At 44.1% G+C, this 286,329-nt stretch overlaps 5 protein-coding genes and 2 long non-coding RNA genes across 28 annotated transcripts; 3 read left to right on the forward strand and 4 right to left on the reverse strand.

Moving 5' to 3' along the window:
- Positions 1–6,677: 6,677 nt before the first annotated feature.
- On the reverse strand, positions 6,678–9,774 carry SIX1 (SIX homeobox 1). Its single transcript, XM_005506358.4, has 2 exons — positions 8,925–9,774; positions 6,678–7,954 (listed from the first exon to the last, which is right to left on the reverse strand). Exons 1-2 carry the CDS (start codon positions 9,482–9,484, stop codon positions 7,666–7,668), a joined length of 849 nt encoding a protein of 282 aa, XP_005506415.2. The 5' UTR covers positions 9,485–9,774; the 3' UTR covers positions 6,678–7,665.
- Positions 9,363–12,392, forward strand: LOC110361590 (uncharacterized). The gene is made up of 3 exons (XR_002418287.2): positions 9,363–9,523; positions 11,477–11,751; positions 12,196–12,392. It is a non-coding gene; the product is annotated as an uncharacterized LOC110361590 (long non-coding RNA).
- On the reverse strand, positions 12,392–14,405 carry LOC110361589 (uncharacterized). Its single transcript, XR_002418285.2, has 3 exons — positions 13,176–14,405; positions 12,818–12,924; positions 12,392–12,608 (listed from the first exon to the last, which is right to left on the reverse strand). It is a non-coding gene; the product is annotated as an uncharacterized LOC110361589 (long non-coding RNA).
- Positions 14,406–31,597: 17,192 nt separating this feature from the next.
- Positions 31,598–43,054, reverse strand: LOC102097405 (homeobox protein SIX4). 2 transcript variants are annotated; one of them, XM_065065813.1, is made up of 4 exons: positions 42,833–43,054; positions 42,183–42,736; positions 39,902–40,590; positions 31,598–37,467 (listed from the first exon to the last, which is right to left on the reverse strand). In XM_065065813.1, exons 1-4 carry the CDS (start codon positions 43,052–43,054, stop codon positions 36,671–36,673), a joined length of 2,262 nt encoding a protein of 753 aa, XP_064921885.1. In that variant the 3' UTR covers positions 31,598–36,670. The 2 variants fall into 2 exon arrangements, with proteins under 2 accessions (XP_064921885.1, XP_064921884.1); XM_065065812.1 differs by having other exon boundaries at positions 42,183–43,054.
- On the forward strand, positions 42,042–171,398 carry MNAT1 (MNAT1 component of CDK activating kinase). Of its 10 annotated transcripts, none has more exons than XM_065065833.1 (9): positions 42,042–42,093; positions 79,116–79,268; positions 80,935–81,008; positions 85,685–85,802; positions 90,544–90,647; positions 94,228–94,416; positions 95,069–95,209; positions 101,161–101,286; positions 170,917–171,398. In XM_065065833.1, exons 4-9 carry the CDS (start codon positions 85,793–85,795, stop codon positions 171,175–171,177), a joined length of 831 nt encoding a protein of 276 aa, XP_064921905.1. In that variant the 5' UTR covers positions 42,042–42,093; positions 79,116–79,268; positions 80,935–81,008; positions 85,685–85,792; the 3' UTR covers positions 171,178–171,398. The 10 variants fall into 10 exon arrangements, with proteins under 10 accessions (XP_064921905.1, XP_064921903.1, XP_064921899.1 ...); XM_065065831.1 differs by lacking the exon at positions 42,042–42,093 and adding an exon at positions 43,493–43,730; XM_065065827.1 differs by lacking the exons at positions 42,042–42,093; positions 85,685–85,802 and adding exons at positions 43,902–44,063; positions 130,842–130,963.
- Positions 171,399–171,581: 183 nt separating this feature from the next.
- SLC38A6 (solute carrier family 38 member 6) lies at positions 171,582–225,943 on the forward strand. 8 transcript variants are annotated; one of them, XM_065065822.1, is made up of 16 exons: positions 171,582–172,505; positions 182,242–182,363; positions 183,089–183,162; positions 187,499–187,551; positions 190,453–190,492; positions 201,821–201,899; positions 206,298–206,392; positions 206,863–206,921; positions 212,024–212,089; positions 212,278–212,331; positions 214,565–214,644; positions 215,299–215,399; positions 217,791–217,915; positions 218,817–218,961; positions 219,075–219,169; positions 220,661–225,943. In XM_065065822.1, the coding sequence occupies exons 2-16, from the start codon at positions 182,290–182,292 to the stop codon at positions 220,739–220,741; spliced, it is 1,221 nt and encodes a 406-aa protein (XP_064921894.1). In that variant the 5' UTR covers positions 171,582–172,505; positions 182,242–182,289; the 3' UTR covers positions 220,742–225,943. The 8 variants fall into 8 exon arrangements, with proteins under 8 accessions (XP_064921894.1, XP_064921897.1, XP_064921891.1 ...); XM_065065819.1 differs by lacking the exon at positions 171,582–172,505 and adding an exon at positions 181,349–181,548; XM_065065821.1 differs by lacking the exon at positions 171,582–172,505 and adding an exon at positions 181,349–181,548 and having other exon boundaries at positions 206,310–206,392.
- On the reverse strand, positions 174,251–181,361 carry TRMT5 (tRNA methyltransferase 5). 5 transcript variants are annotated; one of them, XM_065065816.1, is made up of 6 exons: positions 181,250–181,361; positions 178,238–178,887; positions 177,762–177,886; positions 175,597–176,251; positions 174,696–174,783; positions 174,251–174,336 (listed from the first exon to the last, which is right to left on the reverse strand). In XM_065065816.1, exons 1-5 carry the CDS (start codon positions 181,252–181,254, stop codon positions 174,710–174,712), a joined length of 1,509 nt encoding a protein of 502 aa, XP_064921888.1. In that variant the 5' UTR covers positions 181,255–181,361; the 3' UTR covers positions 174,251–174,336; positions 174,696–174,709. The 5 variants fall into 5 exon arrangements, with proteins under 5 accessions (XP_064921888.1, XP_064921887.1, XP_064921889.1 ...); XM_065065815.1 differs by having other exon boundaries at positions 174,251–174,436; XM_065065817.1 differs by lacking the exon at positions 181,250–181,361 and adding an exon at positions 180,692–181,241.
- Positions 225,944–286,329: the final 60,386 nt, after the last annotated feature.

Consider the following 286,329-nt stretch of genomic DNA (forward strand, 5'->3'; position numbering starts at 1 on the left):
GTATGTGATTCCCTCCTCCTTCAGCACACCCGTTTTGGCCTCTTCCCCTCCTGCCAGCTCCTCTTTCAGATCTGGCAACTGCGTGGGCACCTTGTCTCCGATTGCAAAGGCAGGATATACAGTTTCCGCGGAGGCCATCAGCAAATAGCTCTGGCTACGTAACCCTGGCAGAAGAGGGGGATGAGGACAGAGTGGCATCCTGCATGACACAAAACCCCCAAAACGTCACCCAGAGGAGCATCAGGGAGGGAAAGCTCAGAGACTCGGGCATCCGAGGACAGCATGTGTTGCAGCTGGCACTGACACAGGGGTCCCATCCTGTGCCATACTCTGCTCCTCTCTCAGGGCAGTCCCCTCGTGTGCCACACAAGGGGATGGGGTGGCAGGGACTGAATGCACCCATGAGACCTCCATGCCAGGACTCTGGGATGTCCCTGGCAAAAAAAAAAGTCACCGTGCAAGTCAAAGCGTTTATTTTGGAACATATTTTAGATTTGAAGTGGACCTGCAGTGGCGTGGGAGCCTTCAGGGGCTCATTCAACTCCCTAGATGTCGAATTACCCTTGCTGTGGGAAAACCTTATGTCTTTGTCCTGTCCATAGCTTTCAGGTACCGGCTCTGCTTTTGCCTCTTTTCCTCCTAGTTTAAAGAATTTTAAGACATGTACCTTGTACTGATGCCTTCAGATAACAGAAAATCGTTGCTTTTCTAGGAGACATTACCAAATCTGACACATCCATTAACCAGATGGACCAGTTTGATGAGACGGTTGGACATCTAGTGTGCCATGTGCCCAGATCGAGCCTTCTGTGAAAATCATCACAGGCTTTGTAGAGGGTTGATTCTCCTCCCTGCTAAAACATATGCCTCCTTTTAGGCTTGAATTAGGTCGTGAGAGGGTGCAGGACAGAGTGGGGTAGTGAGGATAAGCAGATGCTGACCCTTCTCACATCTGCGGTCACAGGCTTTGGCCACACCACTGTCACCCACTACACTGGTACCGAGATCCCTCTGGCTCGTGGCAGCCAAGCAGGCCAGCAGCAGAGCCCCAAAGTCCCTTTGCTGAATGTCTCCTCCAGCCCAGCCCTGCCAGGTGCAGAGCTCAGAGGAAGAGTGGAGGTGGGGGTCTCTGAGCAAGTCTCCTGCAGCTCCCCCTTCCCATGCCCTGCTTTGCCTTTGCCCTCCTGGGGGCTCTTTGAACCTCACCCAAGTTCCCCTTTGGACCTGGAGGCCTTGGAAACAGCTCCTGCACACAAAGGCAATAGATGGGGCTGGTACAGCCCAGGGTGGCGTCAGCTTCTAGGCCAACACGTTGCACTGAGTATGTCTGTTCACTTCGTTAGGTACCACGTCTCCCAGGGACAGCACAGCTCCATCATCCTCATGTCCTATGTCTGCACTCTTCCCTCCAAGAAATAATGCTACCTCCCTCTTCAGCACCTCCTGGCCCTTTGGGGATGTTGGCTTGAGGGGCACTTCTGCCAACAGAGATTCCTTCTGGCTCAGGCCTCAGCATCTCCCCCTCCCACAGGGGCAGCAGTGATGTTTATCCCCTCCTGGGCTGTCCCAGCAGTATAAAACCACCACGTGCTTTCCCTTCTGTGCACCCAACAGCCGTCAAACACCCAGGGCAGCATGGAGCAGGCCAGGGTATCCCCACCTCATCTCCGCTGAAAAGGGCACGTGGCACAAACCACCAACAGCCCTGTGTGCCGACAGGGCTGGAAACAACCATGCCGGGGGACACAATTGCCCCCTGCAGCAGATGGCTGCTGAGCCCCCACACCGTTCCCAGCTCCTGCTCGCTTTGGTTCTGCTCCCGCAGAGGAGCAACACAGGCAGAGCAGAAGGCAGCCTCCGGCTATGGGGAAACAAGCAGCCTGTGGCCAATGACTTGGGCAAGCTTTGTGGTTTCTTCATGCCAGCACCTCTGCCCAGCCCTGAAGGGCTCCCAGGAAGGGAACAACAGTTTTTAAGCTGGTGCTCCCTCCCTCCTGCACTCTTTCTCTCCCTGCTTCCACCACTCCAGCTCTGGGAGGTTAGGCATATAAAGGTCTTAATTCCATAATTACATCTCTGATTTGTTGTAGCGTGACTCGGCCCTTCTGTTGAATGAAGCACATGCTGAGGCCATGCCTGTCTGCAGCACTGGCACTGCCGCAAAATCCCTCCCGAGCCTGCACAAGCAGTCCTGAGGGTCCCTGTGACACCCACCACCCCGTGCCAGCAGCAGGAGCTGGGTGGGGGGGACAGGCATCCTTTGGGGCTCAGGAGAAGTGCTGTGATGGTTTGCAGATGTGATTTCATTTTTCAATTGTTTCTAATCTGCTTGGGGTTTTGTTTTCAATTCTAGAAAATAGACAGTTTCTTCAGGGAGTGTTAGCCACAAGCCTCATTTGGCATTGTTCTTTAGTCAATTGGTTTTGTCTTGTATTAGTAAGAATATTGTATTACATAATGATAAGTTGTGGTGACTTATTATGGGGACTATAAAGGGAGGCAGAGTGGGTGTGCGGAGCACCAGCCGCCAGCACAGGGCAGCCGCCTTCCCCTCCGTCATCTGCCCTTGCTCTGACCTTCAGCAGGTCTGTTGTCCCCCTGGCTTTCAGTTTCCCCTCCTGTAAAACAGGGCTGATACACACTCCAACTACTACCTGAAAAGTTTTTCCATCCTTAAGTCAGAAAAAGCTTTTTTCCCCTTCCTTCCATCTTGAGAAGCAGACATGAGGATTTTCTAGACCTTTCCTATCATGGCTGAGAGCCATGGAAGTCTGAGGAGGTACAGCACCATACCAAAGCCATCCTGATCCCCACAAAACTAGGCTGGGGATGAGAAGCTGAGATAGAGGTGGGAAGGAGACACTCTCTGCCTATGGAGGTTTTTTCTGGATGTACTGGACAAATGAAAACAGGAAATCATAATTGAACTAAATCTGTTTCTTTAACCTCATTATTAGGATTGGGATTATGTGCTTCGGAGAAAGTTCAGCCTCTATTTAAAATTTGGGGAGGTGAGAACAAATGCTAGAGACCCCAGGGAGAGAGGAAATGTTCCTGCACTTGGTGACAAGCCCAGCTGGAAGGAAAGGCGGGGTGGTGGGGACATGGCTGGGGGTTCAGCCTGGAGCTCTCCTTCCAGCCTGCATCCAGCTGCTGTTGGGTGAGCACGAATAATCTCTGAGGGCCTGGCAATTTGCTTTCTTTGTCTGAAGAATAAAGCAAATTTCCCTCTGTTTCCACATTTAAAATTGTGTCCACATCCAGTTGGGAAAGGTGACAGTGTCTCAGGTTGCTTTGTATAAGCTTGAGCTGAACGAAAGCTCCTGCAGGTCTGGCCTCTGCCACCTCTGCTCTCCCCACACATCACCTGGTGCTCTCAGAAAATCTGATGGTTTCAGACCCAGCAGGAATACCAAATTCCACCCTTGAAGCTGGGTTGTCACAACCAGGTTGGCCAAGCACTGTGCTGGCTGCACCTTCACTGCTTTTTCTGCTGCTGACAAGACCCACATGTATGGGCAGGTTAAAGCACCTGCCTCTGAAGGTAGCGTATACAGAGAGGTAGCCCCCAGCAGCATCACTCCGTAGTCATCTCCTCCTCAGATGTAAAATCACCAATAGCATACTGCGTGGGCAGACAGTGAGGTTTCCACCTGTGCCCATGCAGCATCCGTGATCTGCTCTGCAGAGAAATACAGAGAGAAACAAAGAGGCGAAGAGCCATCTCAGGACATGTACTGCTTTCTTCACAGGTCTGCAGGGCTGAAGCACTCCCATAATAGTTAAGCAATTGTTAAATAGTATTTTATCTTCAGGACGGATAACAGTGCAAGCAGCTGCTGGCTGTTTAGTGACAGGCGGCTTGATAAAACCATCTACCCAAGAGGGAGGCAGCCTAGATGCCTTAGCCCAATCCTGCCTGTACCACACACCCTGCCTAGTTCCAGCTGTTGACATTTCCAAACCTGTGTGCTCAAAATGAAGCTCCAATGTCTGGCTGAGCATGCCTAGTTTGCAAAGACACAGAACACAAAGGTCTCCTAACCACAGCACTGCTCCAGGCTCCTGGCATTGCAAATAAGGATGCACAAGCTTTAGGGAGCTAGGCCTGGAAATGTTGCATTTAAATCCATCAGCTGAGAGAACATCTGCTCCTCACTGTCAGTCTCTGTGGAGGATTTGCCAGCCCGTGGCCCAGGGTTGTGGGGTCCAAGAGCAGGGCTGTACCTGCCCCTCTGTGGGGCTGGGGGCTGGCGCGGAAGAGGAGCTGGGCAGGGGGTGACAGTGGGGCAGGGGTAGAGCAGGCGTGCAGCTCCTGCATGGGACAACGCTGGCTCAGCATGCCCCGGGAAATGAAATGAGGAGAGAGGAGCGGGGCTGGCTTTATCCTTGGGCGTTTGTTTTTATGCACTGAATTTCCTGCTGAGGGAATCTAAGTGTAACCCTCTCCCTCCGGGCTGCCCCCAAGGTGGAGATAGGCTGGGGAGAAGCAGCTGCCCCATCTGATTCTGCCGGAGGAAGAGGTGCTTGCAGTAGAGGTGACCTTTCTAAATCCCTGCTTTGGACAGACATTTCCAATAAGTGCTGAAGAAAAGCCTGCCAGTTCCAGCTTTCTCAGCCTGCTCTCCATTTTCCTTCCATCCTCTCCAGGCTGAATTTAATCGGAGAAGGTTCCTTTGAGCTTTTGTGTGTTGCTGGGGGAGATGTGGGCGCACAAGGGATCGCGTTACAACTTTCATTTCCTGAAATGTTTGAGGGAACATCCAGGGTTTTATCCACACATCAGGCAAAGTTGAGGGCTCGGATTTCAGGTCTTGTCACTCAGCTGTCACCAAACAAATGAGCCTCTCAGAGCTGGAGACGGAGAGAGCTACCTTCTAGGTAGCTATTCATGACCCCGAAAGCAGGTGATCACTCATGGGAAAAGCAGGTAGAATTAATCATTCCGCTGTTCTCCATTTCCTCCCCTTTTTTGGCTGACCTGGACACAGTGCGAAGTCTGTCCTGGGGGGTGAGCAGGAGCGAGGGGTGGGGGCGAATTAACTCCTTCCTGACGGTGGAAATACAAAGCACAGCGAGGTGAGAAACAGCCCCGGGCTGCCTCCCCAGACGGACTTTGCTGTGGAAAGCTTGCTGTGAGGTCAAGCTTCATCGAGGAGAGCTCAGCAACCTGCGCTTGTCTCATCTCCAGGGCCTCCCTGGTCCTACCTGCCCGCCAGCCCCTTCCCCAGCTCGGGGCAGGGACCCTCAGTATGTCACATCCCTCCTTGCCACCTCATTGGTAACCTCGTCCCATTCCCTGTTAGGGAAATGGAAGGTCGGGGCGTGGGCTCTGAGGATGGGGCGATCGGCGGGGCGCATGGTCTCGCCGCACAGCCGTCGGGCCTGACAGCGGCCCCGATCCGCAGGTCCACGCTGGGGAGATGAGGTTTGGCCGAGGGGGGTACCCTCTGGCAGCTATCCCTCCGGCCCCTAGAAGGTCAGCTCTGCTGCAGCCTGCGCGCAGGAAGCGTCTCTGCGCTGTTTGCTTTGAAAATAACGCCTAGTTTGCGCGTCCCTGCTTGGCTTTTCTGCCACGCAGGGCTGGACCCCGGGACAATATTTATCCTTCCTCTTCATCGAACCCGTGGCTTGGAAAAACAAAGGAGCTGGAGCTTATCCATCCTCGGGGTGCAGAGAGCATGGCTCCTCACCCTAAAAATCTGCCTCGTTTCCCTGGCGGTTCCCTCCTTTCTGACCGAGGGGCTGGAGGGGGCAGCGCTGATCTATGAGGGATCACGTCGGGGCTGGATGAGTCCCTCAGAAAAGGCCATGAGGGTCTCTGGGTGAGGATACACGGTGCTCTCACTCCAAGTCGGGTTTTGCTCCGTCTCCGTCCGCGGTCGCAGATGCCCGCAGACACGCAGCTGCGCGCCCATCCGAGCAGGATTTGCGCTCTCCACGCTGCTCCCACGGAACCGCTTCGGGTCCTGCTCGGGCGCGGGGCGGTCCCCCACTGCCCCGGTCATGCCCCCACAAAGAGTCGGGGGCACAGGAAGTCCCGCGGGATCTTGGCTGGGCGCTCCGAGGGGGCCACCGGTGCCAGGCCGGAGGGCAATGACAAGCACCTCCGCAGCCCGGGCGCCCCCGTAGCCGGAGCCGAGGAGGACGAGGGGCAGGACAGATCTGCCGCCCCGTCCCGGCGTGGGTGAAGGGTCTGCCGGGGACTCCGGAGCGTGTCCGGGTGCCGGGGACGGCGGGCGCCGTTGGGGAGCGAGCGGGCTGGACTCGGAGCGCTCCGGCCGGGCAAGACCTTCCTGCAGAGGGTGACATTTCTCCATGGCCCAAGACCCCGATAATAAACACTGCAGCGACTTAAATAAACACGCACTTAATGATGCAAAACGCTAACAGGGGGGACCGACACCACCGGCCTGGCCGCAGCGAGGCCCCAACAGCGGCCGGGACAAGCAGCTCCCTCCCGGCCAGGCGCCGGTTCCCAAGGGGCAACCCCACGCATTCCGCTCCGGCGAGTCCCCTCTCCCCTTCCTTCCTCGGTTACGAAGGTACCGGCTACCCCCTGCAACCCCGAAGCGCCTCCGATGCTCCCCGTTGGCAGGGGGTTAAGGTTGGGCAGGGGGTTAGGGTTGCCCTCTGAGCACAGGCTCGCCCCTGCAAAGAAAAGCGCAGCCTGGATGTTCCATCATCAGCGTTGTTTTAATTTAGACTGGTTAGGTACAATAGAAAATAAACCTGAAAGCACATGCGATTTTTGGTAACAAATACTCGAGACAGACAGCGTCGTCCGCGGGCTCTCTGCAAGCCGAAGGAGGAAGGCGGCGAGCGGGGACAGACGGGAGAAGGCAATGCGGAGCCGGCGGGGCAGCCTGAGGAATACTCGTTCGGGAGAAAACAGGAGACTTTTATTAATATCATTCTTATTCTAATTTTTAGCCACATCGATGCATTTCACCACCGAGGAGAAGGAAGCGGGGGGGTTGCGGGCCCACAGGAGCTCGCTCGCTGCCCGCCTCGCCCAGCCGCGCTAAGACACAGGCACTTGTTAAAACTCTAACACTGCAGCTTTTGCCTTTTTTTTTTCCTCCTTTTTTTTTTTTTTTTAATTTAAACTACATTGAAAACTTTCTGGTAAGGCTAAATATGAAAAATGTAAACGTAACTTCCCCTCCCTCCCCCCGCTCCGCCACAGGGCTCGGTACAGACGTTTGCTCCCTTTGCCTCCGTCCCAGCTCCTCGCCGGCCCTGCGGGGACCATGGCTGCAGGAGCCGCGATTTGCCCGGCCACCCCTGCCCCACCGCTCCTGCGGGGCTGGGATTTATTTGGGTGGAATCGGATCCATCTAGGTTTGGGGATTTTTTTTGTAATTCCCGCTGGGACCAGATGGTTTGAACTCGAAGGGCTGAGGGTTTCTGCCCCTCGCTGCGTTTGGCTACTTGAAAGAAAACAAAAACAAAAACAAAAACAAAACAAAAAGATGATAGTGGGAGACGCATAGGGGAACTGGACCAGGAGCCGATGTGGGGTTGTGTGAAAAAAGCCGAGAGTCCCGTCAAGAATCAGCGGGTGAGCTGTAAAAACGGGTGCTGTCCTCTATGTACAACCCAGAGCCTCTGTCCCCGAGCGAAACCTCCTCTCCCGTTCCTCTAGCTGCCCGCCGCAGGCCTTTAGGATCCCAGATCCACCAGGCTGGACGTGAGGGGTCCCAGCAGCGAGTCCTGGAGCTGGTGGCCTTGGAGGCTGTGAGGGGTTTGGGATGCGGCTAAGCCACTCAGGGAGTAGCCGGAGCTCCTGGTGTGGTTGAGGTTTCCCTGCAAGAGCAGTACCGAGTTCTGATCCGGGCTTTGGGGAGGAGAAAATTCTTCCTCGGAGCTGGACATGAGGGGTTTGCTCCCATCCAGAGGCGAGAGTTGGTTCGGTTTGTTGTTGGCCGCGTTGTTGTTTTCTGTGTTCTCCCTGCAGAAAGGCAAGAAAACCCAACGGGCTTGTTACGGCGGACGGGAGACGCCGGGGATGGGCGCTGTGCTAATGCCCCCAGTTAATCCTTTGCGTTTTACTTCATCGTGGGAGCAGAAAGGCATCTAATATTTTCATAACGGATCGTCCCTATTTCTTTTCACCCTCCTATAAATAGGTGTCCACCGCACCGCCCGATAATTTCGGTGAGGGGAAAAGTGGGAGCAGAGGGGAATTGGGGGGGGTCAACTTTATTTTTTTTAGGTAAAAATGAAAGTACGGCCCGAGGACGAGCAGGGTGCAGAATATTTTCTAGGATGCTCGGTGGGGAGGTTGCTGGGGGAGATAAAAAGCAGGGACGATGCTCTTGGTGGCTGTCAGCTCCGCCGGGCCGAGCCGCCGCCCCGTACCGAGGCCACCCCGGACGGCGCCGCCCGGGGTGGCCTCGGTACGGGGCGGCGGCTCGGCCCTGCCAGCGAGTCCCGATCCCGGTCTCCCTCCGGTTCCTCCCCTGTCCAACCCGGGGCTGCATCTTTCCTCTGGGCTTCGGAACTACCCTGCCCGATCCCAGGCAATAATCGAGCCGGCATCCCGACCGCTTCCCCGGCGGCTCCGGGGCAGCATCGTTGGCGGTTTACTCGGGGTGGCAGGCAGCAAACAAAGGCGACGGAGCGGCCTGGAGAGGCAGGTGAGGGGCTCGCTGTACCCCCGGGCAGCTGGGATCGGGCAGCGGGGAACGGGGTCCGGTGGGTCTGGGATGGAAAACCCACTCGGGTTTCCCCGGTGGGGAGAGAAACGAAAGTGCTTCAGGAAATTTAAAAGAAAAAAAAAATCGGAGGGAGCGAGATATTTCTCCGCTCCCGTCCCATCCGCCGCCGAGTGCTCGCCGCTCTCCCGGGGCTCCCGGCCGCTCCGCTCATGGGGGCAAAAGGGGGTACGGGGAGAATAGGGGGAGGTGGGTGGCAGGTACCTTTCCTTCGCCTCTGCCGCTCGGTCCCGCTGCCTCCGGTTCTTGAACCAGTTGCTGACCTGGGTGGTGGTGAGACCAGTGGCTTCGGCCAGTTCCCGCTTCTCCCGGGGGGACGGGTAGGGGTTGTGTGCGTACCATTCCCGTAGCACGCCCCGCGATTTCTCCTTGAAGCAATAACTGGTTTCCTCGCCGTCCCAGATGGTTCGGGGCAAAGGGAATTTTCGGCGGACGCGGTATTTGCCGACGGCGCCCAATGGTCTGCCCCGCAGTTTTTCGGCTTCCACGTAGTGAGCCTTCAGCCAGAGCTGCTGCAGCTTGGGATGGTTGTGGGGGGAGAACTGGTGGCTCTCCAGGATCTTGTAGAGCTCGCGGAAGTTCCCGCGGTGGAAGGCCACCACCGCCTTGGCCTTCAGGACGCTCTCGTTCTTGTGCAGGTGGTCGCAGGCCGGCAGCGACCAGAGGAAGCGGCCCAACCTCTCCAGGTTCCCCCCTTGTTGAAGCACCTCGCAGACGCAGGCGACCTGCTCCTGCGTGAAGCCAAACGACGGCAGCATCGACATGGCCGGGCGCGGAGGCGGCAGAAGGAGGAGGAGAAGGCGGTGGGTACCCCGCGGGAGCGCGGCGGAGGAGGGGCGGGGGAGAGCCGCCCGCCAGGTCCAGTCCCGGTCCTGGTCCCGGTCGCGGCCCCAGAGCGGGGAGGCGCGGTGGCAGCCGGGGGCGGTCGAGCGGGGATGCTGGTCGCGGCGCCGGGGGGACTTTGTCCCCGCTCCGCCGCTGCCGCGCTTAAAGTGCCCGAGCCCCCGCGCCGCGCTGATTGGGCGCCCGCGGCTCGGCCCCCACCGTGGCGGGCCCGGCCCGGCCCGGCCCAGCCCAGCCCAGCCCAGCCCGGCCCAGCCCAGCCCAGCCCGGCCCGGCGGGCAGAGCCTCGGCACGGGCGGGCGGAGCCTGGCGACGGGGACCCGGCCCCGGCCTCGGCCGCCGCGGCTGCGCTTCCCGCCGCCGCCTCTGCGCGGGTGCGGTCCCGGCCCCGGTGGCGGCTGCGGGGGGGGAAGCCCTCGGGCGCATCCCTGGGGAAGCCGCTCCCTGCGGACTTTATCTTTCTTGCACTCTTCTTTTTTTCTCCCCACAAACAATTTGTGTTTCCCCCCCACCCCCGCCTGCTGTCCCCATGCCAAGGCAGCCCGTATTTAATTACCTTAATGCTGGGGATGAATAAATAATGGTTTAGTGAATAGCTGAATCATACGCGGTACCCCTGTGCCTTCTCTTTCCCCCCCATCCGCGTCCCCTGCCTCCCACTCTGCGCCGCTTGGGCGCGGGGAGGTCCCGAGGGGTCCCCGCGGCGGGTCGGGGGCAGCTCCGCGGAGCCCCCGCGGCAGCCGTACGGGTGGCGGGCAGAGAAACTGCACCGACCGGCGGCGCTTCAATTACCCTAATCCTCATTTGCACACCTCGCTCAAAAGCAATTATTTTAAAAAATTAGAAAACAATTAGGCTCCCTAAACAAAGATAATCCATTGTCAGTAGCCGGGACGGGTTGGGAGATGAGAACAATGCGGTGAGATAAGGGCAGTGGAGCGGTGGGAAGAGGGTGTCTTTATGACTGTATTTATCTTTGATTAGATAAGTCGAAACTAGTATTTTAAGCACACTCCTGAACGCTTTTGATTCACGAACGAGTTCGCTCCGCGGGTGCTAATAACCATCTCGAGGCTCTTTAAAACCTGTTTGTCTTCTCTAAAGACATTCGGATTTATTTGACTTTAAATGCTTAAAGCTAAGAGCTGCCTGTTTGTGGCCGAGGCTGAGGAGGGCTCCAACCGGGGCCGGCGGCGCTCCCGCTGCCCGCTCCCTGCCCGCAGCCTCTGCCCGCTCCGCTTGTCGCGATACGACATGGGAAAGGCCAGTCCCGATATTTTCCTAATCTAGATTTTTTTTTTTTCTCCTCTCCCATGTACTTCGCGTCTCGGGGCTGTTTAAAATAAGCCCCTGCCACCCAGTCTGTACAGTGACTTTACTATGTGCGCTGGAGTCAGGACGCTTCTGTATCCCATGACCATGTGTCTGGTAATTTTCCCTTGCCATTTTATTTTAGTAGTTATGATGTTGCAGATGAAGTCTTAAAGAGCTGCAATGTCCTCCCAGAAGGAATGTCTGCTTGGAACAGATCCTTATTGACAAGGCAGCTGTGTGGGGACCGGAACGGAGCCTTAAACCCGGCTCTAAAATCAACTAATACCCTAAAGTCTGGAGCAAGTGCGCAGAATTATAACGCATGGGCTAGCAGCCGCCCGCGGCCACGTCCTGGAGGAGCAGTGTCCTGCCCAGCTGCGAGATGGGCTCCCCATCCCTCCTTTCTATTGCTATTTATTTTTAATGTTGGTGGGTTTTTTTCTGTCTAATAAGGTGCTTAGTCTGGGAAAAACACGGACCTGAGGGCTTATGTCTTCAGGATGAGGAGGAGAGAAAAGCAAAGCTCCTTTCCATTTTAACGAGAGCGGTTTTCTCTTGCCCTCACAGTTGTCTTTTTTTCTTTCCTTTTCCTTCAAAAGGCCGAGCAAAACAAACATCGCTCTTGATGGGAATAGGCAAATTATCCCGACGCGGCCGGCAACAGAACTGACAGGGACGGGCGAGGGCGAGGGCTGATCCGAGGCTTCCCCGCGATTTCCGAGCGGGACTTTCACAGAAGGAGGGGACGGACTAGCTGGGCTCTACCTGGGAGTTAAACGCTGCAGAAGAGAACTGATCAGCATCAATGTTAATTATTGCCCGGGGTTGGTGTTCCTAAAAATTGGAAACCGTTCACTTTAAACCACGAAAAGAGGTAAATGAATTCCCAAACCACCCCATTTAGCCTCTTAAAAGCAGCCCCCCTACCCCTCCCCAAAAAAATAGAGATGGTTTCGTGTCGCTCAAAAAGAAAAAGAAAAAAAAAAGGAAAGAAAAGGCAGATACAAAAAACTCAATAACAACACAACGGCGGAGCTGCCGCCGGCCGCTCCTCGCTCGTCGGCTTTTCGGCTGGGTAGGAGCAGCCCGGACGGGTCATCCCGTTTCCACCCCGGGCAAAGTGCTTGGCTTTGCCCCCCCACGCCGGGTTTCCCTCCGCCGCCGGGGCCTGGCAGCTCCGCGCCCGCGGTGCGGAGGCGGCGGCCGAGGGGGCCGGTGCGCTGCCGCGGGGGCCTCCGCGCCTTGCCCCGCTTGCCGGGGCAACGACCACCTCCGTTTGTGCTGGATATTCATTTATTCGCTTATTTATTCGATGCAGCGTTATCCAGCGCATAGCGGGGATGAAGATGGATCCTACGCAACGCTCTGCCGGTTTTCCTCGATTTCGCCAAAAAAACAAAACAAAGCAAAAAAGAAAAACCGAACACGACTTCCATCTCCCCCCGACCTTAGAAATAAACCTCTTCTCCAACCGAAAATAAATTTAATATTTTTTTTTCTTTAAGTGTGAGGCTGTGAGGGAAACAAATAGCGCGACAGAATAAAATCGGCGGCATTTTTTTCGGTGACTCGTCTCGGCGTGATGATAACCGGGGCTGGAGGCTGGGAGCCGGCGGGGCAGTAACACAACGCTGCCGCTTTCCGAACCTTTCGAAGGCGAAATCCAAAACCGACCCATTAAGTCAATGAGGTTTGTGTTGTAGAGGATTCCTTTCCCATCCACTTGCTGTTCTGAAAAATAGATCGCATTTCGTTATCTCGAGTGAAGATCTGCAACGTGATACCGGATCCGCGCTGCCTTCCCTGCCGAATGCGAGGCGCAGGGGAGACAGCCAGCTTCCCCGGCTTGTTTCTAAACAATAAAGGATTTGTATTTTCTTTCTCTCCCTCTCTTCCCTCCCTGCCTTTATTATTCTATTTTTTAATGAGGAAGGACAAACCCCTCTCCATATGCATCCTCTCTTGTCTTGCAGGGAACCTTTGGCCCGACGCGCTTGCAAACTGGTGCAACCTTTAATTACTTGTTAGTAAATTGCCCTCCAGACACCTGTAAAAACAAAACCAGTGTCCGCGGGGTGGGGGCAGGGTCCCTGCCCGGCACCCACCCGGGGGTACCTGGCAGCGAGGGTCCCCCCGCTCCGAGCGGGGTCAGGCCGGGCCGGGGCTGCCGGAGGAGGGCCGGGCTGGGCTGGGCCGGGCCGGGGGGGCAGGATAAGGCCTTCCCGGGGGGTAGGTTAAGGCCTTCCCGGCGTGGCGGCGATCCCCAGGGCACAAAGGGCTCTTTCTTTGCGCACTTACCGGGACATTTTTCAAAGGATTAGAGGTGATCACGCGTTGGTTTTTCTCTGCGAGGGCCGATACGTCTTTCTGTACCTGTCCCCCCACATCCTTATTTTCTCATGTTTTTACCGTGGGACCCCCTTTCCTTATCCTCCCCCCTTTCCTGCTCTCTAATGTACCTCCTGGATGCTGATTCTTTTAAGCTACGAAGAATTTCCTTTTGGGAGGTGAAACCCTCCAGCTCCTCCTGTTCAGAGGAAAGTGCTAGTGATGGTAATACGGGGTGACACTAAATAAACAGTTAAAGCAGGGCTGGAAAGATGGAGTTAATTATCCAGTGAGCTACATTTAAACCGAGACCAGGAGGGGCTGATTTGTTTAGGCGCAGGGAACTGAGAAGGAGACGAGCCAGCGAGGTCTCCTTTTCTCCTCTTTGGAGGCTCCTGAAATTGTCCTTGCTGTCGCCGGCCGGAGGACCATGTTCCTCTGGTCCGAGTGGGTGAGCTGGGCCGCGGGCCGGCCCCCCCCGAGCCGCCTCTGCCCCGGGCCCGCGGCGTTGGGGGGTTTGGAGGGAGCCGCTCTGGGAGCGGGCGATTTAATGGGGTCCAGAGGTGGTCTTTTTTTTTTTCCATGTTTGTTTGCTTTTTCTTCCTTAGAAGTTAGAAAAATTATCATCCGTCCCTGTGCTCCTCAGGTAAGTCTGCGTACGAGCAGCAGTCCCGCGATGCGCTTTTGTTTTTTTTAAATTTTCCCTCCTCCTTCCTTCTTTTTCTCCCTTTTTTTTTTTGAAGTCTGATATTAATAATCCCCGTATGCCCCTCTTTCCGGGTCATTACGGTACTGCTGGTCTCTAATCAATCCTAATGCGATGGCAATTGGAGTCTCTGATGAATGCTTCTCAGGTTTCTTGTAATGGCTCTACCACATTTTCCTGGACCTCCTTCTTTAACCTGAGATGCCAGGGGGACGTCTCCGTTCTCAGCTGCTGATTACTTCAAGATGTTTGGGCTGATGTGGGGAGAGAGGGAGCGAGCGAGGCAGTCTGCCCCTGAATAATCTGGAACTGAATTGGATGAGCCGTTTCCTAAATCAAAGGAGAACGGCGGGGTTTAACTCCTTTTCTACATAGAAGCCTGCCGGCTTGCTTTCCAGCTACGCTGCATCCCCCCTGCGTGTTCATGTCCATGTGCGTGACACGACCCCTAGGCACCCACGCACCTCCGGAGTGTGCAGCTCCCACCCATCAGCTGCACCCATCACGCAAAGGGGACCCCCCCCACCTCCCCAGCAGCTCACACTTTCCCAAATCCCCCAGTGCCGGCGGGGGACCCGCTCCCCCCTGCATCCGGGCGCTGAGAGTCTTCCGCGGGCGCGCAGGGACCGTGCAGCAGCAGCGCGTTATTAAGCAAGGCGATTCGCATTTTCGCGGCATTGTTTTCCTGCCGTTTCTCAACATAATGGCATTTGCCGTAACCCGAGACAAATATAATTGCAATTTCTGGGGTTTTTTTTTGTTTTTGTTTTTTTTTTTTTTTTAAATAAGATAATGCAGCTCGAATTAGGCTGCGGCCACACTGGGCCCTGAGCGGTCGCGGAATCGATCGCTCCTTCCCCAGAGCAGCAGCTTCCCCGCACCGGTATGAGGTTCCCCCGGGGTGCGGCTCCTCCACGGGAGAAAAACACGCCCCTGTTGCCCCCCCTCCTCCCGGCAGCCCAATATACCCCAGCGTAACCCAGCACGCGTGGACAGCTTCGTTCGTGCTCCTGTGAAACGAGGGTCTTCCGGAAGAAAAGGGGTGGGAGGCGGAATAAGTATTTTGAAACGAATAATTTAATTGCTTCGCGCCGGGATGCGATGTAAAAATTAATCCTCAGCGAGGATTGAAGACAGCCCCTTCTCCCGTGGGGTTTGGCCCTGCGTGGGGTGGTAGGAGCACGGCCGCGGGTGGGATAAATCTGCGTATGTGTGTGTGGGTCCTCCCTGTACCTCAGCAGTGCCACATCTGCCATAAATGAGTCATTCCCCAAACCGAAACAAACCAAGGCCGTCCTCTCCCCGCGGTGGCGGCTCCAGCCCGGCCGGCGGAGCCCGGTCCCGCCCCGGGAGCCCCGCGGCGTGGGGGCGATGCTGCCGGCACGGGGAGAGGCGGCCGCGGGGAACCGCGGAGCCCCGCGTGGGACAAAGCGCAGGCGCGGAGGGGTCGCCCGCGGAAGCTGAGCGCTGCTCGCAGCTGGGAGCCGCGACGGGGGGGGTTGGAAAGGGGGACTTCGGGGCGGGAGGAGGAGTCGGGGCCCCCGGGGCAGTGGCGCTGCAGCCCCCGCCTGCATCCGCACCACGCACACTTTGCTACGCCCACCCGTGTGCACGCACTCCGGTGTGCACCCAGACACCCCCCGTACACCCCACCCGTGTGCACCCACCGCCAAAGGTGTGCACACACATCGGTGTGCCCCCCCCTCCGTGTGCTGACACTCCAACATCCACCCGTGTGAACCCCCCCTGCCCCGACATGTGCACACACCCACTTGAGTGTGGACATACACTCCTGCACACACACTGAGAGCCATGTGAACACTCCCATGGCCCTGCGTGCACAGACCCACCCATGTCTCCATACCCACACACACCAGTGACACCCACCCCTGAGCACACGGGCCTCCCCGACGCGTGTCCCAGGCGCTTAGGAGTGGTGTGCGAGCAGGTCCTCTCCATCCATTCCTTGGGTGATGACTGAGGCAGGGGGGGTGCTGGACACTGGGAAACCCACAAAAAACCCACAAACCACCTATTTTTGCAAAAAAGAAAAACAAACAAACAAACAAACAAAAAATGTGTGGTGGTTGATTTTTTCTGCAAGACATTGCAACGGTTTTCGTGCAAATTTCGAGAAAAAAAATCAGAAAACAAAGTACGCCAATTTGGAAGGGGGCTGCCAGGCTTCCCCTCACTGCTCCTGCCAGCACTGCCAAGCCCAGGAAGGGCCCTCTGGGGGTGACCAGCGTGGCCCGAGGGGTCCCCCCACCCTCCCACAGGGCTGCAGTGTGATGTGGGGCACAAACCTGGTACTTTTCAGGGTATCTTGTCCCCCCTCCCTTTGCGCCCAAATCCATCTCCTCACCGGGGAAATACAAAAGGCATAATCCACTCCCAAAACCGAGGTTGGTAGGGTGGCAGTGGGGACCGGGGACAGGATTTGCATAGAGGGCTCCGTTTGCCTCCATGCTTTGCATTTGAGCACCCAACAAATATTTTCATTGCCAAGTGACTATGCCTGGTGCAGTCAGGCCAAGGGAAGAGGCACCACCAGCCCCTCGGATGAGTGCATGGGTGATTTGGAAAGGGTGGCCGGGCCCTGTGGTGGGGCAGTGGGTGTTGCCTGTGGGGATGAGGGGTCGGGGAGCCCGTTCTGCACCCGCTGCCTCGGTGGGTTTCTGAGCTAGCTGCAAGGAAGAGACCTTTCACCTCTCATTAGTGATGCCATCAGTGGCTTGGCAGAGTGGAGCTGAGGTCATGTTACATATGGCACACAGTCTGTTCAGCGCCGGCAACGCCAGCTTTGAAATTTTAGAGGGGGGAAAGGTCACCTTGCGTAAGCCGAGGTCTGGGGGTCCCCGCTCTGTCTGCGCCCTGGGTGGGTCTCCATATGCCTCCAGCGTCGCCAGCCTCGCTCTGTCTGGCCCCGAGAGGTGCTCAGTCTGTCTTCTGCCTCCCAAATTCACAGGCAATCACTTAAATGAAGGGAATACTTTCACGTTGCCCTTCCTTTTCCTTTACAGAACACCTCTCCCAGCACTTTTGGTTTTTTCCTTTCTCTTCCCAGCATAAATGTATCTCTAACCACTGGTTATTTTTTCAAACAACATATAACACAGCTTTCCAGGAGAAAATGAGTTGTCTCAGTTTATCAGCAGATCTGCCCAGACGGATAAGTTTACCCTTTTCAGACCTGGGTATATAATTTCATAGACTTTCAAAAGTGTTGTGTTTCCATGGTGATTAAAACTTCTTGCTCCTGAGTCTTGTTGGCGTATTTCAGGTTTCATGCCACTGGATCTTAGAAAAGCACATCTGTACAGTTGTATTTCTTTCATCTGAAGAGCCAAAAAAAAAGCAACCCAAATCTATTTTGTGTTTGGAAATATATGACACATTACATCAAATTTATTCCTGGTGTAATACACTATGTTGATTTTCAGTGGGATCTTGTCATGGCTTCATCCAGAATTAATACAGAGGTGGTGGCTATGGGGAAGAAGTTACCGTTTTCCCACGTATGGCAGCTGACAGCGAAAGTTCATGCCCTTCTCAGCCCTGCTGCAGAATCTTATTTTGCAAACTTTCTTTTTTAAATATATGGGGCCTGATTCTTAAGCTCTTAAAGTAACTTGGATGGGTGTTTCTGGCATGCAGCTGTTGCAGAGAGATCTTCAAAAGGACATTTGCTTCTACAAAGGTCATCACTAAAAAAGCTCTAAATGAAATAGATGCTTATCTGGAGAATCCCTGAGAAGCTGGAGCTGAACCAACATGCAGCGTGGATTCAGGGTGCACCTTTCTGCCTGCTCTGGACAGGCGTCCAAACAGCCACGTCAAAGACAATTGTTCCAGTCTCCTAATAGGGCTACCTGCATGGATTTTAATTTTTAAATAGGAATAGTCTTCCGTTGCCTGTCAAAGAGAGGGGTTGGGAGCAGAGGGATGAGTCAGCTTTGTTTCAGAAATGGAGACGATGAGATCTGCTTATGTTTTTTTTTTGTCACAGATGATGTTTTCATAGCACAGGGCTAAACTGTGCTCTTAGTTATTGAGTGCAAATCTGTTGATTTAAATGGAGTTCATTGCAAGTGGGAATGGGATTTAGCCATAATTTTCCACTGCTGTCTAATCACTTCAGTCTGAAGAAAGCAACATATGTATAATGGTAGCTGAGACGCAGGAGGGGCAGAAGCTTTCTACCAATGGGAACCACATTAAATAATTAATTCCCAATTGCCTTTCTACATTAGTGCTTTCAGCTAAAAAAGCCGGTTGGCTTTGTAAGGCCTCAGGCAATGAAACATTTGGTGCATTGTCAGTCCAAAAGTGGAGGTAATAGATACTCAGGGTGGGCTGGAAAAGTGCTACTCTCCATCTTCCCATTTGCATATTCCAGCTGCGCAGCCTCGTTCCTCATCCCCTCCTTTGCCTACTTAAGGTTAAGTAAGACCAAATCTGACAGGTTAATGAGGAAAGGAGTTAATTTCCCCCTCCTTTCCCACTTGCTCCACTTACTCCATCTGCAGGTCTCCCTGTTACCTCAGGTCAGGTTGGGATCTTTTGGGCTCGTACATCATCGCAATAAAGATCTTGCCGTGAGAAATGAGTTAACAAGCCTTTTGATGTGCAAGTCATCAGAGACTGCTCTGCTCACCTCCTGAGATAAATACACGTGTGCGTGTGTGGATAGAGCTGAAGAAGACAAGGAAGCATCGGAATAAATTGCCTGGGGAGGTGGGAGATTCTCTGTTAAAAAACAGGTCTAGACAAACATCTGTCAGAAAATACCGGCGTGTATTTGATCCTGTCTTGGAGCTGAGGAAAAGACCGAATGGTGTTGTCAAGTCCTTTCCAGCCCTGAGAGACTGTAAGTATATACATATATAGGTGCACATGTGTGTATGTGTGTATATTTATACATGTGAGTATGTATATATTTCCAAACTTTCTGTGACAAGCTCTTCACCTCTGTGATATTTTGTGGTGGTGGATCCTGTAGGTTAATTGCACAGAGGTTTGCTGTCTCTTGGTTTCACTAAATTTGAGTTTCAGTTCCGTTTAACTTAATACCCTTTGTGCCTTGAGTGGATCAGATCGCAGTGTCTAATACAGCAGCTACATTTTTCTCCCTTCCTCTTTTCTTCAGTTCTTTTCACACCAAGTGAAGCCCCCTCAATTCTGGGAGCTTTTCGGCAGTTCCAGTTACTCCCAAAGCACGTCTGTGAGCCCACTTGAGGTAAGGTCATGGTAGTAGAAACTCATCTTTATTACTAAATGCAAGAGATGGGTTAATGGATAAGCTCTTCAGCTGACCAAGAGAATGGCACGAAAGATTTGGGTTTTTAACATTGTTTTTGTACACTATCACTTTCCAAATCATCCCTGTGCTGGTCACGGCAGCTGTCGGCACCTTTATAACTTCTTTCCAGGCATGCAGACCTCAGCAGGACTGCTGGAGCTGCAGGCTGTGTTTGAGGGGTGTGTTGTCAGCTTATTTGTGTTTTTGGACGGGGAGTTACCAAGGGCCTGGACTTGCAGTCCTTTACACAGGAGTCAATTTTAAATTCTTCTCTTAAAATTCATTTGAAAGTGAGTTTTCCCACTGTGACACATGGAGGTTCCCCTGAAGACATCGTCCTGTGCAACACAGCATTGGAGATAGAGGCTGTTCCATGACAGAAAGCTGATACTCCAGGTAGGTGAAAAAGGGCTTTGCAGGGCTGGTGTGAAGGCAACTGTCCATCACTAGTCCCAGGGCACACCTGCATCGGGTGATGCTGATACTCCCTGACACACCTTCACCTCCCAGAAGCTGTGTCCCTGGGCCGTGAAGCACCACTGGACTTCCACGGCAAGTACTGGGTGGAAGCCTGAGGTGCTGCAGCAAATTGCAGGAATCAACACCAGAATTTGTAGTAGAAATCAAACAGTGAATATCTGAAGCCAAATGCTGGGATGAACTAGGCTGGAAAACTCTTTGTTCCTGTGCAGACTCCTCTAGGTGAACCTGATTTAGCAGGTGGGTTGAACTAGATGATCTCCAGAGGTCTCTTCCAACCCAAACCATTCTGTGATCCTGTGATCTAGGCTTTTAATCTCACTACTAGCATTCATGAGGTTTCAGAGGTGACTGCTCTTGCCTGTACATCTTATGCTTTCAAAAGCTCTTTGTCCCCCATAGCAAAGGCATGAGAACAGAGTCTAGCAATTGCGTTTGTAAACTGATGGACTAGCTGAAACCAGCAGTTATTGCAGCGTATAGTAGTAGATTAGGATATAATCTGTGATGACCATGGAAGGGGCACACTGCTGCTTCTGCCAGGACCACAGCAAGGCAGCAGTCTCCAGCCTGGGAACAAACACAGACACTAAGCCCTGACACTGGAGCTGCTGAGCTTCTCGGGCAGGGTTTGAAGAGTTGCTGTAAGGTAAGTTCACCTTTGGACCATACCCTCCTGGCAGATGGTGAGCTGAGCTCTCCTGTAAGCTTGTTCAAGAACTGCAAGGAAGAGGGAGAATAAGGTGGCTGATGAGCTCAGGCAGCAGGCTGCACAAAACCGAGGGTCTGCTACATCTCATCTCATGGTGGGATGTGATATAGGTTTTGATGTCGGGACAGGGGACTTTTTGCAAGCCAGCCTCTGGCAGAGCTTTGTTAGGTAGCCCAGAAAAGACAGAGGTAAGAGAGAGGAATGTGACTGTCCGCTATGAACAAGTCCGAGAGGAAAGAGTTGTTTAAGGGGAAGGACAAAATGGGCACAGGATGGACAAGCTGGCTGTGAGCTTGCACAAGCTGGACGTAGGAACAAGGTCTCCAGCCATCAGTATGTGATGCGCTGAGGATGGGCAATAAAAATCACACCAGTTTTACAAAGGAGCTCAGTGCATGTTTGAAAAGGCTGAGATGGGGTGTTTCCCTGCTCCAGCCCTTGGGATTGAAGCACCACTGTTGATGAGGTTTGCCTGCACAGGGTCAGGCAGACATGACACCAAAGGCAGAACTTCCTGGCCAGTGAGTCCCGATTTACCCTTCCAGAAGCGGGATATTTACATGCACCGGCAGCGTCAGCCGTCTCAGATAGTCTTTCAGGGGGAAGGAAGAGGGAGAAAGGGGAGGTCTGCCCCCCATTTTGTTTTCTACATTCCTTTTACTGCTGAACCATTACCGTTGTGGCTGGGGCGGTTTGTCTGATGTCTCTCGGGTTTGTACTGCAGCCAGCGCTTCTGATTCTGTCTGGCCACATATTGTATTTGGCTGGTTGGCTCTCTCTAAAAATTCCTCTTTTTTCGGCTTGCTTTTTTTTTTTTTTTCTCTGTGGCATTTTAATATTTCACAACAGACACCTTTACAAAGAGATTAAAGGCCTAAAAGCAAACAGCTGCTTCATAGGCAAGCTTTAACACAGGTAACAAGTAAGAACCCCTTGTAAAAGCAAATTTGGGGAGAATTTCTTAAGTGCAGGTAATGCTTTTAAAACATTTCTTCCACAACACTGAGGAGCTACAAACAATTCCTGAGCTAACATTCATGCAAAGCAGCAGGAATTAACCAGGTAATTAAAGAATTAAAACAATTTGGGGAGAAACTAGGAGAAAGTGAAGCTGTACTAACCTTGAAAAGTTTCTACAGTGATCAGAGAAAATCCATATGGTTTTGGTGGGGAAGGAGATGCAGTTCAGCTACGGGGAAGGAAAGAGTCACAAATACTTTATGCTAGTCATGTGTTAAACCCTCTGGTAGAAAAACCATTGGAAATGTAGTCGGGACTATGCTGGAACTGGCTCAGCACTGCAGGCCCGGCCTTTTTTTTGAGCTTAGTGAAAGCCCTGGGGAGCCTTGCTTGACCCTGGGATGAGGAGAGAGGAGGATGGTCGGGACTGAGCAGCCAACAGACCCGAGCAAGGAGCATGGATCCCTTGGCAGGGAGGAGTGAGTTTATTCTAATGTAGATTAACTTTAAATCAAGTTTTAATTCAAATCTCTTCCTTTTAGAGCTTTAGAGTACTTTTTTTTTTTTTTTCCCTCCCTCACCTGAAAGGAATTTCATGGGGGTACAGCTACTGTACAGAGTCTTTTCCTCCTGCATCCCAGCACACGGGGTGGGATGCAATAGCAAGTACTGGAAGCCAGGGGAGGTCGGGATGGCGGCAGCAATGAGCCCTTCCCAAGGGCTCGTTTTGGGAAATGCCAGCCTGACCCAAGGGCACGGACTCCTTGTCGCCCCAGGGGAACAGCGTGGTCCTGGCTGCATGAGGATGGATCGGTGCGGAGGGGCTGAGGCTGCCATGCCAAAAGGCATTTGGTTACAAGGACTCCAGGGCAGTGATGAAATGAAGTGCAGGGGGACAGCAGCACAGAGAGGGATTAGCTAATTAATGCACAGCTTGATTAGGAAGTCAGAGCCAAGCATGTGAGCCCTGCTTTCCTCCTCTCCTGTTCCTGGTGCTGACCCCTCTTGGTGTGACTGCAATGTAGGAAGGTGCTGGAGTCCACTATAGGAAAAATAAATATTGGCATTTTGGGTAGAGAATGGTTCATTCTATAACAGAACTGAGGTTGCCTTCTCTTTGAGAGGCTACACCAAGCTCAGGGTGGGGGGACGGTAGCCCACACAGCTGCCAATGAGTCTGCTCTTCCCAATAGTCACAAGCCCTGGTGTCAGGTGTGCCACCTGCGACCCAGAGGTGACCGGACAATGAGTGTGGGGCTGGTGTGAACATGTCCAGTGGCTCCAGACACCGTCCATCAACTCCTTCCTGCAAGCAGGTCCTTTGTCTGGGTTTAGGCTTGGTTTTAAGGCAGGTGGAGTTGCGATGAGAGCTGCACGGGGCATGTTGCAGAGGGAGCAGGTGCAGAGGCCAGCTGTGCTGGGGGAGAGGAGGAGTACGGGCTCTGCCCTTCCCCACTGATGCTCTGTGACCCTTTGTATAATCCCTTTAGCTTCGATGGCACCGTGGTGATTTACAGTGCTAATGCTTTGATCCAGAACACGTTGGACCATGGGACATGAATTAAAATATGAGAGATGACTGTAAAGCACAAGTTTCCATTCCTGGCCAGATATTTTGCGAAGACGTGACTGCAACCAGGTGTGAAGATCTTGCAGGAGATGATGGAAAACCAAGCCAATCTAAACAGATTTGTTAAAAGGTGAATGGGAGCGCAGCAATGTAAGTGCTATTAATAGGATTTACACAGATTAGTAAAATAATCTGTGCATTTCAGATTGGATTTCATATTATGGAAAAGAAAATTAAGCCACATACCATGCAGACTTTCCAGGCAGTGATTTGCGAGTGTGATCTATTTGCTGGTAGAAGTTCCTACTTGGAAAAGTTGTGTCAGCTCCATTGGGTGGGTTGGTGACATCCGCTGTGAACCCAGGAGGAGAGAACATGTTGTAGGGTGCAGAGCAGTGCTGATGGGTTTGGGAGACAGACAACAAAAGGAGGAGCACCACAGATCTGCTTAAGAAATGGCTTTTAAAATGAACAACCAGGCTTGGCTCCACCACCACTGGTGCAGAGTGGTCCTCCTGACTCAGCTAAAATGAGCAGGGAAGCGAGATGTGAAGAAGAGAGGCTCATAAATAACTTTCCCTTCTCTGTATGTGGCCTGGAGAGGAACAGAATTGGGCAAATGTTCTTGAAGTGGGAACGAAAAGACCTCTTCAAAGGGGCAGGGCACTATTGCTGTGCCCTATGAATGCTCCCCCCATGTTGGTGAACCAGAGGTGGGGGCATTAGAACAGCTTATGGAGGGACTGAGCACCCAGGCTGATTTTGAGAACTCATCTGTGTAAGGGTAAGTTTAGTAATATCCTAAACACAAGGCTCCGGGGAGACCTTATTGCGGTGTTTCCGTACTTAAAAGGGGCCAATAAGAAAGATGGGGACAGACTTTGAGCAGGGCCTGTTGCGGTAGGACAAGGGTTGATGGTTTTAAACTAAAAGAAGGGAGATTCAGGCTAAGCACGAGGAATAGATTTTTTACGAGAGGGTGGTGAGAGCCTGGCCCAGGTTGGCCAGAGAGGTGGTGGATGAACCATCCCTGGAGACATCCCAGGCCAGGCTGGACGGGGCTCTGAGCAACCTGAGCTGGTGAAGATGTCCCTGCTCATGGCAGGGGTGGCACTGGATGAGCTTTGAAGGTCTCTTCCAACCCGAACTATTCTATGATTCTATATATTATCTATTCCATCATTAGTGCCTAGCCTCAGTATTTCGGCTGTGCCATCCCATCTGGGTGAATCTCAGCCCAGCTGTAACTCTCCCCATGATGGAGGGAAGTGCTGTTACTGCCATTTTACTGATGGGGAGATGGAAATCCAGATGTTTAGGAACTGGACTTTTGGTTCCCAGTGGCTAACATCCGCTAACCTTGGGAGGCAGTTACAGTTCAAGTTGCCCCTGAGTCAGACTTGGAAAATAATGATATCTCATATTTCTCTTTGAGGTCCATTTTACTTTGCAACAATACAAGCATTGGAAACATTTCAACCCTCATTATAGTCAGGGCCAGAGGAAAAACATCACTACTCTTCCAAATCACTGTTTTAAGGCCAACATTTTAAAACTCAGAGTGACCTGAGCAGCCCAGTGATTTTTCTTCTTGCAGCATCTGTTATGTTGCAGCAAATAAAAATGCTGAAGTTGATTTGATTTGTCTGGGAGAAAAAATGCTTCAGAGTTTTCCTGGACCAAGTTTGAAGGTGGTAGCTAATACAAAACACGTGATGAATGTTTCTCTCCCTACCTCCTTTCCCACAGCCCTTGAGGTTCAGATTCGTCTTGTCTTCACTATTGGTGATAACTCAGCTGATGACCATTTGTTACAACTGGGAGCCATTTGCTTATGATAATTACAGCTACACTGAAACGCAGGTTTGTATGCAGATGTGTATTTAGTTGTGGTGTTGAGTTGGGGCCACAAGTAACCTGGTGTGGAACTGCTTGTGCTGCCAGTCTCAATGGGAGCTGCTCTCAAAATTCTGCCCAAGTTACACAGGGATGTAAAAATAATTTGCTTGAATTCCTTAAAAACAAAACTGGTCTTACAAACGCTGATTTTAAGAAACGCATTTGTATGCTATTTTTGGGGGTTTGCTTTTAGGTCAGTGAAATGTTTCCTTAACCTGAGTTATACAAAGTTTTTTTAAAAATCAGCTATTACCTTTACTGATAAGACTGCAGTAGTCTAGTAAATTAACCCAGAGGTCTAATTTTAAGTTTATGGAAATCTGGACCCACAGACAGCTTCAACAAATATTCTCTTAAATTTGTAGACCGTTTTTAATATTTTATTGCTAAAATGGTACCTTTTTGATACCCCGTTTTTTTCCTTTGAAGTGTCTTGTTGCACACAGTGTTATCAGTCCCAAAAGCTTGGAAAGTACAGGGTTGCCCCTAAAATCATGACACCAGCTTTGTGATAAAATGCTTGTGTACGGTTAGATAGATAAATGTGATATACCTATATTTTTATGTATTCTGGTTTGGAGACCTTCAGCACCTCCAACTTTATCTATTTAAATAAAACCCCAGAAACTTAAGAATGAAGCTAAGCAGGAAGCTGTGGCCATAACCCCCCCTGCCTACTTCCCCTATCTCGCCAGCTACTAAATATTGCAAAGCTCATAAATTGTGAAAGTTGGCAAATCAGAACATTGCTTAAGTTTAAAGCTGGGACCTGGGGCCAGAAGATTTCAATTCTCTATTACCTAGAATATATCACTACTGACAGACTCACTGGGATTCAGTTTCTACCAGCTATAAAGTGGGATTCTCAGATTATGTCATGCCAGCCTAGTTGCCTTTGATGACATGATATGCCATTTGGAAAGGGAAGAGCCATTAGATGTGACACAACTTGGCATCCGTCAGCCTTTTGATGCTGTTCCATGGCCTGACGAACTGAGGAAATGCGATCTGGGCAAAGCCCCTGTAGGATGGGTGGGAAATTGTTCTGAAACAGTGATTATCTTGTGGTTCCAGGTCAAAATACCACGATCTCTTGCATGAGGGTTCCTACTCAGCACAGTGCTTGTCAGTATTTTCAGGTGCATCCTGGATGTTGGAGGAGGGTGTGCTTATTAAAAAAAGGAAATACACCATGGCGAGGAAAACTGGAGGACAAGCTGGTGATTCTGCATGAGTTTCACAGGGTGGGGACCCTTGTCCAGAAACACAGGCTGTGGCATCTATAGTGGAAATAGAACTTGCCAGGCTGGAGGCAGTTTTTCCACTGGACTTGGCTCTGGTAAAACCTGCAGGAGTGTTGTCTAGTTTCAGGCTTAGGTATGGATCTCCTATTGCCTTCCAGTCTTGTAAGTCTGTGTTAATAGCAGCTGCTTATTTCACGTGGATATTTCATTTATTATGGCTTGTAAAAAGAGCTGAAGAATTAATAGTTAAAAAATGAACAGAAATATGCTTTGCACTGCACTTTAATCTGGAAGGTTAATCCTCTAGTCCATCAACAGATCACTCATCATGTAAGCATCATTCACCTGAACAAGTCTTGCTTTTGTAACCCAAACTGTAAAGATTCAGATATCTGGGGGGAAATTTGGAAGGAACGGGAGCACTTCTGAGCTCTGTGTATATGTTAGCAATACTTGCTGCCATTACTGGGAGACAAACATAAACCAAGAGCAACTGGCTGGGTAGTCTCATTTGCTGGGACTGATTTTCAAAAGGAATGGGGTGAAGCTCTTCTGGCTTGATATTCGGGTTAGCTCTGTCTTTGGTTTGCACAAAAAACTCTCAACAGTATCAGAATCATAGAATGTCCTGAGTTGAAAAGGACCATGGAGTCCAACTCCTGTCTGTGCACATGACAACCCCACAGTTCACACCGTGTGTCTGAGGGTGTTGTCCAGTCTCTTCTTGAACACTGTCAGGCTTGGGGCCGTGACACCTCCCTGGGGAGCCTGTTCCAGTGTCCAGCACCCACTGGGTGAAGAACCTTTTCCTCATGTCCAACCTGAACCTCCCCTGGCACATCTTCCTGCCATTCTCTTGGGTCCTGTCACTGGTCGTCAGTAGCTATAAGAAGCTGTTCCTAGAACCTGAATCCAGAAGTGGTTTAATGAGCTCATCAGCCCAAATGTCCTTGCGTAGCATGAGGTGCCAAATGTCTGCCTGGCACCCCCCTACTGGGCTGGTAAATTGTTGGCATTGCCCCCAGGGAGGGCTGGCTGGCACGGCCCGATCTCTGTTCTGGGACCAGGCGTCCTACATTGCTGGCTGGTGCAAAGCAACTGTGCCTGGTATGTGCAGCATGCCCCAGGCTCCTGGGAGCGCTTCCAGGCAGGCTGGGCTCTTCTTGATAAGGCGATACATGGAAATAGGCTGTTATCAGCAGCCTGCTTCCAGGTACTGTTGTTTTTGGGAGCCCTGGGAGCTCTTCCTCATGTCATGGAGGTCTGTGGGGCTATGGGGAAGATGGCACGTGAGAGCAGCCCCTAAACACCCACCCTGGGAATTTATCTGGGGGGTCCAGAGGGGCCCTGAGCAAAAGGAGATGTGGAGAAGACACCATGGGGGCTCAGCTGACCTGGAGGCTGTACCTGCTGTGGTCCCTCACCCAGCCCTCACGGGCAGACATGTGAAAACGTGCTTCACTTCTCCGGCCTGGTGTTAGCTCCCTTCTTGTCAAATCTGGGGAAACCAAGCCCTGCAGGAAACCCAAGAAGCAGAAACACCCCAAACAATATTTTGAAGCACTGTGGAGAATGTTATTACATTTCTAAGCAAGAGGAGAAGACCTACAGCAACCTTCAGAAAGCTCATGTCCTTCCTTACATAGGGGGTGTTATGTGTGTAAATCCCTCCCCATGCAGGTGATATCTCACCCCTAGTCTGCAGCCCTCGTATGGACATCACTCCAGCACACTTCTCCAAGCACGGCACTACTAAGGTGGTTACCCCTGCTGCCCTTGCTGCCGTTCCGCCACGAGCTCTGGGCAAGGGGACAGGGCGCTTCTGCGCTGTTCAGCAGCGGGGCAGGAATCTGCACCTATCTGGGGGGCTTGAGCCTCAGCCCGGTTCACTTGTTGAGTTTTGGGACACAGCTCTATTATATGCTGCCTGCAAGAGGGAGCAGGAGCTGCCTCTTCTGCACCTTCATAATGAACCTCAAAATAAAGATTATTTTTTTTGAGAGAGAGAGGCTTAATCTGGTCAGTGCTCACTTCCACCTGCATACATACAACACAACAGATAATGTTCTTTAACACAGATGACCTATATATTTGTATGTTGGTTGCAAATGTGCTTGGGCTGGTGTAGAAATTGTTGCCTTCCAGAACTGCCTTCTGATTCCCCTGCCTGGCCTCATTTGCTTAGGCAGCAGTAAACAGCAAAATCCCCAGCATCTTCCTAGGAATGGGTAGGCTCCTAGCTGTCATTTGTTCTTGATTTATTATTTTAAGAAACCACCGGCTTAGGACATGCAAGAGCACGCACAGCTCAGGCTCTGGACTAACCCATCCTCACCTCCCATGAACATCTCTCTCCCTCAGCTCCTTGGACTTGGTGGGAGATGAGCCAAACCTTTCTCAAATTGCCCTGCTCTGGAAGTGGGTGGCTTTGGAGTCTTGCAGGGCCCACGTGTGCGTCACCCTGATGGGGTGATTCATACAGGACCAGCTTCTCTGGAGCCTGAGTATTTGCAGGCTCAGTGATCCCAGCCCAGGGCCAGTCTAGTTATCAACAGGGCTTTGCTGGAGGTTTACATTGCTATCATTCGGCATCAGAAGGTGGCTGTAAACATAGTGAACAAATGAATGAAGCAAACTCAGCTTCGGCCTAAGCAGCGAGTCCTCCTGCTGCTGTTAGGGGACATCCCATCAGAGCCAAACTGGGCTCCTGGTGTGGAGGTGTGAGCCAGTGGGCAAAGCAACAGGGGGAGTCAGAGACCCGGCTTTGTCACCTGCCTCTGCCACCCGCTGCAGCATCCCCCTGCAAAGCACCTTCTCGTTCCCCTCTTGTCCCCTCCCAGCTTGAATCACTTTTATCGCTCTACACTGTAAGCTCCTCAGGGAGGGGCTGCATTTTACAGCTGCAAGTGGTAAAAGGGACCCCGCTAACACTGATATAATTGGCTGTCAGTTTGCAGAGCAGAAAATGGTGCAGTGTAGCATCCTCAAGTCCTTTTGAGTAACAGAAGATCTATTGCAAAGCACTTTGGCTGCAACAACAAAGCTTATTGATTATCCCAAAGTATCCCAAATCGGGTCTTTCTGCCCGAGAAGTAGCAGGATGAAGAATTAAGTACGTACACAAGAGAATATTGTACATGAGTTATTGAGTAACCATCAGCTCCCTTCCAGCGCTGCTCAGTTCCTCTGGACTGCGTGAAACTGCTCAACATTTTATCTTTTTCCTTCGGCTTTCGCAGGCTTGTGCCAGCTTCTGCAGCATATAAACTAGGTGCTATTTTTATTGAATCTGGCTTTAATGTAGTAGATTTTTCACACGTGTGTTGGTTTTTATTGTTGGTCTCATTCCTGAACTTTCTGGCCCCTCCAAGTGTAAAGTCAGTTATGCGCACATTGTTTGGCAGATGAATTCCTATTTCTGGGAATCATTTTCCCTTTAAAACATATTTTTATATTAAAAATGTGATCTGTATCCATAAGTGAGATATACTGTCCTAAGACTTCAGCCCAAAGATTTCTGCAGCCAGAGATCACCACACCAGGGGATGTAGCCGCTTTCCAAGCTGTGAGCATTTTATATTAAGATCTTGTTTTACTGACCCAAATTCTGCCTCTTGGAACAGGAAAGTTCTGACCTGGCACCGAGGAAAATCCAGCTAGACACAGGGGATAGAAAGTGCTGTCTTCCAACATTACCTCCTTTCCCAGCTCGTCTCCCTGATAGATGAAGAGCAACTGCCTGTCTTGCTGAGCCTCCCTAATATCAGCTTTGTCCCAGCTACTGCATTGGCAGCCCCCGGTCCTCCGTCCAGTGTCCCCAGGCCCTGTGTGACAGGCACAGGCTCGGGGACCTGTCTGCCCACCTTTCTCAAGGTGCTGTCCCCCTTTTCTCCATCTGCACACAAGCTGCCAAAGAAGTAACCGTGGCTGTGTGTGGTTTTCTCGCCCAGGGTGACCTGGAACACATCTGCAAAGCCCTCCAAAGTAGCAGGAATGCGCTCCGTTAGGACATGATTCATCCTGCATACCGCATGGGTGGCTGCTCGGGGAGAATTTTGACATTTGCATACACGGAGACTTTCTGCTTCTCAACTGCCCTTAAGCCCCTGCACTTTGGTTGAGCGTGCGGGGGCTCTGCAGCCAGAAACCCCCAGTCCGGAGGGGATCTCGCCCCACTGGAGCCAACCCTACTGTGATCATTCTCCCCCAACTGCATCTTGGGGCAGAAATGAGCAGAGAAGCTGCTCACAGCCAGGTTGAAGGATGGGTTTAGACCCTCAGTCCCTGCTTCAAGCAAAGCCAGAGCAGAGCAGGCATCCAGGGATCAATCAGGAATTTGGTATCTGCAGGGCAGGAAAATATTATCACAGTCCTACCGCTCATGCAAACCAAAGCACGGCGAAGGGAAGGGCTATGAACAGGAGGACGGAGTCACGCGTGCTCCTTCTGGGAAGGAGTTGGGCAACAAGGCAATTGTTTCTGTACCTAAGGGCTGCTCCGGGGTAACTGGGTTTGCTTTGGCAGCTGTGGAGCGTGAGGTGGCTTGTCCCCAGGCACAGAGGGGAGAGATGCTCCCAGCAATGCGACACAGCTCCAGCAATTCACCACCAGGATGCTGCTGTGAGGAAAACGGGAAAGATGAAGGGACAGTGAATAACGGTAAGGAAAGGTAATACCTTGATGACTAAAAATATAATATGTATACACAACTGGATCCAACTTTAAAAAAAATTATCTTTAGTCCTCATCTGCCTTCCTATGGTCTAAATACAAGGTAAAGGGAGAACAGGTGTTTTCCCGCCAGCATGTGCAGGCTGTTAAATATCTACAATCTATATACAGTTTCAGTGAGAGAAACTATTTTACCCTGTAGAGGTTACTCTCCTTGAGTGCTATTCCTTTTGGCATAGTCACTGTAACCAGGCAATCCTGCAACTTGGAGCACAGATCTAAAATAACATGGTAACATGTTTAAATCCTTGAGCATCAAAGGAACATAAGTTTCAGGTTGCTCTGGAAAGTCTGCCAAATTCAGCTCTGACACCAAGTGCAACATTCTAAGGAAAATTTAAACAAACACAAGATTAGCAAATAGGAATTTACCTACCCTCAAAGAAACCCTGACATAGGAAGCATCCCAATGCTATGGGAGCCATGAGTAAATACTGCCTAGTCCTAACAAGCAAATGGAAATATATTTCAATAGTATCTAATTATGGCACAAATTTTAGACACAGATTTAATAGCTATGTTCGATATGAAATAGAAGATTTATGGTTTTAAATTTAGTATTTTGGAAGCCAAGTTAGGGTCTCACAAAACCCACTCAGGTCAACAGAAAGTCTCATTCTAGCTTAAGTAGGCATTAGATTAATTCCTTGGTGAGCACAGACCTTTGCAGTTGCTGTCACCTTCACCACGAGTCATTAAAAGTTAGTTTTCTACTTTAGATTGCTTTTCTAACATAAAATTCAAAGCCTGCATGCACTGTATGCATATAGAAATATTTACACAAGATGTGTATAAATATAAAGTTTATTCAGTATAGTGTTTAGAAAAATAAGTTCACATCATCTCAGAATACAAATAAAACACTTAATTGTCCAGGCACAAACCCCTATTACAGTACAACAAACATACATACTTTAGATCTCTTTGGTTGGGTAATTAAGCACAGATACATTTGATGATACGCTCTGGGGAAGCATCATCTAACAGTGCAGTAAAGACTTCTGATTATTCCCTCCTCTAATACGTACATTCTGCTTAAGTTTCATATTCGTTGTAAGGCACAATAAACCCATAGCGCAGAAATAACTGGTTAGTTCTGGACAAACAGTACATGCAGCAAAAGAACAAACATCCTCTGAATGCGAATCCTGAAAGTCCGAAGATTCACCCCGTCCTTGAGTTCAGAAATGTAAGAAGCTAGTTTTAAATTATGTGAAACATACGAGTAAGGTATAAAGTATCCTTCAAGATAATAACTGCTAGGAGATACAGGAAGACTTCAGGTCTCCTTGCTTTTAAAAGCTCATTACTTTTGTTGCCAGAGTTATAAAATTACTATTCTTTTTATGATTTGAGATGCTTCTTGACCACAAGCACCAGGCAATTCATGCCCCTGGGAGTCCTGCATGCAGATTTCATAGGATACTGAAGGGATGCACCCTCTTGGTTGTTAATTTGCCCTTGCTGAGAAAAGCGCACAGGCACTGGCAATCTACACAAGGGAAAAGCTCCTGTGCACGTGGGGCCAAATTCTGCCCTGCTTAATTTAACTGAGAACAGTTATTGAGGCAATTACACTGTGTCCATTGCCATTAATCTCAGATTGATAGTAATAACAATAAAGATGGTTCCAGCCTTACTTTTGGGTGAAGTAGCTTTTTGAATGCGTCTTCCTGAATCCGCAGGCAGGTAAAGCAGTAAATGGAAAGAGGTATATACTTGATAGGCTGGGACTACTCGGTTATAACTGAGCGCCAGCCTCGTGCACGGGTTCATAGCGCCACCATATACTGGGCCAAATCTGTCCCTGATCCAACTCCAGTGAAATGAATGGACCATATTCTCGGCTGGTGTGAAAGGATAGGAAAATAAAAATATATAATAATAATTAAAAAAATAAAATTAAAAAAAACAGTGGAACTGTGCTAGTTTAGCCCAGCCAAGGACCTGGCCGATAGATGTCCATGATTTATGTGGCTGAAATGTCCTTTTAGGTAAGACCACAGGAATAATGCTGCAAATAGTCCAGACAGAGCATTCGATTGAGTATATTTCTGGTTCTCTGCAAAACCCTGGGCAAAACAGAGACAGCTTTAACTAAAAGTAGTAAAGAACAAAGGGGTTTTTTAACACCATGCTTTGTAGGAATTTGCTTAAACTTTAAGCGTATTTTTCAAAGCTGAGTCTGGGACCAGAAAAGTAGTAGAATTTGGCAATGTTTCCTGTAAGATTTCCAGTGGACTTACAAGTTACAAACATATGTGAAGCTGAAACGATCCTTTATTCTCATTCGTAACAGAGAGGGAGGAGAAGGAACATGTATGCCAGATAGACATACCTTCCATTTAACCAACAGAATGTGATAATAGGGACTGTCTGGGGGGCTTAGACACTCACTACCATCACGTGTATGGGAGATGAGAATCCATATCCCCTAAACACCGCATAAAATCCTCAGTCTGGGAATCAGTGGAGCAATGCCTTATTTACAGCAGCTGAAGATCCGGCCCCAGACGCTTTTTGGGGCTTTGTGTACTGTCTATTTAGAGCAGTCAGCCTGCTTGCTTGAGAGCCACAGAATAAAAACTGACGCTTATTTTACAGTAGGAGTAAAACTACTATTTAAATACCTATTTTAAAAACACTGTACCATGCAATGAGTCTTAATATTGTGCATATGTACCTGCAGAAAACATGAGGTTATAACTACATTATCTGGAGGGAATGACACTTATTTTCAATGGGAGAAAGAAAGAGTAGAACATAATAATAAAATAAGTTACTTGATATCTGGAAGACTAGAATAGATTAATCTTACTTTGTCCCAAACCACTGCTTTTATGTACATCCTCCGCTCCCACTGAAGAGCGGGAAGTCTCCTATTAGAAGTACCAGACACTCCAAGGTACCCGCCACTGCAACAACACACACGGTTTTCACATCAACTGTGCTGCAAAGCCACGGAATTCAGAGCCTCAGTAACACAATGAATGTAGGAAAAATTAACAACAACAAAAAGTAACAGGTACTGGCTAACACCACAGTCTTTTCTGTTATGAGACCTGATTGCAACAACAACTGAGGGTGCTCTGAAACACGCTCTAGTTTGCCTCCAAATATAGTCTGAGCTTCACAGAGCAAACGTTGAGCCCCAAACAACCCCTTCAGAGCCACGCACACATTCTCCATTAATATGACAATGATACATGATCCTTCGAATTTTCCAAATAGTTGAACAAATTCATGCAAAGCAAATACAGCTACTGTTACCATCATCATCACCTTGGTTTTACGGGTGAAGAAGAGGTGGGAAGCAGATTGCTGCTGCTGGAGCACAGCAAACAGATAAACAAGCAGAGCAGGGAGAAGTCGGGACTATCCGGTTCCCTGCTCACGCGGAGATCTCCTGAATGTCAAGGGAAGTTGCGCCAGGGGAACAAATAGGTCCATGTTCTGCTTGTGATAATCTCCACTTTAAAGCGCTTGCCTTAAACACCCTTTTTTGCTGGGGAGCAGGTGGGGACAACAAAAGGCTCAGGGGCTGCTGCTGTTTGCAGAGCACCAGGGACCTGGTTGCACACTCGCTCCTCCTGCAATTTTCCCTGCAGCCCCAGCGACTCCGGACTCCAGCGCTCACTGACAAGAGCTCAGCTTCGAGATTCCACAGAACACCTTGCAAAACACGCTGTATTCAATATAGTGCAAAACAACAGGGAGGATACCTATGCCACACTCAAGGCGCACAGAAAAAAACCTTCACTCCTCAAAGGCTTTCCACAGAACCAGTTAACAATGGAGACAGGAACAGACCGGGATGTGCTACCTCTATTCTCTTTCCTTTCCGTTTTTTGTCTTTTACAAGTGATCTTGTTTTGTCCTAAGCCTGATCTGGAGCCCACAGAAGCTTATGAAAACATTTCCCATTGCCTTCCAAAGGCTTTGGACTAGGCCCCTGACAAGGATGAACACATGCTTCAGTTACTGTATATATTCACATTAGAATAAAAAAGATAATAAAGCAAAACCATAGAGACTAACAGCATGTCATTTTGATACATCTGCATAATTATTATTATTATTATTTTAAAGCTTAAGGATGTGCTTTCCCATGCTACAAAAACTCCTCTGGAGGAAAGGTAAGATCTGTTCTACCTCCTCTGCTGTCCCTGGTGCAGCGCAAAGGGGCGAAGAGAGAGGAGCCCCATCCCCAGCCAGAAACCACGGCTGCTCCCACCAGCCCTTCCAGCAGCTGCGGTTCCCAGCATCAGCCCCCACGCTGCTTATTCTGGAAGGATATATAAATACACATTCAAGTGCACTCCTGGATGGGGGTTTGCCTGCTTGACCAGCAGCTGAAGCCCTCCTGCACAGGCTATTTGGCCAATGGGTCCATGTAAACGTGGGGCTCCCTCCCGTGCCCATCCAACCCTCCCTGCTCATCTCCCCGAGGCTGGAGCTGAGACCTTTCCCTCGGCACAACAGCAGCTCTGCCCGCGGTCCCTCTCCGCTCTCCTCCTGCCCTGCACAAGGACCCACCTTCATCTCTCCGCACCATAAGTATCACCCACGATGACCCAAAGACTTAAAACTCTTCTTACTCATGCAAGTAGGGGCACTGAAGTCAGCGAGGCTACTTGCAGAAGTAAGGCATCAGGATTTGGCCCTGAGGACGGATATTTGCAGATCAGTGTCGTTTTTTTTTTGTATTCCTCCTGCCACTGTGCTTTAGTAACAAAGATAAGGCCACTAGGAAGAAAGGCACGTGGAATTCTGTAAAAAATACACAAAAAGGTTCAACTAATTAGCAAATTACTAACAAAACAAACAGAAAACCCCTGAACACAAAGACAAAGGGGGTAGAGACAGGGACCTCCTGGGTTTGTGAGACTGGGAGTTCATTTTCTAGTTTCAGTGTGATTAACATTTTAACTTTTACAGTCTATTGCTTGAAAAGCTACAAAAAAGTAAAACCTTGTCAGAAACAACTACGTTTACTTCCTGCTCAAACAATAAAAATAAATTAAACAGCCAGAAAACGTTTTCCTTTTCAATGCATTATGTCTAAAGTGAAAGGGAACATAAACCATAAATAAAATCCATTGTACTAATTTAAAAAAAAAAAAAGTCTCCTTTATAAGAACTGAAACAATATTTACATTCATACTGGAGAGAAAGCTTCTGAGTTGCATAATTAGAGTTTCAAATGATGCTTTTTCTGGTGCACTGACAAAACGCGAGCTGTAGCACTTAGAAACCTGTAAATGTTTGATGTGAGATTTTTGGTTTAAATGTGAATCTGCTGGAAAAAAGCTAACACACCAGTAACAATATTATTTATGATTTTGTTTCATTTCTTAACCTCAAACAACATAAAAGTAGCCGGTGAGGTATCGTCTAGAGTTCCTTAAAAATTTCTCAATGCCCATGGACTAGACGTAAACAGCAAAAATGACTGCATTGTTGCTAACTTTTCAGAGCAAGATTTCTGTTTTCTACCTAAAGTTAGGAGTGTATACTTACTGTTGAGAGTACGGTGTACTATGGAGAGTCTAGTTAAATTATCAGGGTAGTATCTTAGCCAAACTTGTACCCATTTGCTTGGTACTTGCCTTGGCATTTCCTTTCTCCTTTAATATGTTTAAAAGAGAATACTGCACGCAAACCAAGTGTGGCAACCTGATTCTGTTGTCTGAGATTCCTCTGTACATCGATTCAGAGCATTTAAATGTTCTTCTGTTTCCTTTAAATGAAAAAACACCAAACAAAAAAAACCCAACAAAACAACAAAACACCCCCCACTTGGTGCTTGTTACGGCTTCAACAGGAGACTTATCTATTGAAACAGAAAGCAAGAAAAAAAATTACAAGTCTTGCATATCTTCATCCATCTGAACTGTCTGCAGTTTGGCAAGTTCTTTTTTCTCTGTTTCCAGTTCTTCACAAACCGTGTCGACCATGTTACTCATAACATACTTGGATTTCGAATCCAGCATCATTAAATTGCCAGTTGATTTACTCTCAGAAGTAGGTAAGAAATTCTCTTTGACGTCAGGTACGGCTTGCAGAACTAACCTGTGCTCTCTAACAAAATCTTGATGTACTTGTGCTGAGGGGTGGTTGACACGGTCTCCGCTTGCAGAAACTATTTCTCCAAGCAAGGGCTGTGCTGTAGAAATGGACAACAGATCTTGACTGGTAATGAGGGAACAGTTCTGAAGGGTTGCATAGTTAGTGTTGCTGATAGATATCACGGTAGAGGTACTGGTCACGGGTGATGACATGGACTGGCTCTCCGAGATACCAGAGTTCAGTTCTGCAGCATTTAAAAGAGTCGGTGGCGTGAGGGAAAAATTATGTGAGGGCGTTACATTCACTAATGAGGAGGCCAAGGACTGGAGTCCTCCGCTGGGTATATTTTCAGAAGACATGTTTACATTTAGTTGTGTGTTCTGACTGACTGGCATCAACTGAGAAAACACAAGGCTTCTTTCCAGTCCTTCTTGTTTGACAGAGCCTACCGCCTGGCCTGAATTTGGAACCGTATAAACGACTGCACTCGGAGCGAGGGGGCTGAAGAAAACCTTTCCTTGCTGCACTGTTGAAGATTCAGTTGTAAAAGTTCCTCCATCAGATGTGCTGGGACTTAATGAAATATTACCTAGAGAAATGGAACCAAAAAAAGGAAATAACGGATTTTAGTTGGCAGAGAGTTGCGCAGGCATTTTGTGAAGAGCTTTTTTAATGTTCACAGTATACATGTGTATGCTAACTTTTCATGGAACACAGAACAGCATTGTTTATAACAGGTGAGAGAAAATTTGGTATGAAGAAATAAAAGCCATTTATAGAAACTCCTTCTAGAAAGAAAAAAAAATGTTCTGGTATATTAGGTATCTTTTAGGCTCCCATTAAGAGGCAAACAGTCCCCAGCCACGTGATTAAAACGAACGTGCTTTGGCCTTCACTAGTTGCCACCACTCGATTTCTCTCTAAGAATAGAAGCATGAAAAGCTATTAAAGATAGTTCAGTGACAGACTACAGCTTGTGTGTGGGAACTGGAGACACAGCCCACGAAATCTGCGACTGCTGGGCAGAGCCTGCCTGAGTCAACCTGCAAAGAAAACATCAAAAACTGGTAACTTCTACCAGGCTAACTGCACAGTCTGTCAAAGCACTCAGGCGCATCGCCTTCCACCTGACTTTATCTCCTATTTCTAAAAGCTTAACCCTACCACATCTACGACACTGTGTAAGGTCAACCAAGGATGCCCACCCTCGCTGAAAGCCATGGCACTGGCCGCGTGATGTCGTTGCTAGCCAAAGCAGGAAGAGGTGGCCAGAGATGACCTGAAGTTGGTTTTACTGGACATGACTTGTTAAGTTGTCATTATAATAACTCCTAAAATAAGATATACTGGCTCTCAGGACTGGGTCTTACTTAAAACACCTCCAAATTTTTTAAAACAGCACTGAAGATGCTTATCTCACCTGGGGAATATTTTAGCTCCCTATTCACTTCCTTTAAACAATGACGATTTTTGGAAGAAGTTACTCATATGCGTGAAGTAGAAGAATAAAGCAAAGCAACTGGAAGCTACCTGGCAACAAGATATCGTTTACTGTAGCTTACTTAAAATAGCCTGCAGCACACTTCACTTGGAACAGCCAGCCAGCCATCCCGTGTTGAGAAAAACAAAAATAAAAAGAAATCACAGCAGCAAATATGGATCCTAAATTTTCTCTGCACCAGACTAGACATATGTGGTGGGTCACCCTCCGGTGTGAACTGGTATTTTTAATAATGATGAAAATGTTCAGAGAAGGGCTTGTTAAGAATACAATGTGTTCAAAATGTTCAGAGAAGGGCTTGTCTTTCAAATACAATAGTCCCACACTGCTTAAGGGACAGAACTTCCTTTCTCACCTTTGCTGTCAGTTTATGCCTTGGAGCATGTGAAATAAATAGCTTTTGTAATTACAGGTGGTATTCAGACTAAACATCTTCTCTTTTTCATTTTGGTTAAACTATGTAGCAGTAACTTGCAGGGATTGCAAGTGCCACGTTTTAAGACCTTGTAACTGTGCACCCATTTAAAATGTGTTTGTATGGCTTCAATGCTACTCCGTGCATCACTTTAACAGAAAGAATAATTCGCTCCCTATACACATTTAATTCAAATAACCTGACATGAGCACGGTTTGATTTTCATTACAGTACTCACAGCTCCTGAAACTAGGGAGATTCATTCAAGTTTAATCATTTTCATAACCAAAGATCCAGCAGCCCATGAGTAAAAAAGCTGTTCAGTTGTGCTTTATAACAGACCTGCTTCAAAACAAAGATCCAGAACCAGGCTCACATTCCCTGGGCTTCTTCCTGGCCGGCTGCAAGTTTCAGTCTATGGTATGTTGAGACAAACTCTAAAGCAAACTTGGGGAGGAGCCTGCATGCTTGGCACGTGAACCTGCGATGACACATCTCTCTTGGACTGAGGGCAGTTTTATCCAAATATCCTCACGTTTTATATCTACGAGCTATTGCATATTTCTATTGTTTCCCTGAAGTGTAATATTTCTTAATTATAAGACAAAAAATGTATAACTGCTAGGTCTTGTTGTGTCTATAGTAATTTAAAACTTACTTTAATGAAATGCTTTGGTTAAAACAGCAAAAAAAACCCCTAAACAACCACCACAAGAACAACAATGGTAACAATTTCCAGCTGCCTCAACTTTCATTTTTATGAACCTTCTTGTTAAAAGGATTCAATAGCAAATGGTGAATATTTTGCATTACTGAAATGTGTACAGATTATTTGTGCAGACTGGCATCACAGATTTCTAAGAACAGGATGAGATGAAAGGGGTGTAAAACACCAGATCTCCTCCTCTGCTCTTAGCAGAGGAGCTCAGCATCCTGTTAAGAGTCTGCCTACAAGCATAACCATTATGAAGGAAGGCAAAAGACATTATTTGATGCACTGCACAATCCTGGTACCTAGAAGGAAAAGTACCATAGCTTCTAAAATGCTAAGTGTGCCCAATCCCAACATTTTCTTGTACCTTTTACTGTAAGTGACAAAACTTTTACCTTGTGAAGCTGCCACAGAAACAGGAGGCAGTTGCAGAGAAGAGAAACCGATGCTTCCGTTTAGCAGCTGGCCATTTGTTCCTGAATTGGGGATCTGGACAATGCCATACTGGTTTATTTGGACAGGAGCAGTAAAAGTAACTACGGAGCCTCCATCTTGGGAAGCAGCAGTTTGTACGCTTTCCCTTTTCACCTCTGAGCTTGGTATCAATCCCGGGAACGAGACTGGGATGTTGCTGGGGCTGAAGGCGGCTGCCGCGGCGCTGGGGACTGAAGCCTGAAGGAGTTTGAAGTCCTTAACATCTTCTGACGAAGACGACAGTATGTCAGTTATGGACACCCCATTGCTCACAACGCTCGACGTGGTTTTGGGCGAGTTTAGGGTAACCGTCTGCGAAGCCCCCACGCTGAGTCCATTAAGAATGACACCATTGGGTCCCTGAATAAAAGAGCTACCATTGAGAAAGACTGGAGAGGTACTGGCAGGCACGAGGTTTCCATTCAACAAGACGCCAGATGAACTCAAGGCTATTTTAGTGTTTCCGAGCTGCTGCATGTAGACGGGCTCCATGTGGCTGGGAAGGCTGAGGCTGGTAACGCTGTCGGATGAGGTGGAGAGCGGATGGGGAGATAAATCCTCCTGCCCCTTACTGGATTCATCTTCTGTGCTAGGGTTGCCGTCTGACTCGCTATGGGGAAAGGTGGAAAGATGACATTGCATTACCACGGTGTGATGGCAAGCTCTGCACAAAGGGGGACTCCTTCCTTTGATGTAGTTTGTGAGAGTTTTTTCCGAGTATTATTTTTGCTGTGTTTTGGCTTTACAAGGTACTTTAAACGAATTTCAAGTCAAGGGGGAGGTTTTAGAAAAGGACCCATCAAACCAGCTGCAGGCTGAGGAGAAACTTTACAGTCTGGTTTATGGACCTGTACATAAATCCCCCCTCCCTGGCCATCCGACTCGGGTGACCGAAGGGGGCTGCCCCGCGCCCCCCACACGTGAGAGGGGCCGCAGCCATTTGGCAAATGGCCGGGCAGCAGCTGCGGGATGGGGGGGAGCGGCCTCCCCGGGCCCCTCGCCACCCCCGGCCCGGGGAAAGGGGAAAAAGGGAAGGGGAGGCCTCGCCGGGGGCCGGGCCCCCACTGTCCCCAGGTGCCGGCGGCGGCACCTCAGCCCGTTCCCGGGGGAGAGCCGGAGGGGAACGGCCTTTGTGCCGCGCCCCGTGGGGCCGCCCCCGCCCCGCCGAGCCCCCTCCGCCCGGAGCTGCGACGAGTTTTTTGCTGACTGGTCCGCCCTCGACTGCATTTTTCGGCCGCTCCCTCCCTCCCCCCTCGGCCGCTCGCCCTTTGATGTGTCCCGCGGAGAGGGAGCCGCGGCGGCACAATCGCGCCCTTGGTTGAGAAATGCCTTGGGGCCCTCCGCCGCTTTCTTTCCCTCCTTTCCTCCCTTCTCCCTTCCTCCCCCCCGCCTTCCCCTCTCCCCTCCCTTCCCGTCCCTGCCCCGGGAGGAAGGAGGGGGGCGGGAGCGGGGAGGTCACCTCCACCTGCCCGCCTTGCGGCGCCGAGCCCCCGCCACGGCCCCTCCGCCCGCGGGGAAGGAGACACGGCGGGGGGCGGGGAGGCGAGGCAGAGCCCCGGGCCGGGCGCGGGCGGAGCGGGGCCGGGCGCGGGGGAGGCTTCTCCCGCGCCACGGGGAGCGAGCGGCCGCGGGGCTGGAGGCGGAGGCCTGCGGCGGGCCGAGCCCGGCGGTGTCGCCGCTGAGCCCCGGCGCGGCCGGCCCCGCTCCCCCGCTGAAACCCGAGCCCGGCCCGCTCCCGAGTCAGGTTTCAAAACAGAGCGAGCGGCGGGACCCCACACCCCCGCGCGTCCTCCGTCAATGATTAACTCTGTCAGGCGCGACAATTAAATAAAAACAAGGAGCTGGGGGTGAACAAACACACACGCTCCCCCATCCGCCGCTTCCCCGGAGCCCGCCGCGCCGCCGGTGTCGGCGGGGCGCTCGGCGGCTCCCCCGGCCCGCAGGAGAAGGGGTGGCGGCCGCGGGCCGGGAGAGGGGAGCGCGGGGAGCTGGAAGGGGGCGGCGGGGGCCGGGAAGTTTCGCGGCGCTGCCTCGCATGCCCGGGCCGGGTGGGTGTGTGTTGGGAACGAGGGAGCGGGGAGGGGGAAGGAGGGGAGGACGAAGCGCACCGAAGGTAAGCGCCATGTTTGCAAGGGAAGAAAGAGCCGGGAGAGGGAAGGCAGGCGGGCGGGAGAGGGGGCGGGGAGGAAAGTTTGCTCTCACCTTTTGGACTGGGTCTCGGAAGGGTTGCGGTCCCGCTGCCTGCGGTTCTTGAACCAGTTGCTGACCTGGGTGAGGGACAACCCGGTGATCTTGGCCAGGTTGCGCTTCGCGGCCGGCGAGGGGTACCGGTTCTGCTTGTAGAGCTCCTTCAGCGCGTTGCGGGACTTCTCCTTGAAGCAGTAAACCGTCTCCTCGCCGTCCCAGATTGTCCTGGGCAGGGGGTATTTCCTCCGCAGCCTGTACTTGTCCACCGCCCCCAGGGGTCTGCCCCGGGCTCGCTCCGCCTCGGTGTAGCGAGCCTTGTACCAGAGCTCCTGCAGAAGCGGGTGGTTGGAGGAGTCGAAGTTGTGGCTTTCCAGGATGCTGTAGAGCTCGGCGTAGATGCCCTGGTGGAAAGCCACCAGCGCCCGGGCTTTCATCAGGCTCTCGTTGCCACGTAGCAGATCGCTCGGGGGCAAAGACCACAGGAACCTGGCCAGGCGGTCCAGGTTCCCACCTTGCTGCAGCGCCTCGCACACGCAGGCGACGTGGTCCGGGGAGAAAGCCAGGGGGGTCTGCGAGGAGGAGGAGGAGGAAGAAGAAGAAGAGGAGGAGGAGGGAGAGGAGGCAGCGTGGTGATTCCTGGCTAGGAGTTCCGTATGGAGCAGTACCTGGTCCGCGGCTCCCTCCTCCCCGGCGGCGGCGGCGGAGCCTGCGTGTTCCATGGGGAACGGGGCAGCGGCGGGAGGGGGCGGCGGCGGCGCGGGGTTCAGGGCTCCCGCCGCAGCCCCGTCGGGGGGCACCTTGCTGGCTTCAGAGAGGATTTCCATCACATTTTCCTGCTTGATCTCCACTGCGCTCGTGATCTCGTCCGTGGGGGAGGCAGAAGACATGTTTCGGTTTGTTTTCCTTTTTTTCTTTTTTTTTTTTTTTCCTTCCCCCCGTCCCTTTCTCCTCCTCTCCCCCCTTCCTATCTCTCTGCAAAAGTCCACTCCTCCTCCTGCTCTCGGCCGGCTCTAGCCGATCAGGTTTCCTCCCGGCCACGCAATAACCATTAAAGATAGCTGCTATAGCAAACTAGTGTAAACGGGCTCCTCTCCGCGGCTCCCCCCAACGTGACTCCCAGCCCCGCTGCAATACTATATGGCACCGCAGCCTGCTGGCCCGGCCGCGCCCGCCCATTGGCTGCGCCGCGCCGGAGGGGCGGGGTCTGCCGCGTCTCCAGGGCAACCGTCAATCAAGCGGCCCCACTCCTCTCCTCTGTCCCCCCCACCTCCACCTGGAGCGGGACGCCCCCGCGGGCGGTGGGAGGCGGCGACTCCCCCTCACCTGCGCCGCCGCCAAGCGCCTTTCCCCGGGCAGGGGAAGAAGTAAAACTCGAGGCGTGAGGCGGTGCTACGGTAGTTAGCCGGAGTGTGGTACGGCGCTTGTCCCGAGCGCGGAACCCCGCGAGGGAGCGACTGCCTCGTAGCGACCTGCTCTTGAGTGACCCCCTCCCCGCGTTACAACCGGAGCGCTCGGGCCGGGAAAGCCTGCTCCCGCTCCCAGCTGAGCTCCAGCGCCAAGCAGGTGCTGCCTGGGGTAGCTCCTACCTGCTCGGCCCGGCCGCCCCAGCCCTTCCCGCCGCCGCCGGCTGGCTCTGCCTGGTGGTGGTGCCGGGAGGGGTGCGGAGCGGGCCGGGCCCCCGCGGCAGGCGGAACGCGCGGGGCGGCGGGCAGTGCCGGCGGGGCCCTTTGGCGGCAGCACCGCGCGGCGGAAGGCGGAAGTGGCGGAGTGAGGGAGGGAAGAAGGGAGAGAGGGGGAGGCGGCGGCCATGGATGATCAGGGCTGCCCGCGGTGCAAGACCACCAAGTACCGCAACCCCTCCTTGAAGCTGATGGTCAACGTCTGCGGGCACACGCTGTGAGTGGGGCCGGACGCGGTGAGCGGAGAGCTGCCGCGGGGAGAGCTGCCGCGGCCCGAGGCTGCTGCTTGGCGGGGGGACCAGGCAGCGGGGCCTGATCGCTCCCCCGGCCGGTCCGGGGGTGGGGAAGACCCGGACGGTCCGGCCCGGCCCGGCGGGGCTCTGCCAGGCCTGTGCGGGCGTTTGCGAGGCGGCTCCGGGCCCACTCCTGTCCCGGTTGCCTGCGGTTCCGTTTCGGGCCGGGGCTGCATCGTGGCTTTCGGCGGCTTCTCCGCGGTTAATTCCTCGGGAAGGACACGGGGCTTAGTGTGTTCGGTACCGGCCCCTGTCCCGAAGGGCTGTGAGGCTTTGCGGTGTGAAGTAGGGAGTATAGAGGAAAATACGTTTATCATCATCTTAAACATTTCTCATTTGTATTTATTACTGCGCTTGGATAATTAATAATAAAAAAAAAAGTTGGTGGTTTATTTTTTGGTGTGTTAGTTCTCCTGGATGGGGAGTGCTTCACCTGAAGCTTTGATGCTGGTTTAAGTGTTGGAAAATCCTTCTCTGAGCCTTTGTTGATTGTGCTGTTTACTCAGTCAATATTTTTGTGCAACAACAGTTGTGACTTTTTTTTCTCCTTTTTTTTTTTTCCCCAAAGATGAACACTTGGACCAATTCCTACCGCTGGCTTTAGCTGATTTAAGTCATACATAGTCTGTACTCATTCACTTTCAGATCTGGAGATCTTCCTTAGCGTGGAAGTTTCAAAGGCTCTACTTCAAATTCTTTTTAGATACACATGGTAGAGCCTCATAACACAGTAGCAGCTCTTTTTGTATTTTTGATTTTATTTGGGTTGTTTGTTTGTTTTTAATGTCTTTTCATCTTTCCTGCAATGTGTACATTGAAGTGTTTATATTTTTAAACAGCCTGTGAATTGTATTCAAAACACACAGCCTGAAAATTGTACTTACAGTGTTGCAAGTGAACAGGATGAGCAAAGTGGATTGCAACAAAAGATTCATGTTATTTTCTCAGACAAAAAGCATTCAGTTTCATGTGATTCCCTGGTCCTGTTCGCTACGGCCATACAAGCAGTACTGTTGCCCCAAGGGAAGGTGTGTGGGGGAGCAGCAGATGATCTCCTGGTAGTGGTGATCTGGGAGAGAACGGAGCAGGAGTGTCCCTTTGGTGACAGTGACACTGACTGTGTAGAGGGGCAGCATTAGCTGGAGTCTGAAAGGTAACAGCCACTTTTAGGCAAGGCTGTGTAACTTTAAAGTGATGCTTCTAACTTCTGTACCAGTGAAGATCAAAGGACAAGTCTTGCTGATGATCTGCTTTCAAGCTCCTCCAGAGCCGCTTCAAGCAGAGAACAGCATGTTTCAGTTTGCTCTCTCGCTTTGGTTGTCGGTGGGTTTTCTTTTGAGGCTGAGCTTCCCTTGGGAAAATTAGTCATGTTTTGTGCTTTACGGGATCCAGCTGCTGACACCTTACTTGGGGTTGATGTCTTGTTTTCCTTATTTCTCCCCAGCTGCTCCAGGACTACCTCTGCTTCCCCCAGCTCTTGTTGTTCGTGCTTCTGCATTGGGTGAAGGTTTTATCCAAGACCAGTTCACTTGAATCTGTGCAGCCGTGGGTTGAGCCAGCTGGGTGTCTCTGTGGGGTGCTTGCCGGGAGAGGGCTGTGCAGACAACCAGACTGACCTCACCTGCACCCAGCAAGGTCTGTTAGTCTGTCCATTACCTTCCCTGCAAAGGGTGTCTCTGCAGCTGGGCACCGCTGCTTTACAGCATGTGTATGCGAGGGTAAAGCTGGAGTCACTGTGTAGGTAGGATCTCTGGATTTCTTTGGTTTTGTTGTAATTAAGGACTCTCCATCTTGATGTGGTTCAAGCGTCTCACTTTTCCTCTGTAATATCCTTCCAAAACCCCTTGAAGGTGATGTTTTTGTTAGTGATTCCATATGCTGTTACAAAGCCTTCAAGCTGGAAGTTGTTTCTTAATAATGGCTAATAAGTTATTGTAATAACTGATGTAGAAGCTGGAAGCGCACATGAGGCACCAGTGAATGAAGCTGGGGGGGGGAAGGGGAGGTGATTGACACTTGTTCTTTCATAAATTCACTATTTCAGCCACAAGGAAGGAATGTCTGATGTTCTCAAAGCAAATGAGCTGACTTAATGTTGTGATGGAGATTTACCCCTCCTTGGCAATCAATTCTGGTAATTTGTGATGTTCTTACCATTGAAAATAAGTCTCCTGATTTGTACTCTAAATTTCTTTGCTATAATTTAAGCATTTAAGAGTTCTGTCGTGTGTTTTATACACCCTGCAAACTGTTTATTACACTTCTTCTGCAGGAATGTGTCACATGTTTTGTGGGCTTTCTCTTTGGTGTGTTTTCTACAATTAAGAAATTCCATTCCTTCAGTCTTCTCTCTTGAGTGTTTTGTTTTTTTTGTTTGGTTTTAATAGACATTTATGGGCTATTCTCATTGCTTTTCTTGAGGCTTTTTCAACTTGATTTGTGTTCTTCTGGGACATTAGAACTGGACCCTGTTCCATCTGAGTCCTTAGTACAACAGGCAGAGTCAAAATTATTTCATGTACTTCTCATGATATCTGTGTTTCATACATCTCAGTAGAATGATAAGTCTTTATGTACTTTTTATTTTTTGCAGTGATATGTGTTATTTATGTTCAGCATAGACTCCATATTCTTTAGCGCGTTACCACACTGCGTGTCTTTAGGTAGAACAGTGTTTAACTCTGCCTTCCATGTTGTGTTATGTACCTGATTGTTCTTACCTATTTGCTCTGTCAAACAGCTGATTTTTGCCCTTGCTTTAGGTGACTTTGGATTCTGATTCCCTCCATCAAAGTGTGTGTGACTGTCCCAGCTTTATATCCTCTGTTAACTTAGGAAAGTGACCTTTCTGTCCTGGTGTTTTCTAATGTGTGAGTTGTGGACATTAGTTTTTTGGGGAGATCTTTGAAGTTGTTGCTTCTGACCATGAGAAATTCAACTGAGGCAGAGCAAAATATGGAGTGGTCTGCAGTGAGTTCCTTGCTAATAAACCTTCCCCTTCCCCCCAAGTTACTTTTTGTAACAGTGGGGAATGATAAAAGATTAGAACCATATGAATGTGCTTGCTACCTGCTTTCTCTTGGACTGAAATAATAACTTATCTCTGGGTATGGGTTTCTAATAATCTCTGAGTACTTCAGTATGTACCGTACTTGTTTAGGTGACATGACTGTCAATTTATGAGTGTCAAAATTCCAGTTAAAACAAAACTGTATTGCTTCTAACTGCTGTTTTGCTAGCTACAATTCTACTGTGTCATTGAAGGAAATTATATTTGATATGGTTTGTTCTTAACACATTGTGTGTTGGATCTTATCTGATTCGTTACTTGAAATATGCAGGAGGTAGGTTGTTTGTCCAATTATTTATTCCAGCGTCTTCACAGGGACTGAGAGGAACCCTGACTGGTCTGTATTTCCATGTGTATTTGTTTTCCTGCTCTTTAGAGGCAGGTGCTCTTGTGTTTCTTCAGGCTGCTGGAACTTAATGCAGAGATGATCTTCAATAACTGCCTTTGTTTGCTTTCAAAGGGTAAACATTGTCATGTCTAAAAGGTTTGAAAACCTTGAAATACTCTTAACGCTGTAACCCCTGAATATAGTCCATAGGTTTATGGAAGCTTATTAAGTTGTCTGCAAAAGCACGATAAAGGCAATATACTTCATGTTTGAAGTTTGTCGGTAAATATGCACGAGAAATTCAGAGTCTTGACTTTATTTGCTTGGGAAGTTTAGAGCAATTGCTCTAACGTATTTCCTGGTTCTGGCTCATGTTCTTGCCTCTTTTGTTGCGATATGAGTTACATTAGCCAGTTAATCCATCCTAGAGAATGAAGATCGATACAGAAAATGGCCCGAGTGCTTTGGCATCATCTGTTGAGAGATTTTCCTTCCCATTGGATGGGGACTTAATGCACTTTAACTGCTCTTTTTGTTGCTGCAGATATTATGAAGGAATATTTTCATGCTACCTTCAGTGTTGCCTCCCAGTAATTTCTTTCCTGATGCTTTGACCTTTCCTATTTTGTTAACGGTGCTCTTTGCTTTGAGTGACTTTCAGTGATTTCTTGAACTTCAAATCATTTAAGAGCCTATACTTAGCTGAGATGATTTGTCAGTAAGCATCAGATCTTCCTCCTGGGTTTCAGATAACTTGTGGTTTTACCATTAGCACATTTTCTTTATCTTGTGGCTCTCTGTTTTGCCCTTCTGAGGAATTGTGAGAGTTGCCTTCTGGTACCTTCTGTCAGCTAAGTTGTTCCACTTTCTCATTCTTAGCCAGTTCCTCCGCTTTGGTTAGAATGAAACTAGAAGAACCTTCCTTTTATATTGTGTGGGTTTTTCTTTTACCTCCTATGTAAACAAAGTTAATCTCGAAGTATTTAAAAACTTGCTGGGCAATGTGTGTCTTCTTTGTTCCTTCTTTTTTTGACAAATGCCTGCAGTGAAGGTTCCTCTTGCTATGAAGTGCTGTGCTTTTGAGGCTTGCCTGTTCGTTCTTCTCTTCCCCACTTCATTAATTTACATCTCTCCCATCTGGGATAGATACTTTGTGTTAGAGCACCTGTGTTAGACTCGCATTTCTATTTTACTGGGACCTAAATCCTGCCAACAAATTAATTCTGGACCTTAGCACCAGCATATGCATTTCTCCTTTCTATGTTGCAGTGGTGTTCTCCTGACGCTGTGCGTTTACTGGGTTTGGTTCCCCTGCGGCCAGCGGGGCTCTGGGATGTGTTTGTGTCCATTTGTGGCAGAGCAGGGGTCAGTGTGCTGATAAGCACGGTGCAGTTGAGATAAGGGGTAGGCAGATGAGTGTGAGAGGATGAAATTGGACGTTGAGTCTCAGCTGTAAACATCCTTCAAGTTGGCTTTCCATTGCAGTTTATTCCAACTGAGCCATGCCAAACCTTACAATTATGGGAATGGTGTTTGGTGTGTGTTTTTTTTCGTTAGGGTTTTTTTTTTGGGGGGGAAGGGGGTGGTATTTCCCTGGTTTTTGCTTCTTTACCAACATCGCCAAAAGTGTAATACCGTGTGTTTTTTGGCATTAATGTTAAATAAGGCTTTTCCACTATAAATTTTCCCTGTCACTGGGAAGGAGGATGATAAATTAGCAGTTAAAAGTTGTTCTAGGAGGGGACTTAGTATGGAAATGCTCAGCTCAAGAACAATGAAAGTCTTTTTAAAGTTTAATTTCTTCAGTATAACAAAGGTTCAAAGCATGAGATACTTGGCTTTAAAGACGCTTTTATGCGGGGAAGGTGTGTCTAATTATGGAGCAATGCTTCATTCAAGTTTGCAACGCATTAGTTTCTAAGGTGTACTTATGGCTTTGCTGCCTTCTGAAAGTTCACTCTCAAGAATTACATTCAAAAGCCTTTGTGCATGCATGTCCATTTTTGATTGTTCAGACGGTGTTCAGATTGTTCAGGGTAATGTATTTTCTGAGTGTACAGATGCTGGGTGTGTGCTTGCCAATGGAGCTGTAATCCACCTGGCTCCATTTGAGACCATGAATTATCTTTTACTCTGCCTGCTTGGATTCATGGCCTGTGTTGAGTTTTAGGAGCAAATTAAGCATATCCCACTGATTTACTTGCATGGAGAACAGATGAAATGCATCCACCAAAAACTGTATTAAAAGAATGTTAAGGTTGTTACTGCAAACAGAGCTGGGTAAAGAAATTTACTGTTGGCTGTAAACTTGGACCATATGGTCTCAAACAATCAGACACTAAAGTCGTAGTTAATTTGGGCTGCTGGTTCAGCTTTGTTGTCCCACTGCCTGCTGTAGGGAGGAGGAGGGAAACTGGTATGTAATGCTCTTTTTTCAGGGTCAGTCCGGCTACCCGGAGCCCATCCTGACTTGTAGATAGGGGAAACATGGATGTCTGCAGACCAACAAAAGCAAAGAAACTCCCTTTCCTCCCCAGTGTCACACCGGCTTGTGCTGTCCCTCTGAAGTCTATTTCCCATGCTGGACATCTCTGGGAGACAGGGGACAGGTATCAGAGCACAGAAAACTGATAGGCTTGATTTCAGCTGCTGTGGTGTGTTTGAGATTGCGTACTGCTACACTCTTAGGTGGTAGTTGCTCTATTATAAGCTTTTCCGGTATCTTTTTCCTGTCCGCAAGACACTTATGGAAAGGTGTCTAGAATCCTTATTGAATTTTTTTATCCTTTTCCCAGAGGGAGATGTGTTTATTTTTCATTTAATTTGTTAATAAGGCTTCAAAATGAAGACAACGTAACAACGCTTACTATCTCTAGGCCCAGCTTTGTGTTGCTCAGGGGAGACATCAATTCACCGAGTTGCGTTGTGGGGATTCTCTAATCTACCCTGCACCCTGTTACGGCTGTTCCAGGGATTCATTAGGGGGTAAGTGCATCCTCCGAGAGATCTAATTGCGGTGCTAACGGCTGCTAAAATGAAGAAACAGAGGTTTCATTATTTGCTTATTTATTTTAATGTTAGGAGCGTTTGGAGTTTTGTGGCTGTCAGATTCCCCAGGAGTTGGAAGTAGGAACATCCCTGGGGAATATGGGGGAGTGGGGTCTCGTGCCAGTGTGTGGGGCTGGAGTAATTGGAAAAAAGTTTGGAATTTTCTTGTTTAAACTCTTTCCAAGTGAAAGGATAGCTTGGCTTCCTGCTGCATTCTTCTCTGTAGTGTGGTTCAAGAAAATACCTTTCTTCTGAGACTGGGGGGAAGCCCCGGAGATTGTGGAAAATAACATAAAACTGTATTTCAGCCAACTGAGCTTGAGTGAAGAAGTCTAGCTAGAGGTAGGCAGTGAGGATCTGTCAGAAATGTAACTTTTAACTTGAGCATTAATGCTTAAATACATAATTGAATTTTATTTGGTGAGCTTTTTCCTGAGGAAAATGTCTCAAAAGCAAGATACACAAGGACAACAATACTGTATATACAATACAATACTGGCTATAATTTCTAACATAATACTTTGTAACAATACTGGCTATAATTTGTAACATAAAGGTCGGCTGTGATGTGTGTGGTTTTTAGGCCACCATATTTCTATTAATGCAAAAGCTGAGGTGCGTGAGCTCAGGCTCATGAGCGCAAATGCTGTGGTGCTGGTCGAACTGTAGAAATGCGGATGCAGGACTTGTGAACCAGCAGCAGGCACAAGGTAAAGAGCCGCTGGATTCTGGTACTTACTGGACCCCTGTGGGAGCTGATCCAGTTTGCTGACCTGGCTGACAAGGGGAAGCTTTTTTAGTAGGTTAATGTAGTGGTTGTGCAGGATTAGTGAGTTGAAGTGGCTTGTGAATGGTTAGGCTGGTGTCGGAGGTGGCGTGAATCGTTCTACAGGAATGTGTGTCCATGAGTAAGGTAGGAATAGGGTTGAAGGTAGGACCCTCCTGTGGCACTGTTAATTTAGCTCGCACCATTTTGTGAAGCCGCTTGCTTAAGAAGTTGGTTTATCTTTGAGAACAGGTGCTATAGTTTGTCTTTTAGGCTTGTCTTGCTACTCCTGCCATATCGCGTCTCAAATTGGATTCCTGGGTGGTGGATCCTTACTTGCATGGAAAGCATAAGTAGTCTTGGTGGACTAAAGCATATTTGGGCTACGTATAGCTAAAAATCTAAATGAGAACATAAAAACGCCTACTTGGCTTTGGAGATAAGTAATGAAGATGGAGATAAGTAATGAAAACTAAGTAATATATTTCATTCCCAACGATTTACATCTCTGAGAGAATTTTCTTAGTTTCTTTCCGGCTGAGTTGGGAGGCACATCAAGGAGGTTTTTACTCACGTTTGTCAGACGTATCATGGGAAGTTAGGTTAGCTGATGCTTGTTTGAAATAGCCTGTCTGTATCCTTAGAGGAAGAAAAATTACTCTCTTTTTTTTTAAGTGGAATGTATTCCCTCAGAAAGCGTTTTCGTGACTTCTTGGGGAATAAAAATCTGGGTCATCGTTCTCCTTTGTCTTTTCGGAGTTACTCCTGTTTTTATTAATTGGGATTATATGCTCTTTGGACTCCGTTCCATCCCATTACTCTTCCAAAATCTCTCTGAGTTAGTCATGGGAGGTGATTAAATCATTGCTGAAATACCCGAGAGGTTATTTACTCCTGCCATCCAGTTCTGACAATTACTATTTGTTTTTAAATTTGGCTCTGAATCATGTCCTAATACTTCTGAAGAAGTGGTGTTAATGCTTCGGTTATATTGTTCTTTTGTTTTAAAAATGACATGTTTAGAACATCTTTTCTCTGTTGAACTATCAGCTGGCACGTCTGCTTAGTAATACTTCTTGTCTGCTTAGCAAAGCTTGCAGAGCTCTTCCCTCCTTCTAAGTACGTTTTGGAAATTTAAGTTGTGCTTGTGCTTCAAGATGCGACCTTGGCACAAGGAACGCTGTTGCTTATAACCTGAATCTCCAATCAATAAATTGAAAAGTAATTTCTTTTTCCTTGATTCTGATAATTCAGTCTGGCTAAATCTGCAGCCTGGGATGCTAGAAATGGCTGATGGGTTTGGGTGCCCAGCGTGAGGACCCTTCAGACATGCTCAATCCTTTTTGTTGGGTAAATGCTGACCATGGTAAGTTAGAATGTGGTAAATGTCCAGCACAAGTGTGGTAAATCTCAATGGTTAAAATAAGTGCTTCTCAAAAAGAAGGCAAACACAATAACATTTTAAACAATTTTAAATTAGGCCTTTTTTTCCCCTTTCTTTTAGTTGCATCTACCGCATAATAATTCAAGCCAATAACTCGAGGAGTTTGTGACTTGCTTCTGTGTAGTTGCGTTAGCTGCCAAATGTTAATAAGCCATATGCACAGCTTTAATATTTATGAAATTAGGCAAATGTATTCCTGGATCATTTTACAAAGCCTGTCTCGGTAACTGTAAATTCAGAGCAGATCTGAAAGTGCCTTCTTGGAGTACTCAGAACTTGCATTAGTGTGTGTGCTCTTTGTTTGGGGCATTGTGGTGTGGTGGTGTTTGGTGGTTTTTTGTGGGTTTTTTTTGTTTTGTCTCCAGGGCAACTGAAGGTTAAGTTTGAAGAAAAGCTAGGTCAGCATTTCGGAAATTGAATTGAGTGCTCCAGTGTTCATATTTGGGTAGGAAATTAAGAAATAGTAATAAAAAAACTTGCTTGATAGTAGCAGCGTATGGGACAGGCAGGGTGCTGACCTTGATTTGCGGACACAAGTTTCGTTGTGTTTAAAAGACATGTAGATGAGCTTCTTAGAGACCTGTTCTAGTGCCAGTATTGGGTTAATGGTCGAAGTTCATGGTCTTGAGAGTCTCTTCCAACCAAAATGATTCTATGTTGCTGGTTGCCTCTTTGCTTTAATGATATGCAGGAAACAGTGGATATTTCTTCACAGAAAGGCCACTCTGGCTGTAATAAAAGTCATAAGTATTAGTCAACTGAATTTTGTGATGACACCTTTTTTTTTTCTGTGATGTTTTGCAATAATTTTATTTGACAAGGCCAGACCTGAGGAAAAAAAACTTAGCAATAACTACTGCCGTATATGACAAAATTAGACTTTGTTGTAGCTAAGAACATTTTTGTCTCTCTGAAAATTATATTCAAAGTTGTTCTTCCTCTGGATATAACATCTATGGGAAAAGAGGATGTATTTGGAAATTCTTGTTGTTATTTTCATGTGGAATACATGCAAGCTCAGAGAAGCGAGAACAAGTTGCCTTTGCCACAAATGAACAATGAGCAAGTCATCTGGTCTGATAAATATTTTGGCTCCAAATTGGGAAACATGTAGATAATGAGTTTTGCTGTTCCCACAGCTCTGCATCAGTGATTGGCACTGAGGTTAAATATATGTTTAAGCATTTGCAGAATGCTGGGCTTAATGTGAGCATGACAACTTCTTTAACATTATGGAGCAAGATAAGTGATTCTGCTAAGAGAAAATAGTGGGATGGCACGAAGTGAGGCACAGGGGTTTTTATTTTTAAACAGAAATGTTGAGGTAGAAGTTCCCAAGTCCTATCAACGTTCTTCTCCCCGGTTTTTATTAATGCCAAGCAACATGGCCAGTCTTTCTGCCAGGGTGACAAAGGAAGACTGATGTTCCTAGACAGCAAAAGGTGAGGGAGCGTTTTTGGCTCATGTTGACACCTTCAGGCTGCTGAGCCAGAGTGGGAAGTGTTGGGTTTAACTGGGCAGGGAGGTTTTGCACTGGGGTTCCATGTAGCGCAAGAGCTGCTGGCAGAGCCGGGGTCTCAATGAAGAGCTCTGGTCCCAGATGGGTACAGGCAGACAAACCTTTAATGTCTTTGTCATCCTTACTTGCAGTATGTTGCGTTTTGGTTTTGTTCTTTTTTTTTAAAGGGTATCTTTGTGGGGATCAGGAGCTGAACAATCTGTAGGTGTAATTAATGACTAGATAATCTTTAGACTGAGTATACGAATAGCCTTGTATAAACAGAAGAGTTCAGATTCTTCTGGGAGTAGCTGTCTGCAGGCTTAAAAAGACTGAAGAAATAGTCCTTATGTACCCTGGAAGGCATCAGGAAGGACTGTCGGGGGTGGCTGTGTAGTGAGATAAGCCTGTGACTGATGTGCTGTGAATTGGAGGCTGCCTTTAAATCCCCAAGAGCCCCTTGTTCTGGGAAAAAAAAAAAAACAGTTATCTTCAGTTTTGGGATATGATTATATTCTGTAGAGGGAGGTTAATGGGACTGAGGGCAATGCCAAGTCAATGTGATGTTGCTGTGGATGTTGTCAGTTGGGCAGGGTTGGAAGCATTTAGGAGCTGGAGAAATACTTGTCAGTTGAGCTTAGTCTAGAATTACTGTATTTCTTTGAAGCCTTTTGTTTCTAGTCCTGCAACAAAACTTGGCCTAACATTTTGCTAAATAAATCTTTGGTTTCTATTCGGTCTATGTAGTTTTAGGGAGAGGTAATACAGGCTGGAACAGCAGAGGTGGTCGGTTAGCTGTATCCACGTGGCATATCTCGATGGATGAGTGGAACATTGGAGTTCTGTTTCTTAGGGTGAGGTCAGGGAACTCAAATTACATGGGGTTTATGTGAGAACCTTTGCTGCCAACTGACAGATTTTTGGAAAGGAGCCTTCTTCTTTTAAGAAATGTGTGACTGTAAAGCATCTTCTGGCTCTGGGGAAACTCTGAGATGGTGTAGAGGAGTCAAAAGGGGAGGTGGACTCCCAGTCTGATTGTGTGGCAGTAACTGGAACAGCAAAGGTCCTGAGGGGGACTTGGCTGGAGAAATGAGTGTGACTACATGCAGACTTGAGAGGAGTAGTGATGACTGGGCTAGTGAAGGCTTTAGGAGTGTCTGGGAAGACTTGAGGAGAAACTGGAGCTAAAGAGCCATAGTGGAAGCTGTGAGGTTCTGGAAGGATGAATGCATGGGGAGCTGGGGGCTATGGGAAGATCTAAAGATCGTAGACTGTCCTGAGCTGGAAGGGACCCACAAGGATCATCGAGTCCAGCTCCTGTCCCTGCACAGGACGACCCCACAGGTCACACCGTGTGTCTGAGGGTGTTGTCCAGTCTCTTCTTGAACACTGTCAGGCTTGGGGCCGTGACACCTCCCTGGGGACCCTGTTCAGTGTCCAGCACCCTCTGGGTGAAGAACCTTTTGCTGATGTCCAACCTAAACCTCCCCTGCCACATCTTCCCGCCATTCTTGGGTGCTTTTGTTGGTTGCCAAACCAATGGATGGTGAGCATCTGTGTGTATGCGCACACACGTGTGTGGTGGAAGGGCTATGGGTGTTGCCCAAGTTCCTGGGGGCTCAAGTTGTCCAAGTTCCCAGAGGTTCCCAGCTGCACCCTCCGGATTTCCCTGCAGAAGCACAGGCTGTGTGCCGCTGCTCCCGGGAGCTCTGATTTCGCCAGGGGAAATCCTATATAGCGCTAATGCTAATCACTCCCAAATCAGGAATGTGAAATTTGGGCATGCTTCAGGCATTAATTGTAGTGGCTTAATTTCCTTATCTGGTAATGTGGGGATAATACTACCTCATGATGGTTTTGAGAAGGTCAGTTACTTAATGCTGACTATACATGCCAAAGAAAATGGGAGAGGGAAAAAAAAAGTAAGCTTGTTGAAGCGGGATTTGCACAGGGCAGAATAAACAAGGTCTGAAGATAAATTGGTATCATCTGCGTTCATGTTAGTTGAGCGTTGCCTATCCAGAGGGTTGGAGCTGACAGTCCTAACAACCCTACGTCTTGGTTCCTGGCAGGCAGTGCACATTTACTGTAAGGAAAACGCGTAATGCCTGGGCCATATATTGTGCAGACTTGTTAAAGAAAAACGTGACATCGAGGCCTCTGCCCCCCTGCTTTAGTTGCCGTAAGGCAATGGGTGTCGAGGGGCCGAGCGGAGGAACAGCCTGATCGCATAAGCCTTTTTTTTCCAAAGGAAACCAGGGTAACGTCACGTGCAAATATAATAAATTTATATCATAGTGCATGACCACAAGAGGGATCAGACCACTTGAATATTCACTTTCATATTTTGGATTCTGCGTTCTTTCTTGTTGCTTGGTTATGGGTGTTTTACACGCAGAAATTTCAATTGTCAGACTTGCCGAGGACAATACTTGAAATCTGCTCGAGTGGTGGGCTTGTGTCTAGTTGATGTTCTCTATCAAAGTCATGAAGTAATGACCTGTGACAGACAGTTTAAATTTCTACCTGCACAGAAAGTTATGTTGTATTGTTTGCTAGGTAGGATTTCTTTCCAATACTCTTGCTATGCCTTTTTAAGTGAGTATTTTAAAAAGATAACTGTCATTAAATGAGTTAAGAACCCGTATAGAGTCTGTATTTCCTATGAGCTTGATTGTTCAAACCTCATTTCTTGCTTTCTAGTTCTCTTCTTGCGCACCAATTGTATAATTGGCAAACATGCAAGACAAATGCGATCTGAAAGCAATGATTCATTGAATATAATGGATCCTAATAACTTTATCTTACACCTAATTAGTCCAACATTTTATTTTAAAATCCATATGTTTTTTAGAGATAGTAAAACGATGCAAAGTTGCCTGAAGGAGAACTGCCCAACTTATTTCTATTGCATCTTTCCTTCACAAATATAGAAGCAGCTATATCATTGAAAATTTAATGAAGCTTTCATCAACATAATGCAGTGCCTCTGCATTCTCTGAAACGTATTCATATTTAATGAGCTTCTAATTTCAGGTAACAGGAACAACTGAATATAACCATAAATCTGATTTATTTGTGAACAGCGTGTCCCATGTCATTTACAGTTCGTAAAGTAGTCATTGATGACCAGGGTGGCAAAGCTCAGGTAGAGTTGGACATCTGAACATCTATTTAAATCAGCTTTTGACTGCATTGGGTAGTTTGCTGAAGAAATTTTGCCTCCGCTTTTTTTTTCTTCATAAAAATCAGCCTCAGAAAACTGCAATGACCTTAAAGCAATTAGGTGGTTGTCTGAGTGTCATATTTGAGTGTTTCATGGTTTGGTGTTTTTTGGTTTTCTTTTTAGCAAGCCTGAGGTTAATTCCTCAGTTAAAAAGTACAATAGTGGGAAAGTATTTTGGATGTGTGGGAGAGCTGGCAATACCGAACAAAATATAGAATTGTGTATAATTAATGACAGAAGATGGAAATAGTCTAGGGATAACTGTGAAAAGATCTTACTGCACTCTGGGCAGTCTCAAACTCTCTGAAGCATCAAGTTGCACTGCTTGGCTTGGCTGGAAGAAGCAACAAGGCTTGTTTTGCTCTTTCTTAGTTGGAGTGAATCGCAATGCTGAAAAGATGGTATTGTTTACCAAATTTTATGCAATAACACCTATGACTACATAATTATATTTTGAATTAGAAAACATTAACACTGAAACATTGTTTTCATCATGTGAAAATATTGTTCTATCTGCGTTATTTAATTTATGGTCCTTTTATTGTTTCTCATAATCATAATTGGCATTTACCCATTAATATTTAATTTGTGTTTTGGAGGTTAATTGCAGAAAAAGGCCATATATAATGTGATGCCATTGAACATAGAAACATAAAATTCAATAACCAGAATAATTTCTCTGCTGCACATAGTATTGCCTTTGTAATAATACAAAAGGCAATGTAGAGAATGGTATTCACCCCCTTTCTCGGCAGTATGCAATTTTCTATTTCATTTCGTAAGGAGTTTTAAAAAAGATCTTCATATAGTACCAAGAGAAAACTACACTTTCATGGCATATGTTGGCATCCCGGTTACTTTTAATTATTATTTTTTTTTTTTGGTGTTAATTTACTTGGAGCATTACACTAGTGGGTTTAATCAGGATGTTTTCACACTTTTTTTTTTAACCCAACTTTTTATGCATATTTTAGCAGCCTCACAAGTGGAGCACTATACGCTGAGCATATTGTCATAGAATAGTTTGGGTTGGGAGGGACTTTCCAAGCTCATCCAGTGCCACCCCTGCCATGAGTAGGGACATCTTCACCAGCTCAGGTTGCTCAGAGCCCCGTCCAGCCTGGCCTGGGATGTCTCCAGGGATGGTTCATCCACCACCTCTCTGGCCAACCTGGGCCAGGCTCTCACCACCCTCATGGGCAAAAATTATGTCGATATTGTTGCTGTTTCAGGTGCAGCACCCCTGAATTTTATTCACTCTTTAGCGGGGCTTAACACTTGATGTTCATGGTTTCCTCTCAGCGCAGACCAAGAGAAGTTGTGGGACTGGTATCTCTTGGAAGGTGGCAGCTTTGAAGCCGGTGTCCTCATAGTGTCCAGCCCTCCAAGTGCCACCAAGTACACAATGCTCTTTTACCTTCTGAATTCTTCCCTACCTGATTTTTAAGGCTTTCAGGGACTCTTTCTTTACTGGAAAAGGTCTGGCGTGGGCGAGTGAATCTGACATTTGCTGAAGTAGGAAAATGAATTAATTTGCTGTACTAGTGTGTTCCAGGCATTGCATGCTGGGCTGTGTCAGACGTGTCAGTGATAATACTTCCACTGTGTACTGACTCTATTTACTGAATGGATGATGACTAATTAAAAAAATACAAATTTCTAATTAAAATTCTTGTTTCCTAGCTATTTGGGATGCAGAGCAGTATAACAGCAGAATGGGTGAAAGAGTCATGTTAACAAGACTTTTTGAAAGATGAGCTCAGTTCATCAGATGCTTGAAGGCCAGCGTAGCATCACTCATGCAAGTAGCACACAGAAACAGTGAAGCTCCTCATGTGACACATGCTTATTACTATTTATTTTAATTTCTAAAACGCATACATCGGTTTTCCTGACAGTCGTTTTCCTGCCAAATAGTTTACTCAACATAGACAGTTGAAGATAAGTTGGTAGCAGTAGATTTGGAGTTTGTCCTAATGCAGTCACTTTTCATATTTGGCTTGAACTATTTGCAGCAGAAGCTGAAGGTGGTTATACGAGGGTGAGGTGGGGTTTTTCTAATTATTTACTTATTTAAATATTACCAGTTCAAAGGTCTTTGGTGGCTGTCCCTCGTGTTCTCCTGAGTGGCATCAGATATCTTGCCAGTCTCCAGCATTGACTTTTTTGAGGTCAGCTTTTGACTAGGGACTGTAATAAATATACCAGTCCGACTTCATTTCATGATGAGGTATTTTGTGCAAGTTCAGAGGGTTTAATTTAATAAAACTCTGTTTATTTTCTTTTCAGAATTTCTGCAGAATTTTTTTTTCCAGATTCTTTAAAGATAATTTGAGTATTTCTACCTGGACCTTCTTGAGAGATGTATGAATTGCATGTGAAAGCTACATTCCAGGCGTTGTTTTGGAGTTTAGCACCAAGAGGTTAGAAAATGTCAAAAAAATGATTCCTTGTTCAGTCTTAGCTTGGTTTCCCGGTGTATATCGTAGTGTACTATTATTGATGTAGAACCCTCTTTTTCATCTTGCAGAACCTGTTTTGTACCGTACACAGAGAATATTTCGATCAGTTGTTTTCTGGACGTTAGCAAGTGTATGTAATGAATAAGAGCGTCATTGATTTCTTCTGTTCGATAGCGCTTGGTGTCTCTGGATATAAAATCTTTTATGCTTAGGTATTTATCCTGTGGTATAAGAGCATTGCTAATTCTATCTTATGAGAAAAATAATAATGAATTTACATTTTTACGTGTTTTACAATTTAAGTGTGCTATAGGGGGAATATTAGGACTCTTTTCCCACCTGTCTTTATCTTCAAACACAGAACTGGCTTCCACAGCAAACCTCGAGAGCCCCTTAATGCAAAGTGTTAAACTTCAACTGTGCTGATTCTATGAATAGGTGTTGGGTATTTCAGAAGAAAAGGGTATTTGTGTCACTTAAGGTAATTACATTTCAGCTTTGCTCTGCAGCATGTTTTGGGATTTTTTTTTTGTAGAGGTTCTATTTTGTGTCACAACATTAAGCAAACAGATGACTCGTGATTTGCGCAACCGAGTGTTTTGGGCAGGTAATCCACTGGATCATCTCAGTGCTGCCACACAGATTAAAATAGAAGTTCTGGTCCTGAGGGAAAGGAAACTGGGTGTAAAAAGAAAGAGCAGAGTTTCAAAACAAGTGGGGTTATTAGGAGCATCGTGTGTTTTTGACCTTTTTCATAGAATCATTTCAGTTGGAAGAGACCCTCAGGATCATAGAGTCCAACCATAACCTAAATTTAGCACTAAACCATGTCCCTAAGAACCTCGTCTAAACACCTTTTAAACCCCTCCAGGGATGGTGACTCCACCGCTTCCCTGGGCAGCCTGTTCCAATGCCTGACAACCCTTTCCAGAAGAATTTTTTCCTAATATCCAATCTGAACCTCCCTGGTGCAACTTGAGGCCATTTCCTCTTGTCCTGTCACTTCTGACTTGGGAGAACAGCCCAACCCCCTCCATGCTACAACCTCCTTTCAAGTAGTTGTAGACAGCGATAAGGTCTTCCCCCAACCTCCTGTTCTTCAGGCTGAACAGCCCCAGCTCCCTCAGCCGCTCCCCATCACACTTGTGCTCCAGACCCCTCACCAGCTTCATCACCTCCTCTGCACTCTCTCCAGTATTTCAGTATCTTTCTTATGATGAGGGGCCCAAAACTGAACACAAGATGCAAGGTGCAGCCTCACCAGCACCGAGTACAGTGGCACAATCACTTCTCTAGTCCTTCTCCACCCCATTGATTAATTCCTCTTGTGCTTTATTACGCAGTGTCACACGCAGTTATTATAGGTGGCACATCTGAGGGGCAGCAGCTGTGATGCCGGTACCGCTCCAGGGAGGGGATGGGGATATGCAGCAGCAAGACCTGTTTTGTCACCAGACAAAACCTGTTGTGCAGCTGCCCACTCTGGGTATCTTTTCCGTGGCTCCTCTGTGTTTTCTGAGAGACTTTGGCAGCCGTGCCCCTTCACATGCAGGTTGTGATTCAGCTTAAAAATGCACAGACAAAACCACAAGGGCTGTACTTTGCCAAGCACCTGTGACCGTGCCCTTTCAGTGGTATTGTTATTGCTTGCACTCAAAACATTATGACTCTTCCCGCACTCTGCTCCCAGCAAATACGGGCTTTGTCACTGACCTTGTTGGTGTAAAATGTCTTTATGCTTTGTACATGATGACATCAAACATCAGTGGTAGTATCTTTTATGTATAAAGGCAACAGGAAGAAAAGGCAAGCAGTTGCGTGGCAAAAACAAAGTAAATTAAAAAATAAGTCTCCATGGTTACTGCAGCTAATTGAAGCCCAGAGATTCCTGTGTCACATGCCTGTCCCATCCTTGTGTTCCTGCATCTTGTTTTGGTGCCGTGTGGTGAACCAGTTAATGGAGGGGATCTAGTTTAGGCTTTCAGACTGGTTATCAGCTGAATTGGCTCCTTGTGTGGCTCCCGGGCATGTGTGCTGTTGTACAGGCACTAGGACTTGAATGTGGGGTGGGAAACTATGGCAGCCGTGATATAAAAGTAGGATAAGCTACTGTAGGACTCGACTCTACCTTGTCCTTGTAGTAGCCATGTGTGATGCCAGCAAAAATAAACAAATACATCTCCATATTAGGTGTTCTGTGCTGCTTAGTTGATTGTTTCAGTGCTGTGCCAGGAGAGTGGCTGCCTTGGTAACATTCCTACAGCACGAAGTGGCCACGTAGGTGTGTGGCAGCCATGCAGAAAAAACCTTTGATCTCAGATGATCCCCCACAATTTCCCCAATACATACTGTGGGAGTTAATGTGTTTGTTTTAGCTGACAGCCTGAGCATGCAGAGACTCTGTTTTTCTTTTGCTCAAACACCGTATAGCTTGCATTTGGATTTAGCTTAAACAAATCGCAAGGAACTGTCTCTTCATGTTGTGTAAAGTTTATGTTCCTGAGAATAAAAGGATCACTTGTGGATTACTGGAAGTGTTGCAATTTTAAAAGAGCAATACTGGGAAGGATAAAACTTTCTCCTTGAGGTGGGGAGGGTTTTCAGATCTCTTACCATTTAGATCTTTAGATAGTCCTTTCAAATCTTGGGCAGTGGGATTTGATTTACAGTGCCTTTCTAGCACTGTCACCAGTGAGTGACAAGCTGGTACTCAGAAGGATGATCACTATGCAATATGGTACTTTGTATGAGTGATGGTTTTCATTTTGCATATTTCTTTTCTAAAAAAAAATGAAAGGGAAGATAATACAAAGCAAAATCTGTGTAGATGGTGGTGGGAATGACCATGAAGCAGATTTGATATTTGCATCACAACTGTCATCACCAAGCTGCTTTTGCTTGCTTAGTTTCTTGCCTTGTCTTTCACTGGAGCTTCAGGATGGGATGGGGAGTAACATTGATTTTAGAGCTTTGTGGAGTGTAGGCTTAAGCAATTGGTGATTTTATTTGTGGCTCTTAACCTCTATGCTGTTTTTGTTTTCCCCCTTGGAGCTGAGTAGGTTGTCTGCTGTCAGAGGTGTTTCTGCAGAATCGGAAAGCAGTAGCATGCATGCAAGTCATCTTTGTCCCCTGGCTTGGGAAGCCATCCCATAGCTTTGATCTGCAGTGTGTGCAGGTGGAAGAGAAGGACAAGGAGAAGTCATGTTCCCGTTAGCATCCGGAAAGTACTTTGTGTCCCTGGAGTGCTAAACTTGGGGTCTGTTCAAAGGATAATAGATGCCATACAGGTGAGTCAGCCTTTTGTGCTGAGGGCCAGGTGCTGGACTTATTTTCAGGCTGGCATGCTAGGACACACTCTGGCATTCATCGCGTTTGTAAACACTCCTCAAAGCTGAGGAAGGCTTTTGTCTTGGAACCGGTTTCCCTCAATGCTCTGGGAGTGACTGGCTTGACGCATTTTCCCCAGGTGGCATCAGCAGCCTATGAAATACAGAGGAAGCATTTCTGCTGTGTGACCTTTACAGCAGGGTGATCTTCAGGAAGGCCAACCAAGAGTGAGTGTCTTTTTATCTTTGGGACTTTGCCCAAATATATATACTTCTGACTCCAGAACAGGGAATGAAAGGCTCCATCTCTTGGACCTGTCCTTTGGGCAATGCAGTTCTTGTCCTAATTTTTCTACTATATGTGAATTTAACGGTTGACAAGTCATTCCTGCAGAACAAGAAAAAGAGAACTTTTATTTTAGTGGTGGAAAGATCCTTGTTGGCGTCGTCAAGTGGAACAGAGCAGGGTTATAGTCTGTTGTGCTGAGCTTTATGTCAAGTTTAGGCTCTCGCTTTTCTGACAGACTGTTAACGTTCCCCTTTGATAACCTATTGCTCCTTTATAGCCTTTGTTTTGGAGCAAAGACTTGAGAGTATTTGTAGCAAAGAACAATTGAAAAGTAGTTCCTAACGAGTTTTCCACAATATTTGGTGTAATTATGGCCTCCCTGCTAAGCTTGCTTGCGGAGAGGAACGTTGGGCAGTCCTAGATCCACACTATGTTGCTAGGGAAAGCAAAAACTCCAATTACATGGGAATTGTCTAATACATATATTAAGTGTTTTCTCAAGCGTCTGGATCTCTTGATTTTTCTGTTTTCCTTTCTGTGTAGCAGTTTTTCGTTTGTTTGCTCTCAGTAGGCCGTTGTGTTCAGGGGCCTGATCTTGCATACAGTCATGAACAGAGTTCTTGTTTACTGCTGATACCTGTGGGACTGTTCAAATAAATATATGAAGCTGAATCCAAGACCTCCTTGAAGCCCACTAATTATTGAAGGTTTGTTTCCCCTGCTTCCTTGAGACCTCTGTTCCCAGGGGCCATGAAGCCAGCTTGCCTCTCCTGTAGTAGCTGCCTGAAGGATTAGGCCAGATTTTTTTCATAGTAAAAAAAGACCTGAACATATTCACATTTTGACATGTTATGTCTGAGAATGGCCAAGCAACAGTTTACAGCTTATACACACATTTTTAACTTGCCTATGATGAAGTATTGAGTTTTAACATGCCTCTTAAATGGGTATCTTGGGGATGGAAAAACTTACTTAATTGTATATTGTCAAAAACAAAGAACTTCTTTTGGCATGGCGGTTTAATGGACCATTTAGCTTCACTTGAATCTGGTTTTGCTAAAAGTTGCTGAGCAGAACTCCTGGGTTTGTCTTTGGCTGTCAGCTGCTTGCTGTGTAGGTGGGGGTACAATGCAGGTGCTGGTGGCGCTTTGAGCTGTTTGACTTTGTGCCTGGGGTGCGAATTACTGCCTAGCCAGCAGAACCAAAACATACCATTATCTTATTAGCGCAGGCACATCTTTATGCAATTAAACCGCATTATGTTTAAGCTGCCTCTATGATACACATTCCCGCAGTTTTAACACTTTATCATTTAAAGCCTATGAGAATTTGACTGAGATTTAATTCCACCTATACAGTCTGGGGAGCAGTTGGGTGTGATTGTATCTGAGTGGTTGAGGGCGGCTGTCCTGAGAGTGGTGAAATCAGTGTTGTCAAGGTCTTCAGCAACCAGATAGGAGGGAATGACCAGCAGGAGATACTCCTGTGTGGGGGAGACAGTTTTTCTTCCATGGGAGCACTTTCATGTAAAAGGTAAAAATTGATCATCTTGGTATTCGGTTGAATTAAATTTACATAAGGGTCAATCAGCAAGGAAGTTCCTTCAGAGTGTTTAATAATGCTGATTTCTGCAGTTCCTAAAGAAAACCTAGTTTCACAGGTGCCTCAGTTCCATTGTTTGAAAGTTTTGCAGCCAAGTACTTGGCTGTTCTGGAAGCTGTAATATAAATTGCTACTAGAGGTGATATTTTGGGGTGGATTATTTTTTTGAGTAAGCAAATACGTCTTCAAACCATCTGAGTCATGTATTCTATTTTTTAATAGAAAATGATTTTTGAAGACTCAGCATGTCGTGATGGTGATACAGCACAAAGCATAAGGTGACATGTAAAGGCCTCCTAAAAGGTGGGATGAGAATGGAGAGCATTACATACATCCCTACGATCACTGAATTAATTGAGACATTAATTTCTGATGACCCCATCAGCCCTCGTTGGCAAGTGCCATAGGGTAGGGTGATGGTTCCAGTTTTGGGGCTGACATCCCCCCTGCCCCAGTTAACCAGATGGGAATGGTTGGGCAGCAGGTAATAATTGTGCTTCACCAGTACAAAGGTGCGTTGTTTCTGTGCTGGGTTAACTTTCTACGTTGGGTTCAGGTCATACTGCAGTGGGTGTCACCAAACTTGTTTTACAGGGTTTTGCAGAGAAAACACCCACTGTCGTGTTTTCTGCCCTAGGTAGGCTGATAGGCTGTAAGTGCAAAAAGCTGTTTGTAGTTGCTTTTCAAATATTTCTGTTGCACAATGGCACCGTCAGTCATGAACCGCAGCCTGTGCTGGTTACAGGATTCTTTTCAGGTTTAATTGTTGGGTGTGTGATAGCTGCAACAACCAGGGTGCAATCTTCAGTATCTACAACCAGTCTTTCAAATCTGAAAAACTGCAGTTTCACACAACACTTCTGAAAACTGGTCCCCAAGCCCTGCTGGAAAGAGCCTTGTTTGCCCAGGTTGTCCCTGTTGGCCATCAAGGACAGACTGTGCATTAAGCTTGCAGGATTGAGCCCAATAACTCATAACAATATGTAGTTCCATCAAATGGTGAGAGTAGATAATTCACAGTCTGGGATCTCCGTAGAGATTAGTTTTTCAGCAGAGAAAATTTAATCTTTTGCACATATGCAGTTTGCTTTGGCCAAGAAAGCTAAAGGTGCTTGGTGTTAAATGGGCACCTGTGAAATGTCAGCAATTGGAGGCGTCTCTGTTTTCTGAAGAACTGATCCTTGGCTTTTTTGGGTTTCTTTAACGTGTCCCCCAATCTGTTGGTCATCTTGGAATTCACTTTCTTGGAGGGTCTGCACAATCAAAAATTCACTTAACAAATGGATATTTTGATTTTGGGGGGTTGAAGAAGAAATCCTGTCATTGTCTGTCATAAGCTTATTAGAATGAGGCTAGGAGCATACACCAAGGATAAAATTCTGTGCTCAAAGGCTCTCAGCCTTCCTATGAATATGCACTCAAGGGTATACTCTCCTGATTTGTTTTAATTTGGCTGCTTTTGTGGCACAAGATAATATCAAGCGTTTATTGTGTGTGATTTATATGCATAAGGAAAACACTTTTCACTGTTTCTCAGACCAGGAACAATGTTCTTTACACGTGGCTTTAATATAGCTGTTGTGAGCCTAAATAAATGCTGCTTTGGAATATGCACACAGATCCCGTATAATTATGGAGCAGTGTGGTGTTTATGAGAGAACCTGCAGCATTGTCAAATGCTTCTCAGCTGATGTTTGGAGAAAACAGATAAGCTCGAGTATTGTCTGGAACTGATCATCTGAATCTTGGGCCAGATCTCCGTTTCCTTACTGGTTTTCAATGGTTCTTAATCGGTGGGACTAGTGGGTTTTGGTGCCACGCAGCGTGAGGCCGTGGCCATGGGTAGAGGTGGGTTTTTGGTTGTCTGGAGTAGTGAATGGGAATTCTGAGAAGTTTTTTGTCAGTTAACATAATGCAGAGATAGAAATGAGCAAAAATATTTGCAAAATGAGTAAGTTGGACCGGTTTTGCCGAGGGTGGCAGGTGGGGTTTATGCTAAAACAGGCCTTCAAAAATCCGTCTTCCAAGCTATTTCTGCACACAAATAATGAGCCACACACAAATGCCTGACAGATCTGTGCTCAGAGTTTGGTGTTTATGTGTGGGAGGAACCTCACATAATGAAGAACAGATTTGTGGAGGTTTATCTGACTCTGAATTAGTTGACAACAGTTTGATCGTGATCAGCTTCCCAATGCGGGGAGGTGGCTCTGGGTCCCCCTGCCCGTGTCCTCTGCCGCCTCTTGTCCCTGTTCTGTGTTCACTGCAGAGTAACTACCCTGGGTGTTCTGTTTTCTATGGTTGGTGGTGTAATGAGTACTGATACAAGTACAAACAACATAACATGTTTTACTAAAATATTTATTTTGCTTTTGTCTTTTTGATCCTCCATTAATGCATGTTGTCTTGCTTCTTGCTCCCACATTGTAAAACCAATTCTTACCGTTTCTCCTACTAACAAATACAAAAAGAATGAATATGCAGAGTGAATTTTCATTGTGATCAAATTGTTCGAAGTGTGCCGCAACTTTGGGAGAACACTTTGTGTTACCTTGTTGGTAACAACCTGTGAAGGCACCTCCAACTTCACTGAAATAAAGCTGGGGTTTTGTTCCGTCCAATGTGTAGGGAATGGTTAAGGTGCCAGCATAGCTAATGAAGGGCTGACATGTGTCCTCCTTATTTTTAGCACCTAAGAGAAGTTGTGTTGAATGTGACCTTAAATTTTACCTTCAAAAAGTTTACGTGATGTCCACCAACTGCTTTAATGTACTGAAACAGCAATTGCTGTTTATTTTTAAGCATTTTTTTAATGATTAAATTTACAAAGCAGAAGTTTTAAGTAGATCAGGATCTCTGCCACCCTTAACAAGGAAATTGCAATTTGACCTGTTCAATGACCAACATGGGATAGGGGGAGGAGGTTTTGGTGTGTTTTTCCTTTCTTTTTTAATAAGTCAAAACGTATTTGTTTCTGAGGTTGTTTCACTAGTGACGTGTTGTATATTGTAGGGTATTTCAAGACGTCTGAGATATTTATCAAGCTGTGTCCCACCAAGAATGTAATTTTAAGGTCTCCACTGTTTATTAAGCACAGTCTATATTTTATCTCATGCTGAGAAAAGATGTGATAATGGTTGTTTAGGGATTATGTGAAAATGGAGTGAGGAATGACCCTTAAAAATGGGTAGGAAGTGAGAGATTCCCAAATGAGACTTGGGAGGTGGAGAAACTGTTTGAATTGCTACTGTTGGGATTTTCTAATGAATATCTCCCTTGCATTTATCCTGGTGAAATAAAGAAGCTTTTTCAAGAAAATGCAATAAAATCTGCTGGCTTACAGAAACTAAAACTAAACCTGTAACTCTAGGAACTTGCCTTTCTTAGTGCTGCCGTTTCAGCGTGAGAAGGTGCCTGTGATGCTAAAGATCATTAGCGGATCAAAAGTGCCAGCTCTTGGAAGTGATACGGCACAAATGAACTTATTTTAGGTACGAGGACAGCATGCACGCTCCTCAACCAGCGATCCCCTGCAACAAGAGATGCCTCACTTGGGTTTGGGTTCATTCTTTACTTCTCTTTTAACGTTTTTAGCTTACAAAACAAAATAAACTTGTCAAATGTTCAGGGCAGATGTTCAGCAGGTTCCTCTGCACAGTAACCCGTGGCAGGTGATGACCCCCTTGAATGCCTCCAGAGTAGGAGACTCCACAAGCCCTCTGGGCAGCCTGTTCCAGGCTCTGGCACCCTCACTGAGAAGAAGTTTCTTCTCAAGTTTAAATGAAACCTCCTGTGTTCCAGTTTGTACCCATTTCCCCTTGTCCTATCATTGGTTGTCACCCAGAAGAGCCTGGCTCCATCCTCCTGACACTCACCCTTTGCATATTTATAACCATTAATGAGTCACCCCTCAGTCTCCTCTTCTCCAGCTCCAGAGCCCCAGCTCCCTCAGCCTTTCCTCACACGGGAGATGCTCCACTCCCTTCAGCATCTTTGTTGCCCTGCACTGGACTCTCTCCAGCAGTTCCCTGTCCTGCTGGAACTGAGGGGCCCAGAACTGGACACAATATTCCAGGTGTGGTCTCACCAGGGCAGAGTAGAGGGGCAGGAGAACCTCTCTGGACCTACTGACCACCCCCCTTATAACACACCCCAGGTACCATTGGCCTTCCTGGCCACAAGGGCCCAGTGCTGGCTCATGGTCATCCTGCTGTCCCCCAGGGCCCCCAGGTCCCTTTCCCCTATGCTGCTCTCTAATACGTCATTCCCCAACTTATACTGGAACCTGGGGTTGTTCTTACCCAGATACAAGACTCTACACTTGCCCTTGTTATATTTCATTAAATTTTTCCCTGCCCAGCTCTCCAGCCTGTCCAGGTCTCTGATGGCAGCACAGCTTCCAGTGTCAGCCACTCCTCCCAGCTTGGTGTCATCAGCAAACTTGCTGACAGTGCGCTCTATTCCCTCATCCAAGTCATCGATGAATATATCAAATAGTACTGGTGCCCCTACTGACCCTTGAGGGATGTCCTAAGCTGTCTGAAGGCTGCAAGAAGTTTGGCTGCTGAACTTGTTGGGATCTGGAATTCACTTGAGGGTTCTCCTGTTTCCACTGGGAGAGCAGGTCTGCAAAGCTATGTAGGTATGTGGTGGTGTTTTCACAAGTACTAAACACAGCCCTTGTTCTCTTCATGCTTCAGCTTCTCCAGTGAATGAGTCTTCAACATGTCTGGCTTTCAAGACTTTCACAATAGTGCTTGATTTGCCTGGGATTTTATATTTGACAACTTCAACTTTCTCACCCTGGTTGCTCATTCCTCCCTTGGCTTTGCCCATTGCTGTGTGCCGGTACAAGTGTTTGTGACCTGTGTGGTGAACTAAATGGGAGAGTTCATCTGGCTGGAAAATAACTCGGGAAACAGCCATGTGGCCGCACAAATGGTTGTTTCTGGCCTGCAGGAGAGGACGGTGTACGGTGGTGCTGAGGCAAATTACAGCAGCAGCTTTGGCATTGGTGCTGGCTTAACATGTAGAAATAGAATTTTGGGTTTCCTGGGCTGCATATTTAAACTCCAGGTTCTTCAGACTTTTACTGCTCATGAGAATGGGACTTGGTGTCTTAACCTTTGAGGCTGATCACTCGTTTATGACAAGTTACAAAGAAACAGTTGATTTTCTTGTATCGTAAAACACTATTTATGCAGGAACTCCTCCATAGCATTTTGTTCTTTCAGTCTTTTCGAACCAAGGAAGCTTAACGGTAGAGAAGACAGTGCTTCACCACACATTGCTGTTTGAGCATTGATAGTATTTTCTAAGCTATCCAGAACATGGACAATGCAAGTATTGCTCCAGCAGACTTTTTTCTTTTAGCTGTTTTTAAGTGTGTGCACATACACCCACACTGTCTCTCTCTATTTGAATAGCATAAGAAACTGGACTGTGTACATTTCATGCTTCAAGTGAAATACAAACCTGTGCTCTTGGCAGAAGTTTGGCTCAGTTCCTCCCAAAAGCTGGGAGAGATGAGCCAGCACATGCAGGTCTTTGACAGGTACATTTCCAAGGCATCAGTAAAGGTTTTGATTTGAGAGAGTTTTAAACACTTGCATGTTTTCCATTGAGACCCCAAAACACTGTTGGTTTTAAGGAAAACCTTGATCAGGTGCCTGGTTCTTTTACAGATGGGTGTCTTATCAAATTTATCGTCTTACTTTCAGAGACTAGACGTGAAATACAGGAGTGTCTTGTGACAAGCCCTCAGTAATGTGGTCAGGATATCCCATCATGCCACAAATACCTTTTCAATATTATTTTCTATTTTGCCATGTAGCTGTATTTCCTTGTCTTGCTTCCACATGCTATTGTTGCACTGTAAAACACATTGAAAGTACAGAACAGAAGGTAGAAGCTTTGGTTTGGGGCAAGTAAAAGATTTGTCCTGACTATTTTGGGTCCACAAAGCATTTATTTTCTTTTGTCTGTGTTGTTGTTGTTTGTTTTTTTGTGTGTTTTTTTTTCTCCAGTGTGATTTCTGGTGTGTGCAGATGTTTTGTAAGACTAAGTAAGTGAATGCTTAAATTATCTGAGTTAGTAAGAGCTGTCAGCTCTGGGGGCAGTTCAGCCCCTGCCATAGAAGTTTCTCCTCATATTCAGATGGAACCTCCTGTGCTTTAGTCTGTGCCCGTTGCCCCTCACCCTGTCACTGGGCACCACTGAAAGGAGTCTGGTCCATCCTCTTGACACCCGCCCTTGAGATATTGATAAACATTGATGAGATCCCCTCTCAGCTTCTCTTCTCCAGGCTGGACAGCCCCAGCTCTCTCAGTCTCTCCTCATAAGAAAGGTGCTTCAGACCCCCAGTTACCTTTGTAGCCCACTGCTGGACTCCCTCCAGTAATTTCTTGTCCTTGTTAAACTGGGGAGCCCAGAACTGGATGCAGTTCTCCAGCTGCGGCCTCACCAGGGCAGAGCAGAGGGGGAGGAACAACCTCCCTCGGCCTGCTGGTCACACTATTCTTAATGCACCCCAGGGACCATTTGCCTTTTTGGCCACAAGCGCATATTGTTGACTTGTGGTCAACCTGTTGTCCACCAGGACTCCCAAGTCCTTCTCTGCAGAGCTGCTTTCCAGCAGGTCTGCCCCTAACCTGTACTGGTACCTGGGGTTGTTCCTCCAGGTGCAGGACCCTTCACTTGCCTTTGTTGAATTTCTTTGTGTTCTCTGCTGAGTCCTCCAGCCTGTCCAGGTCTCACTGAATGGCAGCACAGCCTTCTGCTGTATCAACCACTCCTCCCAGTTTCATATCATACCTCCCATTTTGTATAATTCATATCATGGCAAAGGACTTTCCCATGGGGTAACAAGACCTTCTCACTCTCTACAACTACCTGCAAAGAGGTTGTAGCATGGAGGGTGTTGGTCTGTTCTCCCAAGTAGCAAGTGATAGGATGAGAGGAAATGGCCTCAAGTTGCACCAGGGGAGGTTCAGACTGGATATTAGGAAAAAAATTCTTTACGGAAGGGATTGTCAGGCTTTGGAACAGGCTGCCCAGGGCAGTGGTGGAGTCACCATCCCTGGAGGGGTTTGAAAGATGCAGAGATGAGGCTCTTAGGGACATGGTTTAGTGCTAGATTTAGGTTAAGTTATGGTTTGACTCGATCTTGAGGGTCTCTTCCAACCAAAATGATTCTATGTTTCAAAATGGATATAGAAGGAGAAGGGAGCAATGGGTCTTGTGCCGAGTTTGGTGTGAGATCTGAAATTTGTTAACAGTAAGTGTGTTTGTCTTGTGAGACAACGGGCAATGTTGAGCTGGATCATGTCTAAAAAAAGTGCACTTTTTGCACTTTATCCAGACATGGAAAGTTTCTGTAATTGTATCTTAAGTTCAGGTGTGCTATGGCAGCTGCTAATCCTGATAGTTACCCAATTTGGTGTTTGTTGAGAACCCTGAAAACTTGCAAGGGTTCTTATTCAAAGAGAATAAAGCATAATAAAAGGGTTATTGACATAGCTGAATTATTATTTTAGTGCATGTGTTTGCCCAGTAGACTGTAATGGATTTGAAGTAGTTGTTCTGGTACACTGGGTAAATTCTGGGTCAATTTTGGTATGCCTAGTTGTTGTGAAAGCACTTTATTTCTCAATGCCACACAGCTGCTCTTGAAGTGTCAGGAATTGGCCTGTCAAGTGTTGGCCTGTTGTTTGACCAAATTGACATAATTGTACTGTAAGACATGTTTTTTGGGATTATGTGCTTAATTGACTAGGCAGCAGTATCTCATAAAGAACCACTTTTATTTAAATACCTGTAGAAATATATTTATCTATACTGTCCAGAGTTAATACTATAAAAGGCTCTTTTTTGGTTGTTGTTGTTCTAGGAAAAAATAAAAGGCTCCTCTATACTGGATAAATTTGAGTTAAGTTTCAGCTTGCTGCGAACTCTTGTCAGGTCCAAGCCACTTGAAATGGTTTTGTAATGGAGATGTTGAAACACAATGGGTGGTGGAAATGTTTCTGTTTCTTATTAATCGACTCAGTATGTCTTTTTTTCCTTAAAATGCCAGTCATTCAAGGCTGTAGTTCAACCACTACCTGCTCTGCTTTCTTTCTGATGCGTGCAGTTGAGATGAACTGGTCTGCGTATCGGGGTATGTTTATGAGTATTTGGAAAAAAAGGGTTAATTGTGGCTGAGTGTCTCCTACATTTTTGAGATGTCTGGGCTCATTTAACCTCCTCCTTTCTGCATCATAGAGCAGAACTCGTCTGACAGAACGAAAATGAACCAAAGTGCGTGTGCTCATCCTGTTCCCAAAAGACATAAGTCGTTTCAAAGAAGGATTGTATGCTCAGCAGCTTGGCAGATGATGCTGAGAATTGACATAATACAGATATAGGCAGAGTATTAGAGTCTTGTTTTTTGGTTTTGTTGTTTACAGGAGGGGTTAAGATCAGCTCTCTGGAGTCTCAATACTTTGGAGGAAGAAAATGTTAGTGAAGTAATCTCGGAGATTTCGTTTTGCAGCACATGTTGCTGTGGGCTGAACAGAGGGGAGCTGCAGACAACTGAAGATAACTTATCAACAGTGTTTAAAACCCAAAAAAAATACCATCTGTTGATTGGTAGTTGTGATTTCTGTCTGAAACCCGAGATACGTCTTATTGCCATAATGAGCGGTAATCTCTCCGTGGTTTGTGGGCTGCTGTGAGACCTGTTTATTTACTGCTTGAAGTCAAACCTCTTGTGGGTGTTTCGTCCAAATAAGGTTTTGAGAGCATTCTGAAGTTGTCTCCTTACACAGTGAGAATAGCAAATCCCCATTGCTGGGACTTCAGAGTCTGAACGGAGAGGAGAGGGAAAGAGCATTTGGGATCATTTCCTCCCAGCTCCCTCCTGTATTTGGCGGACAAGGAAGAGATGGCCCAGAACACACAGGCAGCTGCTTCTGTGTGTACTTGAATGAGGATTTCTGAACTCCTGAAGCTGAAGTGCAACAAGGAAAAGACTTATTTTTGTCCCAACCTCCCTACTCATCTGGGAGCTACTAGTCTTGTAAGCTCCTTTATTCTGAGGCTCTTTGTGTTGTTGCGTTCATGCTTTGTTCTCTTCCCTCAGTTTTTGATCCCTAACCTGTAGCATGGGAAAAAATTGCTTTTGCTCAGCTCCCTTAGCTTTTTGGATCACATAAATCGTCGCTGCTGTGGGTTCGAGGGAGAACTTTCCTTCTAGACCGTGCCTATTAGTCCAGCAGCCTGGAAAATAAACCTGCAATGGTCAACTGCAAAGGGGAGACGGACCCTGGGCTGTGTAGCAGAAACCAATGTGGGTTATGAGGACTCGTTGTGTGTACAGAAGGTTGTGAAATAAACAGGTTTGACAGCAGCTCATTCCAAATTGGCTTGTTCTTGTGTCAGTTCAAGAATCTCCGTACAAGAACACAAAATTGTCTAACCCAAGCTAAGCAAAAAACCCTGTGAATGTTTCTAGAAGCAACTTTTATTTAAAAATCTAGCTATCTTTCTGTGAGCTTTCTCATGTGTGTGTTTTCATGGGTTTTTAATGTTCCCTCTCCATAAATCAAGAGTCATTCCATTTCTGTAAGTAAATATCTCTCTGACATCAGAATTGAGGAACAAGTGAAAACACATCTTTTTTTGCTCATTCTTTCCCCTCCATTTGTTTGCGATTCAGGTCTTGGCTATATGTTGAGGGCTGTATTTTTAATCTAAACTGTTTTTTCCATAGTAGAGAGGATAATTTGTTAGGCATGTAATTTAAATAGGAGAAACACCTTGGTTATAACAGCTGAAGAAGAGGGGCTGAGAGATTCTAAACATTTGATACTGTTTAATAAGTATATTTACTAAAAATACCCATTCTAAAGAAGGGTAGTAACTCATTCCGTAGTATTCCTAATCACCAGTAAAAGCTACAAAGATGCTTTTATTTTCTGAACTGATAAATGGCCATATATCTCAAGTCCTGCAAATTTTTGCTATGCTTGGCAGAATCTAAAATATTAAAAGAAAGAATATCTTGTACTCCCGCTTGTGAAAATAGATCTTTATTCGGTTCTGTTTGCTCTCTTGCCAGCCAAACTAGAAAAGTTAGCAGCACCATCAGACTATGGTAACGTCATGAGCCGTTTCCATCCATTCCCTGTCCACAGGCGTTGATTCCTTATCTGCCGTCATCTCTCCATGAAGTGCATGTGTGGGGAATGCAGGACTGGGCACAAATCTTGTACCCTTTGAAGACACTTTGTCCAAAACAAACAGTTCCAGTAAGTGTAATTTAGTAGATTAGTATCTAACAGTCTTCTGGAGAGGAACCTCTGCTTATTTTCTGCATCATACCAAAAGCATTTTTAGTATGAACCTGATCCTGAAGTCCTTGAACAATGACATAAGGTCACACTGTGCTATTTGTGTATTGATAGTGCCAAGCTGTCTAGATGCTTTATTATTTGCTTTCCTCAAAAATGTAGCATTTTTCTAGACTGCTTAGAGACTGAGCCACTTGTTTAATATTTCATGGGAATGGAAGAACAAGACAGAACAAACCAGTGCCCATGGCAATGAAAATGAGCATACTGCTGTTTATTATCTTCGTGTAGAAGACCGGGAGACGTTATTATTCCTGGAGGTGTTGTGATTGCTTTCATTGGTGGCATTACTAATAGTCTTCCCCTGTTGTCTGTGCATATGTAGCTCCCTGGGTGTTTTCTATTGATATCTTCATCTGCATTACCTATTTCCAGGAGACAAACTTAAATCCAAACGGTAATGAAAGATTTTAGTGACTGTGTGAAATGCAATACGGGTCACAGAGGCTGTACAGCCTCACTGTGAAGAGGAGAATTGGCAGTATCACATCCTGAGCGTGTTTGGACCTCACCTGAAGCTGTTGTCTTCAGATACATTCAATTTTGAACAGAAGTATGGACTTGACTTAAGCATGAACATCTGTCATTGTTAGTTTATGTAGATAGCATGTATGCATATATAATACATATATGCATATTAAAAATGGCTGATTTAAGGGTCCTAATTTAAGAAGATCTGTGGCCACCTGTTTTGGCCATGATTTGCAGGGGAGTTAAGCAGGTGTTTCGGTGCTTTGCTTCTTTGGGGAGAGCTATGTATGATGTGTTGGCCAATTAAAAATGCACTGAGTGATATCCTGCTTCTGTAGTCTGCCTGTCCTTACGCTAAGACAAGTGCAGGAGTGTTGGACTTGCCAAGAAATGGAAAGATCACCTGAACTGGTGTGGTCTGTGTCCATGAGGGAGCTCTGCAGTGCCAGCTGTGTGTTGGGGTGTCCCCCTGTGCTGCCCAGGATGTCTGATGGCTGCATGGGTTGGGTACCTTTGGTGAAATCATAGGAATTGTTGCATCTCTTAAAGAGAAAAAAATCATGCTGTATGTACAGTATGAGGTAAATTTTTTTCAAGTCATGTTTTGAAAATGCAGTTTCAAGCCATGAAATAATTTATTAAATCTGTCTTCCTTGAATCCTGCTTTCCTGGTATTTATATACACTCTGATTTTGGTCTGCAGCAAAACCGAAAGAACTCGTTTGGGAGGGATTTGGGGGATGGTTGTTTTTCTTCCTCAAGAATCAGGTGGAAATGTGTGACCGAACATGTTTGCCATCGCTGGGAAAGCAGCTGCGTTTTTGGGGCGGCAAGAATGACAGACCTGCTAGCGAGTAAGCTCGGGATCTAACTGTGTGTGTTTATCTGTCCGGAGCTGGAGGGGAGGCAGGATTTGGGCAGAGCCCAGGTCTGCCCTTCACATGCCCCATATAACCCTTTCTGAATTCAGAAGGAATCATCTCTGAATAAATACAAGGGTGGATGTGCATGGGGGAGTAAGAAGGTGATTGCCTGATGTGGGATTCCCATAGTGAGACATTGACTCATTTTTTTGGTATACAAAGCTATTTTCCAGCCTCAGAAACACTGGTCCCAGTTTGGGAAGGCACTGAAAACACTTGTATCGAGTGCTTTTCCAAGGAGGGATTTTTTTTCTATATAGTCAAGTCCTGTGTGAACTTGAAATGCCTTTGATTTAGGGAAGGGATGGGGGGGGGGGCATGAGGTAGTTTCAGGTGCTGCTGTCGGTGCGTAATATTTTGCACACGGGGACCCTGTTTTGTTGGTCCTTAGGCAATTCCATGATAAAACAAAATGATACAAACACCTGCACTTGGAGCCACCTGCCGAGTTCTGCAGCTTCACGCTCCCTTTTCTATAACTTTAAAATATGAAGGAGGATTATTGATTGTTTTTGTTGTTTGTTTTCTGCTCTTTAGTTGCTGTGTTGAGAGAGACTTATAAACAGCACGAGCTGCTAAAATGGAGACAGTGAATCCGTCCTTCTGTCCCGGGCTGTTGCTGCACAGACAGGTTGGGGAGGAAGGAGAAAACCCTTTCCCTGCCTTTCCTTCTCTCTTGCAGTTAGTGTTGCTTCTCCCATGCTGATGAGCTAAATTCTTTTCATAAAGAAGCACAGTTTTTGAGTTGATATCCCAATAACTTGGGAATTTAAGGCCTAGTGTGCTAAAAAGTTTGATCTTTCCCTTCTCAGATAAACTGTCCTTACATGTGCTTGGTTTTTTAACTACTGGAATTCTGGAGCAGGAAAACGTCCAAATAAATTCAAGGTTTCCTCTTGAACATTGGCAGCTGCTGTGGAAGATGCATTTTGAAACTGTAGTTTTACTTGTGTTTAAAAAACACAACAAACCTTTTTTTTTTTTTTTCAATTGTAAGACACAATTGCATTTGTTTTTCACCTTCTAATCTAGAAAACAGCAGCTGGGTTTAACTGGTTGGCTCCAGCTATAGCTCTGCCTCTGTGAGCACTGGAACCAGTTCAGTTGGGGATAGGTCAGCAGGGTGAAGGTTTTGCTGAAGATCCTTCGTCACCATGTCGGTGTTGTTTCTCTTAACCTGTTTAACTTCAGTGCTGGGTTTGTGAAGGTACAATACAGCTTAGCCCTCCACGTACAACTGTTTTGACTTCAGGATCCCAAAGCTATAAATAGGCACCCTCTTGCCTCCCAGCAGTAGGAAATGACTGCAGCAGGTGTTGTCCTCTGCTAGAAGTTTGCACATGATTAGTATCCAAGACCTTTTTTTAAAATGGGTTTTCTTGTTGTGAGCTCTTCCTTTATCAGCTGCCAACTCGACTGGTCAGCAAGTGTCTTGTTAAAACCTGAAATCTTCATTAAGACAAAAGAAGTAAAACCAGGAAGGTATTTTTGGTTTATTGCTGTGCGGCCTCTGTGCACAATATATTTTATGTGCAATTTAAAAAGTATTAACAGAAGGCACTGGAGAGCTGCGTAACGCTAGTCACTGGTTAAAATGGTATTTTTATTCTTTTAGCTTTGTGGGGCTGGGGTTTAGCTCAGGTTTGTTGTTGGCAGATGCTTGGGAGGCTCTGGGCAAGATTTGGTATCGCTGCTTGTGCTGAATAGCACCTTGTGCTGTGGATGGCATCGTGAAAATAAACAGGGCTCTTTGTGCGGCAAGGTGCTCACACATAAGGATATTGCAGTATGGTCCACGTGAAATGAGTTTAATGGTGTCAATAAACAATCTTCCCCTTGACACAAACCCCATCATTGTGTTTGGATTAACTTTGGCTCAGCAAAGAGGCCGAGTTGTTTGGGCAGGGAGAATAAATGTGTTTGTGCTGCTGAGATGGTTTCCTCTCAGCCGGGGTGGAGAGCCCTTGTCTCCTCACCGCTGTCACGTGTTGAAGAAACAGTGAAATCAAGGGCAGATAAGCTGTGTATTTATAGTACATGTATAAACAAAAAAAGGGGGGACAATCCTGTGTTTCAGTTGCTGTTTAACATCTTTCTGCCCCTTTTTCCTCCCTTCGTTTCTCCCGTAGATGCGAGAGCTGCGTGGATCTGCTGTTCGTGCGAGGGGCTGGGAACTGCCACGAGTGTGACACCCCCCTGCGCAAGAGCAACTTCAGAGTGCAGCTCTTTGAGGACCCTGCTGTCGACAAGGAAGTGGAAATTCGGAAGAAAGTGCTGAAAATGTGAGTATTGCCGGTTAAAGAACAGGAGGTGGATGTATTTGATGGATTGCTGTTTTTAAAAATCTACTTATTCCTCTAGTAGTACAGAGGAGTTTGTTTGGTTTTTTTTTAAGTGACAATCCATAAAACTTGACTCCATTTAACATGGAGAGATTTCAGAGAATCTGATTTTATGCAACAGCTGAGGACTGAATGCTCAGCTTGGCCTTGAGGGGTTTCTGCTTGGCTTTGGAAACTGTTGGATGTTTCAATGTGGCCTCCTTTGGCAAAGCCTTGCCCCTTAAATGGAGATGATTAGATATTGAGGACTACAGCTGCTTTCTCTTTGAGGGGGTAAACATGGGAGTGGGGCAAGAAACAGGACCTTGATTGTTTTGTTCCCTGGAGACCAGTTCTGAGAGTTGAAGGCCAGTTCCCTTCAAAATGCAAATGGACAAAAGAGCAGCTATGTTCACATTGTTTTCTACTTCACAGAGCAATTGTTAGTGGAAATGGTTCCTTATAAGTCTTGTGTTACTAGTCTGTCATGCAGATTTGAGAGCTCTTGAATTGAGATAAATGAGGTCTAAAATTGCATCTCACTCCTTGTGGCTGAGAAACAAGATTTTATAAGAATGCCAGTATTGGTAGAAGATGGTCTGGTGGTATCTAACAAACCTGGAGAGACTTATGTATGCAAAAATGAAGGTGCAGGTCAATTGTAAGCTTGGCAGCTTTGTTTAAAACTTAGTACAACACTAAATGAATCATATGATATTGCTGAGATGCGGAGAAATTGTGTTGTTGAATACCAAGATGCTGATGTGGAAAGTAGTAATAATTTTGATGTTTATTATAAAGTCTGCTGAAGTTAACAAAAGTCAAACTGGAATGGAGTCAACTTGGTTGACTAAACGTGGAATGAAGCGTAGTTGGAACAGAAAACAAAATGCTGGGCCCACTTGCATTTGCCAGATCAGTTTTTAGTAGGCAGAGAAAATGTCCCCAAATTGGAACTTGACCCAAGTTCTTTGGATTAGATTTTTGTACTCCTGAATGTATCTTGGTCAGCACAGCAGGCAGAATCTTAGCATTGTATTTTCTTGGTAAGAAAGCCTGCATGTCCTGACTTTAAGGCTGTCCATGGTCTAGCCAGTTGTCCCTTCATCTTTTGACTTTTTCCAGTTATCAAGAGTTGGATAAGTGAGTTCTGGAATGGCCTGTTGATGTGGAATAAGATAATTGCATAGAAGTTTGTTTGCTGCTGACACATGGTTTCTGTTGTTGGCACAAAGCCAAACTCCCTTTTCTGATACTTGTAGAAAAGCTTTTCTCTTGTGAGCATCCCTCTTGTCTCTGCCTTTGTTAACAGGTTTGTCGTGCTGAAGGGCCGGTTTGCAATTAGAATGTACTTGCCTCTGTGCTCCTGTTTACCTGTAACCCTGGGAAAGGAGTCAGCAAACAGTAGTCAAAGATCACACCCGTTTATGCCAGGCTGGCTCCTTTCCTTTGGAAAAAGCTCTTGTGTCTGCTTGTAAAGACTCTGTGCGTTGGTCGGTTGTGGGAGCCACAAAGCACATTGTTGATAAAACCAGGTCAGTCCTTAATACGCTTGCAGCAAGAGCCTGGTTGAATTGAAATTGCATCTTTGTGTGCTATATAAATACCCGTTTATCTTGTCTCAAAGATACAACAAAAGAGAGGACGACTTTCCCAGTCTAACTGAATATAATGATTTCCTGGAAGAAATAGAAGAAATTGGTAAGTCTTAACGTTTGCATTTTTGATGTGCTCGTGAGACCGTAGGCTTTTATCTTCCGACTCCGCTGCCTATGAGAATGTCGAAGTTGAATTTCTGTAATAGGATTTATCATAGTATCAGATCTTTATCTAGTTACTTTTTTCTGTACATTTTTAATCCTATTTGCTGAACTATAGGACATCAGCAGATAAAATGTTTTACTTAATGGAGAAAAACACATGATTCAAAGAGAAGGTAGTGCTTTATAGCTGGAAAAGAAAGACTTGCAGGGGACTGTCGGTGCTGCACTGGGAAAGATTAAACAAAGAGAAGAGAAATTGAAATTTTCATTATTTGCCTCCATTAGCTTTATCTACCATGACAGAAGCCATATGGTGTCTTTCAGAATTTTTCCTTCTGCAAGTACAGTAGTTGAAGCTGCTTTGAAGCTAATGACCTTACATACCACTGTGGTAGTGTTTTATGTTGCTGTGCCGAAGGAGGTGGTTTAGGAACAGACGTTGGTTTCTTTCCCTTTCTATTAGTTGAAGCAGAACTTTGCCCTTTGGGGAAGGGACTATGTTATCAACAGAGTTTATTTTCTTCTTAGCTGGGGTGACTTGTGATTATGGCGGAGTGATGGATTTTGCTTAGAAAAACAAGGGTACGTTCAAAGGAGTGACTCCCAAACGCTTTGTTTCTTGGGTTTTATGAGCTTCTGAGGCTTTGCTTTTTTGTCCTGGAGGAGGAAGAGGTGGCTTAGAACACGCAGGAGGGGCAGCGAATGCGATTTGAAGGAAAATATGGAGATGCCGCTCCCTTTTGATTTCTCAAAGGAGCCCTTACTCCTCTTTGCACTGTGGTGTTTTGTAGAAATGTATCCAATGCGCTTACCGCTGTGAGTAATATATCATGTTTTTGTTGGCATCAGAAGGCTGAGGCTGGAGAGCTGAATCGTGTGGCTGGGAAATACCAGGCACACTCGTACGGGTCCAAGTATCTGGAGGAGATGATGTGGGTGTAGTTCTGTTTGTATATTTTTTTGGATGGTGCGGGGGAAGGAGGGAATGAGTAGAAAGTATGGTTGCATCTTAGCCAGAGGATCCTGGAAGAATCATGGAAATGAAAACTGGTTTTTATTTACGTAGCATTAGATACAGATTCCCCACTTACTGCTCTTGCAGGGGTTTTCAGCCTCTGCAGCAAGGGAGTTGAAGTTTTGCCTGAAATAGCCTAAACCTCATCAATTCGTATAGAATGTTATGATGCTCTGGCTCCCAGGATTAGGTTGTTAAATTTCCAATGGCTCCAGAGCCTGCACTGGTAATTTGGTTTAGAAGCAGCAGAAATCGTGGCTGCTCTTTGTAACCTTGTGAAGAAGAATAAAATTTGTAATCGTGCTGGCTCTGCAAATGTACAAGGTAGAAGCTCAATAGATAGGGTTGTTAGGAGTGGGAGTCAGTTGCACAAAAGGGACACCTAAAGTACTAAAAGGAACAAGAAGTCTGAGTACCTGCTACTTTCTTCATGTAGCAGCCAGGGTGGTGAGAGGAAAGGAGGGCAGTCAGAAGGCTCTTAATATTTGGTGTCGAAGGGGTCATTTATAGAATCACAGAATTATAGAATCATTTTGATTGGAAGAGACTCTCAAGATCATAGAGTCGAACCATAACCTAAATGTAGCACTAAACCATGTCCCTAAGAACCTTGTCTCTGTGTCTTTTAAACCCCTCCAGGGATGGTGACTCCACCACTTCCCTGGGCAGCCTGTTCCAGTGCCTGACAACCCTTTCCGTGAAGAATTTTTTCCTAATATCCAATCTGAACCTCCCTGGTGCAACTTGAGGCCATTTCCTCTTGTCCTGTCACTTGCTCCTTGGCAGAAGAGACCAACCTCCTCCATGCTACAACCTCCTTTCAGGTAGTTGTAGACAGCGATAAGGTCTCCCCTCAGCCTCCTGTTCTCCGGGCTAAATAACCCCAGCTCCCTCAACCGCTCCCCATCGCACTTGTGCTCCAGACCCTTCACCAGCTTCGTTACCCTTCTCTGAACTCTGTCCAGCACCTCAAGGTCTTTTCCTGTAATGAGGGGCCCAAAACTGAACACAGTATTTGAGGTGGGGCCTTTAGGCAGATCCGGAAGGCAGAGGGCTGGTTAGATTCCAGACCACCACCTTGGGTGAGAATTCAAGCCCTGTTCTCCTTCCCTGGTGACAAAGCTCATTGCACACACTTTGATCTCCCTGAGCCCTTCCCCACCTGCTCTCCTGGGCAGACTTCTGCACCTGCCTGCTGTCTGGTACATGGCGATGTTGAGTCGTCTGCCAGCGGTTTTGCTGTGTGTGACGTGGCTGAACCACTTGTTAGAGGTGTCTTTTACTCCGAATGGTTACTTCACATTTTACTGCTGAGAGTATTTAATTCTTTTGTGGATGTGAATTCCCTGCTTGTGTTGTGCACCTGAGAAACTAGGCTGCAAGAAGGGAAAATAAGGGTGTAACCTTGCAGAGCAAAGCTTTGCCTTGTGGAGCTGATGTACAGCAGGTTGGCAGTAGCCGTGGTGTTTGTTCCAACTGCCAGGTGAGGAAGCTCAGGGCCAGAGAAGCAGATTTCCCCTTTTCCCCTCTGCCCCAGATTTTCAGGTTTCCTTTGGAAGAGTTGAAGCAGAGACAAAACGTGACATCATCTCTAAGTTTACTTCATGTGACCCTGGCACAGTTCTAATAGTTTTCCCAAATGTTTCAGGTAGGTCGGCTCCAGCATGTGCAGCAGTTGCACTGTCTTACTCCATTGCTGTGATATATGACCTCACTTGAAACACATTTCCCCGCTCCGTATCAGGATTGTTCTACCTACAGGCTTTTTCTATTTAAAGGACAGAGTTGGGTGGTACAGTGAAAGTGTGAGAGGGGAAGGTCAAACAAACATTAGGGTAGTCACCTCTTAAGATTTATATTATAAAAAGCACACTTTTGAAGTGGTTTAGAATGTAGCCACTAAAAAATGCTTTGGGCTAAAATGTGTTATACAAGGCTTTAAATAGAAACCACATTTTAAAGCAAGTTTTCTCCAGAAGAAAAATCACTTGGACAACTTGAGAACATTGTAAACGCAGTTTGTTATTAGCGCCAGGAAGAAAAATAAAGGGAAAGGGTTAAAACCTGCCTTTGGGAAAGGTGTGGACAGCATCTATCGGAATAAGTCAAGTCTATGCCCACACGATGAGTGGGGCAAGGTGGAACCTTAGAGTGTTGCTATAAGCTACTCTCTCTGGACATGAGGGAAACTTTGCCCTCTCTTTCTACAAGGATTTCTTCTTTCCCCAAGGTTTTCTTCTTCCCCAGTCAGTTTTTCAGCCCCCGGTGTGTGTTTTGCAGAGCAGGACTCGCCTCCTCGCTGGTGTGCACACACTGCTTGGCACCGTTCTCCTGACACCTGGGTGAGGCCTCTAGGCAATACCACAACACAGTCATTAATAGTAATTATTGCTTTTTACAAACATTCAGTACATTCAACTTGGAAGGAGGCTGCTGTATTCGTGCCCTTTGGATTTCTGTATCTCGTTACTCCTCTAAGGCTTTATGCAACACCAGCTGCCTGGTGACTTGTCTTGCTCAGAATGTTTATCTCACAAGCCATCTTTGGGTAAGAAGGGTTTTGGTATCTGTGATCGCTTGTGGATTGTGTTGTTTATTGTTTTGTGGGTTTTCTATGTCTGTGTGTGTGCACAAGGGTGGTATTTCTGGTCCTGACAATGGAAATAACCCAACTGGAAATTGGGCAGCTTTATCAAAGCTCCATTTCAGTCATCTCCTCTGAACAAAGATTTTGGTACCGCGCTGTTCCAACCATAATGATCTTTCTTAGACTGATGGGGCTGAGTTATTTCAATCCCTTATTACTATGCTAAGGTATTTTTCAGGAAGATTATTGACCTGATAAAAGACAATTTACGATAAACAGAAATAATTATTATTATACCGAATTACTATTACAATACCTAACTAGATTTTCCTGACTTAGCTGTGGGTTTTCTTTTGTTTGTGGTAATTATTTTGTTACAATCCCAGGAATGCTGGTTGAAGTGACCTGTTAAAATCTATTCCATCTTTTCTCTTAAAAGTGCAGGAATGAGGCATTGAAAGCACCAACAGAAAGTGCCACGGTAGCTTTGGACTCCTTGGCCAGACCGAGGATGGGGTTGTATCCCCCTCCATAGTGCTCTGCCCAAAGCTCTTCTGCCATTCCTGGTCTCTAGCTGGCATTTTATGAAGATGATCATTAAGGTGTTGTTTGTAGTAGGGTGGGAGGAATATTGTTTATAACAAACTAATATTACTGATTTTTAAACTTTCAGCTGGCTCATACCAGCAATGCAGATCAAACACTGTTGGCAGAGTAATTATTGCTGTCTTGCCAGAGAGGGAATGTTGGATAGCAAATATTTTTACATGGTCTCTTAAGGCAGTAGGAGGAAAAGTCTCAGAAAACGTCCAGTGTCTCAGACTAAACCAGGGAGATTTTGATGGACTTAGTCCTGCAGCGGAATGCCGTTCATTCATACAGCTGTGTCTCTGGACAAATTATTGTGCCATCTAATTAACATTTTTGTCTTATTTTCATTTTTTTGTTATAACTGGGAAAATATTTTTCCATTTGTTGTAGAATTGCATAATGAATGTTGTTGTTTTGAAAGCAGCGAAAGTCTCCCTGTAGAGGCCGAATTTCAGAAGTTGGGAGTTTTACCTAAATAGAATGAAACGCTTCAGAAAAGCACAATAGTCTTCCTGTTATACTTCAACAGATGTCTCAAGGCAAGTCATTTTATAAACCAACCAATGTGAGATGGATAAGTAGATAAATAATTGTTGCATACAAAACAGCTTCTGTTTCTTTTCCCTGAAGGGTTTCAGGCCTCTTATATCGGCTTATGCTATATTTCAACATGGACAAAAATAAGTCTGGCTTCTCTTTGAAACCTTTTCAAGCTGGCCATCTGCTTTGCCACTCAGATTCAGATCTATACCAATATTTTTTCAGGGTAGATGTAGCATATGAGTTAGGTGTTTTTTTTTTTTTAAACTCTCATTCTTCTAATTTTATACTTTTTTTTGTTGTATTTTTTATAAACCGAACACTTGAAAGAGTGGTATTTAAAATAAATTTATGAAAAAACTCAAAGCAAACCAAATGAATTCTGTACAGTGTTATCTGTGTACAAGGTAAGATGTTGAGTGTCGTAATGACCATGTTCTTTGATTTAATACTTGTTGGTTTTAAAATGCTACTGAACTTGTGGCATGGATAAGGGAGTAGAGAAAGGAATAATCTAATTTTTTTGGTGAGCTAGTGCCCCTTACAAAATGGATTTGTCAGCTGTAATTGCAGGATACAATGGCAAGAATTTACTTCTCTGAATATTGATGAAAGGACATTTGAAACTCATGAAAAGTACATTAGAAAATACATTGGAAGATGTTTAATCTGGCTGGTTGGCCACTGATAACTGTGCAATGTCGAAGAGCACAGGTCGCTTTGCTGCTGGAGTGTTTCCTGTAGGAGGGGAGATATTATTTTTAATTACTGGAGGACAACTGTCAACGCTGTCGGTATAGAGACATCCAGGCCTGAATGCTGTTGCAACAAAACATAGCTCTTCAATATTTTACATCTTGAAATGTGGACAACTTTAGTGTTGAGGAGCAGATGCTGAGGAATAAGATAATGTTGCTCTTCAATGACTGTGAATTACAGTTCAGTGGGAGAAATCTGCTCTGGTCTTTGAGGTTGCTGGAAGTGTGAACCTTTCTGATTGCTGGTGTCCTACCATGTCCTCGAGTGATGGAGTAGAGCAGGACTGATGGAGCAGAATCAGTGTGGTACGAGCAGATCTGACCACTGAGAGGGTTTTACCTGTCGTTTGGTTCCAGCCACAGCAGGAAAACAGAAGGAGCACTAAACCAACATTCCCCTTGCAAGCAGAGCAGTGGGTGCTAAGGTGGCTGTGCAGGTGAATATTTTAAAATACTGATGCAGAAACACCTCTCTTATATGGAAATGTTACTTCCTATCAAGTAGCAAAATAAGCTTCCTTTTGTAAGCAGTCCTAAATAAAGGCAGGCATCTGCCTGTCTAAAATTTGCCTGCTTTCCCCAGGGTGAGTTTTAAATGTTATGTTTTTTGTTTTACAAACCAAGGTTATGATTAGTTGATTCTATTAAAGATAACTGAGAAAGGAGGAAAAAAAATCTTGAAAGTTTCAAGCAATAGTTGCAAAACCTACATCATCAGCTTCTTGCTGGATTATTTTTAGAGAAATACCCAAGATGTTCAGGAGCCTAAAGGCGTTTGGCATCTCATCTTGCTCCTCTTCTTGCACCTGAAGGTGGCATCTGGGCATCCCGCTAGCACAGCATGTCTCATATGCTATTTCTTTCTTGTGTCGTCACTGAAGAGTTTAGAGAGCTGGTGTGTGGATTGAAGTTGTAGGAAGTGCTGACATTCCCATGCAGCTGCTGTCCCTGCAGAGCCCTGGTCTGAGTCTATGCCAGCATTTTCACATGACAGTTCTTGGCCCTAATACTCAAATATTAAGCTGCTTGTCAGCTGGAGGTCAAATCTCCATTAAAATACTCAAAATTTAGATTAAAATAATGTGTTTTACTAAGGAAATGTTGTTACAACAAGAAAGTGTATGTTTGTCAAAATATGAAATTGGAAAATGTTGTTAATGCCTTTCGGAGGAAAAAAAAAAAGAAAACAACATTTGAGATGGTTAATTTGCTTCCAAAAATCAAGGGGTTGAGATTTGAATGGCCTGTTTGGGTTACAGCAGCACCCAGAGGTTCCACCTGAGATGAGAGGAAGACTATGGAGTTAAGTGCTGCATATAGCTAAAGTATGGAGGTACAGCAGGTGATGTATAGGAGGAAGGAAGCTTTATTTCCCTACTCCTGGTCCTTACAGGTGGGAAACCTCCAGTATGAGGCCCAGTGATCTGCCCAGAACAGCAGCAAAGGTGGAAGTTGAACTCAGGTGTTGATTCCCAGTCAAATGCTTAAAACACAAAACCAACCTGGATCTCAGATCACTTCTGAAGTGAGGGTGGTAGTGTGGGGGTGGAAGAGTTCAACAGATTTAGGAGCCATCTGGAATATTGTGTCCAGTTCTGGGCCCCTCAGTTCCAGAAGGACAGAGAACTACTGGAGAGAGTCCAGCGCAGGGCAACGAAGATGATGGAGTGGAGCATCTCCCGTGTGAGGAAAGGCTGAGGGAGCTGGGGCGCTGGAGCTGGAGAAGAGGAGACTGAGGGGTGACCTTATTAATGTTTACAGATATATAAAGGGTGAGTGTCAGGAGGATGGAGCCGGGCTCTTCTGGGTGACAACCAATGACAGGACAAGGGGCAATGGGTTCAAACTGGAACACAAGAGGTTCCGCTTAAATTTGAGAAGAAACTTATTCTCAGTAAGGCTAACAGACACTGGCCCAGGCTGCCCAGGGAGGTTGTGGAGTCTCCTACTCTGGAGACATTCAAACTCGCCTGGACACCTTCCTGTGTAACCTCATCTGGGTGTTCCTGCTCCATGGGGGATTGGACAGGATCATCTTTTGAGGTCCCTTCCAGTCCCTGACAATCTGTGATTCTATCAGTCCTCTTGATATTGGCCTTTATTTGGAAAATAGGGGAAACAATAAATACGGCTCTTTTTGTTGTTGTCGTTTTGGGGTTTTTTTTTTTGCTTAAGGTTAGGAATTTCTTCAGTTGTATCTCACCTGGCCCTTTTTATTGCAGTTCAAGGAAGGACTGAATACTTTTGCTAGGGGTAAGATGATGCAGTGATTCAGTGCTCCTGGAAAGACAGCATTCCCATTCCCATCTCTACACTTCAAGTACTTCCCTTGTACCATCTCTGGCACTTGCCCAGCCCCTTTGTTGAGCCAGTTCAGGTTACTGGAGGGTTTCTGTTGACACTGCAAAGCATCCAGAGAGTCCTGGGGTCAGAGCAGGGGAAAGAGTGAGACCTGTGGCTGTGGGAAGGGACACAAGCAGGGCTGCCTATGGCTGGGTCTGTACAACTGGGCTGCATCCCACAACTCCAGCATTTTGCACCCTGTTTTCTCTTTCCGCCCTTATATGCTTCCTACTTTGTTTTTTTGCTGTTTCCTTTGCTCTCATCTGATCTACCACTCTGGGCTACTCATGGTTTATCTTACCTAGACCCCTCCTAAAAGCTAATTTCTGCCATGTCACTGTGGATGTGATGACAGGAGGGATATGCTCTTTACCCAGCTGAGGTGTGTGCTGTTCTCATGAGTAACACCACAGACTTCACGGTCCCTTCCATTTCTCTCTAGCAGCCTTGTACAAATGACCTGGCAGTGGTGCCCATGCCAAGGGTTCATTTGGCCCCATCACCTGAGAACCCTGAGAGAGGGACCTGAACCAAAACCTTCCAAGTTTTGTGCCGATGTTTCCACTAGAACCTCCTTCCCTTTCCTAGGGTTTGACTTATCACAACTGCTGTGCCATTGATTTCTTGGGAAGGATTTATCAATGGCAGTGAAAACTTCTCTGTTGCTCTGGTAGATTTACTGTAGCCACATGACAAAACTCATTGAGGCTTCAAGCACCATACATTGGCAGCCTTCAGTAGCTCTAAGGCCGTGGGCATGAGCCTAGTGTCCACTTTGGATGGTGATCACCAAGTGATGTCCCAGTGATAATGGCTTTCAGTTGGAATTCACTTGACCCACAGTTGAACCAGTGACCTAGAGGTGAAAGGTTCATGTGTTGTATCAAATTACTAATCATCCAAACCACCTTCAAGCTGTTGATTAAAGAAACTGTTTGATTTCTTGAAGTGTCTTCCATGCCATGTGTAGATAATTGGGAATGTTGTGCTAAACTATGGAGCTTGCTGGCCTACTCTGCTTGTTCATAATTAGGCAGGATATAATCTGTCACTATGGGCAGACATCAAAAGAATGTCACTTAACCTATTAATCTGGATGCATCTGCAGATTGTTCATAATAAAGGTGATTGTACATTAGCACCTTTTAAATTATCAAATGATGTGAAAATTTTTTGTTTACCTGAGAATTTGAGCAGTCTCTATAGTCTTTGTGCATTAGATACTCTTAGGAAATCAAATTACTGAATTTCTAAACTTGTCTTAATATGTATGTGTTTAGTCTAATTTTACAGGAATCACTGTTCTGAGCTGTAACTGCTACTTGAAAAGGTCAATGTTTTATGAAGAATATGATTATTCATGTGTATCATTAACTGGTATCACAAAATAGGATGCAAGACTCAACTTGTCATCTCCTACCGATGTATAAACCTGGAGGAACTCTGCTGGCTTCTCTTGAAGTTTGCAGTGATTTAGCACGTTGTGTCTTTCTTTACAAGGCGGATTTAAATAAATTCTGTTATTGTAACGTTTAGATCTGGTGCTAGAAGGGATAGAGAACATCAGAGCGGTATTTTTTTGTCAGTCGTGCATGCTGACCTAATGCTTTTGCTTTCTGTCTTTCTAATATTTATGCAGTATTTAACTTGACCAACAATGTGGATTTGGAGAACACCAAAAGGAAAATGGAGCTCTACCAGAAGGATAACAAAGAAGTCATTCAGAAAAATAAGATAAAACTGGTTAGTTCTCCTCTCCTCTGCAATCTTTATTAATTAGTTAAAGAATTTTGGGATTTTGAAGTGGAATCCTTTCTGTAATGTCTTACAAACAAGTCAAAATTGAAGGCACTATGCAGATTTCACTTTGTAGTCGGAAACTGTAATATGCTAATGTTCTGCAATACTGATATTTAGCCCTGTGTAAAGAGATTAAATTGATAGTTGAAATGTAGTTACACTTTATTTTGGGAAGGGCTTGAAAAGAAGGACAGGCAGTAAAGTCTGCATGTAATACATCAGCACCGCATGCGTGCTGGCAGGGTCGTTGGACAATATCCAGGAGAGATGAGGTTCATTCCTGTACCAGGACAATAATTCCTTTCTCATCCAGAGAAGAAAAGGAATCCAGACGCAGACATTATGAAGGTCCCAGGAGAGAGTTGTAAAATTGAGGGAAAGCACAGGTCTGGTTTATGCAAAGTTGAAAATGAAAGATGTTGAAACAAACATTAAAACTTTTGTTCAAGAGCTGATAACAATAACATCAGGAGTATTGTATACATGATCTGTATGCAAAACACATGGTTCTTTGAAGATTCATTCATTAAAATACAGCTCAGATATCATTTTGTTCTTTAAAAATAAACTTGCAAGCATTTCTTTCTGTCAGAAAAGTTTAATCTGCTAAATATTTTTTCAGTATAAAAATACACATTGTTATCGGTTCTCGAAGGAAAATGTCTGCCCTGTGTGTGACATAACAAGGGTTTGTGTTTGTATTCCAGTTGCACTAAGGACTTGCTTTCAAATCAGTAGGGGTGAAATCCTCACTCCCCTGAAGTCTGGGGCAACACTCCCTGTGATTTCTTTAGCTCTAGGATTTCACAGGAGGAGACTGGAATCTGAAAAATGTTTGTTTGAACCTCTTCCTTTTAAAGGCAAGGAAATTTCCCTAGGGGTCCATCTCTGATCTCTTATCCTGTCTCTGACACTCTGCAATATCCTTCAGAGCTTGAAGAGACCTGCCAGACCCTTGGCTACGTGTCCCATTTTACAATATAGGCGCAACCTCTGGGGTCACCACGAGCATCGTGTGCTCTGCCTGCAGCTTCACTGGACGTGACTCGCAGATGGGCTGTGCAAGAGCTGCCCCATCGTATGGAGCAGCACAACTAATGCTCCACACCCCGAGCCCCCCAGGCCTTCTCTTTTCTGTTCTCGATGGTCTCGCTGTGCTGGAGGCTCTCTGGTGGGAGCTGGGCAAGTCTGCGTGAATCCAGACTTACTGGATTACCTGGAGACATTTCCTTTTTTATTTCTTTTTCAACATTTGTAAGGTTCAGCATTTCTTTTTCAACAGTTGGAACATAATAATAGACTTGATGCAGTTGCTGTTACAAAAACTACATGATCTTGCCCATAAATTTACCCTTCTCCCAAAAGCCAAAAGGGTACTTTCTATAGCTCTTTTTTTGGTAGCTTTTGGAATGTCTTTACTCTTTAAATGGTAAAAGCTGTCCTAATTTCTCACCTAAACTTCTTATGGCTGGTCATTGTCCATTCCTGGTCTGACATAAATTTTTCTGTCCACTGTAACAGTTTGCTTCTGAAGAATATAGATATTCTCAGTCTCCCTTGGTGCTTTTGTTACCCTTTGCTTGTTCCAGTTTGAATTTGTGTTTGGCGAGCAGAAGGGGCCAGAACTGAATGCAGCATTGTAGCCAAGCTCTTAACAGCATTTGGTAAAACACTGTTTTCCCGTCTCTGCTAGAAATATGTTGACATACATGATCCTAAGGCTGTTCTTTCGTAGCGCTGTCATGTGGGAGTTTCAAAAGCGGTAGTGGTCAAGTAGGTCTCTTGTACCAAGTAACAAGTGTTAGGACGAGAGGAAGTGGCCTCAAGTTGCTCCATGGAAGTTCAGATTGGATATGAGGAAAAATTTCCTCCCAAAAAGGGTTGTTGTGCATTGGAACAGGCTGCCCAGCGCAGTGGTGGAGTCACCATCCCTGGAGGTGTTGAACAGACGTGTAGATGAGGTTCTCAGGGACGTGGTTCAGAGGTGGACTTTCTAGTGTTGGGTTAACGGTTGTACTCTATGATCTTGAGGGTCTTTTCCAACCCAAATGATTCAATGATTCTGTTCTATGACTGTGTTTTCTCCTCTTTAGTTTCTAATTAATGGATTAATGTCTCCAAATCCATGCCCTTATAAGTTATTTTCATCTTGCTGCTGCTACTTTTGTCCTTATGAGCATTCATTCTTTCTTACAGACAAAAATATTAAGCTACTGAAGCAATCACCTCAGGATTTGAATATCTACTTGTTCTTTGTCAGTACAAGCCATACTCTTCATCTTTGTAGCTAGTTCCTCATCACCTCGCTACTCATGTACTAACGCATCTGGTAGATCTGTGGATTTCATGCAGGACTATGCAGAGAAAGGGTTTAAGTACACAGGTTTGGATAAAAAGTTACAGAACTATTGGAGAAAGGATTCTTGTCATTATATATATATATATAAAAATTATATATATATAAAAATAAATTTATGAAGACTTGTGCTCCAAGTGGGTCACAGCTTTCCCCAAAGTGCCATTTTTCTTAAATATCTGCTCTTCTCTAGTCATGCGATAAATTGTCACTTCCTGCTTTGTTAATAGACATTTAATTTCACTTGCTGCTTTGGTCAGTCTTGAAATAGTTTTGCCTGAATGCCGTGATATGTGTTTAAATGTTCTTGTTTGTCCTTTCTTGAATGTGGCGAAACATTATTACACTTTCTATTTACTTCTTCCCAGTTGTCATCTTGACTTTACTCTGGGCTTCACTGTGATCACCTTATTTCTTTAGATGTTGGGACTGTGTTTAGGTTATCTTGAAGCTTGACACAACCCTCACTGCAATAACGTTTTGCTAAAACTACTTCCATGGATCAATCACAGAATCACAGAATCAACTGGGTTGGAAAAGACCTCAGAGGTGATCGAGTCCAACCCTTGGTCCAACTCTAGTCCGTTTACTAGATCATGGCACTAAGTGCCATGTCCAATCTCAATTTAAAAACCTCCAGGGACGGCGAGTCCACCACCTCCCTGGGCAGCCATTCCAATGCCTGACCACTCTCTCTGTAAAGAATTTCTTTCTAATATCCAGCCTAAATTTCCCCTGGCAGAGTTTAAGCCCATGCCCCCTTGTCCTATTGCTGACTGCCTGGGAGAAGAGACCAATCCCCACCTGGCTAGAACTGCCCTTCAGGTAGTTATAGAGAGTGATGAGCTCACCTCTAAGCCTCCTCTTCTATAGACTAAACAACCCCAGCTCCCTCAGCCTCTCCCCATAGGTCTTATGTTCAAGTCCCTTCACCAGTCGTGTTGCTCTTCTCTGGACCCGCTCCAGCACTTCAATGTCTTTCCTGAACTGAGGGGCCCAGAACTGAACACAATACTCCAGGTGTGGCCTCCCCAATGCAGAGTACAGGGGAAGGATCACTGCCCTTGTCCTGCTGACCACGCTGTTTTTGATACAGGACAGGATACCGTTGGCCTTCTTGGCCACCTGGGCACACTGTTGGCTCATGTTGAGCTTCCTGTCCATTAGTCCCCCCAGGTCCCTTTCTGTCTGACTGCTCTCCAGCCACTCTGCGCCCAGCCTGGAGCGCTGCAGGGGGTTGTTGTGACCAAAGTGCAGCACCCGGCATTTGGCCTTATTGAACTTCATCCCATTGGAATCAGCCCATTTTTCCAGTCTATCCAGATCCCTCTGCAGAGCCCTCCTGCCTTCCAGCAGGTAATCATCCCTTTAAGTTTTATAAAGTGTTACTGGATCTCCCTTTACTTTAGTATTTCTGGTGGGGAGGATTTGGAAAATGTTTTTATATGTTATTGTCTTATACCTTACACAAAACTAACCTCTCTTTTTCTTCTGCTACGATTTTCAAATACAGGTGACATAATAATTCACAGGTTAAAAAAAGACTTCTCAAACAGTAAATTGTGAAACAAAAACTAGTCACTATGTGCTAGTTATTTCTTTTCTTCTCTTGTAGCACATGACTTTAAAAAATTCCTTATTTTCTGGGAATTTCATTTCTTTTACAGTTCATGCTTAAGTATGTTTTAGCTTATAAACTTCTCTACTAATATTCATAGATTTGTAATTTCTTATTTTTCTTCTACACCACTGCTAAACACACAACGTACTTGTCACAGAAGATGCAGCGATCAGGAACAGTATTGCGGGATTGTATTTCTGGTCACCTGCTTAGCATCACTTGAGAAGTAGGATGTGTGGGAGCAAAGGGAGGTGCCTTACTTAGAATTCCACCTTAAAAGCTTGAACTTAGCTGCGCTCCCATTGCTTGGTCTGTCCTGGGTCCTGTGGTAGGTGAGTAGAGCTGTGGGCGAGCTCTGTCTGAGTTAATTTCTAATTTCCATTTCAGACACGGGAGCAGGAAGAGCTGGAGGAAGCTTTAGAGGTAGAGCGACAGGAAAACGAGCAGAGGCGCCTGCTCATACAGAAAGAAGAACAGCTACAACAGATGATAAAAAGGAAGAATAAGCAGGCGCTCTTGGATGATCTGGTGAGTAACAAAACCAGGGGCTTTGAATGCTCAGCAGCAGAACAAACAGCAATGCAGTGACATTCATCTCTGCCATGGTTAACCGTGTGGAATTAACACATCTGCCCCTTTCTCTTTCCCTGTCTTGAATGTTTTATGTTACTGTTCTCTCCCCTATCGTTCATTTGGATATTATAAACAACTGTGGTTTTGGCAAGCGAAGGGCTGGGGGAAGAGTGCTTCTGGGATTCATTGACTTAATTGGAATCATTGTCCAGAATGTCCAGTGCTGGTTAGAAATTAACTCTAGGAAAGCATTCTTGGCTGTTTTAACACAAAATTAATCCTGCATAAGATTCTAACAAAGAAAAATGCAGAAGTGGGGTTTTTTGGTATTTGAAGAAGGCTGATTTCCTGGTTCTACCTGTTTTGATGGTTTTTTTGTTCATTTCTTCTCCTAGTAAGCTTCCATTGAAAGCTCTTTTATTATTGCTGATTGACTTGTGGAGATGTATATCAAAAATTTCTTTAGCAAGTTCAGCCACTCTACCAGTTTACTTACTCGTTGACATTTGACTGCATATCTGAAGAAGAACTAGTATAGAAGTCTGGGTTTCTGTTTAATTCACTGACAATACGAGACCCACAGGCTTTGACTGTGATCAAGGATGCATTAGTGTAACTGATATGGTGACTGCTCCACCTTGAACCCGATGTGTGGTGGGTGAGGTTCCGTCACATCTGAGGCCGTGTAACCACCTGCTTGTTTTTTCTTCATCTCGTGACTGTCACATCTGCTTTGGTGTGTGTCTGATTGTGCAATTTGTGAGGGGGGTAGAGAGGAGCAGCTGAGTTGGTTTGGCCATAATGTGGATTCTCACTGCTTTTGGCTCACTAACAGTCCTGAGGAGCGGTCGATAATCTGGTGTGTTGAAGCAAATTGGTCATCAGGAGCTGCTTCATGAGCTCGGCCACCTCTGCAGCGAGGAGATGGTGGAGAACTGGAGTTATATGAGCATTAGTCAACCCTTTTCAAGTCAGAGCACCTGAACTATAAGTGGTCCCTTTGTATTCAAAACCTACTGAAAGAAAAAGATTTCTTGCCGTGTGTCATGTTCTCTTACTGCGAAGCTTTTGTATATGAGTTGCTCCTTTTGAAGTGAACGGAGCTTGAATTCATTGGAGGGGTGTATGGACACCTGAATTAAAACTCAGGCTATGTCTAGAAACCGCGTTCATCTTGTCTTTGGTTGATTTTACTACCGATTCTGCATCTGAAATGCAGTGATAGTGTGTGGGCATAGAGAAGCTCAGTAAATGTATTATTTAAACAAGATTGATGTCTCAATTTTTTTAATACCTGTGTGTGTACAGACATTCACATGATCTGACACTCATGAGAACAGTCTGTGTGTAACCTTGAACGAAACTGGAAAAAAGGAAAAGCATCTATGCATCCATACATGTGTGCGGCTGTGTTAACGTGGTATGAAGCCGCCTGGCAGATTTAAATCAGATTTTATTTCATTTCAGTTTATCTCACGTTAATATAGCATTGATTTTTGCTTTGTTACCATTCAAGATACAGATGCTTTTCTACTTTTTCTGGAAAAGCAGAGTTCTTCTTCAAACCAAGGCGGGAGGCACTGACATCCAGGGAGCATCCGTGTGCAGTTTTGGAGTTCCAGGGGCTCTCCTAAGAGCTGCCTTTTCCAAAGCCAGGAGTCCTGGCAGCTTGTCCTGGGTTTAGCTGAAAGGGGCTGGTGTTTCATTTCTTGTAGACAAAGGCAGGGGCGAACAGAAACGTTCTTTGAACAGCCCTCCAGTCTGTAGCTTTGCATCCAGCACTTCCTCCTCACTTCCAAGGTAAAAGTGCTTATGGTCCACACAAGTAGGAATAGTTTGACTTGTTAATGAATAAAAACTCCACTATGAACTTGAATTTAATGGCTCAGAATAGAGTTTTTTGAACTGGTTTCTGACTTCTGTCAATCCTGTTCTAAAACACAATCTTAATTTACTAGAGACCAGTGGTAGGGTGTTTGGTTTTGTTTTTTGGTTGTGGTGTTTTTTTACCCTTTTTTTACCCTTTTTTTACCCTTTTTTTACCCTTTTTTTACCCTTTTTTTACCCTTTTTTTACCCTTTTTTTACCCTTTTTTTACCCTTTTTTTACCCAGCAGTTGGTTTTACTGGAAACCCACTTCACCAAGTGACTTGAGGAAATAATGGTTATAAATAATCCTTAAACATGACCAAAAGAGGTAGTTTTAACTGTGATTGCATGTGTTTTGCGGTTAAAACATCTCTGAATATTCTAAAACCAACAGAAAGGTGTTTTTTTTAAAGACTTAGGAAGGAAACCGGGCAATTTCAAGTTATCTGTTTATGAAGGGGCACTGTCAGCTTACATTTGAGCCAAAGCTTGTTTTGTAATCCTAAAGGTTTATAAAGCCAGCACTGGAGTGTTTGTACAATGCCTTACCAAGTCTCTGGAAAACCAACAGTTGTTAAACAAATAAACATTTCCTATAGTCTCTGAAATCTCTTCAATGCGCTGCTGCAAACCTGAAAATGAAGCTCATCATAACTAAAACCTAATTGAGTAATGTGGTGAAAGGAAGCGTAAGCAGTAGCAGTGTAAAGAACTCCGTTAAGAAAAAGAATATTATATCTATGGTTGCTGGTACTGTGCTAAAACAACATGGATTAAGTTACGGCTGCAGGGATACCAGTGGCAAAAGTACTGACTCAGCAGGATTTTGAGAGCAGAGGAAGGTGGGGAAACGACATTGACCCGTTGATTCTGAGTTGTCTCTTTTTGGATTAGGAACCTACAGCCCATGTGGGATCCTCCCTTACTCTCCCATTAAAACAAAACAAAACCACCAAACAACCAAATGTTTTGTATGTGCAGGTAGAGATGTCAGGTCTTTCCTCTTCCAATAAGACAATTTTACCTTTGGTGAATCATAGAATCATATTTGAATCATAGAATGTCCTGAGTTGGAATGGACCCACAAGGATCATCGAGTCCAACTCCTGTCCCTGCACAGGACAACCCCACAGTTCACACCGTGTGTCTGAGGGTGTTGTCCAGTCTCTTCTTGAACACTGTCAGGCTTGGGGCTGTGACACCTCCCTGGGGAGCCTGTTCAGTGTCCAGCACCCTCTGGGTGAAGAACCTTTTGCTGATGTCCAACCTAAATACTAAGGAGTGAGGAGATACATGGTTTCTGACATGTATTATTTATGGTATTATCATATTGAGCAAAGGTCTCAGTTGTTTACAGAGGTGTATGAGAATACTGTCCCATCTCCGAAGAGCTTATCATTTAGATACTCCAGAGGCAGGGAAGAAGGGACAGAAGTGTTTGGTTCCTGGTTAACCTGGGGAGAAAGGCTGAGGCTCCAGGAGCCTGTCCTGGGCCAGAGCAGGAGGTAAGGCCAGGCTTAGGGCTGCAGGGCTGAGCCAGGCCTGGGCAGCTCGGGCTCTGCAGGCGGCTGGGACAGTGACCTGGTGCTCTGCCTGCTCCGTGTTTTGCCTCCCAGTGCTAAATTAGGCAGATTTTACATTACCTTTGTTGTAAGTGACCTCTTTAACAATAGAACCTCTCACTTGAAAGGCACAACACCTCGGTGTCATTTATATTTATTGTCTCAAATGTATTTTACATATTATTGGAAGAGCTGTGTGTGTGTTTTGTTTTGTTGTTTTGCTTTTTCTGTTTTACCTTCTAGACTTAGATAATTGGGGCTGAGTAAAATATTAAAGCACTTCCTTTACTTACCATGTGAACTCTCTCACCTGTATACAGGGGGTTGTATTAAAGGATCTGCTCTTAGATGTCTTCCGTGTTGTGAGACTTGCACCCTCCTCGTTATGAGCCTGTTCTTCACCTGTGTGGGCAATATTAATATTGCATTGCAGCACATGGCCAAGTGGCGGGTTTTCCCTAAGCTGTGGCATCGATGAGGTTCTTAAGGACATGGTTTAGTGCTAAGATTAGGTTATGGTTGGACTCAGTCTTGGGGGTCTCTTCCAACCAAAATGTTTCTATGATTCTATAGCTTGGAGTCAAGCAAAGGGCAAGGTACCTTAAAGACATCAAGTGTCCCCACTTTTACCAGAATCTCAGGGTTTTTGAGACGCATCTTTCAGAATTTTTTGCGCACAATTATCTTTGTTCATACTAAACAGTCAATTTGTTTTCCCACACAGAAAATTGCTAGTGTGGATAAATGCTTACAGGATTGGACCTTTCCTGTGTGTTAATAGTTAACAGAAGGGTTATGTGCACATTGGAAAGGACAAACAATCCCTGACGTGGTGGCTTAACTGGCATGGCGTGGGTTTCCCACAGTTGTGTAATCTGGTTACTGGTCATTGTGTGGACTCTTGAGAGGTTGGTACAAAAACTGGCATCCTTTAGTTATTGTATTAGAAATGCAGAGAACGTTTAAGGCATATGAGAGGACAGAATGACCCAGAGAACGCTTCCCGCTCTTCCCTTCTCCCCCAGCGTATTAAATCTGATGATTACAAGAATCCAACATCCTTAAACTCTGCTGCGAGCTGGCAGCACATGCTGCTGCGTGGTGGTTATGAACATGTGCAACACTTTGAAGATTGGAGACTGTAAACTAGTGCATTTGTGGTCCAAATTTTCTCCTAGTTGTACAGAAATGAGACATCTCTTCTTATTACAATTTAAGTTTTTAATGTCTGCACTCCCCCCTCCCATTTAATCACAGAAAGGGGAGCGGGATCCTGCGCCTTAGTTGCATTTGTAACTCTGGGCCGGATCTCTCCATGTGAGATTTTTTGGCTTTTAGCACTTGCAGTCTAGTCTTAAGACAAAGGGACTGTAACAAAAATAAAGAGCAAAGAGGACTGGAGAGTGATGTTAAAAGTCAGTGTACAACGTCACTGTTTTTCATGATAATTTCTGTAGGATACCATGAACCGCGAGGCATCTCACCACGTTAAAAACTTCCAACATCTTACCCTGAACTAAGGAAAAAAAGAAATCACAGTTCAGTTTATGAGTGTTTGATTTTGTAAGTAACAAATATGGTTCAGAGTTCAGTATTTGCTTGGTTCTGTGAAACAGAAGCGTATGTGACATTTGAGTGCCCCAGGAATGAAATATGGCACTGGAGCAGGCTGGGAAGAATCCATCTGAACTTCTTCCCTGCTCTCAGCTTTACAGTCGTTCTAGCTAGGAAAGGACTTCTCAAGGATTTTGGTGTGCATGTGGATAGTTGCATTAGTTTATTAAAAATTACTTGGCCAGTAATTTTCTAACTCTCTCAAGAATGCAGTTACATATATGTATGTTAATAATAATTCTGTTCTGAGAGTTGAAGTAGTTCATTCGCTTAACTGTTCATTTTACTACTTTTTATATATATATATATAATTTTTTTTTTAATTGGCTGGCTTCCCTAAAAATAAGTTGGTGAAGGAGAAAATAAATATGCTGTTGGTTGCACTTACAATAGTGCCATTGTGCAAAGCAGAGCAAGGATCATTTCCAAACGGCCTCAGGTGAAATCTAATGGGAAACAATTTCAAACTGGTCTGAGTTCACTGGTAGAAAGAATGTGTCTTAGATAAACATCAGATCCAAGCTATACTACTCAGTATTATTCCTCCTCTGATTAAGTTCTAATTTTTCTGATTTTAATAAATATAGCCGCATTGGCTGGTTGGAATAAGGAGCCTGTTATATTGTCTTTAATGTGGATTCTATAAAAACAGTTGTTTGCAGGTTGCTCTGATTTACGGGCTTGCTGCAGCTTTTTCTTATTACTAAAAATGATCGTTCTCTGTAAACTGTTTCTCATAGAGAGGATTACGCTGGTCCAGTGATGGCCTTTCAGACGCTGCTTGCAGTTGGGAAGAATATGCAGTGTTAATTAATACTGGTTTTTGTTTAGCACTCAGATTTGTTGCTTGCATGTTTACAGGAGAGCTCCAATCTTCCTGCTTCGCTGCTTTTAGCGCAGCATAAGGACAGACCTACTCAGCTAGAAATGCAACTGGAAAAACCCAAACCTGTCAAACCAGTCACGTTTTCCACTGGCATCAAAATGGTAAGACTTGCTTGTTTCTTTTTTTAATGCCTTTCAAAAGATGAGGATTTCCCACACGTGAAATTTACAGGTTATTTAAACCCGAGTTGCATATTAAATGAAACAAACTTTTCCAATTAAATAAGTAACTAGGAATTAATCTAAGAATTTCATCATTCTGCTAGGTGAAATATGCAAACAATTTTCATGGCATCGCTATGAAAAAACAAACTGTACCTCTTTCCTTGCCAAGTTGTGGTGTCCTTCAGGTTGTTTTGGTCTCATTTGTTCTGGAAGCTGAAATTTTTGAAGTTCAAGAATAGGCTGCACTTCAGATTTGCTTTAAGCGCTGGAATAATTTGTGAGTATGAGACGGACAATATAGAAAACGGTGCCAAGTGGTTAATGCTCTTTTCCTTGTTATTGGACTCTAAGAAGCAACAAGTATTTTTGCAAATGTGTTACTGCCACGGTGAAAGCTGAAGATGTGTCAGCATTCCTGTTCTTTATCACAACATGGTACAAGTGCCTCTGTGTGGAGATGTCAGGTTTTGTGGGGGATTTTAGGGGTGGGAGCCTGAGTTACTGATGTTTTTGTGGTTTAAATCTCTGCACTTTTTTAGACTTTGCATTTTAGAATTGATAATGGCAAACGATGTCTTGAAAATAACCAACACTTTCTAACCTCCTCAACAAGACAAGAAATCAGCAAAGCAAAAACCTTTACATTAAACTAGTCTCCCATCAATCGATCACTGTATTTTGTCAGGGATATCTGTTCTGTGTTCATCATCCCCTGAGAAGTTCACAGTGTAGAAGCATTTGCAGCTTATTTTTCCAAAAGCAGCACCAGCTTTTGCAAAGTTGTGCAGTGTTGTTTTCTTGTTTTCCTGTAGTATAAACTATATCTTCTCTTATCTTTTAAAATTAGAATCTGAGGCAGATCAATATGCTTTGCCGGAGGTTTTCGGTTTGTGTAGAAAATCTAATGGACAGAAAATGTTGTTTGTTTAAAAAAAATATTCAAACTGAATGCCTGTACTTTTTCTTGTCGTTAAAACATATTGTCAGACTTTCTGAAAGATGTTTGCCTTACTTCTGGGAAAAGGAGGAAAACCTTATGCTACACGATGAGCACAATGGAAGGACTTTCTAATGCGTTTGTAAATGGATATTAAATGCAGTATGTGGTAGTGCACATTTCACACCTGCAGCCCTAAGATAACTTCATCCAGGAATGGTGAAAGACTTGGCTGAGGAGATTTCTGGCATCACGACATGTAAATCTCAACGTTTGAAATAATAGGGGATATTCCAGATAATTATTAGTAATTCCAGATCATTACCTTGTCTTCAGGAAGTGTGAGCAGATGACTAATTTAATGTGTTCAGTTCTAGATAAGCAAACAAAAAACCTCACCCTGACTGACCTTAGTCTTAGATTGTAAAAGAATAATTAAAAAAGATAAATTAGGAATAAGTACGTTTAACAAGAAGATTAAGGACAGGAGTATTTGAAATTGGTGACGTGCAATTTATGAAAAATAGATTGCATCAAGCAAAACAGACTTTGCACTGATGAATTTACAGTTTTTATTCAGAAAGATGAATGTTTCCATATTTTCTTTATAAGGTGCTTGAATTAGTTATTCCATGACACTGATTTTTTAGAACTCTATAGAAATTACATTACACAATAACAACAATATTGAGAATTCTGCACAATAACTGGTGAACTTGTAATTTCCAAAGCAATTGTTGGTTACCACAGCCTGGGAATATTTTCTGTGGGTGTTGGGACTCGGTTCAGCGGTTGGAAGCAGATGTTGGATTTGTATGGATGACATGCAAGTTGGCAGTTTATGGGGCTGCTTTGCCATTGCTGGCCTCATTTGAATGAAATGTGTTTTCATACGGCTAAAATGCAAAATTATAAATAGCAGAGCAAATAACAGGCTCTGTGAAGAGGATCTGGAAGTTTAGCTAAACCCATTTGACCCTTAGGCACCATACTAAGTTGGGGAGGGCCTTGGGTGTGTGTGTGAATATACAGCAATATATAGGAAAGGAGTTTTCCTTCGGAATGCCGAGTTGGGAAGGCTCATGGACCAGAGAGTTCTGCTGACTGCGTTTGGAATGCAGAAATCAAAAGGAAGGTGAAGAGAAGCCATAAAGGTCCATTCAAAGGCAGAAAGATAGCGCTGTGCTGCCTTCTGCCTCTGGTTTGAGAGGAGGTTAAGATGGGACTCAATTTACAGCAAGTGCCTCCTCAACACAGAACGTGCCAAATCCAAACAGCGCGACAGTAAATGTAGCAAGAACTGGTAACCTTAGTTGAACAAATAGGATCAGAATAGGAACTGAAGGAACAAATAGGACCTGAGGTTCACAATGTTCCTTTGGTTAATTTGCCTCGCTGTTAAAATTGACTCTGGAATGCAGTGGAATCTCTAATTGTTGGTGGTTTCAGATTAGGACTGGGATGCGTCTTGGAAAGTCACTGTAGACAAATGCAAATTGTTTGGCTCAGAATGAAGTTAGATTTGTAATAAGCAACACTGCCAGTTGTGTGTGGTTTGCTGTGGTTGATGATACGTGACAGCGTAAGGTGAATTCCCACCTGGGCACTCACCTTAGGAGATGCTTACCATGTTCCAGGTTGAGTTTCTTTTCTGAGAACCTGAGATGCTCAGTCCATTTCTTTTGCATAGGTAGAGCTTCTGTTCCTTTAGCTCAGTTCCTGTCTCAGCCGTGGGGTTCACGTCATTTATTTAAGTGGTGGCAGCTCTAGGCTGGTACTGAGAATTTCTTTAAAAAGTACAGTTCTAATTATTGCTCCGTTTGGCTCAGGAGTTCTGCATATTAAAGATTGTTTCTGTGAAAAGTCTGATTTGGGCTCATGGCTACGGCGTTTTGGCAGCGTATGTTTAATGAATCACTACGTACGTTCTTCCTCTGTGCTTTTATTTTTTCCGAATAGTTTGGCCGCTGACCTTTCCTGCTGGGTGTTTTCCTTAATTCTGTTTCAAAAGAAGGGAATCCAGATAGAGCTGGTTTAGATGCCGGCTAATCCGGAGCTTGTGTTTACACAAAGGCAATAAAAATATGCCAACTGTGGCAACCCACTGTTTGGGCTTTTTTTTTCAGCCTGATCGTGAATGTGTTTCCTGGGATGGTCTTGGTCAGAGATGTTCTTCAGCCTGACTGCTAATCGGACATGTTTGCGGGGTTCTGAATTCAGAGACATGCCCGTTCTAGTCTCCTGGGCGATGCTGAAGGAAGTTGGTTCATTTAAGGTGCCCAATTAGTGCCGTGGAGCTCAGTGCCTGCAGGGGAACGAGCGTCTGTCACTTGTACGCTAAGCAAGAGCATCCCCTATAGCACAAGGCGGACAATTAGCTCATGGGGTCTCCTTCACTTTTCCCCTTGTCATATCGGGGTTTTTTTGCTCCTTTCAAGTGGAAGCTGGTTTATTTTATTTATTTATTTGTTTTCCTTGCAGTCTGCTCATTAACTTTTAAATTTTCTTTCAGGAAATTATATCTTTGCACAAAGCCCCTTCCTAATCAGTCCGTTTGATTTACCTCTGTAAGAGGGGGGAGGAAGAAAGTGCTTCAAAGTTTTCTGCTTCTCACGCTCATATTAAAAATACGCTTTTCAGCGTATCTGAGGATTTAAAAGCTTTAGTAAATCTAATCTCAAATCAGTGTAAAGCTATGAAACTGTACCAATCTTAGTTGTTTCAGTAGTGCTAAAAATACTGCTTCCTGGCAGCGCTTGTACTTTAGATTTTAGTAGCTGTCAGAAAGAGCAGAGGTTGTCAGAAGTGAATGATGTTTCTAGAATTTCTAAGCCTTAATAGGGTGTGCAAAACAAATCTAAGGTCTGGCAATAGAACTGTTTTTCTTAGTGAATATAGTGACCATTTCTAGTCAGGAGGTGGCTTTAAGGTGAAGCTAATTTGGACGTGTAAAAGCTGCTCGTATGCATTGCACGCGAATAGCAGTTTGCAAATGCACCAGGAATTAATTGCATTACGTTAATTTACTTTTCTTTTTATATCTCTGGTGTTTACAGGAGCGTAGGAGCCTTTTGGTGCTTGTAGGTCTGCGCTCTTTACATTACCATTGCGGTTGAAAATGCATAGAAGTCTGGATGTATTTAGCTCCTCTTTAATTCATTAAACTGGGAACATGCAAACCTTTGAGGCTGCGGCCCAGTTATTTACGTGTTTGTTAAAATCTGTGAATGCCTTAGCCTGGCTGAGCCGTGTGCTCTCTTCAGCATGTTTCAGGCTGCACACCCTGTCCCTTTTCCATTCCCTCCAGTTTTGTAATGGTTTTTGCTCCCTTCTACCAGCCTCCCAGGAGAATTAGCCTCTAGTGATGGTGTTAATGAAGTAATTTCATGTGGTTAAAAACTCACCTCTAATTGAATTGCCCAAATACATAGGAAGACAACATAGAAGAACATAGGTGTCCTCTGGCCTGCAGCCACTTGGGAGAGTTTGCTTTTTTACGTTTTATACCCAAATACCTCAAAACTAATATGACGCATCATTGACTGTTCAATTTCTGTGATGGTTTTTGTTTTATTACTTAGGGAATATTTATTAATAGAAACATTAGTGTGGAGTGCTGCTTCATCATTAGCAAGGTGGTTGCTGCCCCTTTGAATGTGCAGTTTAAATAGATGTGTCAGGGAGGGAGGGGAACCAGGTGCCCGGAGGGGAACCAGGTGCCCAGAGGGGACATACTCGCCCAGGATTAAACAGCAGAGCAGCAGCGGAAGGAGGAATAGAATCCAGCCCTACTAAATTCCTGGATTCCTCACCTCGTGTCTCTTCCTCCGAGCCGGGCTCCGTCTCCTGTCAGCAGCGCCCTGAACGGCAGCGAGTTAAGAGTGAAATATCTGCTGCTGCTTCTCCATCCAAATCACACTCACAATGCTACGTTTGACTCACTGTGTTTGAATATTACCAGGGTTTGACTCCAGCTGTTGCAGTTTCAGTAGCTGGATGCTGGGGAGAGCCACGTGCAGCCTGAAGCGGCCGGAGCTTGCGGGAGGGAGCAATGGAATCGGTGTTTCGGAGGAGCAGACCCGTCAGACACGGGATGTGTCGGACACCTCGGGAACGCGCGTTACCCCTCGGCTGAGCTTAACAAGCGTTAGGGAATAGATTTTGCGCAGCATTACACTTGAAGTATTATTCTAATGGGAAATAACATTTTTATTTTGGAAGAAATACCTCTACATAATGTAAAACATTGACCTCGTCAGCCCAGGTCAAATTAACTGTTCTTCATTATTGCCTTTTCCCACAATATTGCTTCCTGTGCAAACAACTGCTCAGCGGCTGCTCCTGTTTTCCAGTCTGTTTCTTTTATAGCTTGTGGAGCAATTATCCAAAATCCTCTTTCAAACACAGAAAGTCAGTCAAAATACCTTTTTAATCAGTTGCGCTCCTTCAAAGTTGCTTAGACATTCACCAGGTACTCTGAGGTAAGCGAAATACATGTCGCGTTACGGTTTAGACGACAACTATTCCGCAGCTCCCGAGTGCTTTACCACCCGTTCTGTGGGACCGGGACCCGTTTTAGCCTTCCAGTCTTGCTTTGCCAATTTATACTGCTCTGGTTTGGTTGTTATTTGGTTTTGGTGTGGTGTTTGTGATTTTTATTTATTTTTTTTAAGCACTTTTAGTGTTTGCCTAAAGTTAAGAAAAAAAACATCAAGCCTGTTTCCTTCCTTCACTGTTAGCTCAGCTGGTCTATCTTCAGGCTGAAACGCCTCAGATGGAATTGATTTCTTTGAGATGTATGCCAGTCCGAGTTTAATTGGTGTTTTGTTTTTAATCTTCATTTGGCTTGCGCTACGCACATTCCTTTTTTTGCAGCTGGGTGGAATATCTCCCTTTCCACATTGCTTCCTAGTTGGGAACCACGACAAAATCACGTCGCTTCTTTTCAAGAGGAAGTAGCGTGTTTAGGCATATAAATGCTTTCAGAATAGACGTATTTGTTTTGCAGAGCATGCATGTGAAGGTAAAATTTCCAGTGGCCCTGAGCGTTATGCAGAGCTCCAGCAGGATCTGGCTGTTGCGGGCGCAGCCTCGGTGCCCGTCCTGGCCGTGTCCCAGCTCCGTGCTCACACACGCTGGGCTGGGCATCGGGCCCGTGGAGCAGCAGAAACCCATCGCTGAGGAAACCCGAACGTGCGGGTGAGAGCGGAGTCACAGCGTTTTCCATCAGATCTCTGTGTTAAGGTGCTCAGACAACCAGCGCTGCTGGCCAGACCGTGGAAACAGCTTCCCCAGAGTGGAGATTCACAGGGGGTGCACGTTTGGAGAATCCCTGGAGTGGGATTCTGCAGTTACTAAGCACCCTGATGTGATTCCTAGTAAGAATATATATAGTATTTTGCATTGGGTTTGAATTTTTGTCATCAATGACAATACCTTGTTTTTAACAATGAACGTTGCATTGATCCGCTGAGAAGGGTACTTGTTACTGGAAAGCAAAAATGGAAAAGAAATGCGGCTGCTGGATCTCCACCATCTCTGACAATCAGGGATACGGAATTCAACACTGAGCTAAGGGACACCAAAAATACTGAACAATAGAATTCAGGTTAGGGCTGAGGTGCTGGACTTTGAGAGTCCTGTGATCCACATTAAATCTCATAGGATTATATATACAATATACCTACAACCTCCAAGTAGCATGGTGGAGACCGATTAGTAAATATATTTGTTGTACTAAATCTCTAGCCCTCTATTTAAATAAAGTTGTTTTGTTAAGAGTCAAGCACATGCATGCAGAACTGTGATTAAAGTTTTTGAACTCTGGTTTTGAAGTGTATGCCAGATAAACTTTATTGAAGTGATCTATCATCGGAACGCTTCCTGTGCACTCCAACCCACAGACTGAAGTCTAAACCATTTAATTGGGTTCTTGCCTTACTATGTAATTACTATTATATCAAGGTGCGTAAAGATTAAGCACATTATGTTGACTTAATTATTTTTTTTTTTCATAATGAAGGTAAGAACTGTTTTGGGGGAAAAAATAAAGTAAACGATAGTATTTGTCATTCCTCCTCCCCTCATTTCCACAATTTCCTTTTGGGAAATGAGACTGGATTTGGAAAATGCGGTTTGAAGTCTCCTTGTATCTCTTAGCAGGGTTTCTGTTTGGAATGCCTTAGGGAGGATGCCATCGTTGAAATTAAACTGTTTGGTGGACAGACATAATGAGAACTGCTTGACCTGGTTCCATTTCATGTTTGGGCACTCATATACTGCTCTGTTAGAATAAATATTTGTTCATTTGCTTTGAGGCTCCTTTACATGGCTAAAGCAGCATATGTTTATATACACATAATAGTATAAATACAAATTAGGTCCATAAGTTTGCACAGCTGTAATGACTGGAATTTAGTAAATGAAATAGTGCCAATGCTGTTAATTGTATAGGAGTGAACAGCAAGAAAAATACGTGTTAGTGAAGTGGCTGTAGCCAGCGGGGGAGCAGATCTACCCTGTAGCTATCCAGTTTTGGGATGTTCTTAAGGTTTGGGTTTTTGGGGATTTTATTTTCTTTTAATATATTTTTTTAAAAATATATATTTTTAATTATTTTTTAAATTGTGATGTTTTTTTGGGTGCAGGTTTTTGTTGTTTTTTGAGGTTTTTTTGGGTGTTTTAATCTGTTTGATATACAGAGTTGCCTAAGAGCTCGCCTGCCTGACTTTTTACCATCAAATTTCAGAAGTACATCTGTGTGTCGTGTTGTTTTGGTCCATGAAAAGATGCTGCTGAGGCTGGTAGGGGGAGGTTCAGCCCTGCTCATCCCCTCCCCTGCCCCAATGGGAGCAGACACGGGGACAGAGCAGCAGGAACTGGGCTTGAGGTCCTAATGCAGGATGCCCAAATTCCATCCTAAGCAAGAGCCAGACCTGCCACTAGCTACGATAGCACAAAGACACATTGTAAAGCGATCTAAGGAAAATGCCATTTAAATCAGCCCCGAGATCTTCCTATTTCTGAGACTTAGAGCTCTGAATATGCTCTCGCTTGAGTAGGTGTTACTGTGAGCAATAAGGAGAGATCTGACTGAAAGAAAGAAGGTGGCTGAGAGGAGAGTCCAAAAAAACAGCTGGCAGGGAAATAAAGAATAATAAAAAATTTCTCAATCATTGTTTGTTTTGGAAAGATCATGCTTTAAGCACATGGAAATACTTTACACATTTGAGAAGTGCTGACTTCCTACATGCCTTGTGAAGGAACAGCAAATCATTCATATAATGTAAACACATTTATAGATTGTTCCAATATAACTTTTTTCAGTGCTGCTGTTCTTTTTAACAAGATACAATTTAGTGCATATATGCTCTTTTGATGCTATACTTTGGCCAAGAGTTGCAAACATCATAAATATTAACTATTGGAGTTTGTGTTAAAGCGAGCAGTGCAAGGTTAGCGAAACACATTTTTAATGCAAAAAGTAGTTAAATAGTGCTGCTTGATGCACTGTTTAAAAGTAAACATACCAGAAAGCAGTGCTGGGGCGAAACAGAAGTAAATAACTTGTTTAAAAGTGTGAGTATAAGTGGTCTCATTATGTCCTGATACAGATGATATAAAAAAATGGGAGTGGACAAAGTTCCTCTGTAAGGGTGGAATTTACTGCCCTTGCTTCTGCATTTTGGGAGGAATTTAGTAACTCTGCGTTCCCCTGACCTGATGCTGGTTCACCTTCTGTCTAGGTAGGTGCCCAAAGCAGGTTGTTCTCTGCCTCTCTGTAGGAACTTTTCATGCACTTGAAGATAACTCCATAAAGAGGCCTTCACAGAATGAAATATTTGAAAATTTAGATCTTAAATAATTCTAATGCCTTGTTACTTAGCTCTAAAAGCATTGATTTCTTCTGCTAGACTGTCTCCACTCTGCAGACTCAATGTGAAATGACATTTGTCAGCAGAGGACACTTTAGGGGGGGAAAGTCTTTTAAAGACAGGAGTGAGAACCTTTAAAGCATGGTAGAAAAGCAATGATTTGAAGCTATTTAGGCAACCTAAGGTAGTAAATTTGTGTGTGCATAGAAGAATGTGTGATCTTTCTGCCACAATCCCGTTTTATTAGCACTTGTCTGCATTTGTGAGAACACTTTCCTCTAATCCTTTCTTCTGTTGCTGCTGGTCAAAGTATATTTGTGTCATTCCCTCGTCTTCTCTGTTGTTTACCTGGAGGATGGCTGGTGACCTGGGATGGCCGAGCCGGGCTGATGGCTTCACGGATTCCTCTGAGTCAGCGGTCGCTTGGGTTGTGTCTGTTTGTCTGGCTTTGTGAGACTTGTCTGTTAGGCACGTGTGTGCAGACTTATCTCACAGTCTGGTTTTATTCCTGGTGATTCTATTTCTCAATGAACTAGGGTCTATTTGCCAGTGTTGTAGAGCATATTGACCTTGCAGCACAGTTAAAATATCTCCCATGTGCCTGTGTTTTCTTCCTTGCCTGCTGTCAGGTCCTTTTTCAGACAACTTTGGGGTAAGCACAGCCTGCATCTGGCTTTTCTGAAATTCTTGACAGGCTTAAAGTCACACAAGGGAGCCAAGAGGAGAAGAGGAATGGCTGTAGTAGGAGGTCGTCACTGGAAGAGACGTGGCAGGGAGGTGGGTATCAAGTAGCAAGTGATAGGACAAGGGGAAATGGCCTCAAGTTGTGCCAGGGAGGTTTAGATTAGATATTAGGAAAAAATTCTTCCCAGAAAGGGTTGTCAGGCATTGGAACAGGCTGCCCAGGGCAGTGGTGGAGTCACCATCCCTGGAGGGGTTTAAAAGACACAAAAATGAGGTTCTTAAGGACATGGTTTAGTGCTAGAGTTAGGTTATGGTTGCACCCGATGATCCTGAGGGTCTGTTCCAGCTGGAATGATTCTATGATCCTCTAAGTGCTGGTGTCCTGGTGGAGTTCGTGGGGATGGGGAGGCAGCAGGTGAGATGGATGGAGGAGGAGTTGGGGACTTGGACGTGTGGTGCTTTGGAGAGGGCATGACGGGGACATGGGGACATCGCTCTGAAGAGGGAGATTCAGGGCAGAGTTTGGCAGAAAAGTGGAAGCGAGTGGGACAGGCAAGTTTCTAGGAAGAGTGGCTGAGGGGCTCCTGCACGGGATGGGGAATTACAATGGAGCTCTGGGACAGAAGGGTTTGGGCAACTGGGGGTTCTGCTAGTCATTCGTCTCAATCAGTTCCTGTGTAAGAAGTCTGGTCTCTGCGGGCAGCAGGGATGGAGTGTGCGCACTTGGGTGGTTTCAGATGTGACACCCCTTTACCCTTCCTAACAAGGGCTCTGGCTGTAGGCCGGGCTGTACATGCAGGACTTTTGTATCCCACAGCATCTTCCATTTTGCATTAATCTCTGTTACAAGAGACACCCACCTTACTAAAACATTAATTCCCTACAAGGAGAAAATCTTCAACATGTTTGAGTCCATGCTGTGTGTATGCAAACCCTTCTGCACTTCAACCCCTGCCTAAGTGAGCACAGCAGATAAATGAATGTTTGCCACGGGCTCTCAGGGGAGTCAACTTTGGAGCTTTAAAATAACACATTTGTAAATTAAAAATACATTTGAAAATAAAGATGTATTTCAAAAGGGCTGTTGGGGGCCCTAGTTTTCAGCAGTCAGTACTCATCCAAGATGGACTTGTATTGTGCTGGGTTACTTGCAGCAAAAGATATTTTGGATCAAAGAGACAATGTTCTGTATTAAGGAGACTTCAAAAGTAGTTTTCCTCAAGAATGTTTGTTCAGGTGCAGAGGGTGGGAGAAGGGAATATTGTTTTAGGCAATCAGCATTGGACATCAAAAGGTGAATTTCCTCATCTATACACGGTCTGGACTCTGTGTCAGTCAAGGTGTCGCTGGAAAGGAATATTGACAGCATTGGCTACTAATGAAAGAACAATTATCCTCATGAAGAAGTGTCTTGGTCTCTGAAAGTTTGGCTTATCTTTATTCCTTTTAAATGTGATGTGTGTATTTTTATTTTTCTTATTAAAAACCTGGATAATGGAGTGTATCAAACTGGGAGATTGACTGATTTAGTTTATTGTTCTGCTTTGCCTGCACATAACTGCTACACAGGTAACACTCTTGTCTTTTGGGGGATGTGAGGCTCAGGTGTAGTTTGTGACACATTACAGTTCATAATGTGTGGCAGAGCAGTAGAATCCTCTGCCTCTTGCAAAGCAGCCAGTAGCATGGTCATGGGTTGTATTTTATGCAGGCTCTTTTTAAAAAATATATGTAAGAATATTGTGACTGTGAAGAAACCTGCTTGGATTTGCTTAAACAAATGTGTGTGGTGATACGGGCAGGAAATGGAGGGACGCAGAGCACATGTGGAACCATCTATCTAAATTAGCTGGATGGGGGCCAGGGAACTGGAGCTTGCAACATTTGCAGTGATTAGCAGAAAATGAAATGATGGCTTTGTGTAAGAGTTATGATTCTTGTGGCATTCTGGGGCAGCGAGGTAGATCCTGCAGGAGACAGACGGTACGTTAAAAGGTGGCGCGTGTGGAATTGGAGGACAGTGCAAAGGTAAGTAGGAACAACTTAATAGTGAGGGTTGTGCACAGGAGGAAAGCAGCAGAGATTTTAAGGTCTGAGGTCCATTGCCCTGTTTCATCTCTTGAAAGAGAGGCAGAAATAAACACAGCACCCTTCTTTTCTCCAAAGCGTAGAAAGAGAATCACAGAAACGTGATCCTCCGCGGGGCTGTCGGAGGATAACCCAGGGCGTCGGTAACCCAGAGCTGCTGACAGATCCAAACGGGGTGGATGGAGGAGCCTGATCCTCAGGCAGCCTTTGGCACCGGGGCTTGGGGCTGCAAGTGTTGTGTACCTGTGGGCATGTGTACATGGCTAGCATTAAAACAACCAACCAACAAACCCCATATACATCCAAGGATACAAGTAAAGACAGCCAGCTTGTAATGCTTCCCTGCGATAGGCCTGCTGAGTTCAGAAAAGCAAAGTTTGACTGTTCAGTTAGCAAATATCCGTAGAATTTTTCTCCCTCTCCAAACATTGGCAGGTTCTGTCCGAGCGTGACGGCAGCGACACCAGGAGCGACAGCATTTTGTCTGCTTCCATTTGGAGTGGGATTTGGGGCAGATCGTGACTGCAAGTTCAGGAAAGGGATAAAACTCCACAGGTTGTTGTTGGATTTTCTACACACCATAACACGAGTAGAGGCGGGAGGGCTTCAGCATTATCTGCTTGACAGGGGATCTTGGCACAGACCTTCGACATCTACATCCTGGTGCTGAATGTCTGTTGGTGCTGACTTGGCCATGCAAGGATTCCCCTGTTGGTTGTTCCCTGTAAAACATGATTTTTCTGTTGTGTTGTTGGGAGAGGACGCAGACCTGGCTTGCCAGCAGATAGGAGAACGTAGAGGGGGTTGCAGTGGAGACTTTGTGCTGCCTTCCTGTTCACTTTTCTCTTACCTTTATCTGCCTCTTCATGGGATGATGCCTTGAGATTGAATTCCCATTTTAATTCTGAAACCTAGACAGGATTAGGCCAAAAAATTATCTCAAAACAAGCAATTCTAAAACCTGTTTGGAATGGTCAGGGGACCTTTAAGCTGCAGGTTGTGCTAAAGCTGGATGTTGTATTAGTTTAGTTTCACCAAGAGTGGTGTGTACAGCATCTGCTTTATGCTAATTTTTAACCTCTCCTTTGTCTGGTTAGTTAAATGAATTTGAGATACAAAATGAAACATATATCACTTTTAAAGTAACAGAAATATTCCTGAGGAGTGTTGTATCCATTGAACTGTTGATTGCTTTTAAACTCCGTGGAAGTAACTTCAGCCATAGCTGGTGTGCCGGCTACAACTTCAGCATTAATAAGTCTATAACATCATTGAAAACATTTTGAATTTTTTTTTAAGGGCCTGAATGAAATATCAGTGGTATCTGGCTGTTTGATTTGTCATGAAGAACAAAGTGGCTGCGCTTTGTTTTTATTTAGTTTATTTCCATTTATGAAGAGGCAAAGTATATGGCAAACGCAGCTTTGCAAAACGTGAAGTTTCTTCAGCAGGAAGAAACCCTTCTTTAGAACTCGGGATTCTCTATCCCTGTTGTTAAATAGAGTGCTACGTGACCACGCTGGTTCATCTTCAGCCCATCTCTGCTCCATCTCGCTGGCATCAGGCTTGGACATGAAGGAGTGGGCAGCGCTGGGGCAGCAGAGGGTACGGTACCTGTGCTGGGAAGGGAATTCAGACAGTCAAAACCACTGCTGCAAAGGCTCTTAGGAAACCTCGAGCTGTGAAAGTGCAGTATGGACCTCGGAAAGGCGAGAGGAGAGTGTATTTTCTTATATTTTTGGATGGGAAATGTTTGCTATTGTGCATTTTGCTGGCAGAGGAAGAGGAGCAGGAAGGCTGAGGAAGGGCCAGCTGAGGCTTTTAGGAAGGGGAGGGATAACCCATACCTGGCGTCGCCTGCGGGCGACAGGGAGAGACACACACAGCAGCTCTGTATTTTTGCAGCCCTGTGTGTGTGTCTACACTGTCAGTGGGCTGAGACAGCTGACGGTGGGGGCAGCAGCTTTTTAGGGGAATTCAGAGATTTAGATCAAGGAATATTTGCGTCAATCAAAACCCTTCATTTCCGGTTAACACGGAGCGACTATCCGATAAAGCCAGTTTAAACATGATTTTTGGATGGGAGCATCAATGCAACTTCAGTGGTTTTTGTTTTGCCTCCTCCGCATTCCCTTTTGCTGGAAAACCTGAAGGAATGTGGATTATGTGAATGATAGAGTTACTGCTCTGACCACTGTGGTAGATTGACTCAATTGATAAAATTTGTCCCTTTCACAATTCTTTTGTGCTTTTATATTTTTTTGATTTGATTAATCTCATTTTTTTTAAATTATTTGCATGAGAACACTCAAAGTATTACACTAAGGCCACAGAAAATAACTTTGTAAATAGTTTCTTACTGTTCTGAAATCTAATTAAAAACTTGCAAACTTGGTCATTCATCATTTGACCATAGGGGTGTATTTCTTGTGGAGACAGTCTAATATCCTGCAGCAATTTCATGGCATTACTAAAATAATTAATGGACCCTTTTAGGGCTGTGCGTGTTGCCACAATATGGAATAATACTTCAGTGTTGTAAGTGAATGGCGTGCTAGGAAACACTAATCCCTTGTGTATAGTAACAGGAAGTATGAATATTACTTATTAATAATAATATAAAACACCTTCGCACACATGCTTTTTTTTCTGGGCATGTCTACCTTTTCATAAACAACAGCGAATTTTAATTACAGAAAATCGGTGAGGAGCAGGAACCATTTGCGCAATTAAGATCTGTTTATTTAAAAGCCTTCAGAAGTCGTAAGAGATGGAACTAAGTCGTATGCGAGGGATGAATGTTGTGCAATAATGCCCCTTCATTCCCCTTTCATAATAAATCTCCTCAGAGTATTCATCCGAAAGGGCTGGATGCCAAAAAGAACAGGTTCGACTTGTCTGCGAGGATTTACACCGCAGTAAAACGCACAACTGCTTTTGTGGAGGTCATTGTGAAGGTCAGGGAGCCAGAGCGCGGCGCTGAATGGGAGCAGCCTGGAACAATGGTGCGAGAGGTTGGGCTGGGCGAAATGGGTATTTAAAACCTCGGATGAAGTGTAGCAATAAGCTTGGAGTCGTTAAAACACACGACTTCAAAGCGTGTCTGCTGTTCTGCAAGAAATGAATGGGTGCTTTTCCAGAAGTTTGCATCTCGTACACTCTGCTGAATGTAGCTCCTAGGTCAAAATGCAAGTTTGCTTGATTCCTGACACCTAACATCAAAATGACTTAATATGTCTAATATATACACTCTCAGACCATTAACGATTGCCTCTCTGTCCGGTTTGAAAAAAGAACCCCCCATTGATATTGAAGTGGATTTAGTGACATGAAATTTGGAACACCTCTTTTTACAAATAAGGTCTGAGTTTTGACCGTAGGGTCGCTGTGTCTTTAAATAAAAGATGATGCTCATTTCAAATGGCAGCCAGCCATCAGCGGGGTTTAGTGCAGAGATTAATTAGTAAACTTTGGAATGTGCTACAGCAAATGCAGCTGATTGGCAATAGCATGTGGAGCAGCAACTGGTGGAAAGCTGGTGCTGCTGAGCAGCAGAGGTATTTCCAAAAAGACTTAAGAGTGCTGTGATGTGCTGTGCTTTAAATGGCACTGCGCTGATTGCATCAAAACGCCAGCTTTCTGTTGATTCGGTTTAGTAAACGCACTGATTAAAGGAATCTGATGTACATTTGGAAAGAAAGGTAGTTTTATTGTTTTGGTGCGATTAGGTGCGCCCCATCAATAAATAGTGACACCCCTGAACGTCACTTTACAGAGGATGGGGGTTTGTCTGCAGTGCATTTTGCAGTTGCTCTATAGGAACACAAATGTCAAGGGTACTGTCAGATGCTGAGATACGAAGCAAATACGATTAATTCAATGGCTGTTGCAGTAAGGCACTTCTTAAAATTCCAGTCTGCTTTTAAAAATTGTATGGATTACTGGATATGTGAGTTTGCGTGATTTATAATTTCTCACTCTCTTCCTTTACGGGTTTTAAAGACATGATTAGAGAAATTTTGGAAACTTTCTCTTTAAATTCGTTTTCTAAGGATGCTTGGTCTATTTGGTATGAGGAATGGACTCCATTACATGCAGTCTCTAGTGGGACTGTTTTCCTAATTTGTGTAGTTCATGCGATTGGGGCCCAGATAATAAAATTAAGATGATTTATGTAATAAATAACTACTCTTGAGAGAGTACTTGGAAGCCCTCTATACTGCTTAAAATCTCTCTTATCATATTGCATTAGTCTCTTGATGCCCACCTTCACTTAGAGGGGCATGGACAAGCGTCCAAATCAGTAAAACTCACACCAGTACATGTTTGCTTCAGAAATACAACTTGACCGGCGTGGTAGAATTCATTTTTATATCGGTATCCTGAGTATTGAGCAGAAGTCCGCCCTTGTGGACTAGTTGATGGTATTGTATTAGCATTTTTGATCCTAAACTGGCAGAGCTGCTTGGTTTTGTAAGATACGGATCATCTTGGCTTTGACCCACAAAAACCCATAAGCGTGTGCTTTAGAATGTACACCCCTTGGCTTAACTCGCTCTGTTACTTCATCCTCATTGCATTTCAGTCCCTAAGACCCATCGATGTATCGTGGCGATCTGTGGACCAGGCAGTAGCAGATGCAGGTGTGTGATACCTGGTTGTAGCGGTCGGAACGGTGTGCGGAAGGACAAGGAGCCGAGGCCGGAGTCGACAGGGTGCTGGTTGTTCCTCTGCAGACCTGTTCCTGCAAGTCTCCGCTTCCGAGGCCATGGTGTTTATTGCCATAGGTAATTGCAGCCAAGCGGATAGGCTCGGTTTACGCCATCAGGTTTAGGCTTGCTTGACTTTGTTGGGCTGGACTTGTAGACCACAGTTCAGACAAAGTAATCGGTGTGCGACTGCTCCTTTGACTTTTTTTGTGTGTTTAAAGCTGGGTGGTTTTCTAAGCTGAATCAGTGTTGCTGAACCTGGGTCTAAGCCCCAAGTGAGCGATAAAATGATAAAATTCCCTGACAGCAAATAGATTTGTTAGCTTGAGGTGCCTTTAAGTGAATCTCCTGTGTAAATCTGCAAAGGATTGGGGTGTTACAGAGTCTCTCAGAATGTTCAATGATACTAAACACTAACTCACCTCCTTTGATTGCGTGTCTCTGTGTGTACAACAGAAACACCCATGCACACAAAAAGCAGCTCTAAAAAAAACCTGATCTTACCACTGTGATCAGCTCTTTTATTACTGAGGCTTGCTTATTTTTGAAACTAAACCTGCTGTGTGTATGTACAATATATACATCTAAATACATTGCAAAGCATTATGAATCATTAAAAGCAAACTATAGCCCTTGACACAAGCAGACGTAGGTACGTTCAGCGATGCGTTATCCTGGCTGCGCTGCTGGTTTGCTGTGACTTGACTGCTTGTCTGAATTACTAAGTGCTCTTTGTGGCGTTTTAGTGTTGGTCTGAATCTAAAATATGAAAGATTAATCAAAGTTTGAATTTCCTTGACTCTATAGCAGCCAATGGTCACTGCAACTCCCATCTTTCACTGGTGCCCTGGAGCGGAGATTCCCGAAGCTCCTTTTAGGCTCTGGCAGGATTTATTCTCCTTGTAGGTCTCTCAAACACACCGGCTGTCGATACCCAGTCCTAAAATTGAGTGTTTGAGCCGACACAGCGATGGCTGCCAGAAGGAAATGAGGGGGAGAAAAGACGATGCAGTGTCGTGTTTTAGCTGTGACCCGAGATTGATGTGAACCCAAGGGAAAAAACGTGGCTTTCTCGCTATATTACCGGTTGATAAAAGTTTATATCCAGAGCTGGGACAAAGCTTTGTAGGCTGGTGGTAATTTAAAGTATTTGGTTAATTGTTAAAGCTTTTAGACATGGCCTTGGCTTCTTTTGCTGAAAATGTAATTTTTATGAGAGTTATACAACTTACCTTCACATTTTTTTTTTCCCTTGTCAAATCTTGGGCATTTCAAAACAAAACCCAAAAAATCCCCCCGGGTTATTAAGCCAAACGTGCTGTGAAAGCTTCTTGAACAGCTTGAAATTAATGTGATTGTAGCCCAGGAATGGTTGGAAGGAGAAGAGAACACCCCTCCAAACTGTCAGCAACTAGGGAAGGAAACAGCAAACCCTGTTATTATTCATATGCACTCTAGAATTTCCCATTTCTTCCCATTGAGTTCCGCAATAGATATCGGTTACCGGGGACCTGTAGCGCTGGGTTTGTGTTTTGCGGCCGCTCAGGAGCCCAGTGCTGCCGGGTGGATGGTGTCCAGGTGGGTGGAAGAGCCGTAGGAGGCAATTCTCTGTGGTCATCCAAAAAGCAGCTTTGCCTGGTGAGTCTGGAGGTGTGTGCGCTGAGTCAGTGTCTCCTATACCTGTAAGATTGTCCCACTGATTAGACTCAAAAGGCTTGGAAAATGCTATTTGCGTGGGAAGCTTGAGTGCAAAAACTTGCCTAATTTACTTTATTTAAGTCAATATAAGCCTGCTTAAGGCCTTTTGGAAGGCACCTCTAAGCGAACGGTGTTTTAAGTTAACACAGTGTCTTTTGCGTTCACAATAAAAGCTGGATTTATTTGAAAAGGGTGTGATTATGGTTACCTTATACAGACTTTTGCCATATTAAATGTGGAAGGACTCCATTCTCCCACATGCACACATTGTCTTCTGTGAAATTTGTACCCGGAAGATTTAATATCTTCACGTTTGCTTTATGATCAGCAATTCTTTGAACTCGCAAACAAGAAAGTGGATCACTTCAAATATCTATTTGAAGTCTGATTCTGAGGAATGCTTGTGTTGGCTTTGACCTTACAATGTGAAGTTTGATCTCTGTCTCAAAACTGCCGTATTCTAGCGGAAATGTAAATACAGCCTGAACCTTTTTTAGATACCTTTAAAATACTCAGTCTCTTAACAACAGGGACTTTATTCCAGAGATCCTGGATGTTCAAACCATGGAAATGTGTTTCTGTTCACAAGGGTCCTGGTTCAGCAGCTGATCTCTAAGGAGCAAACCTCACATTTGCTTTCGTTCAGAAGACCCAATCTGTGGTGGTTTAGACTTGAATTCAACCTTTTCAGTAGTTGCGAAGCTCCATAGAATAGAGAAGGGCTGAGGGTGGAAGCTGATTCAGATGATTTAGCGTTTTATAAAAGCACATAAAGCTGCAAGTTGTCTTGTTGTGTTTGGTTTTGAAAAGCATTTATTAACTACTTTGACATCTCGCTTTTATTCTCAAACATCTGCTTTAGATTGTTTGCCATAAAAGTGTAAGAATTAATTTTGCCCTTGTTTTTGTTATTGCTACCAGAAACCAAACCATTTTTATTACTTCTTGTATAGCGATTTGGACCCTGAATTATTTTCAGAGTTGAGGAGAAAATGAGTTTTCATTTTATTTTTTTTCTCCCTCACGTTCCCCCTAAGCTTACAGGTAAAGTTAATTAAATTATAGTTTAAGTGCACAAAGATGTTAGGCAGGGCTTGTTAAGCTGTGTAGTAAGCTTTATTTGACCCAATATTATGAGTTTTAGTGGAATTCAAATGGTCAGCTCATTTGGGTTTGTTTCTCAGAACAGCAGCTGCCCTGAGCCACAATAAGACATTTGCATCATCTGTGGAGGGTTTGGTACGTATTTTACTGTATGGAAATAATATATGAAAGTCAAAGAAATGGCCTCGCTATATGTTTAGACCTTTGATAAACAAATGATCTTAATCCTTGTTCTTGGGGTTTCCTTTTCCTTGGGTTGCAGCTGGTTTGTGGTGTTTCCCGTGAGCAGCGAGGAGCCGTGTCCGTGTCAACCCTGATCCTGCGCACGCTGCGCCTGAGCCGCTTCGTTCCCTCTGTTGGATATTATTACATTTCTACTGGTGCGGGTTCATCCAGTACTTGTGTGAGAGCACACAGGAATCTCCCCCTTCCACAATGGGAGTGTTGTTTTTAAGGCAAATCTGTCTCGTTATGAGCCTATAGCAGGAAATACTCGGGCAGACTTGCTCGAAGTCTGATGTTTGTGCTGCAGTTGCTTTTCACAGCGGTCGCCTCCTTCACAATCTGTGGTGACACTTGCCTTTTTGTTTTAAATTTGAATACCAGTGTTTTAGCGAAAGGAGCCAGTGAACAAGATAAAACAGATGAGGCATCTATTTTATAAATAAAGAGGATTTTTCCATGTCTAAGTGACATTACCATGTGATTGTATTGCCAACTTCTATTTCCCTGAGATTGTAGATCTTTTTTCATGGCAAGAATCATTCCTTTTCCCTTGTTCTAAGGAAGCCATCGATGTTTCTGGTTGTTGTGCTTCAAGGAGCTACAAAGCCATAGCCGCTAAAACCAGAGTAACGTACTAGGTCGTGGTAGTTTTTGGGTACACAAAGCGACCTTTTCTTCAAGGCTCTCAGAATCAACAGGGCTTCCAAATAATGTCTCTGATCCTGGGAAGTTCTGTGAATCTGTCCAAAGTGTTGCTAAAATTCAGGTGCCGTTAGAAGCGTACGCTGTTTTTCAAGCTGTTGTGTCTGTGGTTCAGATTTAAGCATCGTTTCGATAGAGCTACTTAAAACATAGATGGAAATGTGCACGGAAAGAAACTAATTCTGTCTGGGACAACAAAAGCATATGTTTTGTGCAAATTAAAAATACAGTTGCTTCTGCCCCAGGGAGGTTTTTGTTTAGTTTAACAAAATTAAAGTGCGTTTTCAAAGCGGTGCTGGGAACTGTGTGTTACGTTTGCAGCGTCTCTCGCTGTCCCCAGAATAACCAGTTCATGTCCACTGGTGTGCTCTGCTTGCCAAGGAAGGAAAAAGGCTAGAAATAAACCACTTCCCACTTTATGTTAAAAGGCGGGATTTCTAAATATGTTCCTGACAGGTTTCAGTTGTCGCTTAAATTCGTCCACAAATACAAGTGCGCTCCGCAAACATCGTGAAGGTTTATCACGTATTGCTAATGCCCGATGACACTTCCTTCATTTTTCTTCAGTTTTTCTAAATTCCTCCTTTTTATCTTTTTGCCTGTTTCTAATAACTCACTCTGATGTTTCTTCTTCCTGTTTTTCCTATTTTGTTCACATTCTTCTTTTCATCTGCCTTTATTGTCGTTTCCTTCATATTTTATTCCTTTTTTGTTGTCCCCATTGCTATAAAAACTTCCCTGCTTTCTTTTGCCAGACAGTGATCAACCTTTAGCAGTGCCTCCTTAAAATCCAGCTATTCAAGGAATCTCAGTCTAATTCTTCTCTTTATCAGGCAGACATAAGCCATGCCGAGTGGGGTGTTCTACATCTTTATCAACGTTTATCTGGGTCTGGGCTGTACGCTCAGTAAAACAGGGAATATGGCTCTGATTTTACACACACACACACAGAGTTTCTCCTCTTGTACAGGCTGAGGTCAGCTTGCTGTTCGGTTTTGTTATTTCAAGCAGTCTTTGTTTTTTAAATCATCCATCAGCCTCTACATTCCTCAAAAGTTATATTATATTAATATATCTGTGGCTATTTGGATGGGGGGAGCTGCTTTGGAGGATCCCAGCAAAGAGCAGACAGTGGAGTTACAGTGACATGTGGTTCCTTCTGAGCTTCTGTTCTACTAAAGCAGCTGATTTTTGCAGGTTCCCCTGCTCTCCAGGAAATCCTGAGTAATTTTCTTGTGTAATAGAGAGACCTTATCAACGTAACACTCAGCTTCACCGCAGCAAAGCGGGAGCCTCAGTAATTCAGCTGTACCAAGGCTCAAGTGTTGCTGATGGGTGAGCGATGCGCAGCTATTGCTGAGGCGTCTGTCCCTTGCTCAGTGTTATGCGTCATCGTACACAAAGTGGCATTTGTCCGATTGATTTCTATTTCATATCCCTTGAAAAACGAGGCCCTTAATGTGGGTATTTAAAACAATATTATATTAAAGCCTTTAATCCTGTAATTAGACTCGCTACTGCCAAGCTTGTGCTTTGTTGATAGCCAAATCAAAATGATCAAGGCTCCAGGAGTCTGATGGTAGAAATGCAATGAAAGTTCGCTTAATTCTGCTTAATGCTGTATTACTAACATAACACAGTGAGACCTGGCGTAACAAACTGAACAGAACATTGACTTTGAGTCAGCAGTAGTGAAAATCTGTCTCTGAAACATGGGAAGAACCTGCAGTTGCACTTTGAGAAGGGCCGTGTTGAGCCCTGTGAAAGCCACAGTGGAGAAAACCTGTGAGCTGACAGTGACGTTTGCAAATACAACAGCACTCTTAGGGTGTCCGGATATCACACAGCAGCCGGTTCAGGCCACGGCTCTTCAATCTGGCTCAACGTGGCCAAATCGATATCGCGCTGCAGGGCAGAGCTGCTGGGAACCAAGCAAGAGGTGCAGCAGCAGCTGAACTGCTGCGTGAAGCACGGAGAGTGCACAAAATCATAGCATTGTAGAGCCATTTCAGTTGGAAGAGACCCTCAGGATCATTGAGTCCAACCATAACCTGGCTCTGGCACTAAACCATGTCCCTAAGAACCTCATCTCTATGTCTTTTAGGCACCTCCAGGGATGGTGACTCCACCACTGCCCTGGGCAGCCTGTTCCAATGCCTGACCACCCTTTCTGGGAACAAATTTTTCCTAATATCCAGTCTGAACTTCCCCTGGTGCAACTTGAGGCCATTTCCTCTCATGCTATCACTTGTTCCTCGGGACAAGAGGCCAACCCCCTCCATTCTACAACCTTCTGTCAGGTAGTTGTAGAGAGCGAGCAGGTCTGCCCTCAGCCTCCTCTGCTTTGGAGCAGAGACCCAGTTGGGAGCAAGATTGAGAAACAAGCACTGCAAACCAGGAGGGTGACCTGTGGGCTTATTAGTTACATGAAAATGCTGTTGCGTTTTAATTCTTTGTTTCCCAAAGCAGTGCTGCCTCATGTCCCGGGCTGTCCTTTGAGCAGTGCTGGAGATTTTGAGGAAAGCTGGGCAGTTCCTGCCAGATCTCTGGAGTCTCCGCTGAAAAGGAACGAGTGACTGGTAGCAGCAAACATCCCGACCATGCCCTGAATCCTGAGCGGGCTCCAGCGGCCAGCGCTGGGGACGACGGTACCAAACAGGGGCTGTGATCCATCGGGGTGAAGAAAGGGCACCGGGCTTTTCTGTGACAAGAGGAGCCACTAAACCTGGTACCGGCGCTGACCCAGAAAAAACTGTATTTTTGGCCTGTTAAGTGGACATGGGATTTCTTCTGAGAGATTAGAGAAATGGGGCTTTTTGGCAGGAGCTTAAAGATAAGTCTGGTCAGGTAACTGCTTATGTCAGAAAGTTGTAAAAGAACATTTTGGAGGCAAGTAGAACTGATGGTCTGAATTAGCCCGTGTTGCTCTGTGGTTAAATTGCCAGGGACCTGTTTGTGTGCAACAAATCACATATACATGACTGTTAATAGCTTTTTGGTGCCATTGATCTCTTGCTGTATTTCTGCTGTTCCTAAAGAAAGCACATTTTAAAAACTGTTTTGGCATTCAGAAATCAAATTAAGTTATTGTGGAGGCAAAAAAACAAACCTAAATTTAGTCAGGTTGTTACTAGGCATCTGAAATCATCCACCCCAGAGAGAAGCGGGGGGGACACACGACTGTCAATCTTATATCTCTTGTCCTGCCACATGTGGTCAGATTCTGTTTTGGATATCAACAGGAAAACTGAGGTTGATTTTGTTGGTTTGTGTCGGATCGTTTGTTCTCTTTCTGTTTTGCTGCTGGGCTATCCCCATAGCACTCTTCATAACTGAATAAAGAAATTAGATTTATTGTTGGTTTTTAAGAGCAGAAGAAAGAGCGTTTGGTTTCAGATATTGAAGTCTTTGGGAAAGCCTCACTGGCACAGGAATTTTAGGCTAAGGAATGAAATTATGCGTTTTAATTTGACATTCTTCATGTTTGTTTAAAAAAGCTGTGGAAGACAGGGAGGGTAAAGGTTAAAATAATATTAACTGAGCCCTTCAAATCTACCAGTTTCGTTCTCCTTTTTGTGAGTATTACTGTGGTCAAAGTAAGCGGTTAATCAGAATCAGAAAGCCATATTAGTTAGCATTGCTGGCATGGGTTTGTCAATAGTGAACAGGGATGGTGGAGCTGGAAAAATAAAAGGTTCTGTGAGAAATTCTGCTAGCATGAAATCTTTCCAAAACCTGAATTCTGTTGTGAGCTTAACAGTAAAATTGTTCCCTAAGACCGCTTATACTGAAAAATTCAAGGAATTTATAGTTTTAACATTCACTTGAAAGTGTTTGGATAATGACACGCTCAGATGATGGTGGATCACAAAAGGTCTTTGTTAACCTTTCCATCGTATGTGTACAATCGGAGCGATGCTCGGGGTGTGTTTAGCGGTGTCGTGTCTTGGCATCCCCCGCGTTCTTTTCCACTTTAGCCCGGGCTGGCTGCTCTGGGTAGAGCGACCTGATGGCGAAAAGAGCTACATCAAAATAACATTGCTGCCAAATGATTTAATGAGACTTAGCACATAAATATTACTGTTCTCCGGCGTGCGCTGTGTTCTCGTATCGTGGTGATAGCAGACCTGAGCAAGTTCCTAAGCGGAGAGAAATGATGAAAGCAAAAAGATTTGCTGCGCATCATCTAGTCCAGCCAGTTCTCGCACAGAATCCTGCTTTGTCTGAACAAGTTTTAATGACCCCAGTCTCTGGCTTCTGTCTCTTGCCTGGGGATGTTTTTGTGGCGTGGCTGTGCCTCCTCTTTCCCCTACTAGTGCATTTTTGGTGTCAGTCTCCTTTCTCCTCCTCCTTGGCACTTGAGAGATTTCGGAGGAGCCTGTCGGTTGTTGTTTCTTTTTGCTGCCGAGGGAAGGAGGTGGGGGAAGACAATGTTGTTCTGGGGACAGGATGGGGAGAAGTGTGAACGCTGCACCTTGAGCTGATATTTCTGGACTCCATGTGCTAAAATAGCCTCTTTCTGCTGGCAGGCAAATACAGAAATACCTGACGTTTGCCAGGAGTCCCTCCTCAAACCCCTGTGTGAAAGGTGCACTGATAAACTATAATCTTGGTGCTCCGATAGCTGCGATTTTTCCTAAAAGTACGTTGATTTTTGTTTAAAATAAGCTCCTCGTCACTGCAAGGGCAGCTCTTCCCTGTGTAGAATCAGTGTCTGTTGTGTTTTTTGTTAGTGCCATGTTGTATCACAGTTTGAAATAAAAATGGGCTACTGCTTTGGCTTCTTATTATTTAAACTGAGAGATGTCTCAAACTGTATAGCTAGGATAGTGAAAAGTAAATCAGCCAGTCAGTTTTATTTGTAACACAAAGACATCATTTAAACCCCTCTCCCACTTTAATCCCGTGTTTCTCTCGTGTAAAACCATACGGTACATGAATGGAAAGTAATTTGCTCACAAATCCATTGCAGTGCTTTCTTTTACATAAACAAAGTCATAAGGATAAGCAAATGCCTTCCTTCTAATTAGCAGGGTGTTTTGTGGTTCCATGCATTCCAAAATGTAATAGACAGCGAGGGTGCCTGAAATAATCCCAGGGGGAAAACTCGTATGCCATGAGGATGGGGTGGGAGAGGAGGCAGGAAAATCTGTTGTCTGTGTTCTTGGAAGCCTTTTCTATCTCCGTTTGGATACTGTCAGCTTCTTTTACACAAACATTACAGCATCCAAGGGGAATTAGAAATACTTACCCATGACCACAATGTCAGACCTTGGGTTTGTCAGGAGAAAGCAATGCAAATGCAGGATCTTGGACCCGCTGCTTTCATTTTTGTTTCCGCGTGCTGATAAATGCCTCCTAATGCTGGAAAGAGGTAAGGCTGGCTGTCCAGGTGGAATACAGGAAATTGAAAAATCTTACCTCATAGATATGAAATGTTTTTTGGATCTCTAAAAGTGCTGCGTAAGTACTAAGTAACAGCTATTGTCTCTTGTGATGTCTCTGAAGTTAGACGGCAGCTTCCCTTTTATACCAGTGTTTTATGAAGCTGCTGGGGAGCCCTCAGGACAGAGACAGAACTCTGATGCCACTGGTCAGATGGTTTTTAACTCAGATACAAGGTTTAATTTGCCCAATATTATCTTCAACAGTATTTTTTTGTAAATGCACCTTATTCCAACATTAGTTGAACTAGGAAAGACCGTACTTTTCACTGCTAAGTTTTCACAGATTTTTACCCCAACCTTTTTGCAGAGATCTGTGCTGTACCCAGTGTGGTGACCACACTGTCATCTGCTCAGGACTGAGCAAGTTGGAAACCCATGAGCTCAGGAACCTGTCACAGGGGGGCACAGAATCATAGAATCATTTCTGTTGGAAGAGACCCTCAAGATCATCACGTCCAACTGTAACCCAACTCTGGCACTAAACTATGTCCCTAAGAACCTCATCTCTATGTCTTTTAGACACCTCCAGGGATGGTGACTCCACCACTGCCCTGGGCAGCCTGTTCCAATGCCTGACAACCCTTTCCATGAAGAATTTTTTCCTAATATCCAATCTGAACCTCCCCTGGTGCAACTTGAGGTCATTTCCTCTCATCCTGTCACTTGTTACCTGGGAGAAGAGACCAACCCCCTCCATGCTACAACCTCCTTTCAGGTAGTTGTAGGCAGTGATAAAGTCTCCCCTCAGCTCCTGTTCTCCAGGCTGAACCCCCCAGGTTCCTCAGCTGCTCCCATCAGACTTGTTGCCAGGGCAGATACAGCCTGTTCATAGCCAGAACATCCACCCAGCTGGTGTGGTTGCATGGCTTGACCACATCTCAGCCACTTTCAGGTAGCAGTATGTGTTGTAACTCTTATTCTTCCATCTAACCCTTTCCCCAGTCAAGGCAGACCAAAACCCAGTTTTATAGGAAGGCCAGACAGCAGCTATAGGGCAGGAACAACAGCCAGTCGTGGCTTTTTTTCCCCTTGTTGCTCAGTGGAATGTGATTCATGTTGCCAAAGCCTGTCAGCTAAAGTTGTGATTTTTTGGAAACGAAAACAAATGAGCTGTGTCATACAGCTGCACAATCTCCTTGAGGTGCAGATTCGTTGGCTGGAGACAGACCAGTGCAGTTGTTTTGCCACACAAAAATACGTCCTAATGCTTGCGCTTGGCCCAGTGTGTGGGTGAGAGACACGTAGGAGAGAGCCAGTGCTTTGAAACCGATCTTGATGAACCCAAAATGAGCTGCCAATATTTAATGGTGAAGATAATTAGCTATTGGAACAACTTACCTGGGGATGTGCCTGGACCTTTATGGTCTGAAATCTCTAAGTTGAGGTTGGACGCCTTTCAAAAGAAGGTGCTTTGGCTGAGCTGCCATTCCTTGGGCTTTGTCCAGGAACATGAAATACCCTGGCCTGTGCTGGACATGAGGTCAGACCAGCTCAAAGATGGACAGTTTCTATATGCTGCTCCTCGTCCGATGTTCTGCTCTCTGGGCCACCACAGAGTGTTGTTTTTGCAATGCCGCACCTCACAGAAAGGTCCTGGTATGGCCTGTGACACACGCACCAGTGCCCACCGTACAGGTGCCGTGCTGACCAGTCAGCCTCCCCACCATTAGGCAGAGCTCCCCCACAGTTACCAGTTCATTATCTGAGAGTAAATGACCATCGTGATCCCTTCTGACCTCTGGCACCTTGTGAACCCCACAAAGAGAAGAGGACAAAAGAAACGCTTCCATCCCGTCCTCCTGGGAGACCCCAGACAGAGATGAGCATCTGTAGCAGCAAAAATGGTGGTGGGGAAAGAGGCTTGTGGTGAGCTCGGTCCATTTGTCAGGAGCCTTCTCGTGTCTCTTGGCCAACGTCGGCACAAGTTGCCCTCATTAAAAAAGTGTCAGGAATGCAGCAGTGGCAACCCCGCTAACAGCGAGCAGCTGTTCTGGTGATGCCCTCCGGAGATGTGGCTCCTGCAATCTGAGCTGCTGCCTTTTTCCACACACAAGTAATTTCCCAAAATATTTATCGTAGTTTTGATCTTTGCCTGAAACTGAGTTTTCTTTTCTATGGCTGCAACAGCATCGCTCTGGATTTGGAAAGGCTGAGACTTTTCACTCACCAGATGAGGGTGTACACGTGGAGAATGGTGTGTCTTTCCCTTCACTGTGGTTACAGACACAAATATTGTTAAAACCTTAAATCTAAAAGTCTTATTTAAATATTAATCTCTTACAATGGGTGTAACATGCCTACATAAATGTAGTTATAAAGTATAATATTTTAATGAATTAGAATAGTTTGTAAATTGACAACATCTAGCAACGTAAAAAGACCTTGCATTTGTATCTTAAAATATAATGAAGTAGTATTAGAGCTGAATTTTTAACCTTTATTTTCATACTTCCTTTTAAAATGTGTGGTTGCCTGCTTTGAATGTTGCAGCAATGGTTTGCGGCCCAGAAATAACAGTGTGCTAACCATGGAAGTTGGAGTGACTCATGGCTGGCTTGAGAACTTTTCTTCACCACGTTTCGCCTTCAGGCGCCCGTCACCATAACAGGGTCGGCAGCGGCCCCGTCGGGCTCCCGGGCAGCGCCGAAAAAGGCCAGAACTATCTGTTCTCATCGCACACCCAGAGAACGATTTCAGTGGAAAACTTGAGCTGCTGGTATTTCCATAGAGATCGGCCTAGATCCACGGTGGTACCTCTCAAGGGCTTATGCCTTCAATTTTCTTGGCTATTTTCTGCAACTCTCCAAACAAAAATATCCATGCTCCAAATTCACAAAGGTCACTGTCCTCAACCACAAATTTAATTAAGAGCTTTCCTCTTCTATTGACTTTTTTTTCTTGTCTTTAGTTAATTTTAAGCCAGTGTCCCATGTTGGGAGCCTTTAGTTTGTCCTTGCGGGAGCAGATGCGTTCGAGTGGGGGAAGCTCAGCTCAGTGAGTGATCACTGGTGGGAGCTGGGGTTATACGCTGTGGAAAGCTTCCCATCTCCTATTGCAGACAAAATGTCTACAAAAACAATACTACTTCTTTCCCAAATTCCTGCATTTTGCAGATGTGAAGCTCAGTTTCTTGCAGGGGAAAGCCGGGCTGTTTTGGGGGAGCTCACAGCGCTCTGTCTTTTTGCTGCTGCTGCTAATTTTTGTGAGCACCGTAGAATACAGTAGAAAATTGAAACTGTGTGAAAGATCAACAAATCAGTGTAGAATGTCACGCAGCAACATCTGTTAACTTTGGCTCTATCTCATATCCTCCTGACCCCTCCTTTCCAGCCACAAGTCTCCTGTTTTGTGAGAGCTCGGAGTGATAGGGACTTGGGAGGGGGGGCAGGGGAAAAAACATCGAGCTGTTTCTCAGTGGTCTGAAGGGCTTGCAAAAGTACCATCTGGAACGAAAGATTTTATGTTTGTGTGTTTTTTATATTTTTGGTTATGAAACAAATGGGAATTTGCTGAATGAATTAATTGTATTGCGCTGTAAAAGTCTGTCTTGAGAGCCATTATATACGGGAGCCTTACGAAGCCTGCAGAGAGAAATGAAAGCGGCTTCCCTTTCTAATTAGGGCTTTCAGGAAATCATTGATTACAGAATCAAATAGGGTTGCTCAGAGACATTTGTTTGATATTAACGTCTGATAAACGAAATTTTTACCTAATAATAATTTTACTAGTGACACTGGGAGCAGCTGCGCTCTCTAATGGTAAATCTGCCTTCAATAAACTTACCCTGTTCCTCCTACCCGGTCCAAACAGTTATAGCTAATATAACATTACTTCCAAACTGTAGGTCCCAGTAAAAAATTAAAATTATGAAGAAATTAATTGTGTAGTAGACAATATGTTCTGAGTGAGATGGTCTTTGTTCTGGACCAGGTTAATGGTATAAGCTTGTTCTTGCACTGTGTTTTAAAAAAGACAAAACCTTGATTTGGTATGTATAATTTTTTCACCCTTTTTTTCTTCCCAGGGTCAGCATATTTCACTAGCTCCCATTCAAAAGCTGGAGGAAGCTTTATATGAGTATCAGCCTCTGCAAGTGGAGACGTACGGACCGCAAGTTCCAGAGCTTGAAATGCTGGGAAGGCTGGGGTAGGTAACACAGCAAGTTTTAATGCCCATTTCATGGCGTGATAGCTGGGACTGTTACCATCTTCAGTGCCAGCACGTAGGGGTCTTTTCTTAAGAATCTTAATGAAATATTAGACTTCCTGCCCAGCTAGCATTTTGTTTGGGTGAATAAGCTGAAATTTTTGGTCCTCTGGCCTTTATAGATCTATTGAGGGCTGGACTGGATTGCATTAGTATTTTTAAGGTTGTCCTTGGCAGTCGTAGTGAAGTAGCTGTTCATTTTCAGTTGCACGGTATTAAAAAATAAATAAATAAAAATCCGGGGCTTAATTTACCCAGCTGTAAGCCAGTAAAAATATTAAAGTTGGGCTGTTTGCCATGGAAAAGGGTAGATTTACTTGTCGACTGCTGTCTGCAGTCAAACTACGTTTGTGAGAAATGAAGCACAGAGCTTAACTTTGTCAAAAAATGTAACGCAGGGCCGGTCCAGCAGCTTGGCGGCATCGTGGGGTGCAGCTGCGTTTGGGAGGGATTTGGGGAGCCTGTTGTGCCTGGGCACTGGAGGCTGGGAAGTCCAAAAGTGACGTGTCTGCTCTCTGGAGATGTGTTTGTAGCTGAAACACCAACTGAAAATGTGTAGCTACTGGAATAGTGAGTGTCACCCAACTCATCACAGCCTGAATTTCAAGGTTACCACCACTTGCAGAGACTGGAAAATTGCATGGCGGAGTGAACGTGCAGACTGGCAAGGCAAGAAAGAGTTTCAAAAAATAACAGTTTGTGTTTGACCGTACAATATGGGAAAACTGAAGCCACAAAGTACTGAACAAAGCTGAGACACTTTTAATATGCAGTTTTGGAGACCACTGAAATCCAAACAGGAATCCCATCTAGTTCACTGGTGCAGGAGAAATTGTATCTCATCCAGAAAATGGAGGTAGATAGACTTTTTTTTTTCAGTAAATAAGCAACCTAATGGTGCTTCAGAAAATTTAAGGCTGTCTGGAATTGAGGTTGTATCCATTTTTATTGTTTCTGTGTCCTCCTGATACCTGTAACTTTTATTATCTGATATCGGGCTTCTGAGACCAAATATTAATTAGCAGTTTAAACTTGGGCAGAGCCGGACTCAGCCTTCACCACCTTTTTGGATGGAGCACAGCTGGGAGGGACCTCCAGTTTGAGGGGAGCTTTGGGACCCTCCCAGCCCTGAGCCTCATCACAAATGATAATGTTTGGGGGGTGGGGAAAGGTGAATTGTGCAGGGAGGATTCCCTGTCCCTTCGCCCATAAGGTGAGTTCTGGTGTCCCAATCCGGCAGGAACCCTGTGCTATCCGTGTCCATCCCATGGAATCACATGTGACACCATTTTGAAGGCCACACAACACCTTGCAAAACAAAATGCTTTAAGTACTGCAGTTGCGTTGCGACTTCTGTGCGCGAGCGTATTTTGGAGCAGGGTTTGGACAATGTGTGTCACTTTACTCCACTGAGTATAATGCGCTCCCAGGGTCGTTGGGCTCGGCTCTGGAGGTGATGAAAGGGTTCAGAGCTGGGGGTGCTGGGTGGCCGTGGTGGGTGGGTCGGTGGTGCCCACCAGAAGAGTCCTCCTGGGGCTGTTTGCAATTCCAAACCAAATACATCAATAGTGTGGGTTCCCAGCTGGTACAACTCTAACCCAATTCCACGGGGTGCCTGAAATACCTTAAACCACGCAAGGCAAGGCTGTTGGTTTATATATTTGTGTTTCCGTGTTTATACGAACTCATGCGCATTTCCTGTTGATGATGAATGCTGTGCTCATGGGCCTCCCTCCCCGCTTTGGGGGTTTCCAGGCAGCTGCAAACAGCTGCCTGGGTGAGGCCAAAGAACTGGGCACAATGCTATCCAAGACTTTTAGTTTTCTCTTCATTTGGACTCACACGAGGACAGGTTAAATCTGAATTTTTATTTATTTTGTTTTGTTTCTTCCTCTTTCCATGTTCTCATTAATAGTTTTGCAGTCTGGCTATTTGTTGCTGCTAAATAGTTCCCTCGAATGTGCAGCCTGTTCTCATCTGGGTTTCTGGAGGCAGAATTATTGCAAAGACACTGCCAGCCTGGAGACTTTGAGTTTATTTCTGGTAGCATATTTATGGACTTTTTCTTTTAAGATACAGTTTATTGCCTTCAAAACACTCAGTACGATTGGCTTTTTGAATATTCACATCTTAACCTCTGCAAGACTCACTATAGGTTTCAGTATCAGTGTTACTTTTCTTTCTTAGTAAGCTGTGGTAATGAAGGAAACGACCGTCAAGAAGGTGTCTAGCAATGAAGGAAACAACCGTCAAGAAGGTTTCTAGCAAAGAGCAAGAAAAAGGGCGAATCCTTAAGGAATTATTTAGAACATTTGTTAGGGATCTTTTATAATTACAAAAAAAGGCACGTTTTAATGTGACTTGTGTTATTTTCTCATTAAACTTTACAGAAAACTTTACATGCCGTCCAATAAACTCGAATCTGCGTTCTCCCACTGCTCTCTGTATGGATTTTGCATGTTTTGCTAAAAAGCAAACTTACGTTCAAACTGCTTTTAGAAAGTTGATTTTGGATTCTTGTGGGGCTGTAGCTTTTCTTTGTGTGTACTGCAGAAAGGGATTAACATCCATATGATGCATTTTTTGTTGCTGTTGTATTAGAAGTCTGAGAATAGTGAAGAAATGGATTTTTTTGTCACAAATGATTGGTGTAATATGCAGAGGTTTGTGTCCTTCAAGTCCCCACCTCCCACCCTTTTTTCTTTTTAATGAAGATTTTCTGGAAGTAATGGAATTTCACGGCTTTCTGGTAGCAATATCTCTTACACTAACTTGTATACAGCATTTAACCTTCTAGCAGGGGGAGCGGGGCTTTCTCAGAGGAGCCTCTGATGGAGGTTCCCTTGGCCACATGTCTATGAGGTTCCTGCAGAGAAGTTGCTGTGGCCAATGGTCACATGAATACTCGTTGAATGAACCAGGTTGGTGCTGGTTTGTTCTGGGTGGTGAAGATGACTCTGGGTGTTGAGACGATGAGGCCAACTCCTCCCTGTCTCAGCTGTTACATGGAAACATCACTTGGAAGGAAGAAGTGGAGAAGACATGGATGAGAGCATCTCCCAAACCTGCGGTGGTGTCCTGGGAGAAAAGTGGGGTCTTGGATGGCTGTAACATACCCATCCTGGAGACAAACTCAGGGTTGATAGTCCTGGGTCTATGTGACTTGGTCACTACTCTAAATTCTGATGTGTTCAGTGATGGGTGTTAGGAAATGGTTGGCTTCTGGGTGGAGTCGAAGGCAACCTGCTGATGAGACTTGCGCTTGGAGTTGTTGTATCAAAGGCCATACTGGTACTTCTGTCATCACCAAAAACAGTTGGGTTGGTGTAGTTTGGCTAAAGTGGAGTGTCAGCTTTTGGTTCAAATCAATCCAAATCCACTGAACTGCCCAAGTCATTGCAAGGCTGGGATCTACCGTGGCTTTTGGGGAGGAGAGCTGGGTGGTGGAGAGATGGACCAAGAGCGCCTGGCTGCTTGAGCTTTCACTGATTTTACTTTGTGGTTTTCTAAGAGGATCAAAAAAGGCCTGTTTTTTGGGGGTTTTTTGTCTCTTTTTTCCCTTGTGTTTTAGCTGAGCACACTGAAATCGTGTGGTTAGAGGTCTGGATCTTTCTTACTGCAAAACAAAAGAAAGGGAAAATATAATAAGGTGGCATGCCAAGTAGTGAAAGACCGAAACAGGATGGGGATGGAAATTAGATTGTTGTTTTTAAAATGTATATTTGCTATGTAGTTTTGAAAGCAATTCTTTACAGAGAGAGTGATCAGGCATTGGAATGGCTGCCCAGGGAGGTGCTGGACTCACCATCCCTAGAGGTTTTTAAGCTGAGATTGGACATGGCACTTAGGGCCATGATCTAGTAAATGGACTGGGGTTGGACCAAGGGTTGGACTCGATGATCTCTGAGGTCTTTTCCAACCCAGTTGATTCTGTGATTCTGTGTGTGATTAAAAAACAAAAAAGAAAAACTCCAGAGGTCCTGAAGAATGTAAAGACATTTTTGGTGTTAAGTGTAAGTATGTACAGCTACAGGGGCGGCCACACCGTGTTCACACACCAAGTATTTACAGCTGTGGAAGAGCCATACACAAGCTACTTAAAAACTGACTATGAATTGAAAGTCTGCTTCTGTGATTAACATTTTGGGTAAAGATGTGTGAACTTCATGTCTCAAAGTTTAGAAACAGTCCCTTGTAATCCGAAGTGGATCGTACTCTTAGCAGAGCGCCGGTCCTATTCTCACCGTTCTCACGAAACAGAGGTGATTTACAAGTAAGATTAAAAATTTCTGTTTGCACTCCACTTAAAAATCCTCTGCCTTAACAGAGCACTTTTGTGTAGACCTTGTAATCAAGTCAAGCCTGGACTGCTTAAAATAACGTTGTGTTTGCCTACTTAACTTAGGAGAGATACATCCTGAATATATATACATGTACATAAAAATCCAGTTTGCTCTAAAACTCTTTGCTTTTCTTTAGGGAAAAATGTGACTTTCCTTTGATTCATCAACTTGTTTCCATGTATAACCACGTTGTTAGGAGCACTCCAGTTAATTAGTGTTTTGTTTAAACATGATGCAAAAATAAAGCTCAGTGGTGAACACTAATCTAATGAGGATAGGTAATATATTTTGTGAATTTAAAATGGCATTTTGCTTAGATTTAACTTCTAAGAGTTGAGCGTAAATACTGAAGCAAAACCAAAGTGCTGTGGAAGTCTGTACATGCAACAAATGTGGTTTAGTCCACTGTGTTTTTTATAAAGAACAACTGGATTGATCCGTTTTCTTTTGTTCCTGGTGTAGGACAGCGCGGTCATTTTAAACTTTGAATTAAGCCGAGGAGGTTGGATTTCATATCTACTAGAGCTTTGTTAGCATTTAATTTTTAACCTTCATTCAAAGTGGAAAATTTCTGCATATTTCTTTGTTGTACAGTGTTGTGGTGTAATTTGAAACACATGTAGAGTTCTGGCGCTTCATCTAGAAATGACTTGTGTAACTTCTTTGCTGTCAATCATAGTGATGTTTTTTTTCATTAAGTGAGGCAATAGCGAGGATGCTCTCCAGACTCTTCTTAAACCATAGTTGATCTGGTCTTTGACTGGATTAGTTTTTACTAAAACCGTGTCAGTGTCTACATTGAGTTCAAGACAGTGGAATAACTGCGAATTGATTTGGAGTGGGTGACAGGAACTCTGGGCTTTAAAAGCTGCAGCAGGTGATTTGTCACATCTGCTCTCTTTGTCACTACGGCACGCAGATATTTCTCGAATCTCGGGAATGGAGAAAAGCCACAAATGAAGGGCTTATGTGATCTGCTTTGGCTCATTGATTTTGAACACTGGCTTCATTCTGCTCCTCTGAATAGAGTTAGGTTGCTCAATAAGCTCAGTCATCAGAGTCAGAAGATCGAGTAAGAGCAAGGAGAGCTTGGCTTGTTTGGAGAGCATGCAGAGAGCTGCACTCCTTGCAGGAATTCTCTTGGCTACCAAGGCATATGGTCCGAATTTCCCTCGTCTCCCATTGCAGGGCCCGATCCTCAGCAGCATTGCTGTCGGCCGCAGCGCGTTGTGAATCGGGGATCTAATGAACGGGAACTGGTGGGTGAGAAGTGATCATTGCTTTAATGACACAGCTCCGTTTGCACACAGCCTTTTAAAGGAAATATTTGTAGCTCATTTTAGTGTGAATAATTGAATAAAAACCTGTGTATGACACTAGAAGTACTAGGTGGGGACATTTTGTTGGGATAATGAATATGGCCAAGCGTGCTGTATTTTTCAAGGTAGGATGTAACAACGTAATAGAGCCATGTGTAAACTGTCTTCATTTCATTTGATATAGAAACTCCCTTGCGTTGCTTTAGCATCTTCCAGAAATTCTACAGACTTCGTCATAGGATTTTGGAAGGACGCAAATTTAATATAGAGGAGGTAGATTAGCACTGTTTTTTCCAGCTGAATGAAAACTGAGGAGCACAGCCCCTAGTAAGTCTGAAATCTTACTGTTTAAGAAATCAGCTTTCTGGCAAAAACGTCTATGAACATTTCAAACGACACCCTGTGGTATATGGTGTTTTGCATGGAGCTCTTCTGTCAAGGTCATTAGCAATCGAATATATTAAAAAGGGGACTCGCTTATGAAATGGAGAGTTTTGCTTCCTGCCCGCCCACCTGTGGGTACAGTGTGGGTTCTGTAACTGTAAAAGGTCTCGGGAGGGTTATAAAAGCAGAGAATATGGAAAATATATAAAGAAACAAAGAAGGAAGCCTGCGTACACCATGTAAAGTTGGCTGTAGTTGTATAGGCACCACTAAATTAACCTCAAAAGCTGGCCATGACAGCAGAATGTCCGTAGTAATTGTTTTTGTTGGCGTGTGGCTTCAAAATTAACTCATCGATCTAACACGAGTCTCTGTACTCAGAATACCGGTCTGGTAATGTTTTCTTACTTTTTTTTCATGTGATCATGGAAAAAATATGTTTCTGCTCGAAGCAGTTGTCAAACAAGCTTCTTTCATCGACAATCAGACACAGGGCAGCTGAGTAAGGCTGTTTAGTCTAGAATAAATACTCGAGAGATTACAAGGTCGCTGTAGGAAATGTAATTATACCATTTATTCCAGAATAGTCTTTTTGTAGTGTGGCCTTGCAGAATACTAAATCATGCATTTATTAAAATACATGTAATATGAAGAGAAAAACATCAGGATATTAACATAAGGAACTGAGAATTGTCTGGCAAAGTGTACTGCAGGATTAACCAGTAAATATTTTAAATTGGGATGGTAATGTTGGCTTTATTGTTGAGAACTGGTTGGAGGTGAAGCCTGAACTGTCCCTGCAGGTGTAGGGCAATGCTGCTGGGCAGGCGCTGTGTGTTGGTGGGTATAGCGTGGCAGGATACATCCTGCAATTGTGGGGGCACATGCTCTATTTTCTGCACTCTTTCGTGTCTCACCAAATCAAAGCCTCGTTACTACCAGCCACTTAAAAATATCTGATGGTCTGTGATGTGTGATAGCTCTTAGCTGTTGTTGAAAGCCCTTCTTTGCTTTCATCCTTCCCTTCATCCCCTGCACTGATGTCGCTATTGATGTATGGTTCTCCTCTGACTTTGTGTGTCCTGCATTAGTTTAGAAAAATATATTTTTGTAGAAGTTAATTTTTAGATCTGTTGCTTCTTTGAAATTAAATGGTAAGTTTGAGGTCAGTAGTTTTTATGTTTCCTTTTTCTTTTTTCCTTCCTTGCTTCTCCTGCTCTCCCTGATTTTGCCCTTTTTGTGCCTTTCTCCAACTCCTCAGCCAGATGTCTAATTTCATTGGGAATTGTGGAGTCACCACAAGAAAAATTGTATCTTTTGCACGTGCAGGAGAGATCTTTCCTGCTTATCTCTTGCTTCAGCAACAGAAGGGCCTCGGTGTCCTCAGCTTTTGTAGTGGTTCCCAGGATGGAGCACCCAAATGATTTATTTAGGCCTGATGTGTTGGGCTATGGAGGTAGGAGCACTTTAGCAATGAGGAGCAGTGTCTGAGGGTGGTCATGGGGAGCTCCTTGAATCACAGAATGTCATGGATTGGAAGGGACCTCGAAAGCTTATCCAGTCCAATCCCTCTGCCGAAGCAGAAACACCCAGATGAGGTTACACAGGAAGGTGTCCAGGCGGGTTGGAATGTCACCCCTCAGTCTCCTCTTCTTCAAGCTCAAGAGCCACAGCTCCCTCATCCTTTCCTCATATGGGAGATGCTCCACTCGCTTAATCTTCTTTGTTTCCTTGCTCCAGCAGTTCCCTGTCCTTCTGGAACTGAGGGGCCCAGAACTGGACACAATATTCCAGATGTGGTCTCACCAGGGCAGAGTAGAGAGGAAGGAGAACCTCTCTGACCTACTAACCACCCCTGTTCTAATACACCCCAGGTACCATTGGCCTTCCTGGCCACAAGGGCCCAGTGCTGGCTCATGCTCATCCTGCTGTTGCCCAGGACCCCCAGCTCCCTTTCCACTACACTGCTCTCTAATAGGTTGTTCCCCAAGTTATCCTGGAACCTGGGGTTGAGGACCACTGCTGAGAGGAAGAGCTCATCCTCTTTATCAGCATCGAGCATCAGTCGTGCTTGGTATTATACTTGGCTGTGAGGAACGGCAGAGAAGATGTCATGGCAAGAAGTCGCTCCAAGGCAGTCCAGGCAAATGCTGTCACAGTTTTCTGAAGGGTCTGTCTGGATAGACATATCATTTAAATTAGCTCCGATACAGTTGAAGTACAATGGTGAGGAGCATCCTGTTTTAAATTTGCCCTCTACGGCAGTTGCAAAAATCCATTTTAGTAAAAATACAAGAGGAAAGTCTGAAAAGGAGAAGGGAGTCTTCCTAGGCCCTCTGACACTTGTTTCAAGAAAGGGAGGTTACATATAATGAAAATATTTAGGCTGAGCAGGTGTTGAGGGTTTAGATTGTGGGGGACAATAAAACCCTGGCAGATGAATTGTTAACTTCCTCTCCCCCACTGCTTCCCCCTTTCTCCCATCCCTCTCTCCACTTCCCACTCAGCACAGGCGATCGGGAGGGAAAGGAAGACAGAGAGAAGAGAGCTGGAAAAATTAACAATGTTTTACTAATGCTACTAATAAGAATAGAGAAAATAATACAAAATATACAAAACCAATCTTGAAAGTCTCAGCAACTGCAGAGCCGGCACCCAAAGTCCTGGACTGGACTCTGCAGCCAACCGGAGCTGGATTCAGTCTGTCACTAGGCCTCAGTTCGCAGGGATGACTAGCAAGGTCCTCTCCTAATGTCGGCCATAAGCAGAAAGGAAAAAAGGGACGAGATCCTCGTGATCTCCCACTTTTATATGAAGTATTCATGTGAATGGAATGTTTTACACAGTTGGTCAGTTTCTTGGTCACTTGCTTCTCATCGCCCCTCTCACGAGATGTCCATCCATGCTTATCAATAACTTCGCATTCCATTGCTGTGTTTACCAAAACATGTGTCTGGTTCTCCAGGAAAATGCATTTAATATGAAAGCTTTAGCTGACAGGTAAATTCACTAAAAGAGAAACTTGTTTTTTAACAAAACCAGGACAGTGGGACAGACAGCAGAATAGACCCCTGAAGAGGAAAATAAAGCCAGAAAATATGTATCTTCTTGACTATGACATTGATAGACATAGCCCGTAAAGCAGTCTTCCAAATGAAAATTGTTTCCTCAGGTATCAAATGGCTGGAAAAGTGTCTTACAAGTTTCTCAGAATGGCAGAGAGCAGCATAGGGGATTCTTGCTTGCGGCTTTATGCAGCTCCTCAAGCTGTTGCTCAGGATCCTTTAACCCCCTTCAGATATCTTTGTTGCAGCTTCATTCTTGTTGAATACTATTTCTCACTGTGATCACGAATTAGCAACGTTTAAGGCTTCTCTGGGGAGTGCTGAAGGGGTAGGAGCGAGGGATCCCTTCACAGAGGAGTTTGCCATCTGCCCAAGTCAGTATTTCCATTCATAAATTTGATCCGATGTGTGTAACTGATCTCACACCTGATGTGATGGATGGCAAGATTTTGAAGGGTTGGGCTGGTAGTCTCTGTTTTCTTATTTTGATAATGACCCTGATGTCCCCCAGATTAGATCATGCTGGAGGAACTTTTTGGAAAAGTGGAACTGGAGAACTTTCCTTAGAGGTAATATTAGTAGTATCTGATCCCATGTGTTCATTTCTTTATTTTTTTCTCATTTCCTTTTTTTTTTAAAAAAAAACCACAATGCAAGCCTTACACGCACAGAAGAATTGGAGTTTTTGTCTCCCTGCATTCTAGCAGCTGGTGATTTGTTCATTGATTGCAGACATGCTTTGTGGAGCAGCAGAGATTTTGGGGGTAACTAAGACCCTCACGGCTGCATGAAAAAGTGTGGTTGGATGGGGAGGGGGACCCTTAGGGTGACTTGGTTGACAAGAAGTCTGCACTATCAGAGGCTGGAACATCTCTGCTGGGAGGACAGGCTGAGAGAGTTGGGGTGTTCAGCTGGAGAAGCTCCAGGGAGACCTTATTGCGGCCTTTCAGTGCTTAAAAGGGGCTGATAAGAAAGCTGGGGACAGACTTCTTAGCAGGGTGTGTTGCAATAGGACAAGGGGTGATGGCTTTAAACTCAAGGAGGGGAGAGTCAGGCTGGACATGAGGAATAAATTTTTGGCCCTGAGGGTGGTGAAACACTGGCCCAGGTTTCCCAGAGAGGTGGTGGCTGAACCATCCCTGGAGACATCCCAGGCCAGGCTGGACGGGGCTCTGAGCAACCTGAGCTGGTGAAGATGTCCCTGCTCATGGTAGGGGTGGCACTGGGTGAGCTTTGAAGGTCCCTTCCAACCCAAACCATTCTGTGATTCTGTGATAAGCTCACACCCTGTTAGCCACCAGAGAAGCTGTGTGAGAGTGAGACACCTCACAGATGTCCTGACTGCCCAAGGAAGGCTTCAGTGTGAGCTTGCAAGCCCCCATAAGACCAAGCCATGGGACGCCAGGCTGCGTTAGCTCTCGTGTTCATGGCACTACTTAAAAAGAAAGGAGAGGAAAACTGGAAGCTCTTTGGGTGTTGGCTACTAGAAGATGTCCAAGGACAGGTAACATCTTACTAGCTGAGGTGTGTTTTGTAGTTATAGACTTGTGTATGTTGGGTCAAGGGGGTAAAAGAAGAACCTAAAGCTTTTGCATACAAATAAAGCCCAAAAAAGCGCAGCTGTTGTTGGCTTTGAGTGTTCCAAAACCCTTTTATTCATCATGAACACAAACAACATGAGGTGCTTTTAATTCAGAGTCTCTTAAATGCCAGTATTTGTAGGGTGGGCGTATAATCAATGAATTCTCTAAATACTTCTCATTTATAAGCATCCACTGCTTCCATTGCAACTCATCTCCTGTATCAAAGGATTGAGATGTCACCCGGTTGCTTGACGCCCACACTAAGGTGGCTGATGATGCCAAAGCTGGGTTGCGGTGCTGCTTTGCCTTGACCAGTTCACCCACAGCAAGACCAGTGACCCAGCCCAGTTAGACCAGCACATTGCATGGCAGCTGCCACTCAGCCCAGGGTGCGGGATCTGGTCCCTGAAAGGACGGGGTTTGTGGAGATTGGTGGCACCAAACATACACCTACAGAGGCAATAGTTAATTCAGCCTTTTTGAGAACACATCCTTTCTTTTTCCTGTCTCTTGCCTTATGGACATAGCATGTTTTGTATCATGCTCTATGGCTTCGACTTCTTTTAATTTTTTGAATGGGGCTGCTTAGAGGGGTGTTGAGGAAAGTACCTGCAGTTAAGTTGGTTGGCTGGAGATTATATATACACATTTAGGAGCTGATTTTCATGGCTTTGGTTTTAAAGCCTTGGTAATAGTTGGTTGAAAACTGTTCTAGGTAAACAAGCTGGGCGTCCAGAAAGAGTTGAGTTGTTTGCTTCTCTTTCTTACAAACTGAGGCATTCGAGTTAGGCCACATTTCTAGTAACAAAATGAGTTTTGAACAAAATCAGACTTCACAGGTGAGCTATTGCTCAGTCTTGAAGGTAACGCCACCATATTTCTGTTTCGTTACCTAACTTGTATTAGATGTAACAACATAAATCCTTTCCAGTGGGAGAGGAGAAGGGGAGATGGTTTTCATTTGCCCTAATTTCCTGCGAGACGTAGTTCTAAACAAGGCCCATATTTACACAAGACAATACAGTTTTACATGTACTAGTATATCCAGCACATTTTAAAATTGTTTAGCCAGCCCTCGGTATTAAATACCTTCACAATAAATGTGTTTAATAAAAGTAGATGAAGTTTGAAATAATTTTTGAATAATTTTACAGTAGAAACACCAGTTAAATCAACCCCATCGCAGTAATAAATGTCACAAAAACAATTAATTATACTCGCTTGCCACTGCAAAATCAATTGTGTAACTGTTCTTCTAAAACTGACTTTTACATTACTAAATCCCAAACACTCCACTTCTGTAACTTGTCAGAATCAGGTTTTGGTTAATAGATATTTTCAGTGATGTAATGGGAACTTCTGGCGTGGAGTCAGAATATAATGGACTGTGATTAATGTTTTAATAAGCACTTTTCTTCTACTTATGATGCAGCAGTGAAATGGTTTCCTGCTTAGATTGATAGAACAGCAGGTGTGCGCACATACTTTTTTTTCCTTTCAGTAAGAATAAGTTTTTCAGTTCTTCTGCTTGAAAAATGTTTTTCCTCGAGTCAAACACTGATCTGGGGTTTTCAATTTGCTTGTTTTAAATGTAGCTTTCGCTGATATTTGTCATTTGGAAGTGGAGGGTGCCATGGAAAACTTTTCAGTACTTAACATAGTTGCTTTGCAAAAGAGGAAAATCATTAGTTTAAAAATAGTCTTTGATATATTGATGTTTTCTTCAGTGGAAGGATTTGTTTAAAAATAGTGTTAAAGTAATTCGAAAGTGTGCAAGAACAAAGTACGGTGTTGAAAATATTAGCAGGTTGGATTTATTATTGAAGTTGACGTAATACACTTGCTACATGCTTGGTTACTTTTATACTGGAAGTTATTGTGTTTTTCTATATTTTAAGTATTTCTACCGCAAAAAAAAAAGAAAAGGTCTCTTTTAGTCACGCATTTTAATACCCCGCCGATCCAGATTAGTTGCAGGGGGAGATGTTTTTGGCTTATGGATCCAGTCAGCTGCTGGCCATGATGGAGAGGTGGTGTTTCTCCTAATATGCTGCTTAAGGTGAACATGCTCTCTGTGCTCTTAATGCCCCAGTAATGTCAGGTGGTGGTTGCTCACTCGCTGTTCCTCTGTGTACCTGCAGAGCACCAGGATGACCTTCAGTCAAACCAAGTAGTCTCTTTTCTTACCTCCTTCTTTGTCCTTGTAGGCTGGATAGTACCAATGCATACACCTGCAGCGAGAAGAGGGCAAACCCTGTTGAAAGAGGAGATCCCATGTCTTGGCTATTGCTGGCATGTGTCCAGGCATCTCTGCTCTCTTATCACTAAAAAGTTGGGTGAGCCTTTCTGGAAGGATAGAAAAGGTGCTGTGGTCATGGCTCCAATGGAGATGGAGTCTGTTGACACCAGCAGAGATTGAAGATAACAGGTAGTTTCTCCATATCTTTGTTCTTTCCCCTAAACCTGGGAATCTTACCGACTCCTCTGTTCTCAGGAGCATCGACCCATGCTTTAATTTTTCCATCAACTTTGGAAAAAATGCAGGTGTCAGCAATTTGTGGGTCTAATATTTATTGAAAGTTTCCCAAGAAAACTTTACACCATGGTTTTATGCCAACTCTGTGTACTGCAGTAGTATGTGCCATGCAGAGACAAGGTTCTCGTGTTATTCCTTTGTTTGCTAGTGCTGCATTTGTGTAGTTCTCCCTTAAAAATATGCAGAAGGTGAGTTCTGGCTGCTATCTTTATTTCCTGACTCTCTTCCAGAATTCATGAGGAAATGCTTATGAATAAAGCCAAAAAAAAATCTACACCTCTTCTCCCCTTCCTGTCATTAGAAGGTTCCCTCACTCTTCCTCCTCTTTTCACATTTAGGCCCTGATGGATTGGGCAGACTTCTTGCTCTGTGGTCATTGATTCTGTTAAGTGTCAAAAAGTATTCCAGAAATGGGAGAGAAGAGGATATCTGCACTCTGAGGCCATCCCAAAACTTGGAAGCAGAAAGGCTCTGCTGTTCCAGACTCCATTCAGTGTACCGTTAATTTTGGAATGAAAAGTCCCACAGATACCGAGTCTGCAAACAATTTGAAATATGGAAAGAAAGTCTTGCTTTTTTTTCCCCACTTGTTCCATGATGTAGGTGCATCCTGCTATTTTTCTGACCAGAAGAAAGGCAAGTATTTGTGGAAAGGTGTGACTACAATAGGGGAGTTTGTTTTCAGGAGGCTGCTGTGAATGAGCAGTACCCTTCCTGAAGAGTCCAGCCCATAGGATGCTTATTCTTGATCTTCTGGCTTTCGTCTAGGAGCAGTCACTGGAGTTACTATTTTTGTGAAACTGCTTCTCTTGTTCTTGCTCACCCAGAAGTGATCTGTAGACTTTTAGCTCTACTGTATTCACTCGATTTATCCAGCCCTTAAATGTGCTTGGAAAAGCACAGACCAGCAGAACAACATAGGAAACTGGTGGTGCCCAATACCACAAGCATCTGGGCAACCAGCAGTGCCGTAATAGCTGGTACTAACCCTGGAGGGGACAGCAATGATAATTCAGTGCAACCGTGCTCCTCACCATTTTCCTGAGTTCTTGCAGCTAACGCTGCCGGACTCCTTCCCTGCCTTCTTGGGTTTGGCTCTCGTGTCAAAAAGCTGTTCTGAAAAATTCCCATTGAACCTGCTTGGGTGCTGAGGGCAGTGCGTTTAAAAATGAATACAACCTCAACATAGGTCCAGCTCTTCTCCTATCCCCAGTAGAGGGGATTTATGATGGGAACAGGATTAGGCCTCCAGAAGTGCCTTTAATGTTCCAACCCTTGGGCGGTTTGTGTGGATACCGCTTTCTTTTGGAAGATGGATGAACTGTGTGCGCTCACAGTTACTTTCGTATCATCGAGGTGTGTGCTCAGCGTGGCTCAGGGATGTTTGCAAATGGAGCAAAGGGATGCGGCTGTTTGTGTGACAAAGAGTGGTGGCGAAGCCGCGTGTTAGTGCCGCAGGCTGCTTGTTGGTGCAATTGCCTGTCCGAGTTAGTAGGTATTTGGCATTACTGGGAGCTGTTGGCTGCTAGTTGACTTTCCTGTATTTCAAAACAGAAATACTGTGTCCAGCTCTGGAGCCGTCAGCACAGGACAGACATGGAGCTGCTGGAGAGGGGCCAGAGGAGCCACAGAAATGATCCGAGGCTGGAACAGCTCTGCTGGGAGGACAGGCTGAGAGAGCTGGGGTGTTCAGTCTGGAGAAGAGAAGGCTCCAGGGAGACCTTAGTGCAGCCTTTCAGTACTTAAAAGAGGCCGATAAGAATGATGGGACAGACTTTTTAGAACGGTGTGTTATGGTGGTTTTAAACTACAAGAGGGAAGATTCAGGCTGGACGTGAGAAATTTTTTACACTGAGGGTGGTGAGAGCCTGGCCCAGGTTGGCCAGAGAGGTGGTGGATGAACCATCCCTGGAGACATCCCAGGCCAGGCTGGACGGGGCTCTGAGCAACCTGAGCTGGTGAAGATGTCCCTGCTCATGGCAGGGGTGGCACTGGATGAGCTTTGGTCCCTTCCAACACAAATTATTCTGTGATTCTAAAAACTGGCGCTATCTGCTAAGATCAGCTGTCCATAGGTACTACAGCAGCCGGCTTTACAGGCTGTCTGCCCTGAAAATTTAAGATCAGAAAAGGAAAGAAAATCAATGTCTTTTCTTTTAATGCTATTTTGATATTCTTAGAAAAACCCTTTGTGAACGGGGCTAGCAATTACACGAGATTTCAGTACTTTTATGTGGGTCCATTTCACGCCTTCCTCATGCATGTGTGCGCCTCTTCTTTGCATGGGAGTGTGTAGAGTTCTGGAGCTCCGTGTCAGCATCTGCCCAGCAGCCCTGCTGGGGGTGACCGGGCTCTAGTCTGGACCTCCAGAGAGGAACCTGGTTTCCCCATTACTTTGGGTCAGCTTGGGAAGTCCAGTAGGTTAAAATTTTTGAAATCTGTGGTAGTTACACATCAGAACTCCTTATAAGCCTGTTTATATATTTATTTTTCCATTGGTGCTTTGGTTTATTATCTGCAGAACACTAATAGTTGTTCTTGAAATATCAGCATTAGGTTCTGGGAGATACTCGCTACTTACAGTAGAGAGGACCACGTAAGCTGGAGTGGCTGGGTCGAGGTGACTACTGGTGTTTCAGGCTGCTTTGAAGGACGGTTATTTGTGACAAATCCCAGAGTTTTTGTTGACTCATGACTTATATTTTGGTTTTATTCAGCATCTTTTTTTGTCCTTTCTGTGGGCTTCGACAGCTGAAACAGCATCATCTTGCCATACGGCATTTTCAGCTGAGTCTGGTGTTTGAAATGGCAACACTGCTGAATGTTGGTGACTTGTTTTTAGAACAGCATTTCAGCTGCCAGTTTCCTTAAGAAAACAAAACCGGTATGCAAAGTAAAAAATACAAATAAAGGAGAGGCTTTGAAATACTTGTGATGTAAAAAAATAATAATCAAACCAAACAAAAATGGTTCAGAAGACACGCTAAATTTAGCAAAGTTTCTTGAAGTAATAGGAAAGTGACATTTAAACAAGCATATGTGCTCCTTGATTCCCTTCACCTTCTTTCCTACAGCCCACACATAAACTCATTAATTTTATTGTCTCTTAAATGAGCTGTTTCCAAAAACTTTGCTTTTCCTCTAGTAAAAGGTTTGGATGCTCCCAGATGAGGAGCTGCCACATGGTGGGGGAATGGGAGCTCCCAAAAACTCTCTGCTTCTTGCAAAGTGCTGAAGAATCTTTCTTCCAATACAAAAGGTGGGAATTAGGGCATTAAGAATAACTGTTTTGAGGGTGTACTCTGTGCTGGAATGATATTATTATATAGTGTGTGTGCATGTGTGTGTATGCATATATCATTATATATATATATCATTTCACATTTACAGTGCAATAACTCCTTGTTGTTATTGCTGTTGTATTATTAGGTGTTTCTACAGGCATGTCGGTGTGTCGATTGCTTTAGCACCTCCAGCTGAAGATAAGTGTTTCACTCCAGCAGAGAGACGCTAAAGCTCAGAGAACTTCCTGCAGGGAAAAAAATCCCCCAAAACAGGTTGAATGTTGAATAGACAAAAGTAACATTTTCTAGAGCAACTAGTTGAATGAAGACTCTGTGGTGCTGGTTTTGATGAACTGTAGGCTCTGAATGGATGAAAAACACATATTAGTTTAGGATAATCAGACTAGGGGAGGAAGGGTGTTGGAAACACGGTGTTAATATAAAAGGAGCAGAGTTGCAAAGGACGAGACCACGCAGAGAGAAGGAGCAGATCTGATTGTGTCAGAGTCCTCCACAGCCTTTAAGTCAGCTAGACTAAACTCCTCAAAGGCTGTTAAGCGCCAAAATACCTTTGGAGTTTGGCTTCATATGTAAATCTTTTTCTTTTTTAACCTCCCCACTCCCCTGCTTGATATTATTACAGACGTAGCCAGAGCACACATTTTGTAAGTTTGCCACCATTATCTCGACGTTATTTCCAGTATTTATTACTGTATGTCGTGCTGTGTCTTGTGTGACCTGTGTTCTCTGCTCCGAGCTGCATGACCTTTGCTATTAAGCTGTCTCTAGTTGGAAGAAGTCTGTATTAATAAGTGCTACAGATTAGCCTGAGTAATTTATCTATTTCCCAGCCCCCTCGGATTTTTTGACAGCTGTGCGTTTTACAAGGAGTGACTTTTATATTTGCTTTTAAATCAGAGATGAAAGTTGTTGAGTATCCCTGGGATAAAATGAGATCCCTGCAGGGAAAATACCTCATCGGGTGATGAATCCCCATTTACATTTACTTCTTGAGATCTATCAGTGTAAATAGTGCTTCAATATTTTTTGATGTAGTACCTGTGAAACTAATTTGAATGTGGTTCTTTATGAAAAAAGCAATTACTACTTATTTTTGTTGTAAACCTAAAGATGAGCTTGATCTTCAAGTTTTTGTTGAGTCACTGAGGGATGTGTTAATTCTTGGGGTGAATAAATTTGAGACCAGTTTTAGGGATCAAATCTGTAGCTCAGTGTGGAATATATTCTGCAGCGGTGCAGTAAATGGACAGAGCAAATAGTGGGAGCTTTTGCACACTAGTGTAAAAATAACTGATGCAAAAAGATAACTAACTGAGGAAGAAAAGCCAGAGAATTCCTGTGGAAATACTACCAATTATTTTTTTCCCCTTAAAAAAATTGAATACGCTTTGTATACAAAAAGTGAGGAGTTTGCATTGATGCAGCTTTAACCTCTGTAAAGAGAGATGGGGAAATTGTGTAAAGCTACACCTGTTGTAAAGTGTGTGTGAGGGCTACGTCTGAGTGCTCCTAGGGCAGCTTGGGCTTGCATGTTCTCCAGCTGACAGAACCTTTGTACTACAAGAAGTTCTCGGGCACGAAGGGCATCCCGTTAGTCCATAGTAGATTTATGTGCTGAAACATTATTGAAGGAAACCTCCTTAGCACTGGTGTGGCAGATAATGCAATACTCCTGTGTAGCTTTTTAAAGTCAACTTAGCAGAGTGCTCGTCCTGCTGATGGGAGAAATCAATACGGCCCTTTGCTCTCTTCCCTTAAATCACGTGAGCAGCTTGTCAGATGTGATGTGCTGCGCTGGACAAACTCACCTGAAATTATTAGCAACTTGCTAGAAATTTAGCTTTATTCTGTGAGTAATTTTATATGTCCAAACCTTCTTTCTCACCAGAATGTCAAGAGTGCCTTTGGTGAGTAGAATAGAGTTTTTACTTCAGGGTAGGTCCATGTTGATGCCCAAATAAAAGTTACTTTTTAAATTTTATTTTTAATTCTGTGATAGGCTCTTCTGTGCTGCTCAGAGACTTAAAAATGGAGAATTATAGATGTCCACAGAGACCCTGATGTTGTTTCCCACTTACGCATCCAGTGAGTGCTCCCGGTTCCCAGCCACCATCTGGGAGAGCTGCCGTACTGGTCCCATTGCTTTTAAGAGTCAATTAAGATAAAACACATTTTGATGGAGTTTTTGGACACCTGCATTACCAACCACGCTGCTACCTGTTCATGTACATTTTAACATGAAGAACTGCATTAAGCACACTGGATACATTATCTTTCTCTGCGGCCCGTAATTTGGAGGTTTATACATTGATGTACAACAAACACAAAGATTAAATTTGGGCTAATGGGAAATGATTTTGGACTTAAGTTACAGTGACCATAAAATGTGATGAGATCTGGCACTCGGCTTAATGCTGCCAAAGGATGGCATGACATGTAATCTAATGGCATCCAATTGTATGGTGCAGCATAAAGCACTGATATTTTATGTAAGCTTAAAAAAAACCAGAAAAAAGCTTGGTTTTAACATCGTGTTTGTGCACAAACATGCATATACCTGTTTATGTGGCTCTATGTTAAAGCAGTGGGCCACACTGTTTCTGAAATTCCTGTATTTCAGTATTCTAGGAGAGTGTTTCATGTACTAATATAATAATCACTCACCTCTTGTCTTGCAGCTTTTTGACTCGATGTAGCCATGGAACTTCCCTTTAAACAACAGTCATTTCTTTAAAACCTGTTTGATCTGTCAAGTAGGTGTAGCTTGTGTCAGACATGAAGAAGATAGCAGATTGGGCTCTGACAGATGATACAAATACATGGAAGTTAATTGACTTCGCCAGGGGAGAAGATTCTTCCTCCAAATTGTGTCAAATGCCAGACAGCTTTTCAGGGATGGGGAGGGAAACATGCCCAAAGGACAGGATGGACACAGGGCTTTTCTACTAGGTGCTTTTTGTGCTTTATTTTTACATTCAAAAGGCAAACAAGCTTTATTTAAGCTTTCAGAGATACAATAATAAACTCAACTAGCTCAGCTGCATCTTTGTTTTGGGATTCCCAGACCTCATAAATCCTTTGCCCTTCTGTGCTCCTCTAGGATTTTCTGCCTGTTTTTGTGAAGATACAGACTTTCAGGAGACTATGAAGCAGTGAATTTTAGTGCCAATTTTAGCTCTTCTGCTTCTTTGACTTCATATTGGTATAATTTAGACCCTGTCGAAGTCAACAGGTTTCTGTCACATATTAAGTTTCTAGGATTTGGAAGGCGAAGGGGAGGTCAGGACTGCAGCCTGTCTCGTGTTTGAAGCTTTGCAGTTTTGTGTTCCAGCACCACATGATTCTTCTACAGAAATTTCCTGTCAGTGGAGAAGGAGCCAGCAAGGCTGTCAGGGTAGAGCTTATTGTTTTGAGGAATAAAACTCCCCATTTTTTGCGCTCCGACACCTTTTGCTCCATCAGTTTCTGGTTTTAGCTTGTGGGTTTTTCCACACATGATAAGTATTGTTGCCAAGAAATGATAAGATAAATAATAAAAAGGGATTGATGTAGGCAAGTTTTTATTCTATATCTTCTGAGGTTGTGATGGGTGAGCAGCACGTGCATATTCATGCCTGGACACATTCATGCGAACATTCCGCATGCCCAACAGAACATCTGTTCTGTGATTAAAAGGGTCTCTGTCTCTGTGATGTATTAATATTGAAGTTCATCTGTAGTGAAACTGGGTAACCAGACTGTATCCCCCCTGTCCGGGAAGTACTACAGGTGGTCGCATGTTGCAGCAGAACAAAGGTAAAGCTTTTCCAAAAACTAAGGCTTTTACAAGCTAGAAGACCTTCCTGGCTGGCAAATATTAGGTTTCTGTTTGGTGGATGAGCCCTTTACGCCATCAGGGCTGAGGAAGGTTGTGGGGGACTATGGTGGGTCCGTGGATTCCCTGACGGAGGGCATGGGAACAGAAATTAGCCTTGAAGATATGAAGGCCTACCTGTGAGAAAGATGGGAGTAAAGGAGTATCCGGAGATGTTGAGGATGTACCTGTGAAAGAGAAGGGAGTAGAAGAGTAACATTGATGATAGCAAAATTAGCCAATGAGATGTTACTGCTGTAACTTGTAACCAATAGTGAAGAGACACATGAATTGGTAAAACTGTATAAAAATGCACTGGTGGCAATAAATGGCATCTACTACTTTCATCCTGGAAGAACTTGGTCTATGTCGTTTGTCCTATGACAGAAGGTTGCCATTGATTACAGACTGGTTGGGGTTGAAGGGACCTCTGGAGATCATCCAGTCCAACCCACCTGCTAAAGCAGGTTCACCAGAGCAGATTAATTAAGGCATGCAAGGTGATCAGCGTGTGTGTGTTTGTTTTCTTTTCTCTCCCCCCACTCTTCTCTCCACACTGAAGGTAGAATCTGTTCCCCATGTCCTTTTGTATAATAGAACAAGGCTACTATGTATAGCCAGCCTTTTGGGTCTTACTGTTTAACTCTTACAGCTTTTTCAAGAGTGTTGCTAAATCTGAGTGTGTTTATATTTTATGTGGTTGGTTTTTTTGTTATTTATTGCTGCTGTTTGCTTTACAGAAGTGCCTGTGAACATATAATAATGCAATTCCATCATACTAGACCCTGTACAGTGATTTAGAGGGGTGTGGAGGAACAGTCCGTGCTCCAAACTGCCTGAAGTATAGAGGATTTGATCTTCAAAAGCAAAAATAACACACAACAGTAACAAACTAGCTTGCTTTTATTTCTCCTGCACTTGACTCTCTTCTTGCTAAATGTGGCAATACTAGCAAACCTTTTCCTTCTTTTGGCTTCTACCTGTCAGTATAACTGTTCCAGACTTTTCAGTGGCGAAGAACACAACTCAGTTTGTGGATTCCAACTTTTTCCTCATCCTTGCGTCTGATTTTGGTGCCTTAAAACCCAGATGTTTTCTGATTGACACAATATTGATCACAGTTGCGTTTGGCTAGATTTGAGGTTAGTTTACAGGAGCCGATGATGAAATCTCATGTGACACTCTTTTGGACATCAGGCATGCATTATCCTTAAAATAATGTTTTGAGAAACTTTATTCAGCCACTAAATGTGCTTTTATTAAAACAAGCCCTTGGTATTCATAATTTAGATTTGGAATCTTGTTAAGTTTCTTTTTTCACATTTCTTGGAGAGTACTTTCAGTTTAGCCAAACAACATTCTATTTAGGGCATAATGTTAAGAAAAATTGTTGTAATTCTGGCAGCAAATGCTGTAGCATTATAATTATGCCATAAGCATTCAATGTTTTTCCATCGTAAGCTGGCTATAATCCCAGCTCTGGAATACAGCTTTCTTGTTGCTCTTGTGCAGTTTTGTCCACAGAAATAATTTCTTGAAGTCCACTTACATACTAAAGCAGTTCAAAAAGAAGTTTCTTTCCCTCCAAAGTTGTAAATTATTTTTGAACTATTCTTAAAGGAAATTAACTTTTAATAATGAGTTAAGACAGCAAGTAGTGTTCGGAAGCAGATTTGGTTCTGGCATGTGTTAGAATATTGCGCTCATTTAACCATCTTAATTTAAACATGAGAACTAGTTAAACCTATATAGCCTAGAGATGTTAATATACCTGTGATGTGTTGCGGATTTCAAAGCAAAACAGGACCAAGTGGTGTACCCAGGGGTCAATGCTGGGACCAGTGCTGCTCACCCTGATGGGAACGAGCGCACCCTCAGCAAGTTTGCCGGTGATATAAAGTTCAGAGGAGCAGCTCGTGCACCAGATGGCTTTGCTGCCCTTCAGAGGGACCTTGACAGGCTGGAGAAATGGTCTGACAGCAATTTAGTGAAGTTCAGCAAAGAGAAATGCCAAGTCCTGCACCTGGGGAGGAATAACCTTGTGCACCAGTACAGGCTGGGGACCGAGCAGCTGGAAAGCAGCTTTGCACAGAAGGCCTTGGAGCACACCGAGCTGACCAGGAGCCACCAACGTGTCCTTGTGGGGAAAAAGGCCAACAGCCTCAAGGCAGAACGCTAGCAGCGGGTTGAGGGAGATGATCCTGTTGCAGTAGGACAAGGGGTGATGGTTTCAAATGGAAGGAGGCGAGATTCAGGCTGGACATGAGGAAGAAATTTTTGGCCCTGAGGGTGGTGAGAGCCTGGCCCAGGTTGGCCAGAGAGGTGGTGGATGAACCATCCCTGGAGACATCCCAGGCCAGGCTGGATGGGGCTCTGAGCAACCTGAGTTGGTGAAGATGTCCCTGCTCATGGCAGGGGTGGCACTGGATGAGCTGGGAAGGTCCCTTCCCGCCCAAACTATTCTATGATTCTGTGATTCCCTTCTGCTCAACACTGGTGAGAAACACATCTGGAGCACTGGGTCCAGTCCTGGGCTCCCCAGTGCAAGAGACATGGACACACTGCAGTAAGGACTTGGGGAATCTGTTGTGTGAGGTGAGATTGAGGGACCTGGAACTGCTTCATCTGGAGAAGGAAAGGCTCAGAAGAATCTTGTCAGTGTGTTTAAGTACCTGATGGAGGGCAGAGAGCGAAGGGGATAGAGCCAGACTTTTCTCAGTGGTGCCCGGTGAGAAGACAAGAGGCAAAATGAAATACAGAAAATTCCATTAAAATGTGTTTCCTGTGAGGCAGGTGAGACACTGGAACAGGTTGTCCAGAGAGTTTATGAAATCTTCCTCCTTGAGGGTGTTCAAAACGTGCTTGCCTGACCCTGCTTTGAGCAGGGGGCTGGACTGGGTGGTCTCCAGATGTGCCTTCCAGCCTCAGCGCTTCTCTGCTCTGTGGCCTTTATGTCCTTCTGCTCCGACTCTGCATGACAAGATGAGAAAAATTCATAAAATAATCTCAGCGTCAAGATATGTAAAATAACTCTAGATAAATTTTAAAAAAGATTATTCCTTTCAAATTGAGAACGTCTAAACCAGAACCCACTAGAAGGTGTCAATTTGTTTTCAGGATACCTTATTCTTCTCAATTACTTTTTGGAGAGGTCTCAGAGGTTGTCCATGAGGGCAGTCCACCTGTTTCTGAAGTGTGGGCTTGGTAACATGGAATGAGTGAAGCTGCATTGGTGTGAGGTGTGATGAGGAACAGCTGTGAGTCAACCTGAGGTTTCAAAGAGGTGATCTAGTTTTAAATTGGCTTTCTGTTCATACGTTGCCCTGTCAATGACAGCCTTTCACTACTGAGTTTAAACTTCCCAGGGAGAATCAAATACTGAAGTAAAAACTTACGTCTTTTGCATAAAATAGGAGCAAATTGTGATATTGTCCTGCTGGTCCCTTGCGCTCCCTTGTCTGCTCCTGTGGTGGAGACAGCTTTGGTCTGACCCAGCACGGCTTTCCTTATGTTAAACTCCTTTTCTAGTTCTTATTCAGGGTACAATACTGAACTTGCAAAATGCCAACCAGAAAATTATCCAATTTTCTGTAGCAAAGTGAATGACATTTGCTGCTTTTTGTAGCGAAAAGCAATTGTGCTTGTTGTGCCTTTGATCTCTATAAAGTGCTCTGATGTGGTGAGATCATCCTCAGGAAGCACTAACAGGTCTTGAATTTTGTATTCAAGTTGATGTAAAAGGAAGAAGGAAAAATGGCCTTGAATACGTGCTTATTGTGATAATTCATTTCAGTCAACAATTAGCTTGTTTTTCAAAGTTGCTGTGCTTGACTTGGTATTGGAATGGGATATCGGCAAATATATTAGTTTTCACTGAAAATAGATGTCTCTCAGCTTTTCAGTGTGGCGCTAGTTTTGCTTTCCAGATCAGTCAGACTGCTGGCTTCCCTTTCAAAACTGATTTTCTTTATTGGTATATTTGCTTATGTGTCTTGATAATCCTTCCAGTTACTGCTTCAGAAGATGTGGGAAGGGGAAAAACACTGCTTCCCTGACGGTTGCTGTAAACCAGTCGTTGCTCGAACGATACTCGATGAATGAAATATTTCCATACACCATAAAACTTTATCTCAAAGAAAGTCGTGAGAAGTTAAAATAACGGTAAATAATCTGCAGACTAACTCTGGCAAGGGCTAAATAGCCTGGCCTTGGTCCAGGAAGGCACTTAACAATGCGCTTAACTTTAAGCGCATTGAATATTCTTACTGGCATGAGTGAAAAATCAATGAGACTACTCGCATGCTTAAAATAAGACATGTGCTTAAGTGTCTTTCTGGACCTGCGCCAGAGCATTCAGCCTGCGAGATGGGCTCAACTCTAATTGTGGGCAAAAGCCAGTAGTGTTTCATTTTGCTTGTCTTATGTGTTCCTGAAGAATTCATTGATATTGTCTGTGTTTATTTTAATTGGCCTCCATTTCCCATCTGAGCCCGAGCAACTCCAAAGCCCAGGGAGTAAAATAGATGTGCAACTTAGGGCTGTCAAACAGCTTGTCAGGGATAGTACTTAGGCTGTATATATTGCTATAGAGCAGGAACTGAACTTCAGAAAAGCTGGGAAAAGATGAGGTGAAACGTGATTGTTTTCTTTGGTAGCCAAGGTTTTAATATAGAGAGAAAATGAAGAGGAGAGAAGAGAAGGGCTGGTGACATGTCGCACCTTTTCAGTTAACATAGTTGCTTCTTAGGAAACGTTAAAGAATGCAGACATACATTAATAATCTGCTGGCAGCGGCTGTACCCTTGGCAAGTGGGCTTTCCTACCTACTATTGATTTTTCTGACTCTCGGGCAGCGATTTGCAATGGGTGGCTTGATCCCTTACCCTCCAAATGGGCAGCGAGGTGAGTTGTCACAGCCAAAGTAATTTTTACTTTCTAGCCAATCCCTCCTGTTTCTTCAACAGCATCTTTTACTGCTTAGACGACAATTTCCACTGCTGACAACTGCGAATGATAAAATATACTATATTTAAACACAAAGAGCCGCCGTGTCTAGAGGTGCAAAATAACCCAGCACAGGGCACTGAGCTCTTGGTTGGCACCAGCGACACTTGTAGAACCCAACCCACAAGCAGTGTCAATCTGGGACATTACTGGTTGGCACGTTACTGAAGCCACAATGATCTGGAAGAAATCTTTGCTGTCAACTCTAACTTATTTATCTAAGGAAATTGTGTGTCCTTCTCTCACCGTCCCTTTTTTGTTTTTCAACATCTAGATATAGGTTGTTTTCTACTTTTCCTCTCATTGCTTATGGCTTTCTCCTTACACCTGACATTGCTCTTTGCTTTATTTTCTGTCCAGGTTACAGCCCACGCAGCAAATGCTTCACCACCTTTTAGTTGTGTTTGCTGGTATTTCTTCACCTGCCTTTTTTAACCAGAAATAAAAATGTTTGTTCCCTTACATATATTGGATTTAGATTAGATGAGAGAGAAACTTAAAGCGCAGTTTAAAAGAGATTGACCAGAATACAATCAAGCATAAACGCTTTTTAAAGGGTTAAATACATAAAACTGGAAGAAACCAGTTGACACCATGGAATTTTGTATGTAATTATGAAAGTACCACCTGAAAATGCATCTCGGTGAGGTGCCATTTTTAGGAGATCTCTTCCACTGTGAGTCTGGAGCAGTTTTGAATGATTTGTTTCTAGGATGTTGGTTTTCTTTCCTCTGCAGAATTGTGCTGGCTATAGCACTCCAAGCTCAGTTTTAAGTATCTTTCAAGGTAACTAACAGTGTATGTTTTTAATGTGTATTTGCTTTAATGACCACTCATTTCTTTAAACTGTGAATTCTCTCTTTTACTTAAAGCTTAATAGAATCACCCGTCACATACAGCGTGTCACTTGAGTTGAATAAGAGATGATTTAAGGTTCAAGGTTAGCAGGTGTATTCAGATTTAGGGACAGCCAGCGATCTTTTGAACAGTGAACTGATGTGCAATAAAGATATCAGAGCAGAATTAGAACTGGAAGAATGGGTGGAAAACTGTGTTTTATAGCTATTTTGCTTTCAGCTGTTTTCCCCTTAGCTTTTTAAAAAATTGGCGGTGGACATCTATGAGTGTATCTGTTTGCAGGTGTCTTCGATGTGACAGAGCCTTCTGCCACCTAGTGTTAATGTGAGTTCTCTCCTCAGCGGGGAATCACCAGATAATTTGTTAAATGTCATTATTTATTACTAACTCCCCCCTAATTGCTGGGCACTCTTTGTGAACATTTGAAAAAGCAGAGGGTTTCAGAATCGATTCCATCAATAGGCACAGCTTCTTTGGGTATGTTCATCGAGGATGCAGTTTGCAAGGTGGGTCAAGTTGTTATACAGATAATCCATGGAGAACCCAAGTCATTTTGGGTGTCACTTCTCTGGGACAACTCTGTTAGCACCGTTCTCCCCCAGGTGAAACAAAGGGATTCTGCCCAACTCAGCTCATTTCTGCTTCGATATCTGTGCTCTGGCTGCTTCAGGAAATTGTATTCGACTGAAAGCAGCAGCAAATAAAAAATAATTTAACAGAAATTATAATAAAATATTATTGTATTTAGACACTGAATTCATTGTCTTTTTAGAAGAGTAAAATGGAAATCTCCCGTCATCACTGCTTCTTCCCCTCTAGAGATTCCACCAGGGCACAATAGAGAAGGACAATAAAATCCAGAGAATTACACCCAGATTTCACAATAGAAATGTCAAACTGTTAAAGTAGAAAAATAGGCTTGATGATACTTCATATTTAAGCCAAATAATAATACTTACTACCATATGTTGACAGATAGGAGGAAAGTGTTTAGGATTGAAGGAGTGTTAATTTTTCCTCCATTCCCCTGTAAAATTATTTACAAGAGAACAGAGTTAACTTGTTCCCCTCTCCATCCACCTCTGTCTTTGCTCTGGCATACCAAGTGGTCCCTTTGCAGGTTGGGCTTGCAGAGCTCAACCCAAAAGGCTGCCCAGGACTTGGGCAGGTGCTTCTAATTCTTAGCCCAGCCGGGGTTTTGGGGAGGAACCCTCACCCCTTGCTCCTGCCGCCTCTTTTCTCCATCCCACCTCTTCCAGGCCTTCCTGAGGAGCAGATGCCGGCGTGGCTGAGCGCTGTAAACCTGATCCTCAACACCAGACCGAAACGCTGACCTGAGCAGCAGCACCTAGTACCTGAAGAAGCTGAGGGTCTAATGCATTAGAGCATTAGTCAGCTGTGATACCAGGCAGGCTGGTTTTTTCCACTTTCTTTTGACCTGAACAGTCTCATCTTCCTTACATAGTGTCATTCAAACTGCAGTCTTTTTGCTTTCGACAGCTATGCTTTTCAAATACTGCCTAAAGAAAATAGCTTTGGGTTCTTATTATCTCAAATGATTAAGTACAAGCACAGAGCAAGTTATTCATTTGAGATAATTATTAGGTTTGGCAGCTTACTTATCTGATCAGTATCAGAGGTTAAAAACCCTCTAGAAATTCTTGTGCATCTTGTGCTGTTGTGTTTGAGTCATTAAACTGGAATTACCGTACGACGTGAATTCCTTGCTGCTCTGTCAGAGCAGAGGATGCTGCGTCACAGTGAAAACAGAATAGACTGAATGACCTGGAGAGACAATATTTTCAAAGCTGAGGTTGTATACAGGTTTTTCTTTATTCAGATGATGTTTTTTCCATCAGAAGTGCTTTGGGGGCAAAGCCTGTGGCCGTGGTAAATGCATTTCTGGTGTTATTCTCCTGATCTTTATGCTGGGGGAGATGATGATGTTTCTTGCTGCTCAGGTCCGGCCTCATTGTTCCCACTGAGGTCAGTGCCCTGTGGTGGCATTTTTGAGCCGAGCACCAGGGCAGGTAGATGGAGGAGGCAAACTTGGGGGGGTGTAGGGGTGGAGGAGGTTATACCTGTTGCAGACACTCCTGTACTCTGCAGTTGTGGTGTGGCCGTGACCATCCTTGTGGTCTGTTGGCACAGAACTACACATCAAGCAAAATTATACTGAAAAGGGGGAAAAAGAGTCTCTGCGTGTCTCCCTCCTCTTTCTATAGGTGTTTCTGCCTGAGCGCTCTGCTCAGAAAGGGCTCTGGTTACTTCACAGCTCTATGAAGTCCATAGGAGCTGGTCCAGGAGGAATCTCATGTAGTTCGCCCAGAGTCCTAATCCATCAATATGGATTGTTTGCCACACACCGGGGGATTTGTGGTACCCAGTGGGCTGTGTGCAAGTCAGAGGAAAAGGCAGAGAGTAAGAACAGCAGGGAGCTTTTGTCCCAGAAGAATAATTTGTGTGTCCAAAATAACTGTCTTTCAGGATAAAAGTTGTGTTGCCTCTCTCTGCCTGCAGAAGAGCTGCTGTATTCCCGGCAGCCAAACCCACAGAAAGGTTCCCCAGCCGTGGAATTTCTTTAAGATTTCTTTAAGACTGAACTGACCTTATCCGTAAAAAAAAAAAGGACTGTGAAAACAATCCTGACTCGGGTAGTAAGACAGAAAACAATGGTTAACTTCCTCAGAGTAATAATAATTATTTAAACATACCCATGTTCTTCTGGTGACCTTTGTCCTAAATGTAGCATGTAGGAGGAAGAGTGGAGGTGGAGGACAGGGGGAAAGATGAGAAATTTGAAGAAAGATCCATGCCAGAACACATCAGTGACATGTTAAAGAGGGGGCTGCTTTGCAGTCACAGAAATGATGGCTTAACAGTCTTTTTAGCCACTGAAACGAAAAGAAAAGCGTGATTATAGCCGAGAAGAGGCCCTTGCATTCAATGACATTCTTCTCAGGGTCAAGTACGAGTGGAGCCTGATTTAGTCACGGACTAAATGTAGCTGCAGCTCTGCCGTCCTCGCAAGTGTCATCTGTCCCGCTCATGCAGCGCGAGCGCTTTGCCGGATTCCAGCCGGGGCTGCGGTGTCCTTGCCGCGCAGCGGGGCCGCTCAAGGGTGCGAAAACGCTTCCCTTGCAGTTGCTTGAGCAGCTTCTGCGACGGCCGATTGATTTACTGGATCTGGAAGTTCAGACCTGGAAACCTGAGCGAGGGAGAATGCCCCCGGCGCGGTGGCGGGGCTGAGGACAGACAGCTGGCGGGTGACCTCGGAAGGTGACAAATGGGGGACCAGGTGCCCCCGCGTCTCCCAAGGCCTCTGCCGGCAGGGGCACGAGTGTCGGAAGTCGCTGGTGCTGAGCGAAGGCTTCCCGTGAGCGAAGTTTCCAGAAATAAACATTAACCTTTTGTTACCAGCTGTGTATGCGGGGATAACGAATTCAAGCAGCTGTTGATGAAGGGAGTGGAGCATCTCCCTTATGAGGAAGGGCTGAGGGAGCTGGGGCTCTTGAGCCTGGAGAAGAGGAGACTTGAGGGGTGATGTCCTCAGAGGTCTTGGTGTCATCAGTGGCAAACCTGCCTCTTCTGCACTGCCCGCTCCTCTCTAAAACAAGAGGCAGCAGAATTGACCTCAGGGGCTGTAGCTGTGGGTGCTTCGCTGTGCAAAGTAGGGTGAAAACCTCCTGGTGGAAACCCCTTTGGGAAGGGTCTCCTTGTGCAGCAGGGTGAGGGTCAGCTGGGGGAGAACATCTCATCATGGGGGGGTGGTGAGGGGGAGGATGGCTGCCCTGGAAGAGAACCATGAAGATGATGGAGTGGAGCATCTCATGTGTAAGGAAAGGCTGAGAGGCTGAGAGAGCTGGGGCTCTTGAGCTTGGAGAAGAGGAGACTGGGGGGTGACCTCATTAATGGTTATAAATATGTAAAGGGTGAGTGTCAGGAGGATGGAGCCAGGCTCTTCTCGGTGACAACCAATGGTAGGACAAGGGGCAATGGGTACACAGGAGGTTCCACTTAAATATGAGAAGAAACTTCTTCTCAGTGAGGGTGACAGACACTGGCCCAGGCTGCCCAGGGAGGTTGTGGAGTCTCCTTCTCTGCAGACATTCAAACCTGCCTGGACACCTTCCTGTGTAACCTCATCTGGGTGTTCCTGCTCCATGGGGGGATTGCACTGGATGAGCTTTCCAGGTCCCTTCCAATCCCTGACATTCTGTGATTCTGTAATTGGGGAAAGAATTTAAGCAGAAATCCATTAAGTTTGAAGGGGAAAATAAAATTCATCCGCATGTATAGCGGTGGCACATATTTTGGAAACGGCAGCGGGAACATGCGGTACTGAGATGTGCGGTGAGCAACAACCAGCAAACTACTCACAGCATCATGGGTGGTAGTTCTTGACTGACATGTATAGTGCCATTAAAACCACTAAATACATTACTAGGGAGAAAGTGGGATGTGAGGAAGCCCCCCCAATAACTGAAGACAAGTCAGCGTAGAGCTTCTATAAAATATCCTTTATTCAGTTGAAACATGTGAACGAAAATAGATGGTGTAGCCTTTAGTTTTCCTTTGCTTGCAAAGGATTAATGTGTTTGCAGGTTCTGCTTTCCATTTCCCATTTTTATTTTAAAACAGGCAGTCACTCGCTAAAATGGGGAGAACTTTCAGATTATCGTTGTCTCAAATCTGCCCTGTCACAGCACAGAAATCTATAGACCATGTTGACTTAAACCAGCTGAAAATATGCCTCCTATCTCTGAAGCCTGACAATTGGGGATTATCGTGTACGCTGGCACCTTCAGTTTGCTTATTTTCATTTTTAATTTTGTTTTTTTTTTCAGACTAAAAAACCTCCAACAAAACAATATGTTCTCTGTCATGACTTTAACTTTTGAAGGTGCATTCAAGATCTCCTGCGTTAGCTCAAATCACTGAATTTACAGCACAGACAGGAATGGCTGCTCTCTGTATTTACATTTTCTAAGGTTTAAACTGTTATACCTCATTGGAAGCGATGCTGTCTGATCAAATATTAAGAGAATCTGATTAAATATATCATTTGATTATTATCAAAGGAAATCTGCAGACACTCATGGTGAACCCTGGGCTCACGTGAGGTGCAAAAATGTGCTTATCAAACATGCACTGGACTGACACACATGAATTCTTGTCATATGTACATCTCTAACTTGCATAACTCCTCAGTGGAAAGAAGAGGTTCATTTAACTTGTTCACACTTTTAACGTTGCCCACAGGCGTTAATTGGATTTGCAGTTCCTTTGATGATGGGGACAGGTCACCTTGTGCCATTTCAGGGGCCTGTGTCCCATTTCCGAGTGCTTTAAGTCTGTGGTTTTCACATCTACAGTGCTTTAAGTGGATAGTCATATAGTCTATAGCCTTTCTCCATGTGAAATAATTCTGTCAAGGCTGGTGCCTTCTTGGGTAGGACCATATAATGGGGCTGGAGTTGTCTGAAAATAAGTTGTCATTATGGCAGTACCTGCAGAAACCTGTGTGCACAGCAGGACTGAAAATGGAGAAAATGCAAATGATGTCAGAGTAATGCAAAGCTTCCTTTATTTTATAACACATTTGCCATCATTAGTTTCCTGCCTTTACACTTTAAAACATCCCCTTCTTTTAAAATCATATCAGTTGGTTTCTGTGGGGCAGAAGGCTTTTTTCCTTCTTCTTTGATCTTCTTTCCTCCGGGCTTTTTCACCTTCAGGCAATAGCGTCGGCTTCTTGCTTACTCCAAAGGCAAATGGTTGTCTGTGCATTAAATAAATGTGGGGAACTGATTCTGGTCTCACATCCAGTTGCTGTGACAAAGATGAAGAATGTTTGGGAGTATTAAAGAACTCTCTGATGACTGGCCCTGTTTTAAGTTCACCTGATGTGGGGAGACCGCTTCAGCTTTTTGTAGAAACAACTAACCAAACTGCATAGGGAGTACTGACCCAAGATTGGGCAGGAAGCAAGAAACCCATAGGGTATTATTCAAAATTATTAGATCCAGTAAGCCGGGGATGGCCTACGTGCTACAAGCTTCGGTGGCAGCAGCTTTGTTAGTGGAGGAAGATAAGAAGGTAATATTTGGGGGGAGATTAACAGTTTATACCCCACACGATGTAAGAGGGATCTTACAACAGAAAGCAGAAAAATGGCTAACAGATAGTACCTGAGCTCCCCTCTCTTAGAGCTGAAAACAACGGGAGCCAGGAACTCAGCACAGTTCCCATTCGGAAATGTAGCCGAATCTTCAAAACATGATCATGTACAAGTGATAGAACTACAAACTAAAATTAGACCAGATTTAGAAGGAGAGGAATTAACTAAAGGAGAAAAGTGTTTTATTGATGGGTCTTCAGGAGTGGGAAATGGGGAATGAACATCACATTACGCGATAACAGATGGTAAGACCATGAGTGTTCTTAAGTCAGGATCTTTAAGCCCTGCATGGTCAGCACAGGCTTGTGAACTTTGTGCTCTGTATCGAGCACTAGAACTTGTAAAAGAGAAAGAAGGTACTTGTATATACAAATTCCAGATACGCTTATGAAGTGGTCCTGCAGCAGAACTGAAGCACTAGGAAAATGCTGGAGAACCAGGTGCTCTCTAAAACTTTTATTTCTTTAAATTATTTTTTAGCAGTAGAAAAGGTGTTGTGTGTGTTTCTCGGTGTTTTTTCTTTTGTTTGTGGGGTTTTTTTGGTGTGTTTTTGTTTTAATGACACATTCACTTAGGAGCACTGATGATGTATTTTGACGTAGCTGTCACAAGGAAATCTCCCTCTGTTCCATCCCCCAATATATTGACTTTTCCATGGAAATGTTTGTTCTCTGGAGTCCGGATTTTATCACAAAAAGAGGAAGTTTTCAGGAAAAGTAGCATGGGGAATTTTGATTATTGTCTTTCCCCACCAAGGATGGTTTCTTGGTGCCTTTGCATTTAGAGATTGTTCTACTGCCAGGTTCACTACCGTGCTCACTAATGTCATAGGTAATTTGTAATAAAATCCCTGGTACAGGTAATTAGATATATCTTACACTTTATGTATGCGTTTCACCATTAAAAGAGGAAGCAGTTTATGTGAAACATCAAATAAAAGTGCCTTAATCTTTCTGTTAAACGCTCCGGCGGTTCTTTTCTTGGTCCCTGCAGCAGCTGTTGGGTGCGGAGCGAAGCGGGACAGGAGCCCCGAGGTGCTGCCGGGAGACAAACGGGAATAATTCATCCCCGATTTCTACCTTTGGAGCCAGGACCGGCTTTATCAGAGACAGCTGTTTCATGGCTAATCTTACTTATGTTTTTCCTCCTTCAATGTCTGGTAGCAGACTTCTGTGCTGTTCTGTCTTAGCTGTGGCAGACCTGCTTTATTTTAATGTTAAAGAACTTCGTTTTCACCACACGCAGCTGACACGTGTTCCTGCCCAGAGACGCTCTGACTGTGTTTGAAACAAATTGCTGCTAGAAAAAGTAGATGGAAGAGGCTAAAAAGAATCACTAGAGGTCCCAGATTTCTTTTATTGATTTTGGTGGGTTGGAGGTTTCTTGGCTTTTCTGCGGGGAAAAGTTATTTCTGGTAGAACGGAGTTCTTCCCTTAAAAGACCTAAAACTGAGAAATAAAAGTTCTAGGAGCCGTGAACTCAAACTCAAAATTAAGCATTTTTTTCTTAAATCATTACTGCAATAGAGCCCCATTAGAGTCAGTAGGCATCTGATGTTGAGGAATTTATTGCAAAGACTTTAACTCTTGTTGGAAAGTTGGTTGAAGTTTCCCTCTGAAGTAAAGGGGGAAGAAATACTCAAACATCATTTAAATACAGATATGTTTGTTTCCAAGCAATTGAAGCAGGCTCCTGGAAATGTTGTCAAAGGTTCTTCTGTAGCCAGAGCTGCATTGTGGTGGATTTTGACGGACTTTTCCTTGTACCCATGCACTATGGGATGTATTTGGTCTTGTGCTGCGGCAAGATTAACAGGTGACATAATCTGGTTAAAAATATATTCTCTTTCTGTCTGACTTGGGATCTGTTGAGACCTCGTCATGCTTAGCAGTTTCTTGACATTCACATTGATTGCTGCAATTGTACGCACAAAAACAACCAACCAACCAACCAACCAACCAAACCCCACCAACAACCGCCACCAAAACAACCACCACCCCCACTCTGCTCTTGCATTTGCTGCCCGTTTGATGGTGCTTCCAGCAGACCCCAAACCATGATAACTTGCTGTCTATTTTATTGACTTCATGGTCACATTGAAATTAAATTAAAGCAGTTACAGTGTATTTATCAACTAAATGATGTCTTCGTTCCTTGAGGCAGCCATGGACCTACTCCTTTCCGAGGATCGATTTTCCACGTTCAACTGTTAAATGTATTTCTCCCATTTAGTCGTTGTTTCCCTGGAGGAGCAGAGCTGCTCTGGGTGTCTCGCTGCCGTGGGGGCTGGAATTGTGACCTTGGCCGTGGGACAAGGCCGACAGGAGGGGACGAGCTGGGTTTGTGAGGAGCCTTTGCCGAGTTGTGTAGCGGTTGCGTTAGATGTTGGAACGGGCCGTGCTGGCTGGTGTTCGGCGGGAATTCCGGACACCAGTAATAGCTTTTTTGTTTTTCAAGATCTGAATATGATGAGAGTGCCCAAAGGGTGTCTCTTAAAATAGACGAGCTGCTGCTTTTTGACTTGTGAGGGCTGGGAATAGGGCTTGTGGCTGGTCTACAGAGGATGAATTGCTGTTCTGAGCTACTGCTTCGAGTAGCGGCTTTATGTGTCGTGATTTTGTCCTGCCTTAGACAGGACGGTCTCTGAGGGAGGGAGAGCCACACTGTATTTGAATAACACCCAGCGAAAGCCTGTTCCCAAATGAATTTCCCAGGGCTGTTTAATGAAGAACAGCAATGAACTCCTCTCGTTTTATAACCAAATTCTGCTTTGGCTGCATGGACTGACTGCGTGGTAGAACCGGTTCAAACAAAGCCAGCGTTGCTTGGAGGAGCTTGGTTTTTACCTGCTCAGGGGCTATAGAGTAACCCAGACCACACATTCCTCACCAAAAAACCGGCCAGAGAAAATCCAATTTCTTATGTGCTGTTCTCATCTGATAAAACTCCATCTCTGCAAGAATACTTTGAATAATGCATCGATAGCTCATCTTGGAGACTTGGTAAATCTAATGAAAATACTGTCTCCAGAAGGGTTCAGGAATGCAGCGTCTGCTACTGCCTTACACAGTTTTCCAGACTGTACTATTTTGCTTGCTTTCATGCAACCACTATTTATTATTTAAATGATTAATCTGGAGAATTTCCCAGATCTAATGTCTGCTCCATTATTTTCTGTCTTGGATACTGCAGATAATCAGATGAGCAGTAAATCTATTCTGTGGAATAGAATTACATTATGGGTTTTTTTTTGTCAACGACTTGTGAGTGATTTTTCTTTTCTTCACCTCCATAAAATACCTAATAGATCAAAACCAGTAAAGTCTGTGTGCCAAATACACAGCACTCCACATGTTCCTCTGCTGATGCATCTGCAGAAATACCAGTGGGAGCGTGTTTGTCTCAGGTAGACGGGGGAAGGTTGTGTGAAATAACCCCGAGCACTGATACTTCCAGTTGGGTGGGTGGAGGGAAGTCCTGGGGGGTTTATTTGGCTTGTTGGTTGGATGTTTTGGGATTTTTTGATTGTATTTTAATTTTTTTTAGCGTGGTCTGAGCGTGCTGTTTTCTCCATCATTTCTGATTGTTTCTGAAGCCTTTGCTGAATTTCGACCGCCATGTTGAGCAGGGAGGGGACCGTGTCCCAGTGGTCTTGGGTGTTTCCATCTGATGAACTGGTGTTGGGTCCCCTAGATCCTGGAACCGGCGATGCCAAGTGGTGCTGGGCTGGAAAGGCACAGGACCCGAACTTCACCTCATTAATGTTTACAGATGTATAAAGGGTGAGTGTCAGGAGGATGAAGCCAGGCTCTTCTTGATGACAACCAATGATAGGACAAGGGGCAATGGGTTAAAACTGGAACACAAAAGGTTCCACTTAAATTTGAGAAGAAACTTCTTCCCAGTGAGGGTGGCAGAGCCTGGACCAGACTGCCCAGGGGGTTGTGGAGTCTCCTTCTGTGCAGACATTCCAACCCGCCTGGACACCTTCCTGTGTAACCTCATCTGGGTGTTCCTGCTCCATTGGGGGGATTGCACTGGATGAGCTTTCGAGGTCCCTTCCAATCCCTGACATTCTGTGATTCACCAGCAGTCCCAGTCCTTCCTGATGAAGTGATGGGGACCTGGCCTTCAGAAAAGTGAAGTCACGAAGGAAACCCACCCTCAGCTTGACTGGGAGCCTCTGCACTAAGTGTGAATTACACCTTTTTCCTTGAAAACAGGAGGCTTTTTTTCCTGCGTGGTGATGAGAAACTAAAGGTCAGGAATGAGCCCCCGAAGGCTCGCGGAGAACAAAATACGATGTGTCTTACCTGATGTGGATGGGGAAGATCAACACCCAGTGGCTGCAGAGGAGGGAAGGGGCTTGTTTGGGCACGACGGGGAAACCGTGGGGCAGAGAACACACAGCCCTTTAGCCCTGCTCAAAAACATAGTGCGGGCTTTTTTTAACTTCAGAGTTTGGGCTGCCCTCAGTAAAAACAAGTTCCATTAAAAAACCGAGCACCAGAAAAAGCAAACCTCTTTTTCCTGGTTTCTGCTTATAAGATTTACAGGTACTTAAAATAAACCTATGAAAAACAGACCTAGCGCGCTGGAATTTGCTAACTAGTGAGAGCAATTACCTCCAGCTCCTAACGGAGCTCGACTCATTGGAAATAAAACTTGGCAAGCGCTTCTTCCTGCTGCTGGTGTAAAGGTGGATGTGAAAAGATGTGCCAGAAACCCCAGGAATCCTGTTCAGAGAGATGCTCCTGCGAAGGGCACGGCCGGATTTGGGTGGCGCAGATGGGGATCGCTGGGGAAAAGCCGGCGGAACATTCGCTTCTCATTGTGCGGCTTCAGCGTGGCAGATTCTTTGCAATTGCCTGGCGTACCACAGTAATTAAATGGGTCAAGAGCAGTAAATGCAGATACTTAACAAGAAGAGAAAGACGTCGCTTGACAGCCCGTCGTGCTTGTTTTGCCGGGACTAAGGAGAATTAATGCACTTGCTGTAGTAAAAGTTGACCTGAGCCTTTTTGGCGATGGGTTTGTACGGCTTTCAGAGATCACATACCCATTAACTAGAAATGCTGTAATAGCTGTAAATCAGGCCCTCTTACAGAAATGATGCCCCGATTTCAAATGACCTGAAAAAAGAGAAACAATAGACTTTGCCCCCCTCCTTCACTGGTATAAGTAATGGAAGATAAAAAGAGTAATAAAAAACACATAACCAACCTTTGTTAGTATAGAAATGTAAAATAATCCTGTTTTCTCCAGACTGTTCTGTGCATGAGTGGGAAATGACGTTTGCGCAATGAAAACGTGATAGGAGTAAAATCCGAGATGGGAATTGATTTTTATAAGCCCCCCCGGGTTGGAGGGTGGAGGTGGTTCCACAGCAGCGTTTTGAAGGCAATTATGTGTCGTTGTCTGTATCCCTTCGTCATTCCTGGCCAGGGGAAGGAGCTCCTATTGCCCGATGCAGTTGTAAAAGGCCATTGGAAAGGATGAGATTTTCCTCCTAAAATACTAAGGGACAAATAATAAGAACGTTTACAAAAATTTTTAAAAAGATCTCTGAAACGCATTCTCCCACAAAACTGAAGTTCTCTGCAGGCTCCTTGCAAATTAAGAGACAGCACCAGCTTTGCTGCTGTGTTTGCAGATCCCCTTTGCGCTAAATGCTATTAAAAGGGGTTTTGGTTTAATGTCTGTGCCCGTGCTGATGGGAACAGTGTCCAGCAGCGAGTGGACTCCAACACGGGTCGGTATAAAGCACCCGAGCTGAGCCCGGCTTAAACTCAGTCTCAGCTTCAGCATCTCATGAGCAATCACTCGTGTCTGTGCATTGCGGTTATTAGGTGCAAGAAATACAGTTTTAAAACTGTAATTAATCATTTCTGAGTAACCTCTTTTTCTACACATTTATGGCATCAATGGGTATGACTGTTTATTATGTCTTACCTATAAAATCTGACCGGTTTTATGTACTCTTTATGGAAACAGTGTACGGTCATAAATTAAAAGATGCAACTGTTTTGGATATTTTACTGGTGGTCCTGTATTTTCCTGCCAAAAGTGCAGCTGTTTTAGGTTTCTCGGGATAACATCATAAAAGGCTGTATGCGTTTTGCAAGTTTATGCTTGAATTGCCAAGCCAGAGGTGGAATGACTCAACCTTCCCAGGAGCAACATGTACCAAGTGATGAATCAAAACAGCTCAGTGCCTCGCATGGCCGCTGTGAAAAGCGCTTCTCATTTACGGTATTTTATCTGCTGTTCCGAATTTGAGACGGTCGTTGTGCTGTGTGCACTGGGCTGCTGTCTGTCTTTGTGTTTGGTGGGGTTTTGGTGCAGAACTAGCTGAGAATCGGGTCTTTCACCTGTCTTACGTGAGGTGCGAGAGCTCTAGAGCATTGAATGAAACCATTCAAGCCCCCAAGAAAACACCTCGAGTGGGATCTCTCGGCACCCAGGGCTGGGTCGGAGCCCTTGGATAGAGCGAAGGGACCAAATTGCTCACAGTGACGTGCTCAAATGTCAGCTCATCGGTCCAGCTGGTTTGGTGTAGAATCAGATGGCTCTGCAAGTGGGTGATGATGCTTAATTAATGAAGTTTAGAGGCCTCTTTAGCCGAAAAGTCGGTAACAGCCTCCTCTAGATCTAATTCCCTGGTGCCAGTGGACTTGCTCCAGATACAGATAAGCCTGTGGGCAGAAAAGTTCAGCCCTGCAACCGGCACAGTCGGCTCTGGGGAGCGCCTGGTGCCAACCGGGCAGAACTGAAACCCTCTGAGTCCAGTGGGAGGGTGGGGAAGTTTGTGGTGTTGTCACAGAATCACAGCGTGGTTGGTGTTGGAAGGGACCTCTGGGGATCATCCAGTCCAACCCACCTGCTAAAGCAGGTTCACCAGAGCAGATCACACAGGAAGGTGTCCAGGTGGGTTTCAATGTCTCCAGAGAAGGAGACTCCACATCCGCTCTGGGCAGCCTGGGCCAGGGCTCTGGCACCTCACAGCAGAGAAGTTTCTAGTCATGTTCAGATGGAACCTCCTCCTGTGCTTCAGTCTGTGCCTGTTGCCCCCCACCCTGTCACTGGGCACCACTGAAAGGAATCTGGTCCATCCTCTTGTCATTGTTACTGGAAGAAGCTACCAAAGGGGGGGAACACAACCTGCCCTCCAGAGTGAGCGCAGAAAATACAACCCAGTGAGTGTGCTTAATTCTGTGCAACCTGCTGTGAAGAGTCAAGTTTTTTTGGCCCACTGGTTGGGCAGCTTGTCTGAAGGTGCATCAGCATCATCTTTGTTTTTACTAATGCAAGTTTCATACTGTGTGTTCACAGTTGTTTGCAGTAGGCAGCTCCATCTCCTTGCTTTCTCCCAAAAAACAGCCTCGACCTCACTGTACTGTGAACTACGCATGCGATTGATGTGCTTATATCTCTCCTGAAATAACGCTTGTCTTTGGTTTAGGTATCTCAACCACGTGCGAGCCGCCTCTCCGCAGGATCTTGCTGGGGGCTACACTTCTTCTCTTGCCTGTCACCGAGCCTTGCAGGACGCGTTCAGTGGCCTTTTCTGGCACCCCAGTTAGCGGCAGCCTGGGATCGAGGGACACCGCGCCGAGCGAGAAGCAAATCAAGCCAGCAAAGGTTGGGTAAAATTGCTGCCATGTGCACAAAGGCTAAACTGCAGTCACTTTCCTGTGTAAAACCAGCTGTGTTTAAGTGCTAAAGGGGAAAAAAAAAGACGACGTCTGCACGAGAGCTTTGTAAAATGGTAGGTACATTTTTGTGGAGGGGGAAACTCGTTAGTCATGTGGCACTTTGCTGAGGGAGGCTGAAGCAATAAGCCACATCTAATGGAAGATGTGAATAACTCAGCTGTGTATGTTTGAGGTTTAAAGAAATACACTTGTAAATTTTTTTTAAATAAAGCCAGGCTTTTTTATTAAAGTTTGTGGTTTTACTCTTATTGCAGGGTTTTATTTGCACAAGCATTTAAATACCATTTTGATTATAACATTTAGTGTCAATATTCAAGCCTACGTTTTCTTCCCATAAAACTCGTTTCCCCAGTTCAGACGAGTGGGTTTTCCCTCCTGCCAGCTGGAGATGAGAAGCCCTGGAACTGTGCTGACACGACCCTTATGCGGGATCCATCCTGATGTCACTTGGTTCTTACCTTGGTCTGGAAAACAAATCTTTAGCTGAAAGTCTTTCCACTGGGTTCCTGTAGAAGGAATCTAAGAAGCCTTGATATAGGTTGTTAAAGTAGGAAAAATTGCTTTCATTTTTTTCACGTTTACCTCTGTTTGCAACTTTTCTGTTGTGTTCAGGAGCTTCTTTTGGCAGGAACATCCCTTTGTCTGGCTTTTGGGGTGGCACTTGCCACTCAATCATCTGCTTTTACCAATTCCTTGCCCTCTCCTTGGTGCGGGATGTAGACTAATGGCAGCAGAGATGGGCTCCCTGTGGCACGATGGTCTTTGCCACCCGTGTGTACAAACTGCAGGAGACGGGGACCTGCTCAGGAGTGAAGCCCGGACCACGTTTTACAGATCGCCCATTAATAGTTGTTGAAAACTGCTCTGAGGAGTGGACTAAATGAACATATTCTATGTTGTAATAAATAGAAGAATAAGGTCTCTTCCAGGCTCGGTGCTCCCTTTATTAGGGAACGTGGAGGGAAGCGCCAAAATTTCCTTTGCTGTTTCTCTGAAGTGCTGTTGTTTGCACCCAGAATAGTTGCCGACAGGTGAGGTTTACACTCCCTGCCCAGGGCAGGTGGCCTGGCCCTCGACTGAAATCCCGTGCGGTGCCTGTGAGAGACTCAAACGCTTGCGCTTGTGTTGTCCTCTAGTCCTGGGACGAGCGCTGCTTTCTGCCTGCAGCCCTTCCGCCTTTCCCCTCAGCCGTATGGCCCGAGAGCTGACATTTCTCCATTTATTTGTCCCAGGATAAACAAGACAGCAGCAGAACTCTGGGGATTCAGCTCAGGACCCTGGGAGGGAGCAGCCGCAACCGGGAGGCGTCTGTGCGATTCTGGGTCCACCCAGACGGGTAAAGATAAACCTCACTGATGATCTCTTTTTTTTCTGAAGAGACTCTCAAGATCATCAAGTCCAACTGTAACCCAACTCTGGTACTGAACCACGTCCGTAAGAGCCTCATCTAAACGTCTTTTAAACCCCTCCAGGGATGGTGACTCCACCACTGCCCTGGGCAGCCTGTTCCAATGCCCAACAACCCTTTCTGTGAAGAATTTTGTCCTAATACCCAATCTGAACCTCCCCGGGTGCAGCTTGAGGCCATTTCATCTCTTGCAACTTGGGAGAAGAGACCAACCCCCTCCACGCTCCAACCTCCTTTCAGGTAGTTGTAGACAGCGATAAGGTCTCCCCTCAGCCTCCTGTTCTCCAGGCTGAACCCCCCAGTTCCCTCAGCTGCTCCTGATCAGACTTGTGCTCCAGGCCCCTCACCAGCTTTGTTGCCTCCTCTGAACTCTTTCCAGTATCTCAGTGTCCCTCTTACGATGATATTCTCAGTTTATAAAGCCTAAGGTCATTGCCCTAATGAATGCAGAGCTGCATATGCGTATTAATTTGTGTCATTCAAATACACGTGCAACTTGTGTGGACCTTGGCTATCATTTGCTATTTCACGTGGAAGGGTTATACGCAAAAGTGGCAACTGTGCAAAAATCTAGAGAACCCCTGGTTACGAGTAAAGCTGCATCTAATCCATTGGCTGGCATCTAAACTGAAGTTATGCTGCTGAAATAACAATGGCATTTAATCCTTAAGTGAACAAAACTTCTCAGAACTAAAATCCTTCCCTGCCCTGGGATACTTTAGTCACATGCTAAAAATCAGAGTTACGTAGTTGACTTGCTTGACACAAAACCGGTGATCAAAGCCAGATTTCTGGGAGCACACTAGTGCCAAGAAGCCCTAAATTTGTACTGTGAGGCAACGCGCGCAGTCGAAGGGACCTGCGGTCTCCGGCAGTACAGACAGATGCATTAGCACAGATCGTACGGTGACTGCATTGTTACTGTGACCATGTCCTTCCAGCTGCATCAATGGCCTTATTGCTCCAGCAGCGTTCTCACAGGTTTCAAAAGCACTGCCTGAGGGAAAAGCTGTTACGTAGAGCCACGAGGAAAACAAACCCATGGGCCTTAGCGGTTGTCTGGGGGAGAACCAGGAGAGCAGTTTGCAGGCCCTGGTGATGGAGCCACAGCAGCAGAACCAGGCAGGGGGACAGACACGGGGTAACGGAGTTGCTAGGAGTGAGCACTGAGCTTGGACAGAAGGAAAATATCTGAACTGAGAAGGGAGTCTGAGTTCTCTGTCCAAATAAACTACTTGTGGTTGACATTGCCCAACAATAGTTTGGATGGGTAAGAACAGGAAATCAAAGGCAGAGGGTTTTCGAATCCCTGCAGGATACAGACACCGCCCCGGGACTGCGGCAGAGGAGCAGTCGGAGAGGTGGGGGGCGGCGGAGGCCCAGAAGCCACAGACGTGGCTATGAGACACGAGACCTGTCAGCCAGGTACTGGTGTTCAGTCCAGAGCTTTAACGTAAGCGTGGACTTAATCTGCGACTGTGCAAATGGCACGAGAGCCCTTCCTGCCTTAATGGTGGGTAAACACTAAGTTAAGAGTCAACTAATCCCTAACTAAATCTCAGTGTTAAAAAGCATTTACTACTCAAAAGCCTAGGAACAAGTATATGTGGCTATTTGGGCCTTTTTGTATCTTGGGCTAAGATTTTGAAAGGTTATCTTGCTTACACAAGCGCTTGCTTACACCATTTATTCTTAAAACACCAAACCCATTTGTCAAAGAGAATCCAGTGCAGGGGTTATACAAGTCATCTTGCTAGACCTGAAAAAATACAAAAATCTGTTTTCAACACAGACTGCACATTATCAAAGTAACACAGCAGAAAACTGTCCTGGTGTGTGTCACTGAATTATCACGAGGCCTGAAACAATAGAGAGCAGAAAAGTACCAAAACACGTCGATTACAAAAAAGCAAAGTTTTGGCTTTTTGTAGTAACAGCAACTTCAATTTCTTTATTGATCCCACAATTAAAAAAAAGTAAACGCTCACTAAGGAAAGCTGCAACATGCATTACGCATCTCGGCACCTGAGATGGGTAACATAGATATGCTTCAAGTAATTCAAGGGGTAAACCAGAGGTAACCTAAGTGTATCTTACATAAACCACTGAATTAGTTACCATCACTCTCATCTTCAACTCTTCTTCAGTTCCAGCTCTTCTTCAGAAGCATCTTTGCTGGTACACAGACGTTTAGAGGCTGGGTTTGCTGGAAGGTTAGAAAAAGTAAGTTATTTAACGTACAATAAACAGACTGAACTGAACCACAAGCCTTGAACACTTAAGGGATTTAACAGGAAGAGATGAGAGTTAAAATCAGGATTAACAGTCACGAATGAGAACTGTTACAGCAATAATGGGAGGTCTTTACTAAATGCCAAAAAAGACTTACAAAAAACTTGTGTTGAGCTCCATTTTGACCTACATCTCAGTGCCACCCAACAACAGCGCAAAAATAAGTTTCATGGCATTAAAAGCTTTATCAAAAAGTCCTTTGCTCCAGTTAATGTAACTGCAAACTGAAAGCCCCCACCTTTGTCATGCAGTGCAAAGCCCAAGATCACTAGAAACCAACTGCCCTCCACAAGAACTTCAAGAAAAAAATGACCCATTATATATATTAAAAAAAAAATAATCAAATTCAACATCAAAGATCTCTAAGGATATCTATTTCTCCATTAAATTGTACAGAACCGGGTTGTGCTGATGTAGTGACTCCTTGCAAGCACAAGAAGGTCACTGGGAAGAACGTCATTGTACCCTGGGTCAAAATGAAGCTCCGGTTCATTAGTATTTAGCTGGCAGAAACATGTGCTTGGTGTTGGATACCCTGTCCTCCCCCTGTACGGGATCTAAGGCGTCCAGGTCTGGTTTATAGCCTGTGGGATGATCCTCTCCAGTCCCACCATTTTTCCTGTGGAGGCTCGTGCTGGGATCAGAGCAGCAGGACACAGCTGCGGCACACGCGTGGGCGCTCACACCCCAACACGGCGTCGCTGTCACGTTAGAGGTTTGTTCCTACCTCCATCAGGGCAGGGCCTCTTGTACAGCACGTCCGCTGGAAGCTGGAAGCTGATGCACAGCATCTCCTTGTTGGGCGCGACATTTCTGACCAGGTAGGTAGAACAGCGGCCAGCTAAGGAGGTTCCCAGCGAAGCCTCAGCGCGTTCTTGAATATCTTTGGCCGGGTCGTCGTGTTTGGAGAAACCATAGCAGTGCACCGTGGGAAGGCGAGCAGTGCCGCATGGCTCTCCGGCGAGGAAATGCCTGAAAACATCTAGAAATTCAATAGCCAAAGCTGGCAAATTCATGACTATATGAAAAGAAGTTTTCTGTTCTTCTTTCAGAAGCGGGAGTTCTTTACTGAGTTCCTCTCTTACTGGCCCCAGAAGGAACTCCCTGCCATCCATGTTGAATGCTTTTATCTTCTTCTCTACCTTGTTCAGTTTGCAGTTGTGCAGCAACCACTTGTAGGACTCAGGATTGAGATCGTTTGCAAACACCTGGCATTTTTTCTTTGCTGCTGGAATAGCAAAAGGTCCAATCCCAGCAAAGACATCGAAAAGGACATCACCGGGCTTTAAAAGCTCAACGATACGGCCGTGTTCTGTGGAAAGACGTGGGTTCCAGTAGACTTTAGAAAAGTCCAATTCATATGCAATGTTATTTTCTTTGACCTGAAAGTCCAGAACATTTGGTTAAGCCTCTGCATTCAAATTCCACACGTTTAAGCATTTTCAGTAATTAAGACAGCTAAAAAGCAAGGTGCTTTATCAAATGTGTACATTGACATTTGTCCCATTTGTAGTTCACATGAATCTTGTATAAACAGATCTGCTCATCAGAAATTAGGAATGTTCCAACTGTCAACCCAGATGGCTGGCTTATGCACGTCTCTATCACCAGGTGGAAATAAAGCAGCAACTTAAAACAACCATAAAAAAATAAATCTGAGGCTTTTCAAGAGCTTTGTGGCTGGCTGACAACTCCTTTATTGAAAGCAGACCTTGGGAAGATGCCTCAAAGCCTCCTTAGCAGAGCCCACGTAGTAAATAAGCGTCTGAGAATGATACAGCACAAGAATGGCAGCAGTCAGCCAAGTTCAAAGCCACGGGAAGCCAACTCTGCAGTTTGAAAAAATACTGTATTTTATCTCTGAAGGTGACAGAGTCTGGAAACTGATCCAAACCCAAACTTTGAGATGACCACTGTCTTAAGAAGAGACCTAAAAAGAAACAGTATTTAGTCAGATGAGAATGGGATGCAAGATAACACTCAATTTGCATCGCCACACTTGAATTGTGTGACTCTGAAGTGAAGTGACTTCAGATCCAAGTCACTGCATCATTTACTTCTCCAGCAAGAAACACACTGACGTGTATCTGTGCTCCTGGGTGTGCAGCCCAGCGGTGAGCCAGCTGTGTGCTTAATGAGCTAGTAACAATCTGCATAATATTTGATTATCGCCTCTGCCTTGACGATTCACATGCCTTCTCTGTGCATGCACAGGATGTTCTACCAAGCCGTTCAACTTTTTTATTTAGTAATCTAATGTTGTCTCTTCTAAAAGTATAAAACTGGCAACAGTTAGGGGTTTTTTTTTGTCAAAACAGTGGCCAATTTTCCAGCTAAAGAGAAGAAACCCTATGTGAAGAACACTTGGCAGTTACATAGTGCTTTTCACCTGAAAAACGTCAAAAGAGGAGAGATGAGGTTTGTCTTGCTGCTGACAGAAAAGGAAAAAGGCGTAGGCAAAAAACTGCAAAGCCACTGAGATTTAGAAACACAGTCATACATTCTGTGCCCACCACTGTACAAGGATTGATGAAACTAAGAAATATATATTTTGATATATATATCGTTTGAGAAATACCCCTTGCTACAAGTTTGTAATTAGTATCTCTATAAGAAACCTTCACTTCAGCTGCTTTTATGTATCGCTGAAATCTTGGCTGTGAACTTGAAAAAATACTTCATGAGCTCTGTGGTTGTGGGTTTGCTCTTGGCAGGCCAGGACAAATGAACGTAGATGCAACTGCCAACTCTTGCACTCTAAAAGGAGTGTCGGGAAAGGTCACCATGCAAAGAAATGGTCCTAATAGCATCTCTCCATCACATTTTTCCAGTAGATGCCTTTGGGTTTTAACATACAAATTCAAAAGAACAGGGGGGAAAAAAACCCTGTACCTTAGTTACCAGGTTGCTGTCTCCAGCGAGCACTTCCATTTGAAAATTTCTGTACGTGCTGTCAATAATATTGGTTTTATTCACTACACAGGTGATTCCCGGATTCTTGTCAATTATAACCTGTCCTGAAAGAGAGGGCAAAAGATATTCCGGTTAAGGGAATAAAACCTTCTACTGCTCTACAAGAGAGATAAATGCTGCTGTTTACAGTTAAATTAACAAAAGTAAGCATGTATTAGAACAACCTCCCAAAGCTCAGTGAAGTGAGACCACAATAAGAGCAGAGGACTGTGCCTTCCATGCACAGCTACAGCATCAGCACAAGGCTATTGAAAGTCAAAATATAAAGCAATGAAAAGCACTCAAAATTTTTCTTTGTACAGGTAATAACTAATCAGTAGAATAACTGTTAAAATATGTTTTAACAACATACAAAATAGACACATTACTTTTTTGAGAAGAGTTGTTTTACCTACCGATCAAATGTCTGTACGGTAGCTGATGGTCTCTAAGATTCAAATGAGCGATGTGACCAACACGGCTAAATCCCGAGGTGACTTCCTGACCTTCAGGAAGGACGGCTCGTAGGATCTCCTCCGCCTTGAAGTTCTCGTAGGTCAGCTCCAAGTTATACTTGGACACCTCAGGACAAACATCAAGCTGTTTTAATACCTCTTGCTCCGATTCTCCCAATGAGAATTCTGGTATTTTATGAGGATCCAAAATAACAAACCTACTGTCCTCATCTTCTGGATCCTCAACCACTCGCTTTAGACCAGGGCGCTGTAGTACCGTATGTTTTAGAGATTTTACCAAAGCGTTTACAATTTCTTTCTTGACTTTAAGAGCTGGAACAAGAACTGTCCTTTTAAAAGCTTCTCTGTTGAGCAGTGTCATCCCCCGCACCTCAGGATTGGGTGAATACAGTTCTAGATCAGCTTTATCCTCCACAGCTTCAGGCATTGTAAAAAACCTGTTTTTTTCAGCTGCTACAAAGAGCCCAGGTATTCTGCCAGAATATTGTGCCAATAGCATCCAAACTGCTGGAAATGATGTATGTGATGCAGCTGCCCTAAAATGATTAGTTTTCAGTAGTCTGGCAGAGTATCCAAATCTCCATAAAGTCCTAGAAGAGAAATTATTCATTTTATAGACATTATGTAATCATGCCATTAAAAAGGCTGCAAATCACATGGATTTGCTGTTCTCTTAAACTAGAATTTCCATCTGTACCAAACAATCCACAATAGTTTAGTAAAACTCTTTATTATAAATTATATACTACAAATTTCTGTCCGTTTGCAAATGTATTTTTAGACCTAAACATTAACTAACTTTAAGCAGTGAGAGAATCCCGCCCTGCCAAAATACAGTGACCTCTCTTTGTTCAAATAACTGTGATATTAATCCCAGTTAGCCGAATGGAAAAAAGTCTTGATCCTGCTGTTGGATCGCTTCTGCCTCTGATAAAATTCATTACCAAGCAGCAGTTGCTAGACAACAGCTATTAGCAATAGCGGTCATAATCACTCATCAGCAATTTCTGCCTCCTATACCCCCGTAGTAAGGGCTATATGCTCCAGAGTGTCTTTTCTCCACGGGCTGCATGCCAGAAAGACCATGAATTAATTCCCCTCAAGGTACAGGGAAGCATTAGTAATGTCTGTCCAAGCGACTGAACCCTTCTCCACGGTTCACTCATAGGATGGGGACTTGAAAAGTACCTTTACGCTTCTTTAAATGGTTTTCTGCACTAGAGCCAGTCTAAAGGGGCCCAACTTTTCTGATTCTGTATCAGCTGCCCCTCGGCAGGAACCAACGATTCAGGTAGTGTGTGAGGCTGACGTTTCTCCTGACTTCTCAGGAAGTTTGGTTTGAGACCAGGGGTTGACAGGAGAGATGCAAACGAGCTCTGAAAGGAAACTGGCTCTCTTGCCTGCCCCAGACATCTACACCCCGACACACAGGGCTGCCGCCCTCCTTCAGGGTGACAAGAAAAGGAGCTGTGCCTCACCCTCAGCAATGCTGACCATGCTGCCCTCCTTCCTCCCCCAAATCCCAGCTCCTCACTGGGGCTCCCTACATCCCCCAGCCAGCGCATTTCCCTCAGCCAAGATTTTGGCAAAGCACACCTTCCTTTCCTCATTGACTCGGAAATAAACATTATGTTCTTCACTTTTATAAAGGAGAAGGATTTCAGCCAGGGGCCAGAGCATCCCAGGGCTTTTCTCAGGCACTCAGCTTCACCCCAGCTGGAAACTGCTGGCCTGGTTCAGAATGAGCAAACCTGCAACACAGAAGCCCCCACGTTGGGGCCGGTCATAGAATCACAGAATGTCCTGAGTTGGAAGGGACCCACAAGGATCATCGAGTCCAACTCCTGTCCCTGCACAGGACAACCCCAAAATTCACAAGCGTCCAAGGGTGTTGTCCAGTTGCTTCTTGTGGCCAAGAAGGCAAATGGTACCTGGGGTGCATTAAGAAGAGTGTGACCAGCAGGTCGAGGGAGGTTGTTCCTCTCCCTCTGCTCTGCCCTGGTGAGGCTGCAGCTGGAGAACTGCATCCAGTTCTGGGCTCCCCAGTTTAACAAGGACAAGGAGTTACTGGAGGGAGTCCAGTGGTGGGCTGTGAAGATGCTGAGGGGTCTGTAGCATCTTTATAAGGAGAGACTGAGAGATCTGGGTCTGTTCAGCTTGGAGAAGCTGAGAGGGGATCTCATCAATGTTTATCAATATCTCAAGGGTGGGTGTTAAGAGGATGGACCAGACTCCTTTCAGTGGTGCCCAGTGGGGCAGCGGGCACAGACTGAAGCACAGGAGGTTCCATCTGAATATGAGGAGAAATGTCTTTAAACTGAGGGTGCCAGAGCCCTGGCCCAGGCTGCCCAGAGAGGTTGTGGAGTCTCCTTCTCTGGAGACATTCAAACCCACCTGGACACGATCCTGTGTGATCTGCTCTGGTGAACCTGCTTTAGGAGATGGGTTGGACTAAATGATCCCCAGAGGTCCCTTCAACCCCAGCCAGGCTGTGATTCTGTGACTCTTGAATCCTGTCAGACCTGTGGCCATGACCCCTCCCCGCACACACGCCATGGCAGGACCGGCCGACCCTTCCCCCAGCGCCCCGGCAGAGCTGCCCGGCCCCGCACACAACATCCACGTTTGCCGCATTCTTCCCTCAGCGCGATCTGAGGTAACGCGGGGCCGGGGGTGCTGCTGACAGGACCCGCTCTACCCGGTCCGAGCTCCACCAACACCGGCTTCCCCGGACGGGTCGGAGAAGGGGCCTTCGCCGGGGCGGTGCCGCAGGGCGGGGGCCTCTCCGGGATCCCCTCCCCAAAAGCAGCCGCCGCCTCAGGCCTCAGCGCGGCCCGGGCCGCTGTCCGGGCTGTGCAGGCCGGGGGGCCGCGGGACCCGGCCCGCAGGGTCCCCCAAGGCCTCGGCCGCGCCGTTGCCACAGCAACCGCTCCCCAAGCCCCCCGCCCTCACCTCATGCCGAGCCGCGCCGGCGCCTTTCTACGTCATTGCGCCGCCGTGACGCCACGACGTATGGCCGCGCCGAGGGGAGGGCGGGGCTAGAGCACTCGTCACGCCCCCTAGTCGGCCACGCCCCCCGGCCCGCCCCCGGCGGCGCTGCCTCAGAGCCCAGCGGCGGGGCTGGCGCGGTCATGGAGCGGAGCCCGGGACAGCGGGGCTGGTACCTGTCCGCCCGCTGGCAGCGGGACGAGGAGGCGGACGAGGACGGCGAGTCCGCCCCGCTGCTGCCGCCGCCACCGCCTGCGGGCTCCGTGCGTGTGAGGGGGCGACTCGGCGGTGGGGACGGGACGGGACGGGACGGGACGGGAGGGGAGGGGAGGGGAGCGCCCTGAGGGGGTTGCCCGGGCCCGCTCCGCCGGGGGCGGTGGAACCGGCCGGGTTTGCGTTCCGATCTTCCCCTGGGTGCTGCGGCTGTCAGGGCGGGCTCGGTGTTGAGGGGCGGCTGGAGGAGCGCGGACCGCGCGGGGGAGCGGGACCTCGTCTCGGATGGAGCTCGGCGGGGCGGGACTGGGGGCCCCTGGGGCTGACACCTGGCGAGGGGAGCGGGCGGGACCGGGGCCTGTGGAGCTGAGCGGCCGGTCCTGGAGCTGCTTGTGGATGCGGTTGATGCTGTGAGCGCCCCGGTCTGGGACGCGCTGCCGGTTGCGCTGCCCCTCGCAGGGATAAACGTGCCTTTAAACATCACTTTAAATATTGCTCTTGCTGCACGACTCTTGCACTCTGGCGTCACCGTACCCGAAGTAGTGGTCTTGAGAGCCTCCTGGGATGGCATCGTGCTATTTATACTGCGTGCTCTTACAAAAGAGATTTTGTGGATTAGATTAGGGAAGGAAAAATTGACTCTTTCCCCATCCCTCCTATTTCCTTCCCCCCCTTAAATTTCTTCCTATAAAAGACCAAAACCCCTCTCTCACTAATCAAACTTTGTTTTGCCTTTTTCACAGGATACTCCAAGTCGGGGCTCCTCCTTTGGTTTCTCGGTGTTTAATTTAATGAATGCAATCATGGGAAGTGGGATACTTGGTTTATCTTATGCTATGGCCAACACAGGGATCATGGGATTTAGGTAAGATTTTGGGTTTTACGTATGCTTATTTTTAAACTCAGCTTGTAGTCTTAAATGGAACAAAACTCGATTACTAAGACTCCTGTGCAAAAATCAAGGAAGAAATAAATAGCATGTATTTTTCAGCATTGTTGAATAATATCTTCCTTCTTTGGTTTAGTCATTCAAATCTGGCCTAACGTAAGTACTGCCCAGACATTGCATTAAATTGCCACATGGTGGCAATTTCTTGGCCATTACTCCTAATAGATGGATATTTATGATTTAAAGCTGCTGTCTTCTTTAGTCCCAGAAATTGGCCTTCTGGAGTAGGATGGCTGCCTATCTGAAAACTGTGAATCAGTTTGTGCTTTTGTTTGCGCTTCTGCTTGTTGTACATAATAACCTACGGATAATGGGGCCGAGGTTGCCAGAATTGTCACTTTTATCATTTCCGAAGCATTAGATTCACTTCATTAGAAGATATATATTTGTTTGTGTAAAGACACTGATGCTTATTGTAATTAATATATTCAGTACCCTGTCAGGTATGTGATGTGCTTTGGTGGACCATATAAGCAGCTTTGCAAGTATCAGGAAGGTCAGAGACCATATGAACCATCATCAGCAGATATGAGCCATAAAATGAGGAAATCCTGTCTTGTGCTAGCTTACTTCTTGCAAAAGCAGCATTCCTAAAGATAGAAAGTGCATTGTACTGAATATTTTGCATTGTTTTTTTTTAGTATCTTGCTGCTGATTGTTGCCAGCCTTGCTTCTTACTCTGTGTTTCTTCTGCTCAGTATGTGCACTCAGACTGGTAAGCGCAAAGGATTTATCTTAACAGTGGTCTCTGAAATACTATATCACAAAGACGTGATGCAATATAGCTATTATAATTAACAGCATGTTAACAGCTAGTTGTGTCTGATTCCCTGGTGTTGAAATAGTTAATATTTTTAATGATTGCTATTTGCCGCTTAAAAATACAATTTTGAAACTTCTTATGAAAAGTCAACGCCAGATAGAACTGAAAATCGAGAAATCAGTCAGTTTTGTTTCCAGATGCCTCTTTCATCTTTCCAAAAAGATAGATCCTGTATTTCTGCAGCAAAATTATTTTGGTGCTGGCTGGACCACACTACTTGAGTGTGAACTGTTGCTTTCAGCGAAGGCAGTAAAATAGCAGACTTTTGTTCTTCTACTCATGGTATCTATTTTGTTTCTGGCTTGAAGTTGATACCTTTCAGGTTTTGTAATCATATTGGATAATGGAATTCTCATGGCACTTTATAAATGCAGGTTTTTACAGCATTTTTGATACTGTGCAAAAACTCACACCGCCCTCCTTAGAAATCACACAGCTTTATGAATATTCAAACAGTAGATTCCAATATCTGCAATATAATCTGCTAACGCTTTAATTCCTCCCGCTTTTAATTGTTACTGAAGCAATTCACTAGCTCTTTGAGTTCTTGCTCACAAAGATCACGTTGTAGCAGGAAGTCTCCATTTCTTTCAGTCACCTGGTTATTGTTTCCCTCTCATCTGTTTCCCTCTTTTCAAAGGTGGTGGGAGAAAACTTCCGTGCTTCTTCTCACTGCCTTTGTTTTCCGTAGCTCGCTTTGGTCTCTCAGATGATTGCTTCCTGATTCTTCTTAGATCCGCTGCTCCTGTCTTCACCTGTTGAGTGATCTTCTTCATACATTCTTAAAAAAATATCCTTCAGAGGTAGGGTTGCTTTTATGGTTGGTATTGCTGGCTGCTTGGTGATTCTTTGTTCATTTTTTTTGTTCCGTTGGAGCTCTGTTGGCTAGAAAGGAATCAGACCCTGAAATAAGTAGCTGGAAAGATACAGAAGCAAAAAAGAGAAAAAGAGTGGGGGGAATTCAGTTGTTTTTTTAGGGTCTTTCTCTACGTCTTATTTGAGGGTGAAAAGTTCTGTGTTGTATAGGCACTAAGTGGTATTACGTTGTTGTTGTCTAGCAATAATAATTAAAGAGATCCTTTAAAGAACTAATATTGAAAGGGAAAAACTAAGGATTTAAGCTTTTTCAAGTAAGAAAATTTCCATGTTATGAACGGAGAGACCTAAGATACAGGAATGGTTTAATTCCTCAGTTATTGTCCAAAGGCAGCATGCCACCTCTAGAAAGCATTTTTTAAATACACACAATGGAAAGCGAGGAACACTGCAGAAATGACAGGGTGCAGTATTTCTGTTGTTTGAAACCGGCACTTTACAGTTAATAATTAGTTATAACCTAAAGTTGATAGATAGTAGTAGCACCAGAACTATGTCTAGAGAAGTTTGCTGGATTTATGGTCTTTCTGTGTTTTGGGGGAGGTTTGTTGGTTGGGGTTTTGTTGTTGATTTCCTGTGGTCTTTGTTTGGTGTGTGGTTTGTTTGTTTCTGTTTTGTTAGTAAATTTGAACGGTTTTATCTCTGATTAATTTTGAGCTTTTCTTTGGAACGTTGTCTTTAAAAAGTGAAAAATGTGACCTGTTGCATCTTGACAGAGTAAAAACCACGTATGTGTTTGCTTCCAAACTAGATAATTGACCATTTTTCTGTGTAAAGCCTACATGCATTTGTGAACAATGTTATATTATAAACCTTAATCCATGGTAGAGGAATTTGAAAGAAATTTGAGTAGTTTTGTGTTAAAGAATGAGCTAGAAAGAATTTAATGAGTGAAGAATAAACCCCTTTGAATGTGTTTGTAAACTGTTCTTTCAGGTATTCAAATTATCAAAGTAATTCTTGGAAAGAGTCGACCTATAAAATATCTTCTGGAAAGGAAGCGTTGATACTAATTCCATTTTAAACAGAAACCAGGATTTATTAAGCACAAGCATTTTAGTTGCATTTTAAAAACAAAGCAGTGTCTTTAATTGTTAAATTACATTGGTCTGTACTTTGACAAAATCAAATTATTTGTGTGGACTGACAGGCTTAGCAAATAAAAAAGTTGCCAAGCATCAAGGGTTAGATTTGGATTAGTTCAGTCAATGTTTTCTCCCAGTGTTAATTCGGTAGGACCTACGTTGTTTTGGGGTTTGGGCTCACAAAGGCTGAGCTTGCTCTGTAAAGCGGAGGAATTGGGAATGTAAGTGGGACGTACTTTGAAGTTTTGTGGCTTTTTTTCTTTTCATTTTATGAGTTACTCCTGAGTATTGTACTGTATTTGCCAATTTCACTTTGCATTCTAATGGGTAATTTCTGTTTCATGTTAATAAAATAACAGAAATCAAGCCAATCAGGCAGAACTTGTTTATCTTTAGAGTTGTGCTTGATATTTTGTTCCATATATGCTTGAAATTGCAAAAGTAATGTGAAGTATTAGGGCTTCCCAGTGTTCACAGGACTAAATTGATTACAGATACAGAGTTACTGTAGAAAATATCCCAGGGTTTTATATTGCTGCTTTGGAATGGGGTGGAAAATTTTGTTCTCTTTTTGTTGGTAACTCCTCATACGTATGTGCTGCGTGTTCGTTCCCGTGTGGCAAAAACAACTCACTCCTAAATGTGTTTAACATTTTACTGCTTTCTTGATGCCATTGGAGATGGCCTTCTAAAACGCTATTTTTTTTTCTTGTGATCAACGACTTCATAAGAATAAATTAAGAAAAATACAGGATAAAATCTAATAAGACATACTTCTTGTTTAATGATACCTTGTATATATGATTACTTGTATCACAGGGGATTAGCCCAGGTTTATGCTGAGAGCTGCCTCTGGCTCACTGAATTTTGTTATTTCATTTATTGTTACGGTGCATTGGTGTTGATAGTAGAGCCGAATGTAAAACATCACCCTTGGGGAAAAAAGTCATATGAGAAAAATAATGGAGTTTTGGGGTGTGTTGTTGTGGTGGTTTTGGGGTTATTTTTTTGTGTTTGGTTGGGTTTTTGTTTTAGTCTTTTTTCCCCTCCCTTTTGGAGCCCAAATCTGATCGTGTGCAGAACTCCAGTGAAATTGAAGCAGTTGGTGGCCTGGGGCCCCGGTCCCACCATCCGATCCCCTGAACCGCCTGTGTCCCCCGTCTCGTGTGTCAGTCGCTTCGGTGGGACTTTGCTCAGGTGTGAAGCTCAAATTGCGGGGCCGGGCCCCAAATTGAAACACGACAGGTGTGGAAGCCGTTGTGTCCCACGTAGGGCCGAGGAAGGGAAAGGAACGGTATGGCAACAAAATTACGCGGGGTTGAGATTAGTTTTACGTTTAAGGCATTTGCAGCTGCCGACCTTTTTATTATATACTGGGAAAGCGAGTGGTATTTCTCAAACTTTCATCTTCTTGGTATCGCTTGAGTTTTTAATAACAAAATACAGAGCGACAGTGAAAAAAAGGCTTTATTATGATTTCCTTCCTTTTGAGAAGGGGTTGCTTTGAGTTCCCAGCAATATTAGGAATGAATTTCAGCGAAAACTCAACAAAAGCATCCAGGAAACCACAGGCTGTTTTAATGGAATTATGTAAGTCAGGTGCAGGTAAGGACAGGGTTTTTTTTTTTGTGATTTGGTTTTGTTTTGGGGTGTTTTGTTTTGCTTTTTTAATAATAGATTTCAACCAGGGAAGGTGTTTACCTTCAGGTCTCCTGAAAATAAATTACACCGAGTTTTTAAAAGATGGTGATTGATGTTTATATTTGTAGAAAGATAAAAATGGATCTTCTGTTTTCATTTTTAAAAGTGTGCCCTTTTAACAAACAAAATATAGGAATAGCTTATATCTAATTTAACTTGAGAATTCTTGACCTGCAGTATCACTTGCAAAAATCTTTGGGAGGAGGCGATTTGCCATTAAAGTTTGGTTGGGGTTTTGTGTGTGTGTGTTGTGTTTTTTATTTTGGTGTTTGGTTTTGTTTGTTTGTTGTGGTTTTATGTATATATATATATATATATATATATATTTAATATTAGTATTTATACTGTTAAATTGAGGTTCTGTGAATGGTTAAGCATATAGCTGTGTTTTGTAGCAGGACTACAGGCGTATATAAAACCTATTTTATACATAAAAAATACTATAAAGTGCTCTCTTAATTCTGCCCTGCATTATGTTCATTTAAAAAGGGGGAAAAGGCCAAAGTGGAGCTTTCAAGTGATTTTTGAAGTTAGAAGTATTTTAGCTTTGTTTTCTTTACTAACAGCTGTCACTTCTTACGAAGACCTTGGCCTGTTTGCTTTTGGATCAACTGGAAAGGTGAGTATTTATTTTTAGCTGTCTATTTTTCTTCTTGGTCTCATGCTTGTGATGATAAAACTGTTCTTTGCATAGTAAAGAGATATAAATAAAAGATGTAATTACCAACATCCTAGTGTACTTTCCCCTGCATTTCAGTTATTGTGTCTGGTCTACAGAAGCCCAGACTTTAGTTAACTGTGAAATACACATTCCTTAAATGCAAGATTTTGTGCCGCTTTCGTGTCAGTTTGTTCATTTTTAGTTGTGTGTACAAATATTTGCTCGCTGGCACAGGTTTGTTACAGCCCCATGGTACCTCTGCCGTAAACTGTTAAGAGCCAGGTAAGTGATTTACTGTTGGTGTTCTGGGGTTTAATAGAGATCTCAGATAAGGTTTTCTTTTCGTGTAGTTTCCACAACAGGAACAAAAAAAAGTGCATTTAATGCCTGTTAATTTTCTTCTTTTGTTTAATAAACTCTTCAGGTGAGTGTGTCTGACTTTGTATTTTATCTCATGATTAAAAACAAACGAAACACACCAGCAAACTAACCATTTTTGGTATGAGAGTAATCAGCATGTAAGCCATGGTTTTTTTAGTAGCGTGCACTGAATCCATTTATCCTGGTAGATAATGTTGTCCCGTAGTACTGACTGCACAGGGGATACCACTAGTGGATACTGCACATTTAATGTTATGAATTCCATGCTCTGTGTTTCAGTTAAATGATACTAAAAGGGAATTTTACCACATAAACTGTGATTTTAGTAGTTTACCAAAACAATGTATTCTAACAAAAACTCAGTTCTTAACAGACCAGAGTCTAATTTCTTCTGTTTTAATATAACTGAGAATTAAATCTGAGCTATTAGGTGTTTTTAAAACTTCCATTAGCATTAACAAGCAGATACGAGTGTTGTCTGTGAGGATCCATATTTATTGATCACAGATAAGAACTGATCAACCTCAAGAGATAATAAATCTTGATATTTGCAAGGAATGAAGTAAAATCATTTTTTATAGGAGCTGTTCTGTACTCTTTAACCAGAAGCCATTAGGTGCAGAAGTCATAGAAATGTAGAGCTTAAGGATATATTAAGATATGACTGATTCTGAAGCAGCTAAACATACATAAACCATTCTTGGTGGATGTTTGTCTAATCTGTTATTTAAAAGTTTAAATAAAGGAGATTTCACAGCTTCACTATGTAGTCAGCATCAGTATTTTTTTTTTTCCTAATTTTCAATTTGAATAATCTGTGCTTAAAATCATCTGGTCTTTTCTTTTCAGTGTGCACGGAGAGCACTGTAATATTTTTAGGTTTTGAAGCTGTTGTTTTGATTAATTTCTTTCTGGAGCACTTAATCTTTCTCTCTTGAAGTATCCTTGATATTTGTGCCTCTCTTAAAACTTCCCTGCCCAACAGAACCCGGTTGGCTGACTGAGAGTCAGACAGTGACAAGAAATGTAATTACTACCTATATTTTAGATAGAACATGGCTGGTATTAAATCCCCAAACAAGATTTGCTGTTTCTGGGGATGTTTCATGCTGCCAGTTGTGTCATCCTGAGACTGTTTGCTCTATTTGCAATCTAATAACTCCAAGTCATATATTTGGGGCCTAGTGCATTGCTTTTAACTGATCTTATTGTTCTGTAGACTTTTCTAGTTTAGCCCAACCATTCTGAATTCTAATCCCATCCCTGAACTCTCATCACCTTAGTCAGGCACAGGTGTGGGGTTTTTTCTTTCCTGTTCTCTTGAAAGTAGTAATTTTCCTTCAGCCAAGTCGTTTGCTAACAATACAGGCAAACCTTGCTTGCACTGGCCTCTTAAGTTGACAGCAAACTGATGGTAAATGCTCTTGAAGCAGAGCAGTTATTCAACCTTATTTATGATTTCCTGTCAAAAATATCTCTCAGATTTGTGAGGATGGAGATTTCTTGCTATTGGAAGATTGCTGAATCCCCCTTTGCAAAGGCATGAAGTATTTCTTTCCATCTCTGGCAAATTACAACATACCATATTTTTGTCTTTTTCCTTTGACTGACTTTGAATTTGTTTAAAATCCAATATGATTTTCTATCTGATCAACTGAAAAAATGGCAACTCTGCTTTCAGATTTTATTCAAAAATACAAGTTTGTTTTTCTTCTCGTAACTGTGGCTTAATTTTCTTCAAGTCAACTTAATGGTATTGCTCATATAGGAAGGTCCTGCTACATCAAGAAGAGCAGTGGGTGAAAACAACCCTGTAGTATTCTAGAGGATCACACTATTTTAGAACTGAACTGCAAAGAAAACACTGGGAAAACTTCAGGCATTCTTCGTTTCTTTTCAGTTAGAAGTTAATTCTTTGTATTTGGACAAGTATTTTAATGGCCTGTGGTCGTTTCTACTTCCATATCAGTCCAGTATGAGTAATCATAAATGCTGAAGAAAAATAGATGTCAATCTAGTTTAGCAGTTTAAAAGAATAATGATATGCCAGTTAAAAACATTCAGGTTTTTGGAGTGAGGAAGTAGCTTGTACAAATCTCTGCAGTCTCTCTGTTCAGAGGTGAATGATCATTTCATTTGTACTCACCTGATGTCAATTAGAATGCGCTTACGTGTTTCCAGTGATTTAAAAGCCTCATCTGCTGCAGAACAGGCTTCACCCCAACTTCTCTCGTTGTGTCATCTCGGGATGAAGACGTGGTATTTTCAGGGAAATTTGCTGCATTTGTATTCATTTTAGATTGCATTGCTTGCCATGTGTTACACTCTTCACTAAAGAGAAGATGTCCATCCTTTCAGTACTCGTTATCGCTTCTACATCTGGTCTGTTTAAGATAATACATATGTGTTTTACGACTGCTATAGGCATATGATTTCAGTTATCCTTACCCTTTCTAAAGAAATCAATTTTTTTTATAGGTCCTTGTTGCAACTACAATAATTATCCAGAATATTGGAGGTAAGAAACTTCATATGCTCAATATTAACTGAGCGGGGTATAACCTCTGCAGTCTACAAAGCTCCACAAACACCAAAGGCAATGATTAGATGAAAGTGTTCTTAAGAGACTGATTAAAAGGGCAGAAAACTTGAAGAAAAGCTGTATGTGATCTCACTAAGGGGAAGTGCTGTAGTTGTGGGGTAGATGGGGGCACTTCGGGGGCTGGGTTTTACCTCTAATGCAGCATCACGGAACATGGGGCAGGTCAATTATAGCTGGCGTTGCTAATTGGAAGGGGCTGAAGAAGCATGATCTCCACCGTTCTGTACATTTGCATCTGGTAGCTACATTTTTATCGTATCACGTGTTTTGGTTTTTGCTGTTGGAACTTGCTTATGCATTTTAGTGACTTGTGTAACAACCGAATGTTTACTTGGCAATGTATGTTTTTGATTAGTGGTAGCTTTTTTTTTTGTTTGTTTGTTAGTTCAATACCTTGTTTAGTTTAGTTTGCTGGATTTCATCATGTGGGCTGATAATCTGTGTTGTTATACGCTTGCCTGTCCACCTACCTTCTTCATATTTGACCTTCCTTGGTGCATGACATAATAAAATAACACTAGCTCTCTTCATATTAAAATAATTAAAATAATTAAACTCTAACAGGTATATTCACATACTTGACAGTGAGTAAGTAGTAATGCCCTTGGAAATGAATTGTCTGAAAGCAGACAGTGTTTAACAGAACATTTTCTCGGCTATAAATGTTTTGGATTCTTTCTTTTCAATGATGTAACTGGATGAGAGTTCCCTCCTCGCTGACCCCCTACTCCCAAGAATATACATACATTCCCATACATTCACAGAAGGAAAGAGTATTCCAGTGCTTTTCTTCTTTCCTTTAGGTTTACCTGTCGAGTCCAGACAATTCGGTGATAGCTGTTTTTTGTCACTAGGTAGGGACCTAGAACTAGATCAAGTAACAGCTTTTATGATAAAATTGGGATATTTTTGTTATACTAGAAGCTCCAATAGTAAAAACTACTTAATTGAAACAGCTATAAAACCTGAAGCATTAATTTCAGGCAGGAGTGATCATATTAATTGCAAGATGAAAGATTATTTATTCATACAGGTTTTAGAGGATGTTCTATAGCAATGAACAATTATTTTAGTTTCCTGTTTGGACCTCTAAATACGCGGTGCTAGAGGAGGGATACACAGCGCAGGTTCTGGAGACTCTGCGATCATGTACAAGACTCTGCGGTCAAAGGAAACATGACTCTCATTTCTTCCACATAGCAGTTAATGACCTTCTCTGTGTAATTCTTAATAAAATTCAGCTCAGTAATTCTAAAACTCCAGACTAGTGCATGCTCAATATTCTCTGAATATTCTCACTCTGTCTTCTACAGTGGACTTCTCTACCAACAAGTTGGGTCTGCTTTAACAACCAGTGGTTTTGCGTTTAACTTGTTAAGAAGTAGGCTTTTGCGAGTTGAAATCCTTCTTTTAAATATTATTAGTGACCTCATTTCGACGGATGCTTTCAAAACCCTGTTTTGGTTCTTTTGGTTCCAAGGGCATTATCTTTCATGTAAAAGAATGGTAGTAGTTTGTGCAGCCGGTGTGTTTGCTCGCAAAGATCACAGTGCACTGGAAAGAGCAAGCTCATGTTCCTTTTCTGGATCAGGTAGTGTTAATAGTGCCCAAATCTGCCCCAAAATGGAGAAAGGTTGTCGAGGGTTTAGATTGCGGGGTGACAATAAAAGCCTGGCAGATGTATTGTTAACCTCCTCTCCCCCTTCCCACTAAGAACAGGCAGTTGGGAGGGAAAGAAGGACAGAGAGAGAAGAGTTAGAAAAATTAAAAATGTTTTACTAATGCTACTGATAAGAATAGAGAAAATAATACAAAATATACAAAATCAATCTTGAAAGTCTCAGCAACTGCAGAGCCGGCACCCGAAGTCCTGGACTGGACTCTGCAGCCAACCGGAGCTGGATTCAGTCTGTCACTAGGCCTCAGTTCACAGGGATGACTAACAAGGTCCTCTCCTAATGTTGGCCATAAGCAGAAGGGAAAAGAAGGCAAAAGGAAAAGGGACGAGATCCTCGTGATCTCCCACTTTTATATGAAGTATTCACGTGAATGGAGTGTTATACACAGTTGTCAGTTTCTTGGTCACCTGTTTCTCATTGTCCTTCTCATGAGATGTCCATCCATGCTTATCAATAACTTCGTATTGCTGTGTTTATCAAAACATGTATCTGGTTCTCCAGGAAAATGCAGCTCATATGAAGCTTTAGCTGACAGGCAAATTCACTAACAGAGAAACTTGTTTCTTTAACAAAATCAGGACAAAGGTGATCTGTGGAAACAGGAGTTGCAAGTTGGGCCTCCTTGGCACCTTCGCCCATCCAGGAGATGTGTGGAGCTGTCACAGCCTCAGTATTTGTTTCTGTTTGGGAGCAAAGCTCCCAGCTGCGTTATTTCTCTCACGAACAACTGCCTTTGGCAGAGTCCTGCGATGCTGCAGTCCAAGTCAGCACAGCAGCTCTGTGTCAGGAGCCGTCCTTGAAGATGACAATACTGCAGGCTAACCGGCTCTTAAATAAAAATAAAATAAAAAGGAGGGTTGGAGAGTTCTCTTCACCTCTCTCTGAGCCTTAACTCTTGAAGAAATGCATAGGAAGAATGGAAATTTTCTTCCCTTCCTGGTCCATCTACAGATTTTAAATGAGAGCGGTGAAACTGTGGAGCGTAGTTAGGGGCCATGCTGGAATTAAGTGTAAAACTTAGCCTTTCCCCTTCCCGCGCTTGGGTAGGTGTTCCCTTACTTTGTTTTTTCGTCCCTTTGAAGGAAGCAGCAGCCCCGTGCCTGTTGGGCAGACATCCAGCCTCTATCCACATCTTTAATTTCAGAGTAAAGGCTAGAAATAGAATTGTTTTCTGTTACTCCTTCCATCATCAGACCCGGGCTCGTTGCATCATATGGTATCTATTTCAGAAGTGATTGGAGAGCATGAGAAAATGAATGATGGTTTGTGATTAAAATAAGCAGCTCTACTAGTGTTATTGTCACAACCAGCATCTAGTCTGGACTCTTTAAAAAGTACGGTCTGATCGCTTCTAAAAATAATTTAAGCGCAGAAGTGATTTACATTCATTTGTGGTGGAGAGAGGTTTTTAGTAATCATTTCAATATAGTTGTGCTTTCCAATTTGTCATCCACGCTTTTTTAAAAGGAGAGCTTAAAGTGTAAATTTGAATGTGACATCCTGGTTGCATGCACTTATGGATTTGTGTAAGTAGGGGAGTTGATTTTTCTACTAGCAGGATATCCAAGGAAAATATAAAAGATTTTTCTACAGTTATAGGAAAGCAAATTTGGGCTAAATCTTGAAGCACCTCTGTTATTTGTGAAAGAGGCTTAAAAAATTGATTTTTGAGTACATTGCTTGGAATTTTATCTCTCAACAATATTGATCAACTTTCCGTCAGCTGTTGAATCATCTGCTGGGACACTTGGTTAATCCAAATAACACAAATACCAAAATCCATTTAAATACCGAGGGTTAACTGAGGATGCATCAGGATGATGTGTTAACTTTGCAATACCAAATGTTAATTGAGGTCATGTTGAAAAATACTGTGACTTACAGACTTTATGGAACGTGTACAAATTCTGAGCTTAGAGTGATTAACTTTGAGAAGACTTGCTTGGCTTTCTTTATATCAGTATGTCTTTGTTCTTGCTATCTAGGTGTTTGTTAAAACAGCGAAACCAAAAGGTTGAATGGGATGGCCAGAGCTACTAATTTTTTATATTGTTCTATTTGTCAGTATTTTGGCCTGATCCAGCAACCGTTTGATCTAAATAACTAGTGATTAGTTAATGGGAACCGCCTTGTTCTTGGAAGAGCCTGTTAGTGCGGGCTGCAGGGCGGACACCAGAAGGGAAGCTGTGGAATTGCGTCCTGCCAGGCTGTTATTTCGTTCATCCATTCCTCCCGACCCTTCCCTTTCACCCCACGTCTTTGAAGTGGAGCGATCTTCCAAATGTCCGTTCCTCGCTGCCACGCAGAAGAGCTTCTTGAAGGATTTCGGACCTCGCCACGTGCCCGCCAAGAGCGGAGAGGGCCCTGGGGGAGTTCGGATGCCTGGAGGTGTATAAGGACTGAGGGAGGCCGCTGTGGAAAATGCAAAGTTCCGTGGCTCTGTTGGCTCTTTGTGATCCTTCCCAGGAGCGACCGGAGTTGGCCGGAGTCCCCGCTATTGTTTCCACCACGTTGTGCTTCTAGGAAGTGATGGATGAGGCGCAGAGGGCCCAAGCCGTGGCTCGGCATGACACAACCCTTCCCCCTCTCCTGCTGGGGCTGTTCTGCCCGCTTCCGAGGTGTTTTCTGCAACAGGGAAGGAAAACGGGAGTTTCTCCTCCTGGAACTGTCCTCCCTGCGGATGTGACTGCAACATGTGTCCGAGAGAAAACCGGTAGGAACCTCAAAGCACATGTAGCGACGTTAGAGAAGGAATTATTTGAGCGAGGGTGGTGGAAAAACGGAGACAAACACAATGAAGTGTTGCACAAGAGCAGCTCTCGGGCTGTTGCCAACACTAACAAACGCTCAGCGTTGAGGTCTAGCAGGATAGCGGGAGGCGTGCAGAGTCCTATAGTGGGTTTCTCTGGGCCGGGGCTGGTACCAGCTGCAGGTCGGTGCTGCAGGGGGGTACGGCCGGTCCCAGGGGCCCTGGGAGCTGCGATACACAGAAACGTAAATCAAAACTGCCGAGAACATGAGTTTAATTATTTAAAATTTATTAGCAGTGGGATTAAGTGCAACAGTAGAACCTGCACTACAGCCGTGTAGCGTAGGTGGTCTGTGCGAGGAGTTTTTTGCAACAGGCTTTTATTTTTTCAATTTCTTCCAATAGGCTGAGATACACAAGGGCCTTCTCGTGCTGAGGATCCCTGTGAGTAACTGGCCTGTCTTGGCTTGTAACCAAATGATCCTTGCAGTCGCTCTTTGGAACTATGCTTTCCAGACTGCTGTCTTAATTTTACAAATAATTGTTTGGTTTCTAATATAAATACAGTTTAAGTGTAATTTCTGCAACTGGCGCTTGCAGATTTCGTCTCAATATTCTGCGGTTAACATGTCCTCAAAGGTACATGTTTTTTGTCTTTGTAAAAATAAATAATGAGGAAAAAAGATTGTTCTGTATCCCCGGAGCCTTGTATTATCCTCAGGTCTGCCCGAATGCCATAGGCAGTAAATAGAAGTTACAGGATTAGTTCTGATGGGAGATTCAGTTCTTTAGCTCGAATTTTATGGCCTGTTAATACAGCCAACGTGATGGACGATACACAGAGACCCTGCCACGAATGTCAGACATGCTAAAGATGTATTTACCTTTGGATGGTTCATATTTTCGAGCGGCGCAGAGCAGCCGCGCTCCCGCACCCCCCTCTGCTGGTCTGCCCGGGGCCGCCTGCCCGCAGAGCCTCCAACCTTCTGCTTTACTTCTTCCCCTTCGTTTTAATTTATTTTGTGTGAGGTAAACATTGAAAAACTTAACTTCTGAATTTTCTTGGGCAGGGGGTTGTATGTGTGTTCTCTGTGTGTCAGTATTTTTAAGTGATGTGCGTGGATTAGAAAAAGCTGAAAACAAAACTGCCTTGTCTCAGCAAGTCAACTGGGCATTTTCGTTTTGCAAATTCCCCCCTCGCCCCCAAGTTCATCCATTCTGAAATTCAGATTTAAAGGTATTTCTAAAATTTGTCTCAAATTTAAATGGAGCAAATCTTTTTTGGAGAATGATGGGGGGGTGGGAATATCCTTCTTTTTGTAATCGGAGTACAATACTCTACAACAAACTTTAAAAATAAATGAATGGTGCAAATTATAGAAGAATGAAATACAGCATGTTACGTACTGAGACCTGCACTGTTAATACCTTAAGCAATTAGTGAGCTTCCTTTAAGTGTGGAAAATCTGTTTTCAAACAAACTTGAATGTTTGTTTTCACAGTGCTGTTTGCTTTTGACCTGAGCACCTAATTATCCTTCCTGATTCAAAGTGAGCATTTCCAGTGCAGAGCTGCCTTAATTAAGGGCAGGTTTGTCAGCTCCTGTACTAATTTAACAATTGATGACCCATGCTCCTGTGTTTTTGTATTGCAGCGAATGATCATCGGAAGGTTTTATACTGTCAAGAATATTTATGCTGCTTTAAATAAAAAACTCAACAATTGCGACCTGCAGCTATACTTCAAAATGGAATACATGATGAGCCATATACAAAACATTTAAGTTTTATTAGCAGAACCGTTCAAATACAATTAAACTAATGAAGTTAATTTAACTGCTGCCCATGTGTTCTGTGTCGAATGAGGACTTTTTTTTAAGCTTGCTGTAGGTCACTTATAGAGTAATTCAGGTAAAAGCTGAAGTTAGAAGGAAAGGGGAGGAGGGGAATAGAGGTTCGTCAGGATGAGTGTCCATAAGCAAAGATGAGCTAAGAAGCAGACAAGCTATTTCTGTTCTCAGAACTTTTCCATATGAACATTGTATCTCCTTTCACACGCTCCATTCTACATCTGTATTTAAAAACAAACAAATGATGCCAACACTTTATTTTTAATCCTCTACTAAGAGGAAATATTAAAAACTCTGCATCAGGTAACTGGGAGACTTCTTAAAATTGAATATGTGGGGGATTAATTGTAAAATGAAAACAAAAGAGCATGCTCTTAAGGCAATATGATCTGAGGGCTAAAATAATTGATGGTTTTCAGGGCTATCCATGAATCATTCCTGAAGTTTCCACAATTCAAATTACTTGGAGCTCAGTGTGATACTGAAGTACTTCAGATCTTGCTATTCCATTCTCATCTCTGTCAGGAAAAACGAGAGCTTGTCTAAAAACCTCTTTAGTTTCACTTTCTTTCTTGAAATCCTTCCCTGCTTTCCTTTTTAGCTTTGTCACGTTGTTTGGATTAGGACAGATTCAATTCTAAACAACTTCCATACCAGCAAAGGGAGCCCAAAGGGGTTACTTGTACTCAGTTGCTGTGAAAGTTCCAGCTTGTTGGGCTGGTGTTTGCAGCAACCAGTCGTGTTTATTCTGCTATTTCTTTCAGCCTTTAATCTTCTCGGTATTTTGGGAAAAATAAGGAGCTTGCTGACTGAAATCTGTAGAGGATGTGAGTTAGCAGTATTTTCATTTATCTTAATTATCTAGAGGTGTTTGTGAGGAATCTCTGTCTTACCTGGTGTTCCCCCAGATGAGAAGCACGATTGCTCTGGTTGTCCTGGCTCCCAAATCAGCACCTCTGATTTTTTAAGCCAGTGACACAGTCTGTTTTTCCCCAGCCACTGTCTTTTCCCACGTGAAGTTTGGAGGGCAGCTTGGTTCCATTTTTGCACAGTGCTTAATAATTTAAGACATCTTTATAGCGCTCTAATGTGATCAGCTACAGTGGTCGATTAGGAAAAACTAACCAGAAGAGTTAGATTCAGTCCCTTCAATCAAATGATTTGAAGGGATTTATCGCCAGCTGTTTTCTAAGGAAGGAATAAATTACATTTACGCGTAAGTTTAATGTACGTATTCTCTTGCATTATTGTGGCGGACTTGAGCAATTGATCTTTTCTGGGTAGGATATTAATTATAATGAAAAGCTACACTTTTTCTGATAACCAAAAAGCCACTCACCTGTTTGATTTGAAGATTGAGCTACCTCAGAAGAGGTATTTTGAGGACTAGTTTCAAAGCTTGGCTTCCCATTTCTCCAGCAACTCATGTTTTTTCAGGTAGGGGCACGTATGCTCAGTGTTAAACAGTATTGTAGCACAATAAGGGCATTCTGAATAATGGTGTGTATATTTATAGAGTCATATCTCATGATGACACAACAAGTTACAATAATTAAAGTGTAGAGCAAGTGCCCTATTTTACATTTTACAAACGTATTTTTTTTCCTGTCAAAGAGCTAATATGAAGTTTTCAGAACATGGCAAAGTGATATGTATTTTAAGAATGTAATTTCCTGCTGCATTCAAGACAGAATAATAGTAATATAATTTTAATTTCTGCTGAATGCTGTTATATGACATTTCTGTGTCCAGGCCTGTTGAGAAGTTCAAACCTGCATTGTTTTCCATCAAGTAGCTCTCGGTGCATACTGAAAATGATTTAATTATTTAAAGATAACATAGTTTAAAGATAACATAGGTTGCTTGTGCAGTGGTGGTTCAGCACTCGTTGCATCTGCGTTATGGTTATGTCTCAGGTTATGTCATTGCGTACCATTCGTTCTCCAGGAAACCTGTCTCATTCAGTGCTAAACATAGATGTCTCATGTTGCAGAGAGAAGGGGACACGAAGAAAACATCACATTCATTTTTAATTTGGGGGATGAGGCTGGGTGGTGAGAGCAGTGAAGTTCTGCTCTCTTGTACTGGGGTGAACTCAGAATGGAACGTTGCTTCTGACATTTACTAATTTTTTTGAACGCTTGCCTTCTAAAGATGAATGTATATTTATTGTCAGTTTGGAGTGTGATAAAAGGCACCTTAAAACTTAGTCAGTAAAACACTGAAATAATTTTCAAGACGACAGCACGAGTTGATGCTTCAAAGGTGGAATAAATCCCAGTACAAGGTTCGCTTTTGGTTGCGTTCCCCAGTGCCACAGTTCAGCCTCGTGACTGTGTAATCTCTGCCTTCTGTTACACATTAAGACTGCCCAGGATAGTTGACATTTAATTTTTACAATATAACTTGACATGGTTTCGGTTGTGGTGGACGATGGGGAAGTTAAAAAGAATTTCATAATTGGAGCAAAGGACCCGTGACTCTTTGTCTGTCGTAGTATATGCACTTTACTCCTATTGGGACAATTTTTCCTGTTGCTATGCCCTTTTTCAAGCTTGCTGTTTCAGTTTCAGCTTAAAAAAACAATGCTCTTCGCTCTCTGTGGTGTGTTTCGGAGAGTTATACAGTGGTGAAGCTGCAAGGAGCTGTTGCTCGTGAAGAGAATTACAACTGCGTTTGAAGGAAAAGCAGGATTTTGACTTAAACTGCATTTAGCATCGGCGTCCTGCTCAGGTTTATGTACGAGATTCGTGTCTTATTAAGCATCAGGATATAAATAAGATTATGTCTTATTTATTTTCTTCTACGACAAACAAGAAAATATAAACTGGGGTAAAAAACAATATCCTACGATGCGAGATTGTTTCCCATATGCCCAGAGAAAGGAAGAAAGATGCTCACAAATGTTGAGCATGTGCAAGTTCCTTGGTGGGTGATTGGTTCCTTACTTCGGAGTGGAATTCAGTGAAATAGGACTCCTCTTTTAAAAACAAAGAGTAAGCGCACAACAAAGGATAAGTGATCAAATGATTAGCCAGAGGCTAATAGGAATGCCAGGGAAGAGTGGCAGATTGCAGATTAAGGGGAAATCTGAGCTGGAAATGAATTTGAAGCTTTCTGCAGCTGAGGCTGCAAAAGGACTCACTTGAACATCTTTCCGAAGGACACAAATATGTGAAAATTCTGACTTGCTTCTGTATAAATATTGTATAATACAAGAAAGAAAGATAATGGGTAAATGAAGTTGAATTATAATTTAGAAGAATTTTCCTTCTTGCCCCCATATTTAATTTTTAAATCTGTTTATGCTTAGGGTGAAATACTCATCTCCCTGTAGCCTAACGTGAGAAATTGTGTTACTTTACTTACAAATTCTCGTAATTTATGAATACGATTTGTAAAGATCTCTGTAGTTGAATCTACATTCTGTTGTATGCAAATAGAAGAGTAATATCAGGACAGGAGATAAATACTTCATCAGACGCAATCAACGGATACATGTCAACAGGGATATATACTTGAATATTGGAAAAAAACGGAGCTTCTAATTATGAAGAAGTGAATATTTCCTTATTTAGTGACTTGCCAAATGGTTTTAATTTAACCTTGCGGTAGGTAGATGTCACTTGGTATTAAAAGAATTCGCTTTCTTTATAGGGACCACATTCCCTTTCTTCAAAATGTCACATTAAGTGCTGCAGTACAGCAGAGTCTTGAGTCCACACGGTTTTTTAAGGTTCAAAACATTTCTCTTAAAAAAAAAACCCAAACAGACCTATTAAAAAATCAGCTTATGGAAGTTTGCTGGTTTACCTTGTTAAAATTTATGTTTTAATTTTAAAGCATTGATAGACACACCGGGGTAAAATTCTAAAGAATTGATTAATGCAGAACAGTAAAATTTTAATACAACAGATGATTTTTTGTCAAGCTTTAAATATAACTTAACTTTTATAGGCACGTTACTGAAATTACTTGCTGCCGAAGGATAGAAATCAGTTTCATGTAGGCTTTGATATTTGTTGAAGCTGTTTGTAAAGCTTGGTTTTCCTGACTAATTCTTTCCTGGGTTTTGATTCATATAAATACTTGTCGCTCATGTAAAAGAATAAAGAGACACAAACAGTATATGAAGATGTCAGGTTGGTGTAAGTTGCGACTTTAAAAACCCCTCTTCTTTATGACTTTCATCCTTTTATATAGGAAAGGAGAAAAGTGATACAGCGAAGGAGCATTTGGAGTTTTGTGTCTGCATCGTTGCTTGCTTCTGAATAGAATTATAAATGCTTAATTTCAAGTTGACATGTCTTCGAGAATAATTCACCATTTCTCTTTTGATTCGCGGTTCCTGTATCGCTTTGCAGTTGATGTTGTTGGGATGTTCTTGGTGGGGGGTTTGGCCTGAGGAACAGAGACCTCTCCCTGCTCATCGTCTTACCCCGAGGGCCAAACCACACAGGAGGTCGAGAACCTTTCAAATCCCATTCTTGTTTTTGTATTTCTGTCATACTTTTGTTCAGTACAACAGCGACTGAACAGCGATGAAAACTGAGCCTTTAAAAAATAACCAAACTGTTCATAGAAACAAATCTTATTATTTACTCTCGTCATTAACAATCATAAAGAGGAAGGAGAAGCGCTGCAGCCTGTGCGCTCTCTCAAGCCTGTAGGTCTGTATTCCCAGGTAAAAGGTCAGACCTGTATTTTATATTGTTTTACCTTTGTATTATGTTTTCCTCATTTCAAGACTCACATCATAACAGCCTCTTTGGAGGCATTAGCTGACATCAGTACGATACTCAGGGATTTGCAGCTATTTTTAATAGACCTATATGAGAAAATAAATTCTGATTCTGGTGCCATGGTGTCTAAAATATAGCTGAGATGTTCCAATCATAACCATGCTAGTTGTTACAACCCGAGATATTGATATTGCTCTACTAAATCTGTTCTGTTTCCATTTGCAGCTATGTCATCTTATCTTTTAATTGTTAAATCTGAACTTCCCGGAGCTGTGGCGGGGTTCTTAAATGGAGACGAGAGCGGGTAAGGAAAAGTGCTTCAAATGTTCTGTGTTTGTCTTGAAGAAGAAGGTGGTTCAGGACTGCTGAAAGAGATGGTACTGACGCTTCCCTCTGATCTCACATGCTAAAAAAAAGGAGTTATTTACAAGAGTTCTTGGGATATGAAATGTATTTGGCATGTGCAAGCCTTCCACAGCACACACACACAGAGCCCAATTCTTTCTTCATGGCTATTTCCCATCAGACGACCTTAAAGTCAGTGGCAAAACTCCATCTACAGAAATCCCCCTTCTGTAAAATTTTAAAAGGGGAAGCAGGAGGGGACAGGAGGGAGAGGAGGAGAAACATTTATACTTCTGTCATGATATCACTTCACATATTTCAAAACCACAGCACAAAAACCGGCAGACATTTAAATTCAAATATTTTGTTGTCTTGCTCCAGTAATTGGGCTTGTCTCGGGAAGCACGCCAGCTTTCCAGACTTTATATTATAATTGCTTAACTTGGCTCCCAGTAAAGAAGTTATTTTTCGCAGTTGAACTATAAAGCTGTATGTAAGGAGTGTGTCCCTCAGATTTTTGTCAGAAGTCTCGCGAGAAATCTGTGCCTGTGCTAACACAAACATTGCAGCTTCAGCACTCAAACGTCATGTTCCGATTGTTCCCGTGTTCTTGTCGCTCATAACAGTGGGTCCTAGATTGTCACAACTGTTTTTCCAAACTGCTATTTTCCAATGTTTTGAGCTCAAAACTTCTCTGGACTGAAACGTGGTGAAATTGTCTCAAGGCTATGTGATGTTTTTGTTACTCTTGGATGTTGTGTGTGAATTTGAAGTTTGAACTTCGCTATTTAAGAGGCACTCGACTTCGTTTTGTATTTTGTCATTTATGACTTTTCTGTTTTATAATGTGCATTTTGAGAAATGAAGTGTGGTGGCAATCTTGCTTTCTGTCTTTTTGCCCTCCTGGCCCTTGCAATAACATGTTTTCATTCTGCTGACGTATCTCTTCCAGCTGTGGCCATCGCCAGCTGTTCATCTGGGTGCTCTCACCTTCTCCTTCAACATCAGACTTTTAACTCCGCTCCTCATCCACAGCAGCGTTGAACCCGCTACTGTGTTTGCTGCATGTGCGTTCCAGTCTGTCTGTCTCTAAATTTAGCATATAATGTCACTTGGTTTTAATTCTATATCTGCTCTGTTTATGCAAAGTGACTTTTCCCAACAAAGGTACAGTTTGAGATGGGAATGAAGTTGTCCATAGGAATACTAACCACAGCTCAAGCTGTTTGTTGGTCCGTCTCGTCCTGGATTTGCTTCTATTACTGGCAGTTCTTCCCTCAAGAAATGTTTATTTGACACAATTTAACTTTGTTATTCTTTTCCCAAGCAAACGTTTTAAATGTCGTCGAGCGGTATTCCAGGTGCATGTACGCAGCTCACCTTCTCTAGATGCCCACATCTATATTTCATATATTTTTGCCATATTAATTGCCATGGTAGATCATCATCTTTTTGTTCCCATGTATTTCTTCGCAGACATTAAGAGCATTTTTAATAACAGGAGTTTTTAGACTGAGGGGAAATTGTTCAATTAAAGTAGGGATTCAAATATCAAGCCTAAGTAGCAACTTATTTATACAAAGGCATAAATATTGACTAGATAGATTGAAGCGCTTTAACCAGACCACTTGTTTCCAGCTGTGATTGCGCAACTTCTGGTTTTGTTGAGTCATTGTAGCATCTGATACACTTTCCTTTGGGTGCAGAATTTGTCTTTAAGTGTAGTTCGAATGTACCAAAAGTGCCAGCTAAACTATCTGTGAAAAATATTTGATATGCACATGCCATCCCAAAGCATCCTTTTGGGAAAGCCATTTAAACAATGTTTTACAGGTTGAATTATATTTTTTTATAGCGAAAGGTTGGCAGGTGTGCACGTGTCTGAAAGGCTCAGAGCCGGCGTGTAATACATCTTGGTGTCTTTATTAACATACAACACGAGCGCTTGTTAATTGGGAGCTGAGATGTCTCAGTCTGTCTGCGTAACAAGAATTCCACGTAGTTTTGACGACATGAACATAGTCTCAAATGAGGATTGTGTTAAAAAGTTGTAATTTGTGAGCCCTCTGTTAGCATTTAATGACCCTGTCAGGGGGTTCTGATCGACGCAATTAAGTTGTCTTGCTTGTGTGTTATATAATTGATATGGACTGAGAGTAAGCTCCTAATTTAGAACATATGAATCTCTTGTCCCGTTGCATTCAGGAATGAAATTAAAGCGATTTATAAATGTCTGCTTTGAGTTAAAATACGGGGGAGGGAGGAGAAGCATCTGCATGCCAAAGCATTTTCAGTAGAGTCGAGGATTTATATTCCATATTTCGTACTTGGAACGCTTTTATCATCCAGGATTAAATTTGCAGATCAAGCTGATTTAAAAGGCAATATCAAAACATTTATTTTGCCTTTGGAAAATAAGTGTATTTCTACAACAGCATTCGGCGAAAAAAATGGACAGAGTTTTTGATAACCAGCAAATGGTCCACTATTCATTTTTTTGAGATATTTTTAAATAAAAACATTGATATTCCAAAATTAGGCAGTATACCATTTTTTTTTCTCCTTCCTATCAGCTCATTGCTGTTTTCCTCTCTCTTTTCCCCGTCACCACAAATGTTTTTCCATGAAGTAACCCAAATATTTTGTCCTCTGGCCTGCTGGGCCTGTGGGCCGTGATGGCAACTGCGCATTTGCTGCACGCATGGAATCAGGAGACTTAAACCAGAGGTTCAAGTGCATATCTGAGGCATTTTGGTGAGCCTTACACATAGTGCAAAATTCATGATACTTTTGCTACTGCTGTGATACTGTTCCTCCTAATCTGAACATCCACCACACTAGAAAGAAAGTTTTTAATTTAAAAAGTTAAAAATAAGTGAATGCTAGATGTTAATAACATGTAGGATGCTACAGCAGGGAGCTGATCTTGGCTAAGCTGCTTTTTCACCTAGGCTGGTAATAAAGTTTTTTGAAGAATGATGTATTTGGAGTATTTTTTAATATAGACATTGTTACTTAAGGGTCACTTTGATTTTTTTAATATGAAGATGCCCTCAACCTTGACATTTCTCTGTTCATTTATATTACATATTTTTCCAAACGAGTGACACAAGTGGTTGTCCATGATGAGTGACAGTAGTTAATATATGGTAATTTTTCTTTAACACAGGTGTTGTGCTGCTTTCCTTATGATAACTTGAGGTGCTGCCTGTTTATTAGGTGCTAACCATATCCTGGACTAAATAAACTTGAAGGTCAAAGGCCAAGGTGTTTATAGGTAGTAAAGTCGGAGGCTGATGTGCAAGATGTTTATCAGTACAGGATATGGCTCTTACCAAGTTGGGGGGAGCCACCCTTGAGGTGTTTCTGTTTCTTAACAACTTCTACATCTGTGTTTTCCTCAGTATGGAGCTGAGATTTTGATACTTTGAGTAGATGTCAAATGCGTTAAGTCTTCATGTGTCTCTAAGATGCTTTTTTTTAAAATCTGAATAGTTTTATGTATCAACACAGCAGATTTCATTACAGTCATTTCCATCCCTTTTGTTCTTTAATTTTTGAGTGGATGTCTGCGAAGAATGAGTGGCCACTTTGTGCAAAGTTAAAGATAAGAAAGTCTTCTATTGCTGTTCTTTCTTCTGTCACCTCTGGACAGCAAATATAATTTCAAATTCACTGAGGGTTGATTCGCTGCTTCTTTTCTTCTGCTGTTTGAACACTGTGATGATAGATGGAATGAAACTTGAGCAGCAGAGAAAGTTGGTACGTTCAGAAAACATATTGGATTTCCAAACAAATAGGTTGGGTAGCTCAGCTTTCTGTGTCACACCTCTTGGAAGTGCTGAGGAACTAAGGTCATGGAGCAGTAATAAACTGGAAGGGAAGCTCAGCCGTAGGTGGCAATTAATGTTGTTGTTTCTTCAAGTTGAGTAAATATTCAACCCTGTTTAATCCAATTCAAGATATATGTAGTGTACTATACAAGTACTTCTATTGGAAATCTGTAGAGTACGAAATACCCTTGTCCTCTGATCATTGCTTTGAATCAAGGCAGGGATTTGCATTTTGTGCTGCTGAGAAATAACTTGGTGCACATCAGACCCCTGGTCAGCACGGACGCTTTCCTACGGAATGTTGCCCGCAACGCTGGTTCATTATGGGATGCTGCTCCCTGTCCTCGTTACCCAGGAACTCTATTTTATATCACAATATAAGAACTAGGAATGCAAATTCATGTCAGTAGCGTGTATGACTGGAAATCATTTGATTTTCTTGACCTAGTGGTTATTTTGTCCAAGATCAGTTTTAAATTAGAACATTTTTAGGACTCTTGGAGCTTTGTCTCAGTCACAAACAGATTTTCCAACAGGTCTTGGTACCTCGATGGGAGGCTGCTGCTGCTGCTGACTTCAGTCTGCATTGTTTTTCCTCTCGCGCTTCTTCCTAAAATTGGTGAGTAATTAAAGGAGAGAAGCGAATATTATTCTACTTCAGTTGCAATTACAGTTGAAGACTTTAAAACCTTAATGGGTTATTTATTTATTTTAACTGGCAGGGGGCTGCCGATGGTGGGGATTACTGAAGTTGTTGTAGCGTGTTCTGCCTTCCAGCCCTGCCTAGTTAACCTATTACTTGGGTTGCAGTAGTATTTTGTCTGCAATACTAAAATAAAATCTTTACAGCAGAACATTAAAGAGCTGCATTTACTTACAGCATGCCATTAGTGGTAAGCCAGTTCTAATTCTGCCCTACAAAACTACATAAATGATCTGTGACAGGCAGTTGGAATGTTGTTATTCTGAGTCCTAAGCCCCAGATACCAAGCGCTGTAATAGAAAACATGCCTGAAATGTAAAGCTTTAGCTGTACATTAGGATCGCTTTCCTTATAAATTCTCTTTTATTTTTACTGTTATTTTACAGGCTTTCTTGGCTACACAAGTAGTTTATCATTTTTCTTTATGGTGTACTTTGCTCTTGTGGTAAGTTAAAAATCTCTGCACAGCTTATCTATTTTTTTTCTTATTGTTTGAATGTTTTCATAAACCTGTTTTGAAAAGAATTGTCTTCCCCTTCCCCCTTAACTTTTAATGTGAAATATAGAGTTTTCCTTGAGTTGGGTATGTGCTTGCTTGGACGGATGACATTTGTTTTGCTGAGGCGTGGAAATGTATATGGACTCTCAAGCATGTGAAAAGACTTAAAACAATTATATTTTGGCCTGGTAAATGTAACAATAGTTTTGTTTTGCTGATGGTGCAGTGAAGGAAGCTGGCACATATACTATTGTTTCCCCACTAGTAATGGAATGGAATTCTGTTTTCTTAGCTTCTAACTATTACTTACTGCAACTAGAGCAGAAGAAAATTTAATATACTCCAAATAAATTACATTTTTATGTAGAACAGAGTGACAGAGTTCAAAAAAAGGCAAAGAAAACTAGAACTTCATTAAGGCAGTTTACAAGATCTGTTAATAAGTCAACGACCTTCTTCTTCTTTCCCGCTGAAAGGAAAAATTCTTTTCTCTGAGCCATATGAGAGTTTTTGACCCTGATGTTCACCCTCTCAAGGCCCCTGTGAGGTAGATGTTGCCAAATATCAAAAGTGAGACCTGCTAGGCAGATCTAAGAGGGAAAACGTGCTTTTGAGTTGCGATCCGTTTTTTTTTTTTACAGGGGAAAAAAAGGGTGGTAATGCACATGTGTGATACGCAGTACAGCCAAGCAACTCGCACTCCATCAGCTGGGTATAGAAACAAGAATCTTCTTTGGGAGCCTGGAAAAACATCCCCCTTTTCCCCTGTCATTCTGGCTTGCGCCGACTTGCATTTAATACCTGGTTTACAAAGGGATAAACAGAGTTGAAGGCAAGTTGAACAAACATGCCATCCAGGAGACCAAGGCAATCCATTAGGAGCTAAACCATGTGATAAAACCAAACTTCAAAGCTGTCAAAACATCTCCCTGGGGTGTCCCTGGAGAATTGCAGTGTTTGTAGGACCTTGGGAAGGATTCTTCCGAAGCTGAGCGTTGAGGAGCAGCCGCAGCCTCTCCAGAGCTAATGGGAATTCATTTGTAATATTTATAAATTAGCTTAACTTTTGACCTCTCTCCTAAAATTTATCTTAAAAAAAAGAAGAAAACACACTAACTATAATGCTGAAATAAACCTTGGGCTAGTGGCAAGAGTTTTAAAACCAGTTCAGCTCCTGGATTTCAGTGGAAATGTGTATCGCGTCGCTGAAGAAAGCTGCTGTAAGGGGTGGATGCATTTGGAAACAAGTTTGGGATCAGAAAAGGCAAGTGTGTGAGCAAAACTTGTGTGCAGACATGGGATGATTTAAGCTACAGCTTAGTTGTGATTGTCTGTCAAAAATGTAGATAGAAAGTAAACGAAGGAGCACACGGACTACTGGATTGCTTAATAAATGGTTAAGTTTGTGTGCTTACCCTTTGCTAAATGACAAAGAAGCAGCCACAGTAAATTCAACTGAGATCAAAATCTTTAAAAGTTGTTACAGATATTTGAAAAAACTAATACTTTTCACAGAAAATTCTCTCTGACTTCTTTAGGCACTGAAACTCAAAGGCATTAACTGTGGTTTAGTTTTCATATCTGATGCTTTGAAGTGGGTGATATGTGCTGCTGAAATGGTGTTTTTTAGTTTGCACAATGTTAATTTCTGCATGGCAGATATGTTTTAATTTGTTCCAGAAGAAAACTGGGTTACTCATATGGAAGTAATACAATTATGTTTTGCATATACAATAATTCTGTGCGTTTTCAAGTGCATACCATCTGTTCAGCTTTTAGCCAGCAAGGCACGGTTTTAATACAGCCTGCAGAAAAGACGAGCACAATAGGCAGCATATGTCTTGGTCAGTGTGGTCTAGTGAATGCAGAAGGTCTAAAGACGACTTCTTGTTCTCTGTGCTTTGCCGTGGGGCTTCAACAGGTCAAATATTAATATCTCCTCACTGTGCTTCAGCATCTTTGCCTTTGAAGTGTTTGCTGGTTGTGGGTCTTGCTTGGAAACAAGTAGAAACACTGAGATGAGCTGGGAGGAAAAAATGAGAAGTGTATGTAACCATTCAAAGGCAGATTCTGTGGGGTCCTGAGCGCTCTTGTTTCTGGTTGTTGAATAGTTTTTGAACCTGAATCCTAAGTGAAAAGAAATTAAATGTGATCGTTAAGCTATTTATTGCCTCCCCTCTTGCTATATTGAATATTGGTGAAGAGTAAAGACAGATTTTTTTTGTCAAGACAGCCCTATTGGTAGCTTGGTCAACAAAGGTGGTAATGGTTCCTGATGGTGTTTTTCTAAATCTCTTGTTTATGTTCTCAGAACAATATGTGATGCAGGTGAACCTGCCATATGTAATGAAGATGTTACGCAGAGAGAGCCCCTCTTTACTGAGCACTGTCAGTACTGCTGGAATAAAGGGATTCCTTTTTCCCTCTGCAAGATACAGAAAAACAACTTCACTGAGAATATTAGAACATTTTTAGCCTCTATCTTATAGCAATGTTTTCTTGTGGGGGTTTAAAATACCTATTTCCGCTGGAATATCTCTTTAGGTTTTAGGCTGTTTTTTCACTTAAAACCAAATTTTTGTTATTCCCAAAATGCAAAGTTTAAATGAAATAGGTTTAAAGTTCCAGAGGAAGATTGTCTGTGCTGCTTGAATGACCACTCACCTAACCGGGCTGTGCTGCGCTGCCAACTTAAAAATCCCTTTCTGTTGGGACCTCATTAGAAATACAGAGTAGCCTACAATGGGAAACCCAAACAGGTTTGAATAATTAAGCAGGTGGGCAAATGTAATTACAGGTTTTAAATGCACCTGGTGCTTTTTATCCCCTTTTATTTCCATTTCAATCTGTTCTTAATCTGTATTAACTTCATGGTAGAAAAATGTGCTTCGGCTGTTTATGTTTGGCTTGTCATGGAATAGTTTGGGTTGGAAGGGACCTTCAAAGGTCTGGTCTTGACCTTCCTCTGCAATGTTTATCTATATCTTTGCTCTTTAGCTTGCAGGAAGCCGTGTCCCCACCACTGCCAGACACACTTCAAATCTTGCCCTGTAGCTTCATGCCCCTTTTCATGGCTCAGGAAGCCTCTTCCAACCTCAGCCAGAGCTCCCACAAAGTCTCCTCCTTCAGAGCCTTCAAAGCTGCTTTTAAATACACAGAGATCTCCTTGAAAAAATATTTTTGCTTTCTTGCTCAGCCTCATAAATGTCCTCAACTACCCAACGCGCTTGGGCTTCCTGGGGCAACAGCAGAGCCGTGTATCTGTGGTTGTGGTGCTCCAGCAGTGTCTGTGTCTCAGCTCCTCAATTCTCGCTGCTCGGTGCACGAGAAAGAGATGGAGCAGGGGTGACCTGTGTGACAGATGCACACGTGTGTATGGGTACAGGCCCAAGTCACATTTTAGTGTTTTGTCCTTTACTTCCTCTTCCTTGCTTGCTTTTCATTTGAGTTTCTTGATGTACAGGCTGAGAGAGTTGGGGTGTTCAGCCTGGAGAAGAGAAGGCTCCAGGGAGACCTTATTGCGGCCTTTCCATGGTTAAAAGGGGCCGATAAGAAAGATGGGAACAGACATTTTAGCAGGGCCTGTTGCGATAGGACAAAGGTTTCAAACTAAAGGAGGAGAGATTCAGGCTGGACATGAGGGAGAAATTTTTTATTATGAGGGTGGCAAAATAATGGTCAAGGTTGGCCAGAGAGGTGGTGGATGCCCCATTCTTGGAGACATCCCAGGCCAGGCTGGACGGGGCTCTGAGCAACCTGAGCTGGTGAAGATGTCCCTGCTCATGGCAGGGGTGGCACCGGATGAGCTGTGAAGGTCCTTCCAACCCAAACTACTCTGTGATTCTATGTACTATGAGGATCTCCTTGTCCCTTCTCACACCCTCAGATGAGGCTGCAGCTCGTGTTGCACACAGGGAGGCAGTTTAGCTAATCAGTGAGCAGGTAAGAACACATTTGCTCTAAAGCGGTGCCAGTGTGGTGTCAGAAGCATGGCTGACAATCCTTTTTCACAAAGCTTGCAGTCTGCTGTCAAGTAAGCTACTGCCTCGTTCCCTACTTTGAGTTGTAACGAGTTGTTCTTAGTCATACTATTTAAGATGTGTTATTGCTACAGTGGACTCCGCCGTGCTGTGTACCTACACTTTCCTTTCCCTGCATTTTGTCCGGAGGTAGCGTTTGTTTGCTTCTTCTGGCACCGGTGACAAGAGGGAGCATCTGATGCTGATCCTGGGGAAACACCGCTTGGCTGCACGCAAAAAGTAGCTCCCTGAGCCAGGAGAAGCACTCTCTTCCATGTTATTCGTCTCGTGAATCTGAGTCTTTAATTAAGTTTTTAATTGTTTGCTCTAGGCTTCAAAAGAATTACAACCTCTAAAGCCAGGCAACTACAATAGGAAATTAATTAGGGTGAGGAGAGCAATGCAACTATAATTTTAAACTAGGCTCCTGAAAAAGGAGGTAACGTTTCTTATTTTAATTTCCCTTTGATTTTCAGCCCTGTTACTTGGCAGTCCCTAAACCAGCAGGGTGTAGCTAAAGCCCCAATGACATTCTGGGACAATAATTGCATTTATTGTTTTTCCTTTGCTTTCTAGTCCAAACCATATGTTTCTGCCTTTTAAGATTAGCCCTAGGCTCTGCTCTATCTCTGTTAAGGGCTTGTCTACTTAAGGGAGCGAGCCTGGGATAGCTAACGCAGCAGCTATTCTGTATGGGGGGCACTTGGTATGGAGCACGGAGAGAGTGATTGTGGAGTGCTGGTTGTATTTCAGTTAATGTCAGAGCTCATTTTCGGTGCCCCACCTCCAGACAGGCACGCCATAAGGCTGCCAGCTGTGCGCACTCAGCAGCTGGATGGAACGGCACAGGCAAGTTCTGCTGTCAAGTCTCCGTCTTGTGGCCTAAGTACCTACGGTCAAGCCTGTTAATGTACTGTGGGTGCAGCTCCCTGCTTTGTATACCAACAGTCTGGTATTTTAGCTACGTATATCGAAATTTAAACTGATTTTTAGGACGTTATTAATATCTTAAATATGTTGTCTTTGCAGGTTATGATAAAAAAGTGGTCGATCCCGTGTCCTCTACCTCTAAGTAGTGCCATAGAGACTTTACAGGTAAAGTGCATGTTGTTCTGAAGTTCTTATGATTTTATTAGTAACTGTAATGCTTTTCTTTTTACATTTAACACTTTCAGAATTACTTATGATTTAAATTCCTGTTTAATCATCACAGAAACTAAAAAGTTTCATGTCTGTGGTTTGGTCTTATTCTTTCAATATGCCATTTTTTGCATGTCTTACAGGTTTCAAATTCTACTGGGGACTGTAAAGCAAAGCTCTTTCATCTTTCAAAAGAGGTAATCTCTATTAACAGTACGCAAACTTAAAGAAGGGCGGTGGTTGCTAAAGAATTGGGGTTTAAACTTTATCCAGGGTAAGCTATTCTTCTGTAAAACTAGTTACAGGCTGCTGAAATATTTCCTATACCTGCTGCCAAGTGTTATCCAGTCACACTCTTTCTTTTTTTATACGAAGGCTGGCTGTCCAAGTTAGCATTTCTGAAATTTGCAAACCTGACCCAAGAATAAAGAATAACAGATGCAGCGGTGGTCAGCATCGTGATGCAGTTGGATCAAACCAACTGAAGAAGCTGGAAGTCAGCGCTGCTTGGCTGTACGAACACTTTTAGCTCCTTGTGAGGCAGAACAGGTTTCCTGAAACTGCCTGGATCTAAGCTTAGTTTTTTCTTACCTGAAGCTAATTCTTCAGGCCTAATGCAATCTCATGCATTTTGTTGGATGCCAGCTCTGCTATTTGTTAATTAATGTGGCGTTTAAATGATGGCACCACTCATCAAGGATTGCAGGAGAGGAGGTAACGTGTACTCTGGTCTCTGTGGGGTGAAGAGGAAGGGAAAAAGGGAAGAATAAATATGGGGTGCGCCTGTAGTGTAGTGAAATTTAGGAGAGATGTGGTTGCATTTGTCAGAAAACACAAAATTCACCCCCACTCTCACAAGAAAAAGAGGTAAAAAGAGAAAAAAACCTCGGGCAAGGCAAACATGAGACAACCGTTATCTGTAGATCAAAGAAGAGATTTTGCTTTGAGCAGAAACATCTACCCTGAGATTCTGGCCTTTTGTGCTTTGAAGAATCTTGGGACTTGTCTCTCTACTTCTTTTTCTATTTCTATCAATAGAAAGTGGCATATTTTTACCAATACGGGCCTGATTATATATAAGTTGTGGAATGACCTATTAGAGAGCAGTGTAGAGGAAAGGGACCTGGGGGTCCTGGTGGACAACAGGATGACCATGAGCCAGCACTGTGCCCTTGTGGCCAGGAAGGTCAGTGTCATCCTGGGGTGGATTAGAAGTGGGGTGGTTAGTAGGTTGAGAGAGGTTCTCCTGCCCCTCTACTCTGCCCTGGTGAGACCACACCTGGAATATTGTGTCCAGTTCTGGGCCCCTCAGTTCCAGCAGGACAGGGAACTGCTGGAGAGGGTCCAGCGTAGGGCAACCAAGATGCTGAAGGGAGTGGAGCATCTCCCGTGTGAGGAAAGGCTGAGGGAGCTGGGGCTCTGGAGCTGGAGAAGAGGAGACTGAGGGGTGACCTCATTAATGTTTACAAATATATAAAGGATGAGTGTCAGGAGGATGGAGCCAGGCTCTTCTTGGTGACAGCCAGTGGTAGGACAAGGGGTAATGGGTACAAACTGGAACACAAAAGGTTCCACTTAAATTTGAGAAGAAACTTCTTCCCAGTGAGGGTGGCAGAGCCTGGCCCAGGCTGCCCAGGGAGGTTGTGGAGTCTCCTTCTGTGCAAACATTCCAACCCGCCTGGACACCTTCCTGTGTAACCTCATCTGGGTGTTCCTGCTCCATGGGGGGATTGGACTGGATGAGCTTTCCAGGTCCCTTCCAATCCCTGACATTCTGTGATTCTATGATTACATCAGGACGGAACCATTTGTTGGAGTTCAGCTTATTCCACTTGGCAAGGGAAGCAAGCTGTGCCAGATGACTCATCTCTTCTATTGCAAGTTTTTGGAATAATGGGCCACTAATTGTGTGGTTGCAACTTTAATTAAATAACTATTTTAAAACTTCAGATGCCAAAGCATGTTATATTTACTGAATGCTGTATCCAAATTTTTGTGAAGGGTTGATAGTGAATTCAGAATGACGGAATCAGTAATTTGACAGGTAGCTATGGATATCAGAATTTTGAAAACTTATTAGAAGATTTCATGAATGATACACTGAGCCTTTCACAGATGCTACTGTTTTTATCAAAGTACGTGGCCTATAGCTAAAAAAGAATCGTTCAGCTGTTGACTTACAGACAGCATTACCTCTTCTGATGATTAAACACTAAACTAAGACCACTGCTTCAAGAGATACCAGTTGAAAAGGTCCTTTTTTGGTGGAATGATTCAGAGAATCCATTCTGTGTTGCGGAGATTGATCTCAAAGCATTGAAGTGGAAGGATTTCCATTGACTTCCAGCGCTTGACCTGAACTCATCCAGCTATTTTTCCAACCCTCTGTAATAACAAAACAACCTACAAGATGTTTTTCTTCTCTTTTAGAGTGTTTATGCAATACCAACTATGGCCTTCTCTTTTCTCTGCCATACCTCAGTCTTACCCATCTATTGTGAGCTCCGAAGGTAATGTATGAAAACACATTAATTATTAAAATATAGCTATAGTATTTCTGTAATATTTTCCCTAAATTAATCTTGAATCATTTTTGTTTTTAAGTCAGTGCCATCAAACGATGCAAACTAAGTAGCTTTCATGTTTTTGGGAAATGTACAGTTTTAGTCTGTACTGGCTTTTCCTCTCTTACAGGAGAGAAAAGTAGCAAATATGGTTCCATCATCAGTGTCAGTATATTGTCCTGGCCAATCTGGAGAAAAAAGGTCATTTGCTAAGGTACTTGCTAGTTAATTTTTATTGCTGTAACTGAATCTGCATTTGGCCACGTCTGATTCAGTGGGGTTTTAACCCACATTCTGTTCTTGGCTCTGGATATATATCTTGCTGCATAAATCAAAATTTTGATTTAAAAAATAATCTGGTATATTTATATTCCCTACAATGTTAGTTATCTGCATGAAAAGTGCCCTTTAATTACCAGATTAGAAATAGTTTAAAAAACTCCTAAATGTTACTGACAGCACAGACTTTTGTGGCCATAAATTAAGAGGATGGTTTCCCATGAAAAGCAAGCTGCTATTTTTTATTTTAATGTATTGTGGTAAATAGTCCACCATGCAGATTAAACACCACTAATTTTCTTGGGTTTTTTTGCATTTTAGTCCATCCAAACGTAGAATGCAGTATGTAACTGTCACAGGAATTGGTCTGAGTTGCCTAATATACTTTATGTCTGCTCTGTTTGGATACCTGACATTTTATGGTAAGTATATTCAAATATTCTTTAGAATGAAGGCTAATCATATATGGTGAATGCATTCTGTCTGGAGTACTTCAGGCTTGTTTGTGCGTTTAGACACCTGAATCCTCAGAAATCTGGTTCTTGTGAAGATTATACCTGACACTGCAAAGTGCTACAGTCTCATTCATTTCCCAACCCATAACGCAGCTGAACTTTGCAGCGTTTGTGCACTGAAATGCTGTACGGACAAGATCTCAGTCCCTAAATTGTAGCTGATGGTCCGCTGATGATTTCTAATATTGTGTAGTTAGACTGATCGCTACTATCTGTTGGACTGTACATTATTTTCACTTAAAAGCTGGGACTGGATTTATCATGGTCTGTGAGCAGTTTTGAGCTCTGATAATATTCTGCTTGTTGAACAGGTTTGAAAGGTCTGTTGTAAGGCTGTATCTTTTAGCAGCATTTCTTACTTATTAACCCTGCGACAGCCCAGCACATTTTAGTTTCTCAGTACTGAGCCAATTGCCCTTTATGAGGGGAATTTGACCCACAGCAAGTTAGGCCTAATATTAGGTTTGTAGCCTATTTTCCCTGTCTGATAGAGCTTGGGTACAAAGCATGTATGGGTTCTTTGGTTTGTTTTTGTATTTTTACAAATTAATTGGAACTAACACTAGATATTTCACTAGAAATTTCCTGGAAGTGGGGAAAAAAATTTCCCATCGATCACCCAATTTAGGAAAGCTTTATTTTAAAGGATTGCACAAGGTGACTTCTTCATGATACCTTTGTTTATGTTTAATGTAAAGACTTCTTTTTTGGTTGTCTTGTTTAATTAACTTATTTCTTTAAATAGGGAGAATCTATTCCCTGTTCCTAAAGCACCAGCCCGAGAAGATGTAAAACGTTTTATTTTAAATTGAAAACAAGAAGAGTTCCCTCTTTGAAATGAGACGAGCCTCATCTTTCTGTGGTTCAGATGGCTTATTCTGTTTTTTTGTGAATTTGAAACTTCATACGGCAACTGGCCTTTGGTGGAAGTTTTGGTCCACTCTGAAGTCCGAAGAAGCACGGAGTCAGGGCATGCAAAAATAAAAGGGCTGGGCTAGCCAACCACTGTCAGGATTCTGATTTTTTTGCTGTGAACTTAGCAAAACTTTTCACCTTAAAAGGCAAAAAGTCAAAGATTCATCTCTTTTTGCCCCACTTCTCTCTTGAATAGTACAGAAGTAACTCTTATCACAGAATCACAGAATGTCAGGGACTGGAAGGGACCTTGAAAGCTCATCCAGTGCAATCCCCCCATGGAGCAGGAACACCCAGATGAGGTTACACAGGAAGGTGTCCAGGCAGGTTTGAATGTCTGCAGAGAAGGAGACTCCACAACCTCCCTGGGCAGCCTGGTCCAGTGTCTGTCACCCTCACTGTGAAGAAGTTTCTTCTCAAATTTAAGTGGAACCTCCTGTGTTCCAGTTTGTACCCATTACCCCTTGTCCTATCACTGGTTGTCACCAAGAAGAGCCTGGCTCCATCCTCCTGACACTCACCCTTTATATATCTGTAAACATTAATAAGGTCACCCCTCAGTCTCCTCTTCTCCAGCTCCAGCGCCCCAGCTCCCTCAGCCTTTCCTCACACGGGAGATGCTCCACTCCCTTCAGCATCTGATGGTGTATCCATGGTATAGGATACTACAGTAATTCCACAGTAGAGCTGGTTTTGCAAAGCTAAGTGTGGATTTGGCAGAGAGCAGAGGAGATTCTTACTGCTGAAGATTTTTGTTTTTACATAAGAAATATCCTTTAGGAAGGTAACTGAAGCTAGTTGTCTGTCTCCAAGTCATCCAGCAATGCGTTGCTAACTAGAGCCAGTAAAATCACATATGCTCGCATAGTTGTGAATGTTTCTTCCTTTAAATTAGAATTGCAGCTTTTCTTTCAAAATACTGCATTTTGCCTTTCGTATCCTTTGATGTTTTGGGAAAATAAGAAAAAGGAAATGCGATTCAGCCAATTTAGCAAAGTTAATTTGTTTCCAGCTTCTAGTTGAACCAACTGAATCTGGTGTTGACTGTTTCAGACACCTAGAACAGGTTTACAGTAGTGTATACTTGGCTTCATGTCAGGTCATCTTCCTTTTTCTTCCTTTGTCCTCCATATTTGTATCTTCTCTTTATGGAGCTTTGGCTTCAGTGGGAGTTTTTTTCTTCAAGTTTTTTTAAATTTTTTTCAGTTTTCTTGAGGTTGCGTATCTGTTGGAGCTGGAGTATTAGTAATGCCAAAGTGATGCAAATCTGCACCCCTCTGCATTAGTCACAAGCAAATTAATCAATATAAATGTAAGCTTAATAGGCATCACTTATTATCTTAATTCTCAAACGATTAACGAAGCAATCTTTCTGTTTTCCAGACAAAGTGGACTCTGAATTGCTGCAGGGTTACAGCCGGTACCTGCCCCACGATACCGTCATGGTCACCGTTAAAGTTGCCGTCCTGTTTGCGGTGCTGCTGACGGTCCCGCTGATCCATTTCCCGGTACGTTCCCCGGCGTGTTTTCAGGCTGGCGCAGGCCGTGCTGACACTAATGAGTTGCAGACGGCGACGTTCGAGCCCCGTCTACTCTTGTGTATCTTATTCACTTGTCAAGTGATTGATCAAAGACCACATATTTGCATATGTTCCATGAGAGCTCCAAAATAACAACTAACCACTAAACTAATTTGTGCTCTTGAGACAGATTTCAGATTAAAACTAGCCCACAGCATTGTTTTTAATTTAGAGAATTCAGAACTTCTAAAGTTTATTTAGTTTGGTTGGTTGGGGTTTTTTTCCCTCTTAAATTGAGTTTTGCTGACTTGGTTTTTCCTTTCTACATGTACATACCAACACACAAGTATACTTATACTCGAAAACTCAATTTAATTGTAAATTCAAACCACATACTGACTTACTTCACCAAAAAAAGTCCCTATTTTAGTTTGTCAGTATCATGGTAGAACTGAAAATTCATTCAGTTAACACCAAAACTAATTGTACATGCAAAACTATGGATAAAGTAGTAGTGTATAGATGACATATCAGTTGGCAATGTGCTGACATTTGCTACCAAACATGCTCAATGACACAAAGCGTTATTCCCTAAACCTTCTTTTGTCCATACAAAAAAGAGCTAATGAGGAATTAAGACTAATAAGACTAATGGCCATATGGTAAATAATGGCCATATGGTAAATAATGCTTTAATACTAAATTAAACTCTACTGCAGAAATACAAAACTTCATTTAACTGTTACTAAATTTTTTTCATTTTTATTTTTAAAATGTTCTTTTCACATTTGGAGTGATGTAATTCTTAGGTTTATGAAACTGAAATGAGATGAAAATACATGTATATCTATACATTCACCTATGCAATGTTTCTCTTCATATCCTGTAGGCAAGGAAAGCTGTACTGATGGTGTTTTTCTGTCATCTCCCTGTGTCGTGGATTTGCCATATCCTTGTCACTCTAACACTGAACACAATCGTTGTTTTGTTTGCAATGTATGTGCCCGACATTAAGAATGTTTTTGGAGTAGTTGGTAAGTTATTGTGTGCTTTTAAAAAAGAAAAGTAAAAAAAAACCAGTATTATGATAAGCTAATATACTGCAACGTCCCTGTAAGTAAAATCTTACTTTCCATGTTTTTTAAAGGTTCGACTACATCAACATGTTTGCTTTTCATATATCCTGGACTATTTTATCTTAAACTTAGCAGAGAAGACTTTTTATCACCACAGAAGCTTGGGGTATGCCTTTTTTCATTTGTGCTCATTCTATTTAAACAGACTCATTTTAGATGCATCTTAATACGCTGTAGAGCACCTAATCCAAGGGGCAAAGTTCTTGCTTTCATTCCAGTTCACAAAAATCTGTGAGCGTTTTCTTTAATCCTTCACGATCGCTCTGGTCTTTCTGAATCTCCTCCTTCGCAAGCCATTTTTCACTAGCAGTATGTCCATATGCCGGCCCGTTGATCTGCATACATGCTTTTCCCTATGGTTTTCAGATGTTGACTTTTAATCCAATTTCTCCTCAGTTTTTACGCATCACTCTGATGTTGCCTGGGCAGCTGGGACGAAGCCAAACTGCATTTAAATGAAACAGTGTTTGTGCTTGTTTTCTACACAAGCCTTCTCAAAAACATTCTTTTTCCTCCCTTTTTGTTTTTCCTCTTTCCTCTGTGGTTTCTCTTTTGGCGTAGTAGGTTAAGTTCTAGTTGGAATTTGTGCATCATAACCATTTATCTTCAATTTAACCACTGCTCAGCAGAGCGACCTCATGGCGGTGGCTAAAACGCCGACAAACTGTTTGTCCAGAGTCCTTCTGCTGTTCTTACGATTCACAGGGCTGCTCTTGTGTTGACAAAACAGGGCATCTGAGAGAAAAATCTAATAATGATGCTCTCTGACCGTTAAAAGTCTTGATTAGTTCCAACAGATTTGGAGCCTCGCTATAAATCAGCGGGCTACTGTCTCTTGAACTGTAGTTTTATTATCCCCGGGTGTCAAAGGGCGGCTGCGGTTTCACCCAGGAGGCAGCTGAACACCACACACAGCCCTCGGCTCACCCGGTGGGACGGGGGAAAAAAGGGTAAACCTCATGGGTTAAGATAAAGACAGTTTAATAGGGAAAATAACAACAATAATAATAAAAGGCTGGCTCAGCAGTCCTGGCTGTGTCCCCTCCCAGCTTCTTGTGCATCTCCAGCCTCCTTGCTGAAAAGTCCTTGGATTTTTTTTTTTTCAGTAAACCCTGCTTAGCAACAACCAAAACATCAGACTATGGTCAACATTCTTCTCATATTAAATCCCAAACGCAGCACCACGCCAGCTACTAGGAAGAAAATTATCTCGGCTGAAACCAGGACATCTGGTTATTTGAAAATGTGAAGGATCCATTGTAACTTTAATTATATTTTGAGTAAAATATAAATTCAGTTTCTTAATTCATTCAGTTTTGTAAAAGGGCAAATGATTTTTGTGTTCAGGTGGATACTGTGAACAAGCAAACCAGACTGCTCCGAGTGTTCCCAATGAAACTATCCCTGAACAGGCTTAGCTTAGTTTCCCCTTGAGCAGATTCCGTATGCTTGAAGACTGAGTAATTTGAAACATTAAGGACTATTTTAAAAGATACCTTAAAAACCTGTTCTTACTGCTTTTTTCATCATTAGTTAATAGCATTAGAAATGTAAAATGCTTCCTTCAGTAAAACAGTAATTTTTGCTTTCTTCACAGGCATGCGCATTGGTTATTTTTGGCATTTGCGTTGGCCTTCTCAGTCTAGTTCTGATCATTTTCAATTGGGTTGATCAATAACAGCCTGTTGGCTGAACTGAGCTTCGGAAGGACAGCGAGAACCAGACATGTCAAAACTACTGAAATGAATGCTGGACATCCTGAAGAAAACACCGACCAAAGCTGTCTATGGAAGACATAACGCCCTTTTTCGCTGATTTGTGATGTTCCCTCTTCAGTCTTGAGCCACTCTCTTGAGTTATTGGACAATTAGCCTTTGCCATTCTAAAATATTAGTTTTTAATGATGTGATCATGACAGGTAAAAAGGTCTCTTGAGAATTTCTGCAATGCAAAAATGGTTTCGTGCACATGGTGGTCAAAAGCAGAACCTTGAAAATAACCTTTAAAGACAAGGAGATGGGTAGATATTATATGAATTACAATGAACACGTCATGGTATGTGTATTTAGGGTAATGCACACATTATCCTAAACTGTGAAAGACTTCTGTTGCTTGAATAACTTCCAAAATTTCAGCTAGTTCATTCAAAGAACTTCCTGATTCCAGATGTTTACCCTAATTTATCCTAACATGGATCCAGAAACCAACTGCCTTGGCCCAGTTTAATGGGCATGTCATTATAATAATTAATTGTTTTTTTAAAATACAGTTTTTTATACCTCACCGTACTTGAATCATACTGAAGTAATTTTTAAATTAGAAGGCTTTACCCATCTAGCATAATGGCTTTTAGGAACATTAAGCAGTATTTCCATTTTGCAATTAATAATAGATATTTTTCAATTAATGTCTACTTTTGAATATTATTTAATGTACTTCAGTATTCCTCTCAGTGAAAGACTTTTTTCTTTTCCTCTCTTATTCGTATTTTTACAAGTGTTTCATATTTGAAATAGTGTTTCTATATTTGTGTGTTTCTATATGTTGTGTGTCAGAGAAGGTTTAGGCTTAAAAGGTGAACTTCTGCCTCTGTTGAAAGCAAAAGGAAATTTCATGTTTATGGAACCCTAATTTTACATCTGATCTCTATAAACTTCCATGTACTCGTTATAATTCTGATTTTTTGCCTAAATGAATGTGAATGCAATTTTCAACACCCACTGGGCTCTGTTAAATATTGTATCGAGTGCCCACCATGAAAGTTCCTCATATTAGTAGAATGAAAGCGGTGGCTGGTATCATGGTAAGGGTTTTAAAATTCGTTTGTATCAGATGGGATCTGATGTCTTTAAAGCAGCCTGATCTCTTCAGAGACTTTGCTCCCCAATGCAGTTAATCCTCCCCAGAAATGGCTTCTGTAAAATTAAGAAATTAGACCTCAGCCTCAAATGGCAACATTTAAAGTTCTGTGTTATTTCCAGATGCAATATTTCTTTTAATTCAGCTTAGTACTTTTACATCCAAGACATAGAATAAGACATAAATTAATCATAGTGAAACAATACATCTCTGTAATATAAAAGCAGATAGTAAGTGACATCTATTTAAATTTTTCACTCCCTAAGGTTAGCAAATTCGTTGGCTCTTGCTGGAAAGTCCTGCTGAGACAGTTCTGTTAATATGTTGACTTATGTTTTATCAGTTGAGATAGTGGCAATACCCCAGAGCCTGGAATTTCTACCTTCTTAGCAGTGGATCTGTACTAATAACCTTTTTAATCATGCCACATTGGATTTGGAAAATGCTGATTGATGTGCCCACCTTAACATAACCCTGATGGAATGTGCTTGATCCTCACCTGTCGAATAGGGGGGAACAATAAATGACAGAGTTGGAATCACCTTCTCTGCTCCTGAGCTGACTGTCGAGGGTTTAGATTGCGGGGTGACAATAAAACCCTGGCAGATGTATTGTTAACCCCCTCTCCCTCCCCCACTTCCCCCTTTGTCCCCTCCCTCTCCCCCCTTCCCACTCAGCACAGGTGATCGGGAGGGAAAGGAGGACAGAGAGAAGAGAGTTGGAAAAATTAACAATGTTTTACTAATGCTACTAATAAGAATAGAGAAAATAATACAAAATATACAAAACCAATCTTGAAAGTCTCAGCAACTGCAGAGCTGGCACCCAAAGTCCTGGACTGGACTCTGCAGCCAACCGGAGCTGGATTCAGTCTCTCACTAGGCTTCAGTTTGCAGGGACAACTAGCAAGGTCCTCTCCTAATGTCGGCCATAAGCAGAAGGGAAAAAGCAAAGGCAAAAGGGATAAAGGGACGAGATCCTCGTGATCTCCCACTTTTATATGAAGTATTCACGTGAATGGAATGTTGTACACAGTTGGTCAGTTTCTTGGTCACCAGTTTCTCATTGCCTCTCTCGCGAGATGTCCATCCATGCTTATCAATAAGTTTGCATTCCATTGCTAGGTTTACCAAAACATGTGTCTGGTTCTCCGGGAAAATGCAGCTAATATGAAGCTTTAGCTGACAGGCAAAATTCACTGAAAGAGAAACTTGTTTTTAACAAAACCAGGGCAGCTGACAAACTGGGATTTCTTCTGCCAACGGATCACTTGGTTCTCTCGGGATCCATAAGATACTTTTCGTTTTTGAAAGCTGGCTCGAGGGCACCCAGGTGCTGCAGCTTGGTACCGCTTCAGGAATCTGTTTTGCCTGGGGAATATTCTTCTACTTACATGATTTTAATATAGAAATAGGCATGTGGTGAGGCCTGGGAACTAACTCAGAAGTTTTGGTAGGATCCCAAAGGAAGGGATGGCTGGAAATACTGCAGTTATTTTTACAATAAAGTTCCTAGCTGAGGTTTCACAACACAAAGTGAGTGAGCCTCCTAATAGTTTATCAGTACCAGAAACAACATGTCTGCTCTTGGCAAGAAGTTCACAACTGCTTCCGTGGCACTGCCCAGCGTGTCTAACCTGGAGAAAACCACCGTGACTGGTAGATATGACACATTATCTACAAAAAAATAACGAACGGAGGGAACTCAGTTGGGGAACAAGGAAAGTGAGGGGTGTGGGGACCTCAACCGCCTTTTTGAGTGGCAGCTGTTAGTACATTTTTCTCATAAAACCTCACCCTTGCCCGGCAGTTTTGCCTCAGCAGGTTGAAGTGTGTGTGTGCACACAGAGGATGTCTCTGTCTTGAGGGGTCTCCGGTCTCCTCTGATCAGGGGATTGATTGGAATTTCTCGGCATTGGGTGAGTTTTCATGGTGCAGGTTCCCCATCTTGCCATTGTCCTTGCATCTGTAGAATCACAGAATAGTTTGGGTTGGAAGGGACCTTAGAAGCTCATCCAGTGCCACCCCTGCCATGAGCAGGGACATCTTCACCAGCTCAGGTTGCTCAGAGCCCCGTCCAGCCTGGCCTGGGATGTCTCCAGGGATGGTTCATCCACCACCTCTCTGGGCAACCTGGGCCAGTTCTCCCAGGTTTTTTAGCTCTGGATAAGCAGATTTGGGTGCCTTCCCACCTGTGGCTGCCCTCTAATGGGTGTGTTTCACAGGCTATATTCCACTAAAGGGATTCAGCCACTCAAGATATCTCTGGCAGTAGTATAAAAAGCTAAATATTTACCTTATACAAGTGTACCTTGAGAAAGCACTGACAGCTGTACCTCAGGGAATGATTTTCTGTCTGACAGAACTAAAAGTTTTTAGGAAAAGGGGAGACTTTACATTCATGTGAACAAGCCGTGGGGTTTTTTTCAGACTAGAATTTAGGAAGTTGGAAATTTTATGGAAATTGTTTCTCATTTATCATACACTCTTGTAGCGTACTCTAGAGTAATACTTGTAATCACTGCAGTCACTTTATTTTAAACTCTAACCAGCAACACTGAAGACTTAGATAATCTGTGAAGGTGCAGAAAGTTGGGCAAGTTTTGCGAAGCTTTTGCTCTTTCTTGCTCCCCCTGAAAAATCTGAGTCTTGCCATGCAATGTCATGCTCTGTTTGTACACGGGCAGTTGTGTTTGTGTGCATCATCTTAAACGAGACTGAGAAAACACCAGAAATACGGTGTTAATTTTACAGTTGATTCCTGTAATGCTATGGAAATCACTGCATTATTGGCTGTAATCCCTGATAATTATCTGACTAGCCTGGCTGTTAACTAACTCTCCTAATAGGTGGACACTTTGGAATGATGAATCCCAGGGTATGAAGTTAGTACTCGGTGGGGATGAATGGGAGCAATTCACAGCTCTGCTGGGGCTCTGCTGTTACATTTTGGCTGCAGTGCGGAGAGGACAACAGCTCATCTTTCGTCTGAAAAAGAGTTGGAAATGCTGCTACTTCTAAGTTTCTATGATACATAACTTAAAATGCAGAGAGAAGGAGAAAGAAAGAGCTTCCACTGCCAGATTTAGCAAAGCGTGTGAGTGTTTTCCACAATTCAAAGCAGAGTAAGGATGCTGCTTTTATCCTTCGCATCTCCCACAGGTAGTTTTGTTTCTTGTGTCTGTGAAGGTTTCACTACAATCGCACACCAGCTTGAATTCTTTTGACCAAAACAGGCCTCAGGTCTGGAACTCTCTGCACACTCATGTGTTGATAAGTGTATTTTTCTTTATTCTTGTGTACGTATTTTTTTTCCTGAGTGACCAGATTTATAAATTTCAGTGGTTCTGCTTTATTACCTGCAGTTAGTGTTTTCCAGCCTTATTTTCCGAAGACGTGGCAGGAATGGATGAAGGGGCCTGCAGCATTTCTGAGCTCACTTGGACAGGCTGCCTTTCCCCAACTGAATGAGAACAGTGTAAGAGATAAAAATGATTTGGTAGCCTTTGGTTTGTTTTCTCTCATTCTCCTGTTTCCATTCCTCATCCATTTGAAGGCTGCTTGAATTTCAGATGGACCGTGGAGAGTGTCTCCTGCAAACAGCACGGCAGGAACGAGTGCCACAAAACCGCTCATAACCTGCCTTTGTATTGTGGCAAACGCTTGTGTTTTATTCCCATGTTTCTAAGCAGTTTGTGTCTTAATATATTGATCTTCATGGCAATAAGATTGTTTAAAAATCTCTTTTTGTGTCCCTGTGAATTGAGGTGCTTCGAAACTGTCCTCTCCACTCTTTGTCCCTCCTTTCACCTTCCCCTTCATTTCAGTGTTGGATTAATGTCAGTTAGGTGGCACCGAGCAGGAATGTCCCAAACAGTCCGACTGACGATGCGGGGGATGCAGCCGGGGTAGGTGTGATTTTTGCTCAGTGCCCACCACTGCTAGACATGGGCAGAGCTTTTTGCTGTGCACATCTTGTCTTGTAAGAAAGAAACAGAAAATAAAGAGCCGTACTTCCATAATTTAATTGTCATCCTTGCAGTGTGTAACATCCCTGCTTTGTGCAATACCCAGGCGCTGTCTCTGCAGTTTGTTCCTGACGTGCAGTGTTGCTGCTGGCTCAGGCTGTAGCGTTGCTACAGGGTGGTGTTCTTAAACGTCATTCCTGGTTTGGTGGTGGTAGCAGATGTGTCCTCTTACATGTCTTCTCCTTCATCTACGTGGTTATATGTGGTCCTCAAACTGGACTGCGTGGTGATGCTTGAAGTGGATGTGAGATTTAGTCTGGGAAAGCTGCTACTAATTGCTCCTCCTGGACTTGTCTACTCTCAGTGCTTGATTTTTCTCTTTGAACTATGCTCTCCAGTATGTAAAGGATGCAAAAAATAACTTGTCCAGTGAAAATTGCAGCTGATGTCCTCAGAGGTCTTGGTGTCATCGATGGCAAACCTGCCTCTTCTGCACCGCCCGCTCCTCTCTAAAACAAGAGGCAGCAGAATTGACCTCAGGGGCTGTAGCTGTGGGTGCTTCGCTGTGCAAAGTAGGGTGAAAACCTCCTGGTGGAAACCCCTTTGGGAAGGGTCTCCTTGTGCAGCAGGGTGAGGGTCAGCTGGGGGAGAACATCTCATCATGGGGGGGTGGTGAGGGGGAGGATGGCTGCCCTGGAAGAGAACCATGAAGCTGATGGAGTGGAGCATCTCCTGTGTAAGGAAAGGCTGAGAGCTGGGGCTCTTGAGCTTGGAGAAGAGGAGACTGAGGGGTGACCTCATTAATGGTTACAAATATGTAAAGGGTGAGTGTCAGGAGGATGGAGCCAGGCTCTTCTGGGTGACAACCAATGGTAGGACAAGGGGTAATGGGGACAAACTGGAACACAAGAGGTTCCACTTAAATATGAGAAGAAACTTCTTCATGGTGAGGATGACAGAGCCTGGACTAGGCTGCCCAGGGAGGTTGTGGTGTCTCCTTCTGTGCAGACATTCCAACCCGCCTGGACACCTTCCTGTGTAACCTCATCTGGGTGTTCCTGCTCCATGGGGGGATTGCACTGGATGAGCTTTCGAGGTCCCTTCCAATCCCTGACATTCTGTGGAAGACTCTGGAGCAGGAACATCTTTTTTTGGTTGTAAATCTCAGTGTGACTGACAACCTTGCACAGCTTGAAGCCCTTTGCAAGGACTAAGGGAGTCCTGAATAGAAGAAAAGAATGGAAAAAAAAACCACCTCATTATTGTGCTGCTGGCTCAATTCCAGAGCCGTGTGAACGCTCACACACGTGGAAATTAATATCAGCAAATTCATGTTTACTTAACAAAGTTTGCCCTAACTAGAACTGGTACCAAACAGCACAACCCCTGGCTTTTCCAAGTGCGGTGCAGACTTGAGTCTTGTGCTGCACCAGTTGCCTGTACCTGTTTTTGTTGCCGCGTGGCTCCTGGCCGTGCTTGGCATTTCTCTTGCCTCCAGCGTCGCCGCTCGCATGTTCGTGGCTCAGCAGCAGCCACGCGACGCCAGACATCCCGCTGCACCTGGTTTAAATTAAAAGCTCGTTTGCACATGATGTCACACTTTTATTGTCAGCCCGGCAAAGGTCAAGACAGTTCTTTTTGGGAAGGTTTGCATTGTTGAGCCTTTACAGTGCTGCCATTAATGCCTTCACCATCTGACTTATATTTCAGTTTTCTAGCATGATGTCATCGAAGGCACCAGATTTATACGACGAGTGAGGTGGCTGATCAGCACAGGTTGCAGAACTGCTTTTTTGGGGACTTAGGGTGGATAATTGTTGTTTCAACATCGTGTAGCAAATGATGGATCTGGCCAGAGGAGAGTTACTGAGCCCTGGCAGCTCGGGGTGGTTGTTACAGGCTGTTGACTTTCGGGAGCCCCGTCTCACCTCTCCATTGACCAGAGAGCCTGGTCTCTCCATCCTCCCAGGCAGCTCTGCTGGATAATGGGATTTGCATGTAGGGATGGAGAAAAGATTTGAGATGCGGATGTGACGGCGCAGAACCCATAGGGCTGAAGTCAAGGGCCATGAAAATCTCAGACTCTGTTCTTGTCTTCTCCAGTTGTGCTCTGCTGCTTCATTTTGTACATTGGGTCAGAAGTGAGGCTTTGGTGCAGTGTTTCCCCGGCTGGGTTTGTGCGCCTCGGGGCTGTGACTCTCCTGTAGGAAAGGTTTAAGTAGCCTGTGTATTTTACAGCTTCTTACAGGTCTGGCACTGGGTGTAGCTTGTGGGATGCGTGTTTAGATTTTTGCTTTGGGATTTTAATGAACAACTTCCATCCCTGTTACATGGAGAAATAGCTGAATTCCTTTCTCTTTCTCCAGATATATAAATTGATGTTTAGTCCTTCAGGCCTAAGCTTTGAAGAACCTGAGCTCTGAGACAGAATCAAGTTCCTGTTGGTGAGTAGCAAATGCAGGTGCAGAGACAGCCCCGGCAGAAGCTGTGCCAAGGGGGTGCCTGTTAACCCGTGTGTGTGGCATTGGGGTGACCTTGAGAAATAACACTGATTTTTCTCCTTTGAGTTCATTTTAATGGCCAGTCACTGCACCGTTACAGGAGCCCATCTGGAGGCTCTGTCACTCCGAGCTCTAGATAGGGGACCGGAATAATAAAATAGTTCAGTTTGGAAGGGACGTTCAAAGCTCATCCAGTGCCACCCCTGCCATGAGCAGGGACATCTTCACCAGCTCAGGTTGCTCAGAGCCCTGTCCAGCCTGGCCTGGGATGTCTCCAGGGATGGTTCATCCACCACCTCTCTGGCCAACCTGGGCCAGTGTTTCACCACCCTTGTTGTCCCACTGTTGCTCACTGATCAAGTGCTGACCAAGTTCTTCAGGGCTTGGAGTTCAGTGGTGCAGAGGGCTATAGGTGAAACCACATGTGGTAGGTAAGGGATGCAGATGAAAGCTTTGTCTGGAGGTGACTTTGCTGATACAGAGAGTTGAGGTCACTAGGAAGTGTCTGACTCAGTGCTTCCATAGTCCATTCCTCTGCCCAGGCTCCAGAGGGGGTTTATAGCTTTCACTACTCTTTTGATATTGTCTACTCATTTGAGTACAGGATCACTGTGCGTATTTCTCTCAACAAAGGTATGTGTGCCCCAAACATTGCTGCACCTTCAAAATATTGATCCTTTTACTCATTCTGAACACGTGCTTGTCTCAGGAGGGATGCAGCACAGCGAGGTTCTGCTCACAGACTGCGACTTGCCGAGCTCTGGTTGTAAGGAAAGGTGGAGCAAAGAGCTAAAAGTGCTTTCATTCTATCAGTTGATGCTTATCCACAAGCCCTGTCGCTATGGAAGGAGCTGCTTTGGATGTGGTGGGCACTGGGAGCAGTGAAGTCGAAACCGAGTCATTCCTGGGGCACTTTGGGGTTAGTGGCTGTTCCTGCAGCTCACCCTGCCCAGGGGTCAGAAGGGGTTTGAGGTGGGGATGAATAAGAGCAGCCTCAGCTGTTACAAGCAATGATACCATCAAGGGCAACCAGGCCTCTTGCACGACATGATCACCAGATGGGATTAGGGAGAAAGAATCACAGAATCATTTCGGCTGGGAGACCCTCAAGATCATTGAGTCCAAACATAACCTAACTCTGGCACTAAACCATGTCTCTAAAAACCCGGTCTACGTGTCTTTTAAACCCCTCCAGGGATAGTGACTCCACCACTGCCCTGGGCAGCCTGTTCCAATGCCCAACAGCCCTTTCCATGAAGAAATTTTTTCTTATGTCCAATCTGAACCTTCCCTGGTGCAACTTGAGGCCATTTCCTCTTGACCTGTTGCTTGTTACTTGGGAGAAGAGACCAACCCCTTCCGTGCTACAACCTTCTTTCAGGTAGTTGTAGACAGCGATAAGGTCTCCCCTCAGCCTCCTTTTCTCCAGGCTGAACCCCTCGGGTCCCTCAGCTGCTCCCATCAGACTTGTGCTCCAGACCCTTTAGCAGCTCCCTTGCCCTCTCTGCCATCCCCCCACATCTTGGGGACAGCACTGCACATCGAGGTGCTCCCTGTGACATCCACGATGCTCCTGGGCAGCCGCAGCGGGACAGGGAGCTGCACTGATGTGGTTGTTATTAATGCTCATCAGAGCGTTGCTGCTGGAGCCAGCTCCAAAATTCTTGCTGAAATGGTATGGTTTTCCTTTTGGTATTTGCTGGCACGGTTTCTGCTGCTGTTTTCAAGTCGTTTTTTCTGGAACCATCTGAGCAACGAGAACATTCGTCTGGTCCTTTTCCAAGGGGAGATTAGTCGAATGATGGTGGAGAGACATTGTCTTGGCCCGGCTGCCAAATGTTAGTCAAAGACGTCTGTCTTGCCATTCCCGAATCTGACAGTTCAATTTGGTGGGTCGGAAGCCAAGGAATGACGTTTCCCCAGGGGATGCAAAGCCTCAGGCTGGAGATACATGGAAACCATGGACAGATTCTTTTTTTTTTCCTTCCCCCACAAATTTCGGTGTTCTGAAAGTTGATATTCGACCTCCTTCCAGCCACTGAAGCCGTTCCACCAGGGCAGGGGCCTCGTGTTTGCCACGTCTTGTCTAAACAAGGCCCTTCGCTTTGAGCGGAGGTGTCACCACACATTTCCCAGCACACTGCGAAGGGGGAAATATTTGGCTTGAGCGCTTTTCCGCCACCCCTCGCTCCCTCTGCGGGGGTGGAACACAAACACGAGGGCTTTAGGGGTCCCGGGAGACCCCGAGTGAAATTCCTTGCTTTGAAATAAACCTTAATGCCGAGAAATTGAGTCTTTTAAAAATGAAATACTAAGCACAGAGTTTCACTAGGCGTGAAGAAACTCCACATACATGAGTGTTTTGATAGCTCAGCATTATCCATGAGACTCCAGCATCTGGGATTCAGGGGGTGGCTGAAGTGATCTATCACATGAAGAGCTGGAGGGGTTTGGGGTTTTTGTGCACATTTTAGCCCCAGCTTTGACTCGCGGGGTTTGCCTCTCCTGATTTCAAGGGGAGTTGGATCAATCCTTTGAAGGTGTTTGCTTTAGGGATCTTTTCTCTGTGAAAGGGTAGCAGAGCAGCCTTGGCCATATAAATCAGTTTGGAAGTGAGTTACAAAGTGCTTAATTTGCCTTCTATTAAAATTCCTTGTGGTCCCTCTGGTCCCTACAGCTTGCTGTTAAATGAGCTCTTGGGAAGCTGGGGATTGAAGTCCCTTTCTGCGCTACAGAGGGAACCGGCTTGGCTGGGAAGATCTGAAAAGATGGATGTTTCCTGTAAAAACAGGTGAGGTTTTATTGGTAATCTGGTGAATTTAAAAGCTCTTTGTCGTCCCATGCTAGCCTGGAGGCTTTGAGTGTTGAGGAAGGGCATGAGCGGGTGACACGGGTGCCCCAAGGGTCAGTCCCCTTCTCTGGTGTTATTCTGCTGCTGGGAAAGTGTTTAGGAGCCTAAATGCCAGAGGCTTTCGATGAAGCTTGAATTTTCAGGATCCAGCCCCTAATAGAGGGGTTCCCTCTGCCCAGGCTGGGCTCTGGCACCCCCAGGCTGGTCCTGGGGTGGCTGTGGGACAGCTGGAGGTTGCTCCAAGGCTAAAGATGACCAAGGAAAAGGGATTCCCTGTCCCTGCCATCCCCGAGGCAAGAGGAAGATGATCAAGAGTGGAGTGAAGAGGGAGCAAGGGAACAGGGAGGATTTGCCAGGCTGCTTCTTGCAACTGGGGTGTTTTGCCAACACGGAGCAGAGCGTGTGATCGAAAGCAGTGGCACCGGCCCTCATGTGCAGGGGGTCTGGGATGGGTCATCATCCCCACTGCTCTGTCACCCATAAACACACTTGCCTGTCCCCAGGGGTCTAAAAAACCACAAGGGGTGGGTCAGCAGGTGGGAGATGCTCCCAGCATGAGCATGGCACTTCCCAGGCTGCTTCACCAAAACAAGTTCACCAGCATTAATGCTGGCATTATTTAAACCAACATGATGCCCAGCAACAGGATGAGGGGCAATGGGCACAGACTGAAGCACAGGAGGTTCCTTCTAAACATGAGCAGAAACTTCTTTATTTTGAGGGTGCCAGAGCCCTGGACCAGGCTGGACCAGGTTGTGAAATCTCCTTCTCTGGAGACATTCAAACCCACCTGGACACCTTCCTGTGTGATCTACTCCAGGTGAACCTGCTTTAGCAGGTGGGTTGGACTAGATGTTCTCCAGAGGTCCCTTCAACCCCAGCCAGGCTGTGATTCTGTTACCACTGTCACTTCTCTGTGGACCAGGCAGCGTTGCCCATCCCAGCGCTCTCTGATAGGTGTGTCACACGGGCACAGCAGCCGCAGGGTCTGTTGTTGCATCCCAGCAGCTCCAGCTCTCAGCTGGGCTTCCTTGAGCCCAAACTTAGCGAGTGGCTGCAGGAGCTGCCACCTACCTGGCATTGTCCTTGGGACACGCGTGGGGCTCAGGGCTGGGGTGGTGACAGCATGAAGGGCTGGGGCTGGTGCCCAGGATGGCTCTGCAGACTGCTCACCCCCAGACAAGAGGTCTTGGAGCAAAGTAAACCTTATTTATAACTTGCTTTACCATGCGGTTAACTTACTTGCTGCCAATAGCAACAAGCAAAACTTTTCTTCAGCTTGAGGCCATTGCAGCAAATGTTCTGACACTTCCCAGTTGGGCTGTTCTTTTTAAAGACCCATCTCTTCTGGTTTAATTGCAACTGCAGAAATGCCCAGGTTGCTGGAAGCATTTTAAAAAGCAGCGAGTGTCCTTATCAGGAGCTGCTGAGCAAACATGCAGAGTTTAATAGAGTAGCGCAACTCTTTTTGCTTCCACTCTCTGCAAAGAAAAAAAAAGGTTGAAACACAAGGAGTGGAGAGAGCCATTTGCTGAACCTGCATATCTATTTTTACTCCCCTGCTCCATAATGTTCCTAGAATAAATCTTTTAGTGCACAGCAGGGTAGGAAAAAAATAGTGCTGATGGCATCTCTGCTATCCCCATTGTGCTGCGAGGACACAGGGCAGCTGCTTTGCTGACCTGTCACTTGCATAAACCCGCATTCCAGGTACAGAGGCCATTTGCTCATCGGGGTCTGTTTGATGAAATGGCCACCGGGGTTTATATATAGACCTTGCCTGTCCTGCCAAGTTGTCTTAACTTTTTGAAAGTTGAATGGAAGTTGGAGGGGGTGGGTGTTGATCGGCTTGAAAAATAGAGCTGCTAATCTGCTGGTGTCTGCGGGAGAGCCTGCGGGATGTCCCGTGTCCCCCCCGGCGCTTGGAGCATCCTTGGGCATCCCGCTGGGACGGGGAAGCAGGTGGTGCCCCCACGGCTATGGGGCTGCTCCATGGGCTGCCGAGGCCACCGCCGGGGTGCCAGGGGCTTGAGTGATGAGGGAAGGGTTGGAGGAATATTTATATTTATAGCTTGTCTCAGTGCCGGGCCTGGGGGCGTGATTGCCATCCCGGGGATGTGAAGGGCACAAGTGTTCAGGGCAGCTCCCCAAGGACAGTGGAACACAGGGACCAGAAGAACAAATTTCCCGATGGTGAGGCCAGGGGGCTACAACACGGTCCTGCGCATCCTGCCGGGGTGAGCCCCCAGCCTCTCCTTTGATGTTACATGATGAGCAGTTGTTTATCTAAGCTGTCTTTGAGGACTGCATGGTTTGCCTGGAATTGTGCTGCTTTGGTGATACCAAGAAACCTCAGCAAAACAAAGGTTATTTTGAGGTAGGGACGAGCGGCTGAGGGGGCTGGGGCTGTTCAGCCTGGAGAACAGGAGCTGAGGGGAGACCTTATCACTGTCTACAACTACCTGAAAGGAGGTTGGAGCGTGGAGGAGGTTGGTCTCTTCTCCCAAGGAACAAATGATATGATGAGAGGAAACAGCCTCACGTTGCACCAGGGAAGACTCAGATTGGGTAGTAGGAAAAAGCTTCTTCCCAGAAAGGCTTGTCAGGCATTGGAACAGGCTGCCCAGGGAAGTGGTGGAGTCACCATCCCTGGAGTGGTTTAAAAAAATGCATAGATGAGGTTCTTAGGGACATGGTTTAGTACTAGAGTTAGATTATGGTTGGACATCTTGAGGGTCTCTTCCAACCAAAATGATTCTATGATTATCATGGTGGGAAAAGCCCAAAGCAGCTCTGCCCCTGGGCATCTGCCATCTTCCCCTGGGGATTTTGGGAAGTGACCAACAGGGACTGGATTTGATGTTACTTCTTGTGTTTACCGTGTCTAAAGAATTAATTTTTCCTTTTGAAAATTGCTACAAACCTTGAGAGTATTTTTCATTTTTCCTTAAACAGAATAGATTATGGTTATCTCTGTCAAAATCAAAGTGTCTGCTTGATTCTTCATTAATGGCACTAATATGGAAATTTTTTTTAAGTGATCCCATGTCTGCACCAAAATCTGACTCGAGAGACCTGGGGTAAGCAGCAGAACTGTGCCACGTTGCCAACTTTCACCACTTTGGTATGAATTAGCAATACCGAAAACTCCTACAGAGGCTTCAAGCTCTGAGGTTGTGCCAATAGACATAACTTCATCTTTGAAAAGAGAAATCCTTTTACTTCTTCTGACCGTGGAGCAGACCTGGGACACAGAAAGCACAGCAAAGGAGGGCTCAATGCGTCATTAAAAACCTCTCGGTGTTCAATATCGCATTATGTGTAAGGTGGGGGGCTGACTCAGGGGTTTGAATACTCGGATTTGGCGATACCCTTAGAGGGTCTTTCATCATAGTTCACAGATGAGCTTTTGAACAACGAGCCAGTGAGGGTAAGAAGGGCAGATGACCTCAGCCCTTGGTGCAGGGCAGGGAATTACAGCAGGTCCTTCAATAAACAAGGCAAGGTTAAGTGCATCCCTTCGCACTAGTGTCGTGTGTGGTTCAGAGGAACCACACAGAAAACAGATGCTGAGGCTGCTTCTCCATGGTGATGCCAGGGGACTCGGGGAGGTTATTTTTGGGTTTAAGGCAGATGAACACCAGATAACTTTCCAGAGGCTGGTTCCACAGCACAAGTCCTGAGCAGCCACTGTCTGCGAGCAGGGAGGTTTCATTCCTCGAACTTGACTTCGTTCGCCACACAGGGATTATTTGACTCTCCAGTGATACATGCCTTGTTTGCTTTGTTTTTCAGCCAGCTCTGCTGGCAACTTTTAATTCCTCCTAAGGGCATCAGTGCTGGAGACATTTATCTGACAAGATTCCCCATCCATCCCTGTGTGTGGACATGGGCCAGGCACCTGTCTGCCCTGAGATTCCCCCACTACACGCATGTTCAGGAGCAGTGGCTTTGTTCCTGGGGGAAGTCTGACTGTGGTTTCAGCTCATTTTCCTCCCATCTTCCTGTCAGGCCCAGCACTGAGACCAGCCAGGTCTGGAAGCCCTGGGCAGATACATCTGAATTGTCAAAATCTGCATCAAACTATGAGTCCTGTTGCCTCTGCTTCCTCCCGCACTTTTGTTGATATCTATGAGCACCAACAGGCCACTCTGTTGTTCTCCTGCAGCAAAGACTTGGCACTTGCTAAAGTGGACACACAGTTCCCTTGGGTTTGGCCGTGATCAGTCTTCATCCTGGAAGAGGGAGGTTGCCACACAGTGGACATATCTTGCTTTTCTCCAACCTTCCAGTAGCCCTATCTTTCAATAAAAACTGATGCTGTTAAAAATGTGGTTAAAAAGTTAACTTGTTTTCTTTAAGCCTCAGAACTTGGTCATGTTTTCAGAGGCACTTCTCTGAGCGTTTTTTGTGTTGATCCAAGCTGATCAGTATCAGACCTCTGTAAGATCTTTTTGTCGGTGAGGAGAGTCCTCTGCCATTCTGCTTGCACCCCGGGGTTCAAGGAAACATCACCCAGATCTTTATGAAAGGTTTGGCTTTTTGTAAAGACCTACATCAAAAAAATTTCAAACCCAGAAGGAAAATTTCTCAGGTAACTGAAATGCATGGGAGCTGATAGAAATTTCTTTTAAACCAGAACACTATTGGTTGGATATTGTTGCTCCTGTAATGCCAAAAGTAGCTTGTACCATTGCTAGGACAGTAAGATCAAGGGGTCCTTGATATGTTTGCTTTGCTTGAAATCCCTTAAATGTCTGCACTGGTATCTGTGTCGTAAATTATTTTGAGGGCTTGCCAGTAAAATTCATGAAAGTTGTCATTTTAACAGCTGAAATACAACAAACTAATAAGCTTGCATGAGCTGGCCTCAGGTAAAACCACTGCCGTAGTTTGCCTGGCACTTTTAGTAGATTTTCCATCAGTCAGCATATGAAGCCAGAAGCACGAGTGAGTCTTGGTGGAAAACAGGATTCCAAGGGGGACTTTGAAGCCTGTTTCAGCCCTCGGTGACTTTGACTACAGTTGTTCTCTGAGCACTCCATCCTGACGTGCCTCACGCAGAGCACAGCATGTACCATCACAGCCTGGCCAATTCTGCCTCTTAGCCTGACACAGCGGGTTGGGCACCAAAAACCTTGGAAACCCCCTCACCTGCATCCCTTTGCACATCCAGCGTAGAGCGTGGCTGTACCTGTATATTGCCATCGTCAACATGGAAATGAGAGAGTGTCATCTTCTCGCAGGATCCCTTTGCTTGAAGGTGGGTGTGCTCTTGGGCTGCAGCAGCCTTCAGAGCCCTGGGATGGGACCCCCTCTTTTCAAGATCCTCCTGCATCCTACATACAGTACTGAGAAACATTGCAAATGCTACTGAACACTGCCAGTGATGTCTGTGCTGTTAGATGAGGTTCTGCTGCTGCAACTTCAATGTGAACCATTAGCTTTGTCTTAAAAATGCATACATATAGATATAGATATAGATATAGATATAGATATAGATATAGATGATATAGATATAGATATAGATGATATAGATATAGATATAGATATAGATATAGATATAGATATAGATATAGATATAGATAGATATATCTTGTAGTTCAAACATCACTTTCTCAACTGTACACCTAGAAAAAAGTCTGTTTTGTTCTTCGGTGCTCTTGGTTTGGCCGGAAGTGAGCAGCAGCACATCTCGCATACGCTGCTGGGGCAGGAAGGTGGAGGTTTTCTTTTATTCCATGTCAGGAGCATTTACCACGTAACCCTGGCCAGGGAATAGCTCTCCTGAAATCACAGAGTTTGCTAATAGATGACCACTTGGTGCATAGGTGGTGTGGTGAAATTGGCACTGCAACTGGTTTGTTTAGCGCAATAAAAATATATTGGGTTCCCAAGATGTTGACCAATGGGTTTGGGAAACAGATGATTGATTCACACAGCTGAGAAACAGGGATTGTAACGTGTTTTGCCAGAGGAGGCCAGGTTGACGGATGAGTTCATTTAAGGATTATGCTATAGATAGAGCTGTTGACAGAATGAATTTGTTTTTATTTTTCATCAGTAGGTATAACACAAAGCAGAACTAATTGAAAGTAGTTTCCTTGTGGCATCTGGTTGTGTTTCTTGCTTTAAGTCTTTCACACGCTGTAAAATTACACCAACAGCTTTTCTTCACTTCCATTTGCTTTCCAAGTTTTCCATCACTGCTTTTCAAATGGGTTCCCAGTGTGCTGGACACGTTAAGAAATCGCAGACTATGCAAGAAATGGAGCTGGGCCATCATTTCTGCTCATTGCACAAATGTTCTGGTGCACATCACAAATCCACGCCTGGAACAGACGCACCGAGGTGTCCTCACCTTCGGGCTGATGGCAAAGCTGAAACATGAACACCCTTTCAGATATTTTTTGATGGCATTTTAAGCTGTGACCTGTGCTAAATATCATTCCTACGTGGACTGATCTCTTTCAGTGTAGGGCCCAAACCTGGAAGGTGATTATGTTTACCCAAGGAGGGGTTCTGAGGTTGAAGGAAGGTGTTGAGTTAAGTTCTGGAAATAGCTTTTCCAAGCAGCCGGAGAGAATAAATCCTGCTATTTCTCCAAAGAGTTGGCTGGCTGCATTCATCGCTCTCCTTTGGCTGTTTGTGGCTGTTGCGGGGATGGCACCAGGATCTCTGAGCTGAGGTCATGCAGGCTGTTGGGGTAGAAAACTGGACTTTGTGGTTCCAACCCGTCTTACAAATTTGATCTGTGGGTTTTGGCTTTTTTTTTTTTGGTATTGTTTTTTTCTTTCTTTCTTTTCCAGTTGTGGTCAAATGAGAATTATCCAGAACTGACTTCACATTGGGCCAAAGGACAGGAATGCAGCAAACACAACGGCGCCTGCCAAACTGACAGACTCACAACCATGAGGGAGAAAATACCCCCAGGTCTCTGCCACTGAGTCCAATACCTGAGGAGAAGAGTCCATGTGATTTCAGGATTACATTGCAGGCTAAATTTTAGCCTTTGCTTGGCCTCAGACCTGAACTTTAAGCACCAGCCAAAACATAATCTGAATTTGAGCACTGGCTATTGGTCTATCTCATCTCTGCTCATCATATGTGCAGTCATTCAACAGAAGCCGAAATGTGTTTTCTCTGCCAAGAGCCGTTGGTTTCCAAACAACTACATCAGTGCGGTGAGTGATGGAGTTTCCATCAACTGCTGTAGGCCAAATGCAGTCATCTGAATTCAGGTCTTGGCAGGTATAGAAACTTGGAGTTGTCAACGATTTTTATATAAAATTGTGCTTAATGACATTTTCTCATTCTGTGCTTTAGTTCTGTTGAAGCTCTTGGAACTGCAGATGAATGGGAGCTTTTTATCTCTTAGCTAGTGAGATTTTCTGTTCTTTATTTGACCTTTAAAATAATTTAGTCTGAGCTTGGATCTGGGTTAAATATAGCTGGTTATTTTCACTCCGAGTATGTAATGCCCCAAAGAACATAGGTATCCTTTGAATGTGTTTTGACAAGTACTGTATCTGTGCGCAGGTATGTATTTATAAATGTTTGCACCGCGTATATTAAAATGGCACTTCCAAAATCAAGTACTTTCTCTCCTGTAGCAAAATATTTGTACAAAATGCAATGTTAGGTTTCCAAAAAATGAGCTGTTCAAGGAGAGTAAGACACTTATTGGAAAGAAGCTAGCAAGGATGGGACATGGATTGAGCCCTTGGTAGTTACAAAGTGAACATGGAGCCATTATTCACTTTATCCCATAAAATCAGGACTAGATGGTGCCTAAAGAAATTACCCAACAGCAGAGTCAAAGCAAGCAGAAGGAATCACTTTTCTAACAGGCTTCACGGCACTTCAGAACATCTCACTAATGATGTTGTGGTGGGCAAAACTTTCAGAGGGTAGGATTAAACAAACTCATGGAAAACAGCGCAAACAGCACCTGTTCACTGCACAAATCATATGGGTACAACATATTGTCTTCAGAAGACCCTAAACTGCTTCAGGCTAGAGGCTGGCTGGGTGTGGGACAACTGCTCTTCCCCTTCTCTCTTCCATTTCTGATACTTGTTTCCAAAGCATTTATTACTGAGCACTGCCAGATATGAGATGCTCATCTCTTGTTCTTATTAAATATGATCATTCTTATCTCCCTAATTTATATGAAAAGCCCATGAATTCAAAAGAGCTACTGTCTGCAAAACAGAAGCAAGATCCCAAACACTTCTTGCCTCCAACTCCTTGCCTAAAGCTGATTTCAGTTCCAAAAATTTTTTTTTTTAAAAATATAATAAATTCAAAGTATTTGGCATTAGTTTCCTCTGTGTTTCCAGACACAAACTCCCTCTTGTCTTGCTCTTCCCTTTTCTACCTCATAGCAGAGACACCCTTCCGACCTGGAAACTTCCCATCTCTCCATAATGCAGCGACAGGAAATATTTAATGAAATATTAAATATTAAATAATATTTAATGAAATATAACAAGAGAAAGTGTAGAGTCTTGCATCTGGGTAGGAACAACCCCAGGTTCCAGTATAAGTTGGAGAATGACCTATTAGAGAGCAGTGTAGAGGAAAGGGTCCTGGGGGTCCTGGGCGACAGCAGGATGACCATGAGCCAGCACTGGTACCTGGGGTGTATTAGAAGGGGGGTGGTTAGTAGGTTGAGAGAGGTTCTCCTGCCCCTCTACTCTGCCCTGGTGAGACCACACCTGGAATATTGTGTCCAGTTCTGGGCCCCTCAGTTCCAGCAGGACAGGGAACTGCTGGAGAGGGTCCAGCGTAGGGCAACCAAGATGCTGAAGGGAGTGGAGCATCTCCCATGTGAGGAAAGGCTGAGGGAGCTGGGGCTCTGGAGCTGGACAAGAGGAGACTGAGGGGTGACCTCATTAATGTTTACAGATATATAAAGGGTGAGTGTCAGGAGGATGGAGCCAGGCTCTTCTCGGTGACAACCGATAGGACAAGGGGTAATGGGTACAAAATGGAACACAAGAGGTTCCACTTGAATTTGAGAAGAAACTTCCTCTCAGTGAGGATGCCAGAGCCTGGCCCAGGCTGCCCAGGGATGTTGTGGAGTCTCCTACTCTGGAGGCATTCAAGACCTGCCTGGACACCTTCCTGTGTAACCTCATCTGGGTGTTCCTGCTCCGGCAGGGGGATTGGACTGGATGAGCTTTCGAGGTCCCTTCCGATCCCTGACATTCTGTGATTCTGTGATTTAGCTGATCTCTTTTTTTTAGAGACCACCAGCCAAACTGTTGTGAAGAGGAGCCATGAATACCAGCCGCCAGCGATGCCTACCCTTAGTGTTCTGGATGTGCTGGCTAAAGTGATGCCACGAGTTCAGGAGACTGTGCTTTGAGCATTCAATGAGGTCTTCACTCCAGCAATACTTGTCCAGCAGATCACTCAGGTGGAAGGTTTGTTCAAGCAGATGCTTCTTCTGACAGCATGGCAAACGTGTTTGTATCTTGGTGGCATTAAAATGGGGGGAGTCGAGCTGGGTGGGGAGACAGATATTTCTGCCTCTTTGCAAGACGTTGCTGGGATAGCAGGGTGCTATAATAAAACCTGAGATTAGCTAGTGAGACTTGAGACACAGTCACACTTGCACAGTCTTGTAGTTTGCAGGAATAGGGCCAGATTCCTGTAACCAGATGAATCCTCTGCTGGTGCTCACCGTTTCTGATGTTTTAGGAGCCACTAGGAAACCACCTGGGCAGCAGCATGTAAATACTCAGCCAGTGCATGTTTGCATACTGTGTAAATTCCATTATTCGGAACCAGTTCTTCCCTTGTGGGGTTCTGCTCCCTGGGGGAAAAAAAGGCAGTTGAATCTAATCCATAAAATGAATAACTGTCTGAGGGAACCAAGTCCTACACAGTGGAGGAATCCTTTGGTTATGAAAGAGCAAATGGGTTTGAGTGGTGGCAGAGCTGGGACTGAGGACTTTCTCACTCCTCTAAAAGCCCATACAAGAGGCAGTCTGGCTACAGGATGAGATGCCCATCCAAGGAGCTGGTCCTTGTGAGCTGGCCCACTATTTTCTTGAGCTTGGAAAGAACTTCAGGCTCTGAGCAGGGTCAGATTCAAAGTAATTTCACAAACCCACACTCTTCCTACCTGCCTTTTATCTCCCAGCTGCCGCTTCTCGTCTCATGTTTGGTACTGGAACAAGTCTCCGTCTTTGCTTGTTCAAGGCCAATGCCATAAGCCACAGCCTCCCTGAGGAGCTGGCTCTGGTTCATCATTACGTTGCTGTTTATGTAGCCATTTACACCCAGATTCCTACTCAATTGCACAGTGCATATGTCTCAGATTGGTATAAATGAGTGTATGGAGTAGACCAGCATCATGTCTGCTCTGCTTCTTCCGCCTGCTCTTCTCCAAAATGAAAGACTTGGTAGGCAGAGCTCCAGGGGACTTCCACTGCTCTTACCTTGTCCCTTGCCATCAGGGTGGGACAGCACAAAAAGATCAACCCAAGTCAAGGAACAGTAGCTGCAGCAGTGAGAGTGAAGATGGGTATTTCATGGGCTTTTTGGGGGAAGGAAAAGGGATAGAAGGAAAAGGTAAAAATGACCCATTCTCAGAGAGTGAAACACCACCTCTGGTCTTCTCACCTGACCGCCTGTGATCGGAGTCATCAAATTCCCTCCTCCTATAACTGCTGCTGCCACTTTTCAGGGGATGTAAAACCCCATTAGTCAGACCTACCAGTGCCACTTGGCAGCTGTGGTGATTTACAGCAGAAAAGACTTGTCGTCTGCAACTGTCAAGGCATGATCTCCAGCTCCCTTTGAAATACTTTTACTCCACCAGATGATTTACTGCTCAAGCACAAGGTGGTCATTTTATGTCTCTTTTCTTACCCCTTTGCCCACCATGGACTGGGTCCCACGCACAGTCCCCTTCCAGAACTATGGGGTCAAACGACAGAGATTAAAGCCGCTCTATTTTTCACGAACCCTCCTGAGCAATCCACTGGAAGACGACTGCACAGCCCGTGGCTGTGTCCATTTACTGGTACCTCCAGCGTTTTATGTGATGTCTGAGTCTCAGCAGGCACCTCGTGCCTCCTAATGGCTTTGCGAGTCAGCCCATCAATTGGTTATTTACGGCAGGCACGTCTCAAAACTGTCGGGTCAAGTTTTCCTACCCTGACGTATTTTGTTCAGAGGAACACATAAATCTTCTCCTGCCATTTGCAGCTTAAACCTTCTGAGTGTGAAGCCAGTGGGTTAAAGTTTCCAGCGATAGTAGCGAACTGTATTTTAAAGTGTTGTTCTCCTGACTCTTAGGGGCTTGGGCACTTTGTCTGAGTCATGAATCAGTTCATGCTGCAAGATTTATAGACACTGAGCTCTCTTTTTGGTGTCCTTTAGCTCCAGAGTTTGAAGTCATAACAAAAGAAATTGAGACCTCTCTGCTATTCCAGTTTTTTTCTATTTAAGTTGCTCTTCTGAAAAGTCACAATGAAATCTTAATTAGGTGCTCTGAAGTGAGATACAAGAAGGGGTGCAGAATTCCTGCACTTGCAGAGTTTGATCCTGCAGCTCCAAAATTCATAAGCTCGTTAACGGGAGGATGAAGCACTTGTATAAGTCTGGATTTCGTTATCATGCCTCTAAAGACAGTGATGCTCCAGCTATTTGGAGCTGCATGTATCTAGGTGCTACAGCAATATGATTCAAAATTAACCTGAAGATTTCCCAGTCTTGAAGAGTAAAACACCAAAGAACAACTATTTATAGCAGCACCTTCTATGCACAAAGGGCATTTCAGTCAATTGGAAAGCTTGGGATAATTCCTGGGCATATTGTTTATAAGTGGATAAAATGGCATCACAGTCATCTTTCTGTTCAGCCTATAGTGGTATCTTTTCAACATATTTGCATGTTTAGTAGTGAAAAAAATATCTATTGAAAAATCAAGTGTGGGAATTTAGAATAACCCCAATTTCCAAAGCCATGGGCACTGTGCTACATTTCAGTGATTTGAACAATAAATTGCCCACAAAACTAAACTATTTGTAATGAAATAAAGTGGAGATTTTGTCTGATCTCATGTCAGAAAATAAGCCTTTTCTCCATCAAGAGGTAAGCAATTTTGTAACTGATAACATACTGCAAACATGCCTTCAGCTTTCAACATTTCTAGAATTTGGAAAAGATGATCTTACAAATCAAAGCTTTTCAAGTGGCCAGAGCTCTCAGAAGAAGTGACTGGACATGCTGAACGGTGATGAGCAGTTGTAAAGGTAAGGACAAACAGGACAACATTAATCCAGCCCTGTTTGACCCTCCAAGATAGTGATTTATGGAACTTATGCTCCAAGGAGTGAGTTCAAATCTTGACATTGAGTCTTCCAGCCCACACAGGGAACTATTTAGATGACAGCAGCACACAAGAACAGGTCTAAGGCATCCAGCTGTGCCCCAGGGAGGGCCACCCAAACCCTCTACATGTATCTGGCTCTCAAGAGACCACCAGCTTTGAGTTTACTCTCTATGAGAGAAGGAGGATATTGACTTTTTGGAGCTAGCTTAAAATGCACTGAATTGTGTGGGCTACCAGTTGCCACATGATGGACTTACATGCGTTCATTTAGGTTCATGCCCTGGAAATGAGGAAGACCCAAATCCTTCATGGCATTGATGATGGTTTCTGCTGACGAGAGGATTTCCACCTAAGATAACTCAGTATTTGCAAGGTGTTGTGGCATGATTGCTCTTTTTACAAATGGAGACCACTTAAGCTCTGCAAATTTTTAAGGCATGGGCATTTGAGAGGACAAACTGAAACTAATGAGAAGTTATAAACACTGAAGTGTTAACCCTTGAGTGACCTCTGAAACAGCTGTACAGGGAGTGCAGAGCTTAAAAAAGTTCCTTTTGTGGCCCTTCTGTAGGAGATTTGATGAGTATTTTTAAAGATGAAGAGGTCCTTGTTAGAGTGTGGCAAAGCACAATTGCATGCTCACGTTTATGATGAAAGTCAAGGCAGGCACCTGGAGATGCTCTGGAGAACAGAGGTTCCTTGGCTGTGATGTTGTGTTATCAGCTCCGTGGCTGCACAGCGAACAGCACTGTGTGTGGTGGAAGTTTTTAAAATGATTTTCATCAGCATGATTAAATACTTATTACATGAGTCAGCCGTATGGGCTTCATTAAACCAGTGAACTCAGAGGAGCCTCCTCATCTGTTTATGAAAGCCATCTGGAATTACGGATGGTTCCAGAGATGGAGGATGAATGTGGCTCAATGTGACAGAAGTCCAGTTCCCCTCTCAGGACCCTGCCTGCACCAACCCGCCTTGCACTCCTCGTCCCTGACTCGGGGGAAAAGGGGCTTTTATTTTTCTTTCTGCACATTTCTGGGCAAGGAACCAAGGCCTGACATGACTTTGACAGTGAGACTTTAAATATACCCTGTTGGGATGTGACACAGGCACCTTTTTCTGGTGGCAGGATATAACACAGCTTTAAAAGAAAAAAAATGGATGCAAGCTTTTACACTGGAGGGAAGTGTACCTTGAAAGGAAAGGCTTAATGAACTTTAACCAGCCTTCCAAGATCTTTATTAGTTGCCCCTTTATCAAATTAAATTCACACTGTGCTAGGCAGCTTAAGTACTGCAAGTTGATGTCATGTGCTAAGTGCCAAAGTAGGCTTTAATTGGCTGTTTAAATGAGAAAAGGGGTCCTGCTGTGCCGCACATGCACGTACACAAGGGGGGCAGGTGGGAAGGAGTCTGGCTCATGCTGTCCCCCTGCCAAAATAGCAAAACAAGGTACCAGATTTTTCTCATGCTAGCTGGAAAGGTTTTGCTCTGTGTTGGCTTAAGTCTCTTTTATATTAGGCCCAGTAAGAAAAGGAAAATTTGCATGATGGTCCCTAAGCTCGGTCCCCAGGTTGTAGGTGAAGCAAGATGGCTTGTTTGTTGAGCTGATGTGCATCAAGGTAAGCTGGGATGAGATGCTCATTCCAGAAATGTCGTCCCGTGGAGTTACTGAGAACCAGCTCTTCTGGAGCAGCTCTCCTGAGAAACGCCTGCTGATCAGCCTGGCAGGGTTTTAATAAAGATTTTTCGTATTGGTCACAGTTCAATTTCATAGATCACAAATTAGTCACAGATGTCAACAACAGTAGCCAGAGCAGTGAAGGTCAGATGAAGATGAACAGGTCACTTGTCCTGCAAAATGATTTTGATCTTAAAAATTCATTACAGAGGCAGCAGTGGTGACTGCAGAGTTAAGATTACAGACAGCCCTGCTGCTAAATCGAGGAGTCCTTTGCCTTCCTGATGAGAAGCTCCGGCCTCCCGGGAGGAGCATTTCGTCACACACAGAGAAATCCTGCTGAGGTTGCTTGCATGGGATCGACCAAGGCGACTACTCGCATGAGTAACTGCTCTAACCCTTGCAAGAGGAATGAAAAATTAAGTGGCAGTGGTGTTTCTTACTCCTGCAGCCCAGACGTAATACGGGTGAAAGTGGTGCTGGAACTTGCTAAATTTGAACAGTTGTTTTCTGTTAACACACGGCCTTAAAAAATGCGATTTGAGAAGCTTGTTAGACAGCTAGTGTTAACATTTAGTCCCAGTGCAATTGGGCCCATCTGGGCTGCAAGCCTCCTGAGCATCCTGCTTTACTCGTGCAGCTGCATCCTCCCATCCTGCTCATCTTCCTCGCTCCCGAGCGCTGATGCTCAGCCTCTGGCTTGAGCTGTTGTGGTGGCAGATTCCTGCACACCCCTCCCTGCTCATCCTGACCAATGAGGCCAAGCAGCAGTGGCAGGGAGCCCTCAGCTGGGTTTCCACAAGACTCAGGACTCAGAAGTGATGGCTTTTCGTAGAATCATAGAACAGTTTTGGTTGGAAGGGACCTTCACAGCTCATCCAGAGCCACTCCTGCCATGAGCAGGGACATCTCCACCAGTTCAGGTTGCTCAGAGCCCCGTCCAGCCTGGCCTGGCATGTCTCCAGGGATGGTTCATCCACCACCTCTCTGGGCAACCTGGGCTGGGGTCTCACCACCCTCAGTGTAAAAAGTTTCTTCTTCATGTCCAGCCTGAATCTCCCCTTCTTTAGTTTAAAACCGTCACCCCTTGTCCTATCACAACAGGTCCTGCTAAAAGTCTGTCCCCATCCTCCATCCCCTGGCTGCCGCCCCACTTCTCTTCTGGGCAGTGATGCTGGTTGTGCCTGGGCAACCTTGCAGCAGGGAATAGCAGCATCACAGCAGCATCATGGACCACAAATCTCTTCCTTTTCCTCCTTTGTTGTGCATGCAAAAAGCATTTCTGCACTCCTCAGGCCTGAGGCAGACCTGTCCTGCGCCCTTCCTCTCTCTTGTCTTTCCCCTCCCTCCACTTCCAGCCCTTCTCTGGTTTTCTCCCAGCCCTTCTTGCCCCCCTCATTGAGTCCACCTTCTCCCTCACTTTTTCCGACAGACAGGCAAGCCGTGCACTTTCCCCATGAAGCCGGACACTTTGGGGAACTCCTGTCTCCTCTCTGCAGCCTGCAGCTGATTTTATCTGCCCCAGGGGACGGTTTTCATGAGGCAGCAGCCAGCGCGGAGGTGCAGAGGCTTCCGGGCCTCGCACTAACTCGCATTCCAGCATTAAAGATAATGGACACAATGGAAAATCAATGGAGAATATGTAACTTTATCCCATTCATAGCTTCATATTGCATTACACCATGGCCTTCAGATACATAAAAGTGATATATGGCTGAACTTGGCACGAAAAAAAGAACACAGGAAACAAGTATCTTTGATAAGAATCACAGTCTAGGTATAACCTATACAGAAAATAGGTCTGAATATCTTCTGTTTTTCATGAAGTTTCACTGCACAATTGTTTTCCAGTAATTTGTGAGAGTGTAAAAAATAAATCAAGGCTTTGTGTGTATTACAGATTTCCCTTGAGTGAGGTAGGAGAGAGAAAGAAAATGTTTGAGTTTCCAGCCTCAGCCAGATGCCAAATCTGTCAGAAATACTGCTTTTTTATATTATATCAGTGGAAGGAAATTATTACTGCTATTATCTGCCCTTTGGTCAGAAGCATATTGTGCACCTTGGCTAATGTGCCTTTGCGGTGCAGCCACCTGCACTTTTTCGGGGAGTTCATCTAATTACAGGGTAGATGAGTCAGGCTGCATTTCCTATGGGCTGTCTTCAAACATAGGAAGTTATTAATACCGATTAGCTGAAAAAGTCCAGGTCTTCGCCGCGATGTTTCCTGGCTAATATTAGACACACCTTCTGTACTTTAAGGTGTGATGGCTGATAAGAACCAGTAGTACAGCAGCCAAGGTTTTACGGTGGTGGGTGCAACGCGGGACAGACCATCCCAAGAGGCTTTTTTTTCCTTTCTTAAACCTTTGAATGAATTCAAGCAGACAGGCTGGAACAAGAATGGGAAACTGAAGGTAGAGGGCACAGCCCGGGATGTGAGTCCCTTAGGAAATGATGAGGAAGCAGCATGGCGCTGCCTCTGGTCTCAGTGCCTGGCAGCAGAAGAGAGTTATTGGGAAATTTTCCCTTCAATAGAAAGAAATATCTCCCCAAAGGGGAGCTAAAAGCTCCTAGGAGATGTTGTTGTAAGGCTTAAGCTCCTCGTTTTGGAAGAAGATTAAAAGAAACTTGGCTGTTTAATGAGAATTAAGCAGCCGTGGCTAAGATCTAACAAGGAGCACAGCAGAGACCTACTGGTTGGCAGGGGTCCCTGCATGGCCCCTGGGATAACTAGAATTTGGGGACACAGAGTTGTCCATGTGAGACTGAATAATGTAAGGCAGCAGGGTCTATTTTCAGATCTTCCACCAATTTGCAAACACATGCTGGGCTGTTTGCTGACCCCTCTTTCACCCTCTGCTTGTCTCGTCTGTGCAGGCTGCCAGGATGGGGGGCTGATGGTAAAGTCTCAGCTTCATGCTGGGGTTGTGGTGGTTCCCCAGGTCTCCCATTCCAACCTAAACTATGTTACATCACCGCAGGTGAAGAGATGGAAAAGGGGATGTGCTATGTCATGGATGGATGGATGGACAGGACTGTGGTGACAATGGTAAGCTCAGCTTGTGTCTTCCCCTTGGATGGGGGGGAAGAGCAGAGTTACGCTGACTCATATGGAGACACCTGGCCCAGCTCTGACCAGGCAGCAAAGGGGTGGAAATGACGAGGTGGCACAGCTGGCCCCACTGGTGACAACAGGGACTTCACTGGTGCCATGTGGAAAAATTTCAGATGATAAATCAGAAGGCAGAAAAGAGGGACAGATGGACAGTGTTACGGAGATTTATCCATCATGCAAAGGGGAATATAGAACACAGCCAGAAAATTCTTGACATATAAGTGATTATACCTTATGAAATAGCTAAAATAATAAAGTACCAGCAACCAGAATTGGAAGCCAGAGGAGCAGGGATTAAATACTTTAAACATTCATAAACCAGATCTTGTATCACAGATGCCTTGCTGGATTATCTCTTGATTTATTTCACTTTTGCAAGCCACAGAAAAGTTGTACGTGATGGTTTTTCCTTTTCAGTTCCCACTACTGAGTTTACAAACCTTGCCAAAAGTGGAGAACTTCACAGAAATGAAGAAGAAAAAGCTTCCTGGCTGACTGGATTTTCCATTGCTTTCTCAGCTGTGTTGTGGTGGCTCCTCTGATTTATTCTGAAACCAGAGGGGACAACTGCGTACAGCACAGGCATGTGAGATAGGGGGGAGTCACTGGTACATCATAGCACCTTAGCTGCTGTGGAATCTTAGGGAAATTGATTTTAGGTGAAAGAATTGGGTTATCTTCTCACAGCGGGTGAATGAGGAATGCCTTTACTGAGGGCCGTGGCGTTGCACGAGCACGTGGTGAAAGGGGCAGGGGGGAAGCAGGCTGAAAATACCATTTCTTGCATGGTCCTTTGCTTTTTATTCTTAGTCGCACTTGCAGAGCACGTCATACCAGCAGGAAATGATGCTGCTTTTCTCCCTCACTTTCCCAGTGTAGATTTCAGCTCCTCCTAATACCAGCCACTATAGATAAAGTTATTTTACAGTAAGCGGTCAGTGCTTCTCCAAAGCATTTTCACAAATAATTTAAATAATGTTTATAACGTTACCCCCTGTAAAAGGGATAAGTATCGCCCCATTCTACACGTGTGAAAACCAAGGCAGTTTGGTCATGGTGTTGAAAGGAAATTATGTCGAACTGGCAGCACTGAAATAATGTAACTTATCCCACTTCTTGACTGTAGATCATAGTTCATACAGTCATGTTCTATAAATACCTGCCAGCAAGTATACTTGGGCTTCATATGAATGTAAAAAGCCCCTACCCTTCCCTCAAACTGTGATTCAGTGTCTGAACGTATCTTCCTCATACCTAGTTTGACTGTATTTGGTCTAAAAGTCCATAACTTGAGTAAAACGCACAGATTTTGGCAAGAAGGTTGTCAGAAACAGGGCTTCTGTTGTCGGAGGCTGCTCTTCAGTCCTAACCTGTGCTTTTTATGTCTCACTTGCAGATGAGATGGAAAATCTGAGCTGCTTTGGCCAGAAGCCTATCTTAGATTCTTTTTATTATCATTATTTTCCCCTCAAACAGTGTGTGTAATTATTGTTCTAGTTTGCAATACAGTAAAGCAAGATACTCCTATTTCTGATCGCTGGCACTGGGATGGGTCTGATTTACAAAGTCAAATGCCATGCACAGAAGTAGGCGAGAAAGGGGAAAAAAATTAGTGAGAAGCTACTTCTAGGGAAACAGGAAAAAAAAACAAACAGAGGACAGGATTTCTTCCTTCATGAATTGTTTTTGCCCAGGAACATTTTAGTCCTAAAGCAAATCCAGGAACTGTTGTGAGTTTATGACATATGACTAGTATCTCAAAAGTTTACAGCAGATTTCAACAGACTTAGATGACATTTAGGCAGCTGAAGCCACATTCCCTAAGTTATGTTTTGCAGGGAAAAATATACTGCCTAGTGGAAATGTTTCACTGTTGTTGGGTGGCAGCTTGCATTATTATTAGACATGGCAATGATCTATGTGACATTTGTACGTGAAATACGAATTTTTAAGCAACTTGGAGCTTATGGGCTGGGCACTTTGCTTGCTTTTGTATCGCTTGGGTTTCTGCGTGTGCATATTTTAGCTAATGCAAAAATAGAGCCTCTTTTATTGCAACATTGCACAGAATTTTCCAGCTTAAATGAGCCAGTTTCCAAATCAAAAGGATAAACGCTGGTGAGAAGTTGGCTTCTAAATGTGAAATTGCTCATTGTCCACATTCCATTGGCTTTTAAAGGAGGAAAACAAAATTGTCTAATGAAGGAAACTCACATTTTAAAGGGGGTGGTGTGGCCATCCTCTAGAAAATGGTAAAATATTGTGTCGAATTGAGTAGGCTGTTTTTTACACACTTCTGGTTGCCTTATTGTGCTTGCAGAGCACAATCAAAGACACCCAGTGGTGTGATGAAAATGCTCAGGAATGAAAAATATCTTTGATTTCCAAACCTCTGCTCATTTTTGCCGAGCTGCCAGGTCTTGTGTTCCTGGTGTCTGTGTAACTCTACGCGATATGCTGCTGATCTTCTGGATGCAGAACCATCACGCACACCTCACCAGCTCCAGTGAGCCCAACCAGCTCCCACCTCATGGCCCCAACTGCCCCAGTGGCTTTGCTGCTGTCCACAGCACATCTCCATCGGGTTTATTCTACCCCATGATGCCAGCACCATAATCCTGCTGGCAGCTCATGCTGCTGGGGGCCACTGGTGTTTGGTGTCCCTGGCAAAGACCAGCGTGATGGCTCTACTGCTAGGGAGGATGAGGTCTTGCCACCAACAAAAACCCAAAGGTGTCCCAGGAGAAGGCACTCTCCTCCCCTCCAGCCCTGTCCCTGCTAGAAGATCCAAAGTGTCCTTTATCCCTCCACGTTTAGATTGGATATTAGGGAAAATTTCTTAATGGAAAGCATTGTCGGGCATTGGAACAGGCTGCCCACGGAAGTGATGGAGTCACCATCCCTGCAGGGGTTTAAAAGACATGAAGATGAGGTTCTTAGGGACATGGTTTAGTATCAGAGTTCAGTTAATATTTGCACTCGATGATCTTGAGCGTCTCTTCCAACCGAAACGATTCTATGATTCTATGTGACCTGCCAGTCAAGCTCTCATCCTGCCTTGTGATCTGGAAATGAGTCATCAGAGAAGACCGGCTATAGGGTGGTGGCACCCTATGGCTGGTAAGCGGAACATCTGTGCTCGCTGTGTCCCTCCCACAGCCTGCACCCAGCACTGTGGCCCTAGTCCCTGTGGGGAGGCACAGGAGAAGGACTGTTCATCCACACATCTATCGCTGATGTAGCACTGTGTCTTACACAGCCTTGCACTAATAAGGGAAAAAGAGCTTTGTCCCTGGGGAGGTCGCCTGGATGTTGTGGGGTGCTCTGGAAACAACTATGAGATGTGTGAGGTGCCAGCAGCCCCACCGGCTGCCACACAGACAGAGCAGGAGTTAATCTGGAGGGCAAAGGTGGTTTTAGGAGTTCTTCTCCAAGAAAACCAAAGCCTTGGTTATCGTGGCAGATTTTACTTTTCCAAATAATTCTGAGAGTTTTCCCAAGTATTTCAAGGGCAGAAAATATCACTGCAGGTTTGAACACTGATTCCTCCCAACTTTAGCCAGGGTGACTCAGATTTTATAAAATAGAGCCAGGAAAACTCTTTAGAGGGTCTTAATTATCAGGCGCTTGTCTCCTTTTACACTGATTTTTGTTTTGGTGGTGGTATGTAGTAGGCTATCCGTGACAGGAACGGGGAGACCCCCAACACCCCGTGATGTTTTTACAGGGTCATATAGTCCCTGCCAGATTCTCAAAAAGAAAAGAGCAAAGTGGACACACTCAGATAAGCAGTGTTTGGGTTGTGTCTCTAAGGAGTAAAAGACCCAAAAGATTTTCAAGCAAGGTGCTCCACTGGAAAAACTGGCTCTGGCCCAGGTAATCTTTGACTATATACGAACAGAGAGACTGGAGTCCAGAGGGACTATTGGATATTAAATTTAATCCACTTTTGCCTCCTTTCTGAGTTGAATAAGTTACATTGGGCTAAAGCTGTGTTTGGGTAACACATAACTGTCTGCCACCCCCCACCCCAAGGTCCATCCCTTCATCTGAATAGATGACAAGACACAAACCAACCCACCTCTGCCCTGCGGGGATGGCTCCAATGATTTAGGGTCCCCTTTAAACATATGTGCATAGCTGCTCATGTGGCTTTGCCTGGCTTTCATGTCTAGACCCTGCTTCTCACTATAGCATTTTCTATTTTAAAGTACCATTTAATATGCCGTCACTTCATCTGCTCAGACATTTTATAACATATTCGAAAAGCTTTCATCAAAAGCTGCATCACTGACTTCTTTAGAGTGTTTGGGGGTTATTTTGTTATTTTATTTTATTTTATTTTATTTTATTTTATTTTATTTTATTTTGTCTTGTTTTGTTTTATTTTATTTTATTTTATTTTCAAAACACAAACTCAGACTTCGAACCAAAACTCAATCTCTTCTCAGATCTTGATGCATTATGGAAACTACCATTTATTACCAAGCACCGTGGACCACCTTGACAAGTGAGTGGCAGCATACATTTAAACTCATCTATCTATCTGCTACATTTTTTGCTTTAACTTTACGTGGAAGGAAATGTGGTTGTTGCCGGTTGTCTCCTCTTTGCTATGGCCAGATTTAATTTCTGCTTTATGCCCTTTCCCTCATTGACACAAAGAGCACTGGCAGCTGGAACAGAGGACTAGAGGCTGCCCTGTACAATCCTCAGCATTGGCTACAAGCATCTCTTTCAAACAATCCTCCTGCTGTCAGGACTAACCAGCAGAAGGTGAGTGAAGAGGTCAGTTATTTTGTCTAAAAATAGATTGATTTAACCTGGAAAAGCCTAAAAATATAGTCTAAAAAAAGACTTGAAGTATCTTCTTATATTCCTCCAGCTATGTAGCGCTTCATGATTCAGAAGATGATGATGCAGCAAATTAATTCCTGATTCTGCAGTTCCTTTTTGGGAGCTGATAAATCGCCTGACTAAGGTGACAGAAGGGTCAGAGAGGACAGTGAAATCAGCCTTCTTGATGTGGGAGCGGGGCCAGCTAGAGAACCTGGCTAAGACAAGACATTTGTAGCACTTTTCTGTACCCACCAGTAACTCTGAGAAGTGCGAATAAAGGAGGTTTTCTTTTCTCAAATAATGCAAAATTGCACAGGGAAGAGAAAACTCCTCAGAGGTTTTCCAGCTTAGGTCAACACTGCGGTCTGAAAGGCTGACTGAGAAGGATGAACACAGATGGGTTTGTAAGCACAAACTTGAGTAGCTCAGCTTTGCTGCTGCTGCAAGATTTACTGCCAAATCGGGGAGGGAAATAAGAAAAGAAGCTGAATTATCTAGACTTTGTACAAGTCCTTGGCGTATAGATCAGCACCAACCACTGATCTAAGCTGGTCTGGGAAGAGTCAAAAGCTTGAAGTGGAGGGAAGAGAGATGCTCTGTTTGAAAGGGCAGGGAAGCAGAGGAAATGTGTGTTCTTGGCACAGTGGGGTCTTCCAGGATGAATTGGCAATGGAACTATTTATAAATTCACAAGTGGGCTTTGCCGCTCAGTATCAGTGAAAGAAAAAAGCCACTCCAAGAAGTTGTGGAAATGGTTTACAGAACTTGAGTTGGTCTTTGCAGCTATTCATCAGAAGTGGCCGCAGCTTTTACAGAGGAATATGCGAACAGATGACTCTGAACGTAGTGCTGCTGATGGAGGAAACTTGGTGGCTCGTGACTTGAAACATTGTTCAGCCCCTGTAAAAAGGGAAAAATTGCACTTGTATAAAAAGGAGGAAAAATAGTTCTGTTACAGTCTTTAACTTTGCAATTAAAGAAAACAAACAAACAAACAAAAATCCCAACAAAACAACCAAACCAACCCTAGATGCAGAAAAAGCCTTTAACCATATGAAATAATCCAGAACAGAATTTCAGAAGTGCCCAGTACAAGCTGGTCCCCAACAAGGGCTAGAGAAGGAGATGGCACAAACTGCAGTCAGTCGGAGGGCAGGAAGGGAGCTGCACCAGCAGCCAAATGTGAGAGCACACACAGGTAGTGGATATGGGCATGTGAAAACAGGTAGAGATCAAGGGACGCAAAGCCAAGTCTTTGTCTGACGTCACTTATGGGAGAATCTGTCCAAAATGGTGTTAAACAGAGATTAGAAACTGGATCTCAGTTTGAGCCCAAAGACTAATAGCAAGGAAATTACTGATCACTCTGAATTTTATTAGGCCAGGGTGGGGAAAGGTGTTCTCAACAATTGAGTGGAAATTCCCTTTTTGACATGTGGTTCAGGGTTGGGAAGGTAGGTGCATGCACTTCATGTGCTGTGCACGACTCCTTTCACCTCCAGAGACAAATGTAATTATAGCAGCGTCCTGTGACATGTTTCCAAGAGAGGAAAAGTGCAGCATGGTTGAGACCTGCACAGAAGTTCAGGGAATCTGGGCTTTTGTGGAGCAAGTATAGATTCCTGCTCACCTACCGGGCAATTCTGATAAACAGCAGAATATTACAAAATGGAGGATGACTGCAAAGCTATCATAGATGTGTGCATGGAAGGGCTAAGAGCTGAAGGCAAAGGTGGTGTGAAAGTAAGCTCTCAGAACTGTCCCTGGACTAGTGCCAGCACAGGGCAGTCCTTCCAAATGAGGAAAAACAAGTCTAAGACGCTTTCTGAAAAGGAATTGCGCTTTATTTTCTTCATCTCATAGAGGTATATGTGCTAAAGCTAGTCCAGGCACTGGCAGAAACAGGCTCATTGAGCACTCACTCTACCACTTACTAGTAACAAAAGGAGAAGAGGCTTTGTACACTACTGAGAAAATGGATTAACTAGGCATAATTAAGCCTGAAGTCCTGACTTTCAGCCAGTTCTTACTGTGATGGCAGCACCAGTTTCTGAGTGAACACTGACACATTACATTCTGTGATTTTAAAAGGCGGCTATTGCCTGCACGAGGGGAGTGTGCTCAGAAAGCTGAGACAGATTCAGCCAGGCTTTCCTTATTAGATCTGCAAAAGTGTTGGGGATACAGAAGGAAAAGAAAAGCCCTGCCCTTAGTGCAGGACAAGGCTGGCGCTCATTTCAAGAGATGGCTTTCAGCTTGAAAAATGCACCATCCACTAATAAAGAGGCTGCGGTGTGGTACGTGTCTTGTGCAGTGTGTTGCAGCTAGCTGATATCCTGACGGTATCAAGTCTTTGAAGGGCAACTCATAAAGTGTTTACAAGTGGCCTGTGATAAGCTCAAGGCAGCCCATCTGAAACAAAAAGAAATGTGAGGTGCCCTTAAAAAGAAATCATTTACTTTTCACACATCGTGGGGGAGAACACCAGGGATGGAAAAGAGCTGCTCAAGTTAAGGCACAACCACAGGATGGAAAAAAATGGGTATAAACTGCCCAGGAATAAAATTAAATTGGAAACTGGAGGGAGTTCTGCACTAGATATGTTTTTATAGAAGTGAGAAAGAGTTTATGAAAGAGACAGCATATTCCAAAGAAGGAATAAATATTCCTCAGGGACTCTCTGAAAAGACAGATGGAACAAAAACAAGCAGGAAGATTAAAATTCCCTTATGATGTTTGTATAGGAGAGAGCTCAGACCGAGCTCATGGTATGAAAACATCATGCCAAAAAATAGTGGCTGCCTGGTTATGCTTGTGCCATTTGTAATCTGTCCACAGTCCTTTTCTCAGCTTGGTGTGGCCCCAGTGAGAGGCAGGAGAAGATGAGCAGAAGTGCTGTTCCCTTGGAAAACAGAGTCCCAAAGAGTGTGTTTGGTGTCAGGTTAGTGGTGGTGGCAGAACTGCTGTGAAACAGCCCCATTATTTAGTAGCAGCTGAAAAAAACATGAAGCAAGAATACAGGGCGAATGGTTAAAAACTGAGTTGTGAGTCTGGAAGGACATCAGGACATTCCCAGGATGTTTCTATTTCCTATATAATAAAGGGGCTGATGCTATTTGATAGGGCAGAGTGGGCAAGAACAGCAAGGGATAAAGCAAACATAAGGCACATCCTGAAAAAAGAACAAAGAACAAAAGCTTTGGGGCAGCACGGCAGTGAGCACAGGGCCTAAGGGGGAGCAACGAAGTGGCCTCCTGCTGTTTGATCCCACCGTGTCCTGGCAAATGGGGATTGGTTTGCATTTCCTAAAAATAAACAGAACAGCAGTGAAGGGGCAAACTGGCTACGACTCAGCACATGTATTCCAGTGGAAACCCTCCAGAACCATCTGGGTTGGAGGATGTGACAAGACACCCACATGTACGTACACTAGCAGTTAAAGGTCTTCACTTATTTATTATTTAAAAAGTTACATGCTGCAGAATTGTCCCGTAACTGCATGAAAAGCAAAACCCATTCGCTTTCAGTTCCTCTCCAAATAACTTAAAAAACCATCATGTCTTGGGTCTGAGTGCACAGGGTGCCCTTTATCTCACAAGGAGGGTGCTAACTTAATGGTTTCTTTTGTGGTAAGGCAGGTTCCATGCTGAAAAGGAGGATCATGAATATCAGGCATGCCAAGCAGCTTGGAATTCCTTTAGTGTCAATACTCCAGCTCTTTCCTTTGAACAGTCATTTCTTGTGATCCTTTTTTGTACCTTCTTGTTGGATTACAGCTTTGGATACCAGAAGACAACTTTTGTGAAAAAAACTTAATTTTGAAGCAGACTCTGAATACTTTGAATTTCTTTGCCCTAAAATTCATGGAAAGACGTTCATATCCTCCACCCATGCTGGGTTTAAGGGGATCATCTGCAATCTGAATGAGAACAGCCCAGGAAGGATTTTTCTACCCCTACCCAGAAGTTTGGTCTGGAGCACGTAAGCAAAGCCTTTAGTTTCTTGGTAAATTTGGGATCAGCTTATACTGAGCCTGGACGAACGTGTTCCCTGGATGAGGAAAGACTTAGAATTGCTTCTTCGGATAAAATCCAAGCATTGTACATACAACATTTAAAAACGCATGATAAAACTCTAACCTGATCGCATACTTGTATCTGATTTTAGAAACCAGTAGACCATATAGTATCAACTAGTAGCCTAATTTCATAACATATTCCTGCGTGTCAAAGTACAGAATACTGGTGTAGCTTTTTCATTTATTTCCAGAAAGTATATTTTTCTGCTAATCCAAGGGTCTAGCTCTCACTGCTATAAATTACTGTTTCACCTTAGAAATCACTGTGACTCAGAAGGTTCATATGTCTCGAGAATTTGGCTTAAAACAAAGAGCTGTTAAATAGCTGTAAATATTAATGCAGTCACAGTAGCCCTCAAGTCAGAGGTCTGAAAAGACAAATGTGAGCAAATTTCACGAAGAAGTAGAGTGTTTGTCACTAACTAAAACCCCAGAATATCTTAAAACATCAGAGGGCAGCCGTTCAAGAGGGTGTGACTCGCAGTAGCTGCCTTGCCAGCCTCAGGAAAGAATGCATGTGTTTGTGTTGGGTTTTGTTTGTTTCTTTTCTTTTCTTTTTTGTTTTGTTTAATGCCTACTGGGTTTAGTTGCTGAATGCTCTTCTAATCTGCAAGAAAGTTCTCCACTTCGCGATGATTTTAAAGCTGACATGTAGCAAACTACCAAAGTGAACTGTTAAACTTTTTAATGGGATCAAACTTTTCCCTCCTTTTGCAAAACTTTTAGGGAAACAATCCTAAACTGTTAACTGTGGATTCAAATGTGGAATCTAGGGTCTTTTTTTAGCATCCCAGGCTTGCAGCTCAGATGGGAGCAGTGGTGCATGCGGGATTCCCATTGCTTTTCCTAGGCCAACGCCTAAGGGCTCAGACCACCTGCACAGCACCTGCAGGCAAATTATTCAAGGTAATTAGCCTGAAGATCTCCACCTGATGTCAGCTTCCCTCCTCATTCATATCAAATCCTGAGCTCTGTCAGAGAGACCACGACAAGCATTTTTCTTGAATCTAAGTGCCTCTTTCTTTGTCTGGAGAGGTACTGGAGGATTTACTCATGATTCAGCTATTGCTGTTTGCAAGATGGACAGAAGGCTTGGGAATACCACCAGCAACTGCAAATTATGTATCTCAGGTAACACCAAAGTGTAAATATTCTGAATTAGACCCTTGTTTCCTACTGAGTTACCTTTGTAGTGTCCCACAGGACAACCCATAATGTTGTTCTGTTCATGTTTGTGATACCATTTATATTCAGAGGCTGTGAAACCATTAAAATGGAGGCAGAGGGAGCAAAGCGCTATGTTGTATGGGGTCAGCAAAGAATGGGCACTGCTGACCCTGAGATCCCACTGAGGTGCAGGGAAGTGTTGCAGAAAGATGGTGTAAGGGACAGCCCTTGCCCTCATGTGTGTTTGGGCTTGAAGCAAGCTGGGCTAAGAGCCAGCTGAGACTGCTTGGAGAGACAGTGCTGTCTGTGGGTTGATGGGTTCCTGATCTGTTGTGTAGCAGAGCAAGACCACGGTAGGGTGCCCTGTTTTGCTAATTAACAAGAGACTTGCCTGATCCCACTTTGTTAGGGGATTGGTGACAAAGTGGGACTCTGGTTTCCAGTTCTACTGTGCAAGAGAGCTGCACTGATCCCCTGTGCAGAGCTGAGCTGCTGCTTCTGCCCATGGGCTGTGCGTGAGCATGAGAAAGGACACAGCCGTGGAGGAGGCTCCCGCAGGACAGGTCCTGCTGGTAGCTGCAGAGGTTGGTCAACAGCCGGCTGAATGTGAGCCAGCAGTGTGCCCAGGTGGCCAAGAAGGCAAACAGCATCCTGCCTGTGGTCAGCAGGACTAGGGCACCGATCATCCCCCTGTGCTCAGTGCTGGTGAGGCCGTACATTGAACACTGTGTTTAGTTTTAGGTCACTCGCTATAGGAAAGACACTGAGGTGCTGGACTGAGTTCAGAGAAGGGCAATGAAGCTGGTGAAGGGTCTGGAGAACAAGTCTTATGAGAAGCAGCTGAGAGAGCTGTGGTTGTTTAGTCTGGAGAACAGGAACATGAGGAGAGACCTTATTGCTCTCTAAATCTATCTGAAAGGAGGTTGTAGCATGGAGGGTGTTGGTCTCTTCTCCCAACTAACAAGCAATAGGATGAGAGGAAGTGCCTCAAGTTGTGCCAGGGGAGGTTTAGATTGGATATTAGGAATAATTCCTTCATGGAAAGGGTCGTCAGGCATTGGAACAGGCTGCCCAGGGAAGTGGTGGAGTCACCATCCCTGGAGGTGTTTAAGACATGTCGATGAGGTTCTCAGGGACATGTTTTAGTGCTAGAGTCAGGTTAATATTTGCACTCAATGATCTTGAGGGTCTTTTCCAACTAAAATGATTCTATTCTCATGTGCATGGGTAGCAGCTTGTCTGGAGACTAAATGATGCAAGAGGCTTGTGTTCAGTGGTGGAAGAGGTGGAGACACTAAGTCTTGCTGTGTCCTGCTGGCTCAGATGCTCCCTCCACCCCACAGGTTCAATTCATCTCGCTGCTGCAAGAGCTACAAACTGGCTCAGAGGGTGCATTATAGCAAGTGATGCCTGGCAAGGCTGCTAACCCCGCATAAAATATGCGCTTTTTCCTAGTGCAGCTGATATCCATGTGCTGTGTCTTCCTCCATTGACCTGTCTCTGAGGCTCTTGCCCAGGGAGCTCTCGCAATCCCCTTGGCTGCATCAGGGAACAATTTTCAACCCTGACATGTGCACAGTGTGAGAAAATCTGAAATAAGGGGCATCCTCATGACCACCGGATCCAACCAAAGGGATGTGGCCCTCTCGTGGGTCCTGGGCTGGCTCGGGTGATGCTTGTCCTTTGTCAGCCCACGTGATGGGGATTGCCCTTGTCATGGGACCTGATATGGACTGGGGCAAGTGTATTGTGCTGTGAGCCTTATTATTTTGGAGGTGATGATCACAACAGGCTAACAGTCCTCATGGTGCAGGCTGGCAGCTGTTGGGGAAGAACTTCTTCCCTGAGCTGTGAGGGAAGAGGCTGCACCCAGCTGGCATCCTCCAACATGATCTGCATGGAGGTGCTTGCTTAGGGATGTCAAGGGTCTTCATGCAGAGGAGTCAGGAACTGCTCCAGTGTATCATTTAGAAGTGGTTTGTGTATCAGTGTTTGGGAACATTGGATTTCCAAATTTTTATTACTTTTAGCCTTTTATCTAGCAACCAGACCACACCTTTTGGAAAGAAATGCGTGCCAAGGTGGTTTCCTGTAAGCAAGCAGAGCTCCAATGGTTTTCTAGGGTGGCTTACCATATGATGGTTTTTCTTTTTTTTTTTTTTTCTTCTTTTTTTTTTTCAAGAAAAAGAAATGTTTAGAAACAAGCCCAAGCCACAGATTTCAGATCAGGATCCAGAATTTCTTTTTAAATACCCTGAAGTTGGGAAGTGCTTGCTGTAGAACAACAAACAATTGGACTGTGTTCAGCTTTCTAAAATAACCCTGCCCAAAATCCAGACTCTGGACCCCACCCTCCAGGCTCAAGCCTCTTTCTTCATCAAAAGTGGAAATAGATGTTGAATCTCATTTTTGTCTGAAATTTGCCCTTTGCAACACATTCCATTTTTTTAGTTTTGCTCCCTTAATAATTCCTGACTGCTACAAAACTGGTCTTTTGACCTCTCTTGCTCTCTCAACCAGCAGTTTTCCAAACATTGTCCTTCAGGGGTTAAGAAAAGGAGGCCTGAGAGAAACTACCACTAATTAACTGTGACAGCTGAAATCCTTGAAATTGCTATTGAACTTGGAACCTTGTGTGCTATTGTTCCTTGCTCCTCTGCTGGAGTCTTGTGTGATGGTGGTTTGGATGGAAACATTTTTGGGCAGGTCCTTGGAAAAACAATGAGGGAAAAGAAGTCCTTTTAAACAACCCTGTGAAAGCCAGCAATGGCAATCCTGACCAGAATGTACAGATTTAATTTCATGCATATGGAATGGAAGGGGAGATTCCCCCCAGGCTGGTGGCAATAGTCCACCTGTCTGTCAGGGTGTAGGGAAGGAGGGACCCAGCTCCTTCCAGGCATAAAGACTAACTGATGGTGCAGTGTATCTATCCAGGTGACAACTGTGGGTTGAAAACTTAGTTTGGATAAAGCAGGTTGTTGTTTTCAGCCTACCAGTCAACCGCTGCTTATAATTGCCAAAACATCACTTATTAATAGATATCTTGAGATACTTTTCCACCATTCTTTCTGGTATCTGTGCTGAGCACAACAGATCTGCCAAAAGGCTGCAGAACTCAGTCTGAGCATTGAAATCTTCTTCTGCATGGCTATCTGTAATTGCTCTGAAAATGGCCCAGAGAGAGAAAGAGAAGAAAAAAATGAATCAAAACTACATTCTCTGGTTCTCAACCACTGACAAGTGATGTTGGTTTTAGTTGTAAACATCTATTCCCTAACTGCCTGCAGTGGGGCAGCCTATAAAATGACTTTGCTGTATTATTTCAGCTTTGCTAAGGGATGTGGCTAGTGAGCCCTCAATAGATACTCTCTTTGCCTTTGTGGAGTATTTTTGAGGAAAGAGGACTTTTGGATTGGCCCAATATTTTTCTTCTGGGGAATTATGGTTTTCTGGCCTTTCCAAATGAGAATACTATATCCATCTGTGCACTTGTGTCACCCAGTCCTTCTTTTTTTATTATAATTTTTTATTATTAAGATTATCACCAGATGCATATGAACCCAAGCAAAAACGTGGGGCAAAATCCACAAGCTGTGTTCTAGCTTACATAGGATTATTTTCTGTTATCACAGAGTAGTATCTCAGGAACCATGCAGGATATACCTTCTAAGAGTGTTTTTTCCTCCTGAAAATTGTTCTGTATGGGCAATCTCAGCCTTCCTCTTGGCACCCGCCAAGGCTGCTGTGTTCTGCAGAAGTGATCCCCAGACATGTCTGCCTGCAGCATGGTGCTATACGCCCCACTCCCCAGCATAAATGTGTGGCCAGGTATAGGACAGATAGGAATTACTTTCCTTCCTCAGTGTTAGGTCTTGTATGAGCCACTGCAACGCTCACAGCTCAGGTTTGGAGAGCTCTGGAGTCTCAATTGACCCTGGATGAACCATGTGATAAAATAATAATAAAAATAATACAGGAATATGAATCCTGTAAATCACTGACCGTTTCTGAAAGTAAATTGGATCTCTTTTAAGATTAATTTAACTGCCTTTATGGCCAGCTTGTATGCTATAACGGTATGGCCCAGTCTTCAGCTGATATAAATCCCAGAGGTTCCACTAAAACTGTTGGTTTGTTTTTGATTTACAGTCACCTTAGTGAGACAGTCCCTGTGTTATTTCTGTTCAGACAAGGAACTCGTGAAAGTTGTTGTAAGAGCATATTACACTCATTTTTTTCTGACTTTGGAGGCAGATAAAAAAGGTCTTGGGAAGTCTCTTGAATTACAGTGGTGCACTTTGATTTTTAAATTTCTGTCTTGCAACTGTGATTACTCTTGCAAATTTATCAGGTCCATAAAGTGATTTCAGCCTGTCTAAATAGCTGATTTTATTTGCTTGCTTTGTGATTAAAACTAATAGGCTCAGACCACAAATTCATGCTGTGTTTTCATATATCAGAGCAATTGCAGAACAGGCTTTGAAAATATATTTGCAGTGCAGTATCTCAGTCAGATTTTTACTAGGCAATATGCCCACTTTCTCGCATGTATATTTACTTTCCATGTATTTAGAGCATCCATGAGGTTTGTTCATCCTTTAAAGCCTGGCAAGAATACTTATCAAAACATCACTTCTGCTCTTGGAGACTAAGAAATAATTTATTGTCTTGTAAACTCATTCTCAGCTCCATATCCATGTCATGTACATCGATATGTACATTGTTATGGGCATATCTGCATCTGGAAAATTCAAATTTGCATGAAAACCATAAATGTTTCTGACAATAGAAGCAGAACACTGTACAGCTCTGGTTGTGATTGTGTGTCTGTACATGAGAGGAACAGCAGAGTGGGCAAGGGAGCAAACAGAATAAATAGGTAACAAGAGAGCTGAGCTGGAGGTGTGTGTAGAGCCTAACCTTGAGAAAATAACACAGAAAGGGAGAGAGAACCAGGGTTTGCAATAGGACCGGGTGTTGCCCAACATGTTGTTTGATTCCTGCTCTGTTGAGAGAAACTTGATTTGGTTAATAAAGAGGATTTAAATTCACAAAGAGGTTTTTCTTATGGAGTAAAAAAAAAAATTAAAGTAAATTTATTCTCTTAATGGAGACAACTAGTGAGATTCCAAATACTATTGAACTGTTGGAAGACAACACAGCAAGAGCCAGCTATAGGACTTCAGCAGCACAGGATGATAGTGTAATTTCTATAGCACACAGGGACTTCATCCTTGTTCTCTTGGACCTCTGTTGTAAGAGCAGACTGGCTGAGAAAAAAAACAGCCACTTCTCTCTTTATACAGCTCCTGTTTGGTGCATCAGAAAGCACAAAACTGAATCCAGAGACCCAGAGCCACCAGCAGTGCTGAGGTTTTACACACCCCCTCCTGCGAGAGGTGGCTGGCCAGGATCACCCAGGCCTCGTGTGCTACAACCAAAATGATCAGGTTGTAAGTCCGTGTACAGACTGGACAGCAAGCTGTCCAAACCCATGGAAAAGGAGCATCAGCCTTTGGGCCCTTGTTGTTGATAATGGCTAGAAATGTTCATTTTAGAAAATGAGGTAAGTGTAACATTACTACAAGGTGGAAAGCTTCCAAGCCTGATCCTGCCTCATGCCCCTGCTGCTCCTAGGCCTGAGACCAGACCCTGGTGGCAAGCTTTACCCTGCCGCAAATATTGACTGTGACATTGTCGTCCGTCAAGGGAGAAAAAAGGGTTTACGATGGAAATGGTGATGGAGTATTAAGTGCAGTGGTGCTGCACAGCTATAACAACAACCTCCAAATCGGTAAATAGGAAAAAGGCCTTTTCTGTCCAGCTGGTGAGGCAGGCAATATAGCCCTACTGTATGCAACACCAGCGGCTTTCCAAATCCTACTCCAAGTCTTTTAATCCCTTCAGTCCGTAGTGGTTCAAAATTACATCATTGTTTCCTCTATTTCAGATGGAGCTTTACCCCTTCTGCTTCCTAGTTGCAATGCCGTCTAATAGGGCTCATACTTCTTAATCTTAAATGGAAAAATGTACGTCAAGTCAAAACAAAGCATGGTGTCTAGATCTCCACAGGGGATATAAGAGGGTGTCTCATAAATCTGTATGTGATTAAAGGCAGCTGCAGATTGATATGGATGTTTTGAGCTTGTCACTCCTCTGTGTGATGTGTAGGTATTGGAGCAAGGAGAAGACAGTGGATTTCCTGAACTTCCTAGTCTTATTGCAGGGGACCAAGAAATAGATGCCTTGGATTTGTAAAGGCCCTAACCCAAAACCCAGCACAAGCACTGATAGTTTTCAGCCCGGCCAGTTATTCTAAAATCTTTCAATCTCTTGTTTCACCAGCAGTGAATGTGGATAAGTACAATGAATTCTTTTCTGGTAACCTGAGAATATCAGCTAATGGAAAAAAACAAAACCTGCTCTGCAACTATATTAAATTTTCAAGGTTTTTTCACTCTCACCCCCAACTGGCTGATGCTAACATTTTTCTAATGTCCTTGAGATTACGGCAAACAGCTTGCAGGGATAAAAAAACCAAACCCAAGCTCCTCAAACAGTTTGAACCGCCTCCTCAGCTGGCATAAACTGATGCAGCTCTCCTTTTTATACCAGCCGAGAAGCCAAGGTACCGCTGCTTTTATTTTCAGCTTCACAACAGAGTTACCATAATAAAAGTAAGATATTGAGATGAGTTTTGCTCCAGCTGACATCATAAGTTAGTGGGGAGCAAGAAATGTGTTGGCAGAACTGAATGGGGTGCTGAGCATGGAGTCCATTTGGCACCAGCATCGAGACTCCAGAATCCACAGATATGCATCCAAGGACATAGTCCTGCATTTTGTCTCCTGTTTTTATGAACATCAAACTGACTGGCTGTATTTAGAAATGGGAGGAAGGACAAATAATGATGAAAACATCTGTAGCATGGTGGCATTTCTGATTATTTAGCATGTTTCACTGTAAAAGTTGAGTGATTTAGGAATTATCTCACCCTGTGAAGTCCCTACCCACACCAGCATTTCTAGGCCAGCAGTTCCCCACTGATGTTAGAGACAAGTAACAGGTACACAAGGAAAGGAAAAAGATGTAGCTGATGGAAATGATCATGTTTGATCTCCATGGTCAGCCCCACTCTCACATTCAGATGTCAAAGTTTTGTCTTAGGCATGAGTGATTCAGATGTTTTCAGTCCCCTGTGGACATTTGAGCAGCTGAAAATTAGGATAAAACACGAGTTGTCCCTAATGAGCAGTGAATGTCATGGCTGAAAGCTGTCTCAGGACATCTTTCATCCCCGATGGAGAAATCTTCCAGCTGGGCAGATTTGACCAACACTTGGCAACTTGTAGCCTTCACTGCAGCATGAAGAGAACATCTTGGCTTATACCTGTCTTTAGTTTTCCATGCTTTTGGGAAAATCACAGGACTAGATTACCCTTGTCTATAACATTTGCAGAATAATTCCATATAAAAGGAATTATTTGCTTTGGCCTTTATCAGTATGGTATTAATATTTGAAAGATGGATCAACATTTGTCAGGTTTTCTCCTTCATTTCAGGAAGACAGTAAAGCTTAGGTTGACATTACAATACTTTAAAGTACATGGGAAAAGCCAGAAAGCAAAGTTAGTTACTAACTATTTTTCCTTGACAATTTATGAGGAAACATATGCACTCACAAATGGAATGTATAGAGCAAGGGGTTTATCAAGCTCGAAGTTGCGCAGACTGGCCAATAGAAGAACCTGAGATGATGTTGCAGTGGTAATCTCTCCTCTTATTTCATAATTAAGCCTCTAAACCTGGGTTTAGAGAAGCACCTTCCTCTGCCTACCATTCCCAGTTCAGTTTGTGTTCATTTGGTGATGCTGATAATGTCTAATACCATCTGGAAGGAGGAGGTGGTGCCTCATCTGAGGCATCAATTTGGGTGTCCAGGGAACTTTGGGTGCTAGGGATCCTGAGCACTTGCAGGGTGCAAAATTTATGAACAGGAGTTTGGGGATCTCATTTTTGGGTTTAGATGCAATTACCAAATCTCTTAAAGGTCTTGGTAAATATTTTATCTGGGAAAAAGATATTTGGAGAACTATAAGTTTGGGGTTTAGAAGGTGAAGAGATCCCAAGTTACCAGGTTCATACTGATGTCAATAAGGGCTAAAACAAAAGGCCCTGTTGAAGTCAGAAGGACACTAATGTGCTCCAGAAGATCTTCTGAAAAAGCTGACTCCAGATTTCAGCATTTGCTAACGGGAAGACATCACAGTTTGCATTTGCGGGGCTGAAAATAACTGCACAGAATTTGGAAGGAATAGTTTCAAAGGTGAATTTTAAAGACAAAACAAAGGTAGAGAACCTGAAGCCCATTGTCATCTTCTATAAACTGGGTAGTAATTTCTTTTTGGGCTGTCTCCCTGTGTTTTAACAAAGCTGCAATACATATTCCAAATGGCTCTGTTATAAAAAAGACTTCGCCTGGCCCCAAATACCAAGCTTGGCAGCAATTGTTTCAAAACTTTGGAAGTGAGATTGATGAGGAAGAAGGTGTTGAAAAAGGGAGTCAAAGAAGATGGAAATCGATGTTTTTATAGCATGGGTGTCCTTGTAGCACTTATCATGACTTCCTGCTTTTAATTTCTCCTTGCATTATTCACCTGGAAAGGAAAAAAAATCTCTAAGTTCATGCAGTTCATTGGAACGTGCCGGTCTCCAAGAGATATGTTAGCTATTTTCACATGGGAATGGTTACTACTTGGCATCTATTCTAAATTCAAAGCACATTGGGTCAAATTCATGCGTGTTGTAGCCTTCTCAAATCACAGGATTTCCAGTCCGGATGCATTTGGCCCAGTGTGCTCTGCCTGTTTTGGCTTCAGTACATTATGAGACTGTTAGTTCCATATCCCCTGAAGTATAATATTCTTCCTTGGGCACAAAGCCCACTCAGGTCTCCATGTACCATTAAACTAGACTATAAAGAATAAGTCCAAGCCCTGCACAGGAACTTCACTGATCATGTCAATACCTTTTCAAATTGCCCTTTGAAATAATATATATAATGATGGGCTTGCTGTGCCCTGCCCTGTCATGAAAGCTCTGAGGACTGAATCCTTCTACACAGCTACCCTTAACTTTGGCAAAATAATTTTTCAAAAGCAATGAAGTCCTGCCAATCCCTTCACCACATTGCCCATGACTGAAGTGCCCATTCAGCTGGCGTAGTTACAACACCTGCCTTGCTCTGCTGTCTGGGCAATGTCCTGCATGTCTGCACCTCCAGCCTACCCAGCGCTCAGCTCCTGTTGGGAATTGTCCGAAGTCACTTCCTCCCTCCCTGCGCATTCACTGTCCCTGAGCCACACGGAGCTCAGACGGTGTCCTCCCCATAGCAGCCGACAGTGTCAATTATGAACAGAAGGGAGGAACTCATTGGGTACGTTGGTTACTGCGATGTGGATCCCATGTAGCAGTTTCAATCATGAGTCTGAACATCACCACGGAGGTCTTGCTGCAGCACAACACTACAGATGCTTGAAACACAGTCCTTGCCAAGGAGGAGTGGAGCACGAGATAGGGCTGGGGGTGGGTGTCTTGTACTCGGCACAAAGATGTGACTGAGCTCCATCTGTAGGTCACAGAAATCACCCTCAGCCCAGGAAGTCTGACATTATCCTCTACGCTGAGCTCCACAAAATACTTCCTCAGTGATAAAAGTCTGAAATGACTCTGTGCATTAAACAGGTGGGAAAGCACAAGTCACAGATCATAGAATCACAGAATGTCCTGAGTTGGAAGGGACCCAAAAGGATCATTGAGTCTAGCTCCCGTCCCTGCATATGACAACCCCAAAGTGTCTGAGGGTGTTGTCCAGTCTCTTCTTGATTACTGGCAGGCTTGGGGGTTTTGCTGCTGTTGGATAAGAAGTCTTCCCCAGGAACAGAAACTGAACCTGCTACAATTGGGGTTCTAGTCTGGGATGTAAGAAGCATGTATGAAACCCCCAGGCATAGTTTGAGTACATCACTCATTTCTCATTCACAGAAAGTGGCTGCAGGCCTGTCTTTATATGTCTTACCCTGGTAGACTCAAAGGTGCTTTGTCAAGACCATGGTTTGGAAAGTGCTAAGCAAGGTTGATGCTCCTGTAATATAAGGCAGGAAGAGCAGCCAAATTTAATGAGATTGTCCCTTAGAAGGCAGAGAGGGAGGGAAGGAGAGCTTTTCTGCAGCTGAATACTGCCATAGTCTGTATCGCCTGCAAAACTAGACTGAAGTTCAAGGTAAATACAGTTTCTTTCATTGTTGTCTTCATTAAAACACAAAAATGCGATAACTTCTAATAAGTATAGAATGTGAATCTAAATTACTTCAGATTCATAAGAAAACTGGTCTCCCACCTGGGAGTAGCCTGTGCAGTTTTCAGTGTAAGAAACAGGCCATGACTCCTCCATAGGCAATACAATTAATCAAGTAATAAAATTATGCTAAGCCAGTGATGATGATCATTTCAAGGGATAAGTATAGTTATTTTGGCATGCAAATATAAAACAAAAGTAGTTGAAAGTTAGAGCACAGAGCAAATGGACGATTCTGAATCCTCCCTCTATTGTTAAAATGTACAAATCTATTGCTTTTCTAATAAATAAGCCCAGCACAGAGCATTTTCTTGCCAATATTTTCAGTAGTGGAAGCCAAGCCAGAAGGTTCTGAAACCAACATATTGGCATGGGTGTTTTTTTTTTTCTCCTTCTAATATACCATGGAATCTAGTTAAATATTTTTCCACTCCTTCTTTCTGCGTCTTCTGGAGAAAATGTGAGTCCTATTTCCTCATAAAAATATCTTAGCATTTGACAGGTTGGGTGTCTTTGATCCTGAAATGTTTTTGGATGATTTTTCTCCCCCACTTTGACTTTGTAATATAACGCTCCATAAAAAGTGTATGCATATATGCAACTTTAAAAGGGGATCCTTATTTGAAATTAAACTTTTACACCAATTAACCTCCTCCCAGCGCGCTATAAAGTGCAGTAAAAACAGTGCTCTTACAGAGACCCTTGCAATTCTCAGATTGATGCCTCCCTGGCTGTGGAACCCAGAACATCTGCTTCAAATTAGCTCTGATGGAAGGTCTACTTGTAAATGCATGACTTAATCAGCCTTACTAAAGTAAATGGCACATACTGTAGCAGAGGGTGCTTCAGAGTCAGACTCCAACCTGTCTTTCTTTTGAAGCAGAGAGGGGGAAAAAGGGGAGGGGGGCACAGAGGGGGCAAGCTTTAAACCAAAGGCGATTTCTTTTTTTTGTTTCTTTTATGAGCTGACATTAGCAGACGTGTGGCTGTACCATAGCCAGTGTAACTCCCAAGCACCATGTGCAGCTGTACAGGGTAACCCTGCCCTGCTCCTCCCCATCCTCACATAGCCAGGCTTTCAGGCAAGGATTGCAGCGTGTTCGTTGAGGTGTTCTATATAGTCTTCTTGTTTGCCTGCAGGCTCTTGCTTGAGAGTGACCAGTTTGTCCTGGAAAGAACAAAAGAAGCCTAACAGCAGCTCATCCTGACAGCTTTGCACAAAGATGGGTCTCTCCGCATTGCTCAGACCCCACTAACCTTTCCTGAGAAAAAGGAGCCACAGGCTTCCTGTTGGTTTTTTAACAGTGGGGATTGTGAAGGGTGAAGAATTGCAGAAGGTCCTTATGGGGCTGAGTGACTAGGCAATGAAGTGACAGATGAAATTCAGTGTATATAAACATAAGTGATGCATGTGAGGAAAAACAGTCCTAGATGCATTATAAAATGATGGGCTCTGAGCTGATTATTGCCACTAAGAAGTGAAACTTGAATGAAAGCATCAGCTTAGGATCAGAAGCCACCAGGAAAAAAAAAAGGCAAATCAAACGTTAGGAATGATTAGGAAAGAAATAGAAAGAAAACTAAAAATGTTGCCTTTACTCTCTACAGCCATGGTTCATCCACACCTCAAATAATGTGTGTTGTTCTGTCCCCTCCTCTGAAAAAAAAAAAAGATAGAGTAAGCTGGAAAAGGTTCAAAAAAGGGCAAAAAGGGTGATCAGAGGTTTGGAATGACTTCCATAGGAGAAATGATTGAATCTGAAAAAGAAAGAGATTGGAAATGGGGGTATGACAAAGGTCTACAGTACCACAGACGATAAGAAAAGTTGAGCAGGGATCGACTCTTCACTGTCTTTTCCGGGACAAGAACTAGTAGGCACAACATGGAGCCAGTAAGAGCCAGGTTAAAACCAACAGGAAAAGTTTCTTCATAGGGTGGTAACAGAGCTGTGGGAATCCCTACCAGAGCATGTTATGGGTGCAAGAAGTTTAGTGGTTTCAAGGGGAGAGTGGACGAGAATTTACAAGAGATTAATAGATTAGGGAATGAGGAGATAGGAACAAGAGAAAATACTGCCAGAAAGAAACAACTGCTTTGTTTTGAAAAAATGCACCTTTTAAAAGGTCCCAGTCATTCAACCTGAGGCTTCTGGTATATATGAGAAATATCAGTGCATGTAATTGCATTTTCATAAATTACAAGCAATCAAAATCAGGACATTACGGTGGCAAATGCTGAGCAATTATAATTAAAGGCAGTACCGCAAATTAACATCAACATCGTTATGCCATTTTTCCCCGTATTTTGGAACTATCTGTACTGGGGAACAGAGAAGTTTTAAAATAACAAGTGTGCACACTAAGAACACTGGAAAAAATGGAAAACATAGATGCCATGTTACATGCAGTATGTATTTCACTTCACATGGATATCTTTATTTTCTACAGTGTGCTTCAGGAATGCACATTAGGGCATGAGATTGGGTCCTGGTGGATTCAGGGGAACTTTAATATATGCCCTTAAATCAGATTGAGGCTTTTCCAACCCAGAAATCATATGCTAATACAAATTTCAATAGGCGTGTTAATTTAACATTACTGTTTGTATCCACACTAACTGAAGTGGGTAAAGACTTAAAGACTGGGATAATTTAGGGTCGGAGTGGACCATTAGATTATCTAGTCTAGTTCAGCAAAGAGTAATCCATTTACTAAGGGCAACTCTCTTTTGAGACCAGCAATTTGAGTTTGGCACAAGGCTAAACTGGGTTTGACCGAAACCTCTTTTCTAGAAAAGCATCATGTCCTGATCTGAGCACAGAAAGAGATAGAAAGCCTCTCGCTTCCCTTGGTGACGTGTCCTTGCAACTGGCTATTCTACCTGCTCAATACTTCCTTCCAAGAGTTAAAACTCTTCCTCCCACCTCTGGGTTTTTGTGACGCCATTCATTTTTGGGTTAGAGAGCCCTCAGTACTTGGCATTAAGTCGCTTCTCAGTCTTCTGTTTATTTTTGATGAGTGAAACAGCCTGAGCTGTTTAAGTGTCTATCCATCATTTTCTCCAGCCTTTGATCAGCTTTTTCAGTGCACAAAAACTCGACATCCAAAACATTAAGTGACCGCTCCCATTTGTGTGGTTTACTGTAATACAGACCACACTTCCCACCCCAGCATAAGACAGCACTGGTCCCTACTGGGGGACCTACTGGTCCCTATCCTGGACATGCTACCAAAAAGCTTAGGTTTTATTTTTCTGAAAGGAAAGCTTTGCAGACATAGCTAGTGCACATTTGGCAAGCAGCTTCATCTTCCATTTCCTCTGTTGGGATGCTCGGGACTCTTTGTCTGAGTTGCTCTACACTTTATAATATAAAAATACGGTTTCTGGGAAAAGCCTCCTCTCTCTCTGCTGGTTCCACTCAAAACAGAATTAAACCCAAGTTAAATGGGAGCTTTCAAACCCCAGCATTTCCTGGGGGCCTGCTCTTTGCTATCAATCCATCATTTCTTTACAGCTCATTTTCAGATGCATTTGTTAGAACTCCAAGTTATTTCTCTGGCTACACCCTTCTTTATGCCATAAATCAGTTGCTTCTGGCCCCCCTGGACACTGCTCAGTGCTCCTGGTGCCATTCTGCCAACCCTCACAAAATGCAGCAGGCTGAGTCATACCTCAGCAAAAGGTCTGTAATTGCCCAATTTCACGTTATTTCTTTTCCATTAGAGAGCCAAATTAGGGGTGACCATTTAATTTTTTTTTTTTTTTGGCATAATACATATTCTAAATAATGCCTTGATGCTCTTTTCTTTTTCCCCTCTTGTACTTTCTTTCTGTTTTATTCATTATATGTGATTCTAAAAAGCATTTATTTAGCGTTGGTCTTTAAGTGTTACAAAATGGGAGACACATTGATTGGTAGTTGCTCATGTGAAGTTGTTTAAATAGTACTTTAAAAGACATTAAGCAGCATTTCACATCAAAAAGCACTCAGACATGTATTTGGAAAGATACTGACTAGACTCATATTTCCTGTATTAAAATACTTGTATAAAAATGTGTTCTTTTCTGATTTATCAAACAAGCAAATGACCCTCTGGGGAGTTTCTGGTTCAGACATGAATACCTAAACAAAATCTTAGTGAATCATTTGAACTTGGTAGAATTTTCCATATGAAGACCATTATAAATATATCAATATTATGGTGTGTGCATATTCAATATGTGCCTGAAATCTGTATCACTACAATGTTAGCTCTTGAGCTGTACAAGTATAAAGGCATATAAGAACACTGAGAAGATGTATGGAGAACACAATTTCTTATTCACATTTGGTTTGCTACATGCTGACAAAATGTTTAGCTAAACTTATTTCCTCAGCTCAGCACCATAAATTTCAACTGAGGTAGGAGGAACCCCTTTTCACGTAATGGTTTTGCACATTTAGGAACAAGAAAACACTAGAGTTAGACCCGCTGAGCAGATCTTAGTAGATAATTTGACCCATCTGCAGGATTTGGGAGTGGGTTGGAAGATGTCAAAATATTTTAAGCAATTTAATTCAGCCCTCAGATATAGATGCATAAAAAACCTCTACCAGATGTTGTAAGAAAGACAGGGAGTTGAGGCAGACACGGAAAAATCAGAGTGAAAAGAGAAGACAGTGTACAGATTTTGGCTTACACCAGGAACTGAGGTCCTGATCTAAAACCCAATGGGGTTGATGGAAAGATTCCTATTGTTCTCAAAGGCTTTTGGCTAATATTTCCTAATATTAGCTAAGAAACATTAGAGGCAGTGAGGCACCAGGATATCATAGGGATGACAGTCACAGTGCCTGATACAGGTTAGAAGGATTTTGTCTTAGGCCTGAATGCAGCTGAGAGACAGACATATAGATGATAAATGTGTGTGCGTCCATGTGTACATATATCTCTCTATATATGTTTACCATAGGTTTTATGGACTTAGTCTCTGTTTTGTTTTGTGCACTTAGTCTTTGTTTTTTCCAGTTTGGATGAAGTTCATTTTCTCTCAATTACCTCACCATCCCTTCCAATGAATTGCCATTGCTTGATTTTTTTAGCTCTGGTTTTATGTGAACAAAGACTCTATTTCAGAAATGAAGCCTGGGAGAAGTGTTCTCCAGCCCCAAGTAAGGGTGATGGGCTTGACATGCTTCTGGTCCCAAGGCTATCAAGGATGAGCTTTTAATAAACACCCATTCGGGCAGAAGGGTGGAACGCTGCCTGAACTGGTGGTACTATGATGAGGAGCTGTGGCTTGTTTGGCTTCTCAGATGTGGGACCTCCTAAACTGTAAAAGAAAAAAAAGTCCCTGTATAGTGTATAAAATCCCTGAAAAATGGTTCACGGAAAAGAGAGGAGCTGGATTTCCCTTTCTACCACAGGAAAAGCCTAACACAAGCTGTGGCTGGGGAAGAACAGAAACTAAAGATTTATCTGCTCATATTGTCAAGGATTAGAAGCTAAAGCTTAGTCATTAGGACAGTGAGATTTGAACAGTTGTGGAAAAGCAAGATTAATTAGGTGCTAATGAAGGAACGCTATGGCTAACTAGCAGACTGAGGGCTTGGCTGGTGTATGTAGGAGTCTCTCAGTGTCAGCCCTGCTAACAGAATCCTCTTGTGAGTGAACTGAAATGCTTTTGGAGCAGGGGATGAGCCTGGAGGAGAACACAGCTGGGGCTGGTCACCCTTCAGGTACACACCACCCAGTAACGCTGAGCTGCGGTCACCAGCATCAGTGCCTGGAGATCACCACAAGGTCCAAATGGGTCCAAAATACCAACCTTATAATGGTTGACTGAGTGAGGGAGGAAAAATCTCCCAGTATATGTTCCCTGTGGCTTGAAATTTTATGCTGTTAAAATTTTTCCATAAACCAAGGGTTTGAACATCAGTTGATTTTGGACATTTTTATGAAATATCTCTTTTGAAAGTGATTTATTTTAGGATGGTGAACCAGACAGCACAGGAAACAGCTAGAGAGCAGATGAAGGAGCAAAACTGGATGGTTATAGCCCTGCATCCACAGCAGGTCTTGATGCAGAAAGAATTTTGAATTCAGGATGCCCCCACCCCAGCATGGACGGAGCTCCCCCTTTGCTTTCAGCCCCTCTCAGTTCTCAAACAGAGGAAAAAGGGATTAAACCCTGCTGCCATGGTTCATGACAGGGAGCATCTAAGGGAGAAGAAGGGCTATATGGCCTTCTACAGTTTGTCTAGCTTGGAGTTTTGGAAAGGATAGGCATTGGGGGTAGAGAAGAGAGTCCTGAGGAGAATCCTGGAGATTTGTTCCTTCTCTGTGTGTATGGATCTTGCCAGTTCTTCCAACAGCACCTCTGCAGCTGTGGCATGGATTTAATAGGCTGGCAAACTCATGGCCTCCTGCCACCAGTTTGTTCACCCCCGGTGCTGGGGAGCCAGAGGCCCTGCGCAGCGATGCCCACCATGAGGAGAGCTTGTTGCCTTGGGTACATCTGCTGGGAGGATTCAGAAATGAGATGGGAGATTGAACATCACATTTCAGTCTTGCTTAAACTGCCTGAGACTCAAGAGTTGGCCTCATGGCCTGTGCAGCTCTCCTGAAGTCAGTGATACAAGTTCAGCTGTGTGGTCATGTAGGGTAGGAGGTCAGGTTGCCACAATTTCACTCCAGCAGGCAGTTTTTGCTCTCCAAATAAGGGTGGCTGTGTTTTGTTACCTTATCTTAAAACTGACTTTTAGCAGACATAGCTGAATCGAAGCTAACCCGTACACAAGTCAGGTGGGACCACTGTTTCTCTTTCTTCAGGTTTATGGGGCAGGGAGGTCCTCCCTTGTCAGAGCTGCAATAAACTCAGAGCAGTTTGTGACAGACAACAGCAGTAGAACCCTCCCCCATCAACATGGGTCTCCAACAATGGGTTTCACATCACAAGCTTGTTTGCTAAGTGCCTGTCCCACCACAACAGTCCTAAACACACCGGTTGTACTGGGGTGGCTTCCCGCATTTGCACAGGGACGTTGTTAACGCTTTTGCAGATCTCTGGTTCATAAAAGTGTTCAACTTGTGTTAGCTAGGAAAACAGTGCCAGGAATTACGTATATTTGTCTAGTCAGTAGTGAAAAAATATTCCCCTGTAGACCTTTGGATTGCGAGAGCTCTGTGATTGCAAAGCTGATCAGCCACTTCTGGAACAACCGTTAACCACAGGATTTCACTCAGACTATTTGTAATGGAGAGGCATTGCAGGACAAATATCATATCAAGTGCCTCCATGCAAAAGAGTATCTTTAGTAATTGCTAATGCTAGCACGTGAAAAGCTTAGACAAAATATTCTGTGGTTCTGCATCAGACGGGGTGGGGGTGTTGCTAGATCTCCTCTGTTTAACTGTTACCTGATTATAGTGGTCAGCACAGTGACCTCCAGTCTGGCTGTTCTGCTCTGTTACTGAAATACAAGCATATCTGAGTTCATTTGGGTGTGTGTCTACCCATGTACTTCTGCAAGGGCAGGAGTTAACTCCATTTCTGTATTTCATTTCATAGGAAGGGCCAATTTCTTGTACTTAATGCCCATCAAGATTCTGGCTGCAGCATGAGAACTCTAGAATTACGCCTTGTCATTTAGGAACTTCGAGGTTTGTAAACCCTCAAATGTTTCATGGTTGCCTTTGTTGTTTCATATTTACCTTACCTTATATATCTCACTGCTTTCTTTCAGTTAAAATATTTGCTATGATGGCCTGGGATAAAGGGTGTAGGCTGTATCTGTGTATGGGGTAAGCTAGAAGAAGCCACTACAGAGTTTCCCTTTCAGTAAGAGAGCTTTCCGACATGAGCATAAATCTTTGAACTATGTGTTGAGCCAGCTGCTACATAATTTAAAAATAGTCAGGTTGGTGCCAACAAGACAGATCACTCAACTTGGGGGCCATAAACAGAAATCAAAGGCATGCATTAGCAATGCCCCAGTGTTTGTATGGTTCCACGACGAACCCTCTGCCCCTTCCAGCACGTATGTGATGGTGTTATAGAATAGCCTGCTGTCACTCCTCTAATGCATCACTGTCACCCAGCATGGGAAGGTGCCGTATGTTGGAGACTATATGAAGGTAGAAGACATTTTCTAACTTTTAATGTCAGATTGCAGTCGGTTTTCTCAATTTCACAATAAAGGAGAGGTTTTAAGGGTTCTATTTCTTACATTCCCAGTAGTGTGGGTGATGTGCCATTTGGGTATTAAATGCTTGAAAAGGGTCAAAACCTATGAAGTGGTCAAAGGGAAAAGAAACAAGGTCAAAAGTTTAAGCCATGATACACGGTAGGCACAGAGAACCCGTATTTTAAGCAGTCTAGACAGCATATTAGCAGAGAAAGCTTACTGTGTTGTACTCTGTTTATGGGAGTTTTCCATAAACTGCAAAAAATATTAGGAATGCAGCATAACCAAAGCTTCGCCTTTTCCTGTTGAGAACAAACTGTTGTGTAGTTGGTGTTCAAAGAACATGGCACCCATACACACTTAATTCAAGTAAAAGGGCTACAGAGCCTTAGGGGAAAAAAAAGAAAAACCTTAGTTACATTTCCCCCCCCCAAAAAAATGAAAAAGTAATTTACGTATCTGTCTGGAGGCAGATATAACATAGCCATTGGTGCTTTATAGCAGATTTAGGAGTTGACTGCAGTATTTGGGCACCTGTGTTTTTATGTTCACATGTATATATTTTCTTGCTTGCAGAATGAAAAATATGCAGTCTTGATTAATTTACTTTGCTCGGCTTGTTTCAAGCTTTTTTTTTCTCACCGAATAAAAAGCAAAGCATGTGGCACTTTCAGTCCATAAATCTTGCTTGGTGTGGGCTAAGTTCTGCTCACAGCTCTTATTTAGAGTAAGTTAATGAGGCCAACACATACCCCAGGGTAGAATTTGGACCTCTGAGGCTACCTGGGTAAAGCTGCCTAAGTGGAAGGATGGTGAAAGCACTCGCTTGGGACTTGACAGACTTGGGTTCAGTTCAGCTCAGCTCTGTGATGTGACCTGTCAGCTCTTGGGGCAAGTTGCTTACACTCTCTCAGGCTCCATGGCTGTGCTTCACAATGGTCCTGTGTTGCAACACTTGGTCTTTCCTCTGTTTTTGTGTTAAAAAGCTACAACCTCATCTGCCCCTTTGCATCACTATGGAAGTAGAAACAATTTTTTATTTTGGTCAGACAGGAATGACAGGTCTTTGGGGCATGGACCATTTTTTCATTTGGTTCCTTTCTACAAAAAAGTCCAATTGTCTGCAATGTTCTGTCTACAGCAGTGCCATCAAAAACGTGATTATTGATGTAGTGTACAGTTAATATCTCTTAGCTCTAATAAGGGAATTCTTGCCAAACTCACTTGAGAAATACTGCTCTTACCCTGCCGATATTTAACTAAAAAGGGGGCACAAAAATAGCTGTCCACATGGGTTCATATCTAAAATATGACTGTCAACACAGTTTTATGCAAAACACCTCAGCTTTTCCAGGTCTGACTTTCACTCAGACAGACTGACAGTCTAAATTGTGAACACATTGATAGTCCTCATGAAGAAGAACCTCCTGTCTGAACTCTGGCCTATAAGCCACAACCATCAGTTATGTTTCTCAAGGAACACACAGTGTTTTTTAGGAATAGTTTCTGAACTTTAGATCAGGAGTTTAAAATATTGCAGTGGGATTTTCAAAAGTTCTCTTTGGAACCTGTGTGGGGCCAAGACAGCAGTTTTGTAAAGCCCAGCCTGAGTACTCTGGGTCATGCTGCCCATTTAACCTTCAGATGTTTCCATATACTGAGCATTTTGCTTATTTTCGTACATATACAAATGCTGTAAGGTTATCAGGTTCAAGTTTGATTGTGGCTGGATTTGTATTTTGTAAATGTGAAGCCATGAGAAGAAAGAACAAGGAGAAAAATCAAGTGGGTTTGAGAAAGAGGAATGCAAGAAGATTGGGGAAAAAAAACCCAAAGTTGATTCTATGATTCTATTCTATATTTCTATATGAGAGCTATGTGAAAGAGCAAAATGAGGATAAAGTATTAATTAACAAGTATTATTTATATAAAACATATCACAGTCCAGCCAGTTCCAGCCTTATGAGATATACCTGACCTTATGCAAATGTTATGATACTGCAAAAGAGTTTCCAACTTGAATACCTTGTTATTGCTTGTATGCACGTGTGGTCTTAAAGCATCACTGAACAGGGACCAAGAGATAGCAGAGCAAGCAGCCGTTCTCTGCCAAGAAGATAGCTGGAATTTGAATGCCAAATAAGATTATAGTTTACAGTGGGCCTTGCAACAAAGTCAAGGGTGAGTGCCTTTCATCTCAGAAAGGACAGTGAACTTTTTTCCCAAGAGAGTGAGGATGTATGGTCTTCTAGCAAGGTAAGCTGAGGAAATCCACATGGAACAGAAATCTCACTGTGAAGATGAGATGAGAGAGGATTTTTAGCAATGTGCACTGATGAGTCATTGCAACTTCTATTAATATAATTGGCACGTATGTAAATAAATTCCCATGTGCTCCTTTGAAAAGTTAGCTCATGAGATCAGTCAGCAATAATAAACCAAGAAGAAATGCAGTTTCATAAAAACAGTGAGCCATGGCATTATTTTCCAGGCATTTTAGAAAGAAAAGGAACAACTTGGTCATTTGCAGTGGAACAAATTACTGTGTGTATCTTAGAAATGGTCTTTTAGCTCCGCACAAGTGCATTTCATGCACTTCAGAAACCATGCTCATTTGAATGTAGTTCCATAGAAAAGTTCACTGAACAGCCCCGTGCGTTCTCTGATTGCTTAAAGACAACATATGGTATGTAGATGTATAGCCAGGTCTGGGAATGTAAATCAGCGCAGCTCCCTGGAGATCAATGGAGCTTCATTATGTTAGACCTGTTGAGGATCTGACCCTGTGTAACAGGAGCTGGATGAAGTCCCTTCATGTTTCAGGTAGTGTTAAACATCAGCACCACAATCAGAGCTGCCTTTCTCCCCGCTCAAGCCTGAAACCTGTTGCCTGTTATGCCCTTAGCCACCCATTCACAGTTCAGACACCTCCGAGTCCAACATTGTACAAGAAGAAACTTGTGTTCTCCGAACAAAAGCTGCTGCTGCTCTTAGGGTGGGACTTTCCAGACTTCTGGGTTATCCTAGTAAAACCCAGGAATTTTTTAAAGGCAGTAGCATTAGAGACCACCAACCATTTTATTGTTGAAGCCTAAAAGAAAAACCTGTTATACCTGGGATTGACCCTGTAGCTGTTTCTTTTAGCAGGCTCCTTAGAAAAGTAGAAGGGCTGAATTTTTACAAGGGCATTAATGCATTATTTTAGATTGCATGGGTCTGGGTATTTACACACAGCTATATAATAAGCAACTGAGAAAATAAACTGCATTTGGTCCCTTCACATGTCTTTGCTAACACAGAATGCAGAAGAAACGGGATAAACAAAGAGGATCAAATCTTGCAAAACGTATATACGTCTCCACAATCTTCTCATGAAACAGATCACAGTTAATAAACAAATAGGGAATTTTATACGTTGAAAGCTGAATCACCTCAAAACAGTTTTGTGCACAATTTCCGTTGACATAAATGCACTAACTGTATTTGATGTATCTGGGTTTCCTACACCCAAGGCTGTATAAGAAGGTATCAGGTAATGAATCGAGTTTTCTTGGGAATCCAACCACACAAACCATAATTTATTTTAACACTTATCCAACTGAAGGTAAGAAAGTAGAGAATGTGAAAGCAAGCCATGCTCCATAGTTAATGAAAGCACCTAGTGGCTGTTGTCCTGAGCACGTGGCTTTTAGTTTCTGGAAAAGCTGATGGCAGGTTTGCTTGTTAGATTCAGCAATGCAAATGCCTCATCTAGATTTCTAGATGGTCATACGGTTATGCAGAACCTCCTTCATTAGCCATACCTTTTGCCATTAATTATAGCTTTGTCAGTTGCTATATTAATATTTCTGTCATGAAGTACTGTCTGTGGAGGATATGAATATATAATGCAGATTTTCAGAGGTGAGGATTTAATTACATAAGTGTTGCTCGCCTTCTGAAAAGAGCAAAGTCCAACCGCCTGTCTCAGTACAGGATGATATATGGAATTGGGAAGATCTGAGCCTGCCCATAAAACTGGCTGTAGCCCCGACACTTGAGACATAGGGCCGGGTTCTCAAACAAAGAACAGTTGTTTAAAATACACTGAGGGAACCTGCATCTCCTCCTGTGAATCTCCACTGCAGTATATGTATAATAGTAGCCTAATTTACACCTACAAATGCCGGTAGGTATTTGTATTGCATGCTGATAGTGGAGGTTGCAAGAACTGATCTGAAATACTTACAGAGCTGGCTCCTTGCCTTGCTGGTTTAGGAGAAAATTCCTGCCAATTTGGTGGTTTTAAACTTATACTTCAAACGACAGAAAAGCAGAATATAAAAGTGTTGGATACATTCTGGCCTTTTCTTAAGGTAGTTTGATTTAAACTAAAATGTGATATTAAGCATAGACTTATCTCTTAAAATGTCCTTGTTTGATTCTCCCTCTAAATGAGGGAGGAGAAAAGCAAACAGAATGGAACACTGCTCAAGATCTAGAGATTTAAAAATCAGCTGCTGTGCTTAGTCCAATGTATTCCCTGATCTACCCACACATTTATTCTCTTGCTCACATACAGACAGAATTAATTCATCCCAAGATGGATGCAACAGTGCATCTGTTTTATATATTTAACTAGTCACTTCAGAAATATTTTTAACTTGTGGGGTGCATTTACAAGTGTAAGAGCAGGAAAGGTGACAAATAAAGGTGAGAGTATACATTTACCAGACAAGAATAATGAGGCGTAATAACTATGGATAAAAATCTACTTCTCTGTGATCCATCCTATATGTAATCCCCAGGAGGGATTCAGTGATTTCACTGGCAAAGTATTGAGAGGTTATAAGGAAATCCTGCCTGTTAATAGAAGGCACAGGTAGGAGCCAAGGTGTCTACATCCACATATACAGTAGCACAAATTTCTATTGCTCGGTGTGAAGGTGATCACAAGCTGCCAGTTAAATCAGGACAGCTGCTATTAGCTGCTCATCCAAACCAGCACATGACAATATGAAGCAATAGATAGGAATGTACAAGGCAGGATAAAGTCTAAATAAAGGATCCTGTCGCCTTCCAGACAAACTCCTGTTTCCTCAGGTGAACTTTTGCCGTCATGAATTCTTAATCTTCCTATTAAAAAGCAAAGATGTCATCCTCTCTCTGACAGCAACAGGGTCTTAAACAAACTTCCTGACTTAATTAGCCCTCACACAAATGCAATTTGAAGATCCATCTCTGTTTGGAGCCCCTCTTCTTTCCAGGTTACTTAAACCAACAGTTTTCTTTCTAATCCGCGGATCCTTACTGGCAGGGCTGCAGATGAGGAACGGAGGCTGACCACAAAATGCTGAAAAGCGAACCACCTCCGGCTTTCTTCAAATCCTTTCCCTAGTCCCACAGGAATGCATTCAGCAGGCCAAATGTCTCAGGAAGCAGCTGCCACGCTAAATACTTCTGGCTGGGATTGGTCCTGAGATGGTGAGAAAGTTGCACTGGTTTGGAAAATGTTAGTGAAATCGCCCCCAAGACCAGCTCAGCAGAGAGGTGCCGCTCGGCTCATGTTTCAGTGGCACAGAGGAGATAAGAAACCCCCCTCACAGTGCAGAGGCAAGGAGCTAAAAGCACTTGATACATCAAATTTGTGTAAGATAAATAAGCAAAATTTCAGTGGTTCATTGCTTTGGAACTAGGACGCTGTTCTTTCTTTTCTCTTGCTGAGGGATGATAGTCCATTTTGTGCAGTACACCCAAGGGGGGCAATGTCAAGAAAAGATGTCTACAGTTACACAATTGAGAATCGTGGAGTTAGAGTGGGATTTAAAGCATGTTGTAGTTCTGAGACTGTGTTCTAGTACCACCTCAGGAGCAAGGCATGTGTGCTCATTACAAGGGAAGAAAAGCCGATTGCACTAGGGGCTTTGTCTACTTCAAACCTTATGTCCAGATAACTTGGTTAGTGACAGTGCAGATGTTGGGCTGAAAAAGGGAATAAAAAGTCTTGATTTGGCATATTTATATCAAAGCTCATTAACTGCTACTAGTTTATTCTCCAGTTACCAGAGCTTTGAAGGTAATATGATTCATCCTTTGCTCTTTGCTTTTCTTGGGATAGATGATACAATTTAGGGGGATCATCATCAGGCGGGGGTTTTTTTAAACATAAACTCTTGCAAAAACAACACTTCTCTGTTGTACAGAGAAACTCAAACAAAGATTATTTTTTTTTTGTGGGGGGAGAGATGAAACCTTCACAAATTTTGATTCTCCTAATCCCTGAAGTGTATCAGGGAAGTGGAACAGACCCGCTGTTGGCAGAGCAAGAAGTTGCTTCTTTGCGGAGTGTTGCAGGCAAGACCGACCTCTGCAGGACAAAGTCAAACCAGCCCAAGGAAAACAAGAGAAAATGAAAAGTGCAGCTTGCAATAGTAGCAGGAAAAAGTAAGTGTTTTCCCAGTTTTTGCAGAAAGTATTTCTTCTTTCCCTATTTTCTTGTGTCAAACTCATAGAGTATGTTTACAGAAAAGGGCAGGCGAAATTTTTGTCTGAGCTCTGGCTCTCCTCAAAGAGGGTTTCCTTTGCTCCCACTCATGTACAGAAAGGTTGCGAAGGGTAATAAACGCTTGCCACTAGTTTTATTTGGGGTAAAAAGCTCCTTGCAAAATGGTTGTCTGGCCCTAAGACAGCCCGTGCTTTGCTATGAATTCGAAAGGTCACACATTGGTGAAACTCAGCCCAACACTGAAAAGGGTATTAACATTTTTCCAAATTCCCTAAGACCAAACCTGAGATGGGGGACGAGGGGTGTGGGAGATTGGGAAGTATTTGTCCTCCAACATGATCATTCTTAGTTTAAGGATTTTTTTTTTTAATTCATTTTTAAAGAATCTTGGATCAAAAAGTTGCCTTGACTGTTTTAATGGCTGTTCTGGTTCTTTTCCTTCTAATTACTTGCTAGGGCCAGAGCGAGCTGTTCTCGTACAGTCTGCGCTGCAGATTCTTTGGAGACCCCAAACCAGTTGAATAAAAGCTAGTAAATCTAACAAGTTTTCAGTGAGCAGTGGAAGTTGTGAAGCCAGGTTTCCTGTGCCTCTCCAGTGTGGATGCTCTGGTGTCTCGTAACGTCAGTGTCTCTGAAGTGGTTGCACATGTGGATTCTCTGATGGCTGATAAGAGGTGAGCTCACACTGTGGCTTTTCCCCTCTGAGGAGTTTCTGACTTCAATTTCCCTGTGTAAGAAGCCATAACTTGATGTATTTGAGTCCTCAGCCCTGCTGTAAGGCTTGGTGGAGGTTGCCAGACAGATTTAAGAGCTATACAGGGAGAAAGAATGAATAGCAAAAACTGATGAACACACGTGTACACAAACGCACACACAGAGCGGTTTGGTGACCCTTTAAGCTGACCACTGAAAAACACAGCGATTCTCTCCCGCTGTGCTCACCGCAGGCTGCCCATCGCTCCTCTCCTAGTGCTCTTGGCACAGGATTTATCCAGCTGGGTGGTGAAATGATCATGCTTAATAATGTGTGAATGATTGGGTTTGGCTATTAGGTTTGGGTTAATAAGTCTGCCTGGCTTTTTTTTTGTTTCAGCCAGCACCATTCCCTCATTGGATTTGCTGCAAGGCTGCACAAACACTCCTGCAGAGGCAGAAGTGGGTGGGCAGGAGGGGTGGGGTGAGGGGGTGCAGGTATATTTTCTTTACACTGGCAGTGCATGCTTTAAATGCACACTGAGCTACAGCCACAGACACCGTGGAGCACAGCCCTGCTTTCTTCAGCAAATAAAGCTAAAATTATCTATAAAAAAGTGGTGGGGTTGATGCCTTGCAAAAGAAGAACAAATATAAAACCAATGGTCAAAACATGAAGATTTGTTTTCTCGGCAACCTTAACTTACACAAAGAGATATTTCGTTTTTTTATTCAAGAATAACAAAGCGGGCAGACAAAGCAAAGAGGTTTTGCAACTCCATCAAACTCTCAAATGTAGAGCCAGGCATAAGAATTTTAACAAAAAGTTCAAATCACCATGTTAAAAATAGCAGCAGGGAAGTCAAAGAACAGGAAAGCAGGCAAGGCAAAGAACGCAATAGTCCTGAGGAGATAATCACACCAAAAGCATTGCCTAAAGATGCTTAAACCTTCACCACTTGGACTTTTGAAGCTGGTACTGGATATTGTTCCATGGAAGAGGTAATTTTTTCTGCGAACACTTAACAGCTTTATTATATGTCTCTCTTGCTTTTCGTTAGATTTGTGCACCCTTCTCACTTTTTAAAACCATGAAACAGCATTACTGAAGTGACACCTGAAATACAGGTGAATTGCATGTCAGTGTTCAGGATCCGGAAGTGTTGCAGCTTGTTTTATGTGCTTGTTTTATGCAGGACATCTAATTCGGTTATCACAATGATTCCTTATGGCCTAAAAATCTGTTAATGTATCACTGCCTGGGCTTTGGCTACTGAGAAAACAGGTTATTATTGAAATGGAGTTTCTGGGACCTGGTTTCTAAGTGCCAGGAAGGTCTTGGTTTCCAGACGTATTTTGTATGTGGTTCTTTCGCGTTGAGAAATGCGGCCCTGATTCCTGCTTCAGTTGCGATGGACTGGTAATCTGCACTTCTGTTCCCATTGATGGTTTTTGAGAGCCACAGCTGGCAACAAAGTCACTCTGCTTCTGCTTTGGATGTCATGTTTCTGGACCTCTGAGGAGTTTCAAGACTTACATCTTGAATGGCCAGGAAGATCTGCTATTGTTTATTGTTCACTGTCCTTGTAACTGTCTCTTGTCCTTATTCCTACCTTTGTTGAAGCTGCACAATCCCAGAAGTGGAAGACAAGCTCTCTCCCTCAAAGAACTGGTTGTTTCCACTTTACATTACATACATGTTCCAGCCATCAGCATACCGCTTTCATTCTCCCAACTCTGCACTACACTATGGAATGCAGCTAAGGAAGAACTTATGCTCAAAATACTTTTTTTGGAAAGAACTGTCACTTCAGGTAGAAAAAAAGTGACAAACTAGGAGCACATAGATTTCCACATTCATAGGCAGTGTAACTGTGATTACTGTTGGGCAAGCTGTTCTGGAGTTCGAAACCTGGAAACCTGACAGTGTCATGGTTGGTAATAATCTGACAATTGATCACTGTTCTGCTTAGTGCCAGCTGGCAAACAACAACTATAGCCACTGCATTGGAAAAGCACAGCAATGCAAAGTTCACCAATACCCACGTTATTCCTCGTATTCCCGCTTTAGCCTGTTACTGAAAATTTAATTATGTTCTTAATTACTCTTCTGTAGTCTATGTGCTGCAGAAATACACTGGAATTGATTAAA

Source organism: Columba livia, chromosome 5, assembly GCF_036013475.1.
Source record: "Columba livia isolate bColLiv1 breed racing homer chromosome 5, bColLiv1.pat.W.v2, whole genome shotgun sequence".
Lineage (NCBI taxonomy): Eukaryota > Metazoa > Chordata > Aves > Columbiformes > Columbidae > Columba > Columba livia.

Coding starts and splice junctions, on each gene's coding strand:
- SIX1 (XM_005506358.4), bottom strand. CDS start 9,484: ATGTCGATGCTGCCGTCGTTTGGCTTCACGCAGGAGCAGGTCGCCTGC. Junction 7,955..8,924: donor GCGGCAGAGGCGAAGGAAAG/GTACCTGCCACC, acceptor GCCTTTCTGCAG/GGAGAACACAGAAAACAACA.
- LOC102097405 (XM_065065812.1), bottom strand. CDS start 43,054: ATGTCTTCTGCCTCCCCCACGGACGAGATCACGAGCGCAGTGGAGATC. Junction 40,591..42,182: donor TCCGAGACCCAGTCCAAAAG/GTGAGAGCAAAC, acceptor CTTTCCCCATAG/CGAGTCAGACGGCAACCCTA. Junction 37,468..39,901: donor TTCTGTGGCAGCTTCACAAG/GTAAAAGTTTTG, acceptor CCATTTCTCTAG/GTAATATTTCATTAAGTCCC.
- MNAT1 (XM_065065826.1), top strand. CDS start 43,975: ATGGATGATCAGGGCTGCCCGCGGTGCAAGACCACCAAGTACCGCAAC. Junction 95,210..101,160: donor AGGCGCTCTTGGATGATCTG/GTGAGTAACAAA, acceptor GCATGTTTACAG/GAGAGCTCCAATCTTCCTGC. Junction 101,287..170,916: donor TTTCCACTGGCATCAAAATG/GTAAGACTTGCT, acceptor TCTTTGGTTTAG/GTATCTCAACCACGTGCGAG.
- TRMT5 (XM_065065816.1), bottom strand. Junction 177,887..178,237: donor ACCGTACAGACATTTGATCG/GTAGGTAAAACA, acceptor CCTCTCTTTCAG/GACAGGTTATAATTGACAAG. Junction 176,252..177,761: donor ACAGCAACCTGGTAACTAAG/GTACAGGGTTTT, acceptor CTGGACTTTCAG/GTCAAAGAAAATAACATTGC.
- SLC38A6 (XM_065065818.1), top strand. CDS start 181,429: ATGGAGCGGAGCCCGGGACAGCGGGGCTGGTACCTGTCCGCCCGCTGG. Junction 182,364..183,088: donor ACAGGGATCATGGGATTTAG/GTAAGATTTTGG, acceptor GTTTTTTTTTAG/TATCTTGCTGCTGATTGTTG. Junction 217,916..218,816: donor TCCCGCTGATCCATTTCCCG/GTACGTTCCCCG, acceptor CATATCCTGTAG/GCAAGGAAAGCTGTACTGAT.